This window comes from Saccopteryx bilineata, chromosome 3 (genome assembly GCF_036850765.1).
Source record: "Saccopteryx bilineata isolate mSacBil1 chromosome 3, mSacBil1_pri_phased_curated, whole genome shotgun sequence".
Taxonomy (NCBI): domain Eukaryota; kingdom Metazoa; phylum Chordata; class Mammalia; order Chiroptera; family Emballonuridae; genus Saccopteryx; species Saccopteryx bilineata.
In genome coordinates this window covers 152,370,545-152,638,223 of record NC_089492.1, presented here as the reverse complement: position 1 = coordinate 152,638,223, position 267,679 = coordinate 152,370,545, and the positions used below count along the sequence as shown (strand labels likewise).

Sequence of the window (267,679 nt, the reverse complement as noted above, 5' to 3'; positions counted from 1 at the left end):
TTAAAAGTATACTGTAATTGACTAGTGCCATTAATTACAAAATATTTAAAAGGAAAATTATTTGGTAATTATAAAGGGGTCAACATTATCCAAAGATAGGGAAGCTTCAGCTATAGTCTATCTTAAAACTCAAAGAAAAGATTTTTTCTTATGATAATATTTAATAACATTCATTGTTTTAAATCAGACTCTAGGCTCTGGCTGGTGGTTCAGTGTTGGCCTGGCATATGGACGTCCCTGGTTTGATTCCTGGTCAGGGCACACAGGAGAAGCGATCATCTGCTTCTCTGCCCCCCTCTCCCTTCTCTTCCTCTTCCGCTCTCACAGCCTGTGGCTTGATTGGTTTGAGCATGGCCCTGGGTGCATGAGGATGGTTCAGTTGGTCCGAGAGTATCAGCCTTAGGCACTAAAAATTGCTCAGTACTTGAGCATTGGCCCCAGATGGGATTGCCAGGTGGATCCTGATTGGGGCTCATGTGGGAGTCTGCCTATCTCCCCTCCTCTCACATAAAAAAAAGAAAAAAGTCAGACTCTAATCACTTAATGTAAATATATATTAGTCTATTGATGTGGTAGACATAATCTAATGCAATAAAATGTACAATACAAAAACTACACCAAACATATTCTTTCTTTGCCTGACCTGTGGTGGCGCAGTGGATAAAGCGTCGACCTGAAATGCTGAGGTCGATGGTTCAAAACCTGCACTTGTCTGGTCAAGGCACATATGGAAGTTGATGCTTCCTGCTCCTCCTCCTTCTCTCTCTCTCTCTCTCTCTCCTCTCTAAAATGAATAAATAAATTTAAAAAAATTAAAAAAAAACCCCAAAAAACATTTTCTTTAATGACAAAGAAATCTGAAAAAGAGCTCTCAATTTTGAAATGTCATGTTTAATGTAACACATCTAGTCTTGCTAAAGTAAGGATGTTTTGAAAGAGAATTGTTAATCCTCTGAGTTAAATATCTCATAGGCACTAAGTCTCAATACATCCAAACCAAATTAAACAATATCTCCTCCTTGCATCTCTGCCCTTGTTTCCCATCACATTCTCACCAGCCACTACCCTTAACCCTGATGCCCTCACATTCCTTACCCTTCTCATTACACAATGTAATCAACCTAAATATCACTTCTTCTTACATATTGAAGAAATTAAGGAAGACCTAAATAAGTTGAAAGACATCCTGTGTTCATGGATTGGAAGGTTAATATTGTTAAGGTGGCAATATTCCCCCAAACCATCTTCAGATTATACACAATCCTTAGTGAAATCCCAATGGAGTCTTTTTTTTTTTCTTCTAGAAATAGGAAAGCCAATCCTAACACTCATATGGAATTGCTAGGGACACAGACTAGCTCAAACAATCTTGAAATAGAAGAACAAAGTGGGAGGATCCACATTTCCCAATTTCAAAAACTTACTACTAAGCTTCAGTAACCAAAATAGTGCATTGTTGGCATAAGGATAGACAGGGATCAATGGAATAGAATTGAGAGTCAATAAACCCATATTTCTATTGCCAATTGATTTCAACAAGGGTGCCCAGACCATTCAATAGGAAGAAGAACAGTCTCTTTACCAAGTGGTTCTGGGACAACTGGAGAATCATATGCAAAAGAATAAAGTTGGACCCTTACCACACACCACATACAAAAATCAACTCAAGACAGAGTGTGTAATCTGAATTTACCGGTAAGTGCTAAACTATAAAACTTTTCAAAGAAAACATAGAGGCAAATCTTCATGACCTTGGATTTCACAATTGTTTCTTAAACATGATTTAAATGACAAACAACAAAAATAGATAAATTGGCCTTCATCAGAATTAAAAAACTTGTGTATCAAAGGACACTATCAAGGAGCCAGCCAGAGAAAGACCAGTACCATATGATTTCATTCATATATGGAATCTAATGAGCAAAATGAACTAACAAGCAAAACAGAGACAGACTCATAGAGAGCAGGCTGACAGTTGTTGGGAATGGAGGCAATGGAGAGATTGATCAAAAAAGAAAAAAACAAACTGCCTGACCAGGCAGTGGTGCAGTGGATAGACCATCGGACTGGGATGCAGAAGACCCAGGTTCGAGACCCCGAGGTCGCCAGCTTGAGCGCAGGCTCATCTGGTTCAAGCAAAAGCTCACCAGCTTGGACCCAAGGTCGCTGGCTCGAGCAAGGGGTTACTTGGTCTTCTGAAGGCCCGCGGTCAAGGCACATATGAGAAGGCAGTCAATGAACAACTAAGGTGTTGCAATGCTCAATGAAAACTAATGATTGATGCTTCTCATCTCTCCGTTCCTACCTGTCTATCCCTCTCTCTGACTCTCTCTCTCTGTCTCTTTAAAAAAAAAGAAAGAAAGAAAGAAAAGAAAAAACTACTCATGGATATGACAACAATGTCGTGAATGCTAGGGTGGATAGGAGATGGGGGAGGTGGAGAAGGGTAGAGGGGGTGTAAATGGTAGTGGGTGGAGACTTGACTGGGATGGTAAACACACAATATAGTATGCAGATGATGTGTTGTAGAATTGTGTACTTGTAACTAGTATAATTTTGTTAAACAGTGACACCCTAATCCAATAAAAAGGGAAAAATACATACTAGAACTATTAGGTGAAATGTTGATGGAAAACTTTACAACGAAGGGAATAAAGCTGGTCAGTCCCTTAACCCACTGATTAATCTCAGCACCATTAGAACTGATGTAACTAATATACCTTCTGATATGGTACAATGTTAAGGAGACAGCACCTCCTATTGATTATTCTTAAACCTTTTCCCCCAATTATTGAATGTATATCAAATAAAGCCTTTAGCACTCACAAAAAAAGAAAATGAAAGACAATCTAAATAACAGAACAAAATATTTGCAAATCACATATCTGGTAATGGCATAGTATCCAGAATACATAAGGAATTTTTACAACCCAACCATAAAAAACAACTCAATTTAAATGGGCAAAGGGCTTGGAAAGACATTCTCCAAAGAGGATATTTTAATGGTGAGAGTATATTTAGCTAGATCCCCGTTTGATGTGTTTTTGCTTTGTTTCACCAGATATAATACAGAGATCCAGTTTTTAAGTTTTTCCATCTCTTGCCATGCTGAAAATGTAAGTAGGTGCTTAGTAAATGCTAGGATGATTCAGAGGTGCAGTATTGGGTCTCTAAACTTTGAAAAAGATAACCAGATTTATCCATATGCCAAACTAATTTTCCAAAACAACCCATAGCATTTTAATGTTCTAGAGCTATAAAGCAGGACACAATCACACCTCTTATGCCTTCACAGCACCCTATTTAATTATCATCACTGACTCAATACATGTTCTTATTTGTACACATCAGGGTCTCTCTGTGTTGTCCTCTGGTGCTGAGAATATACACACTGTGTTCCTGTCCCTCAAAACATTGGGGACACTTGAAACCATGTAAACACAAGAAATTAAAAATAAAAATTAAAAAAAGGGACAAATATTTCCTTTGAGTCAAAATTATAGTTTCTCCCTCCCTCCCTCCTTTCCTTTTAATGGCTTTATTAAGATGTAATTCACATACCATCTAATTATCCTATATAAAGTATGTATTGATAATTCAATGGATTTTAGTATACTCATAGAGTTATGCAACCATCACCACAACCTAATTTTAGAATGCTTTATCACCCACAAAGAAACACCATACCCAGTAACAATCATTCACTCCTATTCTCCACTTGCTTAACATCCTCCCTGCCTTGGCAACCGCTAATCTATTTTTTGTTTCTGTGATTTGCCTATTCTGAACATTTCCCATTAAAGAAGCCATACAGCATGTGGTCTTTTGTGAGTGGCTTCTTTCAAGTAGTGAAATGTTTTGAGGGCTTTCTAAACTGTATCAAATATCAGTACTTGACTTTTATTGCCACGATGTCATTGTGTGGACATAATTGTGTCTTGTTTACCTATCCATGAGTTAATAAGTATTTGGTTTGTTTCTACCTTTTGACTACTATGAATAATATGCTGAAAGTTCATGTACTAGTCTTTGTGTGGACATGTTTTCTATCCTCATTGGTATGTACTAGGAATGAGCTTCCTGGGGATATTGTAAAAATTTTAAGAACCTATAATCAGTTTTCCAGCAGCTGTACTATTTTATATCAGCAATGTATGGGGGTTCCCATTTATCCAGATATTTGCCAACACATTATCTTTTTGTTATACCTATCTGGTGAGTGTGAAGTGGTATTGGTTTGATTTGCATTTTTCCTAATGACTATTGATATTAAATATCTTTTCATGTGCTTATTTGCCATTTGTATTTCCTCTTTGAAGAAATGTCTATTCAGATCACTACTCATTTTTTATTAATTGGATTACTTTTTAATTGTTGAGTTGTAAGTTTTCTCTCTACATTCTGGATACTAGACCTATATAAGATATATGCTTTGCAAAATTTTATCCCCTTCTGTATGTTGTCTCTTCACTTTCTTGATGGTATCACTTACACTACATAGTTTTTCATTGATAAAACCCAGTTTCTGTACTGTTTCCTTTTGTTACTTGTACTTTTGGTGTTGTATCTAAGAAATCATTGCCTAACTCAGGATCATAAATATTGATTCCTGTGTCCCTCCCTTCCTTCCTTCCTTCCTTCCTTCCTTCCTTCCTTCCTTCCTTCCTTCCTTCCTTCCTTCCTTCCTTCCTTCCTTCCTTCCTTCTTTCCTTCCTCCCTCCCTCCCTCCCTCCCTCCCTCCCTCCCTCCCTCCCTCCTTCCTTCCTTCCTTCCTTCCTTCCTTCCTTCCTTCCTTCCTTCCTTCCTTCCTTCCTTCCTTCCTTCCTTCCTTCCTTCCAGTGAGAGGAGGGCAGATAGATTCCCTCATGCACGCCATCTGGGATCCACCTGGCAAGACCCTATCTGAGGCAGATGCTCTAATTAAGCGAGCTATCCTCAGCACCTGAGGCCGATGCCAAACCAATCTAGCCTCTGGCTGCCGGAGGGGAATAAAGAGAGAAAGGGAAAAAAGAGGGGGAGAGAAGTAGATGGTTGCTTCTCACGTGTGCCCTGACCAGGGATTGAACCTGGGACAGCCACACACCGAGCCAATGCTCTGTCCTCTGAGCAAACCAGCCAGAGCTGATTTCTGTGTTTTCTTCTAAGTGTTTTATAGCTTTTGTTCTTAAGTAGGTCTATGATCTAGTATGAATTATTTTTATGTATAGTGTGAGGGAATTTGGATTTATTCCTTTGCCTGTGATGTCCTGTTATCTGAGCACCATTTGTTGTAAAGACCATTGCCCGCACATCAAATTGCCTTGGCATCCTTGTTGAACATTAGTTGACTGTAAATGTGAGGGTTTAGGCCCTGGCCGGTTGGCTCAGCGGTAGAGCGTCGGCCTAGCGTGCGGAGGACCCGGGTTCGATTCCCGGCCAGGGCACACAGGAGAAGCGCCCATTTGCTTCTCCACCCCTCCGCCGCGTTTTCCTCTCTGTCTCTCTCTTCCCCTCCTGCAGCCAAGGCTCCATTGGAGCAAAGATGGCCCGGGCGCTGGGGATGGCTCTGTGGCCTCTGCCTCAGGCGTTAGAGTGGCTCTGGTCGCAATATGGCGACACCCAGGATGGGCAGAGCATCGCCCCCTGGTGGGCAGAGCGTCGCCCCTGGTGGGCGTGCCGGGTGAATCCCGGTGGGGCGCATGCGGGAGTCTGTCTGACTGTCTCTCCCCGTTTCTAGCTTCAGAAAAATGAAAAAAAAAATGTGAGGGTTTACTTTTCACTCTCAATTCTGTTCTGTTAACCTCTACATTGATTACTATAACTTTGTAGTAAATTTTGAAACCAAGAAATTTGAATTTTCTAACATTGTTCTTTTTCAGGATTGTTTTAGCTACTCTGCATTTCTATATGAATTTTAGGATCAGTTTGTCAACATTCACACACAAAAAGGGCAGCTGTTTTGATAGAAAGTGCATTGAATCTATAGATCAGTTTGGGGACTATGGCCATCTTGACTATATTAAGTCTTCTGACCCACTAGTATGTGTTACGGAATACCTTTCTATTTATTTAGGTCTTCTTTTATTTCTTTTGACAATATTTTATAATCTTTAGTGTACCTCTTGATAAATTTATTGCAATTATTCTTTTTGATGCTATTATACAATTAGTTCTTAATTTTATTTTCAGATAATTTATTGCTATTATAAGGAAATGCAATTGATATTTTAATAATAATCTTAAATTCTGCAATATCACTGAAATTTTGTCCTACTAGATTTTCGGTGGACTTAGGATTTTATGGACACTAAATCATGTCATCTGCAAATATAGTTTTACTTCTGTCTTTGGATAACATATTTCTTTTTCTTTTCTATTTCCATGGTTAGAATCTCCAGCAAAATGTTAAATAGAACTTTGACCGGGTGGCTTAGTAAATAGAGCGTCAGCCCAGCATGCAGACTTCCCAGTTTGATTCCCAGTCAGGGCACACAGGAGAAGCAACCATCTCCCCCTTCTCTCTCTCTTCCCCTCTTGCAGCCAGTGGCTTGACTGGTTTGAGCGTTGGCCCTGGGCATTGGGGATAGCTAGGTTGATGGGAGCATTGGCCCTAGAAGGAAGTTGCAGGGTGGATCCAGGTTAGGGTACATGAAGGAGTCTATCTCCCCTCCTGTCACTTAAAAGAAAATGTTGACTAGAAGTGGTGAGAGCTGATATCCTTGTCTTGTTCCTGAACTAAAGGGAAAAGCATGCAGTATTTCACTATTAAGTATAAGGTTAGCAGTGGATTTGTCATAAATGCACTTTGTCAAATTTAGGAAGTTCCTTTTTATTCCTTTTTTGCTGACTTTTATTTTTTAATGAATTAAAAAACAAAAGGGTGTTGGATTTTGTCCAATGCTTTTCTACTTCTAATATAATATCATATATTAATAGTACTTGAAAAATTTTAAAAAATTATAAAAAATTAAAAACTATTAGAATCTAGAAACAAAGATACTTATGTGTTTTTCGTCCTTTATTTTATTAAGATGGTATATTACAAGAATTTATTTTTAGATGTTAGATCAACCTTCTATTTCCTGAATAAATGCATGGCCACTTGCTCATGGTGTATCATTTTTATATAGTTTTTTTCATATGCTGCTCAATTTGGTTTGCTAATTTTTTGTTGAAGATTTTTGCATTTACATAAAAAATTAGTCTATTATTTTATTTTACTGTGATAAATTTTTCTGGTTTGGTATCAAGGTAATGTCAATCTCACAAAATTAGTTGGTCAGTGCTTTTTACTCCTTTATTTTCTGAATGAGTTTGTTAAAGATTGATGTTAATTCTTTAAGTGAAAGAATTAATAATGAGGTCATCTTAGCCTGGGTTTTCTTTGTGGGAAGCTTTTAAATTCAATTTTTAAACTCATCCAATTTCTTCACTTGTTATAAGTATCATTACATTTTCTATTTCTTCTTGAGTTAGTTTTGGAAGTTTGTTTTTATCTAGAAATTTTTTCATTACATCTAAATTATCTAATTTGTTGACATAAAATTGTTCATAAGAATCCCCTGTAATCCTTTTATTTTTTTCATTTTTATTTTTTATAATTTAACTTGTCTACAGAATAATTTTCTTTTCATATTATACCATCATATGGAATGGGCCATTAATATCTTTTTTTTTTAACTTTTTATTTATTTTAGCAAGAAGAGACAGAGAGAGAAGGTGGGAGGAGCAGGAAGCATCAACTCCCATATGTGCCTTGAACAGGCAAACCCAGGGTTTCAAACTGGTGACCTCAGAGTTCCAGGTTGAGGCTTTACCCACTGTGCTACCACAGGTTAGGCAATCCTTTTATTTTGTTTTATTTTTTGGTAAATGCCCATTCTTATATTCTTTATTTTAGAAATTTGACTCTTATCTCTCTTTTTATATTTGTAAGTCTAGCTAAAGTTATGACAATTATGCTCATAATTTATAAAAACCAACTTCTGCTTTTGTTGATTTTCTCTGTTGTTATACTCTCTGTTTCATTCATTACTATTATAATCTTTATTATACTGCTCACAAAAATTATAGGATATTTCAAAATGCACTTTCAAGATCAGGAAACATGCAGAGATACTCCAGTACTTTCAGCCTTTTGTAAAGTGCATTTTCACCAATGAAATAAAAGTTGGTTTTGCATCTCATTTGCATAATCAAACACTTCCTTTGACTTGTCATTTTTTTTCTGATTTCTTATTTAATAAAAAAATTACAGGCCTGACCTGTGGTGGTGCAGTGGATAATGCGTCGACCTGGAAATGCTGAGGTCGCTGGTTCGAAACCCTGGGCTTGCCTGGTCAAGGCACATATGGGAGTTGATGCTTCCTGCTCTTCCCCCCCTTCTCTCTCTCTCTCTTTCTCCCTCTCTCTCTCCTTTCTAAAATGAATAAATAATAAAAAAATTAAATGCTTCTTTTATTGCTTCATATTCATTTTGAAATATCCTCTAATGTTTGTGAGCAGTTCTCTTGCTTTGTTTGTTTTTTTCTTTCTCTTTTATATAGTTTCTTAAAGTGGAATGCTATGTTATTGATATAAAATCTTTTTTTTCTTTTTTTTTTTTGTATTTTTCTGAAGCTGGAAACGGGGAGAGACAGTCAGACAGACTCCCGCATGCGCCTGACCGGGATCCACCCGGCATGCCCACCAGGGGGCAATGCTCTGCCCCTCTGGGGCGTCGCTCTGCTGCGACTAGAGCCACTCCAGCACCTTGGGCAGAGGCCAAGGAGCCATCCCCAGTGCCCAGGCCATCTTTGCTCCAATGGAGCCTCGCTACGGGAGGGGAAGAGAGAGACAGAGAGGAAGGAGAGGGGGAGGGGTGGAGAAGCAGATGGGCGCCTCTCCTGTGTGCCCTGGCCGGGAATCGAACCTGGGACTTCTGCACACCAGGCCGACACTCTACCACTGAGCCAACTGGCCAGGGCCATAAAATCATTTTAATGTAAGTGCTCACAGCTGTAATTTTCCTCTATATTGTTTTATATAATTGCTATTACATTTTTATTTTTAATCATAATAAAATACAATTTTATTACATAAAATTTACCATCTTAACTATTTTAAGTGTACAGATCAGTGATATTAAATATATTTATATTATTGTGCAACTATTACCACTTTCCATTTTCAGAACTCTTTTCTTTTTTATTATTATTATTTTTTTTTTTACAGGGACAGAGAGAGGGTTAGATAGAGGGATAGATAGGGATAGACAGACAGGAACGGAGAGAGATGAGAAGCATCAATCATCAGTTTTTCGTTGTGTCACCGTAATTTTTCATTGATTGCTTTCTCATATGTGCCAGACCGCGGGTTACTGCTCGAGCAGTAACCTCCTGCTCGAGCCAGTGACCTTGGGTCCATGCTAGTGAGCTTTTTGCTCAAGCCAGATGAGCCCGTGCTCAAGCTGGCAACCCTGGGGTCTTGAACCTGGGTCTTCCACATCCCAGTCCGACGCTCTATCCACTGCGCCACCGCCTGGTCAGGCCAGAACTCTTTTCATCTTGCAAAACTGAAACTATGAACCCATTAAACAAAAACTCCACCCTTCTTCCTCAGCCCCTGACAACCACCATCCAACTTTCCATCTCTATGAATTCGATTACTTTAAGCACCTCATATAAGTAGAATCATACTGTATTTGTGTTTTTGTGCCTAACTTATTTCACTTAGAATAGTGTCCTCATTTTATTCATGTTGTAGCATGTGTCAGAATTTTCTTCATTAAAACTAAATAATTTTTCATTGTGTGTGTATATATATGTACATATATATGTGTACACATGCATACATGTATATATATACATATATAATGCAATTTTTTGTTTATGCATTTATTTGTTGATGGATGCTTCTATTGCTTCTAACTTTTGGCTATTGGGAATAATGCTGCTATGAACATAAATGTACAAACATCTCTCCGAGACCCTGTCAGTTTTTTGGGTATATTTATAAAAGTGGTATTGCTAGATCATATAATATTTTTAATTTGTTGATGAACTGCCATTTTGTTTTTTATTCTAGCAGTTGAACTATTTTACATTTCCACCAATAGTGCAAGAGTTCCAATTTCTCTACATCCTTACCAACACTTCTTATTTTCTGAGATTTGTTTGTTTTTTCATAGTAGCCATCCTAATGGGTGGGAGGTGGTAATTCATTTTGGTTTTGATTTGCGTATCCCTATGATTAGTGAGTTTGAACCTCTTTTCATTTATTTATTGTCCATTTATATAGCTTCTTTGGGGAATATCTATTCAAGTCCCATGGCCATTTTTTAATCAGTTTTTTTCAACTTTTTGTTGCTGAGTTGTAGGATATCTTTATATATTCTGGATATTAACTCTTTGTCAGATATATGATTTGCAAATATTTCCCCCCATTTCATAGGTAGCCTTTCACTTCTATTGTATTTATTGATGCATCTATAATTGCTTTTTAATCAGTTAAAAGAAGAATAAGGATTATACAATGATATTGTCTTTTATAACACAAACAAGATACTTCTTACTGTGACTCCTTGTTTTTTATTTTAATTTGAATTACTAACTGGTATTACTTCTTTTCAGTCTAAAAAATTTTCTTTTGTATTTCTTATAAAGCTGGTATACCACTAACAAATTCTCTTAATTTTTAATTAATTAGAATATATTTATTTCACTTTAATTTTATAGAGATAGTTTTGCTATATATGGAAATCTTGGTTGACAAGTTATTTTTCCCAGCACTTTTAGTATGCCATCCCCCTACCTTCTGGTATCCATTGTTTTGGATAAGAAATTATCTGTTAGTCTTATTGGAGTATATAGAAAGTGGTTGTTCTCTTGCTGCTTGCAAAAATTTCCTTTGTCTTTGACTTCAACACCTTAAATATGATGTGTCTGGGTACTGATACCTTTGTATTTATCTTACTTGTAGTTTGTTATTCTTATTGGATTATAGGTTAATGTTTTACATCGAAGTGACTTTTCAGCCATTATTTCTTCAAAATATATTTTCTGCTTCTTTCTCTCCTGTTCTCTGGTACTCCCAGTATATGTCTCCTGCTAAGTTAAACAGTGTTCTATATTTCTCTGAGGCTCTAATCATTTTTCTTTATCTTTTTTCTCTCTGTTCTTCAGATTGCATACTCTTTATCTGTCTTTATGTTTGCATATCCTTTCTTCTACCAGCTCAAGTCTATTGTTGAACTCTGGTAGTGATTTTTTCATTTGGCTATTATACTTTCAACACTAAAATTTTCAGTTATTTTTAAATAATGTCTGGGGCTATGGTAGTCTTTATTTAATGAGACTTTGTCATCATACCTTTTTAAAAATTCTTTAAACATGGTTTTCTTTAGTTCTTTGAATGTATGCATAGTAGCTGCTTTGATGTCTTTGCTAAGTTCAACACTTGGGAACCCTTAAAAAGAGTTCTATTGTTTGCTTTTTCCCCCCTTACGTTTGGGTCAACCTTTCACATCTCCATTCTGGAAGTCTTGCCCTAGTTATTTTTAATTGGGTCTTAAAAGTTACTACTTTTTAGGACTTAATTTCTATAAATGTTCAGATTATTTCAAAGTAGATTTTTCACTTTTAAAATTTTTATTTCTTTGTTACAGAGACAGAGAGAGACAGAGAGAGGGTCAGATAGGGACAGACAGGAAGGGAGAGAGATGAGAAGCATCAATTCTTTGTTGTGGCTCCTTAGTTGTTCATTGATTGCTTTCTCATATGTGCCTTGACCAGTGGGCTACAGCAGACTGAGTGACCCCTTCCTCAAGTCAGTGACCTTGGGCTCAAGCTGCTGAGCCTTGCTCAAACCAGATGAGCCCACTCTCAAGCCATCAACCTTGAAGTTTTGAACCTGGGTCCTCCGTGACCCAGTCGGATGCTCTATCTACTGCACCATTGCCTGGTCAGGTGATTTTTCTGGTTGTTTTTTTTTTCCACTTTCAATAAAAGGATTTTTTGTTATATCTACTGATGTCAATAGAGGAATGAGAAGACAGAGAGTGTAGGTTGTTGGTTAAAAGTGAAGAGAAGCAGAGATTAGAAAAGTATATGCACCTGATGGTCACAAAACAAAAGAACCCAAATTCATGGATAAAAGGAGTTAATTTCTTTGGACTGTGGTTGAAAAGCTCATCTTTATTACTTTGTTGAGGTAGGAGGAGAGATGTGGCATGGTGAATCCAACAAGTAGCCAGTGAGGTTGGGTACAGCAATTATAGAGGTTCCTCATGCAAAAGAAAGCTCTCCTTATGAGGAAGGCTAGCTTTTCAGCTGGGCAATATGATCCTGGCGTCCTTTCTGAGCTTCCTATTTTTCTATGACTCCATGATCTAATATGAGGGGGACCCTATTTTTTATATTGAGGTATAATTGACATACACATTATATTAGTTTCAGATATATAAGATACTGATTCAATATTTGTATACATTGCCAAATAATCACAATAAGTCTAGTTAACATCTGCCACCATACATAGTTACAAATTCTTTTTCTTATGATGAAAACTTTCAAGATGTACTCCGAGCAACTTTCCAATATACAATACAGTATTGTTAACTGTAGTCACCATGTTGTAATGAATGATACATCACGATGTATTTATTTTCTAACTGGAAGTTTGTACTCTTTAACTTCCTTTACTGTTTTTCTCATCCTCAAACCCCACCTCTGACAACCACCAATGTGTTTTTTGTAGTCATATGCGTGGTTTTGGCTTTGTTTTTTAGATTCCACATATAAGGGAGATCATACGGTGTTTGTCTTTCTTTGACTTATTTCACTTAACATAATGCCCTCAAGTTTCATCCATGTTATTGCCAATGGAAATATTTTATTCTTTTTTTATGGCTGAGTAATGTCCCATTGTGTGTGTGTTTGTGCATGTGTGCCTGTGTGTGTATCACATTTTCTTTATTTATCCACTGATGGATTCTTAGTTTGTTCCCTTTTCTTGACTATTGTAAATAATGCTGTAATGAATATGGATGCATGTATCTTTTTGAGTTAGTGTTTTCATTGTCTTTAGATGAATACCCAGAAAAGCAGTTGCTGGATTATATAATAGTTCTATTTTTTATTTTTTTGAGAAACCTCTATACTGTTTTTTATAATGCCTGCACCATTTACTCCCCTCCCGTTGCCAACAGTACACAAGCACTACCTTTTCTTCACATCCTTTCCAACACTTATTATTTCACCTTTTTGATAATAATTTTTTCAACAGGTGTGAGGTGATATCTCACTGTGGTTTTGGTTTTCATCATCATTGCATTTCTCTGATATTAAGTACCTTTTCAAGTACCTCTTGGCCATCTGTATGTCTTCTTTGAAAAAATGTCTATTCAGATCCTTTGCTCATATAGACAATGTGTTGTAGAAATGTGCACCTGAAACATGTATAATTTTGTTAACCAGTGTCACCTCAATAAATAAATTAAAAATAAATAAATAAACAAATAACATCCATTGACCTTTTTTTAAATTAAAAAAGATTTTTTTTTTGCTATTTAGTTGTATGAGTTCTTTATATACTTGGATACTAACCCCTCATCAGATATATAATTTGCAAATCTTTTCCTCAGTTGGGTAGATTGCCTTTACATTTTGTTAAATAACTTCCTTTGTTGTACAGAAACATTTTGTGCTTTAATCATCTTGTTGCTGTACTTACAGGAAAATTTGCATATTTAGAAAATGAAAACCAAATCTCATACAGCTTTAACAAACAAGGTAAAATATATAAATTCCCACTTTTGTCCTTCAGGAAATGAGAAATCATTTTATGTTTATTTCGATTTTGAAAGTAATGTTAGTTACATTGGTAACATTGAGCTGATATCTATTTAGGTGAGATAAATACAGTGTCCTGTGTTAAGGACTTACGGGAAAAATCCATCTTTGGCTTGCTATTAACTTCTTTGTATTTTGTTGACCTGAGGTTATGCCAGTTTTATCTCAGTAGAAAATAGGCATTATAGTAATTATCAATGCATTTTCATCATCTCTTAAGGCTATAGTATCTGATATAATAGAGATGTCATTTTGTAATATTCTGAAACGGAAGACTTCAGACTCCTGGATAAGACAGAAATCTCTTTTGTTTCCTCAATTTTGTTTTTCTTTTATTTTCTTTTTTAAAGATGGTGGAAAGCCACCATCTTTTTAAAAAATTTTTTAATTTATTTATTCACTTTAGAGAGGGGAGAGAGAGAGAGAGAGAGAGAGAGAGAGAGAGAGAGAGAGAGAAAGGGGGGAAGGAGCAGGAAGCATCAATTCCCATATGTGCCTTGATCAGGCAAGCCCAGGGTTTTGAACTCGTGACCTCAGCGTTCCAAGTCAATGCTTTATTCACTGTGCCACCACAGGTCAGGCATCCTCAATTTTCTTAACAAGCTGTGATATCCCAGATTGCTATGAAGAGCCAGTTTCTTTTATGATATTTCCCACCAAAGTCAAAGTATTTGGAAGTAAGCCTAGCTCAGGGGTAGGTAATTAATTCCATCTATGCATGTGTATGCTTCAGGACAACGGTCTCTAGACAAACAGGCCTATGGTTTGGTTTCCTTCTGATGAGAGTAATGTAGAGAATAAGGAACATGTCTCATGTTGTCTTGATTTTACTTTATTTTCTAAAAAAAATTTTTTACTGGTATAATTGATATAACATTATATCAGTTTCAGATGTACAACGTAATGATTTGATATTTGTATATATTACAGAAAAAGTTTACCTGTATTTAAGTAGGGCTTAAGTTGGCATTATTTCCATAATATTCTTCCTATTCTCCTTTCTGTGGACTGTTGAACATTTTTGTCAATTCAGTCCCAAGTACCAGTGACTAACATAATAGATGTTCAGTAGGTATTTGTTGAATAAACAGGTGTGAAACCTATTTTTTTTACATTCATCAGGGCGAAAATTCTGCCTCAGTACTTTTCTGCAACCGTGGGAACTCGCATCCCAGGGCAGCCAGTCTTAACATGGTTTCTGATTTACAAATTGGCTGGTAAAACACGTGCCCACCTATTGGCCATAGGACTGCTCCACTGAGGGATTCTCTTTAGTTATATTTACATTTTTAAAATATGCCTACTTCTCTCTAGCTTCTAAAAATTTTTAATAAAACTTAACTTCACTAACTCTATGTAATAATTTATATAATTATTTCTTCAGAAGAAAAGCAAGACAGAGGATCTTTGAAAGAGTGAGTAGAGGCAGATCTGAAGAAGATGGTCACAGACAGGAAAGAACTCAAGAACTCTAACGTAGCAACCCAGAGTTGTAAAATTTAATAATCAAGTTTATCCAAGTCCCTTCGACCATTTTTAGAGCTTCTATTTGAACAAAGACAGTTAATCCTAGGTTTTGTAGGCATTAAGACAAGGGCTGATTGCTTTTATTAGAGGAAACCCTTATTAAATGCCTATTAATAAAAAACACCTCTTAACAACAGCTACATAGACTGGTGAAAACTTTTTTAATAGGTAATTAATAGTTCTGGCTTTATATATAAACTCACATAAGTGTATATTTTCTATATTCACATAAGCCTAAATTTTCAATTTACTATTGCAAAATAAATGCCCATGTGTTAAAAATACTCTGAACTGTATTTGTGACCATAACTTTACATTTGCACCAGAAAAATAGAAAAAAAAGTTTTTTCTTTTATTTAATTATGGCTACAGCTATACCTAATGGACATTTGACTACTGCAGCTCCCATTGGAACATCTTTCAAATCCCTCTGCTTATCTACGAACCTCTGTTATTTGTCAGGTTTGAATTGTTCAGTAAGTAGATCAAAAGGTAAATGATTTCAGGTTTTCCCCAAGCCCCTATCTGGTAATTCACACATGAAGCAATAGAATAGTATCTACCTTTATAGTAATGAATGGCAGATTTATACAGGTAAATTCTTGATGGGGTGAGTGAATAGGAATAATCTATTTGAGGAGTTTCCACAGATCAGCAAAGCCAGACAAGGCAGACTATGTCCCTCTGTATGCCTCTTGGTGCTATTCTATTTGGGTACTGTTGTTCATTGTTTTGGGGCTCCCTAGAGTAAAACAAAGCAGACATCTCTGGATTCTACAATGGGAAGTAGGAGCTTTTCTTTTTTCTGGCAAACAATGTCTTTGGGCCCATGATCTCATAGGATGATAAACCTGATATCTGATATGCCACATACATTAGGAAGGCTAGAAAAAAAAATCCCCTTTAGGAATAAAGGAAGAAGTATTTGATTGCAATGTTATGTATTTTATTTCTAGAAAAAATTTAATAATAAATAATAAAATCTTAGCAATACTTCATAGAATGAATTTTTTGTTGTAAAGAATTATAACCATACAAAAAAGAACACAATAGAAATGTTTAATAAACTCAGTTAATTATCATAAATACCTATAAACCCACTACCTGGATCAAGGTACAGAGCACATGAAGTATCTCAGCAGTTCCCTTGATGCCCCATCTCAGTCACTATTCCCACCCCCACCCCACCCCCCGCCACTGCCATCCAAATACCCAGTGTCCTGATTCCTTAGATACAACATGGTTTAGCATTATTTGGAGACTTTTATAAAAGGAATCATAGTAGATATATTTTTATTTCCTTTTTTTCCCACTCAATCTTTTGTTTTTGAAATGTATCTATGTTGCTAAGTGTACCTATAATTTCATTTAGTTCATTTTTCATTGTTGTGTATTATTTTATTGTAAAAATATGACACGATTTATTTATTTATTCTGGTAGTGGACATTAGGGCTGTTTCCTGAGTTGGGCTCTTAAGACGATGCTCCTATGAACATTTATGTGCATGTCTTTTGGTGCCCATGACAGCCCATCTAGAAGTGGAATTATGCATTAAAGAGTATGCATGTGTTTACCTTAGTAAATAGTATCAAACTGTTTTCCAAAGTAATTGCACTGACTTGCACACCCACCAGCAGTGTAGAGGAGTTCATGATGTTCCACAGACTCGATACTGCCACTCTTACTTTTTGCCTTGGGGGTACAAAGGAATCTCACTGTGGCTGTCATTTGCATTTCCCTAATGACTTAATTTGGTTGCACACCTTTTCAGATGCTTATTTTTCAACTGGTTTATATAGTTGTGAAGTTTCCAGTCAAGTATTTTATTTAATTTTCTGTTGGTTTTCCTGTTGTAAGTTTATAGTTCTTTATGTTGGATACAAGCCTGATATCCTTGCACTGAGGCTTGTTTTTTCACTCATTTAATGATGTCCTTTAATAAATGAGTTCCTAATTTTAAAAATGTCTAATTTATCAATAAATACAAAAATGTCGTGGTCCAGCCACGACAAGTCTGTTACAGGGTCCTCGAATGGGAAAAGGTATGGAATTAAATAAATGATAGACAGAGAATTAAAGATATATACATAAAGATGGGTTCAGGAGGACCGCACGGCAAACAGTCTCTACTGCTCCTAAGCCGATGCAATGGCGGCCCCCAGAAGGTCATCCGTCTTTATTCAAGGAAAAAAAACGTGGTCCATTAGCAATTCAATTGTTTCCAAGACAACTCAAAGACAACCCTCACCATATCATTTAGATCTAACTTTACACCAATAAGAAACTAGCTTCCAGCCTCTTCCGGAGAACATGGGTGGGATAAGCAATAGTCAGATATAGCTCTTTGTTAACTGGGCAGGTGAGATGGGTGGTTAGGCCCAGCACCTGTCCCCTGGATATAAAAACACCCTGTTTATATTTCGGTCCCCAACACAAAAATATGTATTTTTTTCTGTCCTAAGAAAGATTTTTTCTTACCTTAAAGTCACAATAATGTCTCCTATTATCTCCTATAAACTTTTTTGGTTTTCTTGTTAACTTTAGAACTAGAGTCCACTGGGATTTGATTTTTTTGGTGTGTGTGTAGTTGAAGTAGGCACTGAGATATTTAAAAATTCCATATAGATTTCCAATTAACTCAGCACATTTATTAAAAAGACTGTGTTTTCCCATTAGTAGGATTACTACCTTGTCCTATCAAGTGTCCAAATATGTGTGGCTTTATTTTGGGCTAGTCCATTGTACTACTTTTATATCTGAGAAATACTTCATTTTAAAATTTTATTTTATTTAAAAAAGTTTTATATTTATTGATTTTGGAGAGAGAGGAAGGGACAGAGAAAGAGAGGAACTTCTATCTGTTTCTGTATGTGCCTTGACCAGGGATTGAACTGGCATCCTTTGGGCTATTTGGATGATGCTTAACCAACTGAACTATCCAGCCAGGGCTAATTGTTTTAATTACTGTAGTTTTACAATGTAGTCCTGCTATTCACTAGAGCAGTTCCTTTCATGTTATTATCGTTCCTCAAAAGTATTATAGCTATTTTTGCTTTTGTATTCTCATATAACTTAAATAATTTAGTGAAATTCCATATAGAACTTGTTATAATTTTAATATACTACATTAAATTTATGGATACATTTTGGGAGAACTGGACATCTTTAATATACTGAATCTTATATATTCTTTTATTTATTTGATTTTTCTTAATAATGTTTCATAGTTTTCTGTGTGAAAATATTGATCCACAAATCTTAAAATAGTTTATACTAAGTATTGATTTTTTGATGATTTTTATAAAAGATTATGTATCATTTAAAATTTTTTTATTTTTGGATTCTTGCTGACATATAAAATTCATTTGAATTTTGTGTTTTGACCTTGTACTATATTTGGCAACATTGCTAAAAGTAATTCATTCTAATAATTTAGTGGTAAATTTGGACTTTTTGCATATTCAATTATATCACCTGTGGAAAATAACATTTTTATTCTGCCACAGTTCTTATACTTTGCATTGTTTCTTGATTTAGTGCACTGACTTGGACTATCCACATGAAGATAATGATATTCTTGTCATTATTATTACAGCGGGAAAGTTTTCAATGTTGCACCATTAAGTATGATACTTACTATAAGTTAATGTTTTTTTTAAATTAGTATTTATCGGATTAACAAATTAACTTCAATCTTCATTTAAAAGATTTAATCCTGAATGGATGTGGAAACTTATCAACTGTTTTTCTGCATCTATTTTGATAATCATATTGTTTTCTTTGTTATTATGTTGCTGTAGTTAATTTACATTGATTGATTTTCAAATGTTAATTAAACTTATATTCCTGAAATAAAAACAATTTGGTTTTAACATGTTAGCTTTTTAATATTTTTCTATGTTTAATTTGCTAATATTTTATTTGATATTTTTGCTCATGAATGAAATTGTTATGTGAATTTTCATTCTCATAGTGGCCTTATCATATTTTGGTTTTAAGATTAAGCCAGCCTCAAAAAGTGAATTAGAAACTATCTTTTTGTAGAAGAGTATTTCTTAAGTCAATTTTAGGATTTGAATATAATTTTTAGGAATTTGTGCTTCTAATTTAAGCTTAAATTTTTAGACATATATTCTTGCATTGCTAATTATGTCATACTTTATATGCATCCATATACATCTATTAAAAGATATCTGCTACATTGCTTTCAGTAAAATATGGCACAAAGAATAAAATATATTTTAAAAGAAGCCAAAGTTGTAACATTTATCACCCTTTACTTTCTTGATGGTGTACTTTAAAACACGACAGTTTATGATTTTGATGAATTCCAACTTATCTTCTTTTTTTATCACTTGTGCCTTCAGTTACCATATATAAGAAATCGATGCCTAACTCAAGGCCACAAATATTTATTTATTTATTTATTTATTTATTTATTTATTTTTGTATTTTTCTGAAGTTAGAAGCGGGGAGGCAATCACACTCCCACATGTGCCTGACCAGGATCCACCCGTCATACCTACCAGGGGGCTATGCTCTGCCCATCTGGGGCATTGCTCTGTTACTGCTGGAGCCATTCTAGCTCCTGAGACGGAGGCCATGGACCCTTCCTCAGCGCCAGGGCCAACTTTGCTCCAATGGAGCCTTGGCTGCAGGAGGGGAACAGAGAGATAGAGAGGAAGAAGAGGAGGAAGGATGGAGAAGTAGATGGCACTTCTCCTGTGTGCCCTGGCTAAAAATTGAACCCGGGACTTTCACATGCTGATCCGACACTCTACCACTGAGCCAACTGGCCAGGGCCACAAAGATTTTCTTCTAAGACATTTATACATTTATGTCTGTGATCCCCTGTTTTAATTTTTGTTTCTGATATGAATAAAAATCTAAATTTATTCTTTGGTATGTGGACATCCTGTTGTTTTAGCAACATTTGTTAAAAATTCTATTCTTTCCCTACTGAATCATCTTAGTGTCTCTCTCAAAAAATTAACTAATTGTATATATAAGCACTTATTTTTGTAACATTAATTCTATTCCTTTAATATGTCTGTCTTATGCCAGTACTGCACTGTCTTGATTTCTATAGCTTTACACTAACTTCTGAAACTGAAACTGAGAAGTGTGAGTTTTTCATCTTTGTACTGATTTTTCAAGATTGTTTTGGCTACTGTGGATTTCTTATATTTCTGTATGGATTTTAAGTTTAGCTTGTTAATTGCTGCAAAACAAAGTGATATGGGTTTCTAATCAACATTGCATTAAATCTATAAATCAATTTGAGAAGTATTGACGTATTGACAATATTAAGTCTTCTGATCCATGATCATGAGGTATCTTTCCATTTATTTAGGTTTCCTTTAATTTCTTTCAACAATATTTTGTAGTTTTCAGCATAAAATCTTATGCTTTTATTAAATTTATTTCATGTGTTTTATTATTTTTGATGCTGTTCTTATTACTACTTCAGATTGTTTATTGTTATGGTATGAAAAAAATACAGTTGAATTTTGTATATAGATTTTTCATAGCTCAATCTTTCCTAAACTTGTTTATTAGTTCCAACAGTTTTTAAGTGAATTCTTGAGGATTGTTTATCCACTTGATCATGTCATCTGCAAATAGAGATTGCTCTACTCTTCCTTTCAGATCTGATGTCCTTTTTTTTCTTTTACTTGCCAATTACTCTGGCTAGTACTTCCAGTATAATGTTAAATAAAGTGGTAGAAGTAGATATTTTTGTTCTGTTCCTGATCTTAAGGGGAAAGCATTTTGTCTTTCATCATTTAGTATAATGTTAGTTGTAGGTTTGTGGTAGATGCCTTTTATCAGATTGAGGAAGTTTCCTTCCATTCTTAGTTTGTTGAGTGTTTTTATCATGAAGAGTGTTGGATTTTTTCAAATGCTTTTTACTCCATTTTTTTTAGATGTTTATGTATTTGTTCTTTATTTTATTAATATGGAGTATTGCCTTGATTGATTTTTATATGTTAAATCAACCTTACATTTCTGGAGAAATCCCTCTTACTCATGGTGTATAATCCTTTTTATATGTTGCTAGATGATTTTGCTAGTGTTTTCTTAAGAATTTTTGTATTTTTATTCATAAGGGATATTGGTCTTTAGTGTTTCTTTCTTTTGCTATCTTTCTATTATTGGTATCAAGATATTATTAACCTCACAGATAGAGCTGGGAAGTATCTCTCCAGGAATTTCTCATTTCATTAGATACTTAGTTTGTTCACTTATCTGTAAGTTTGATTGTGAAACCCCCTTTTTCCTTCCTGATTTTAATTATTTGAGTCTTCTTTACTCTTTTCCTGGTCAGTGTATCTAAAGATTTGTCAATTATGTTGATCTTTTCAAAGAATCGACTTTGGTTTAGAGTTTTCATCAAATTTGGAAGCTGTATAGCCATAATTTCTTCAAAAAATATTTTTTATTTCTTCTCTCTACTTTCTATCTGGGACTTTAATAACATGTATGTTAGAATGTTTGATTTGGTCCTGCAGATCTCTGAGGCACTGTTCAATTTTATTTTCAGTCTAATTTCCCTAAGTTTTATTTTGGATAAATTCTAAAGGTATGTATTAAAATTTACTCAATTTTTTATTCTACAATATTAAATCTGCTGTTAAGCCCATCTACTGAATTTTTTATTTCAGATATTGTATTTTTCACTTCTAGAAGTTCTATACCCACACCCACAATGAAGTGATAGATGAAATGAACAGAAAACAAATAGCAAGATGTTAAGTCAGTTCTTATCTACCAGGAAGGAATGAAAACTACCTATAAATCTTCTGTCAGAACTATTGAATGTCTCAAGTTTAAATCAAATAGATTCTAAATGATTCAATTTTCTCATTTTACTGGTTGAAAAATTAAAGTTCAGGAAGTTTTTGAAAATTTCCCATAGTCAACTACTTCAGGGCTCAGCCAAATCTAGGACAAGGGCTCTTTTCACTAATCTTAACACTACTTCCGTTTATTTTGCCCTTCACAAGTTAGGTAGGACCTGCTCATGCCCTTCCCCTTGCTTACTATACAGCAACTTGTAGTATGAAGATAGCATTTCCCTTTACTTTTCTTTAGGGGAAAATCTTGGGAAGTTTTTGAATACCTGTTTCTCAGAACCCCAGTGTTTCCACAACTGATTCTATCTCAACCTTAAGTTTTAAAAAATTATAGGAAAAGAAATCAAAGCATGTCTTCCTGTCTTTTCCTGCCGTTGGCTAAACATTGATAATCACAAAGAATAGTGGTCTGTTTGGGAAGTCCCATTCTCCTTTGTCACTTCAATGCTGAAGGCCACAGAGAAGTTTTATTCTCTCCCAGGGCCTGGGATGGTTGGTGGTTTACTATTTAAAGAGTCTTATTTTGAGAAGAAATGGCAAGGTTGGGTGGCTCTTCTGCATGTAAGGTTTTGCAGTGAGCCCTTCAGAGTATGAGGAGTAAAAGCAATTCATTCTGCTCCCAACATGTTTTCCTTCTTATTTTTCTATTTTGTAAGTTTGTTATCTTAAAGTGTATATTTGTAGTTTAATAAATAAGAGAATGTGAGGAAGGAAATTAAAACATCCTGAACAACTCATATTAAAAATTAAAGCTCAGGGACAGGATGGGAAAGGCTAGGTTCTCTTCACGCAGCTGTTACAAGGCAGCAGTGAGAATGCAAAAGACAAGATACCAATTCAATTGCAGAACAAAGTTTGGCTATGTAGTTTTTAAAGTATTTATTTATTTATTTATTTATTTTTTTATTATTTTATTTTTTTAATGGGGTGACATCAATAAATCAGGATACATATATTCAAAGATAACAAGTCCAGGTTATCTTGTCGTTCAATTATGTTGCATACCCACCACCCAAAGTCAGATTGTCCTCTGTCACCTTCTATCTTGTTTTCTTTGTGCCCCTCCCACCCCCTATCCCTCTCCCATTCCCCCCTCCCCCCCCGTAACCACCACACTCTTATCAATGTCTCTTAGTTTCACTATTATGTCCCACCTACGTATGGAATAATACAGTTCCTGTTTTTTTCTGATTTACTTATTTCGCTTTGTATCATGTTATCAAGATCCCACCATTTTGCTGTAAATGTTCCGATGTCATCATTTCTTATGGCTGAGTAGTATTCCATAGTGTATATGTGCCACATCTTCTTTATCCAGTCATCTATTGATGGGCTTTTTGGTTGTTTCCATGTCCTGGCCACTGTGAACAATGCTGCAATAAACATGGGGCTGCATGTGTCTTTACGTATCAATGTTTCTGAGTTTGGGGGATATATACCCAGTAGAGGGATTGCTGGGTCATAAGGTAGTTCTATTTTCAGTTTTTTGAGGAACCACCATACTTTCTTCCATAATGGTTGTACTACTTTACATTCCCACCAACAGTGTATGAGGGTTCCTTTTTCTCCACAGCCTCTCCAACATTTGCTATTACCTGACTTGCTAATAACAGCTAATCGAACAGGTGTGAGGTGGTATCTCATTGCCGTTTTGATTTGCATTTCTCTAATAGCTAAAGAAGATGAGCATCTTTTCATATATCTGTTGGCCATTTGTATTTCTTCCTGGGAGAAGTGTCTATTCATATCCTCTTCCCATTTTTTTATTGGATTGTTTGTTTGTTTGTTGTTGAGTTTTATGAGTTCTTTGTATATTTTGGATATTAGGCCCTTATCTGAGCTGTTGTTTGAAAATATCATTTCCCATTTAGTTGGCTTTCTGTTTATTTTGTTATCAGTTTCCCTTGCTGAGCAAAAACTTCTTAGTCTGATGTAGTCCCATTCATTAATTTTTGCCTTCACTTCTCTTGCCATTGGAGTCAAATTCATAAAATGCTCTTTAAAACCCAGGTCCATGAGTTGAGTACCTATGTCTTCTTCTATGTACTTAATTGTTTCAGGTCTTATGTTTAGATCTTTGATCCATTTTGAGTTAATATTTGTACAGGGGGAGAGACTGTAGTCCAGTTTCATTCTTTTGCATGTGGCTTTCCAGTTTTCCCAGCACCATTTATTGAAGAAGCTTTCTTTTCTCCATTGTGTGTTGTTGGCCCCTTTATCAAAAATTATTTGACTATATATATGTGGTTTTATTTCTGGACTTTCTATTCTGTTCCATTGGTCTGAGTGTCTATTTTTCTGCCAATACCATGCTGTTTTGATTGTCGTGGCCCTATAATAGAGTTTGAAGTCAGGTATTGTTATGCCCCCAGCTTCATTCTTTTTCTTTAGGATTGCTTTGGCTATTCGGGGTTTTTTATAGTTCCATATAAATCTGATGATTTTTTGCTCTATTTCTTTAAAAAATGTCATTGGAATTTTGATGGGAATTGCATTAAATTTGTATATTGCTTTGGGTAATATAGCCATCTTGATTATATTTATTCTTCCTAGCCAAGAACAAGGTATATTCTTCCATCTCATTATATCTTTTTCGATTTCCCTTAACAATGGTTTATAGTTTTCATTATATAAGTCCTTTACATTCTTTGTTATGTTTATTCCTAAGTATTTTATTTTTTTTGTTGCAATCGTGAAGGGGATTATTCTTTTGAGTTCCTTCTCAGTTGTTTCATTGTTGGCATATAGAAAGGCTATTGACTTCTGTATGTTAATTTTGTATCCTGCGACCTTACTGTATTGGCTTATTGTTTCTAGTAGTCTTTTTGTGGATTCTTTGGGGTTTTCGATGTATAGGATCATATCATCTGCAAAAAGTGATACCTTTACTTCTTCTTTTCCGATATGGATGCCTTTTATTTCTTTGTCTTGTCTAATTGCTCTGGCTAGAACCTCTAGTACCACATTAAATAAGAGTGGAGAGAGTGGACATCCCTGTCTTGTTCCTGATTTAAGGGGGAAAGCCTTCAGTTTAGTGCCATTTAATATGATGTTAGCTGATGGTTTATCATATATGGCCTTTATCATGTTGAGATATTTTCCTTCTATACCCATTTTGTTGAGAGTCTTAAACATAAAATTGTGTTGTATTTTATCGAAAGCCTTTTCTGCGTCTATTGATAAGATCATGTGGTTTTTGTTCTTTGTTTTGTTGATATGGTGTATTACATTAACCGTTTTACGTATGTTGAACCATCCTTGAGATTCTGGGATGAATCCCACTTGATCATGATGTATTATTTTTTTAATATGTTGTTGTATTCGATTTGCTAGTATTTTGTTTAGTATTTTAGCATCTGTATTCATTAGAGATATTGGTCTGTAGTTTTCTTTTTTTGTGCCATCCTTGCCTGGTTTTGGTATGAGGGTTATGTTGGCCTCATAAAATGTGTTTGGAAGTATTGCTTCTTCTTCAATTTTTTGGAAGACTTTGAGTAGAATAGGAACCAAATCTTCTTTGAATGTTTGATAAAATTCGCTGGTATAGCCGTCAGGGCCTGGACTTTTATTTTTGGGGAGGTTTTTAATGGTTTTTTCTATTTCTTCTCTACTGATAGGTCTGTTTAGGCTTTCTGCTTCTTCTTGACTCAGTCTAGGAAGGTTGTATTGTTCTAGGAATTTATCCATTTCTTCTAGGTTGTTGAATTTAGTGGCATAAAGTTTTTCATAGTATTCTACAATAATTCTTTGTATATCTACGGTGTCCGTGGTGATTTCTCCTCTTTCATTTTGTATTTTGTTTATATGAGTTCTTTCTCTTTTTTCCTTGGTAAGTCTTGCCAAGGGTTTGTCAATTTTGTTGATCTTTTCAAAGAACCAGCTCCTTGTTCTATTAATTTTTTCTATAGTTTTTCTGTTCTCTAATTCATTTATTTCTGCTCTGATTTTTATTATCTCCTTTCTTCGGCTGGTTTTGGGTTGTCTTTGTTCTTCTTTTTCTAGTTCCTTAAGGTGGGAAGTTAAGTGGTTCACTTGGGCTCTCTCTTGTTTGTTCATATATGCCTGAAGCGATATGAACTTCCCTCTTATCACTGCTTTTGCTGCATCCCATAGATTCTGATATGTCATATTGTCATTTTCATTAGTCTGTATATATCTTTTGATCTCTGCACTTATTTCTTTTTGACCCATTCATTTTTTAAAAGTATGTTGTTTAGTTTCCACATTTTTGTGGGATTTTTTTCCTCTTTTTTGCAGTTGAATTCTAGTTTCAAGGCTTTATGATCAGAAAATATGCTTGGTACAACTTCAATTTTTCTGAATTTGCTGATATTGTTTTTGTGGCCCAACATATGGTCAATTCTTGAGAATGATCCATGTACACTGGAGAAAAATGTATACTCAGTCACTTTGGGATGAAATGTCCTGTAGATGTCTATCATATCCAGGTGCTCTAGTGTTTTGTTTAAGGCCACTATGTCTTTGTTGATTCTCTGTTTGGATGACCGATCTAGAGCCGTCAGCGGTGTATTGAGGTCTCCAAGTATGATTGTATTTTTGTCAGTTTTTGTTTTAAGATCAATAAGTAGCTGTCTTATATATTTTGGTGCTCCTTGGTTTGGTGCATATATATTAAGAATTGTTATGTCTTCTTGATTCAGTGTCCCCTTAGCCATTATGAAATGGCCATTTTTGTCTCTAAGTACTTTTCCTGTCTTGTAGTCAGCATTATCCGATATGAGTATTGCTACACCTGCTTTTTTTTGGATGTTATTTGCTTGGAGTATTGTTTTCCAGCCTTTCACTTTGAATTTTTTTTTATCCTTGTTACTTAGATGAGTTTCCTGTAGGCAGCATACAGTTGGATTTTCTTTTTTAATCCATTCTGCTACTCTGTGCCTTTTTATTGGTGAGTTTAATCCATTTACATTTAGTGTAATTATTGATACTTGTGAGTTCCCTATTGCCATTTTATATCTTGCTTTCTGTTAGTTTTGTGTCTTGTTTGATCCTTCTCTTTCGTTTTTCTATCTTTTGTTTTTATTTGGTTGTATTCCATACATCTTTCCTCTGTTGCTATCTTTTTTATCTCATGTGCTTCTGTGGTGGTTTTTTCAATGGTGGTTACCTTTGAGTAATGAAAAGGGTCCCTACCCTGTTCATTGTAGCGAACTATTTTGTGAGTACTTTTGCACTCCATCGTCCTTTGCTACTGTTAATCTCCGTCTTCTCCCCCTCTTTCTTTTTGTTGTTGTCACAGTTTAAATTTGGTTTTATTGTGTTCTTCTTGGAGCTTTTACTTGTGGCTCTGTTTTTTTTTGTTCTTTGTATCTGATTGGAGAACCCCCTTTAGTAATTCCTGGAGTGGGGGTTTTCTGATGATAAATTCCCTCATCTTTTCTGTATCTGTGAATGTTTTTATTTCTCCTTCGTATTTGAAGGATAGCTTTGATGGGTATAGTATTCGTGGCTGAAAGTTTCTCTCTTTCAGGACTTTAAATATTGGGGTCCACTCTCTTCTAGCTTGTAGAGTTTCTGCTGAGAAATCTGATGATAATCTAATGGGCCTTCCTTTATATGTTGTATTCTTCTTTTCCCTGGCTGCCTTGAGAATTTTTTCTTTGCTGTTGGTTTGTGTCAATTTCATTATGATATGCCTTGGAGTAGGTTTGTTGGGGTTAAGAAAACTTGGAGTTCTGTTTGCTTCTTGAACTTGAGGCTTTAGTTCTTTCCACAGGCTTGGGAAGTTCTCATCAATTATTTGTTTAAGTATGTTCTCCATTCCATTTTCTCTCTCTTCTCCCTCTGATATACCTATTATTCTTATGTTATTCTTTTTGATGGAGTCAAATAATTCTTGTAGGGCTATCTCATTTTTTTTAATTTTTGAGTCTCTTTCTTCTTCTCTCTGTTGTGCCTCAAGTTGCTTGTCTTCTATTTCACTAATCCTCTCTTCTATCTGACCTGTTCTATTAGCTAAGCTTGTTACTTCATTTTTCAGCTCGTGAATTGAGTTTTTCATCTCTGTTTGATTTGTTTTTATAGTTTCAATTTCCTTGGACATATATTCTTTGTGTTCATGGAGTTGTTTTCTGATTTCCCTATATTGCCTTTCTGTGTTTTCTTGTATATCTCGGAGGATTTTTAGGATTTCTATCTTGAATTCTCTGTCATTTAGCTCCAAGGTTTCCAATATATTAAATTTTTTCTCCATAGATTTTTCCTCATCCAGCTGTGTTACCTCTCTTTCTTTTGTATCCATGATATTCGATTTTCTCTTCCTTAATGGCATCTTTGGGTGTATTGCGAAGAATCTGGAAGCTCCAAGTATAGGTTTTTCTGTTTCTGGTTGAAGATCTTGTTGAGTTTTGGGGGAGATTTATCGGTATCGCTTCCTACTCCGCCATTACTCTGACGTCATCTCTCTAAAGTATTTAAAAATGCACTGGTCATCAAACTCTTTTCTTGAATAGGCCATGAAGAAAAAGGCTAATTTGGTTTTTAATTCATTAAAACTGCTCTCTGGCCAGCGGTTCATGGAGAGGCACCCTATTGTGGGAAAACATTGTTTTTTTCCATGCAAGTAATAACATTTCAGCACACTGGATGGAGAAGACAACCAGATTTGCTTGTTTGGGGTCTGCCTGTTAATCACAGAGGTTTCTAAATGAATATCTGATTCACAACCACCCTAGAATAGGACACGTTCTTCAAACATATAGAGTTAGCCTGCAAGGGCTTTAAAGAACTCTTATTTTTTGTTATTTGTTTGTTTGTTTATTTATTATTAACTTTTTTTAAAGTACCCTGACCGGGATCCATCTTGCATTCCCAGACTGGGGCCAATGCTCTGTCCATCTGAGGCCATGCTCGCAACCAAGCTGTTTTTAGCTGCTGAGGCAGAGGCTCCACAAAGTCATCCTAAGCTCCCAGGGCTGATGCACTCTAACCAATCGAACCAATAGAGCCATGGGAGGGAGAGAGAGAAAGAAGGGGGAGAGGGAGAGGTGGAGAAGCAGAGGCTTACCTCCCCTGTGTGCCCTGACCAGGAATCTAACCCAAGACATCCATATGCCAGGACATCACTCTACCACTAAGCCAACTGGCCACAGCCTAAAGAACTCTTTTAAAAAGTTTAACGTCTTGTCCTGGCTGGATAGCTCGGTTGGTTAGAGCATTGTCCCAAAGCACAGAGGTTGCAGTTTCGACCCCTGGTTAGGGCACATACAGAAACAGATTGATGTACCTCTCTCTCTCTCTCTCTCTTTCTCTCTCTCTTCCTCTCTAAAATCAATAAAAATAAACATTAAAAAATGTCTAACATCTCTTCTGCCAGTCCTTCCTTCATAGAGGTCTCATCTAGAGACACTTGACCTTTTAAAGTTTCTGTTTCCCTCAGACTTGTCAAGTGGGCATTTGGCTTTTTGATATTTAGAATCAGGTTGAATTGATACGTAAAGACACATGCAGCCCCATGTTCATTGCAGCATTGTTCACAGTGGCCAGGACATGGAAACAACCAAAAAGCCCATCAATAGATGACTGGATAAAGAAGATGTGGCACATATACACTATGGAATACTACTCAGCCATAAGAAATGATGACATTGGATCATTTACAGCAAAATGGTGGGATCTTGATAACATTATACGAAGTGAAATAAGTAAATCAGAAAAAACCAGGAACTGCATTATTCCATACGTAGGTGGGACATAAAAGTGAAACTAAGAGACATAGATAAGAGTGTGGTGGTTACGGGGGGAGAGGGGAGAGGGATAGGGAAAGGGGGAGGGGGAGGGGCACAAAAAAAACTAGATAGAAGGTGACAGAGGACAATCTGACTTTGGGTGATGGGTATGCAACATAAGTGAATGAAAAGATAACCTGGAGTTGTTATCTTTGAATATATGTATCCTGATTTATTGATGTCATCCCATTAAAAATAAAATTATTAAAAAATAAAAAGAAAAAAAAAGAATCAGGTTGAAGCAATGCAGTTAAAAAATGAGTTAGCTGAGGCAAGGCCCAGAGTGGCTTGCAGGCTGTGGCATCCTCACTGACTATGCTCTGACTCCACCTGCTTTCAGGTTTGGTATATTACTAGTTTACTAGGACTGCTGGAACAAACTATGCAAACTGAGGGCTTAAACAACAGAAACCTATTGTCTCATGGTTTTGGAGGCCAGAAGTCTAAGATTAAGGTGACAGCAGAGTTGGTTCCATCATGGGCTGTGAGGGAGAAATTGTTCTACGCTTCTTGCTTGGCTACTAGGCGTTGGCTGGCAATCTTTGACACACCTGAGTTTGCAGAGGCATCACCCTGATCTCTGCCTTTATGTTCACGTGGTGTTCTCCCTGTGTGTGCATGCTTATGTCCAAATGTCCTCTTTTTATAAAGACACCCAGTTATATTGGATCTGGGACCCACCCTACTCCAGTATGACCTCATCTTAACTAGATCTGCAAGACTCTTTTACAAGTAAGTTCACATTCTGATTGGCTCAGTGGTAGAGCATTGGCCAGGCATGCAGAAGTCCCGGGTTCGATTCCTGGCCAGGGCACACAGGAGAAGTGCCCATCTGCTTCTCCACCCCTCCCCCTCTCCTTCCTCTCTGTCTCTCTCTTCCCCTCCCACAGCCAAGGAAGGCTCCATTGGAGCAAAGTTAGCCCTGGCACTGAGGATGGCTCCATGGCCTCTGCCTCAGGCACTAGAATGGCTCTGGTTGCAACAGAGTGATGCCCCAGATAGGCAGAGCATCGCCCCCTGGAGGGCATGCCGGATGGATCCCGCTCGGGCGCATGCGAGAGTCTGTCTGCTTCCTCGTTTCCAACTTCGGAAAAATACAAAAAAAAAAAAAAAAGTTCACATTCTGAAATATGGGGGATGAAGCAATAGGGCTTCATAACTTATAACTCTTTGTTATAACTCTTTGTTAGGGTAGGTTTAGAGGAAAATTAATCCAAGTAAAGTGTAGTTTCATTACTAAGGCGTGACCTGTCTGGAGTGTCCACTGACTGAGCTGTGTGATCCACAAGGGATTCTCCCCTCTGGCTGGTCAGAGCCTGCATGTTCCGTCAATCTATATGAGGAAATTGCTCAGCTTTAAAAAAAAATTATTTATGGATTTTAGAGAGAGAGGATGGGGGAGAGAGTTTCTGTATATGCCCTTTCTGGGGATCGAACCCACAACCTTCGCATATGGGGACAATACTCTAACCAACCAAGCTATCTGGTCAGGATGGGAATTGATCAGCTTTCTACACTTAAATTGCCATTTAGCCAGCCTTGCGGAGTTTCACTCTGTGCATGCGCAGCCTGGTCTCAGAAGAGGCTGGATGCTTGAGCTCTTGTCCCCATGGCTCTCTCCTATTGAGAATTCTGCCCTGCAAATTCCAGCTCCTTCAGCTTCCCTGCATTCTGACTGCCATGTCCTTAGCTCAGCAAGGCTGCACCTGTCTGGATTGTTTCTGCTGCCCACACAGTCTAGAAATCATGTCAGGCAGGAAGTCAAGGTGATCAAGGATCAGAGTCCTGTGCTGCCTGTGGTTGAACATCTGAACGTAATTGTTTCATATCTTTGTTCCAGTTTTCTAGTTGTTAAGTCTGGGCCTTATTATACCACTGTACTAAGGGACTAAGGGGTGGAAGTTCAGAATGAACTTTTTAAAAGTGAGCTACAAAATCATTTGTGTTGTTGTAAAGTTCACAACTTCTAAATGCCTTTGCAGCACTGAACAGGGCTTAGCCTCTGTGCTCACTGTGACATTCATCGCAGGTCTTCGCCCAGCCACAGCCATACGTGCACTTGAGCGGGAGTGTGTTTAGCCAGATCTGTTCTTAGGCCACAGATGGGAGACGAGGGCTGCACCTGTCTCCTGCAGGCAATCCTAGAGGAGCTTGCGAGTCAGCTTGGCCGTGTGGAGCTCACTCAGTTGCCTGGTGTTAGTATTATGCCCCATAGGCTAAAAAGAAATACATTTACATTTCTACTAAATATCTGAGTTCAGAAGCACCAGATTGTCTCAACCCAATGATCAAAATTTCTTCAAATTCTTTACAATATAGAGGAAGAGAGTCAACTTCTATTTGTGTGCATATGTGTTAGTTCCCATACTGTGCGCTTTAGGGGGGCCAGACCAAGTTGGGTCTGAGTTCTGGCTTCTCCACTCACTAGCTATGTGAATTCTGGCAAGTGCTTCTGAGTTTTCCAATTCCTAAAATGGAGATTTTTTCTCGTAAGTGTATTGTAAGTAGTAAGTAGAAACATATGTCTACAACCAAAACCTGACATGCAACTGGCTCATGGACAAGTAGAATGGGTTTGGTGCTGACATGGGAGGCTACCAGAAACCTGCACCCCAGCTTCAGCTCCCATAGCCCTGGTCGGTGCTTTTTACCAACAGGCATGCATTTTCTAAGACTTTTGCTTTATGGTTTAAAATAATTAAGCATATCCCTATTAAATGAGGATAGAAGCAGGAAAATAGCAAGTCAATGCTTGTCATTTACATCTTTTAAGACAGGGGTCTCAAACTCAACTCAGCATGTGGGCCGCAGAGCAAGATCACAGCCGTTTGGCGGCCGCACTAGGTCTACAAAAGGCAACTGTTATGCAACACTTTTCTCACTGCAGTTGAAAACAAAAAAAAATCAGTACAACAAGCACAATCATACATGCAGTTTACTCAGTGTCACAAAACGACCAGAAACTGTAGTTCACATCGCAACTGCTGTTAACTAAGCTAATATCTAGCTAGGATGCTAGAGAAATGAAAAATACAAGTAGGCCCCTAGGCTTACTTAATTTTATCCAAAATATTTTGAACTTCGTGGATTAGTCTGCGGGCCGCACAAAATTGTGCGGGCTGCGAGTTTGAGACCCCTGTTTTAAGAGATTGGTTTCCTACCATGTTACTTTACTAGCTGAGGTTTCTATAATAGGTACATTTGAGTAAGGGTGGTGGTGGGAGCATAAAAGGGGGCCATGTGCAGACAAGGCAAGTCTAGGGCATCTGCAAAACAGGTTTCAGTGGCACGAGGACACTGAGTCACCAAAAGCAAGCTTCACCTACATTCCAACCTCACACGGGGACAGTAACCCCTATGCAATTTTGCATAGAATTGAGTACAGTCAATAAAAACGGTCATGGATAGATGAAATTAATCAGACTCACAGAAATTTAGAATGGTAAGAAATATAGGAATGGTAGTAAAATGATTAACAGTTGTTTAGGGAGTTACCAAGTCAGCAGACACCATCCCATGTCTTTTAAGGAAATCTCCAAATCTGCCTACAGCCTTACAGGCATGGTCAGTGGATTTATTATTCTCACTTTCCTGTTTTTCCATGGAAGCAATGCAGGGAATTATTTCTTCTTCTCCTACTTTCACTCCAAACACTATTTTTAGTGTTAGCATTTGCTATAGAAATGTTCGCTTAGTTCTTTCCCCTCAATGTCATGTCATTTTCCTGACAGACAAGGAAGAGCAGCTCTAGCAGTTTTCAAAAAGAGAGTTATGTGTCTTGGGTACCAAAGTTTTGTTCATAATTCAGTCAAAAGTAAGGAACTGCCCCCCAAATGACAATGATATATCTTTCTGTGATTAAAACCTTTGTTTCCTTTTCATATTTATCTTTTTCATTTATTTATAATAGCAAATGACTACGATGCTGAACTCCTATCAAAAGAATAAGAATGTTGTTAATCTGTTCACCTAAAAAGGTAAGTCGCTCCTCATATTTCTGCTGGTTATCACCAGAGTCTCAGGAAGCCCAGAATTGGGGTGAGGTGGGCTGGTGCCATTACCTACCCTTCTTCTGTGTCAGGTGAGGCGTAGCTCAGCCCTCACTGTATAACGTTGGGCTAGTCACTTTCTGGTCCCCCATAAAATGAGGCTGAAGAGCATGATCTCTAAGATCCTGCAAGACTCCGACCTTCCAAATTTGAATTCCAGCCATGTAGCACATTGTGCTGGAGTGGCAAGACAAGCTCCAGGAAGCTTGTTCTAAACGAGAGTCAGTGCAGCATTGGGTGCTCAGAAACACAACCGAGTGCTCATTGGCAGACATGGTCGCTCTCACTCAATGCCGTACAGTACATTTATACTCCCACATTTGTTCTCCCTGCTTCTAAATTAGTCAGTATAAAGACTTTTCAAGGATTAGCTGACTTAAAGCCATATTTGCCAAAGAAGCTCTGTGGGCCAGCATAGGAATCAGACACATGCTTGTTTTACCTCTCTGCTCCAAAGAGAAGTAGTGGTTTAGACTTCTTTACAAGCAGAATGAAATTCTCAATCTCTTATTTAAAATATTACTCTATATAAACACAAATGGGCATTGCTGTGGGCATTATTCCAAAATAATCTTGCAGATTCTCTTCCAGTCCAGGAAGCTGATATCTCTGGACAGCAAGTACTTATGAGGTTAGAGTGAGCATTGGACACGAAAGTGCAGTTTCATAGAAAATAACATTATTTGCTAAAACCCAACAAATCTATGATTTTTAGATGGTGTAACAAGACAACACACTTAAAAGGGAATAATTTAAGAATATTATAAAATGTGGGCAGCTTAAAACTGAGAGCATTTTTTGAGTTGCCACAAGGTAATGCTCTGGACATTCCTGAAAACGATCTATACGCTTCTGACAGATATTTACATGGCTGCCCAAGTTTCCAAAATTTCAGACTGTCAATGTTTAGCATTTGTCAAAATGAGAAAGAGAAAAATGGTGCCCCAAAGTGTCTTTGCTAAGAGTCTGAATCCTATTGGAATAATAACCTCTATGTATAATGTTAAGCTTATTGAGCTTGGATTGAGACAAGGCATGTCTAATAAGCCTCTGCAATACACAGCCAGTGAGTGGGATGGAGAAGTGGAGTTCCCAGCAATAAGACTAGAACTCTAAAATAAACTCTGCATTAGTTTCCTATTGTTGCAGTAACAAATTACCACAAACTCAGTGGCTTAAAACAACACAAATTAAAAGACAATATGGTGGTTCCTCAAAAAACTAAGGACTAGAATTACCATATGACCCAGAAATCCCTCTACTGGGTATCTACCTGAAAAACTTGAAAACACTGGTACACAAAGACACATGCACCCCCATGTTCATCGCAGAATTATTCACGGAGGCCAAGACATGGTAACAACCAAAGTGTCCCTCAATAGGGGATTAGATAAGAAGATGTGGTACGTGTGTGTGTGTGTGTGTGTGTGTGTGTGTGTATATATATATATAATGGAATACTACTTAACCATAAGAAATGATGACATAGTGACATTTATGACAACATAGATGGAACTTGATAACATTATACTAAGTAAAATAAGTAAATCAGAAAAAGCTGAGAACTATATGATTTCACACATAAGTGGGATATAAAACTGAGACTCATGGACATAGACAAAAGTGAAGTGGTTACCAAGGGGAGGGGAGTAAAGAAGAACAAATATATAGTGACAGAAAATGATGTGACTTTGGGTGATGGGTACACAATATAATCAACAGTTCAAATGCTATAAAGATGTTTACCTGAAACCTATGTATTCTGATTGATCAATGTCACCCCATTAAATTTAACTTCCCTCTCTTTCTTTCTCTTCTTTCTTTCTTTCTTTCTTTCTTTCTTTCTTTCTTTCTTTCTTTCTTTCTTTCTTTCTTTCTTTCTTTCTTTCTTTCTCTCTTTCTCTCTCCCTCCCTCCCTCCCTCCCTCCCTCCCTCCCTCCCTCCCTCCTTCCCTCCCTCCCTTCCTCTCTCCCTTCCTTCTTCTCTCTCTCCCTCCCTCCCTCCCTTCCTCCCTCCCTCCCTTCTTGCCTTCCTTCCTTCCTGGCTTCCTTCCTTTTAGCAAAAGAGAGAGACAGAGACAAAGAAGAAAGGAGAGAGATGAGAAGCATCAACTTGTGGTTGCATCATTTTAGTTGTTCAATGATTGCTTCTCAAATGTGCCTTGAGTGAGGGGGGGGGCTCAAGCTGAGCCAGTGACCCCTTGTTCAAGCCAGTGAGTGACCTTTGGGCTCAAGCCAGCAACCATGGGGTCATGTCTATGCTTTCATGCTCAAGTTGGCAATCTTGTGCTCAAGCTGGATGAGTCTGCACTCAAGTCTACAACCTTAAGGATTTGAACCTGGGTCCTCCGTGACCCAGGTTGATGCTCTATCTGGTGCACCACCACCTAGTCAGGCTAAACTTAGTTTCTGTATTAAAATAACCACAAACTTTCAGTTCTCTCAGTTCTGGATGTCAGAAATTTGGTATGTGCCTCACTAAGCTAAAATCAAGGTGTTGGCAGGATTGTGTTCCTTCTGGAGACCCAAGGAGAGAATTCATTTTCTTGCCTTTTGGAGTTTCTAGACTAGAGGCTGCCCACTTTCTCTGGCCTTATCTGCCTCCTTTTTCCCGTTTAAAGCACCCTTGTGATTACATTGGGCCCACTAGGATAATCAGAAAACCTTCCTATTTTTAAGGTCAGCTGCTTAGAAAACTTAATTCTATGCCTAATAATATAAATTTTCTCTGACAAACAAAACCATCTGTTTAAAAGAATATGATGGGGACCAGAACATACAGTGCATAAGGGCTAGTTGCTGGAGGGAACAGGAGGAGAAGCTGCCCCGGGGACAAGTGGAAGTACGCCCAGTGTGCCATTCGGGCCAGAGAATTCTAGGAGCTCTCATAGCCTCTGACTCATCTAGAGTCTTAGACCTATTCATAGCCAAAGACTCAGGAATTCCTCTTCTGGATCTCTCCCAAGGATATAATTATAAATGCAAACAAATTATGTACACAGACATTTGTTAAAGAAATTTGTATAATGCCTTCAAATTGGAAACAGTGCAGGAGAGAAATGGTAAAATAAATCATGCTCTATCCACATGATGGACTATTAGGCAACTCCCAAAATTTACATTTATGTAGACTTAGTTATCACATGGGAAGATACTTATAATGTAGTTGAGGAAAAAACTGGGACAGAAAATTGTGTATTTGGCTTCATCTCAACTATGTGGAATACAGTTGAGTTTGTAGGCTAACTCCATGCCTTCCTTAGAAAATAAAAAGTAGAAGAGAAAACAATAAAATGCACCAGTGATTCATTTCAGATTGGAATTACTGGTAATCTTTCCTTCTTTCTTATTTTATGTATTGTTCTATTTGTTTTTCAGAGAATGCCTAAAGGAATTAGAGTCCAACTGGGTTCAGAAACCATAAATTTTTGTGGTTTTAGTCTGTATGGGTCTGTGATTTTCCTTAGTAGGTCAGAAAGGCCTCACTGTAGGCACAGAAAAGCCTGGTGTAGGCTTGAGACTTCAACCAGAAAGACCAGGAAATGGGACAGGAGGTGCCCATAAGACAGTAGTTGGGGCGATGACTGGGACCATGAAAATCAGGGCTGCAAAGGGAGGCTGGGAAGGGATGATTTGAGACACTAGAGCAGTCAAAAAGCCAAAAACCCTGGGAAGGGCAGAACTTTGGGAAAGAGGGAGTAAGACCAGGGTGGAAAAGAGCAGAGAAGACAGAGTACTACAAATTCATACTTCTGAGGGAGGTGGAGCAATTTAGAGTCAGACAGGTCATGGTGGGAATGCACTAATTAACAGATATTTTTCAAGCAGCTACTGTGTAGCAGCTCTGTGCTAGGTGCTAGGGGTTGGCTATACAACACTAATGCTCAAAATTGATTCACATTCTGCCCTCACGGAGCTGTTCTCTGCTTGGGGAATTCAGAAACCAAAAATAAACCATTAGACAGGGTGAGATGTACTCTAAAGAAAAGAACAAGGGCAAGTGGGAAATACAGTCCAGAATAAAAAAGATCAAAGCAAGTGACATTTGAGCTAAACCCTGAAGGATGAACAGGAGTCAACCTGGTGAAGGGCGGGGAAGGCAAAGGGCAATGAGTAAAGCCCTCCAGGGAGTGGCTGTTGGGAGAGGCCTCAGGAAGGGAAGAGGTGGGGTTTGGAACAAGGCCAGTTTGGCTGGAGTGGCGTGAGCAGATGGTGTCATTGAGAAGAGGCCCAAGAGGCGGGCCTCAGACAGAGTAGGCCCTCTTAAATGGCTTGGGTTTAATCCCAAGGGCCTGAACAACCCTGTTTTGTTGTTTTGAAACTGAGGGTTTTGAAAGAGGGACGTGGCCCTAGCTGGTCACTCAGTGGATAGAGCATCAGCTCAGAGTATGGACACCCTGGGTTCAATTCCCAATCAGGGCACACAGGAGAAGCAACCATCTGCTTCTCCCCCCTGCCACTACCCCTTCTCTCCCTCTTCCCCTCCCGCAGCCAGTGGCTTGGTTTGAATGTGGCCCCTGACACTGAGGTGCATGAGCCTCAGGGGCTAAAAATAGATTGGCACTCAAACATTGGCTCAAGATGGGGTTGCTGGGTGGATCCTGGTCTGGGTGAAAGTGGGAATCTGTCTCACTATCTCTGCTCCTTTCAATTAAAAAAAAAAGGAAAATAAAAAGAAAGAGGGACATGACATGGTCATTCATATTAGTGCACTAGGATGCAAAGGACACTGGCTGGGATCTGGATTCTGCAGGACAACCAGCCTGTGGGACAGCCAGCCTCAAAAGTAGGGCTTGTGTGGTCTGTGACAATGAGGCAGCTCAAGTCCACTTCTATCACCAAGGCTCATCTGGGCAATGGGCCTGTTGTCATGAGAAGGATGACATTCTTTTATTTTTAGTTGTTTCCTTGCTGGTTCTTAGCTCCAGTCCTCCAATCTGCACCTATGGGGTCTATATTTTCTGAGCCCAAGGTAAGACAGAGTGAGTGTTTTATAAGGGAAAACTCCAGAGCAGAATCCTGGGGTGAAGCACTGTATTGAATAAAGAACACAGTCTCCTAGGTCCCAGCCTGGTTAGAAGCCTGGTGCCTTTGGCAAAATTCTCTTTGCCCATTAATGGCAGTCCTCTGATTTTTCGAAATGAAGAGTCAAGAAAGTGGAGACTAAATTTCAATATGCTTGCTTTCTGATATCCCAGAGGATATCCCATTTTGAGTGTGGGAAGGGCTGATTCTCATTTATTTCCTAAACTAAAAGCAGTTTTCAGTTTGCAGAATTAGGTTCCATTTTTTAGAAAGGCAGCATGTTCAGTGCTGGGAGTGCAGTTTGTGGGTTCAAATCCTGGCTCTGCTTACTTCTGGCATGACTTTGGGTACATTATTTGCCTTTTCCATGCCTGAGTCCCCTCGCCCACAACATGGAGATAATAATAGCAGTCTCTCATTTGTAAAGTGGAGTAATGGCAGGTCTTAGCTCAGGGACCTGCTGGGGTCTGAAGGTTTGTTTCCTTGAAACTTCCGCAAGCCCTACTTGATCATGTTAACTTCTCAGCCTGACTTCGAGGCATGGTCCAAGAGCATTTGAGAAAGGAAAGGGCTCCCTTGAAAGCCACATGTCAGGGCCCTGGGGACCCAGTCCTCAGCAGGAAGGTGGAAGAGAGGAGGATGGGGGAGCGATATTCTTTCTTTCAACCTTTTAAAGCATGAAAGTTTTTGCTCTCCTAGACCCCAGAAATTTTCCATTCCCCTAACCTATTCACAAAGTTCCCTATCACTTGCTATTTTGGATGTTGACACTGTGTTCTTTCTCAGCTTCAAAGCCTTTAGGAACTTCAAAAGCCACCCACAGCTCACATAAATAAAGCCAGAGGCTTAAGATAGTCAGGAAACAAATGAATCCTTAGGTAGAAAGGTGATTTATAGAGTCAGTAAATATTTAATAGTTAAAACACAATGTGATTTTGAAAAGCAAGGAGCAGAGGCTGAAGGTGGGAAAAGAGAGAAGGGTTTGTAGATTTGCTGATGTTGTTGGGTTTTGAGGGTTCTTCTTGTGCAAAGCAAACACACTGACAAAGTCACTGATTCTGTCCTGAGTAACCTGGCCATTGTAGGTGCAGGTCATTAACTTGGGGGCCATGGACCCATTCACAATATACTTTTGTTTCTTCTACACTGAGAACTTAAAGCACTTACCTGTCCAAAGGGGTTCTTAAATGAATAGCTTGTGCCAAAGGGTTTCCAGGGGGGTCTTCAGGTTATGACACAGTTCCATTCCTACAACAGTGATGTAATCCATATTTTGGTGTAAGTCGAAACACACCCTATTCTAAGTCACTTACCTAATTCTAACACAGTTGTAAAATTATAATCTAGAACATAAAAACAACAAAGCCACAGAAAAAGAATACTGAATATTCTTCCACCACAAGTAACCCAACTAGTTCAACCACATAATCGGTAAGTACAACGCTAAGGGTTATGCCGCAAGACTTGTCTCAATTTTTAAAAATTTTTATGGGAGTGATTGTCCTAGACTCAAAACGTCCTATGTCGAGATGTCCTAAGTGAGGACCCACTGTATATAAAAAAATGCAAAGGGAAATTTCTCTATATACGCTTATTAAATGAGATCTGTCTGTCTTTTTCACGTGCCACTGATTCTTCTATTTGGGATTTTGGTCCCCATTTTTATTTTGTTCCTGTCTGCCGCCAGAGGTGGAAAGAGCCCCTCCCAGTGTTGTCCCTTTTCTCTGTTGCAGAGAGTTGTGCAAATGCACGTAAAACTCATCAGACCCACCACCCAGGGAGTGGCGAAGGGGCCAGGTGATTGTCTCCCAAAGAACAGCGCTGGCAGTTCAGACTTCAGGTAACAGTCTGACCTCAGCACCCTCTCTCCCAGCTGACATACAGGTTTCCACGTGTAAACTGCTGTGGCCTTGGTTCCTGCGGGAACACAGTTGGCATTCGTCTTCCCTCCCTGCTTTTGGGGACCGTGATTGGGGTGGGGGCGATCCAGATCTCAGCGCGAGTGTCCTGACTGGCTGAGCATCCGACCCCCCAGTACGTTTCCAAATAGGGTCACCCCACATGGGCCAGCTGCCTGTAAAAGAAAAAAGGGGAGCGAGCGCAGCTGCCAAGTCCTTAGCAGCCAGCCTTCCCACACTTGTGGTGTCACAACAGTGAGTCACCTCAAGATAGGGCAGCTGCTTCCTAATTAGCCTGGAGGCGCTCGGGACCCACACGGTTATAAAAAACCAACTTTTACTTTTATTCACGTCCCACCTCGGCGCCCACTCCCTCTGGCCCGCCTCGTTGCCCGCCGGTTTCGCCAGGCGGGTCCGGAACACAGGCCCGGGTGACCCGCGAAAGCGAAGGTGATCTGTAAGGGGGATGCTGGAGTGCCGGCGCGCGGGGCCGCCGCATGGACTCGCTCTCCAGACCCGTCCGAGTCTTGGGTGGACCACGGCCCGCTGAGGTCAGGGCGGCCGGGCCCGAAGCCCCGACAGCGCCGCCGCGCGGGCGGGTAGGAAGGTGCCCTGCCGCCTCGGTTCTGCCGAGCGAGCGGCACGGCGTCCGCCCCCGCGGAGCCGAGCGTGACCGGGAAGCGACGCTGGCTGGGAGCGCGTCCAGGAGCGCGAGCGCTGTCGCGAGAGGATCGTGCCCGCGCGGGTCCCGAACGCCGGGCTTCGTGAGGCCAGCGGCTACCTGCTGCTTCGCAACCCGGCCGCAGGATCCCGCGGGGCCGCCAGGAGCGCCCCGGCTGGAACAGCCCCGCCGCCGGTGCAGGTACTGGGAGCCGGGACATGGAGTGGCCGCGGCGCGCGGGGGCCAGACCGGCGGCGCGGGGCTTCGGGTGGGGGCGGCGCGGGCGGCAGTCGTGTCCCGACGTCGGGCTGGTTGCGGGGGCGCGGAGGGCTGGGCCACGCCGCCCGGTGGCCATGCCTCGGCGGTGCGGGCGCGGGCCGGGGAAGCGCAGGGCTGGGGCGAGGGGAGCTGGCTGTGCTCCCAAAGTTTCCCTTTGCTCACTTTGCTGGACTTAACTTGGACTTGGGAGGCAAAGCCTGGCAGGTAATGCGTGAATAAAATAAAAGGTGAAGGGAGCGGGGCTTGCCAGGTGGAGATTATTGGTATGGGAAAGATTTGTGCTCCTGTCCCTAAAGGCCATTGCAGGAGAAAATGGGGACAAATTCATTCGCTGTCTTTTTTTTTTTGTTCAGCTAATGGTATATTTATTAAACAAGTTTGACTACAAGCCAGTAGAAAGGGATTCTGGGTTTGATTTAGGAAATGTTTAAATTTTTAATCAACAGATATTTGTTGAACAGACGCTTTCTATCAGGAAAGGCTTTAATAAGAGGCTAACAAGTGTAGCTAGGTAGGTAGTTGCTCAGATGAGCTAACGTTGGGCTTTTGAAATGCAAGGAGAAGGAGATGCCAGCAGAGTTGGATTTGGGACTTGTGTAGGTACAGGCCCACAGCTAGCATCGTGTCACTGATAAACAATTCATTTTGAGTCAGGAAATCCTTTAAGTGGAAGACAAGCAGCAGCGTGATCCTTTTAGAGCTCACCCCCACACCTTCTCAAGCTGATGTCTTAAAATATCTTCCCTTATCCAAGCCCACAGGCTTCCTTCATTTACATAATTCATACATGACCATGGAACAGACTGTTTAGACCCCATATTCTCCTTGGAGCTCAGCCACAGTGTTCACACCTGGGATGATGGGGCACTGTGGTCACTCTTAAGGGCCCTTCAAGGTTATTAAATTGTAAGGAGAAACATGTATCTAGAGATAGTGCAGTTCAGGGACATCTGGGGTCCCTGCCTTCGGGGCTGGTGGAGAAGGCTTGAGCTGGGCTGGCTTCCTGGCTCTGCCTCAGTGCTGTGTTAAGCCATGTCGGAGCTTGAGATCAGTAAGGAATGCTGATTCTGTCTTTATTTAAAATTGTGATATTTTTCTACAACGTGGATTTTGTATTAGTTTAGGTGTTTGAAAAACACTGCATTAAAACATGGATCTCAAGAAGGTTTTTGGTGCTCCTTAAACTTTGTGCCTGAGGTGAGTGCCTCACTTACCTCACCTTAGTTTTAGACTTGCCTGTGAGTCAGTTTTCTTAACCTCTCTAAGCACGTTTCCTCATTTCAAATAAAAACAGTGGGCTCTCCACTGATGTTGCACAGCTACTGCAGAGCATCTGGCTGCTGCACAGGACCAGCCACAAAGGCATACTAAAGGATGGCTCTCCTAGTGGCAATGCTGTTGAGCTTGACCATCTTGAACTTGTCATGGAATCTTGCTGAGTCTCAGCTGGCTGTTCGGCAGAATGGGAGTAACGATAGCCAGCTCACACGGTCAGGGATAGATGAGAGGCTGCTTGTGAAAGCATCTGACCACCCGGGCAGGTAAGTTTTCCGTGTTGCCGTGGTGGGCCTGGATTTGCCTTGGCAAGCTTGCAACCACCTGCTTTTTCTCTGGACGTTAGCCTTGTGCCTTGTCATGCACAGACACTCATAAATTCTGCATGGGGACGCATGGAAGCGTTTGAATCAGAGTAGGGATGTTTCCTGCCCAGTTTATCATGGAAAGGGCAGAGCTTACCAGCTACAAGTGTGCAGCTTTTGTTATAAGAGAACTTACTTTTGCTACCCCGAATCAATGAATTTGGTTCCATTTCTTACATTTGGTCCTAGCTTGTGATTGTGATTTTCCTGAACCGAATTCAGTCAATATTATCTCAGTAACTGTCTAGTTTAAAGCAGCTTGGTACCTTGAGAGTCAGCCTCTCAGCCTCTCCAGGTCACCTTGCAGCCCCTTCTTCCACAGGAGGTCTCTGGGTACTAGGAGCAGGTTGTGGTCACATCAGGGGCTGTGGGGAGAGTGTCCTCTTGTTGGTCATTTGATCCTTTGCTGAGTTTCTCACCACCATTGAGCCTCCTCCTGTTTCCACTGAACATTGTCTAGCTGGGTGTCACTGGGGTGAGCCTCAGCTGGGAACCTGCCTACTGCACCCTGGCCCTGAAGTTCCCACACTGTGGGTCTCTTCCAGGTCCCTGCTGGGCACCTGAGTACCTGCCCAAGTAGCCAGAGCCATGCTGGGATGCCGTTTCTGCGTGGTCTCCAGTGGTCCCAGCAGGAAGCAGGACAAAAATTCACCATGCTTTCCGTGTCCCCTCTGCTTTGCAGAGGTGGCTCTTCCTTTACCACCTCTCCCCTCCTGGCCAGGTGTAGGGGGGGAGGGGCTTGGTCCTTCCAGATCCCCCCTAACCTGTACTGCAGGAGCTTCTTTCTACCTGGGGAGCAGAATCATTCTTATGTTGTATCTTCTGTCCTCTGTATATTGTGGCTTACAGTAAAGCTCTGGGTTGAAACTTCAAAACTTTGCTTGTGATAGGTAAAGGGAATTTAAATATCATTTTTCTTTTAACTCCTCATTCCTAGACAAACCAGATGCACCCTGATGCAGGGAGGAGCAATCTGGGGAAAGAGACAGGGAGCTCCCTTCCTCTCCCCTTCTCTAGTTTTCTGGGCTTCAACCTGGGTTATGTGCACTGGACTTCTTACTCCCTGGAAAAGACTGGAAAAGCTAGGGTGGGGAGAAAGAACTGCTGGAGAAACCAGCCAGGGAATGGGAGGAAGCAGGAAAAATACAGTTTGAAGGGTTGGTGGAGGGGGAGAAAAGAAATGCTTTCTGCTCTCACAGTACTAAGCCCAGCCTGGTAAGTGGAATTTCATGTGGATTAATGTCTTTCAAACCATCATTCCTGTTCATGCTGCTGCTTCTGCATAGTCAGAATGGCCTACTATATGCTTGGCATTTGCTAAAAGCAATTGAGTGAATGTAGAAAAATCCCAGACATAATTGCTTCTTCAGGATGCTTAAGAATTACTTGGAGAATAAGATTAGCCTGTTTTGAGGTCCAAAGCTGAATACTCAAGCCCTGGGTTTTGTTCACATTCAGTGAGTAGAAGATGAAATGGTTAGGGAAGGCTTCTTGGAGGAGGTGGGACTTTAAGTAACAGTAAGTTTTGGTCACATGGACATGAGACGAAAGAGAACTTCCCATGAGATGGAGCTCTTGATTCCCTGGAGACAGAAGGACCTGGCAGGATGGCCTTTTGGGACCCAGCTGTGGCTTGACTCTTCCTGGTGTCTTTCTGATCCTTCTCATTGTCTAGGTACCTGTAAACCCTGTCACTTGTAGGTAGGACAACTTTAAATTCCTGTGTTTTCTCCACACTGAATGGAAATTAGCTACATTTTCTTTTACTTCTGTTATTCTTAAAGTATCTGTATCCGGAAAATCATTTTGAACTTTTAGGTTAGGCAATTGGTCCTTCTTACCTTAGAATTCTTTGTATTGCTTTAATGGGCTTTACTCCTTAATCCCGAGCTCTGTGGGTCATGAACCAGAAGTTGCCACGTGAGTGCTTAGCAAATTGACAGGACAGGTTTGGTCAGGCAGCCAGGGACACCCCCTCACCAGAATCAGCCACTAACTCCATGCAGACACTTGCACTGTTCCTGGTAGGAAGGGCTCTCAAATATTTTTCTTATGATTAAGGTATCGGTGAAAAGAAATCACAAAAGATCCCTTTGAAAGGGAGGAATGGAAAGTTATTTGTTTGCTCAAACCTCCTGGCCTTGGTGTGTGGGGCTGGTTTTCAAATGTCTGAAGCTTGAGAACTTCCAGAAGGCTTGCTTTCCCTCTGAGGTCTATAGACCAAGCTCTCCTTGGTTTCTGCCCCTGAGTTCCCATGTCTGTGGGAGGCATTAGCTGTGGTGTACACGCTTCCTAAGAAACCACTCTCAGAATGGCTGCTGCCAGTGTGGGGTGTGAACGTGTCAGCGGTGTTTTGCTTTCTTAAAGCAAGTGGTCCACCTGAGAGGGACAGGCAGATGGTCAGGGCTCCAGTGTCAATTATGGACACCCCATAGAGTGGCTGGTGATTCATTCTCTCTCTCTCTCTTTCTTTCTCTCTCACCACTTGAGATACTATATCAGCAGAGAAAATGCTTCATAAATTATTTGTAGCTGTTTTTCTTCCATTGTTTTCTTAGAAGGTGGAAGAGCATTTATTATAATTCCCGACGAGGATCCTCTAAAGTACCTAAAGCAGTCAAGAGTCCTTCTGCACAGGGGATCCGGTGGCATTTAAAGAAAATGAGCAAATGGGCTGTACAGAGTGCTCCCTAGCAGAGCTATTGGGAGATGGCAAAAGGGCAATGACCTTGGTACAATTTCTTTATTTATTTTTAATTTCCTTTTAAATTTTAAAGTTGCTTTTAGAGAGAGGGGAAGGAGCAGGGAGAGAAAGAGACAGAAAGAGAGAGAAGCATTCATTTGTTGTTCCACTTAGTCATGCATCCATTGGTTGCTTCCTGTGTAAGCCCTGACCGGGGATAGAACCTGCAACCTTGGTGTTTTGGGACGATGCTGTAACCTACTGAAATAGCTGGTCAGGGCTGACCTTGGTGCAGTTTAAAACACACAGTGAGAAGCAAGGGGAAGCAGATGAGGAAGGTAACAGAGGTAGGAGAGGGTGCACTTGGCAGAGTGCCCTCAGCCCTGAGGTCCACAGCGTATGTGTGTTCCGTCCTGCTCTGCAGTGCCTGTTTCCCTGCTATATATATATGCTCACAGGGACCAGAGTTACAAAACTAGCAGTGGGGCCATGGATGGGAGGTTCTAGGCCAGCGACACACACGTGTTGTGCAAGCTTAGGAGCAGTTCTGCCCTGTCCAGAGGCAGATTTAACAGTGGGCGCACCAGACGCGCGCCCTGGGCCCCGACTTCTGAAGGGCCCCACAAAACCCCAACTTTACACTTTTTTTCTAATGACATCAAGTTTGGTTTCATATGTGCAATTTTAACATTAGTAGTACATAATATTGTTTTATTTATTTAAAAATGTGGTTAAAAAAGCCCATCAATAGATGACTGGATAAAGAAGATGTGGCACATATACACTATGGAATACTACTCAGCCATAAGAAATGATGACATCGGAACATTTACAGCAAAATGGTGGGATCTTGATAACATGATACGAAGCGAAATAAGTAAATCAGAAAAAAACAGGAACTGTATTATTCCATACGTAGGTGGGACATAATAGTGAAACTAAGAGACATTGATAAGAGTGTGGTGGTTACGGGGGGGAGGGGGGAATGGGAGAGGGATAGGGGGTGGGAGGGGCACAAAGGAAACAAGATAGAAGGTGACAGAGGACAATCTGACTTTGGGTGGTGGGTATGCAACATAATTGAACGACAAGATAACCTGGACTTGTTATCTTTGAATATATGTATCCTGATTTATTGATCTCACCCCATTAAAAAAATAAAATTATAAAATAAAAAAAAATAAAAAATAAAAAAAAAATAAAAATGTGGTTAACATGTATTTTTATTTTCCCTGTCTTTTTTTTAAGGGGCCTGATATTTTCTTCTGCTACCGGGTCCTCAACCGACCTTAATCCGACTCTGGCCCTGCCACATCTGTGGCTTGCAGGCTTGACGAAAAGCTGTGGATTAAAAAAACAGAATGGTTGTCTCCAGGGGGTAGCAGAAAAATGACCTAAGTTAGGTTCCCCTTGTATACTTGGTCTGATGCGCATGACCGTATCGTGGATATTCAGTGCCATTTCAGACACCACTTAGCATGTCATGAACATTTACTGCGCAGCTGCCTGGGTCTGCATAGCCTTGTGGACAATAGGAGTCTCTTGGTTTTTCCAGAGCTTTCTGTCTATGTCTAATACACACATGCTCTCCTTCCTGTGTATTTATCTATACTTAGTGTATCTTAGAAGGGTCATCATTCCCTTTGCTGTCTTTTCTTCACAATGGAATATTTTCAAACAATACAACACAGGTACATTATAGAAGAACACTAAATTAGTCTCGTAAAATCAGTTTCCAGATTGGGTAATTTTTGCAAAGCCACCGTCCCACTGAGATGGGTGAGCTTGCAGAGCTTGGGGACCCGTGGGACCACGGTAGGTCTTCATGGGCTCATGTAGCACTCTGTGTTCGCAGATGGGCACTGTGCATGTTCAGGGCTGGTTTCTGCTCTCAGCTCCTCAGGAAAGAACTGACCGTGGGAGAATGGCCCTCGGTCATGATCTATATACTGCTTTGAGCTTGTGCAAGGCAGTCTCAACTCTCAGCTCTTTTTGGTCTGGTTGCAGCTCATGGCCAGGTGCACTGTCTGCACCTGACAGGTGCAGGGACAGGTGCAGTCAGTGTAGAGGCTGCCCTTTGTCGTAGGGCAGAGGCTCAGGCCTGGGTCTCCCTCTCTTTCTCATTTTTTTTAGTTTATTGGGGTAACATTGGTTCAAAACCATGCAGGTTTGAAGTGTGCAACTCAACAAAATATCATCTGCGCACCACATTGTGCACCCATTGCCTGAATAAAGTCTCTCCCTTCCCATTCATCCCCACTTTGCCCCCTCCTCCTAGTCCCCCCACCTTTCCTTCGCTGTCACTATGATGATGTCTATGTCTGCGTGTTTCATACACATACACCTATACACATGCACACCTGCATGCACACACACACATTTTGCTTAATCCCTTCACCTTTTTTTCACCTAGCCTCCTTCCCTCTGACAGTTGTCTGTCTGTTTTATATATTTATGCTTCAGTTTCCATTTTGTTTGTTCAGTTATTGTGTTCATTAGATTCCACATATAAGTGAGATCATATGGTACTTGTCTTTCTCTGACTGGCTTATTTCACTTAGCATAATAATCTCCACAGACCTGGGTCTCTTGAGGTCACTCCTCTGGGACATGCTGTGAGCTGTTCTTACCATCTCCCTTCTGCACCTACTACTTTAACCTGGTTGTAATACCTATCTCCTAGTCCCGTGGGCCATCTTGCTTTAATGTCTTAATGATTTATGAGTTCTCTCACCCCCTCTTCCCAAAGAGTAGTACCAAGAACCTTTTGTGGGTCCTTTTTGCAAGGAGGCTTTGGGACTTAGAAGTGGCAGTGCTGACCCTGCTCATGGTAGAAAGGAGGAGGAGGAGAAGGAGGAGAAGGAGGAGAAAGGGGGGAGGGGGAGAGGAAGAGGGAGGAGGAGGAGGAGGATAAGGGGGGGAAGGGGAGAGGAAGGGGGAGGAGAAGGAGAAGGAAGAGAAAGGGGGAGGGGGAGAGGAAGGGGGAAGAGGAGGAGAAGAAGGAGAAAGAAGGGGGAGGGGGAGAGGAAGGGGAGGAGGAGGAGAAGGGGAAGAAGAGGGAGGGAGGGGGAGAGGAAGGGTGAGGGGAAGGAGGAGGACGGGGATGGGCTCAGTAGGTGGGTAAGACCCACCCACTTGACATCTGAACCACAGGCCATACCACCCCACCTGGTGATTCATTCTCTGTGAACTGGGATCATTTCCACAGAAATAGAATTGATTACGTATTTTTGGATGGTTGTTGGGTGTCAGCTGCATGCTCCATCGGAAGTGAGATATTAAAATCACCATAGGTTTGCTCTTCCAGTATACTATCTGTGTGAAAATGGGCTCTTGAGACACACATACAAGCACTCTGAAGGTGAGTCATTTATTTTCCAAGGCTTAGCCAGTGTCATCTTGTTTCCATGGCTTACATGATCAAATATGGGTCTTAGATTTGAGTAAGCAGGACTTACCTGTTACCACATTTAGAACTGAAATTACTAGGTGCATTGCCTGGATCCTGAGGCAGCCCAGGGGAATCTCTAGGTGGTGGAGGAACCACTGTGGACAGGACTTGGCCAGGCCAGCACTCAAGGTAGGCCAGGACGATAGTGAACTTGGCACAGAGCAGGCCTGCCTACTGTCTGGGGCTTGGACCAAACTTGTGATTTGGCTCAGTCCAGCCAGCCTGCTCTTTGGCTGGTCCCTTGTGTGGCTCAAGGCCAGGCCATTGTACCACAGGCTCTACATCTAGCACATGCAGGGGCAGAACATGAGCAGGCGTCTTGGTAACATTTGGGGGCATATCATTCCAAATGTTTGTGCTATACCGAATAGTCATATATGCACAAAAGTATTTATTTAGTTAAAAAGAGGTCATGTCTAAATGATTTTGTGGGCTGCCTTTCAAAATTAGTAGTATTTGTTGAGTCTTATTTCTACATTATTAGACACCTTCTGGAGCACAATTCTTATGGCTGTGAGGAGCTACATCGTATGGGTGGCTCTCAGCTTATTTGCCCAAGCTCTCTGTGGGTGGATGTTTAGGTGGTTCATTTTCAACCCTTCACCACTGAGTAACAGCACAATGATGAACATCCTTATCCGTGCTCTTTTGCACATTTGTCTGGCTGGTTCCTTCAAAGTTCTGTCTGCTCAGTAGATTTCCTATGTATATACAAGCCTTTCCTTGGACATGTCCTTCCTGAAGTAATGTTTTTCACACCAAGTTTTTTTCACCTGAGATTTCTGCATCTTGGTCGACAGCATCCTCAGCACGTGTACTATTCAGGAGCCACTCGAGTTCATTTAGCTAGAAGAGGATTTAATGCATGTGATTCAGGGCTGGTAGAATTGTTAGAAGCTCAGCCCTTGGCCAGATGGGCAGCAATGACCACCTGAGCTGGCCAGCAGCTGCTCTGGGGGTGTGGAGGGTCCTACCTGCTGGTCAGTGGCCGTGCATGGAGCTGTGGATGTGGCTCTGAGAACCCCCGCCACCACTCACCGGAGAATTTGAGCCTCCATGGTGGGACCTGTTACAGAGGTGCACAGGAAAGTCCCCTGTGTGGGGGAGCCCAGTGGTAGGGAAGCCGGGAAGTGGGGTCCTGCTGGAGTCTGGTTCTCAGACTCCAGCAGGCAGTGAATAAACCAGGTAGGGTGAGGAGAATCTCAACCCTTCTCTCTTTAAATTTTATACATTCTATGTCACATTTGATGTAAGTGGAGGTGAGATCACAGAACTTAGCTACAGGTACAGTAGGCCTGATCCCTGTCTTACTGAGTCAGTCATTGGTCCAGAGCTCTGTGACAGAGCTCCAGTCCTTTCTCTTAGGAACCAGATTGGAAGCCTCACCAGCCTGAGCCCCACATAGACAGAAGCACGTGGTGAAGCCCCATGCAAGTACTTTCTACAGACTTGTCTTGTATACAGCCCATGTATGCTGAGGCCTGCCTTAACAGGGAGGGTATGGCCGTGACCATCTGGCTGTTTTCTCTCCACATTGGCCCTTGCCCTTTGCCCTTTCTTGGCAGTGTTGTATGGACATTGACTAGCTCCCTGGTACCAGGCCTGGGTAGGCAGCAAAAGTTAACATACTGCTAAGTTAATGGCCAGTTTTTCCAAGAGTTACAATTGTTCAGCAGTCTTTTTGTGAACAGTATTTCCCCTTGCCTTTTCAAACAGGTTTTTGTGCACAATTACTGTGAATTTGGGTGTTTCTATCATTGCAAGCACCCCTCTGAGTGGATTGCTGCATTTTCAATTTGTTAAGGAACACACAGCTAAGGAGGGAGTCCAGGAAAGATGGTGACTTTAGCAACCAGATCGCATGGCAATGGGGGCTTAGGGTGTTGGGTGACTGTGGGGGGCAGCTGCTATCCTAATGGTACACACTCTTCCGACTCTTAAAGGTCTTCTGCCCCTCACAGTAAATGTTACCAGTACAGAGATGGCTTATTTGAAACAACCTGATCCTCCCCATTTGAAACAACCTGATCCTCCCCATTTGAAGCTGCAAAGGGCAGTGGAGGGGGTGAGGAAGAAAAGAGGAACCCAGCCTTCTCTAACTCAAGGTAGGATAGCCCTTGGGACTAGTCGTCAAAGGGTTCAGCAGATCTTACTTTTGGCAAGCCCATCAAAGAGCCCCATATCTTTTGAGAAAGGGAAAGAAAAGTTGACCCTTGAACAATATGGTTTGAATTGCATTGGTCCACTTATGCTCAGGATTTTTTTTAAATACTTCATTTAATTCTTTATTATCTTTGAAACATTCTTTTTCCTTTAATAAAAGAACTAGCAATGATATATATGCTACTGGTAGAAAATTAAGGCTTCTTCTGTAAAAAGCTATGAAAAGAAATTTCAATTGCTAAATATGCCTACTCTTAATTTTAAAAACGTAAAAGAAGTCAATCAGTAGACTCAACTTTGAAGCTGACCCATTTCCTTATGAACCAGTGATGTACTATACTTCCCAACTAATCCTTTGGAAAAGCCTTTCTGTACATTCACTGAGTAGTACAGAACACAGAGACACAGGTTCAGAGCTGGAACACAAGCAGGTCACCCAGTCTGTCTGATCTGATTCCTGGATTTCTACAATGAAGTCCGCAGAAGTAGGCAGGGAAGGAAATGACACAATCCAACGATTCACAGTTGTCAGAAGTGCAGGACTTTCCCTATGGCCCAAGAGACAGTAGTTTAGTTGGTGCAAGGGAAATAAAACAAAGGAATCTGAAGAGGAAATAAAAAATGAAAGGTATGACTCAACATTTTTTACTTTTGGTGAAGTCAGATGGTTTCCACCACTCCAGTGCTTTCTTCCTCTCGTCCTCAAAGCTTTCTCAGACCTCTTTCCTCTAGTATCTTGGTTCTGTATCCAGAAGCCCACCGATGATTTCCTTTCCAAAGTAATGAGGGAATTTGTGTTGACCTTCAGTGACATGGGCAAACCCTCCTTGGAGACCAGAATCAGAGAAGTAAGTCAAGCCTTTGGGCATAGGCTTTCTCTTATCTTTTGAAGAGATATCAATCAATTTTGTGGTCATAGACCATTCTTCATGAGATTCCATTATGGCTTTCTTAAAATAGGAGCCATATCACCCAGTTCTTTTGGGAGAGGAATGAATTCATAAACCATACAACACTGTTCCATCATGCTTACATTAGTTTCTAAAAATATGCAGTCCAATCCTTTATCTTCAAACATCTTTACCAATGATTTTCTAAACATCTGAATTTTCTCTCAGATGTCTTCATCCAAATATAGTAGCTACTCTATTGTGCTACAAAGGGACTATCAGGCAGTGACCCTCAGAAAGAGATCAAAAGTTGGGTAAACATAAATAAACTTAATACTTGTTGCAACAATAGGGTGCTTGGGAAAGTGAGAGCTGTCAAAACAATACAGACATGTTTCCAATATAGACATGTTTCTACCGCAATAAGACTCCAGTGTTCAGCATAGCTTTTCTCTTTGGTTCTCTTCCTCTTCACCAAAATGTTCTCTCCGCCGCTTTGGAGACAAACATGTCAGCCAGAACATAATAGTCTCTATCTGTTTTCCTCGTAAACTTAGATGCCATTTTCATAAAAAGTTTGTTTTGCTATTTTGCTGTTCCAAACTTTTCATTATTGACCAAATCATTGAGGCATAGATTGTCATCATCAGGAAAGTATCTGACCCTTACTTTTTTCTCATGGATTGATGCCATCTGTCTCTTCCTTTTTCATCTTTTAGATTCCAGGGGTTTCCCTGGAATGTTCATAGGCCAAAGCCTTCCAGACCTATCTGTCCTGATAAGAATCACTTCTTGCCCTGGCCGGTTGGCTCAGCGGTAGAGCGTCGGCCTAGCGTGCGGAGGACCCGGGTTCGATTCCCGGCCAGGGCACACAGGAGAAGCACCCATTTGCTTCTCCACCCCTCCGCCGCGCTGTCCTCTCTGTCTCTCTCTTCCCCTCCCGCAGCCAAGGCTCCATTGGAGCAAAGATGGCCCGGGCGCTGGGGATGGCTCTGTGGCCTCTACCTCAGGCGCTAGAGTGGCTCTGGTCGCAACATGGCGACGCCCAGGATGGGCAGAGCATCGCCCCCTGGTGGGCAGAGCGTTGCCCCTGGTGGGCGTGCCGGGTGGATCCCGGTCGGGTGCATGCGGGAGTCTGTCTGACTGTCTCTCCCTGTTTCCAGCTTCATAAAAATGAAAAAAAAAAAAAAAAAAGAATCACTTCTTACTAGTATTCACTCTCTACCCTACATTTTTTGGATGATATCTGTGTTACAGTTTCTTTAAATTTATTTGCCTTTTCAAGTTGGGCTTTAAGTTGTTCATCTAATTCCATATTTCCCATCATCTCTACCTTGACAATCTTGGCTCCCAACTTGTTCTTCTCATCAAAACTCAGGATGTGCATGGATTCATCCTCGGGACCACTTCCAGCCAATGAATACTGTGTCCTATAGACATTCTTTTTCCAAGAGTCATCCCTCAAGTTTGCACCCTGGGATTTTCCTCTTGTGTCTTCTGAAATGTGTTGATAGGCAACACTGCAACTGGTTTCTTACAGCACTTGATTTGAATTGTTTCCTCTCTCCTCCTCTCTCATCAGACTGACTCCATGATGATAAACTTTTTTCACTGTTCTATGTGCATTTTCAAAAACCATGATGCACAGAACTTTGAGTGGCGAGTGCTGAAGATGAACTAGATGATTCAGAATTTCTACCCTTTTGATGAAATGACAGTTCATCATCATCAGAGGGTCTTAAAAAATTTAAGTCTCAAATTTCCAAGAGAAAAAAACTCTTGATTTTACCTTGAATTGGAATCTCTTCCACATGTGTCTAAAGACCCAGATCTATTATCTTTTTATCACCACTAAACTCATCTTTGTTGTTTGTAACATCTTTTGAACTATGTTTCTTAAAATTTTATTATATTTTATCAGGTCTAATTTCTACTTTCTTGACAACTTCGTACGTTATCTGAATATGTTGGCTTCCTCCAGTGTCATTGTGTACAGTCTTACTTTGTGGATGCAGCTTTTCCAGCTTCTTCTAATTTCGACTGAAATATTTCCATTGACCTGTACTTTTCAGCTACAGTATCTTCAAAATGTACATGTGGTTTTTCTGCTTGTTCCTTCATTCATTGATAAGACTTCCTTAGCCAGCTTACTCCACCATCTTCTATTACTGGAACTTTAGGAGCTGATGATGTATTATAGTCTTCTGGTGGAAGACCTGTCCTGCAATCCTTCCAGTATGGATTCAGTTCTCTTTCCAGCACTCTGGACTGTTCAAGTGCTTGGCTTTTCTCTTGCCCTATCTTCTTTGTAGTTTCCTTTCAGCTTTGAGTGATAATGATGACATCAGGTAGCATCCATGTGTCCTCACTCCGAAGTCGTTTAAGTTCTTTACGCCTTCCTTCCTTTTCAGAATGGGCTTGAGCCTGGTTCTGCGCTGCGGCCCTGGGGTGCTCTGAACACTCTTTGATGCTCTTTGCACTTCCATGTTGACTACTGGCAGCTGCCATATTTTTTGTCCTATGCTTAAGTTTTTAAAATAAACGCTGTAAATATATTTTCTCTTCCTATGATTTTCTTAGTACCATTTTCTTTTCTTTAGCTTATTTTATTGTAAGAATGCAGTGTGTAATACATACAACATACAAAATATGCGTTAATCAACTCTTTATGTTGTCATTCCACTTAACAGTGAGGAATTAGTAGCTAAGTGTTTGGGGAGTCCAAAGTTATGTGCAGACTGTGTGATGTGAAGGAGATTGGTATCTCCAACCCCCATGTGGTTCAAGGGTCAACTGTAGCAGTGATTTGGGATCCTGAATGCTTCACCTTCAGTTTCTACATCACCTTATTTCTTTCTGTGAATTAAAAATAGAACTTGATTTTTATGTCACAGCTGTTTCTCTTTTCTTACTTTTGGAGGGTGTACATTGATTATACATTATGAAGTAAGCTGTAATAATTATTTTAACAGCAATAGCTGTTTTTCTTTCAGTTCTTCTAAGCATGTAAAATGAGAGTCTGAATTTTGTCTGCACATGGCATATACGAACTGGATAACCCAGACTACCTATTGCACCCCCCCCCAATCTTGTGCTTGAAAATAATTAATAAAATGTGAGTCTGTGTGCAGTTGGGAGTCTCTGTCCAGCCCAGAGAGTTGATGATGTCAGAGCTGATCACTCTATTCATTACCTGTTGAACACCACCCATCCTTTTAGATATTTTACCTTTTTTTTATAAATAAGTTTTTATTAATGTTAATGGGGTGACATCAATAAATAAGGGTACATATATTCAAAGAAAACATGTCCAGGTTATCTTGTCAATCAATTATGTTGCTTACCCATCACCCAAAGTCAGATTGTCCTTCGTCACCCTCTATCTAGTTTTCTTTGTGCCCCTCCCCCTTTCCCTCTCCCTCCTTTCCTCCCGCACCCCCTCCCCCCCACCCCTGGTAGCCACCACACTCTTGTCCATGTCTCTTAGTCTCGTTTTTATGTCCCACCAATGTATGGAATCATGTAGTTCTTGGTTTTTTCTGATTTACTTATTTCACTCCGTATAATGTTATCAAGATCCCACCATTTTGTTGTAAATAATCCGATGTCATCATTTCTTATGGCTGAGTAGTATTGCACAGTGTATATATGCCACATCTTCTTTATCCAGTCTTCTATTGAAGGGCTTTTTGGTGGTTTCCATGTCTTGGCCACTGTGAACAATCCTGCAATGAACATGGGGCTACATGTGTCTTTACACATCAATGTTTCTGAATTTTGGGGGTATATACCCAGTAGAGGGATTGCTGGGTCATAAGGTAGTTCTATTTGCAGTTTTTTGAGTAACAACCATACTTTCTTCCATAATGGTTGTACTACTTTACATTCCCACCAACAGTGAATGAGAGTTCCTTTTTCTCCACAGCCTCTCCAGCATTTGCTATTACCTGTCTTGTTGATAATAGCTAATCTAACAGGTGTGAGGTGGTATCTCATTGCAGTTTTGATTTGCATTTCTCTAATAACTAATGAAGATGAGCATCTTTTCATATATCTGTTGACCATTTGTATTTCTTCCTGGGAGAAGTGTCTGTTCATGTCTTCTTCCCATTTTTTTATTGGATTGTTTGTTTGTTGTTGAGTTTTATGAGTTCTTTGTAAATTTTGGATATTAGGCCCTTATCTGAGCTGTTGTTTGAAAATATTTCCCATTTAGTTGGCTGTCCGTTTATTCTGTTGTCAGTTTCTCTTGCTGAGCAAAAATGTCTGATGTAGTCCCATTCATTTATCTTTGCCTTCACTTCTCTTGCCTTTGGAGTCAAATTCATAAAATGCTCTTTAAAACCCAGGTCCATGAGTTTAGTACCCATGTCCTCTTCTATGTACTTTATTGTTTCAGGTCTTATATTTAGGTCTTTGATCCATTTTGAATTAATTTTAGTACAAGGGGACAAGCTGTAGTCGAGTTTCATTCTTTTGCATGTGGCTTTCCAGTTTCCCCAGCACCATTTGTTGAAGAGACTTTCTTTTCTCCATTGTGTGTTGTTGGCCCCTTTATCAAAATTATTTGACCATATATATGTGGTTTTATTTTTGGACTTTCTATTCTGTTCCATTGGTCTGAGTGTCTATTTTTCTGCCGACACCATGCTGTTTTGATTGTTGTGGCCCTATAATATAGTTTGAAGTCAGGTATTGTAATGCCCTCAACTTCATTCTTTTTCCTTAGGATTGCTTTGGCTATTTGGGTTTTTTTATAGTTCCATATAAATCTGATGATTTTTTGTTCCATTTCTTTAAAGAATGTCATAGGAATTTTGATAAGAATTGCATTAAATTTATAGATTGCTTTGGGTAATATGGCCATTTTGATTATATTTATTCTTCCTATCCACAAACAAGGAATATTTTTCCATCTCATTGTATCTTTTTCGATTTCCCTTAATAATGCTTTATAGTTTTCGTTATATAGGTCCTTTACATTCTTTGTTATGTTTATTCCTAGGTATTTTATTTTTTTGTTGCAATCGTGAAGGGGATTATTTTTTTGAGTTTGTTTTCTAATATTTCATTGTTGGCATATAGAAAGGCTATGGACTTTTGTATGTTAATTTTGTATCCTACGACCTTACTGTATTGGTTTATTGTTTCTAGTAATCTTTTTGTGGAGTCTTTGGGGTTTTCGATGTATAGGATCATATCATCTGCAAAAAGTGATACCTTTACTACTTCTTTTCCGATATGGATGCTTTTTATTTCTTTCTCTTGTCTGATTGCTCTGGCCAGAACTTCTAGCACCACGTTAAATAAGAGTGGAGAGAGTGGACAACCCTGTCTTGTTCCTGATTTAAGGGGGAAAGTCCTCAGTTTTATGCCATTTAATATGATGTTGGCTGATGGTTTATCATATATGGCCTTTATCATGTTGAGATATTTTCCTTCTATACTCATTTTGTTGAGTGTCTTAAACATAAAGTTGTGTTGGATTTTATCGAATGCCTTTTCTGCATCTATTGATAAGATCATGTGGTTTTTGTTCTTTGTTTTGTTGATATGGTATATTACATTAACCATTTTACGTATGTTGAACGATCCTTGAGATTCTGGGATGAATCCCCCTTGATCATGATGTATTATTTTTTTAATATGTTGTTGTATTCGATTTGCTAGTATTTTGTTTAGTATTTTAGCATCTGTATTCATTAGAGATATTGGTCTGTAGTTTTCTTTTTTTGTGCCGTCCTTGCCAGGTTTTGGTCTGCGGGTTATGTTGGCCTCATAAAATGTGTTTGGAAGTATTGCTTCTTCTTCAATTTTTTGGAAGACTTTGAGTAGAATAGGAACCAAGTCTTCTTTGAATGTTTGATAGAATTCGCTAGTATAATCGTCTGGGCCTGGACTTTTATTTTTTGGGAAGTTTTAATAGTTTTTTCTATTTCCTCCCTGCTAATAGGTCTGTTTAGGCTTTCTGCTTCTTCATGACTTAGTCTAGGAAGGTTGTATTGTTCTAGGGATTTATCCATTTCTTCTAGATTGTTGAATTTGGTGGCATATAGTTTTTCGTAGTATTCTACAATAATTCTTTGTATATCTATGATGTCTGTGGTGATTTCTCCTCTTTCATTTTGGATTTTGTTTATATGAGTCCTTTCTCTTTTTTCCTTGGTAAGTCTTGCCAAGCATTTGTCAATTGTGTTGATCTTTTCAAAGAACCAGCTCCTTGTTTTATTAATTTTTTTCTATGGTTTTTCTGTTCTCTATTTCATTTATTTCTGCTCTGATTTTTATTATTTCCTTTCTTCAGCTGGTTTTGGGTTGTCTTTGTTCTTCTTTTTCTAGTTCCTTAAGGTGTGAAGTTAAGTGGTTCACTTGGGCTCTCTCTTGTTTGTTCATATGGGCCTGAAGTGATATGAATTTTGCTCTTATTACTGCTTTTGCTGCATCCCAGAGATTCTGATATGTTGTATTGTCATTTTCATTTGTCTGTATATATCTTTTGATCTCTATGCTTATTTCTTCTTTGACCCATTCATTTTTAAAAGTATGTTGTTTAGTTTCCACATTTTTGTGGGGTTTTTTTCCTATTTTTTTGCAGTTGAATTCTAGTTTTAAGGCTTTATGATCAGAAAATATGCTTGGTACAATTTCAATTTTTCTGAATTTGCTGATGTTATTTTTGTGGCTCAACATATGGTCAATTCTTGAGAATGTTCCATGTACACTAGAGAAAAATGTATACTCTGTCGCTTTGGGATGAAGTGTACTGTAGATGTCTATCATATCCAGGTGCTCTAGTGTTTTGTTTAAGGCCACTATATCTTTGTTGATTCTCTGTTTGGATGACCGATCTAGAGCCGTCAGCGGTGTATTGAGGTCTCCAAGTATGATTGTATTTTTGTCAGTTTTTCTTTTTAGATCAATAAGTAGCTGTCTTATATATTTTGGTGCTCCTTGGTTTGGTGCATATATATTAAGGATTGTTATGTCTTCTTGATTCAGTGTCCCCTTAATCATTATGAAATGACCATTTTTGTCTCTGAGTACTTTTACTGTCTTGTAGTCATCAATATTAGATATGAGTATTGCTACACCTGCTTTTTTTTGGATGTTATTTGCTTGGAGTATTGTTTTCCAGCCTTTCACTTTGAATTTGTTTTTATCCTTGTTGCTTAGATGTGTTTCCTGTAGGCAGCATCCAGTTGGATTTTCTTTTTTAATCCATTCTGCTACTCTGTGTCTTTTTATTGGTGAGTTTAATCCATTTACATTTAGTGTAATTATTGACACTTGTGGATTCCCTATTGCCATTTTATAAATTGCTTTCTGTTAGTTTTGTATCTTGTTTGATTCTTCTCTTTTGTTTTTCTATCCTTTTTTTTTGTATTCCATACTTCTTTCCTCTGTTGCTACCTTTCTTAAGTCATGTGCTTCTGTGGTGTTTTTTTTTGAGGGTGGTTACCATTAAGTAATGAAAAGGGTACCTACCATATTCATTGTAGTACCCTATCTTGTGAGTGTTTTTGCACTTCATCGTCCTTTGCTACTGTTAATCTTCATCCTCTCCCCTTTTTTTGCTTTTGTTGTCACAGTTTAAGCTTGGTTTTATTGTGTTCTTGGTGGAGCTTTTACTTGTGGTTTTGTTCTGTTTTGTTCTTTGCATCTGTTTTGAAAACCCCCTTTAGTATTTCCTGGAATGGGAGTTTTCTGATGATAAATCCCTTCATCTTTTTTGTATTTGTGAAAGTTTTTTTTTTGTTTTTTTTTCTGAAGCTGGAAACAGGGAGAGACAGTCAGACAGACTCCCGCATGCGCCCGACCGGGATCCACCCGGCACGCCCACCAGGGGCGACGCTCTGCCCACCAGGGGGCGATGCTCTGCCCACCCTGGGCGTCGCCATGTTGCGACTAGAGCCACTCTAGCGCCTGGGGCAGAGGCCACAGAGCCATCCCCAGCGCCCGGGCCATCTTTGCTCCAATGGAGCCTTGGCTGCGGGAGGGGAAGAGAGAGACAGAGAGGGAAAGCGCGGCGGAGGGGTGGAGAAGCAAATGGGCGCTTCTCCTGTGTGCCCTGGCCGGGAATCGAACCCGGGTCCTCCGCACGCTAGGCCGACGCTCTACCGCTGAGCCAACCGGCCAGGGCTTATTTGTGAAAGTTTTTATTTCTCCTTCGTACTTGAGGATAGCTTTGATGGGTATAGTATTCTTGCCTGAAAGCTCTCTTTCAGGGCTTTAAATATTGGGGTCCACTCTCTTCTAGCTTATAGAGTTTCTGCTGAAAAAATCTGATGATAATCTAATAGGCCTTCCTTTATATGTTGTTTTCTTCTTTGCCCTGCCTGCCTTGAGAATTTTTTTTGTTGTTCGTCTGTGCCATCTTCATTATGATGTGCCTTGGAGTAGGTTTGTTGTGGTTAAGAAAATTCGGTGTTCTGTTTGCTTCTTGAATTTGAGGCTTTAGTTCTTTCCACAGGCTTGGGAAGTTCTCGTCTATTATTTGTTTGAATATATTCTCCATTCCATTTTCTCTCTTCTCCCTCTGATATACCTATTATTCTTATGTTATTCTTTTTGATGGAGTCAGACAATTCCAAAGGGCTTTCTCATTTTTTTTTAATTTTTGAGTCTCTCTCTTCTCTCTGTTGTGCCTGAAGTTGCTTGTCTTCTATGTCACTAATCCTACCTTTTATCTAGCCCGTTCTATTAGCTAAGCTTTTTACCTCGTTTTTCAGTTCATGAATTGAGTTTTTCATCTCTTTTTGATTTGTTTTTATAGTTTCAATTTCCTTGGTAATATATTCTTTGTGTTCATTGAGTTGTTTTCTGAGCTTCCTAAATTGCCTTTCTGTGTTTTCTTGTATATCTCTGAGTATTTTTAGTATTTCTATTTTAAATTCTCTGTCATTTAGCTCCAAGGTTTCCAATATATTAAATTTTTTCTCCATAGATTTTTCCACATCTATCTGTGTTACTTCTTTATCTTTTGTATCCATGATATTTGATTTCCTTTTTTTAATGGCATCTGAGGGTGGTCTTGTTGATAGCACTAATGAGAATTAATAAAGAATAAAAAGTAAAAAAAAAGTAAAAAAAAAGAAAAAGATTTGGAAAAAACCCCAGTAATAATTTATTATTTCCCTCCCCTTTTCTTTCTTCTCCTCCCCTCCTCTTCCCTCCTCCTTAGGAAAATATTGTGATAAACTGTGAATTATATTATGTTAAATGGAACAAAAACTGCCTATAACGGAGGGCCTGAGTTGGGGGAAGTGTTCAAGGGGCAAAAAAGGAAGTAGGGACCCACAAAATGCAAAAAAGGAAAAAATTTGGGTCAAATATAAAATGATTTGCTTATAAGTGATGGTCGACTAAGAGATATAATGAGAGGGATAAGAGGGAAACAAGAAAAAGGGGGGGGAGAAACTATTATATTAAGTGGAGCAAACGACTGAATAGAATGGAGATCCTGGGTTGAGAGGAGTGCTAATGAGTTAAAAAGCAAAGTAAAAAGCTCCCAATATGCCAAAAAAAAACCCCAAAAAAACTTGAGTCCCCAATTAAATAATTTGTTCGTGATTGAGGATTGAATGAGAGGAAAATTAAAAGGAGAAAAGAGAAACTAATAGAAAGGGAGAAACAAGAAAAAGGGGAAAAGGAAAGGAAGAAACAAGAAATAAAACAAAAAGAGAGAGAGTTAAGGGTTTTGGAGTGTAACCCTCATGGAGAGTAAGGAAGAAGAAAAGAAATAAAATGAAACACTTATGTAGTGTAGTGTAGGGTTGTAGTTCAAGAAAAGGAAAGAGTAAGATGGGCAGAGAATAAAAGGACCAAGGTGGAGGAAATAGAAATAATACTAATAAAGGCAAGAAGATGAAAGAAACAAAAAAAAAAATAGTGGAACAAATTATAAAGTCTGTGGATTTTTCTCGAATTTGAGAGGTTAACTTCTTTTTCCCTTATCTTTCCTCTCCCTCTTCCTGGTCGGTGACTCTGTTCCCCAGGCTCTGCCCCTGTGGCATGCTTAGGTAGGGATTTGCAGTTGATGAGACTCTATGGCAATGTTATATATTTGGCTTTAGTCTTGTTGGTAGTCAAGGCTTGTTAGCGTTTGCAGGCTCCAACAATGAGAGAGTCCGTTTTTCCGGAGTCTCTCTCCTAGTCTCTCCTTCCTAAATTAGCAGCCTGATGATCCATCTATGAGGCTGCCGCCACCTCTGCCTGTGGAGTAAAAGGCTCAAAGAGCTGGCAAATCCCCACTCTATCCCCACTCACTGCAGGGCTCTGGGTAAGGCTCTGGCAGTCAGAGCCGCCAGCATAATCAGGTGGGACTGGGAGCCAGTTGCTCTCAAGGTGACTTTCTATGAGCCTCCAGGCCTGTTCAGCATGCCTAGCACTCTGTGGGACCACTCTCCCCAGGCTTTCCGCACTTTGTAACCTGTTTTGGCTGGGAAGAAGATGCCCTAGTCGCTGCCTGCAGTACAGGAGGTCTTAACACTGCCAAGTCCCTCTTTTTAGCATCTATCCCTGAGTATGAAAGCTCTGCCAATCAGAAGTTGCCCCCACCCCTTTAGCAAGAGGCACTAAAAAAATATCAGGCCTCTTGTCTTGGATCGCTGAACTGAGAGAGATCTTGTCAATTAGAGCTGCATGGGTCAGTTGGGAGGTGAGCAGCCTGTGGGTTAAGCTAATTTCAGCTATTGGATCCGCCGAATTTCTCCAGAAAGAACTGCAAGCTGCCCACACGCCCCTCCCCTGATGCTTGATTGTTAGCTTGAATGGCTGGGTGAGGCGCCCTGCCCGTTTGCTTTGACGCACTCCCCACACGCCACTGGCAGCTGCTGCTCCTGGCGCGGGCTGCTGCTTGCGCTTGGGAGGTTGGGCTGTTCGCATGGGCTGACCCAGCACAGGCACACTCTTTCCTCGGCTTGAATGAACGTCCGTGCTGCAGTCTAGCTACCTCCATACCCTTACCCCCCCCCCCGACTCTCAGTTCCAAGTGAAAGCAGGAGGGTCTACTTATTCCAGGTTAGTTCTTCCTCAGGTTAGTGAGGAAGGCAGAGTGTTTTCTTGTCTGACTTATTTCCTTCGGGGCTGATTATATATTTAGTCAATTTTTCGCTCGACCCTACCTTCACCTTCAGTGTGTGGAACTCCCAGATGCTCCAAGGATAGATTTTTCTGTCTCTGGTTGATGAACTTGTTGAAATTTTGGGGAGATTTGTTGGTGGCGCTCCTCACGGCACCATTTCTCTGATGTCACTCAATATTTTACCTTTATCATCTCATTTAATCCTTAGAATCAACGTGCGCATTTTCTCCATAAGAGAGCTGAGGCCCAGAGAAGCAGTCACCTAACCAGGATCACTCACCTAATGAGTAACAGAGCTGGGAACTCAATTTTACCCCTATTTCTTTCAGGAGATAATTTCTCCTTGAAGACAGCCTCTGTTTCTCTGAGCATGCAGCTCAGAGCTTAGCCCTTTGCTTGCACTGTGCTGTGTGGTTGTTGGTTTTACTCTTGTACCTAGTTAGCTAACACGCCCAGGTACCATCATGATTGCTTTATTCTTCACTGGTTATACCCCCATTTTACAGAAGAGTAAACTGATGCCCAGAGAGGTTATGGGACTTACCTCAGTCTCCAAGAACCCAGTTTCCTTTCCTTGTCACCTACTTTTGACGTGTCTTGACTGTTAACTTTGAATTTGAAGTGCTGGAAAGTGTCCTCATAATTTTATAGGAATGAACACTCTTTAACATTTTACTCCCTGGGTGTCCACAGGGCCTGGAACAATGCCTAGGGCACAGGAGGGTCTACTTATTCCAGGTTAGTTCCCCCTGAGGCCCTCCTCCCTGAATTCCCACCTACAGAGTCTATGCAGGGACCCTTGTCCTTCCCTTATGCCTCTTCTGCAGGTGGTCATGGCAGGGAAGGACACAGGCTGGTGGCTGGGTTGTGCTGGATCCCACCCTGGTGGCCCTGGCTGTTAGGTGACCTTAGTCACAGCTTTGAGCTCACTTTCCTCCTTTGCACATTGGGATGTTAAGATACCTGCCTCTAAGAGTTATTGGGAAAAGCAAAGACAGTAATTTCTAAGCAAATGGCTGATATGTTGTAACTGGTGTACAAGCATGAGTTCAAAACATTTAATTATAATTAAGCCTTACTTCACTCTCCCTTATTTTTTTGTTAATACTTTCCTAGTTAAAATAGAAGAAGGCTTTGTGATGGGCACTCTAGATGCAGAGTGTGGGGTGGGGCTAGCAGCCGCCTGGAGAGCTGTTAGTAGGTTAATGAAAGGACTAGTGCCTGAAAAATGCTTGGCCCAGAGCAAGCATATCATGAGCCCTTCTTCACCTTCTGAAGGAGTATAGGCTATAGGCTGCTATCTGTGAGAATAAAAACTGAAGTGGGACTTGAGGGAGGAAGGTTTGGAACCACATGGGCTAAGCTTGTTTGTATTCCAGCCACTGTTAGATACTGAAGGAATACATTATCCCACCAATCCTGGGAATAACCTTTGAAAGTAAAATGATTACCCTGTTTGGAGGTGAGGAAACTGAAGTTCAGGGAGGTGAAAGTGACTTGCTTGGCTCCATCCAAGGAGATTTAGGTGGGGCAGCCCCAGAAGGGCTAGAATGGAGTCCAGAGCTATAGGTCTCAGCCCAGGCTCTGCCACTAGGATACTGATTTGGCATTGGCTCAGTGGTTGGGTGGCATGACGGTACGTGTGTCCTGAGTATGATCCTGAGTAAACTGTTCACCACATGCCAGCCTGATTAGCTGAAGGAACAGATACTGCCCAAACATCTGTTCTTGTTTCTCCCCGATTCCCAAATAAATACTTCTGTTGTAATACCATAATATTACAGGACTTTGCTCTTCTGATAGCTGGACTTACAATCTTTAGAACAAAATTACTGTGGAAATGCCTTTCTGTCAACCAAACTAAAATTCCTATCTGATTTGCCTTCAGGAGCAGTATCCAAGGCAACCTGCCTTGTGTTTGGTTTCTTCAAGGCTGTTGGTTTTCCCCTGAAGCCAGAGTGCCTGGCCTTTTGAATACAAGGGTCCCTTTGTAACACTGAACAATTTGGGAAACCTTTCACATGAAAGTAATTAAATTTTTATGATATAGAAAGGAGAAAATAGATATAAAGGAAAAGACACTATGAATTTTGAGGCTCATCTACATGATACTGTATTTTATTAATCACATCTACATGTATTGCAAAATAATAACCTGTACATGTCTGTGACATCATACTGATTCTATTTTTAGATAATGACTGTACATCAGGGATTCACAAGTAAAGAATTAAGGATCTGTGTTTGGAAATTTTATATTTGTAGCCTTTCAAAAAAGCAGGTATGCCCTTTTGTAGTTTGCCATTTCCTCCAGGGGACTTTGCCTGCAATTTAAGCATGTTCCACGAGGGGGTGCCTGGGATGATAATGCTTCTGCAATGTGAGGCTTTATACAATGATAAAGCCAAGTGTGATTTTCTATTCTCAAATGTTTCTTTTTAGGACAAAAATACTTTAATTAAAAAAGAAAACTGTATGGATTAAGAGAATATGGTCTAAAAGAGGTAACCAAACATGAAGACTAATTTAAAAGATGTAGGAGGGTAAATAACACTAACATTCCTGCTTAGTTTTCTCTAATTCTTCATTTTTGTCTTAGCTTTCAGGCATTAAAAGCAATCCCAAGCATCGCCCACTGTGCTACTTCCAAATCATGTGAAGTGTCGTAGCCCAGTAGAGCTATGGCATTAGAAATGCATGAGTTGTTTTAGCCACGTAGGGACTGTGAGGCACTCAGACCTGTCTTCTACCTGGACCCTTACAGAAGGCTCTGAGACCCTTGCAGGTATGTCCTTCCCTTAGTAGCTCAGTGTTACAGGGTGCCTTGGTTTCTTGTTCACCTGTGAGAAATAGCTGGGTTTGAGTTGATTTGAATATGAAATATATGGCCACAAGAAAAATCAAGCAAAAGCCCCTCAAACAGACCTATCAATTCATTTAGTAGTTTTACTGGTAAAAGCTTACTTCTGTTTAGTTTTCTTCAGAGCATACTTATTGAGGCCCCTGTAGAGCTCCCAGTGTAAATTGTAGCTGTGGCGAGATTAGCATGAGTGCAGTGAGTGTGTGAGGTAGGGTGGGGGTCTGGGTCATGCAGATGCTGGCCAGACTTGAGCTGGTTCTCCCATGAGGAGCATCCAGGGGACCATAAGGGGCTCATCTCAGGGCACGTGGACAGCTGCCCACCGGCACGGGAGGCACAATGCCAAGGGTCCACAATAGTTTCAGGGAGAGATGACGTCAGAGTAATGGCAGGGTAGGAAGCGATACCGATAAATCTCCCCCAAAACTCAACAAGATCTTCAACCAGAAACAGAAAAACCTATCCTTGGAGCCTCCAGATGTTTCGCAATACACCCAAAGGTATGATCGAGCGAAAAATTGGCTAAATATATAACCAAACCCTGAAGGAAATAGGGAGTAAGAAATGCTCCGCTTTCCTCACTAACCTAAACAGGACGGCTTTCACTGGAAACTGAGAATATAGAAACTAAGGCGGGCAAAGGGGGTGAATAGATCCAGGCCACGGCACAAACGGCTGAACCAGGCTGTGGCACGGAGATCCAAGCTGAGGAAAAACTGTTCCTGTGACAACCCGGGCAATACAGCTAACACTCGCGCCAAACCCAGACAAAGAAAGACAAGTGCGGCAGCCATTTTACCCGATCTCCTGGTCGGCGCGCGCAGATAGTGGGCGAGAGATTCCTTCCAAAGCCCCGGGAGGGTGCGCCCGTGTTACCCCACAGAGAGTCAGAGTCAGAGGCCTTTGTGTGGACTGAAAGCCTCCGGGCCGCCCCAGCGCCCTGGGAGAGCCGCACACGGGGAGGGAGCGAGAACTAATTCCAACGCTGGAACTTTTCCATGCGGGCGGGGGTTTCACTCAGAGGGTGAGGCCGCTGGTCTGATATCCTGGTCTGCGCATGCAGATAGTGAGCGAGAGATTCCTCCGAGTGCCTCGGCAGTGCCTGCCCGTGTTATCCCACAGAGGGGCAGAGTCAGGGGCCTTTCTGTGGGCCAAAAAGCGGAATCTCGGGCCGCCCCAGCGCCCTCAGGGAGCCACGCATGGGAAGGGAGCGGGAGCCAATTCCAAAGCTGGAACTTTTCAGTGTAGGCGGGGGGGTTCACTCAGAGGGCGAGACTTCCGGCCTGACATCCTGGTCTGCGCGCACGGAGAGTGGGCAAGAGACTCCTCCCAGCACCTCAGGAGTGGGAGCCCGTGTTATCCTACAGAGGGGCAGAGTCAGGGGCCTTTTTGTGGGCCGAAAGCGGAATCTCAGGCCGCCCCAGCGCCTTGAAAAAGCCGCACACGGGGACGGAGCGAGAACCAATTCCAATGCTGGAACTTTTCAGTGCGGGTGGGGGGTTTCACTCAGAGGGCAAGACTTCTGGCCTGACATCCTGGTCTGCGTGCACAGATAGTGAGCAAGAGTTTACTCCAAGCGCCCTGGGAATGGGTGCCCGCCCGTGTTACCGGTCAGAGTGGCAGAGCCAGAGGTCTTTAAGTGGGAGGAAGCCCCGCCTGATTATACTAGCAGCTCTGACTGACTGAGCATTACCCAGAGCCCTGCGCTGAGTGAGAATAGAGTGGGGAGTTGCCAGCTCTTTGAGCCTCTTACTATCTAGGCAGAGGCAGCAGCAACCCCATAGCTGAATTATCATGCTACTAATTGAGGAAGGAAAGACCAGAAGAGAGGCTTCAGGAACACGAACTCTCTCACTGTCGGAGCCTATAAATGCTAATGAGCCTCGACTGCCAACGAGACTGAAGCACAATACATGACATCGCCATAGAGACTTATCAACTGCAAACCTCTACCTGAGCGTGCCAAAGGGGCAGAACCCAGGGTACAGAGTCACCGACCAGGAAGAGGGAGAGAAAAGAAAAAGCAAGAAGATAACCTCTCAAAATCAAGAATAATCCGCAGACTTTATAACCTATCCCATTTTATTATATTTGTTCGCTTGTTTCTCTTATCTTCATCCTTGATTTTTTTTTCCCTCCTCCAATTTGGTCGTTTAACTCTCTACTGGTCGTACTCTCTCCTCTCCTTGAACTACACTACCCATAAGTGTTACATCTCCCATTATCTTTTCTTTCCTCTTCCTTTCTCTCTATGAGGGTTGCACTCCAAAACCCTTAACTCTCTCTCTCTCTCTCTCTCTCTCTCTCTCCTCTTTTTTCTTTTTTCTTCTTTTAGTGGTTCCCTCTTTTTTTTTCTCTCTCTCTCTTTCTTTTCTCCCTCTATATTAGTTTCTTCCTTTCTCCTTTATGTCTCCTTTCATTCAAACCTCAATAACAAACAAATTATCTTATCTGGGACTCAAACTTATGTTTGTGGCATTTTGGGGGGTGGGTTTACTTTACCTTTTTAACTCACTAGTAGTGCTCCCATCCCTGGCTCTCCATTTTATCAAGCTCTTGTTCCACTAAATACAATAGTAATTTTTTAATTTGTCCCCCCATTTTTCTGTTTCCCTCTTATTCCTCTCATCATAACTCTTAGTCAACCAACCCCTAAATGCAAATCATTTTATTCTTGATCCAAATTTTTTCATTATTTGCTTTTTGTGGGTCCATACCCCCATTTTTAAAAATTTTTTATTATTATTATTTTTTATTTTTTATTTTTCTTGCCCCTTTATTACTTTTCCCCAATTCAGGCCCTCCATTACAGGCATTGTTTGCTTTATTAAATACAATATAATTCACAGTTCACCACAAGATTTTCTCAAGAAAGAGGAGAGAGGAGAGGAGAGGAAAAAAGGAGGGGGGGAATAATTTCCTTTTTTTAATTTTTATTTTATTTTATTTTTCTTTATTTCATTATTAATTTTAAAAAACACAACTTTTTTTGATTTTTTATTTTTTTAAGTTTTTATTCTTTATTAAATCTCAATACTATCAACAAAACCACCCTCAGATGCCATTAAGGGAGAGAAAATCGAATATTATGGATACAAAAGAAAGAGAGATAACACAGATAGATGAGGAAAAATCTATGGAGAGAATATTTAATATTTTGGAAACCTTGGAGCTAAATGACAGAGAATTCAAGATAGAAATCCTAAAAATACTCCGAGATATACAAGAAAACACAGAAAGGCAATTTAGGGAGCTCAGAAAACAACTCAATGAACACAAAGAATATATGTCCAAGGAAATTGAAACTATAAAAACAAATCAAACAGAGAAGAAAAACTCAATTCACGAGCTGAAAAACAAGGTAACAAGCTTAGCTAATAGAACAGGCCAGACAGAAGAGAGGATTAGTGAAATAGAAGACAAGCAACTTGAGGCACAACAGAGAGAAGAAGAAAGAGACTCAAAAATTTAAAAAAATGAGATAGCCCTACAAGAATTATCTGACTCCATCAGAAATAATAACATAAGAATAATAGGTATATCAGAGGGAGAAGAGAGAGAAAATGGAATGGAGAACATACTCAAACAAATAATAGATGAGAACTTCCCAAGCCTGTGGAAAGAACTAAAGCCTCAAATTCATGAAGCAAACAGAACTCCGAGTTTTCTTAACCCCAACAAATCTACTCCAAGGCACATCATAATGAAATTGGCACAAACCAATGGCAAAGAAAAAATTCTCAAGGCAGCCAGGGAAAAGAAGAATACAACATATAAAGGAAGGCCCATTAGATTATCATTAGATTTCTCAGCAGAAACTCTACAAGCTAGAAGAGAGTGGACCCCAATATTTAAAGTCCTGAAAGAGAGGAACTTTCAGCCATGAATACTATACCCATCAAAGCTATCCTTCAAATATGAAGGAGAAATAAAAACATTCACAGATACAGAAAAGATGAGGGAATTGATCATTAGAAAACCCCCACTCCAGGAATTACTAAAGGGGGTTCTCCAATCAGATACAAAGAACAACAACAACAAAAAAATAAAGCCACAAGTAAAAGCTCCAAGAAGAACACAATAAAACCAAATTTAAACTGTGACAACAACAAAAAGAAAGGGGGGAGAGGATGGAGATTAACAGTAGCAAAGGACGATGGAGTGCAAAAGTACTCACAAAATAGTGCGCTACAATGAACAGGGTAGGAACCCTTTTCATTACTTAAAGGTAACCACAATTGATAAAACCACCACAGAAGCACATGAGATAAAAAAGATAGCAACAGAGGAAAGATGTATGGAATACAACCAAATAAAACAAAAGATAGAAAAACGAAAGAGAAGGATCAAACAAGACACAAAACTAACAGAAAGCAATCTATAAAATGGCAATAGGGAACTCACAAGTGTCAATAATTACACTAAATGTAAACGGATTAAACTAACCAATAAAAAGACACAGAGTAGCAGAATGGATTAAAAAAGAAAATCCAACTGTATGCTGCCTACAAGAAACTCATCTAAGTAACAAGGATAAAAACATATTCAAAGTGAAAGGCTGGAAAACAATACTTCAAGCAAATAACATCCAAAAAAAAAAAAAATAACAGGCATAGCAATACTCATATCTGATAATGCTGAATACAAGACAACAAAAGTACTCAGAGACAAAAAGGGCCATTTCATAATGGCTAAGGGGACACTGAATCAAGAAGACATAACAATTCTTAATATATATGTACCATACCAAGGAGCACCAAAATATATAAGACAGCTACTTATTGACCTTAAAACAAAAACTGACAAAAATACAATCATACTTGGAGACCTCAATACACCGCTGACGGCTCTAGATCGGTCATCCAAACAGAGAATCAACAAAGATATAGTGGCCTTAAACAAAACACTAGAGCACCTGGATATGATAGACATCTACAGGACATTTCATCCCAAAGTGACTGAATATACATTTTTCTCCAGTGTACATGGATCATTCTCAAGAATTGACCATATGTTGGGCCACAAAAACAACATTAGCAAATTCAGAAAAATCGAAGTTGTACCAAGCATATTTTCTGATCATAAAGCCTTGAAACTAGAATTCAACTGCAAAAAGGAGGGAAAAAATCCCACAAAAATGTGGAAACTAAACAACATACTTTTAAAAAATGAATGGGTTAAATAAGAAATAAGTGCAGAGATCAAAAGATATATACAGACTAATGAAAATGACAATACGACATATCAGAATCTCTGGGATGCAGCAAGAGCAGTGATAAGAGGGAAGTTCATATCACTTCAGGCATATATGAACAAACAAGAGAGAGCCCAAGTGAACCACTTAACTTCACACCTTAAGGAACTAGAAAAAGAAGAACAAAGACAACCAAAACCAGCCGAAGAAAGGAGATAATAAAAATCAGAGCAGAAATAAATGAAATAGAGAACAGTAAAACTATAGAAAAAATTAATAGAACAAAGAGCTGGTTCTTTGAAAAGATCAACACAATTGACAAATGCTTGGCAAGACTTACCAAGGAAAAAAGAGAAAGGACTCATATAAACAAAATCCAAAATGAAAGAGGAGAAATCACCACGGACACTGTAGATATACAAAGAATTACTGTAGAATACTATGAAAAACTTTATGCCACTAAATTCAACAATCTAGAAGAAATGGATAAATTCCTAGAACAATACAACCTTCCTAGACTGAGTCAAGAAGAAGCAGAAAGCCTAAACAGTCCTATTAGTAGGGAAGAAATAGAAAAAACCATTAAAAATCTCCCCCAAAATAAAAGTCCAGGCCCTGACGGCTATACCAGCGAATTTTATCAAACATTCAAAGAAGACTTGGTTCCTCTTCTACTCAAAGTCTTCCAAAAAATTGAAGAAGCAGCAATACTTCCAAAAAATTTATGAGGCCAACATAACCCTCATACCAAAACCAGGCAAGGATGGCACAAAAAAAGAAAACTACAGACCAATATCTCTAATGAATACAGATGCTAAAATACTAAACAAAATACTAGCAAATCGAATACAACAACATATTAAAAAAATAATACATCATGATCAAGTGGGATTCATCCCAGAATTACAAGGATGGTTCAACATACGTAAAACGGTTAACATAATACACCATATCAACAAAACAAAGAACAGAAACCACATGATCTTATCAATAGACGCAGAAAAGGCTTTCGATAAAATACAACACAATTTTATGTTTAAGACTCTCAACAAAATGAGTATAGAAGGAAAATATCTCAACATGATAAAGGCCATATATGATAAACCATCAGCTAACATCATATTAAATGGCACTAAACTGAAGGCTTTCCCCCTTAAATCAGGAACAAGACAGGGTTGTCCACTCTCTCCACTCTTATTTAATGTGGTACTAGAGCTTCTAGCCAGAGCAATCAGCCAAGACAAAGAAATAAAAGGCATCCATATTGGAAAAGAAGAAGTAAAGGTATCACTTTTTGCAGATGATATGATCCTATACATCAAAAACCCCAAAGAATCCACAAAAAGACTACTAGAAACAATAAGCCAATACAGTAAGGTCGCAGGATACAAAATTAACATACAGAAGTCAATAGCCTTTCTATATGCCAACAATGAAACAACTGAGAACGAACTCAAAAGAATAATCCCCTTCACAATTGCAATAAAAAAAATAAAATACTTAGGAATAAACATAACAAAGAATGTAAAGGACTTATATAATAAAAACTATAAACCATTGTTAAGAGAAATCAAAAAATATATAATGAGATGGAAGAATATTCCTTGTTCTTGGTTAGGAAGAATAAATATAGTCAAGATGGCCATATTACCCAAAGCAATATACAAATTTAATGCAATTCCCATCAAACTTCCAATGACATTTTTTAAAGAAATAGAGCAAAAAATCATCAGATTTATATGGAACTATAAAAAACCCCAAATAGCCAAAGCATTCCTAAAGAAAAAGAATGAAGCTGGGGGCATTACAATACCTGACTTCAAACTCTATTATAGGGCCACGACAATCAAAACAGCATGGTATTGGCAGAAAAGTAGACACTCAGACCAATGGAACAGAATAGAAAGTCCAGAAATAAAACCACATATATATAGTCAAATAATTTTTGATAAAGGGGCCAAGAATACACAATGGAGAAAAGAAAGCCTCTTCAATAAATGGTGCTGGGAAAACTGGAAAGCCACATGCAAAAGAATGAAACTGGACTACAGTTTGTCCCCCTGTACTAAAATTAACTCAAAATGGATCAAAGATCTAAACATAAGACCTGAAACAATAAAGTACATAGAAGAAGACATAGGTACTCAACTCATGGACCTGGGTTTTAAAGAGCATTTTATGAATTTGACTCCAATGGCAAGAGAAGTGAAGGCAAAAATTAATGAATGGGACTACATCAGACTAAGAAGTTTTTGCTCAGCAAGAGAAACTGATAAAATAAACAGAAAGCCAACTAAATGGGAAATGATATTTTCAAACAACAGCTCAGATAAGGGCCTAATATCCAAAATATACAAAGAACTCATAAAACTCAACAACAAACAAACAATCCAATAAAAAAATGGGAAGAGGACATGAACAGACACTTCTCCCAGGAGGAAGTACAAATGGCCAACAGATATATGAAAAGATGCTCATCTTCTTTAGTTATTAGAGAAATGCAAATCAAAACTGCAATGAGATACCACCTCACACCTGTTAGATTAGCTATTATTAACAAGACAGGTAATAGCAAATGCTGGAGAGGCTGTGGAGAAAAAGGAACCCTCATCCACTGTTGGTGGGAATGTAAAGTAGTACAACCATTATGGAAGAAAGTATGGAGGTTCCTCAAAAAACTGAAAATAGAACTACCTTATGACCCAGCAATCTCTCTACTGGGTATATACCCCCAAAACTCAGAAACATTGATATGTAAAGACACATGCAGCCCCATGTTCATTGCAGCATTGTTCACAGTGGCCAGTACATGGAAACAACCAAAAAGCCCATCAATAGATGACTGGATAAAGAAGATGTGGCATATATACACTATGGAATACTACTCAGCCATAAGAAATGATGACATCGGATCCTTTACAGCAAAATGGTGGGATCTTGATAACATTATACGAAGTGAAATAAGTGAATCAGAAAAAAACAGGAACTGCATTATTCCATACGTAGATGGGACATAAAAGTGAAACTAAGAGACATTGATAAGAGTGTGGTGGTTGGGGGGGGAGGGGTGAAAGGGAGAGGGAAAGGGGGAGGGGGAGGGGCACAAAGAAAACTAGATAGAAGGTGACAGAGGACAATCTGACTCTGGGTGATGGGTATGCAACATAATTGAAAGACAAGACAACCTGGACTTGTTGATCTTTGAATATAGTATCCTGATTTATTGATGTCGCCCCATTAAAAAAATAAAATTATTAAAAAAAATTAATTATACATTCAAAAAAAATAGTTTCAGGGACCCACAAAGATGTTTTAATTTGCTTTAAAATGAGAAGGAAGACATGAATTTTAGATCGTAGAAAATGTTTTAAGATATAATAATACATTCCTCTTCCAATGCAATTGTGAAATGTACTTAAATTTTTTTTTTTTTATAAGTAAGGGGCCCATGAATGCAACAGTGCCTAGAGCCCAAGAAAGCCATCCTGTGGCCCTGGCTGGAGGTGTGGCAGAGGGCCCTCTTGCCCCGAGGAACTGCCTGAGCAGAGTCACAGAGGTGGATGACCCCAGGCAGGAGGGGCCACTCCCTGGCTTGGCTTAGCAGTGCATTGGCAGAGAAGGGGCTGAAGGAAGAGCAGGGTCCTGGAGAGCCCAGTGTGCACAGTGTCTGTTCAGTGAAGGCAGCCTGTCTCTGCAGGCTGTGTGCCTCCGCTCAGGTGGCACTGAGAGACAGATGCTTGGAAAGTTTAGGACCTTTGGAGTATTCGCTAAACCATCAGAGGTTGCATTTCTCAAATATGTGGTTTTGGGGTTTTCTTTTGTCCTAGTCCCAGCCTTGTCGCTTGGGGATGAGACTTACATCTGTGAATGTGTTTGTACTTCTCTAAGTTGGGGCAATAATTCATATAGGTTCACTGAGGGGATTAGATTATATATGTCAAGTGCCTTCCTAGCCCAATGCCTGGCCTTCTAGGCATTGTCAGTGTTGGGTACCTTCCTTTGCTTGTCTGCATTGCCTTATTCAGAGAAGGCCTAGAAGGTGAAAGTGAGCTTACCCTTGGCCTGGTGTCAGCACCTCCACAGCTGCCTTGGCCTCACCTCCCAGGCTGACTCTGGTTTTGGTGGAACCATAGTTTGTGTTTAACAAGCTCTGCCCATGAATCTGCTGTGTGGCCGGGTCAGAGAGCCTTGGCCTTTACCTGAGTGTGTCTGGGCCATGGGTAGTTCTGATTTCTAAGACTGGGGCTCCCACCTTCCTGTGGGAGGTAGGAGCCCAAGACCTTGTCTGAGGGGATCTCAGGAGTGCAGGGTTGGGCTGCCTTGCACCCATCTGCTCTGAAGAGGCACAGTCACCCCTTTGTCCTTGGCCCTGTGGGCCTCACTGTCTCCCCGGAGTACTTCTTCCTAATGGCTTAGAGAATGAGCAGGGACAGGTGGCTTCTCCACACCCACAGTGCACATTTCTAGTCCCTTTTATCCCCGTTGTCAAATTGTATTTGTTGCAGCCATGTGCACAGCACTGGGATTTGAGGCAGGGTGGCTTAGATGTGGGCTGGGCCTTTATGGAGTCACCTAATAGGGCACAAACATGTCAATAACTTTTATCATAAAGTAGACTAAGACAAGGGCCACCCCACAACTTGCAAACCCAGTGGGGATTAATGAATCTGGATCATGAATGTAGCATCTGAATGGATCTAGAAGAGTGTCTGTCATTTCTACAGGCAGGAAGCACAGGGAGAGGCATCTGGATGTGAGGAAGGGCCTGGCATGTGTAGGATGGGCCGTGTCTGTTGGGATGGGACAGGGACTGTGTGGAGGGCTTTCAAGGACAGAGGAACTTAAGAGTAACAGGCTGCAGCTAACCTGGGGAGGTCCTGCATCCTGGAGGAAAGAGCTGGTGTCTCTCAGTGGTCATGGCCCTCGGGGTCCATGGGAGGCAGAGGGGATCGTCAAGGCTTTGGAACCAACTGTGCTTGGCTGAGGGGTTGCAAAGACAGTGCTTATATGCAGAAATGTGTGCAACGCAGCCTCTCTGCCCACAAGAAATTCAGGAAGTGTGAGAACCAGAGCCAGACCCTCAGGAAGGGTATGGACCCGTGTGATCCGCATGACACAGCTGTGCTGTGACACAGAAGAGGACATAATAATGGAGAGACTTGCATGTTTCTGGAAGGGAGGGATTAATATTTTAAATATTTACATTGTTCCCAAATTAAGTTATAGATTTCATGCCATTCCCCACCAGAATCTGGGTGGATAACTAAATTTACCAGATATTAAAACATATTATAAATTTATAATATAAATATTTTTGTACTGGGATAGGAATAAAAAGCCCACCCATGGAGCAGACGGAGAGTCTGGAGAACAGAAGTGCATAGATTTAGTTAGTATTTAACCACTTGGGAAACCATCAAATTCCTGAAACATCTCAAACCCCAAAATCTATTTCATGTGCATTAAAATTTTAAATGTAGAAATGAAATCATTAAACTCACTCTAGGTAAGTACTTAGGAAATGATGGGATGAAAAACACAGTAGCAGAGGCAGAAGCTACAGGCCAACACTGTCTTGTTTGTCCATCGGGGGAATAAACTCTTCAGTGCGCCAGAGGAAGAAACCCAACCCAAGCGAGAAGACACGCCTGCGGCGCCCACGGATTCCCTCTCACCTAACCAACTCTGGTAATTGAGATGAAGAACTTGTGCTACTTTATAAAATTTACTGATGATTTTTACTTCTAATGAAGATAAACTAGGTTAGTTAATTTGTAATAATTCATGTATACAAAGAGTATGTCCTTGGTGAGTTTATAAAGTGAAGCATTTCAAAAATATCTTACTAAAATAATAAGAAGACAATGAAATATTTCACTCATTCTCACTAGCTCTCTTTACATCAATTTATAAAACTGTTCTGATTTTTTCCCTCATTTTTGTTGCATTTATTGGGATGACCCTGGTTAACAAATTAATACAGGTTTCAGGGGCACAATTCTAGAACACATTATGTGTACACTGTTTTGTGTGTTCACCACCCCGTCAGTTCTCCATCCATCACATTTACCCCCTCCATTGTCTGTGTCTATGATTTTTTATCTTTTTTTTCTTATTTTGCTCAATCCCTACTCTTCTCCTTGCCAACTATCAGCCTGCTTTCTACGTATGACTCTGTCTCTGTTTTGCTTGTTCATTTTGTTCATTAGATTCCACATAGGAGTGATATCTATGGTACTTGTCTTTCTCTGGCTGGCTTACTTCACTCAGCATAATGCTCTCCAGGTCCATTCATGCTGTCACAAAAGGTAAGATTTCCTACTTTTTCTTTTATTTTATTTTTATGGCTAAGTAGTATTCTATTGTGGAAACATACCACAGCTTTTTTATTCACTCATCTACTGATGGGCACTTGGACTGTTTCTGGATCTCAGCTATTGTAAATAAGGTTGCAATGAACATAAGGGTGCATATATTCTTTTGAATTAGTGTTTTGGGTTTCTTCAGGTTTATTTCCAGAAGTAGAATCACTGGGTTGAAAGACAGTTCTATTTTTAATTTTTTGAGGTAACTCCATACTACTTTCCACAGTGGCTGCAGCAGTCTGCATTCCCACCAGCAGTGTCTGAGGAAGAACTTGTGCTGTAAGTGAACTTCCCAAGAGGAGAGTGAGTGAAAGATATGAATTAGTTCACATAAGGAGAAATACGTGGCAGTGAGTGTGAGAAAGTTCATCTTACAGTAACCAAATAAGTACACACTCAAAGAAGATACTGCTTCACTATTTTTGCTATCAAATGTTTGGCTGTATTGTTTTTGTGAATGATGGTGTTCAATGCAGAGGGAGCGTGCAGCAAAGATGCTCATATGCCTTTATGAGAGGAAGATGCACACTTTCTGCGACACACTTTGGAACTATATCTCAAAACCCTGAAAAGAACTTATCCCTTTATCATGGTGATTCCACTTCTAGGAATCTTTCCCAAGGAAATAATCTGCAGTCCAAAGATTTCTGTTCAAGGATGTTCATCACAATGTTATTTATGAAGGTGAAAATTTGGAAGCAATTTAAATATACAGTGATGCAGAATGAGTCATTTGCACGCCACAATTTGATCTGCTCTTGGGAGCATTTGTGAAGGGTGCTTAGTCCCAAGGGAATTTCATGATCAAGACTAAACGAAGAAGCAGTAAAGATGGTGTCTGGAGCTGGAGGCAAAATGGGCCAAAGTGAAGATGGGAGACATGTTGGGAGAATAGGCTGGTCTTCATTTCTCCAGTGAATTTTGATTGATCAGGTAATAGGTGTGAGCTGCTGTCATTTAGGCTCAATTCAGAGAAAGAGAAGGTTTGGGTAGACTGAGCCAAAGGAGAGGGTGCTGGCACTGGACAGGCTTTCCCTTGGGTAATGGACACGCTGCCGCCTCTCCCAGGGCTTGGCCAGCCCCTCCAGAGTCTTTGCCGTGGGATACCTCCTCTCTCCTGGCCGTCACCCCTTCCCTGGGAGATGCCATCCCCATCTTCTGTTCTCCATGTGCCTGAAGGATTGCAGTTCAAAATCAAACAAAAAACTCAGCATGTATCACTTCAAAAGAAAATTCATATAACATAAAACATTTTAAAAGTGGAGTTTCATTTTACATAAAAACATTTATGTATTTTTATGTGTGTGTATAGGGAAAAGACTGGAAGAACGCATAAAAATGTTATTTCTGGTTAGCTCTGATAGAGTTATGGGAGATTCTTAAAAAATAATTTTTAATTAATTTTTATGGGGTTACATTGATAAATCAGGGTACCTATGTTCAGAGACAACATCTCCAGATTATTTTGACATATGATTATTTTGCATAAACCTCAACCAAAGTCAAATTGTCTTCCGTCACCTATCTGGTTTTCTTTGTGCCCCTCCCCTCCCCCCATCTCCCTCTTCATCTCCCCCCCCCAGTTTCCATCACACTCTTGTCTATGTCACTGAGTCTCATTTTCATGTCCCATCTACATATGGATTCATATAGTTCTTAGTTTTTTCTGATTTACTTATTTCGCTCAGTATAATGTTATCAAGGTCCATCCATGTTGTTGTAAATGATCCGATGTCATCATTTCTTATGGCTGAGTAGTATTCCATAGTATATATGTACCAAAGCTTTTTAATCCACTCGTCCACTGTTGGACACTTGGGTTGTTTCCAAATCTTCTCTACTGTGAACAATGCTGCCATAAACACGGGGGCGCATTTCTCATTTTGGAACAGTTCTATGGTGTTCTTGGGGTATATTCCTAAAAGTGGGATAGCTGGGTCGAAAGGCAGTTCAATTTTTAATTTTTTGAGGAATCTCCATACTGTTTTCCACAGTGGCTATACCAGTCTGCATTCCCACCAGCAGTGCAGGAGGGTTCCCTTTTTCCACATCCTCACCAGCACTTATTCTGTGTTGTTTTGTTGATGAGCGCCATTCTGGCTGGTGTGAGGTGATATCTCATTGTGGTTTTAATTTGCATTTCTCTAATGATTAGTGATGTTGAGAATTTTTTCATATGCCTATTGGCCATCTGTATGTCCTCTTTGGAGAAGTGTCTATTTATTTCTTTTGCCCATTTTTGATTGGATTGTTTGTCTTCCTGGTGTTGAGTTTTACAAGTTCTTTTATAAATTTTGGTTATTAACCCTTTATCAGACGTATTGTCAAATATGTTCTCCCATTGTGTATGCAGGACTTTTTATGTGTATATTGTCTTTTTATTCTGTTCTTATTGTCTTTAGCTGTGCAAAAGCTTTTTAGTTTGATATAGTCCCATTTGTTTATCTTGTCTTTTATTTCACTTGCCCATGGAGATAAATCGGTAAATATATTGCTGTGAGAGATGTCTGAGAGCTTACTGCCTATGTTTTCTTCTAAGACAGTGGTCCCCAACCTCCAGGCCACAGACCCGGTACAAGTCTGTGGGCCATTTGGTACCGGTCCGCAGAGAAAGAATAAATAACTTACATTATTTCCATTTTATTTATATTTAAGTCTGAACGATGTTTTATTTTAAAAAAATGACCAGATTCCCTCTGTTACATCTGTCTAAGACTCACTCTTGATGCTTGTCTCGGTCATGTGATACATTTATCCATCCCACCCTAAAGGCCAGTCCGTGAAAATATTTTCTGACATTAAACCGGTCCGTGGCCCAAAAAAGGTTGGGGACCACTGTTCTAAGATGCTTATGGTTTCACGGTTTACATTTAAGTCTTTTATCCATTCTGAGTTTATTTTTGTGAATGGTGTGAGTTGGTGATCTATTTTCATTTTTTTGCAGGTAGCTGTCCAATTTTCCTAACACTATTTATTAAAGAGGCTGTCGTTACTCCATTGTATGCTCTTACCTCCTTTGTCAAATATCAGTTGTCCATAGAGCTGTGGGTTTATTTCTGGGTTCTCTGTTCTGTTCCATTGATCTATATGCCTGTTCTTATGCCAGTACCAGGCTGTTTTGAATAGAATGGCCTTGTAGTATAACTTGGTATCCGAAAGTGTGATACCTCCCACTTTATTCTTCCCTTTCAAGATTGCTGAGGCTATTCGTGTTCTTTTTTGGTTCCATATAAATTTTTGGAATATGTGTTCTATAGCTTTGAAGTATGTCATTGGTATTTTAATTGGTATTGCATTGAATTTATAAATTGCTTTGGGTAATAGAGACATTTTAATAATGTTTATTCTTCCTAACCATGAGCACAATATATGCTTCCACTTGTTTATATCTTCCTTGATTTCTTTTATAAATGTTTTATAATTTTCTGAGTACAAATCTTTAATCTCCTTGGTTAAATTTACTCCTGGGTACTTTATTTTTTTGGTTGCAATAGTGAAGAGGATTGTGTCCTTAATATCTCTTTCTGGCAGTTCATTGTTAGTGTAAAAAAATGCCTCTGATTTCTGAGTATTAATTTTATATCCTGCCACCTTGCTGAATTCATTTATCAGGTCCAGTAGTTTTTTGACTGCAACATTAGGGTTTTTTATATACAATATCATATCACCTGCAAATAATGATAGTTTTACTTCTTCTTTTTCAGTTTGGATGCCTTTTATTTCTTCTTCTTGTCTGATTGCTGTGGCTAGAACTTCAGAACTATGTTGAATAAGAGTGGTGGGGAACCCCTGCCTTGTTCCTGATCTTAAGGGGATTGCTTCTAATTTTTGCATTAAAAACATTGAGTATGATGTTGGCTGTGGGTTTGTTATAGATGGCCTTTATCATGTTGAGGTATGTTCCCTGTATTCCCACTTTGCTGAGAGTTTTGATCATGAATGGGTACTGGATTTTATCAATTTCTGTATCTATTGAAATTATCATGTGGTTTTTCTCCTTCCTTTTGTTTATGTGATGAATCACATTGATTGATTTGCAAATATTGTACCAGCCTTGCCTCCCAAGAATAAATCCCACTTGATCATCGTGTATGATTTTTTTCATATATTGCTGGATCCGGTTTGCTAATATTTTGTTGAGGATTTTAGCATCTATATTCATCAGAGATATTGGCCTATAATTTTCTTTCTTTGTGTTGTCTTTGCCTGGTTTTGGAATCAGAATTATGCTTGCCTCATAAAAGGAGCTTGGAAGTCTTCCTTCCTCTTGAATTTTTTGAAATAGCTTGAAAAGGATAGGAGTTAGTTCTTTGAATATTTGGTAGAATTCAGTTGTGAAGCCATCAGGCCCAGGACTTTTCTTTGTTGGGAGTTTTTTGATAAGTGTTTCGATCTCATTTGTTGTAATTGGTCTGTTTAGGTTTTTTGATTCTTCCAGATTGATTTTTGGAAGCTTATATGTTTCAAGGAATTTGTCCATTTCATCTAGGTTGTCTAGTTTTTTGGCATACAGTTCTTCATAGTATTTTCTTAACAATATTTTGTATTTCTGTTGTGTCAGTTGTTATTTCTCCATTCTCATTTCTAATTTTATTATTTGAGTCCTTTCTCTTTGTTTCTTGGTGAGTCTACTTAAAGGTTCATTGATCTTGTTTACCTTTTCAAAGAACCAGCTCCCGGTTTCATTGATCCTTTGTATTGTTTCTTTAGCCTCTATGTCATTTATTTCTGCTCTGATCTTTATTATTTCCTTCCTTCCTCTAGCTCTGGGCTTTACTTGCTGTTCTTTTTCTAATTCTTTTAGATGCAGGGTTAAGTTTTTTATTTGAGCTTTTTCTAGCTTCTTAAGTATGCCTGTAGTGCTATGAACTTCCCTCTCAATACTGCTTTTGCTGTGACCCATAAATTTTTTTTTTTAATAAATTTTTATTAATGGTAATGGGATGACATTAATAAATCAGGGTACATATATTCAAAGAAAACATGTCTAGGTTATTTTGTCATCAAATTATGTTGCAAACCCCTCGCCCAAAGTCAGATTGTCCTCCGTCACCCTCTATCTAGTTCTCTGTGCCCCTCCCCCTCCCCCTAACTCTCTCCCTCCCTCCCTCCCATGTCCTCCCTCCCCCCCCACCCTTGGTAACCACCACACTCTTGTCCATGTCTCTTAGTCTCATTTTTATGTTCCACCAATGTATGGAATCATGTAGTTCTTGTTTTTTTCTGAATTACTTATTTCACTCCTTATAATGTTATCAAGATCCCACCATTTTGCTGTAAATGATCTGATGTCATCATTTCTTATGGCTGAGTAGTATTCCATAGTGTATATGTGCCACATCTTCTTTATCCAGTCTTCTATTGAAGGGCTTTTTGGTGGTTTCCATGTCTTGGCCACTGTGAACAGTGCTGCAATGAACATGGGGCTACATGTGTCTTCACGTATCAATGTTTCTGAGGTTTTGGGGTATATACCCAGTAGAGGGATTGCTGGGTCATAAGGTAGTTCTATTTTCAGTTTTTTGAGGAACCACCATACTTTCCTCCATAATGGTTGTACTACTTTACAGTCCCAGCAACAGTGAATGAGGGTTCCTTTTTCTCCACAGCCTCTCCAACATTTGCTATTACCCGTCTTGTTGATAATAGCTAATCTAACGAGTGAGGTGGTATCTCATTGTAGTTTTGATTTGCATTTCTCTAATAACTAATGAAGCTGAGCATCTTTTCATATATCTGTTGGCCATTTGTATCTCTTCCTGGGAGAAGTGTCTGTTCATGTCCTCTTCCCATTTTTTTATTGGATTGTTTGTTTGTTTGTTGTTGAGTTTTATGAGTTCTTTGTAAATTTTGGATATTAGGCCCTTATCTGAGCTGTCGTTTGAAAATATCAGTTCCCATATAGTTGGCTGTCTGTTTATTTTGATATCAGTTTCTCTTGCTGAGCAAAAACTTTTAATTCTGATGTAGTCCCATTCATTTATCTTTGCCTTCACTTCTCTTGCCATTGGAGTCAAGTTCATAAAATGTTCTTTAAAACCCAGGTCCATGATTTTAGTACCTATGTCTTCTTCTATGTACTTTATTGTTTCAGGTCTTATATTTAGGTCTTTGATCCATTTTGAATTAATTTTAGTACACGGGGACAGGCTGTAGTCGAGTTTCATTCTTTTGCATGTGGCTTTCCAGTTTTCCCAACACCATTTGTTGAAGAGGCTTTCTTTTCTCCATTGTGTGTTGTTGGCCCCTTTATCAAAGATTATTTGACCATATATATGTGGTTTTATTTCTGGGCTTTCTATTCTGTTCTATTGGTCTGAGTGTCTATTTTTTTTGCCAATACCATGCTGTTTTGATTATCGTGGCCCTATAATATAGTTTAAAGTCAGGTATTGTAATGCCCCCAGCTTCATTCTTTTTCCTTAGGATTGTTTTGGCTATTTGGGGTTTTTTATAGTTCCATATAAATCTGATGATTTTTTGTTCCATTTCTTTAAAAAATCTCATAGGGATTTTGATGGGAATTGCATTAAATTTGTATATTGCTTTGGGTAATATGGCCATTTTGATAATATTTATTCTTCCTATCCAAGAACAAGGAATATTTTTCCATCTCATTGTATCTTTTTCGATTTCCCTTAACAATGCTTTGTAATTTTCATTATATAGGTCCTTTACGTTCTTTGTTATGTTTATTCCTAGGTATTTTATTTTTTTTGTTGCAATCGTGAAGGGGATTATTTTTTTGAGTTCGTTTTCTAATATTTCATTGTTGGCATATAGAAAGGCTATGGACTTTTGTATGTTAATTTTGTATCCTGCGACCTTACTGTATTGGTTTATTGTTTCTAATAATCTTTTTGTGGAGTCCTTCGGGTTTTTGATGTATAGGATCATATCATCTGCAAAAAGTGATAGCTTTACTTCTTCTTTTCCGATATGGATGCCTTTTATTTCTTTGTCTTGTCTGATTGCTCTGGCCAGAACTTCTAGCACCACGTTGAATAAGAGTGGAGAGAGTGGACAACCCTGTCTTGTTCCTGATTTAAGGTAGAAAGTCCTCAGTTTTATGCCGTTTAATAGGATGTTGGCTGATGGTTTATCATATATGGCCTTTATCATGTTGAGATATTTTCCTTCTATACCCATTTTGTTGAGAGTCTTAAACATAAAATTGTGTTGTATTTTATCAAAAGCCTTTTTTGCATCTATTGATAAGATCATGTGGTTTTTGTTCTTTGTTTTGTTGATATGGTGTATTACGTTAACCGTTTTGCGTATGTTGAACCATCCTTGAGATTCTGGGATGAATCCCACTTGATCATGATGTATTATTTTTTTAATATGTTGTTGTATTCGATTTGCTAGTATTTTGTTTAGTATTTTAGCATCTGTATTCATTAGAGATATTGGTCTGTAGTTTTCTTTCTTTGTGCCATCCTTGCCAGGTTTTGGTATGAGGGTTATGTTGGCCTCATAAAATGTGTTTGGAAGTATTGCTTCTTCTTCAATTTTTTGGAAGACTTTGAGTAGAAGAGGAACCAAGTCTTCTTTGAATGTTTGATAGAATTCACTAGTATAACCGTCTGGGCCTGGACTTTTATTTTTGGGGAGATTTTTAATAGTTTTTTCTATTTCCTCCCTGCTGATTGGTCTGTTTAGGCTTTCTGCTTCTTCATGACTCAGTCTAGGAAGGTTGTATTGTTCTAGGAATTTATCCATTTCTTCTAGATTGTTGTATTTGGTGGCATATAATTTTTCATAGTATTCTACAATAATTCTTTGTATTTCTATGATGTCTGTGGTGATCTCTCCTCTTTCATTTTGGATTTTATTTATTTGAGTCCTGTGTCTTTTTTCCTTGGTGAGTCTTGCCAAGGGTTTGTCAATTTTGTTGATCTTTTCAAAGAACCAGCTCCTTGTTTTATTGATTTTTTCTATAGTTTTTCTGTTCTCTATTTCATTTATTTCTGCTCTGATTTTTATTATCTCCTTTCTTCGGCTGGTTTTGGGTTGTCTTTGTTCTTCTTTTTCTAGTTCCTTAAGGTGTGAAGTTAAGTGGTTTACTTCGGCTTTCTCTTGTTTGTTCATATAGGCCTGAAGTGATATGAACTTTCCTCTTATTACTGCTTTTGCTGCATCCCAGAGATTCTGCTATGTCGTATTTTCATTTTCATTTGTCTGTATATATCTTTTGATTTCTGCACTTATTTCTTCTTTGACCCATTCATTTTTTAGAAGTATGTTGTTTAGTTTCCACATTTTTGTGGGTTTTTCCCCCTTTTTTGCAGTTGAATTCTAGTTTCAAGGCTTTATGATCAGAAAATATGCTTGGTACAATTTCAATTTTTCTAAATTTGCTGATATTGTCTTTGTGGCCCAACATATGGTCAATTCTTGAGAATGTTCCATGTACACTAGAGAAAAATGTATACTCTGTCGCTTTGGGATGAAGTGTCCTGTAGATGTCTATCATATCCAGGTGTTCTAGTATTTCGTTTAAGGCCACTATATCTTTATTGATTCTCTGTTTGGATGACCGATCTAGAGCCGTCAGCGGTGTATTGAGGTCTCCAAGTATGATTGTATTTTTGTTAGTTTTTGTTTTAAGGTCAATAAGTAGCTGTCTTATATATTTTGGTGCTCCTTGGTTTGGTGCATATATATTAAGGATTGTTATGTCTTCTTGATTCAACTTCCCCTTAATCATTATGAAATGACCATTTTTGTCTCTGAGTACTTTTTCTGTCTTGTAGTCAGCATTATTAGATATGAGTATTGCTACACCTGCTTTTTTTTGGGTGTTGTTTGCTTGGAGTATTGTTTTCCAGCCTTTCACTTTGAATTTGTTTTTATCCTTGTTGCTTAGATGTGTTTCTTGTAGGCAGCATATAGTTGGATTTTCTTTTTTAATCCATTCTGCTACTCTGTGTCTTTTTATTGGTAAGTTTAATCCATTTACATTTAGTGTAATTATTGACACTTGTGGGTTCCCTACTGCCATTTTATAAATTGCTTTCTGTTATTTTTGTATCTAGTTTGATTCTTCTCTTTTGTTTTTCTATCATTTGTTTTTGTTTGTTTGTGTTCCATACTTCTTTCCTCTGTTGCTACCTTTTTTAAGTCAAGTGTTTTTGTGGTGGTTTTTTTAAGGGTGGTTACCATTAAGTAATGAAAAGGGTACCTACCATATTCATTGTAGTACCCTATCTTATAAGTATTTCTGCACTTCATCATCCTTTGCTACTGTTAATCTCCATCCTCTCCCCCCTTTTTTTCCTTTGTTGTCACAGTTTAAGTTTGGTTTTATTGTGTTCTTGGTGGAGCTGTTACTTGTGGTGTTGTTTTCTTTTGTTCTTTGAATCTGGTTGGGAAACCCCCCTTAGTATTTCCTGGAGTGGGGGCTTTCTGTTGATAAATTCTCTCATCTTTTCTGTATTTGTGAATGTTTTTATATCTCCTTCATACTTGAAGGATAGCTTTGATGGGTATAGTATTCTTGGCTGAAAGTTCCTCTCTTTCAGGGCTTTAAATATTGGGGTCCACTCTCTTCTAGCTTGTAGAGTTTCTGCTGAGAAATCTGATGATAATCTAATAGGCCTTCCTTTATATGTTGTACTCTTCTTTTCCCTGGCTGCCTTGAGAATTTTTTCTTTGTCATTGGTTTGTGTCATCTTCATTATGATGTGCCTTGGAGTGGGTTTGTTGGGGTTAAGAAAACTTGGTGTTCTGTTTGCTTCTTGAATTTGAGGCTTTAGTTCCTTCCACAGGCTTGGGAAGTTCTCGTCTATTATTTGTTTGAGTATATTCTCCATTCCATTTTCTTTCTCTTCTCCCTCTGATATACCTATTATTCTTATGTTATTCTTTCTGATGGAGTCAGACAATTCCTGTAGGGCTTTCTCATTTTTTATTATTTTTGAGTCTCTTTCTTCTTCTCTCTGTTGTGCCTCAAGTTGTTTGTCTTCTATTTCACTAATCCTATCTTCAATCTGGGCTGTTCTGTTAGCTAAGCTTGTTACCTCGTTTTTCAGCTCGTGAATTGCGTTTTTCACTTCTGTTTGATTTGTTTTTATAGTTTCAATTTCCTTGGTAATATATTCTTTGTGTTCATTGAGTTGTTTTCTGATCTCCCTATATTGCCTTTCTGTGTTTTCTTGTATATCTCTGAGTATTTTTAAGATTTCTATTTTAAATTCTCTGTCATTTAGCTCCAAGGCTTCCAATATGTTAAATCTTTTCTCCATAGATTTTTCCACATCTATTTGTGTTACCTCTCTTTTTTTTGTATCCATAATATTCGATTTCCTCTTTCTTATCGGCATCTGAGGGTGGTCTTATTGATAGCACTGATTAGAATTAATAAAGAGTAAAAAGAAAAAAAAAAAAAAAAGGTAAAACACCCCACAAAAAAAAAACAGTAATAATTTATTATTTCCCCCTTTTTTTCTCTCTTCTCTTTCCCTCCTCTCCCCTCCTCAGGGAAATATCGTGCCTATAATGTAGGGCCTGATTTGGGGTGAAGAGTTCAAGGGGCAAAAAAAAGGGAGTAGGACCTACTAAATGCAAAAAAAAAAAAAAAAAAGAAAATCTTAGACAAGCATAAGATGATTTGCTTGTAAGTGATGGTCAACTAAGAGATATAATGAGAGGGATAAGAGGGAACCAGAAAAAAGGACCAAAAAAGAATAATAAAGAAGAAAAAATAAAAATAATAAGTAAAAATCTGTTGTATTAAGTGGAGCGAAGACTAAATACAATGGAGACCTTGGGTTGGGAGGACCCAAAATGCCACAAAAATAAACAAACAAGAAAAAAAAATAAAAACAAAAGCAAAAAAGAGAAATAAAGCCAAAAAAAAGCCTTGAGTCCCAAATTAACTAATTTGTTCGTGATTGAGGATTATATGGGAGGAAAGTAAAATGAGAAAAGAAAAAACGAATAGAAAGGAAAAAATAAGAAAAAGAGAAAAACGAAGGAAGAAATAAAATAGGAAGAGAAAAAAACAAAATAAAGCAAGACAAAAAAAAAAACAAAAAAAAAAAAGAGGAGAGAGTGAGAGTTAAGTGTCTTGGAGTATAACCTTAAAGGAGGGTGAGGATGAAGAAGAAAAATAAAATGCAACACTCATGGGTAGTGTAGTTCAAGAAAGGGGAAGCATAAGATGGGCAGAGAATAGAAGGACCGAGGTGGAGGAAATAAAGGCAAAAAGATAGAAGAAACAAACAACAACAACAACAACAAAAAATTAGTGGATCAAGTTGTAAAGTCTGTGGGTTTTTCTTGATTTTGAGAGGTTAACTTCTTCCTTTTTCTTTTCTCTCCCTCTTCCTGGTCGGTGACTCTGTACCCCAGGCTCTGCCCCTGTGTCACTCTTAGGTAGGGATTTGCAGTTGATGGGATTCTATGGCAATGTCATATAATTGGCTTTAGTCTTGCTGGAAGTAAAGGCTTGTTGGCGTTTGCAGGGTCCAACGATGAGAGAGTTTGCTTTCCTGGATTCTCTCTCCTAGTCCCCCCTTTCTGAATTAGCAGCCTGGTGATCCAGCTATAAGGCTGCAACTGCTTCTGCCTGGGGAGTAAGAGGCTCAAAGAGCTGGGAAATCCCCACTCTATCCCCACTCAGTGCAAGGCTTTGGGAAAGGCTCTGAGAGTCAGGGCCTCCAGTGTAATCAGGCGGGGGTGGGAGTCAATTGTTGTCAAGGTGACTGTTCAGCGCCTATCATTTAGTTGGACCTCTCAACCCAGGCTTTCCACACTTTGTAGCCTGTTTTTGCAGGGAAGAAGAGGCACTAGTCTCTGCTTACGACTAGTGTAGTATAGACCTTATTATCTGCCAAGTCCTTCTTGTTAGCGTTTATCCCTGAATATGGAGGCTCTATCAATCAGAAGTTGCCCCCGCCCCTTTAGCGAGAGGCACTAAAAAATATCACGCCTCTTGTCTTGGATCGCTGAACTGAGAGAGATCTTATCAATTAGAACCGAGGGTGCGCAGATTTCATGGGTTAAGCTAATTTCAGTGATTGGGTCGCAGCTGTGCTTCCGAAAGGTATTTTAGGCTGCCTGCGCGTGCCCCTCCCCCAACGCTTAATTGTTAGCTTGAATGGCTGGGTGAGGTGCCCCGCCCACGGAGAGAATCTCCCACTCGCCCCGCCGCTGGCGGCTGGACCGCACCAGGCGCAGGATAATGGAGCCCCCTGGGTGTGCAGGCCAGCAGGGCGCCCTGGGCGCGTGGAATGCCCAAGGCACGCGCGCGAATGGGGCGCTCCGGGCACCGGTGACCGGCGACCCCCACTCGCAGTGTGCGGGCCGCTGGGAACGTCAGCGGTGCTCAACCGGACCGGGCGCGCGCGCGGCGGCTCGTGGCGGCCGCTCGCGGTGGCGGCTCACGGTGGGGGCTTGCGGCGGCTCGCGGTGGCGGCTTGCGTCGGCCGCTCGCGGGGGCTCGCGGTTCCCAAGTATATGGGCTGACTCACCACAGGCGCACTTCCTTGCGGTTTGAAAGAACGTCCCTGTGGTAGATTCCTCCACACCCTCGTCTCTCAGATTCAAGTGATAACAGTCCTTTCGCTATCAGTTTGTGTGGAACTCCGGAATGCTCCGAGGATAAATTTTTCTGTTTCTAGTTGATAAATTTGTTGTGATTTAGGGGAGAGCTGTCGGACGCGCTGCTCACGGCGCCATTTCCGTGACGTCACTCTCGAGTTTCCAACCCATAAATTTTGAGTTGTTGTATGCTCATTATCATTCGTTTCTAGGAATTATTTTATTTATTCTTTTATCTCATTGTTAATCCCTTTGTTATTTAACAACCTGCTATTTAGTTTTCATGTGTTTGAGAATTTTTGAGTTTTTCTGTTGTGGTTGATTTCTAGTTTCATGCCATTGTGATCAGAGAAAGTGCTTGATATGATTTCAATCTTCTTAAATTTGCTGAGACCATTTTTGTGCCCTATCATGTGGTCTATCCTAGAGAATATACCATGAACACTTGAAAATAATGTATATTCTGCTGCTTTAGGGTGAAAGGTTCTGAAGATATCTATTAAATCCAGTTGATCTAGTGTGTCCTTTAAGTCTGCTGTTTCTTTGTTAATTTTCTTTCTTGAGGATCTGTCTAGTGATGTTAGTGGGGTATTGAAATCCCCTACTATTATAGTATTGCTATTGATCTCGCCCTTTACATCCATCAAAGCCTGCTTTATATATTTAGGTGCTCCTATATTAGGTGCGTAGATATTTATAATGATTATATCTTCCTATTGGATTGCTCCCTTTATCATTATGTAGTGGCCTTCTTTATCTCTTACTATAGACATTGTTTTATAGTCCATTTTGTCTGATATAAGTATTGCTACCCCAGGTTTTTTTTCATTTCCATTTGCATGAAGTATTTTTTTCCATCCTTTTACTTTCAGTCTGTGTGCATCTTTTGTTTTAAGGCATGTCTCTTCTAGATGGCATATGTATGGGTCCTGTTTTCTTATCCATGCAGCTACCATATGTCTTTTGATTGGATCATTTAATCCATTTACATTTATGGTTATTATTGATATGTAGTTGTTTATTGCCATTTTATTCTTTAAAGCTGTATTCCTCTTTTGCTATATTCTTTTCCCACTCTGATCTGTTTACAACAGGCCCCTTAACCTTTCCTGCAGCATTGGTTTGGTTGTAATGAATTCCTTGAGGCTTTTTTTGTCTGGGAAGCTTTTTATTTCTCCTTCAATTTTAAGTGATAGCCTTGCTGGATAAAGTAGTCTTGGTTGTAAGTTCTTGTTCTGCATTACTTTGAATATTTCTTACCATTCCCTTCTGGCCTCAAGTGTTTCTGTTGAGAATTTGGATGTCATCCTATGGGGGCTCCTTTGTAGGTGATAGCCTTTTTTTCTCTAGCAGCTTTTAATATAATATTTTCTCTTTATTGCTTAGCTTTGGTATTTTAATTATGATGTGTCTTGGTTTTGATTTCTTTGGGTTTCTCTTTAATGGAGTTCTCTGTGCTTCTTGAACTTGTGAGTTTTTCCTGCATTAATTTAGGGAAGTTTTCAGCTATGATATGATTGAACAAAGTCTTTATCCCTTGTTCTCTCTTTTCTTCTTCAGGCACCCCTATGATGCGGATGTTATTTCTCTTCATGTTGTCACAGAGCTCTCTAAGAGTTTCCTCAGACTTTTTGAGTCTCTTTTCTTTTTTCTGCTCTGCTCCATGCCTTCGTTCAACTTGTCCTCCAACTCGCTGATTCTATCCTCAGCTTCATCCATTCTTTTTTTAATTCCTTTCAATGTGGTCTTCATTTCTGATATTTGTCATCTCTGACCGATGTTTTTTTTAATATTGCAGTGTCCTTTTTTATACTTGCTATTTCTTTAGGTGTTTGTAATGACCATCCATTGTTGTTCTAAGATCCCTAAGCATCCTTACAATCATTATTTTAAACTCTTCATCCGAAATTTTGGTTATTTCCATATCCCTCAGTTCATTTCCTGGTGGTTTCTCTTGTTGTTTCATTTGGATTGCATTTCTCTGTCTTCTATGTCTGTGTATTTGGGTGTATTGTTTGTAGAGCTGGTTGAGTCTAGGCTTGGTGTTGTCTGCCTCATTATGGGAGATTTTTAGAAAATATTTTGTTGGTTGATTTTACAGAGAAAGGAGAGGGGGGGTTCTCAAGAAGTATCAGCTCATAGTTTCCTCACTTCAGTTATTGATTGCTTGCTTGTTGTATGTGCCTTGACTTGGCAAGCCCAGGGTTTCTAATTGGCCACCTCAGCATTCCAGGTCAGTGCTTTATCCACTGTGTCACCACAGGCCAGGGAAAGTTGTAGGAGATTTAATATTTTTATGTATTTTTTTCTTTTAATCAGCGTGGATTACTTTTTAAAAAATATGTTTATTGAGGCATAATTGACATATAATCTTCATTCATTTAAAGTGAACAATTTGGTAAGTTCTGATATGTGTGTAATACTGTAAAAACAATACCACAGTCAAGATAATGAATATATCATCACCCCCAGAAGTACTTTCTGCTCATTGTATTCTCTTCCCTCCCCTGTCTCCTGAAAACAACTACTGGCCCACTTTCTTGTCACTATTATTCAATTTATATTCTCTAGAATTTTATATAAATGGAATCATGCAATATGTACTCTCTGTGTCTGGCTTCTTTCAGCCTATAATTATTTTGTGATTTGTCCATGTAGTTGTGTGTATCAGTGGTTTATTCCTTTTTATTGCTGAGTTGTATTCCATTGTGTGGCTATAACACAGTTCTTTTATAATGCAATGAAAATCTCCATTTTTAAAAGTATTCCTTGAGATTGGATAGAGGCGTGGGAGTCTGTTGTCCATCCCTCTGTGAAAGTTTGGGACTATTTTCCAGGCCTGACAATGACTTTGTCATTCACCAAACAGAAGGCTTGGCCACACTATTGAACATTCGAGCCATCTATGACCAGAGTTTTGATTTTGGTTCCAGGAGACTGAGTGTTGAGTAATAGATATTGTGAAGAACTGTCCTTGTGCTTCCCCTCAGCCTGAGAATTGGAAAAAGCTTTGTTGAAAGAGCTTGACCTCTTGTCACCAATTGAAATTCAGTGTGTGACCTCTTGTCACCAATTGACATTCAGTGTGTGACTTCCATGTATCACATGAGCCCAGGCAGTGCTACTGCCCCTCGATGGCTGGCCGGCCTGCCCAGTGCAGCCCACACCGCATCACCCTGTAGCTCTTGTCCTTCACCTAGAGGAAACTGCTGGCCTTCCTCCCACTGCTCTTGGGTGATTTTCACAGTCTTCCCTGTCTCCTGGATTGGCACACACCCAGGCAGGACTCCAGACTCCCCTCAGTCTCCAGACAGTCATATTATCTGGCACCCCTGGCTCTGTGTGCATGACAACAAGGCTTGGGGTGCCCCTGCCCCATTTACTGCCCTGCTCATTTCTGGGGGTTCCAGGAGGTGCCTCTCATGTGCCCAGGAGTAGGTCCATCATGATAAGTTGCTCTAACGACCTCCTGGGCATACCTCTGCTCAAAGAAAGGGCTTGGTGGCCAACCTTGGGAAAAAAAAAGGGTAGCCAGGGGCAACTCCTCTCCTATACTTTGTACCCCCTTGTCCCTGGGCACGAATGTCCTAAGATTCTGTCTTAGTACTCCCAAGTTGTGGACAGACCCAGTCCCTGGGCCAGGCCAAGAAATGGACACTCCCATCCTGCTGACCAGTCTCCCCCATTATCTTTCTAGTTTGAGCACCCTATACCAGCTCCTTTACCAAAACTACCCATGCTGCTGAGACCCTGACTGACCAGGCAGCTGATGCCTGGGTGCCTGGTTGTCCTGCTCTGGACTGCATGCATTACTCAGTGGGCACCTACTACAGCCAGACACTCCACTGAGGGGCTGGGGACTGGTGCTGGGAGCAGCCTCGGGACTGAGTCATCCTGCTCTTTCTTCTCTCTCTGGGCACTTAGATTCCAGGGGTGAGGATTAAAACTCGACCCAGAAGGGAGGGAGGTCCCTGTGCTAGGCCTGCTGGTGGGGCGTGAACTGATGGCTTCTGCGCTAGGGCCACCCTGACCTTCTCTATGAGAACAATACAGGGTAATAATGGTGTGAACAATAATTGTGTGAACTTGGGAATCACCTGTCCCTCGTGGGCAGGGGAAGGGACAGGCAGAGCTCATCTCTCGCTAGCAGGGACTTCTGTTTTTAAAAAGTCTCTTTCAAAGAGGATGGAAAAAAATAATAGGTCCTTCTGGAACACATCCCGCCTGTGGGATCTTAGAGCCATGGTGGGCAACGGCGACACCCTGGCATCTATCCAGGGCAGTGGCTGGGCCGTGTGGGAGCAAAGGCTAGTGTGGAAGTCCTGTGTGCTGAGCCCGTGGATGTCTGCCCCATTCCATCAAAAGGTGGCTGCTACTGGCTCTGCCCACAGGAACTTGGTCGGGTGGGGGGTGCAGGGAGCCTGATGATTCAGGTGGGGGAGGAACCTGAGATCGAGTCTGCAGGGCAGTGGCTGTTCTTAGCGTGAGGTGGCAGGACCCCCCTGGGTCGCTCAGGGAGCCCTTTCTTGTGTCCGTAGATGCCTAGGAGTTCCTTTTCTGCATGTCTGTGTCTGTACAAGTGGCGTCCACCTGCACGTGGGTGTGAGGCCCATGTAGAAAGAGGAGCCTTTCCCTGGAACCCCAGCTTTGTGATGCCTGCCAGGGGGAGGTTTAGAGGCTGCCTGGTATCAGTTTCCATGCTGCTGTTGAACTGGCTGGAGGGCTGGGTGGCGGTGGAGGTGGTGGGGGAGGAGGCTGGTGGATGGTAGGACCCATGGAGAAAAGTTACTTTGTGCTTTGGCTTAGCATCCTCCCTGGCTGATGTCCTGACAGGGATCCCGGGCTGCAGCCAGCCAGCCTGCACTGGGAGCATGTCATGGGAAATGACAAGACAACAGTAAAGCCTGCAGGAGACAGGTGACTTCCAGCCTGCTAACAGGGCACATGCTTTTTCTGTTCCTGAGAAAGAGGCAAGGGCTCTGAGGGTTAAGTAACTCAAAGTGGAGTTGGGGTCTGAATCCCCAAAGTTCTGGCTCTAACCTGTGTATTCCTCCTCGACGTTCATCCTCGTGGTCACTGCAGGATCACCGGTCACAGGCGTTAACACATTTAGTTGATGTAATCCTCAGAACAGCCTGCCAGATAGGTTTTGTTCTGATTGTTTCTCATTATTTGGAGGCTGAGTGTGGAGTTAACTTGCCCAACCACACAGGTTGTTTAGGGTCTGTCTGCTCATGAAGGTCACACTCTCCATGACTCCCTGGATGCCCAGACCTGACCTGATGGAAGGTATGGTCCTTGGCTGGGTGTCAGGTCCTCCAAGTCTGACCTTTGTCTCTGTGTCTGGCCACCCTTGACACTTGCCCCTCCCTTCACTGTCCACAGGTTCCAGCCTTGATACTCTCTGTTCTGCAAACATCCCAAAAGTCTCAGGCCTTAGACCTCAGTCCTGTGTCCTCACTGCCCACTCGGCCCCACAGCAGTTTGCTCACAGGTCATCTTTCCCTCCAGCATCTCCTGGGCGAAAGTAACTGTTCCCTATCACTTCCTCTTGGTCATGCCGCATGCCTCTCTACAATAAACAAGTAGCTTACAGAAGTGTCTGCCTTCCCTAGACTGAGATTTCTTGAGGGTGCAGAAGAATAACACATAATCGGTGTTCAATAGTGCTGTTTGAATTAGGTTGAACTGAGCTTTTAGACATAAATATTCTCTCTTCTTTTCTGATCTAATGCTTGTTATGTGTGAGAATTTGGGCAATAGGGTGACAATTTTCCACATGCCAAAATGGATCTTGATGGTAAAGAGTAATAAAGATTTGATTTAATTTTTTTTTTTTTTTAGAAAGGGACAGAGGCAGGAAGGAAAAAAAATGAGAAGCATCAACTCGTAGTTGCTTCACTTTATTTATTGATTGCTTCTCATAGGTGCCTTGACCAGGGGGCTCAAGCTGGGCCAGTGACTCCTTGCTCAAGCCAGTGGCCTTTGGGCTCAAGCCAGTGACCATGGGATCATTTCGATGCTCTGACACTCAGGGCAGCAACTCCGCACTCAAACCGGTGACCTTGGAGTTTCAAACCTGGGGCCTCAGCATTGCAGGTTGACACTCTTTCTACTGTGCCACCACCAGTTAGGCCAGATTTATTTTTTAACTCCAGATTTTAACTTCCTAATTGTATAGTATGAGTAAATAGCTGGGTGTCTCAAGAAATTCATCGAGTTTAAAATTTGGGCTCATCTCCTACCAGCGTGATTTGGTTGAGGTGCTGAGAGGCCTTGGCTCTGCCTTCAGGTTCCACTGAGGCCCGAGGACCTGTGGCCCTGGACTCATTGACAAGATGTGTGGTGGGTGCCTTGCAGCTTTCTCTTGGGCCTGGCTTTTGGGCACCTCAGAAATGAGTCAGAATATGTGCAGCGTGGGCTTATGTGGGTGGCAGGGAGCCCAGAATTAGCTCAGCCATGTTTCAGCAGGGCTGCAGCAGAGGGGATGGCTGTGCCTCCAGGTGGGGGCAGAGGAAGAGGCAGGCAGCCCTGAGCCACAGTGGGGGTGGGCTCAGGAGCCATCACAGGCCTCGGGGCTTTGTTGGAGTGGGGGGCCTACTTTGTGCCTGGCATACATCTGCTTATACATGAGCAGTGGGTTGAGGAGCAGGCCTGTGTAACCAGAGTGGGTATGAACCCACCATGCCTGAGACAAATGTGGGTGATAGATGGGGATGGTTATGTTACCCCAAGGAGCAAGTGGCAGACAGGTGTGGACATCACTGTGCTTGCCGTCCATGCTCTGCAGCCCAGTGCTGTCAGCTGCCCACCCAGGCAGGCAGATCCACACTGAGCCTGAGCTGACCCGCCACAGACAGCACAGCCTCCTCTGCCTGGTTTGCTTGCAGTTTTTGCAAACTGCATTTTTGTTCAAGGGGAGAGAGTGGTTAGCTTGAGTATTTTAATAACTTGCAAAATGCTTTGTCTTCCTTTGCCCCCTTTTTCTGCTGTCCCCAACCTCTGCCATAGGCACATTGCCCAGGCCACCAGTGGTCATCTCCAGAGTAAACAGGGCAGTGACACTCATCACTCCCACTGCTCATTAGGGCAGAACTTTATGCCCCCGGGGGTGGGGAAGCCTGCACTCCTGTTGCCACCATGAGTCAGCTAGGTGGAACAGTGAAGATATGTAATCACATATGTGTCTGCATTGTTCTAGATAAAACTTTCCTGAAGGTTTTGGTATGTGGTATGGGCACGTTCCCTCTGTGGTTTTCCTGTTGCCATGCGCAACACACACAAGCAGAGGGTTGGTGTGCTTGGGGTTTCTGTGGGTTTGGTCCCGTGCAGAGAACACTGAAGGAGAAAACAGAGCACTGAAGGTTTTCAGGTGGCTCAGCTCTGAGGCTCAGCAGGTAACTTCCACCTTAGAGTCCTGGCTTAGCCTTGGTCACTTGTGTTTGGGTTTAGGAGGCCACGGTGGCTGGTACCAGGTAGCTGGTAGCTCCTGTTCCAGCAGGGGCTTCCTTCTTGCCTTGGCACTGGCACCCCATTTAGTCCTGGCCATCCTCATCCATGCTTGTCACAGGGGGATCTCAGGAGAGCTGTGTTAGACCAGGACTGGACCAAGCACATGAAAGGGAGAATTCTCATCTATGAGAGTTCAAGAACTTCTGTCAGCTTTGTCCCTTCAGTGCCTGACCTAGTGCTCTGCACATGGAGGACTGGGGCCCTTCGCAAGGCCCTTCTCTCTTGCTTGTGGGCTCACACCCTTTCCACGCGACTCTGCTGGCACCTGGGGCTAGAACCTGGGGGCATTTGTGCAAAGGGTCTCAGAGGCTGGAGACTTTCCCGCTTATACAGCCATCTGTTGTCTTCAAGGGGCAGCACACCCACAGTCTTGTGTGGGCCCCACGTTAACTGTGAGATGGGCAGGGCAAAAATGAATGTGCCCCTTTGAGGGACAAAGTAGCTGAATCCCAGAGAACAGAGAGAAGGTGCCTGCATTCAGACCAGAGTCATGGGCAGAGTGGCCTTCGCCTTTCAAGTCAGCACTTTGTGCAGGTGCCTGGCATCGTCCCATCTGGACATCCCCCATGATGATTTTCTGAACGGGGCATAATGACCCCATTGGTGAGCCTCAAACTGAGACTCTTGGAGCAAGAACAGATCCAGAGATTGGACAGTATCTGGAGGGTGGGCGTGTGACTCGCTTAGCCAAAGATGTTCCTTGTTTAGGGAGAATTGGCATTTTAAGCCAGAGTGACTCAGGTTGAGGGCGGGGGTCCTCACAGCAGTGGCTTGGGAAACCAGGAATTGGTCAAAAGGCACGTGGGCTGCCCTGCATGAGGGCAGTCTCAGGAAGGCAGAGTCCCCCAGGTGTGAGAGTGGAGAGAAGGACACAGTGAGGAAGCTGGTGTCTGAGCTTGATGTTTTATTCAGCCGGAGGCTGAGAATCTGCATAAAATGCAGCCGTTTCCTCCTTCAGGATTAAATTACCCTCTTTTAGAAGCTGCCAGAACTGTGTTGACCTTTCATTTTGTGGTCCTCTCCTCCCAGCCAAGTTTCTGGCCCTTTGCCATACTCCTTGATGGGCTCTGGACTTGGGGACAGTTCTGTGAGACTACAGGTGGCTCAGCAGCAGGATCCTTCTGACTGAAAGGGAACCAGGGAAAAAGAGCAGCTGGCCAGTGGCGTGGGTGTGCCCAGATGGAGCTTTCAGTGCCAGGCCCCTGTTCCCTGGGAGGGAGGCCTCGGCATCAGGTTTCTGTGGCCTTGGCAGGTCAGTGGCAGGAATGTGCAGGGGAGGAAATTCCGTTTTGCATGGCCGGTGTTTGCCGGAGTGCTGCAGCCTGACAGCTCAGCTTGCACGTGCAGGTTTCATGAACCCAAGGCCGATGACGGTTGCTTGGGCCCAAATTACATGGAAACATTCTCAACCTCTTCTGGGATCCTTCATCTAATAATCATGACTGCTTTCTCAGAAATTTAATAGGGATTTTTCCATACTTGCCACTTCTTCTTAAAAGTTACAGCAGTTCCATTGTACAGGCATTGCCTGTAAATCAGAAGAAATTTGAACCAAAGAAAATAATGGTATGAAAAAATAAGTACTCCTTGAGCGGCACAGGGAATCTGATGCAAATATCATAAGGGAAATAGAAGAATTTACTGCTGCTATCTAGAGCTCTGGAAAAGATGGATTTCATGGTATGTTCAGAACCTCTGCCAACCTTCTGGATTTTTAGTGGATTCTCACAGGAGTCTCTGAGGAACAGAGTGTCTGAAATGCTGATTCACTATGTGAGGGTTAAAATCGGGACATATTTATACAGCCTCTGTTCTTAGCATTTGCATTAAGCTTTTAAATGTAGGGTTGGGGATAGCAGGTTTCGGGCAGTGGCCTTTTTCTGTGTAGACCTGTGGCCCTTTAGTATAATTCTGGGTAGTTATACAGGGACTCTGTCCAGGCTGAGAGAAAACAGGTGAGTTTGTAGATGAATTAAATTTCTGTACACATGGAATTTTTATGGAAATTGTGAGGCCCAGTCCACTTCTCAAGTGCAGATCATGGCCTTCTGTAGATTCTGAATGTTGTTCTGTGAAACAACATGGGGGTAGTGTCGCAGGAGGACATCACTGGAGTTGCAGCCTCGTTGGAAACCCGAGCTGCAGTCTGTTGTTTAGGGCAAGTGGCAGCTTGTACCAGGATGGGAAAGGATGGCTCTTCAGGTATTTATCTGCCTGATAGCCATTCACAGCAACAGGGTGAGTGAGTTTGGGTTTTTATTTGGGCTCATAAAATCTTTCCATTCACTCACAGGCTGTAGGTTGACAAGCCAGCCATAGGCTCTGGGTGGGAGGAGCTTTGGTCATCCAGTGGTTGGTCAGAGGACTGCTTGCCTCTCCCCGCACCAAGAACCCTACTTGTGGTGCCAGGGGCGGGCATTTGCTAGGGAAATAACTTTTGTGGAGGGTTAATTTGATCCTCCATTTGCAGAAAAGAGACTGTGTGATCCATTCCTGCCTCACAGGTGAGGCTTTAGAGTTGTCTAGAGGAGACCCTATACTTGAGGGTGACCTAAGAGTTCTTCAGGTCTCACAGTTGCATTTCTCTTCTGTGGCTGGTATCTCAGATAAGATTGTCAGTCATTCCTCTGCAGCTTTGGACAGGGGACTGCCAGCTCTTGCCAGAGCTGTGTCTGGGCTTAGACAAAAGAACTGTGGGAGCAGGTCCTCTGACGCCAGCTTCAAAGCTTTACGTTTTTCCCAGGTGTCAGAGATGAGAACTGGCCTCATATTCCCATAGGTTTATCTGAAGGTACACATTTTACTCCTGTTTTCTTGCCAGATTTGCAAAGTGTGTAACAGTTCAAAGCATTAGCACTATCTGCTCAAGGAAAACTCTGGTGATCACCTTTGTTACATGGTTTTTTTGTTTTTTTTTTCATTTTTCTGAAGCTGGAAACAGGGAGAGACAGTCAGACAGACTCCCGCATGCGCCCGACCGGGATCCACCCGGCACGCCCACCAGGGGCAATGCTCTGCCCACCAGGGGGTGATGCTCTGCCCCTCCGGGGAGTCGCCATGTTGCGACCAGAGCCACTCTAGCGCCTGAGGCAGAGGCCACAGAGCCATCCCCAGCGCCCGGGCCATCTTTGCTCCAGTGGAGCCTTGGCTGCGGGAGGGGAAGAGAGAGACAGAGAGGAAAGCGCGGCGGAGGGGTGGAGAAGCAAATGGGCGCTTCTCCTGTGTGCCCTGGCCGGGAATCGAACCCGGGTCCTCCGCACGCTAGGCCGACGCTCTACCGCTGAGCCAACCGGCCAGGGCCTGTTACATGGTTTTAAAGGAGGTTAGTTTGCAGTCTCTTCCACAGAGCAGCCAGCTGCCTAGAAGGATGTGACCAGTCTTCTGATCCTAGCCGTGATGGGTTAATTATGATATGGGACAAAATATATAAAACAACTGTTTTTAAGAATGGAATAATACTTAGGACAGGTCTCTGATCCAAACTGAAGTACTTAGAGTTAGCTCCACACTCCTCCTAGCACATGGAAACAAATACCCACAGAGAATTAAGCAAAAGAAACAGATCAGAATTTGGGGGTACAGAGGCAGCTGGAATTTAGGCTGGGTACTGAAGATAAGGGTTCTGAGTGGAGGAAGGACTTTAGAAATCTTCAAAGTATTCCCTTAGAATATTGCCTAAATACAAAGCTGTTTACATAAGACAAGACTGGTGGTGTGGGGAGTGGGCAGTTGGCGAGTGAGCTGGACAGAGGTTCTAGAGGTCACACAGCACTGGAAGATTTACTTTTCACCTGCCAAAGTGAAGAGACCTTACTGAACACCTTGAGCATTTATCTGAGACCACAGAAAGGAGTTGGGTTACCCTAGTCTAGAGTAAGGACCACACTGAATCCACTATAACAAAACCTAAAAACAAGCCTTGTTAGGATGAAGATAATATGCCAGTCAACTAACAGTCTGCCAGAGTAAAACTCAACACTCTTTACCAAACTATTATGTGCAATATTCAGTATACAATAAAAAATCACTAGACATGCAGGGCAATATGACCAATAACAAAAAGAAAAACGTTAATAGATACAAATGTGTATAAACATGAGTGAACAGATAGCAAATTCAGCAGAGGAATGGAAATTTGCAAAACAACCAAATGAAAATTCTAGAATTGAAAAATACAGTTATCTGAAATGAAAAACCTACCAGCCAGATCTAACAGCAGTTTGGGCACTGTATTAGAAAAATCAGGCCCTGTTCGGTGGCTCAGTGGATAGAACGTCGGCATGGCATATGGACAACTTGGTTTCGATTCCTGGTCAGGGCACACAGGAGAAGCACCATCTTATTCTATCCTCCTTCCTCTTCTTTTCCTCTTCCCCTCTTGCAGCCAGTGGCTTGATTGGTTCAAGCATCAGCCCCAGATGGAGGCTGCTAGGTGGATCCCGGTTGGGGCACGTGTGAGAGTCTATCTCCCCTCCTTTTACTTAAAAATATAAAAAAGAAAAATCAGTGAACTTGAAGATATATCAAAACAAACCATTCAAACTTAAGCACAGAGTGAAAAAACACTGAAAAAAAAAAAAAAAAAAGGAACAGCCACAGTGACATGTGAGGGATAATATCAAGTAGACTAAAATAGTGTAATTGGAGCTCTAGAAGAAGAGAGATTGGGGCAGAAAAATATTTGAGGAAATTTCCACAAATTTGATGAAAAAAGATCTCAGCCTACAGATTCTAGAATTTCAATGAGCCTCAAAGAAGACCACACCTAGCTAGGCACAACAGAATTAAATACATGAAAACAAAAGATAAAAATAAAGTGTTAAAGTAGCCAGAGGAAAGAAGGTATATTACATATGGGGGAACAAAAGTAAGGATACAGCTGACTTCTTGTCAAAACCAGGAGACAATGGAACATCTTTAAAGATCTGAAAAAAAAATTTAAATAAATATGAAACAAAGACTTTTTCAGGTTAGCAAAAGTTGAGAGACATGCTTCCTGTAAATCTGTAGTATGAGAATTCTTAAAGAAAAGGCATCAGCCTGAGGATGTGACACCATAGAGTATGTAGATCCATATGAAGGAATGAAAAATGCCTGAAATGGGAAATATTTGGGAAATACATTTTTTCATTTTAAAATTTCTTTAGGGTGACGTCAGAGAAATGGCACCATGAAGGGTGCTCCTGATATCTCCTCTTGAAATTTCAACAAATTCAACAACTAAAGACAGAGAAAAAACCTCAGGAGCACCTGAAATATACACACACCAGACAAAGGTATGATTGGGTGAAAAGGTGGTTGAATGTATAATCCACTCTGAAAGGAAATAAGGCAGAGAATGGGGTATTTTACTTTCCTCACTGATCTGAGGAAGGGGTGCTTTCGTCTGAAGCTGAATGAAGCAGAGAGTCTGAGGCAGAGGGAAGGAGCTGGGTGAGGGTGGGTGATCAAGCAGAAGAAAGAACATGCCAGCTCTGCCTAAGATCGCAGATGTGGGGCACGCACGGTAGCAGGCTCTGACAAAGGTTACCAGTGTAGGGTGCCCGCGAGAGCTGACGCTGATGCCAGCGGTTTTGTGTGCTCCTGGCTCCATGATCACAGGCAGTATCCGAGTGGCTCCACCTGATGCCACTGGCGTGGGCATGTACGCTCACAGGCTGGAGGAATTAGCCCAAGATTATCAGTAATAGACATCTACGTGGGCTGTTGTCAGAGTCTTTGTGCATTCCCAGCTCCACTACCACCAGTAAGGGAAGTGTGCAAGGTCTGGGATTCCCTAGGCCTAGGACTGCCCAGGAGGGATGCCTTTGCAGGGCTGATACAGGCTTCAAAGCACATTCCTGCATTCCCGGCTCTGACTGAGATCACAGGTGCTGTGTACCTAAATGAGTGGGTGCAGGCCTCTGTGTGCACTGCTGCAGTCATGGGGGCTGGGGGTGCACGTAGCTTGATGTGGGCTACTAAGCAGTGTACAAGGGAGAAGCCTATGGAGATTAGACATACAGAGCACTGAGGCATGCTAGACATGCCTGGGGCCCTTAGGCGCTTGATCTGAAATCGGATCCCAGCCTGCAGCATGCTGAGATGTACTAGACCTATTCAGCAACCCTTAGAAAGGCGCTAGAGCTGCAATCGGCTCCCAGCCTTGCCTGCTCTTGCTGGTGGCTCTGGTTGGCAAAGCCTTACCCAGAACTGTGCTTTGAACAGTACTGGAGGAAGGATCTGGCTGCTCTCAGAGCCACTTGCTCTGCAAGCAGTGGCTGAGGTAAAACCTCACAGTTAAGTCCCCAGGCTGCTAGCTCAGGTAGGAGAGATATGGGGAGAGGCACCTAGAAAACTGAGACTCCCATTGTCAGAGCCTCCAAGCCCTAACAAGCCCTGACTACCAATGGAGCTAAGGTCCAGCCTATATCATTGCCATAGCAACACAACAGCAAACCTCTGCTCAAGAGCTCCACAGGAGCGAAACCTGAAGTATAGCGCCACCTGCCAAAAGAAAGGAAGAAGCTACCTCTCAAAACCAGGAAAAAAATTGCATTTTTATAACTTTTTTTTTTTTTCCATTTTGGTCATTCTATCTTCCTTCCTTTTGAACTTCATTATTCATAGTCGTTACATTTTTCATTCTTTTTTTTTTATGAGGGTTTTATTTCAAAAACCTTTAAAATTTTTTCCTTTTTTTTCTTTTTCTTTTTCCCTCATTCAATCATCACTTATCAATAGATTATTATATTTTGGGTTCATATTTCTTTGTGGCATTTTGTGTGGTTTTTTTACTTCATTTTTATCTCTTTTGTCATTTTTCCTCAGTTCTTGTCATTGCTCCTTGTTCTCTGTAGTTTAGTTCCACTTATCATTATAGACTCTTCATTTTTTTTACTGTATCTTTTCAATTTTTATTTTATTTTTTAAATTATCTCAGTGTTATTAACAATACCACTCTTAAATGCCATTAAGAAAAAAGAAATCAAATATAATGGATACAAAAAACAGAGCTGTAGCTCAGATAGGTGATAAAAAATCCCTAGGAAAAAAAATTTGATTGCTTGGAAACCTTGGAGTTAAATGACAGAGAATTAAAAATTGAAGTCCTAAAAATGCTTAGGGAAATACAAGAAAGCATGGAAAGGCAATTTAGAGAACTAAAAAACAATTTAATGAACAAAAAGAATACATCATCAAGGAAATTGAAACTGTAAAAAAGAACCAAACAGAGATGAAAACCTCAATATATGAACTGAAAAATGAGGTAACAAGCTTAACTGATAGAATAGGCCTGATAGAGGATAGATATAGTGACATAGAAGACAGGCAACTAGAGATACTACAGAGAGAAAAGGATAGAGACTCATGAATTTAAAAGAATGAGAATGCCCAACAGGAATTGTCTGACTCCATCAGAAAGAGCAACATAAGAATAATGGGTATATCAGAAGGAGAAGAGAGAGAGAATGGAATGGAGAACATATTCAAACAAATAATGAGAACTTCCCAAGCCTGTGGAAAGAACTAAAGCCTCAAATCCAAGGAGCAAACAGAATACTGAGTTACCTTAACCCAAACAGACCTACTCCAAGGCACACTGTAAAGAGATTATCACAAACCAATGACAAAGAAAAAATCCTCAAAGCAGCCAGGGAAAAGAAGAATACAACATATAAAGGAAGGCCCATTAGGCTTTCATCAGATTTCTCAGCAGAAACTCTACAAGCCAGAAGAGAGTGGACCCCAACATTTAAAGTACTGAAAGAGGGGAACTACCAACCAACAGTACTATATCCATCAAAGTCATCCTTCAAATATGAAGGGGAAATGAAAACATTCACAAATATAGAAAAGATGCGGGAATTTATCACCAGAAAACTGCCACTTCAGGAAATACTAAAGGGGTTATCTAACCAGATACAAAGAACAAAACAAAACAAATCACAAGTAAAACTCCAATAAGATCACAATCAAAACAAGATTAATCTGTGACAACAAATACAAGAAAGTGGAGAGGACAAAGATTAACAGTAGCAAAGGAGGATGGAATACAGAATTAGTCATGAGATAATGTACTCAATGAATATGATATATATCCTTTTTATTACTTAATGGTAACCACTCCTGAAGAAAACACTACAGAATCACATGGTTTAAAAAAAGAAGAAACAGAGGAAAGAAGTATGCAATGCAACCAAACAAAAACAAATGACAGAAAAACAAAAGAAGAACCAAACAAGATACAGAGCTATCAGAAAGCAATATATAAAATGGCAATAGGAAACCCTCAAGTGTCAATAATTACATTACATGTAAATGGATTGAACTCACCAATAAAAAGACACAGAGTAGCAGAGTGGATAAAAAAGAAAATTCAACTGTATGCTGCCTTCAAGAAACACATCTAAGCTACAAGGATAAAAACAATTCAAAGTGAAATGTTGGAAAACGATTCTCCAAGCAAATAATATACAAAGAAGAGCATGTGTAGCCATACTCATATCTGACAATGCTGATTACAAGACAGCAAAGGTAATCAGAGACAAAAATAGTCATTTCATAACGATAAAGGGGACATTGAATCAAGAAGACATAATACTTCTTAATATATATGCACCAAACCAAGGAGCACCAAAATATATAAGACATCTACTAACTGATCTAAAAATAAAAACCAAAAAAAATACAATTATACTTGGAGACCTCTACACCGCTGACGGCTCTAGATCATTCATCCAAACAGAAAACCTACAAAGAAATATTGGCCTTAAACGAAACACTAGAACAATTGGATATGATAGACATCCACAGGACATTTCATCCCAGAATACCAGAGTATACATTTTTCTCCAGTGTACATGGAACATTCTCAAGAATTGACCATATGTTGGGCCACAAAGCTAACATCAACAAATTCAAAAAGATTGAAATTATACCAAGCATATTCTCTGATCATAAAGCTTTGAAACTAGAATTCAACTGCAAAAAATAACTGTACAAACCCACAGAAATGTGGAAATTAAACAACATACCTCTAAAAAATGAGTGGGACAAAGAAGAAATAAAAGCAGAGACCAAAAGATATATACAAACAAACAAAAATGACAATACAACATATCAGTATCTCTGGGATGCAGCAAAAGCAGTAATAAGAGGGAAACTCATATCACTACAGGTCTATATGAACAAACAAGAGAAAGCCCAAGTAAACAACTTAACATCATATCTTAAGGCAACCCAAAACCAGCAAAAGAAAGGAAATAATAAAAATCAGAACAGAAATAAATGAAATAAAGAACAGAAAAACTATAGAAAAAGTCAATAAAACAAGGAGCTGGTTCTTTGAAAAGATCAACAAGATTGATAATCCTTTAGCAAGACTCACTAAAGAAAAAAGAGAAAGGACTCATATAAACAAAATCCAAAAGGAAAGAGGAGAAATCACCACAGATATCATAGATATACAAAGAATCAGTGTAGAACACTATGAAAAACTATATGCCACCAAATTCAACAATCTAGAAGAAATGGATAAATTCCTAGAACAATACAATCTTCCTAGACTGAGTCATGAAGAAGTAGATAGCCTAAATAGACCCATAATCAGGGAGGAAATAGAAACAACTATCAAAAACCTCCCAAAAAATAAAAGTCCAGGGCCAGACGGTTATACTAGTGAATTCTATCAAACATTCAAAGAAGATTTGGTTCCTATTCTACTCAAAGTCTTCCAAACACATTTTATGAGGCCAACATAACCCTCATACCGAAACCTGGCAAGGACAACACAAAAAAAAAAACAACTACAGACCAATATCTCTAATGAATACAAATGCTGAAATCCTAAACAAAATACTAGCAAATCGAATACAACAATAAAAAAATAATTCATCATGATTAAGTGGAATTCATCCCAGAATAAAAAGGATGGTTCAACATACATAAAACAGTTAATGTAATGCACCATATCAACAAAACAAAGAACGAAAACCATATGATCCTATCAATAGATGCAGAAAGGCATTTGATAAAATACAACATCATATTATGTTTAAAATACTCAACAAAATAGGTAAAGAAGGAAAATATCTCAACATAATAAAGGTTATTTATGACAAACCATCACCTAACATCATATTTAATGGCAAAAAACTGAAAACTTTTCCTCTAAAATCAGGAACAAGACAAAGCTTTCCACACTCTCCTCTCTTATTCAATGTAGTGCAGGAAGTTCTAGCCAGAGCAATCAGACAAGAGAAAGAAATAAAAGGCATTCATATTGGGAAAGAAGAAGTAAAGGTTTCACGTTTTGCAGATGATATGATCCTGTACATCAAAAATCTGAAAGACTCCACAAAAAGACTATTGGAAACAAGAAACCAATATAGTAAGGCCTCAGGATACAATATTAATATACAGAAGTCTCTTGCCTTCCTGTATGCCAAGAATAAAACTTCAGAAAATGAACTCAAAGAAATAATCCCTTTTATGGTTGCATCAAAAAAAAACCAAAAAAAAACCTAGTAATAAACATAAAGAATGTAAAGGACCTATATAATGAAAACTACAAAGCATTGTTAAGGGAAATTGAAAAAGATACAATGAAATAGAAAAATATTCCTTGTTCTTGGATAGGAAGAATAAATATAGTTAAAATGGCCATTTTACCCAAAGCAATATACAAATTTAATGCAATTTCTCTCAAAATTCCAATGTCATTTTTTAAAGAAATGGAATAAATAATCATCAGATTTATATGGAACTATAAAAAACCCCAAATAGCCAAAGTAATCCTAAGGAAAAAAAAAAACTCGGCTGGAGGCATTACAATACCTGACTTCAAATTACATTATAGAGCCACGATAAAACAGCATGGTACCCTGGCCGGTTGGCTCAGTGGTAGAGCATTGGCCTGGCGTGCAGGAGTCCCGGGTACGATTCCTGGCCAGGACGCACAGGAGAAGCGCCTATCTGCTTCTCGACCCCTCCCCCTCTCCTTCCTCTCTATCTCTCTCTTCCCCTCTTGCAGCCAAGGCTCCATTGGAGCAGAGTTGGCCCGGGCGCTGAGGATGGCTCCATGGCCTCTGCCTCAGGCACTAGAATGGCTCTGGTTGCAACAGAGCAACGCCCCAGATGGGCAGAGCATCACCCCCTGGTGGGCATGCCGGGTGGATCCCGGTTGGGCGCATGAGGGAGTCTGTCTGACTGCCTCCCCGTTTCCAACTTCAGAAAATACAAAAAACAAACAAACAAAACCCCAGCATGGTATTGGCAGAAAAATAGACACTCAGACCAGTGGAACAGAATAGAGAGCCCAGAAATAAAACCACATATATATGATCAAATCATCTTTGATAAAGGAGCCAAAAAAAGTGGAGAAAAGAATGCCTCTTCAATAAATGGTGCTGGAATAACTGGAGAGCCACATGTAAAAAAGAATGAAACTTGACTACAGTTTGTCCCTTGTACCAAAATTAATTCAAAATGGATCAAAGACCTAAATATAAGACCTGAAACAATAAGTTACATAGAAGAAAACATAGGTACTATACTCATGGACCTTGGCCATAAAGAACATTTTATGAATTTGACTCCAAAGGCAAGGGAAGTGAAGGCAAAGATAAATGAATGGGACTACATCAGACTAAGAAGTTTTTGCACAGCAAAAGAAACTGACAACAAAACAAACAGCCAACTAAATGGGAGATGATATATTCAAACAACAGCTCAGATCAGGTCCTAATATCCAAAATAATCAAAGAAGTCACAAAACTCAGCAACAAACAAGCAAACAATCCAATAAAAAAATGTGAAGAGGACACGAACGGACACTTCTCCCAGGAAGAAATACAGATGGCCAAAAGATATATGAAAAGATGCTCATCTTCACTAACAGAGAAATGCAAATCAAAACTACAATGAGATACCACCACACATGTTAGACTAGCTATTATCAACAAAACAGGTAATAAGTGTTGGAGAGGCTGTGGAGAAAAAGGAACCCTCATTCACTGTTGGTGGGAATGTAAAGTAGTACAACCATTATGGAAGAAAGTATGGTGGTTCCTCAAAAAAATTAAGAATAGAACTACCATATGACCCAGCAATCCCTCTACTGGGTATATACCCCCAAATCTCAGAAACACTGATAGGTAAAGACACATGCAGCCCCATGTTCATCACAGCATTGTTCACAGTGGCCAAGACATGGAAACAACCAAAGGCCCTCAATAGAAGATTGGATAAAGAAGATGTGGTACATATCAATATATACTACAGAATACTACTCAGCCATAAGAAATGATAACATAGTATCATTTATGACAACATGGATGGAACTTGATAACATTATACTGTGAAATAAGTGAAATAAGTAAATCAGAAAAAACTAAGAACTATATGATTCCATACATAGGTGGGACACAAAATTGAGACTCATTGACATGAATAGGAGTGCAGTGGTTACCAGGGGGAGTGGAAGGGGGAGGGGAGGGACATAAAGAAAACCAAATAAAAGGTGACAGAGGACAGTTTGACTTTGGCTGATTGGTATATAACATAATCAAATGTCAAAATGATCTGGAGATGTTTTCTCTCAATCTATGTACTCTAATTAATCAAAGGCACCCCGTTAAAAATAATTGTCTAAATAAAATTTAAAAAATGTTTTTAAAGACAATTGATGGCTTAAAACAAAATAGCAATTTATTGTGGAGTTTCTAATGTTATATAACAATAAAACGTATGACAGAAAACAAGAGGAGGGTAAATGAAAGAATACAGACGAGCAATAGAGGAAAACCAGTGAAAACAAAAATTTGTTTTTTAGAAAGATGAATAACATTAATAACCCCTTAAGAAGATTAATCGAGAAAAAAGAGAGGAAACCAAATTGTCAATATCAGGAATGAAAGAGAATGCATGTTAGTATACATTTTATAGACAATAATAATACAGGGTACTAAAAACTATTTTATGTCAAAAAGTTTAATAAGTCGAAATGAATATATTTCTTGAAAGACAAGTTATCAAAATTGACATGAAGATATCTGAATATCCCTAAATTTGATTTTTTTAAATAAAATTTTAATCAGAAAACCAGGCACAAATGGCTTTGTTGGTGAATTTTAAGAGAAATTTAAGGATGAGATGGCTCTAATCTTACACAAAGTATTTCAGAGAGGATAAGAGGGAAAGAGGAAACACTGCCCAAATAATTTATGAGGCTAGCATAACCCCAATTTAAAAAAAAAAAAAAGGGAAAAGAAGTTACAGGCCAATTGTCCTCGTGAACATAAGGATGCAAAAAAATCAATGAAATACTAGCACAGGTAATACAGCAATATATAAAAAGTGCCTCATGACTCAGTGGGGTTTATTCCAGAATGCCAGGTGGGCTTGATGTGTGAAACTCAGGGAATGTAATGCACCACATTAACAGAATAAAAAGAAAAAATGATATGATCTGTTGAATAAATACAGAAAAAAGCATTTGACAAAACTCACAGCCTATTTATGATTAAAAACTCTCAACAAACTCAGACTAAAAGGACAATTCTGTAATCTGGTAAAGGGCATTTCCTAGAAATACACAGCTAAAATCATTCTAAGCTGAACCAGAGCTGTTCTCCACCATGATCAGGAATAAGGCAAGGATGCCTCCTTTAGTACTGGAAGCCCTAGTCAGAGAGTCAGAGTAACAGGCAACAGCAGCAACAAATAAAAGGCATAAAGGTTGGAAAGGAGGAAGTGAAATTTTTATTTGCTGAAGCCATAATTCTGCAATAAATGTTGCTAGGACTAGTAAGTACATTTAGCAAGGTCAGGATATATGGTCGATATGCAAAAATTAATCATGTTTGTATATACTAGCAAGAAAAATTGGAAAATGAAATTAAAATATAAGTCACATTGTGCCAACCTTCTGCTCAGAACCCTGATGGCATCTTACTTCACTCAATAAAATTCAAAGTCTTGTCCATGTGCTATACTCTCCCCACAATACCCAACATGTCTCTGACCTCTGCCTGAGCTCCCCTGGCTCCCTCTGTTCTGTTCATGGCCTTGGCATTTGCTCTCCCCTGTGTCTGCATGGTCTTCCCCCACACAACCCACTGCTCACTCCTTTACTAATTCAGGCATATGCTCAACTGTCACCTTCTAAAAGAAGGTCTTCCCTGATCACTTTATATAAAATAGTATCTCCCTTACCTCACTCTGGTTTTTAAAGCCCTCACTAGCCCCTGTGTGTTGGATAATGGTTTGTGTATTGGCTCTTCCCCATTAGCATATGAGAACAAAGATGCTGTCTGCCGTGGTTGTTTATGGGGGAACTGGCTGTGCCTTGCACAGTGCGCAGACCTGAGCAGCAGGCAGTACGTACTGTTTGTTTCATGAATGGCTGTGAGGAGATTGTAGTAGTGATGGGGATAAGGCCTGGGGTAAACACACCGAAATGGAAGTACTTGGTGTGGTAGCCTCTTAGGTTTGCTTTAATTTTTTTTGAAAATTTTTATCATTTCATTTTGAAAGAAAGTTTTCAGTGAGAAATTGCCAAGTTCTGAGGCAGGATAGGGCACATCTGCAGGGCACCCGTTGCTTTCATGGCCTGCCATCATTTGCAGAGTGCTTCCTTGGACATTGCCACATTGGATCGCATGGTGTCCAGCGACATAGTGGTAGGACAGAGAGGCAGAGCTTCAGGTACCTGCCTACAGCTCTGCAGACAAGCCCCGGTTCCAAGTCCTGGATTCCAATCCCATGTTTCTTTTCACGGCATCCCTGACAGGAAATGGGACTTGTCACAGAGTTTCTGCAGTCATTCATGGCCAGGGAAGCCCCTTAGGTCATATCTCCATGAGGTTAAATGTTCTCGTATCTCTGTTTTGTGCACATGTGCCAAGGATGGAGCAACAGAATTCTTCAGAAGGAAGATCTGTGGGAATGGAGGCTGGGCTGGCCAGGCATCAGGAAGGGTCAGATGTTTCACCTGGGTGAAGAGGCACAGGAAGGGCCATGCTAGTATTGGATGGAGCCTGTGGGTATGGCTCAGCTTTCCTCACTCCATTCTGAGCTACATGGGACCAATCAAGAGAAATAAAGGTGACCTTTTTCTTCTCTGATTGAAATTTGTGTCAGTAAACACTCATGAGTTCATTGCCAAGTGAAAAGCTGGGTGTGCATGTGCTGTATCTCTGGATTATCAAAATAGACAAGAAGAGAACCATCCCGTCTTCTCAAAGGGAGAAAACAGCCAAGACACTCGTGGGTTTCCCAAGGTTATTATTCCCATAGGACATGGCATGTCTTGAACAAGAACTCAGGTCTTCAAACTCCAAGTCAAGTGCTCTTGGGGTAGAGTTGTGGGGCTCCATCTGAGAAGCCTTGTGTGTTGAGCAAATCACTCTGGAGAAGGCCTGGAACAGAGCATTGTATTGTGACAGCAAGCCCATCGCCGCAGGGAGAGGGGTCTCAGCCCGTTCTCTAGGAAAGGATAGGTAAGGGTCCACCTAAAGCGAGGCTGGGGCTAAAGCGAACTCCTGTAAGGACGTGGGCAAAGAAGTGGGCACCTTGAGCCACACTCTTCTCATTCAGTGTCTGCTTTCTCCATGGCCCCTCACTCATTACAGTGTGCCCGTTCTCTGGGAATCGTTTTACCTGGCCTCACTGGCTGGATGCTCTCAATCCCCCAGGAGCTGACAGGAGTCAGGGTATCACTGACAGCTGCGATGACGGTGGCTCGGGCTCTCTTACATGAGGCTGCAGCTCTGTTTTGCAGATGTCATTCTGGGCACCTGAGAACAGACCAGGGAGTGAGTGTCACCTAGACTGTGAAGGTCAAGAAAGCAGGACTTCTGAGCACACCAACCTTTCTTCTCATTGACCACACTTTGGGGTGTGTGTGTGTATAATGCTGAAGAGAGTGAATTTTCCCTTATAATTTAGTGACATCTCAGAAATAAAATTACTACTAAGACCCACTTAGTAGCAGAAGGGGTTATAGAGTGAGGGAGGTTAAGTAAGGATGCTGAGCTTATTCTCTTTTTTCATTGATTAAGAGAGATGGGGAGGAAGAGAGAGAAGCATTCATTGGTTTCACTTAGTTGTGTGTTCACTGGTCGTTTCCCGTGTGTGCCCGGACTGGCAATTGATCCACAACCTTGGTGTTTCAGAACAGCGCTCTAATGGACTGAGCTCAGGGCCAGGGCTCATTCTCAGAGTTTGGGTTTATCAGGATAGAGATGTTTTTCATTGTTGGTATATTGTTGCTTTAGATAAAAACATCTCTTCCTTGGTTCAAGTGTCGGCAGTAGTTTAGACCTTTCTTTGGTCCCCGCGCCTGCTGAAATCGGGCTTCTCCCCACAGGTGGAATTGTTGAGCAGGGAACATACTCTCTCTGACTTCAGCAGTAAAATTCCAACAACCAGCCATAAAACTCTACATTCTAACCAAGTAAGCAGTGGAGAATTTGCCTTCAGCTGCTCCCATAGTTTTTGTATTTTGATTTTTATAGTAATTAATCCCTAACACCATTACTCTTGCTTAGTTGTTTGTGAATTCACCATCTGGGGATTATATGTGACAAACTGTAAATCCCATACTAGCTACGCCAGATGCTTAGCAGGCTTTGGAGCTCCCTGACACACCCCATCAATGGTGAAAACTTAGGGGTCACGGTGATATTAATGGAACCTTAATGCAGTAAGGGACACAGGCTGTCTGAGGAAGCCTCACACTGGGCTCTGTAATTTGGAAACAATCTGAAACCATCTGCCTGAAGACAAGGTGATGGCCACCCCTCTCTGTTCCCAGTACTGTGCGGTGCCATGCTTGCTGAATACATTATTAAATGAGCGTTTCCGCCAGGGCGGCCCTGTTGCCCAGACTCTGTGAACAGCTGAATATGTGTGTATGCTCTCTTCCTTCTCCTTTCTTATGTTTATGAAAATGGCAAGGAAAGACAGTAGCCAAGGCTTACCTGCATCTCCCAAATTAATTTTGTAAAGACTTAAAGGTTGATTTTTCTTTTTTCACTGGGTGACATGGAGCATCTCTACTTTAGGAGTTAAAAGTGAACTGAAAGTTACACCAAACAGAACCTTTAGGTCTTTTGTGATTTACTAATCTATTTAGTAAAAGTCGCTGCTTTTCCACATGCTCCACATGATAAATTGGTTTGCTGCTACAGGGCACCTGTGGGCCTGGGACAGTGGTGACGTCGCCAGCACCCTTGAAGGAGAAGCACAGGTGCTGAGTGGAATAGAGCACACTCACATTCGCAGTGCGGCCAGTGTGTGCGTGTTGACAGCAGATGGGGAGAGGGTTCACACAGTGTGCACACGGCAGATTGGATAAATCTCTGAAGCATCGTGCTTAGCGAGAAGAGCTGGTTTCAGAATGTGACAAACTGTACAGTTCCATTTTTGTGACATTCTCAAGAAGAAAGGACTGTGGTGAGGGAGAACGGATCAGTGGCTGCCAGGATGTGGGGGCGGGTGTCTGTAGAAGAGCAGTAGGAGGGTTTGGGGAGGCGATGGGACTGTTCTGTATCCATGTGTCAGAACTCATGGAGCTATGTACACAAAAAAAGTCAGATTTACTGTATGATCATTTTAAGATGAAATAATACCAGAAGACCGAGTAGTGCCTAAATTGTATATTCTGACAGTGGGTTCAGGCCCCTCCTCTCCCGGAGATAACCACCTCTGTGCCGAGATGGTTAGAAAGATTCTCCAACACTGAACCCACTTCAATGTCACGAGTGTCATTCGGTTGACATTTGTCAGGATGCCCCCAAGGTTAAGATCTCATTTTCTCTGCTGTATAAAAGATTATGGGACTTACCCCTCTGCTCCAGACTTGCCCCTGAGGTTGGGGTGAATTTTTTGGCCACTCTCAGGATTTCTTTCTGTAGATGTATGTAGGACTTTTATATAAGTGCTTCTATGAATGTAGGTGTTCATAAAAAATTAATAGATTTATGACAATTGTTCTTTTTCAGCTGTTAACGTTTTTCCTCTAAAACATTTTCTTTTCTAAAAACACGCACATGCCCAGAACTGTGACTAGGTCTTTGTCTCTCTCTAGTAATGCAGGGTTTTCTGGCCCAGGGAGTGCCTCTGCCATCCGCTTGCTCACCCAGACTGGAAAGCTGGGATCTATCCTTGTTATCTTTTCCCAGCCCCACTTTACACACTGTCTCTTGTATATTGTGTCTCTTAAAGAGCTCGTGTATTGGTCCATTCCTCTCCATCCCAGGCCGCCACCCCCGGCTCTGCCCTTCAACCACAGAGATCTTTCTGACACTCACATTTGATCATGTTATTCTCTGGCCAAAAATCTTGTTAGTTCTCATTACCATTATAAGAGAGTCCAGACACTGTAGCATGGCTTCATGTTCTTGAACCATTTAGCTTCGCTCTGCTTATTTCTCCAGTCTCCTGACCCACCCCCAACCCAACACTCACACTTTGTACCGCCTTGAACAGGTTCTGTTTACACCTGCCTCAGCCTTTGCAGAATGATATTCCTCACACATTGTAAGGCCAGTGGCTGCCGCCGTGACCATACAGGTACACATTGGATTTAGGCAATGCGAACAGTGGAGCTGGAGGATGGTGGGCCATTCCTCCAGCTTATTGGAGGCTCACCAAGATAGGCAAGCCAAAAGAAGAGAGAAAAAGAAAAAAAATACAGTGAGCAAAGGAAAAACCTGTTTTTCGCAGTGGAGGGCAAAGGTTCAGGAAAACCCAACCACACCTTTCAGTGGTGAGTGCAATCTCCTCCCTTGTCCCGCTGAGTTCCCCTTTGCATTTACAGTGTGCTCTCACGTGCTACTGCACTATTTGCACAAAGAGCCTGTAGCTGGTAAACCTGTGAGCAAGCCTAACACAGCCATTTTCCCCACATTCCACCCCTGTAGGATAGCTCGCCTCATGATCTACGTAACAGGTATCTTCCATGATGGTCCCTGTGCCAGGAGTGAGGAACATTGCATAAACAAACAGTACAAACTGCAGCAACAGAATTACCAAAGCATAAGCTCTGGGCAAAATGAGAGAGTGGTCAGCTGTACAAAGAGAGGCAAATCTTTTCCCTCTGGCAGAACACAGGCCAGAGTTCTATCTGCAGGCAGCACAGTCGCAGGTACCAGAGACTGCCCCGGGCGGAAATACCAAACCTTATTGGCCAGTACAGCAGGATCTGCTGGTTTGATGTGCAGCAGAATGGGAGAACTCATTATGACCCATAAAGAAATTACGAAGGTGCCCTTCATAATGCTGTCTCCCTGAGCACTCAAGGGATAATTCACTTCTACCTTAGGCGTCCAGGTGCTGGATGCCCAGGGAGTTAACTGGAGGTTCCCCTCTAGCCCCCTACCCCATGGTGCCAACAGGCCACTCATCGTAGGTGGGGCACCTGTACAGCCCAGGGCCATGTCCATTGAAGCCATTGACCTTTAAGGAGGGCTGTTGGGGCAGGCAAATGCATGTTACCCTGCCGTCCAAAGCCCAGCTTGAGTCAAATGTCCTTAGTGCGTATCTGCAACTGCATGGGAGCAGCTGCCCAGTGCAAGAGAGCCTCCACAGGAGCTGGGCACCCCCTTGAGGTCTCTCATTCAAAATCCGGAGTACTGTCCATAAGTGGTGTGTCCATCCAGTAAGAAAGCTGGTGACCCTCTCCTGTCGCAGTCCCTGCTTTACGAGTCCATTATACCGCTCAACGATACGAGCAGCCTGGGGGTGGTAGGGGTACTTCCAGTCCACCTCCAGCTCTTGAGCCCATTGCCTCACCATTGAACCAGTGAAATGGGTACCATTGTCACTTTTAAGGACCAGCGGCCACCCTTACATAGCACTCATATGGTCCAGAGCCTGTATGAGTGCTCTCTGGTCAGGGTTACAGGCAGGGTAGGCAGCAAGCAGATCGGTGGCAGTATCTAAACAGGTGACTGCATACTGGTACCCTTCTGACTTTGGAAAGGGCCCAGTGATGTCTATCTGCCACCGTGTCAGTGGAACATGACCCCTCTGGATCTGTCCAGGTGACACCAGTTGTCTCCGCGGGTGCTCCTTGGAACACACAGCACATTGCTCACAGGCTGCAAGTACCTCTGGATAGGACACAGGCAAGTTCCATGCCTTAACTGTAGACCACATAGTTTTTTGTTCCACATGGAGCAGACGCCAGTGGAGCCACTGTGCCATGTCATCTGCAGGTGCAGTCTCCAACCATCGCACCCTCGCCAAGGTGTCTGCCTCATCATTCCCAGGATGGGCTAGAGGGGCAAGCCCTGTGACATGATATACTGTCACCTGCTTTGGTGTCCTATTTCCCATAAGTCCTGCCACATGGCATGACCCCATAGCTGATAGTATATTACCATCCACTGGTTAGTGTGCCAAGTAGTAATCCAAAAGGTCAGTCCACGAGAGACAGCCCAGCAAATCACCAAAGGTGAAGGTTCATTATGGGCAACTAGCCATATGGCTCTTAATTCTGTCCACTGGCTGCTTTGGCCTGTACCTGTGTCCATCCAAATAGTCTCAGTGGCTGGATGGAAGGCAATGACCTTCCATTTGGCAGGTTGGCCCCTGCTGGAACCATCAGTATACCAGGCATCCTTGGGGATGGGTGTCCACCCCTCCTGGTAGGGAATGACTTCAGGTTCTGCCTTCTGAGCCCCAACTGTACCTGACTCTTAAGGTCGCATAGGTGATGGGACCCAAGACTTCCTGCAGTTCTGCCCTCAACAGGCTCATGCTAAGGGCGCAGCGTTGTTGCAAGTATGCACCCCACTTGGCCAGGGTAGAGGTTTTGGCAGTACCACTATGAGGTTTGGTCACCCAATCTCTCACCCATCCTGTAATGGGGTATGTTGTCTTGAGTGTAACTGGAGTTGTGGTCGTAATACTCTCAGTGGCCAGGAGGGCAGCATACACAGCTGCCAACTGTTTCTCCACTAATGAATAAAGGATGTCAGTGCCTTTCCACAATTAGGATCAAAACCCAATAAGTTGCTGTAAGTGCTCTCGGTCTGGTGCCACAAGCCCCATCCAAACCCCTCAGAGATTACATGGACATCAAGCTCACAGGGTCTGGCAGGATCAAACACATTCAAGGCCTGTGCCACCGTGATATCTCTGTTAGCTGCTGCAAATGCACCTTGCACCTGCTCATTTTAATCCCAGTGAACCCCCTTCCAAATAAGGTTATATAAGGGGTGCAGTAACTGAGCCAAATGGGGTATAAATGCTCGCCAGTACTCCAACAGACCTAGAAATTCCTGGAACTGTTTTACTGTAGTGGACACAGAGTATGCTTGAATCTTATCTATAACTGCATCAGGGATAATCTTTGTCTTGCCAGACTAGACAACTCCCAAGAATTTAACAGATAATCCAGGTTCTTGTGTTCCAGGAAAATGACACCCAAATGGAGGATCATAGACATCCAGACTTCATAGAGGAAGAGGAATTTATTATTAGTCGGTGGAGCACATGAAGTTAGTAGCATCAAAGCACCAGCTCCCCCAAGTTAGATTTCTTACATCTTATATACTTTTTACAGTGTCCATGCAAGGGGCGCATGATTCCTTTGTCTGAGGTCCTATGTGCACCTCGTGGCTCGGGGCGGGGGAGTTTTGGTGGGGCAGCTGGGGGAAGGGTTGCTGGACCCCTGGCCCTATCTATTTACAGATCTTGTTTCTCTTATAAGTACTCTAACAGTCACCAGGAAATCAGTTAGAGACTTATAGAATGTAGATAATCTTTTTAACTGGTTGAGTTAGTCATTCCCGCAAGCTCCTTCTTCTGCATTCTTCTGGTTTCTCCCCTCTCAGTTGAGAGGCCAGTAGTCAGCACCTTGGCCATGCAGGTTCTCATTGGATTTGAGCAAATGGTAAAGGAACTGTGGAGCCAGAAAATGGTGGGCCATTCTGTTTATTAAAGTCTTGTAATGGTGGATGAGCAAACAGCCAGGGCTCCCAAGACCCTCAGCATTCTGTACTCAAGTGAACTCACAGGTCCCCATCAGCCTCAGCAGGACTCAGCCAAACAGGCCAGACCAGAATCTCAGCGCTCCCAAGCCCCTCAGCTCTCTCTTTCTCTCTGCCCTCTCCAGAAATACAGGCGGGGGGGGGGGCGCCCTCTCCAGCAAACAATAGCAAACAATCGCCCTCCCTATGGCTCCATGAGGCCAGCAGTCCACAATTTATAATCTGCTGCCCTGAGAGCAAGCACCCTCAGCCTTCCATAGACCACACACACATGGTGCTGCCCCAGTACAAGCGCGCAAACCTAAAAACACTTGTTACAAACTTGTTTTCCCAATGTTTGTAATTTGTAATTTGCCCTCGTTGGACTGCCCAGCCACAGGATTTCAAATGAGATAGCAGGAAGAGACTGCTTGCTTCAATTCTGGAAGAGAGTCACTAGTTAGCATAAAACATCGATATAATGATATAAACCACCTCTGGCTGTTTCCATTTAACCAGGTCAGCTACCACCAGCCCATGGCACAAGGTGGGGCTATGCAAATAGCCCTGGGGAAATACTGTAAAAGTCCATTACCTCCCTTCCCAAGTGAAGGCAAATTGGTCTTGACTCTGCAGCTATATCAATAGAGAAAAAGGCGTTACCAAGTCTACCACAAAGTGGTATGTGCCCAACTCATGGCTTAGAGCCAATCTATCAGGTTAGCTTTCAAGAGAACAGCACTGTGCAAAGGGGGAACAATTTTATTAAGTTCTCTTTAATCTGTCATTTTCCAGGTTCCATCTGGTTTGCTCACAGGCCATACTGGGGAGTTCTAAGGGCTATATGCTAGCCAGATGATCCCCACCTTTTCAAGTTCAAGGATTGTCCCAGTGATTTCTTCATAACCACCTGGCAGGTGGTACTGCTTTGTGCTAGTCTCACGGCGGGGAATGGGTAATTGCAGAGGGGAATGTGATACGTGTCCTGCAACACTGCCTTCACAACCCGATCCACAGCTGGAACTCCCAACTGTGGTTTCCAACCACAGTCCTTGTAAGACATCTACCCCCACTGCTCACAAAAACTAGGGGATCAGGGAACATGCAGATACTCCAGTACTTTTAGCCTTTTGTACAGTGCATTTTCACCAGTGAAATAAAATTGGTTTTACATCTCAATTGCATAATTGAACAACTTTCTTTGACTTGTCATTTGCTTTTCTGACGTTCTTGTTTAATAAAAAAATAAAATGCGGAGATGACGTCAGAGTAATGGCGGGGCAGGAAGTGATACCGATAAATCTCCCCCAAAACTCAACAAGATCTTCAACCAGAAACAGAAAAACCTATACTTGGAGCTTCCAGATGCTTCGCAAGACACCCAAAGGTATGATTGAGTGAAAAATTGGCTAAATATATAACCAAACCCCGAAGGAAATAGGGAGTAAGAAATGCTCCGCCTTCCTCACTAACCTAAACAGGGCGGCTTTCTCTGGTAACTGTGAATATAGAAACTGAGGCGGGCAAAGGGGGTGAATAGATCCAGGCTGCCACAGCACAAATGGCCGAACCAGGCTGTGGCACGGAGATCCAAGCCGAGGAAAATCTGATCCTGTGGCAACCCGGGCAATACAAGCTAACACTCGCACCAAACCCAAACAAAGAAAGACAAGCGGAGCGGCCATTTTACCTGGTCTCCTGGTCGGTACGCAGTTAGTGGGCGAGAATTTCTTCCTAGAGTGTGGTGCCCGTGTTGCCCCACGGAGAGGCAGGGTCAGAGGCCTTTCTGTGGGCCAAGGGCAGAGTCTCTGGGCAGCTCCAGCGCCCTGGGAAAGCCACGCACGGGAGGGAGTGAGAACTAATCCCAACGGTGGAGATTTTCCGTGCTGGAGGCTGTTTCACTCAGAGGGAACCGCGGCCGGCCTCATATCCTGGTTTGCGCGCGCAGATAAGGAGTGAGCGATTCCTCTGAGTACCTCGGCAGTGCGCGCCCGTGTTATCGCACAGAGGGGCAGAGTCAGGGGCCTTTGTGTGGGCCAAAGCGGAATCTCGGGCCGCCCCAGCGCCTTGCAAAAGCCGTGCACAGGGACGGAGCGAGACTCAATTCCAACGCTGCAACTTTTCCCTGCGGTTGGGGGTTTCACTCAGAGCGTGAGACTGCTGGCCGGATATCCTGGTCGCAGACAGTGAGTGAGAGTTTCCTCCAAGCGCCCCGGAAATGGGCGCCTGCCTGTGTTACCGGACAGAGTGGCAGAGTCACTGGTCTTTGAGTGGGCGGAAAGCCCGCCTGATTATGCTAGCAGCTCTGACTGACTGAGCCTTACCCAGAGCCCTGTGCTGAGTGGAAATAGAGTGGGGAGTTGCCAGCTCTTTGAGCCTCTTACTATCCAGGCAGAGGCAGCAGCAACCCCATAGCTGGATTATCAGGCGACTAATTGAGGAAGGAAAGCCTAGGAGAAAGGCTCCAGGAACACGAACTCTCTCACTGTCAGAGCCTATAAATGCTAATGAGCTTCGACTGCCAATAAGACTAAAGCACAATACATGACATTGCCATAGAGACTTATCAACTGCAAACCTCTACCTGAGCGTGCCAAAGGGGCAGAACCCGGGGTACAGAGTCACGGACCAGGAAGAGGGAGAGAAAAGAAAAAGCAAGAAGATAACCTCTCAAAATCAAGAATAATCTGCAGACTTTATAACCTATCCCATTTTATTATATTTGTTCGTTTGTTTCTCTTATCTTCATTCTTGATACTTTTTTTTCCTCCTCCCATTTGGCCGATTAACTCTCTACCGGTCTTACTCTCTCCTCTCCTTGAACTACACTACCCATAAGTGTTACATCTCCCATTATCTTTTCTCTTCTCTTCCTTTCTCTCTATGAGGGTTGCATTCCAAAACCCTTAACTCTCTCTCTCTCTCTCTCCTTTCTTTTTTCTTCTTTTAGTGGTTGCCTCTTTTTTTCTCTCTCTCTCTTTCTTTTCTCCCTCTATATTAGTTTCTTCCTTTCTCCTTTACATCTCCTCTCATTCAAACCTCAATAACAAACAAATTATCTTATCTGGGACTCAAACCTATGTTTGTGGCATTTTGGGGGGTTTTTACTTCACCTTTTTAACTCACTAGCAGTGCTCCCATCCCTGGCTCTCCATATTATCTAGTTCTTGTTCCACTAAATACAATAGTAATTTTTTAATTTGTCCCCCCATTTTTTCGTTTTCCTCTTATTCCTCTAATCATAACTCTTAGACAACCAACACCTAAAAGCAAATCATTTTATTCTTGACCCAAATTTTTTCCTTATTTGCTTTTTGTGGGTCCATACGCTCTTTTTTTTTCTTTTTTCTTTTTTCTTTTTTTTTTCCTTTTTTTTTTTTTTTGCCCCTTTATTACTTTTCCCCAATTCAGGCCCTCCATTACAGGCATTGTTTGTTATAATTCACAGTCCACCACAAGATTTTCTCAAGAAAGAGGGGAGAGGAGAGGAGAGGAAAAAAGGAGGGGGGGGAATAATTTTCTTTTTTAAAAAAAATTTTTATTTTATTTTATTTTTCTTTATTTCATTATTATTTTTTTTAAAAAAACAACTCTTTTCGATTTTTTATATTTTTTATTTTTTTTAAACTTTTTATTCTTTATTAAATCTCATTAATACTATCAACAAAACCACCCTCAGATGCCATTAAGGAAGAGAAAATCGAATATCATGGATACAAAAGAAAGAGAGGTAACACAGCTAGATGAGGAAAAATCTATGGAGAAAAAATTTAATATATTGGAAACCTTGGAGCTAAATGACAGAGAATTCAAGATAGAAATCCTAAAAATCCTCCGAGATATACAAGAAAACACAGAAAGGCAATTTAGGGAGCTCAGAAAACAACTCAATGAACACAAAGAATATATGTCCAAGGAAATTGAAACTATAAAAACAAATCAAACAGAGATGAAAAACTCAATTCACGAGCTGAAAAACGAAGTAACAAGCTTAGCTAATAGAACAGGTCAGATAGAAGAGAGGATTAGTGAAATAGAAGACAAGCAACTTGAGGCACAACAGAGAGAAGAAGAAAGAGACTCAAAAATTAAAAAAAATGAGATAGCCCTACAGGAATTATCTGATTCCATCAAAAAGAATAACATAAGAATAATAGGTATATCAGAGGGAGAAGAGAGAGAAAATGGAATGGAGAACATACTCAAACAAATAATAGATGAGAACTTCCCAAGCCTGTGGAAAGAACTAAAGCCTCAAGTTCAAGAAGCAAACAGAACTCCGAGTTTTCTTAACCCCAACAAACCTACTCCAAGGCATATCATAATGAAATTGACACAAACCAACAGCAAAGAAAAAATACTCAAGGCAGCCAGGGAAAAGAAGAATACAACATATAAAGGAAGGCCCATTAGATTATCATCAGATTTCTCAGCAGAAACTCTACAAGCTAGAAGAGAGTGGACCCCAATATTTAAAGTCCTGAAAGAGAGGAACTTTCAGCCACGAATACTATACCCATCAAAGCTATCCTTCAAATACGAAGGAGAAATAAAAACATTCACAGATACAGAAAAGATGAGGGAATTTATCATCAGAAAACCCCCACTCCAGGAATTACTAAAGGGGGTTCTCCAATCAGATACAAAGAACAAAAAAAAAAACAGAGCCACAAGTAAAAGCTCCAAGAAGAACACAATAAAACCAAATTTAAACTGTGACAACAACAAAAAGAAAGAGGGGGAGAAGATGGAGATTAACAGTAGCAAAGGACAATGGAGTGCAAAAGTACTCACAAAATAGTTCGCTACAATGAACAGGGTAGGGACCCTTTTTATTACTCAAAGGTAACCACCATTGAAAAAACCACCACAGAAGCACATGAGATAAAAAAGATAGCAACAGAGGAAAGATGTATGGAATACAACCAAATAAAAACAAAAGATAGAAAAACGAAAGAGAAGGATCAAACAAGACACAAAACTAACAGAAAGCAAGATATAAAATGGCAATAGGGAACTCACAAGTATCAATAATTACACTAAATGTAAACGGATTAAACTCACCAATAAAAAGGCACAGAGTAGCAGAATGGATTAAAAAAGAAAATCCAACTGTATGCTGCCTACAGGAAACTCATCTAAGTAACAAGGATAAAAACAAATTCAAAGTGAAAGGCTGGAAAACAATACTCCAAGCAAATAACATCCAAAAAAAAGCAGGTGTAGCAATACTCATATCGGATAATGCTGACTACAAGACAGGAAAAGTACTCAGAGACAAAAATGGCCATTTCATAATGGCTAAGGGGACACTGAATCAAGAAGACATAACAATTCTTAATATATATGCACCAAACCAAGGAGCACCAAAATATATAAGACAGCTACTTATTGATCTTAAAACAAAAACTGAAAAAATACAATCATACTTGGAGACCTCAATACACCGCTGACGGCTCTAGATCGGTCATCCAAATAGAGAATCAACAAAGACATAGTGGCCTTAAACAAAACACTAGAGCACCTGGATATGATAGACATCTACAGGACATTTCATCCCAAAGTGACTGAGTATACATTTTTCTCCAGTGTACATGGATCATTCTCAAGAATTGACCATATGTTGGGCCACAAAAACAACATCAGCAAATTCAGAAACATTGAAGTTGTACCAAGCATATTTTCTGATCATAAAGCCTTGAAACTAGAATTCAACTGCAAAAAAGAGGAAAAAAATCCCACAAAAATGTGGAAACTAAACAATATAGTTTTAAAAAATGAATGGGTCAAAGAAGAAATAAGTGCAGAGATCAAAAGATATATACAGACTAATGAAAATGACAATACGACATATCAGAATCTATGGGATGCAGCAAAAGAAGTGATAAGAGGGAAGTTCATATCACTTCAGGCATATATGAACAAACAAGAGAGAGCCCAAGTGAACCACTTAACTTCCCACCTTAAGGAACTAGAAAAAGAAGAACAAAGACAACCAAAACCAGCCGAAGAAAGGAGATAATAAAAATCAGAGCAGAAATAAATGAATTAGAGAACAGAAAAACTATAGAAAAAATTAATAGAACAAGGAGCTGGTTCTTTGAAAAGATCAACAAAATTGACAAACCTTTGGCAAGACTTACCAAGGAAAAAAGAGAAAGAACTCATATAAACAAAATCCAAAATGAAAGAGGAGAAATCACCACGGACACCGTAGATATACAAAGAATTATTGTAGAATACTATGAAAAAACTTTATGCCACTAAATTCAACAACCTAGAAGAAATGGATAAATTCCTAGAACAATACAACCTTCCTAGACTGAGTCAAGAAGAAGCAGAAAGCCTAAACAGACCTATCAGTAGAGAAGAAATAGAAAAAACCATTAAAAACCTCCCCAAAAATAAAAGTCCAGGCCCTGACGGCTATACCAGCGAATTCTATCAAACATTTAAAGAAGACTTGGTTCCTATTCTAATCAAAGTCTTCCAAAAAATTGAAGAAGAAGCAATACTTCCAAACACATTTTATGAGGCCAACATAACCCTCATACCAAAACCAGGCAAGGATGGCACAAAAAAAGAAAACTACAGACCAATATCTCTAATGAATACAGATGCTAAAATACTAAACAAAATACTGGCAAATCGAATACAACAACATATTAAAAAAATAATACATCATGATCAAGTGGGATTCATCCCAGAATCTCAAGGATGGTTCAACATACGTAAAACGGTTAATGTAATACAACATATCAACAAAACAAAGAACAAAAACCACATGATCTTATCAATAGACGCAGAAAAGGCTTTCGATAAAATACAACACAATTTTATGTTTAAGACTCTCAACAAAATGGGTATAGAAGGAAAATATCTCAACATGATAAAGGCCATATATGATAAACCATCAGCTAACATCATATTAAATGGCACTAAACTGAAGGCTTTCCCCCTTAAATCAGGAACAAGACAGGGTTGTCCACTCTCTCCACTCTTATTTAATGTGGTACTAGAGGTTCTAGCCAGAGCAATCAGGCAAGACAAAGAAATAAAAGGCATCCATATCGGAAAAGAAGTAAAGGTATCACTTTTTGCAGATGATATGATCCTATACATCGAAAACCCCAAAGAATCCACAAAAAGACTACTAGAAACAATAAGCCAATACAGTAAGGTCGCAGGATACAAAATTAACATACAGAAGTCAATAGCCTTTCTATATGCCAACAATGAAACAACTGAGAAGGAACTCAAAGGAATAATCCCCTTCACGATTGCAACAAAAAAAATAAAATACTTAGGAATAAACATAACAAAGAATGTAAAGGACTTATATAATGAAAACTATAAACTATTGTTAAGGGAAATCGAAAAAGATATAATGAGATGGAAGAATATACCTTGTTCTTGGCTAGGAAGAATAAATATAATCAAGATGGCTATATTACCCAAAGCAATATACAAATTTAATGCAATTCCCATCAAACTTCCAATGACATTTTTTAAAGAAATAGAGCAAAAAATCATCAGATTTATATGGAACTATAAAAAACCCCGAATAGCCAAAGCAATCCTAAAGAAAAAGAATGAAGCTGGGGGCATTACAATACCTGACTTCAAACTCTATTATAGGGCCACGACAATCAAAACAGCATGGTATTGGCAGAAAAATAGACACTCAGACCAATGGAACAGAATAGAAAGTCCAGAAATAAAACCATATATATATAGTCAAATAATTTTTGATAAAGGGGCCAACAACACACAATGGAGAAAAGAAAGCCTGTTCAATAAATGGTGCTGGGAAAACTGGAAAGCCACATGCAAAAGAATGAAACTGGACTACAGTCTCTCCCCCTGTACAAAAATTAACTCAAAATGGATCAAAGATCTAAACATAAGACCTGAAACAATTAAGTACATAGAAGAAGACATAGGTACTCAACTCATGGACCTGGGTTTTAAAGAGCATTTTATGAATTTGACTCCAATGGCAAGAGAAGTGAAGGCGAAAATTAATGAATGGGACTACATCAGACTAAGAAGTTTTTGCTCAGCAAGAGAAACTGATAACAAAATAAACAGAAAGCCAACTAAATGGGAAATGATATTTTCAAACAACAGCTCAGATAAGGGCCTAATATCCAAAATATACAAAGAACTCATAAAACTCAACAACAAACAAACAAACAATCCAATAAAAAAATGGGAAGAGGATATGAATAGACACTTCTCCCAGGAAGAAATACAAATGGCCAACAGATATATGAAAAGATGCTCATCTTCTTTAGCTATTAGAGAAATGCAAATCAAAACGGCAATGAGATACCACCTCACACCTGTTCGATTAGCTGTTATTAGCAAGTCAGGTAATAGCAAATGTTGGAGAGGCTGTGGAGAAAAAGGAACCCTCATACACTGTTGGTGGGAATGTAAAGTAGTACAACCATTATGGAAGAAAGTATGGTGGTTCCTCAAAAAACTGAAAATAGAACTACCTTATGACCCAGCAATCCCTCTACTGGGTATATATCCCCAAAACTCAGAAACATTGATACGTAAAGACACATGCAGCCCCATGTTTATTGCAGCATTGTTCACAGTGGCCAGGACATGGAAACAACCAAAAAGCCCATCAATAGATGACTGGATAAAGAAGATGTGGCACATATACACTATGGAATACTACTCAGCCATAAGAAATGATGACATCGGAACATTTACAGCAAAATGGTGGGATCTTGATAACATGATACGAAGCGAAATAAGTAAATCAGAAAAAAACAGAAACTGTATTATTCCATACGTAGGTGGGACATAATAGTGAAACTAAGAGACATTGATAAGAGTGTGGTGGTTACGTGGGGGAGGGGGGAATGGGAGAGGGATAGGGGGTGGGGAGGGGCACAAAGAAAACAAGATAGAAGGTGACAGAGGACAATCTGACTTTGCGTGGTGGGTATGCAACATAATTGAACGACAAGATAACCTGGACTTGTTATCTTTGAATATATGTATCCTGATTTATTGATGTCACCCCATTAAAAAAATAAAATAAAATAAAATAAAAATAAATAAAATGCTTTTTTTTATCATTTCATACTCGTTTTTAAATATTTTCTAATTTTTGTGAGCACTATATATTCAGGAATAGGGGATGCATATACCATATGACTTAGGAGGCAGTCTTCCTATCCACAATGGAATAGTTATTGGCTTCACTCGAACAGTTTGGCCCCTGTAACCTACAATGAGATGTACTGGGGTCCCAGCAAATTGCTCTGGGTTCCCATAAAGGAGGGCACATTCTACATGTGTATCCACCAAAGCCAACACCCATTGTACATTAGAAGGGGACCAGTGGATAGCCAGTTCCATGTGTGGCCTCCAGTCCCCACCTGTGCCTGTTAGACAGGTCCCTTGGTGTTTTCCCTATTTGAACTGTAACAGTGGGTCTTGGGGATCCTCCTCTCCCTTGGCTGTCTCTATTATATAATCTTGTAACCATGCTACCCTTACACCAACTTTATTATTGGTAGCTGCTGGGGCCTTTAGTCTCAGCAGCTGGAGCCTCTATTATAGTTTAAGCTGCTGCCAAAGCTCCAAAAAACTTTCTCGAACTTGTCATCTAACTTCTCCCTATCTGCTCCAGCTAAAATCACATCTACCCACATCTGTTTTTGGGTAACCTTTATAGGCCCATTTCCCTTGTTAGTTGGGGGAAGGGGAAGGCAACATAGGCAGCAGCCTTCACTGCTTTATGATCTTGAGCAGCTTCCAGCTCTCCCAAATCTGCTACCATCTGTGTAACTGCACTGATGGGATGCCCCACATGGGGGCTCAAGATAGCTAGTAGTGACCCAAAAAGGGCTGATGGGGCACTACCTAGGATTAAGTCCCTCATTTTTGCCATAAACACTTCTTCCTCAGGCCCACAGGACCCCAGGTGGAAAGCAGCATTCTTCATACCTAGTTTCTCAAGGATCTTCATTAGTTCACTATAGCACTGCCAGTGACTCACTGCCCCTGGCAAGTCCCCAGCATTCTGCCAGACCATACAAATGACAGCCACCACCCACTCTAATAGGGTATGGTCTCCTGGGTTGTCACGGCAGATCTGAGGACACTGCCTCAAGGAGGAGTATGTGGTAATGGTGGCCAGTTTCTTCATCTTTGTTCCTGAGAGTGTGATGCCATCCACCCCCTATGTCCCACAACTGCAGCAACCAGGCTGACGGGCTCGGTGGGTTTCTGCCTGAATTGTGCCTCCAACTCCATCAGCTCTGCCTGGGTGTAGGGCCAGACCACAGAGTGTTCATTTACCTGGGGAGGAGGCTGTGACTGAGGGACTCTTTGCTGCTGGGCTTTTAGCTTCTGGGCGACCACTGGCCAAGCTCTGAGTGTATGGACAGCATCTTCAAATCAAGCCTCCTCATCCTCAGAAGAGGAGCTGGAAACACCTGCTTCCTCCAACTCAGGGACACTCCGCTGTCACAGCTCCATCTTCAGCTCTTGTGGCTGCCGCTTTCAGTTGGAAGCTGAAACTTGAGCTCTTGGACCTGCATTTGTTTCTCCAGCACCTGCCAGTGCCAACGTGCAGCTTCCAGGGCACACTGCAACTCGCAGACTCATAATTCCTTCTCCAGAGACCCTGCCAGTTCCAGGCACTATTGGTGTTCAGCTTGCCTCTCACACTGTAGCTTTCAAACCCAGTCGGCCTCCTTCTCCAGTGCTTGCTCCAGTCCAGTTCAAGCCATTGCTGCTGCTCATTCTGCAGCTCATCCTGGAGCTTTTGACCTCAGGCAGCTTCTCATACAGAACTGGTTTCCTCTTGCAGGGTAGTAAAAAACACCCAGCCCACAGCCCCCAAAAGGACAGCCAAGGGGAACCATACACTGGGGAGCAGTGACCACTCCTCAACCCCACTTCTCAAGGTTGTTGGCAGCTCCATACTAATCTGATCCGAATCCTGCCGGCTGCGCCAGATGTAGGGCAAGCGGCCACCACCATGGCCATGCAGGTTCACATTGGATTTAGGCAATGTGAACAGTGGAGCTGGAGGATGGTGGGCCATTCCAATTTATTAGAGGCTCACCAAGACAGGCAAGCCAAAAGAAGAGAGAAAAAGGAAATAAAAATACAACAGGAAAAGGAAAAACTTGCTTTTTACAGTGGAGGGCAAGGGATCAGGAAAACCCAACTACACCTCTCAGTGGCGGGTGATCTCCTTCCTCGCCCCCCTATGGGGAAGCATTCATGTCCCCACAATAGTGCTGTCACATGCTACTGAACTATTTGCACAGAAAACCTGTAGCTGGTAAACCTGTGAGCAAGCCTAACACAGCCATTTTCCCCACACATGGTGCCATGTTCTCTACCTCTGGTCACACACAGTATCTGTCTGGCAAGTTTTCTATCTGTCCATCTGCAGCCTAGATCTCACCTACTGGGCCGGGCATCCCTCCTTCCTGGCCTCAGAGTGTTGTAAAGTAACTAAATCCACAGCTCTGCGGGTGTTCGTAGAGGCATGTAGTCCAAATATGTTTTTGAGAAGTTTTATTAAAGGAGGAAATTTATTAAATATGCTGGCTGCATATGGCTGAGACAGGGCAACAGACCCAAATTGTGCAGCCCCCAAAACAGTTCAGGGGCTGTTTATATACTCCTAATTATACATGGGAGGGGAGAAAGCCTGACATCACGGCATAAGTTTATACCTTTTGTTAGAGATACATACATTAACTACATGCTTTCAGGAGGGGAGGGGTGGTTTCCATGGGAACAAATGCCTGCAAATGGTCCATCAGCCCAAAAAAGATTTAATTCTTTTCTCCCTACACCTGGCTAGCCATTGACCCTTCCCCCAAAGGTATGGGGGAAGGTCAGGGAATCCAAGTCTCCTTCCTCTCTGCATTTACAACACAATGCCATCTTGGTCTTATGCTAATCACACAAGCATAGAAATCACACTTACAAAATCCCTCTGCATGCCTAGCCCAAATTAATAAAATGTTCTTTAAATTTCCTAAAATATTATATTAATTCTGTAGCTTTTGGCACTTTACAACAAGAGTAGGTTGTTCTTTGGTCCTGCTACACTGCATCACAATTTCCCCCAGAGCTTTGAGGGGAGGGTCCTTCCTATGTTGCCACTGTTCTATCCTAGGCTCCTAGCACAGTGCCTAGAGCTAAAAGGTGCAGAGGAAAAACTATAATGAGTGGACAGAGTCACCTGGAAGATCTCAGAGCCAGCAACCAACAGGAATTTAATGGCCTCGAGACACTGGTCCCTGCATTCTGAATTGCTCAGTCTGGTCAGGAAAATAATAGCTGTTGAAATAGTTGAGTAATAACTTATGTGTAAGGCCAGTGGCCGCCACCATGGCCATGCAGGTTCTCATTGGATTCAGGCAAACAGTAAAGGAACTGTGAAGCCAAAAAATGGTGGGCCATTCCATTTATCAGTCTCATTATGAGGCCCTGGTTGGTTGGCTTAGCATTAGAGCATCGGACCGGTGTGTGGAAGTCCCGCGTTTGATTCCCAGCCAGGGCACACAGGAGAAGTGCCCATCTACATCTCCATCCTTCTCCCTCTCCTTCCTCTCTATCTCTCTCTTCCCCTCCCGCAGCCAAGGCTCCATTGGAGCAAAGTTGGCCCGGGCACTGAGGACGGCTCCATGGCCTCCACCTCAGGTGCTAGAATGGTTTCGATTGCAGTTGAACAACACCCCAGAGGGGCCGAGCATCACCCCCTGGTGGGCATGCCGGGTGGATCCCTGTTGGGCACATTCGGGAGTGTGTCTGTCTGCCTCCCCACCACTTCTCACTTCAGAAAAATACAAAAAAAAAAAAAAGTCTCATAATGGCAGACAAGCAAACAGGCAGGGAAAACTGCTTCCATTTCTCTTAGGGCTCCCAAGCCCCAACTTGGTCTCTGGTTCTGTCCAGAGACCTGGACTCATTCTCTGGACTCACCCTCCAGACTCACAGGCCTCCCCACCAGCCTCATCACTCTCCAGCCAAATAGTCCTAGCTGAAATCTCAGGGCTTCCCAGCCTCTCAGCACCCCCCCCCTTCACCCCCTGCCCCATCTCTCTGGATTCATTCTCAGGACTCCCAGCCCCCAGCAAAACAGGCCAGGAAATCCCTTCTCCAGTAAACAATCGCAAACAGTAGGCCTTCCCCATGGAGGCAGGTGATCTGCAATTTTGCAATTTACAATCTGCCTCCCTGAGGGCAAGCACTGGCAGCCTTCCATACACCACACACACACACACACACACACACACACACCCTGTGCCAATGCACCATTTAGGCAAAATACAAGTGAGCAAACCAAACACACGTTTCACACCTGTTTACCCTACACTGTGTTAAACCATGTGACGAGGACTGGGAGGCTGTTGGAGAAAGAGAAGGTTTCAGAGAACACTTTTCCCTAACTTTCTCTACCTGTTTTCTCACATTGGGTAGATATCCTGACTTTCTCACATTATACAGACTGCTGAGGTGCGGTTGTGTTGCATCTCTGCTCTAATTAGCATGCAAATGCACCTAATTTGGCCTCTCATTAGCTCTTCCCCTCCTGCCATGCCCTACAGCTAAATCATTTATAAACATGAGGGGCAAGCAGGGTCCTCTTCCTTTTCTATTCTTCACACTTCTCTTTCTTCCTGTACACCTAGAAAGATGCTTTTGACTTGGGAAATAATGTCTTGAATCAAAGTTGGGCCACACATGCTGATTGGAACCTGTGATGGGTTTCAAAGCTACCCCTGCCTGTGTGTGGCCTGTTGCTACAGTGGCTGTGTGCAGGGATTTCTGCTCTGGGGATGAGGGTTCAGCTCATCTGCTCAGGGTCTATACCCAGGTGATTAGGGACCGCTGGGCTGAGTGTGCACCTTGCTCAAGTAGGTCCCTGTGCTCCCTGAGGCAGGGGAGGGCTGTCTCATGCAGAGGCTGGCTTGGCCATCTCTGGAGTTGTATCCAGTGCTAAGCTGAGCCAGTGTACCTGCCGGTCTCAGGGTTCCCTCGGGGAAGTTCTGTGCATCTCACAGTCCAGACTGCCAAGGAGAGGGCCATAGAGAGCTGACATGCTCTGCTGGCTTCACAGTGTGTCAAAGCCCAGGGCACCTACCTGTTCTTGTATAAGGCCTTGTCTGATTTCCTGATTAAAAACCTTCCGGAACTGGGAAGACTCTTAGTCTTGGCTACAGGCACTGCCTGTGTGGCAGGGCCCATGGTTTGTCCTTGCCTCGCAGTGACCAGCCAGGGTGACACAGGGACAAGGCACCGACTTTTCTGGATCTCTGTTTCCTTATTTCTCAAATGAGGGCTTTAGAGGAGGTGAACACTGTGATTCATCTAGAAGTTTGATTTAATGATGTTGTGGGGGTTAGAGTTGGGGATGGTGGATTAAGCACATACCCACCTGCTCTCCTCTCTGTGTCCCAGTGAAATGACAGACAGCAAAGGAAGAAGAAGAGAAGTCACAGCACTCTGAGCAAACCTGAAGTGCAGAGGAGTCCCTAAAAGGTTAAAAATAGATAAGGTTGCCAAAGAAACCAGAGCAGAGGACAGTTTAGGCCAAGACTTGAGAGAGAACCATTCATAGGAGCCTTGGAGAAGCTCCAAGCTCCATGTAGTTAAACACAAGAATAGAACTGGAGCCCTGACTGGGTAACTTAATGGATAAAGCATCTTCTGGAGTGCAGAGGTTGTGGGTTTGATCCCCTTTCAGGGCAAGAATGAGAAGCGACCAATGGTGCACAACTAAATAGAAGAACTAATTGATGCTTTTCTTTCTCCCCCTTTTCCAGTCCCACTTCCTCAAATCAATGGAAAAGTATTTTTTTTCTCATTTTTAAAAATTTATTTATTAAATTTAATGCAGTGACATTGATAAATCCGGGTACATATGTTGAGAGAAAACATCTCCAGATTATTTTGACATTTGATTGTGCTGTATACCCCTCCCCCAAAGTCAAATTGTCTTCTGTCACCTTCTATCTGGTTTTCTTTGTGCCCCTCTCCTCCCCCACCCCCTCTCTCCTTCCTCACCCCATCCCCCCTCCCCCCACCCCTCCACCCCTGTTGCCATCACATTCTTGTTCATGTCTCTGAGTCTCATTTTTATGTTCCATCTATGTATGGATTCATATAGTTCTTAGTTTTTTTTCTGATTTACTTATTTCATTCCATATAATGTTATCAAGGTCCATCCATGTTATTGTAAATGATCCGATGTCATTATTTCTTATGGCTGAGTAGTATTCCATAGTATATATGTACCAAAACTTTTTAATCCACTCGTCCTCTGACAGACACTTGGGCTGTTTCCAGATCTTTGCTATTGTGAACAATGCTGCCATTAAAATGGGGGTGCATTTCTTCTTTTCATACACTGCTATGGTGTTCTTGGGGTATATTCCTAACAGTGGGATAGCTGGGTCAAAAGGCAGTTTGATTTTTAATTTTTTGAGGAATCTCCATACTGTTTTCCACAGTGGCTATACCAGTCTGCATTCCCACCAGCAGTGCAGGAGGGTTCCCTTTTCTCCACATCCTCACCAGCACTTATTCTGTGTTGTTTTGTTAATGAGCGCCATTTTGACTGGTGTGAGGTGATATCTCATTGTGGTTTTAATTTGCATTTCTCTAATGATTAGTGATGTTGAGCATTTTTTCATATGCCTATTGGCCATCTGTATGTCCTCTTTGGAGAAGTGTCTATTCATTTCTTTTGCCCATTTTTGGATTGGATTGTTTGTCTTCCTGGTATTAAGTTTTACAAGTTCTTTATAAATTTTTGTTATTAATCCCTTATCAGACGTATTGTCAAATATGTTCTCCCATTGTGTAGTTTGTCTTTTTATTCTCTTCTTGTTGTCTTTAGCTGTGCAGAAGCTTTGTAGTTTGATCAAGTCCCATTTGTTTATCCTGTCTTTTATTTCTCTTCCCCGTGGAGATAAATCAGCAAATATATTGCTGCGAGAAATGTCAGAGAGCTTACTGCCTATGTTTTCTTCTAATATGCCTATAGTTTTAAGGCTTACATTTAAGTCTTTTATCTATTTTGAGTTTACTTTTGTGAGTGGTGTAAGCTGGTGATGTAGTTTCATTTTTTTACAGGTAGTTGTCCAATTTTCCCAACACTATTTGTTAAAGAGGCTGTCTTTACTCCATTGTATTTCCTTACCTCCTTTGTCAAATATCAGTTGTCCATAGAACTGTGGGTTTATTTCTGGGTTCTCTGTTCTGTTCCATTGATCTATATGTCTGTTCTTATGCCAGTACCAGGCTGTTTTGAGTACAATGGCCTTGTAGTATAACTTGATATCAGGAAGTGTGATACCTCCCACTTTATTCTTCCTTTTTAAGATTGCTGAGGCTATTTGTGTTCTTTTTTGGTTCCATATAAATTTTTGGAATATGTGATCTATATCTTTGAAGTATGTCATTGGTATTGCATTGAATTTATAGATTGCTTTGGGAAATGTAGACATTTTAATGATGTTTATTCTTCCTAACCATGAGCACGGTATATGCTTCCACTTGTTTGTATCTTCCTTGATTTCTTTTGTCAATGCTTTATAATTTTCTGAGTACAAGTCTTTAGTCTCCTTGGTTAAGTTTACTCCTAGGTACTTTATTTTTTTGTTTATTTATTTATTTATTTATTTTTTTAAATTTTTTTTTCTTTTCATTTTTCTGAAGCTGGAAACAGGGAGAGACAGTCAGACAGATTCCCGCATGCGCCCGACCGGGATCCACCTGGCACGCCCACCAGGGGCGGTGCTCTGCCCCCCAGGGGGCGATGCTCTGCCCATCCTGGGTGTCGCCATGTTGCGACCAGAGCCACTCTAGCGCCTGAGGCAGAGGCCACAGAGCCATGCCCAGCGCCCGGGCCATCTTTGCTCCAATGGAGCCTTGGCTGCGGGAGGGGAAGAGAGAGACAGAGAGGAAAGCGCAGCGGAGGGGTGGAGAAGCAAATGGGCGCTTCTCCTATGTGCCCTGGCCGGGAATCGAACCCGGGTCCTCCGCACGCTAGGCCAACGCTCTACCGCTGAGCCAACCGGCCAGGGCGGTACTTTATTTTTTTGGTTGTAATTGTGAAGGGGATTGTTTCCTTAATTTCTCTTTCTGACTGTTCATTGTTGGTGTATAAAAATGCCTCTGATTTCTGAGTATTGATTTTATATCCTGCCACTTTGCTGAATTCATTTATCAGGCCCAGTAGTTTTTTGACTGAGACTTTAGGCTTTTCTATATACAATATCATATCATCTGCAAATAGTGATAGTTTTACTTCTTCTTTTCCAACTTGAATGCCTTTTATTTCTTTTTCTTATCTGATTGCTGTGGCTAGGACTTCCAGGACTATGCTAAATAAGAGTGGTGAAAGGGGGCACCCCTGCCTTGTTCCTGATATTAAGGGGATTGCTTTTCATTTTTGCCCATTGAGTATGATGTTGGCTGTGGGTTTCTCATATATGGCTTTTATCATGTTGAGGTATGTTCCCCGTATTCCCACTTTGCTGAGAGTTTTGATCATGAATGGATGCTGGATTTTATCAAATGCTTTTTCTGCATCTATTGAAATTATCATGTGGTTTTTCTCCTTCTTTTTGTTTATGTGATGAATCACACTGATTGATTTACGAATATTGTACCAGCTTTGCCACCCCAGAATAAATCCCACTTGATCATGGTGTATGATTTTTTCCATATATTGTTGGATCCGGTTTGCTAATATTTTGTTGAGGATTTTAGCATCTATATTTATCAGAGATATTGGCCTATAATTTTCTTTCTTTGTGTTGTCTTTGCCTGGTTTTGGAATCAGAATTATGCTCGCCTCATAAAAGGAGCCTGGAAGTCTTCCTTCTTCTTGAATTTTTTGAAATAGTTTGAGAAGGATAGGAGTTAGTTCTTCTTTGAATATTTGGTAGAATTCAGTTGTGAAGCCATCAGGCCCCAGACTTTTCTTTGTTGGGAGTTTTTTGATAACTGTTTCGATCTCATTTGGTGTAATCAGTCTGTTTAGGTTTTCTGATTCTTTCAGATTGATTTTTGGAAGATTGTATGTTTCAAGGAATTTGTCCATTTCATCTAGGTTGTCTAGTTTTTTGGCATACAGTTCTCATACTATTTTGTATTTCTTACAATATTTTGTATTTCTGTTGTGTCAGTTGTTATTTCTCTACTCTCGTTTCTAATTTTATTTATTTGAGTCTTCTCTCTCTTTTTTTTGGTGAGCCTAGTTAAAGGTTCATCAATCTTGTTTGCCTTTTCAAAAAAACCAGCTCCTAGTTTCATTGATCCTCTGTATTGTTTCTTTAACCTCTATGTCATTTATTTCTGTTCTGATCTTTATTATTTCCTTCCTTCTACTACAATTGGGCTTTACTTGCTGGGTTTTTTTTTTGTTTTGTTTTGTTTTTGTATTTTTCTGAAGCTGGAAACAGGGAGGCAGTCAGACAGACTTCCGCATGCCCCCGACCGGGATCCACCCGGCACGCCCACCATGGGGCGATGCTCTGCCCATCCAGGGCATCACTCTGTTGCAACCAGAGCCACTCTAGCGCCTGGTGCAGAGGCCACGGAGCCATCCCCTGTGCCCGGGCCATCTTATGCTCCAATGGAGCCTCGGCTGCAGGAGGGGAAGAAAGAGACAGAGAGGAAGGAGAGGGGGAGGGGTGGAGAAGCAGATGGGCGCTTCTTCTGTGTGCCCTGGCCGGGAATTGAACCCGGGACTTCCTCACGCCAGGCCGACACTCTACCACTGAACCAACCGGCCAGGGCTTACTTGCTGTTCTTTTTCTAGTTCTTTTAGATACAGGGTTAAGTTGTTTATTTGAGCTTTTTCTAGCTTCTTAAAGTGTGCCTGTAGTGCTATGAACTTCCTTCTCAGTACTGCTTTTGCTGTGTCCCATAAATTTTGAGTTATTGTATGCTCATTGTCATTCGTTTCTAGGAATTTTTTTATTTCTTCTTTGATCTTATTTTTAATCTATTCGTTATTTAACAACCTGCTATTTAGTTTCCATGTATTTGAGAATTTTTGAGCTTTTCTGTTGTGCTTCATTTCTAGTTTCATGCCGTTGTGATTGGAGAAAGTGCTTGATATGATTTCAATCTTCTTAAATTTGTGGAGAGCACTTTTTTGCCCTAACATGTGGTCTATTCTAGAGAATGTACCATGAGCACTTGAAAAGAATGTATATTCTGCTGCTTTAGGGTAAAAGGTTCTGAAGATATCTGTTAAATCCAGTTGATCTAGTGTGTCCAATAAGTCTGTTGTTTCTTTGTTAATTTTCTTTTTTGAGGATTTATCTAGTGATGTTAGTGGGGTATTGAAATCCCCTACTATTATAGTATTGCTGTTGATCTTGCCCTTTAAATCCACCTAAGTCTGCTTTATATATTTAGGTGCTCCTATATTAGGTGCATAGATATTTATAATAGTTATATCTTCCTGTTGGATTGCTCCCTTTATCATTATGTAGTGGCCTTCTTTATCTCTTACTATATCCTTTGTTTTAAAGTCCAATTTGTCTGATATAACTATTGCTACCCCAGCTTTTTTTTCATTTCCATTTGCATGAAATGTTTTTTTTCCATCCTTTTATCTTCAATCTATGTGTATCTTTTGTTCTAAGGTGTGTCTCTTGTAGACAGCATATGTACGGGTCCTGTTTTCTTATTCACGCAGCTACCCTATGTCTTTTGATTGGATCATTTAATCCATTTACATTTATGGTTATTATTGATATATATTTGTTTATTGCCATTTTATTCTTTAAAGCTGTATTGCTTTTTTGCTATATTCTTTTCCCACTTTGATCTGTTTACAACAGGCCCCTTAACCTTTCCTGCAGCATTGGTTTGGTTGTAATGAATTCCTTGAGGCTTTTTTTGTCTGGGAAGCTTTTTATCTCCTTCAATTTTAAACGATAGCCTTGCTGGATAAAGTAGTCTTGGTTGTAGGTTCTTGTTCTGCATTACTTTGAATATTTCTTGCCATTCCCTTCTGGCCTCAAGTGTTTCTGTTGAGAAGTCGGATGTCATCCTTATGGGGGCTCCTTTGTAGGTGATAGCTTTTTTTTCTCTTGCAGCTTTTAATATTTTCTCTTTATTGCTTAGCTTTGGTATTTTAATTATGATGTGTCTTGGTGTAGGTTTCTTTGGGTTTCTCTTTAATGGAGTCCTCTGTGCTTCTTGAACTTGTGAGAGTTTCTCCTGCATTAATTTAGGGAAGTTTTCAGCTATGATATGATTGAACAAAGTCTCTATCCCTTGTTCTTTTTCTTCTTCTTCAGGAACCCCTATGATGCAGATGTTATTTCTCTTCATGTTGTCACAGAGCTCTCTAAGAGTTTCCTCAGACTTTTTGAGTCTCTTAACTTTTTTCTTCTCTGCTTTCATGCCTTCATTCCAGTTGTCCTCTAACTTGCTGATTCGATCCTCAGCTCTATTTATCCTGTTTTTAATTCCTTCCATTGTGGACTTTATTTCTGATATTGTATTTGTCATCTCTGTCTGATTCTTTTTTATACTTGCTATTTCTTTATTTAGATGTTCATAATGACCATCCATTGTTTGTTGTTCTAAGATCCTTAAGCATCCTTACAATCATTATTTTGAACTTCGCATCTGGAAGTTTGATTATTTCCATATCACTCAGTTCATCTCCTGAAGGTATCTCTTGTGGTTTCATCTGGATTGCACTTTTTTGCCTTCTCATTATGTTTGGGTGTTTTATTTGTAGAGTTGGTGGAGTCTAGGCTTGGTGTTGTCTGCCTCCAGTTTTCAGTTGTGTTATTTCTAGGTCTTCTTGGGTTGGTATCAGCTATTATTTTTAATCCACTTTCGGATTTGGGCAGCTTTGAAGTCTTGATTTGTTTGTTTTCTTAACAGGTGATAGTCTTGTTTATTGATCTCAGCAGGGGGCTTCCTTGAAACTGTATCCAGGAATGTGATGGGTGTAACCTGAGACTCTGAAGGCCTCTTCAGCCAACTAATCTCTCTGGGGGCAAGGTGTTTTCTCAGCTTCAGTAGGGGGAGGTGTATATCAGATCTCCATGGAGACCTGAGTTACTGCTCCTCCTCCCCACTTCTTGTTTTCAGCTGTGTCTTGTTGCGCTGATTGGAGCTGGAGAGATGTCCGGAGATCTCTGATTCGGAAGCAATTCAGTACTGTTTTGTGGAAGGTTCAGTCCCTCCCCCAGCTATGGCCGCCTCCAGCACGGATGAGTCAGCTTTTTTAGTTTGTTTCCTGCATTCCTTAGCCCCTCACAGTCTGTCCCTCTCCCTGTCCTCTCCACTTGGGAGATAAGCTGGTCTTTTCAACACACCTCACTCCCTGGTCACCAGGCAATTGGCTGTGAGCAGTATTTTTCCCTTGGGTGAGATCCCCTCTGGGCTCTCAGCCTCCCCCTCCCCTTGTTCCTGTAAGCAGAGGAGATTCAGGTGCTCCCTACCAGGTTTGTTGTGGCTTCTTCTTTGCTTCTTGGTTTTTGAGAGCTGTTCTTGTAGTCCAGAGTTGGTTTTTCATGCTGATTTTTCCTAAATTGATTTGTATACCAGTTTGGTGGTGAGAGCTGGGCATCTGTGCGTCCACCTACTCTGCTGCCATCTTCCCATCTCAATGGAAAAGTATTTTTTAAAAAAGAATAGAATTGTCTGTGCAGAAGCTACCTACCCCCACCCCCACTGAGGAGCCCCTCACACACACATAGTGCAAGCTAAAGTAGCCCATAGCAGGTCCTGCCTCCCGGGAAAACCCTGCTCACACTCTCTGAAGAAGTGGTGGTGTTGCCTTTAGAATCATGCACAGCCAGAGGCAGATTTAATGGCAGGTGCATCGTGCCCTTGGCCCGACTTCTGAAGGGCCCTGAAAACCCCAACTTTATACTTTTTCTAATGTAAGGGGTTGTAAAGCCAGTAGCTACGACCATCATCACAGCCGCCTGGTCCATGCAGGTTCGCATTTGATTCGGACAGATGATAATGAAACAACGAAGCCAAGAACTGGTGGACCATTATTTTTAATCCTAGCTTGCACCCGGCGGGCAAGAAATACACACAATGGGAAAACATTTCCCTTTCCATTCAGGGCTCCCAAAGCCACTGACTTATCCGAGTTTCCTAGAATCAAAGGTATCTAACCTCACCAGCCTTATTCACCTCTGTTCCCCATCTCCTTCTTTCTATATAAACTCTACACAAACTGGCTTCTTCTTCAGCACTCTGCCATCTTGGCTGCCTCTCCTCTCCTCCATGTGGCCTTTTTCTGCTCTCCTCCAGCATAGGCTCCTCCTAGAACGTAATCACTCTTCTTCTGGAACAACATGATCTTTCTTCCTTTAAAACCTTTTGGCGTGAAAGCCCTCTCCCAACACATATTAATATAATCACATCCATCCCAAGAAGAAGGGCAATTACTATTATCACCTGGGCGATGGGCTTCCACGTGGGCAGTGCCATCTTTAACAAAATGAGCATAATATATTTTTATCTGCCCAATAGGGGCCTAATATTTACATCTGTATCTGAGGCCTCAACTGACCTTAACTGCCTCTGTGCACAGCCTGAGGTAGTAACTTCAGACTTCTGAACAGAATTGGAGGAGAAAAGAACAAGGAAAAGGAGATGCTGTCCAGGAGTCAGAGGCCTCGCATGCTTAGCACCCCTGGTAAAACTGTGGTGAGAGAGAGGCCCAGGCAGCCCATGAGCAGGACCCCTCCCAGCCTGATTCACAGCTGCCTCCCACTCAGAAGTGAGGCCTGGCCTGGGGAAAATATGATAGCTTCTGGCAAAAGGTCAGAATTGTAAGGGGAAGGAAAATATTCTTAAAACTTCTGCCAAAAAGAGCTGAATCAAACTAGCAGCAGACTTTTCATCGGGACCACTTGAAGCAGCATGGGGCCACATTGGCCAGGTCCCTGGGGCCATCATCTCCTACCTGGATGCTGTCCCTGCTAACTTTTTCACCAAGTGTGAGGACCCATGAAGGTATTTTCATACCTGGAAGATGTCAGAATTTTGTCTTTACATGCTATATGGGAGGAAAAAGGAAAGAAAAGAAAAATAAGTCAGCTAGTGGCCCTCCAGATAAAGAAAACAAAGATTGTGTGGTGTACAAGGAATAGTGGCCTCTGATTCAGCAGTGAAGGAAGCTGGAGAAACATGGAAATGTTTAAATAGACCCTGATGCTTACAAGGTTCTCAGGCTCAGGACTTTCAAAATGTTCATACAAATCTGCAAAGAATGCATTTGCTTATTTATCTGTATGTAACTCTGAATATTTCTTTCTTTCTTTTTTTTTTCATCCAGTAAGAGGAGGGAAGGCAGAGAGACACTCCTGCACATGCCCTGACCAGGATCCATTGGGCAGGCCAACTGGGGGGCGATGCTCTGCCCATCTGGGGTGTTGCTCCGTCACTCAGCAACAGAGCTCTTCTTAGCTCCTGAGATGGAGGCCATGGAGCCATCCTCAGAGCCTGGGACCAACTCTCTCCAGTTGAGCCATGGCTGCAGGAGAGGATGAGAGAGAGAGAGAGAGAGAGAGAGAGAGAAGTGAGGGGGGTAGGGGTGGAGAAGCAGATGGTCACTTCTCCTATGTGCCTGGATGAGGAATCGAACCCAGGACATCTGTACACCAGGCCAATGCTCTACTACTGAGCCAGTTGGCCAGGGCTCAATATTTTCATAGAATAAATTTTCAGAAGTGGAATTGCTGTGTCATAGGATGAATACATTTAAGATTTTGATAGGAACTGCCAAATGGCTGTCCCCCAAAATGTATATCTTCTTTGTAACTCCTATAGCAGTGTATGGGAGAGCGCATCCTCTCACTCTGCTGATGCTAAAGAGTATCCATCTGAAAATTTTTCAGCAGTCTGACTCTTACAGCTGGTTATTAGTGGGGTTGACCATGTTTCTACCTGGGTATTCCCTATCATGTGAATGAGTTGTCTTTGCTATTTCGTATTGCCTTATAAAGAGCTCTTTATAAATCAATGATGTAGCTTTCCTTTCTTATGTATATTGTATAACTTTCCTCCTAACCTGAATCCTATCTTTCAACGTTTTTGAAAGCTTTCACAATGTAGAAAAGGTTTGGAAGAGATGAAATAGAAAGTTACCTACTTTTAGGATTTAAAAAAAAGGAAAGGACTTATGAGTCACACACAACCTTTCAAATAATGTTCAACTTTACCAAATAAGAAAAAAGAGCCAGGAATTGTGTCATTCTAACTATACTAGATGTAACTGAAGATGACTTTTGTTTCATTTTTCTCCAAACTTTTTATATAATTGAGATAAAGTTTACATATCTCAAAACGAGGTTGTGAACCATCACCACAGTCTAATTCCAGAACATTTCATCACCCCGAGAGAAGCCACACCTCACACATTGTTGGCAGTCTTCTTTAAACACTCGGTAGAGGTTAGCAGTGAAGCTGTCTGGACCTGAGCTTGTCTTCATGGGAGATTTCAAAATTCCTAATTCAGTCTCTCTACTTGGTAATAGGTCAATTCAAATCTCTTCTTTGTAGTTTGTGTCTTTCTAGGAACATGTGCATGTTTTCTAGGTTAACTAATTGGTGGAATGATGTTCATAGCATTCTCCTGTAATTGTTCTTACTTCTGTAAAGTCATTAGTGATGGCCTCTTTCTCATTCTTGATTTTAATTATTTCAATCTTTTCTCCTTCTTTCTTAGTCAATTTTGTTGATCTTTTCAAAGAACCAACTTTTGGTTTTGTTGACTTGATTCTTTCTTTCTCTTCTCAGTTTATTTAATTATTTTTCTATAATCTTTATTATATTTTTCTGCTTGCTTTCAGTTTAGTTTGCCCTTTTTCTAATTTCCTAAGGTGGAATGTTAGACTATTGATTTCAAATCTTTCTTCTTTTTAAATACAAGCATTTAAAGCTATAACTTTTCTTATAAACACTGATTTAGCTGTATGATTTTAATATTTTAAGTGTATTCCATGAGATTTGTTTAATGACCTAACAAATAGCCTATCCTGGAAAAGGTGTCAAGAGTGCCCTTGGGAAAAATGTGTACTGTACTGTTACTGGGTGAGTGTTCTGTCGATGTCTGTCATGGCTAGTTGATGTATCATGTCATTCACATTGAAATGGGGCAGTGAAGACTTCAACTATTACTGCCCAATTGTCTATTTCTTCTCTCAAGTCTATCAGTATTGCTTCATGTATTTTGGGGCTCTATTATTAGTGAATATATGTGTATAATTGTTAAATCTTTATTGATTGGCCCTATTACATTATATAATTTCTAAGTTTCTCTCTAGTAATTTTTGTCTTTAACTCTGTTTTCTCTGGTATTAGTACAGCCATTTCATCTCTATTTTGGTTACTGTTTGCATTGTGTATCTTTTTTCCATCCCTTTACTTTCAAGCTATTTGTGTCTTTGACTTTAAAGTGTGTCTTTTGGAGACTGCATATAGTTGGAGCATTTTTTTTTCTTTTAGACAGAAAGGAAAGAAGAGAGAGAGAAACATTGATTTGTTCCATTTATTTTTGCATTGTTTGGTTGATTCTCATATGTACCTTGACTGGGGATCAAACCTATAACTATGGCATATTGGGAAGACACTCTAACCAACTGAGCTACCTGACCAGGACTGTATTTGGAGCATTTTTTTTCCTTCTTTTTCCAAGTGAGAGGAGGGGAGATAGACAGACTCCCTCATGCATCCCAACTGGGATACACATGGCAGCCCCTGTCTGGGACTGATGCTGTGCCCATCTGGGTCATTTGAGCTATTTTTAGCACCTGAGGTAGAGGCTCCACAGAGCCATCTTCAGCACCTAGGGCTGATGTATTCAAACCAATCGAGCCATGGCTGTGGGAAAGGAAGAGAGAGAAAGAAAGAAGGGGAAGGGGAGAGGGAAGGGAAGGAGAAACAGATGTTTGCTTCTCCTGTGCACCCTGACCGGGAATCAAACCTGGGACATAGACACACTGGGCTGAAGTTCTACCAAACCAACCAGCCAGGGCCAGTTGGAGCATTTTTAAAATTAATTCTATCAGTCTCTGTCTTTTCTTTGAAGTGCAATTATTAATAGGGCAGTATTTATAGCTGCCATTTTGTTCTTTGATTTCTGTATGTCTTATGCCTTTTTTGTTCCTCTGTTCCTCCATTGCTGCATCCTTTGTATCAAATAGGTATTTTCTAGTGTACCATTTTAATCCTCTTGTCATTTCTTTACCTTTTTAAAAGTTATTTTTTTAGTAGTTGCTCTTGGGAATTACAGTTTACATTTTAATTTATAACAATATAGGTTAGATTATTACCAACTGAATTTCAGTAGTATATAAAAATTTAGCTCTTATATAATAACTCTGTTCCCTCTCATCCTTCTATGCTGTTATCACATAAGTTTTTTTTTTTTTTTTTTTTTGGTATTTTTCCAAAGTGAGAAGTGGAGAGGCAGATAGACACCCTCATGTGCCTGACTGGGATCCACCTGGCATGCCCACCAGGGGGCGATGCTCTGCCCATCTGGGCCATTGCTCCAGTGTGACTGGAGCCATTATAGCGCTTGAGGCAGCGCCCAGCCCAACTTCGCTCCAATGGAGCCTTAGTTGCGGGATGGGAAGAGAGAGACAGAGAGAAAAGAGAGGGGGAAGGGTGGACAAGCAGATGAATGCTTCTCCTATGTGCCCTAGCTGGGAATCAAACCCAGGACTTCCACACACCAGGCTGACGCTCTACTGATGAGCCAACTGGCCAGGGCCAAGCTGTATTTTTAAATGCTATGTGCTCTTCAACACAAATTTGTGCTTACTGATTTATGCAACTATTTTTATTTGAGATAGAAGGAAAAGAGTTACAAACAATAATACATTTATACTGCCCTTTATATTTACCTATTTAATTACCTTTACAGGTTTACAAGAAACAATTTCTCTCAGGTTTTGTTTATCTGAGAATGTCTTAATTTGTTTTATTTTTTCCTCTAATTTGAAAAATTAAGGTGGAAATTATATATAAAATTAACCCTTTAAAAGGGAATACTTGCAGCCCTGGCCTGTTGGCTCAGTGGTAGAGTGTTGGCCCAGCGTGTGGATGTCCCAGGTTCAATTTCTGGTCAAGACACACAGGAGAAGCACCCATCTGCTTCTCCACCCCCCACCCCTCACTTCTCTCTCTCTTCTCATCTTCTCCTGCAGCCAAAGTTTGATTAGAGCAAGTTGGCCCTGGGCACTGAGGATGGCTCCATGGTCTCCACCTCAGACACTAAAAAATGGCTCTGGTTGGAACAGAGGAAGGGCCCCAATGGGCAGAGCATCATCCCCTAGTGAGCTTGCTGGGTGGATCGCGGTCAGGGTGTATGTGGGAGTCTTGTCTCTGCTTCCCTTCCTTTCACTAAATAAAAAAAAGTGAACACTTACATCAGCCTCAGGTGCTAAAAATAGCTCAGTTGATTCAAGCATTGGCCTCAGATGTGGGTTGCCAAGTGGATCCTGGTTGGGTGCATGTGGGAATCTGTCTATCTTCCCTCCTCTCACTTAAAAATAAAATAAAATATAAAAATAAATAAGTAAGTAAAAAGTGAACACTTAGTGGCATTTTGTACATTCATAGTGTTGTATAGCCACCACCTCTGCTTGATTACAAAATATTCCTTTCACCCCCAAAAAGAAACTGTACCTGTTAAGCAGTGGCTCCCCGTTCTTTCATTGTTAAATGATAATTTCGCTGGATCTAATGTTCTCAGTCAACAGTCTTTTTCTTTCATATTTGAACAGTTTATTTCTCTACCTTATAGTCTCCATGGCTTCTGATGAGAAATCACTGTTGACCTTACTGAGGATCCCTTGTAAGTGATGTGCCACCTCCCTCTGCTGCTTTCAAGATTTTTTTTTTTGTCTTGGATGGTTTGATTGTGATATGTCTAGGTGTGAATCTCTGAATTTATCTGAATTGGAGTTTGTTGAACTTTTTTGATGCATAGTCTAATGCAGGAGTCCCCAAACTTTTTACACAGGGGGCCAGTTCACTGTCCCTCAGACCTTTGGAGGGCCGGACTATAAAAAAAACTATGAATAAATCCCTATGCACACTGCACATATCTTATTTTAAAGTAAAAAAAACAAAATGGGAACAAATACAATATTTAAAATAAAGAACAAGTAAATTTAAATCAACAAACTGACCAGTATTTCAATGGGAACTATGGGCCTGCTTTTGGCTAATGAGATGGTCAATGTGCTCCTCTCACTGACCACCAATGAAAGAGGTGCCCCTTCCGGAAGTGCGGCAGGGGCCAGATAAATGGCCTCGGGGCCACATGTGGCCCATGGGCCGTAGTTTGGGGACCCTTGGTCTAATGTTTTCCTCAAAGTTTAGAATTATTCAGCTGTTAGTTTTTAGAATATTCCTTCTTCACAATTCTCTCCTCTCCTTTTGAGATTCCCAATATGGGTATGTATACTCAGTGGTATCCCACAAGCCCCCAAGGCTCTGTTCATTTCTTTTCATTGTATTTATTTTTATTTCTGACTGGTTAATCACAACTGACCTATCTTTAAATTCATTGAATCTTTATTCTGTCACTTCAGGTCTGCTGTTGAGCCGCTTTAGTGATTTAAAAAAAAAAATTCAGTTATTATACTTTTCAACTTCAGAATTTCTATTCAGTTCTCTTTTATCATTTTTATCTCTTTATTCATATTTTTTTTTCTCTTTATTCACTTTGGGGGGGGAGAGAGAGAGAGACAGAGAGAGACAGAGAGAAGGGGGGAGGAGCAGGAAGCATCAACTCCCATATGTGCCTTGACCAGGCAAGTGCAGGGTTTCGAACCGGCGACCTCAGCGTTCCAGGTCGATGCTTTATCCACTGCGCCACCACAGGTCAGGCTTTATTCATATTTTGTATTTGGTGAGACATCATTCTCATACTTATCTTTATGCATGGTTTCTTTGTTCTTTGAACATATTTAAAATAACTTTTCCTGTTTTTCAGTTTGTCTAGTAAGTTCTACATCTGCACTGCCTGTGTATGAATTATACTTTTTTTTTCATTGTATGTCTTGTCATTTTTTGTTGAGCATTAGAAAACATAATGTGGCCACTGAGGTACCAGATCTTCTCCTGCTCCCCAGAATTTGTTAGTATTGTTTGTTTATTGACTTTACTGAAGTAATTCTATAAGTCTATATTTTTTTGTCAGGTATGGCCACAGATGTCTCTTCTTGGTTAGCTTAGTAATCAAAACATTCAGAACCAATAATCCTCTCAGTTTATCCTGAGAGACTCTGAGTGTTGGGGCACTCCTTCAACACTCATCCAGGCATTGATCAGCTGTACCTAAACCCTCCCTTCTTACCTGCAAAGAACCTGAAGGTGAGCTAGAGGTGAGAATTTAGGATCTGTTCAGTTCTCCCTGTATATGTGCATAGAACTCCATGTTGTCTTTTAGACTCCCAGGAGTAGGTGAGTTTTTCTTTTAAGCATTTCAGTCTGTCATTGTGCCAGCTGTTATATTTTTGCCTTTAATTGTTTTTCCAGAAACACCTCAATGGGAAGAAAAGCTTTGACTCAGGTCAGTGGTGTTTTCCCTCTTGCAATTGGGGTTTTCCCAGGAACCACCAAACAAGTCAAACAATGACAGTTCTCTAGAGATGGAGATTTAGAGAAGCTCCAACTCTGTTTTCCTCCCCATCTTCCCCCACCCATTTGGTGGCTGCCAGACTGCTGATTTACATGGTAATTATGAAGCTGTTGGTTTTCAATTGCCAAAGAGGTCACTGTTCTTACCAGGATTCAGCCATTTCTCTTGACTAAATCTCCCTTAGTGCTGCCAATCTTTGGTTAATTTCCATAGTGCTGGCAAAGTTGATCCTAACTTTTCTTTTTCATGCCACGTTTCTCATTGCTCTTATAGAGGAGAGATATTTTTGGGGGGAGGGTCCTTATGCCACTATTTTTGCCGATGTCATTGCATTTGGTTTTATTTTTCCATTGTAAGTTTGGCATCATTATATTTGGGTAACTAAGAGAGCTCAGTTTTGCTGCCAGTTCACTGTGTCCTGGGGCAGGTTATAGACCGTGCCAGCCTCAGTTCTGTTACTTGAAAAATGGTGGATTGCCAAGTAAGAACCCCAGTTTTTACCACTTCTGAAATCCTGAGCTTCTAAAGACCATATTTTCATCTGTATTTTCAATTCTTCCTTTGCAGCTTTACTGAGTTAATTTTTTAAAATTCTTACCACACCCTAACAATCATATTTTTTGTGATATTAATTTCATTTGGAATTGTAAGCATTATTCCAATAGCATCACTGTGGTGCTTGGCTGTTATTTGTTCCTGCTGAGAAACTTTGGAGATGCAATTGTGATATATCTTATCACAGTAAAAATATGGTGTTGAAAAAATGCGGGAGTGACGTCAGAGAAATGGCAGCATGAAAGTACTCCCAATCTCTCCCCTTGAAATTTCAACAAATTCTATAACTATACTCACAGAAAAATCCCCAGATGAACCTGAAATATACACACACCAGATAAACATGATTGCGCAAGAAGGCAGACCAAAGATAGAATCTGCTCACAGAAGAAAAAAAGCCAGAGGACTGAGTTTCTTTCCTCATGGACCTGAGGGAGAGAGGCACTGTTTGTACAGGCTTTTTCTTGAAGCCAGAACCAGAAGAAGAGAGTCTGGGGGGGGGAAGAGCTATGATAGGGGTGACAACCAAGAACAAGGAGTGGGGCTGTTTCCCGTCATCTGCCATACCCGTGATTGCAGGTGCTGGGTGATTTCAGATGGTGGGTACACACAAAGATCATGGTGTGCTACCAAGAACTGTGTTCGAATAGCTTGTGGAGATTGGCCCATGGGACCCTGGGGTGTGCTTGATCTGCTGGCAGAGTTTAGCCTTGTGACACCAGACACACTTGATCTAGGATCTGTGCTTTACCTACTCTGAAGCTCAGGCACCAGCTTGCTGGGTGTAGTTTAGCATGTATGGGTGGGACGACCCTGATCAGTGATCTCTGCCACAACTGCTCCAGAAGCTCATACACGGGCTTGTGGTGCACAGCCCCTGCTCTGCCCAAGGCTGTGCTTTGAGTGCTTAGAATGGTATCGGAAGAGGGACTGAACTGTGCCACCCCAGCCTCCTGGTCCCGTATTGCTCCCCTTGCTATGTGAACAATGGCGGTAGCAGACCCCTCTCAACTGGGTCTCTAGGCTCCTCTCTCCTGTAAGAGAAGGGGTGCCTGGGTGCTGGATCCCCTGCTCTATTGGGATGTGAGGAAGGGCACTGGAGGGTGCCTGGTCTGCAATTGCTAGAGCCATAAAATTTCAAAGCCCTAACAACAAGCCCCTCCTACCACCCTGCCTGCATCATTATGACAGTGATGCCTGAGCAGAACTCCACCCTAGAATGTCACAGAGTCAAATCTTGTAGTATACCACCTCCTACCAGAAAAAGGAATAATAATCTCTTGGGGTTATTAAAAATACCACTCACAAATGCCATCAAGGAAAAAGAAATCAAATATGGATATATAAAACAGAGATGTAGTTCAGATGGATAATGAAAAATATCCAGAAAAAAAAATCTCAATTATATGGAAACCATGGAGCTTAATGACAGAGAATTCAAAATTAAAGTTCTAAAAATACTCAATAACATAAAAGAAAACACTGAAAGGCAATTTAGTGAGCTCAAAAAACAACTTAATGAACAAAAAGAGTACTTCACCAAGGAAATAGAAACTATAAAAAAAGAACCAAACAGAGATGAAAAACTCAATATACAAACTGAAAAATGAGGTAACAAGCTTAGCTAATAGAACAGGCCAAATAAAGGAGAGAATCAGTGACATTGAAGACAGGCAACTAGAGATAATACAGAGAGAAGAAGAGAAAGATTCACAAATTTAAAAAAATGAGAAAGCTCTACAAGAATTGTCTGACTCCATCAGGAAGAGCAATATAGGAATAATGGGTATATTAGAAGAGGAAGAGAGGGAAAAGGGAATGGAGAACATATTGAAACAAATAATCAAGAACTTCCCTAGCCTATGGAAAGAGTTAGAGCCTCGAATCCAAGAAGCAAACAGAATGCCAAGTTACCTTAACCCAAACAGACCTACTCCAAGGCACATTGTAATTAAATTATCACAAATCAATGACAAAGAAAGAATCCTCAAGGCAGCTAGAGAGAAGAAGGATATAACATATAAAGAAAGGCCCATTAGGCTATCATCAGATTACTCAGCAGAAACTCTAGAAGCTAGAAGAGAGTGGACACCAACATTTAAAGTACTGAAAGAGAGAAACTACCAACCAAGAATACTATATTCATCAAAGTTATCTTTCATATATGAAGGGGAAATGAAAACATTTACAGAGATACAGAAGCTGAGGGCATTTATCACCAGAAAACTACCGCTACAGAAAATACTAAAGGGGGTTATCCAACCAGATACAAAGAACAAAACAAGACAAAATGACAAGTAATTTTTTTAAAGATTTTATTTATTCATTATAGAGAGGGGAGAGAGAGAGAGAGAGAGAGAGAGAGAGAGAGAGAGAGAAGGGGGGAGGAGCAGAAAGCATCAACTCCCATATGTGCCTTGATCAGGCAAGGCCAGGGTTTTGAACCGGCAACCTCAGCGTTTCCAGGTTGACACTTTATCCACTGCACCACCACAGGTCAGGCCAAAATGACAAGTAATTTTTTTAACAAAACCACAATAAAAACAAGAATAATCTGTGACAACAATAACATAAAGGGGAGAGGATAAAGATCAGCAGAAACATAGGAGAATGGAGTACAGAAGCACTCATGAGATAATGGACTCTAATAAATATAATTTTTCTTCTAATAACCTAATGGTAACCACTCCTGAAAATGCCACTACTGAAACACATAGCTTAAAAAAGGAGAAACAGAAGCTAGAAGTATGGAACACCACCAAACAAAAACAAATGACAGAAAAAGAAAAAGAAGAACCAAACAAGACACAAAGCTATCAGAAAGCAGTATATACAATGGCAATAAGAAGTCCTCAGGTGTCAATAATTACACTAAATGTAAATGGATTGAACTCACCAATAAAGAGGCACAGGTAGCAGACTGGATCAAGAAGCAAAACCCAACTGTATGCTGCCCTCTGCCTTCAAGAGACACATCTAAGCTACAAGGATAAAAATAGATTCAAAGTGAAAGGCTGGAAAATGATTCTTCAAGCAAATATCCAAAGAAAAGCAGGAGTAGCTATCTGACAATACTGACCACAAGACAACAAAGGTAACCAGAGACAAGGATGGACATTTCATAATGATAAAGGGGACAGTGTATCAAGAAGACATGCACTCCTTAATATATATGCACTAAACCAAGGAGCTCCAAAATATATAGGACAACTACTAACTGATCTAAAAGTGTAAACCAAAAACCAATATAATCATACTTAGAGACATCAATATACTATTGATAGCTTTAGATCATTCATCCAAACAGAAAACAATAAAGAAATATCAGCCTTAAATGAAACACTGGAACAAATGGACATAATACACATCTACAGGACATTTCATCCCAAAATGTCACAGTATACATTTTCTCCAGTGTAGATGGAACATTCTCAAGAATAGACCATATAGCCTGACCAGGCGGTGACACAGTGGATAGAGTGTTGGACTGGGATGCAGAGGACCCAGGTTCGAGACCCTGAGGTCACCAGCTTGAGTATGGGCTCATCTGGTTTGAGCAAAAGCCCATCAGCTTGAGCCCAAGGTCACTGGCTCCAGCAAGGGGTTACTCAGTCTGCTGAAGGCCTGCGGTCAAGGCACATATGAGAAAGCAATCAATGAACAACTAAGGTGTTGCAACACGCAATGAAAAACTAATGATTGATACTTCTTATCTCTCTCCGTTCCTGTCTGTCTGTCCCTGTCTGTCCCTCTCTCTCTGACTCACTCTCTGTCTCTGTAAAAAAAAAAAAAAAAAAAAAAAAGAATAGACTATATGCTGGGCCACAAAACCAACACCAACAAATTCAGAATGATTGAAATTATACCAAGCATATTCTCTAACCATAAGGCTTTGAAACTAGAATTCAACTGCAAAAAAGAAGTAAACACACTAAAAAAAATGTGGAAATTAAACAACATACTTCTAAAAAATGAATGGGTCAAAGAAGAGATCAAAAGATATATAGAGACAAATGAAAATGACAACACAACGTATCAGAATTCTTCAGGATGCAGAAAAAGCAGTAATAAGAGGGAAGTTCATATCACTACTGGCTTATGTGAACAAACAAGAGAAAGCCCAAGTAAACAACCTAATATCACATCTTAAGGAACTAGAAAAAGAAGAACAAAGGCAACTCAGAACCAGCAGAAGAAAGGAAATAATAAAAATTAGAACAGAAATAAATGAAATAGAGTACAGAAAAACTTTAGGAAAAATTAATACAACAAAGAGCCAGTTCCCTGAAAAGATCAACAAAATTGACAGACCCCTGGCAAGACTCACTAAGGAAGAAAAGGAAAAGGACTCATATAAACAAAATCCAAAATGAAAGAGGAGAAATCACCACAGATATCATAGATATACAAAGGATCATTGTAGAATACTATGAAAAACTATATGCAACCAAATTCAACAATCTAGAAGAAATGGATAAATCTCTAGAACAATACAATCTTCCTAGACTGAATCACAAAGAAGTAAATAGCCTAAGTAGACCCATAAGCAGGGAGGAAATAGAAACACCTATCAAACACCTCCCCCAAAATAAAAGTCTGGGGCCAGATGGCTATACTAGGGAATTCTACCAAACAGTCAAACAATATTTGGTTCCTATCCTTCTCAAAGTCTTCCAAAAAATTGAAGAAGAAGCAATACTTCCAAACACATTTTATGAGGCCAACATAACCCTCATACCAAAACCTGGGAAGGACAACACAAATAAAGAATACTACGGACCAATATCTCTAATGAATACAGATGCAAAAATCCTAAACAAAATACTAGCAAATTGAATACAACAACACATTAAAAAATAACTCATCATGATGAGGTGGGATTCATCCCAGAAACAGAAGGATGTTTTAACATACTTAAAACAATTAACATAATACACCATATCAACAAAACAAAGAACAAAAACCATATGATCCTATCAATAGATGCAGAAAAGGCATTCGATAAAATAAAACATTCTTTTATGTTTAAAACATTCAACAAAATGGGTATAGAAGGAAAATACCTGAACATAATAAAGGCCATTTACATCAAACCATCAGCTAACATCATATTAAATGGTAAAAAACTGAGGACTTTTTCTCTAAAATCAAGAGCAAGACAATGCCCACTCTCTGCACTCCTATTCAACATAGTGCTGGAAGTTCTAGGCAGAGCAATCAGACAAGAGAAAGAAATAAAAGGCATTCATATTGGGAAAGAAGAAGTACAGGTTTCCTTTTTTGCTAATGATATGATCCTGTATATAGAAAATGCCAAAAGGCTAAACAGAAAGGCTATTAGAAACAATAAAGCAATACAGCAAGTTGCAGGATACAAAATTAATATACAGAAGTCTATTGCTTTCTTATATGCCAACAATGAAACTTCAGAAAATGAACTAAAAAAATAATCCCTTTTACAGTTGCAACAACAACAACAAATATCTAGAAATAAACCTAACAAAGAATATAAAGAACCTATATACCGAATACTACAAAGCATTATTAAAGGAAATTGAAAGAGACACAATGAAATGGAAAAATATTTTTTGTTCTTGGATAGGAAGAATATAGTTAAAATGGCCAATTTTACCCAAAGCAATATAAAATTTAATGCAATTCCCATCAAAATTCCAATATCCTTTTTTAAAGAAATGGAGCAAAAAGTCATCAGGTTTGTATGAAACCATAAAAAACCCTGAATAACTAAAGTAATCCTAAGGGAAAAAACGGAAGCTGGAGGCATTACAATACCTGACTTCAAACAATACTATAGAACCATGATAATCAAAATAGCATGGTACTGGCAGAAAAATTGACGCACAGCCTAATGGGACAGAATAGAGACCCCAAAAATAAAACCACATATATATGGTGAAATCATCTTTGATAAAGGAGCCAACAACACACAATGAAGAAAAGAAAGCCTCTTCAATAAATGGTGCTGGGAAAACTGGAGAGCCACATGCAAAAGAATGAAACTTGACTTGTTTTTCTCCTTGTACAAAAATTAATTCAGAATGATCAAAGACCTAAATATAAGATTTGGAACATTAAATACATAGAAGAAAACACAGGCACTAAACTCGTGGACCTTGGCAATAGAGAACATTTTATGAATTTGACCTCAAAGGTAAGGGAAGTAAAGGCAAAGATAAATGAATGGAACTACATCAGACTAAGAAGCTTCTGTACAGCAAGAGAAACTGTCAACAAACAAATAGCCAACTAAATGGGAGATGATTTTTCAAACAAGAGCTCAGATAAGGAGCTAATTTCCAAAATATATAAGAACTCACAAAACTCAGCAACAAACAAGCAAACAGTCCAATAAAAAAAATGGGAAGAGGACATGAACAGACACTTCTTCCAAGAAGAAATACAAATGGCCAACAGATATATGAAAAAATGTTCATCTTCACTAGCATGCAAATGCAAGTCACTAGAAATGCAAATCAAAACTACAATGAGATACCACCTGACACCTGTTAGATTATCTATCATCAACAAGACAGGTAATAACAAGTGTTGGAGAGGCTGTGGAGAAAACAGGAATCTTCATTCACTATTCGTAGGAATGTAAATTAGTGCAACCATTATGGAAGAAAGTATGGTGGTTCCTCAAAAAATTAAGAATAAAACTACCATATGATCCAGCAACTCCTCTACTGGGTATATACCCCCAAAACTTGAAAACATGGGTACGCAAAGACACATGCAGCCCCATGTTCTTTGCAGCATCGTTCACGGTGGCCAAGACATGGAAACAGCAGTAATGCCTTTCAACAGAGGATTGGATAAAGAGGAAGTGGTACATATATACTATGGAATACTACTCAGCCGTAAGAAATGATGACATAGGATCATTTACAACAACATGGATGGAACTTGATAACATTATACTGAGTGAAATGAGTAAATCAGAAAAAGCTGGCCCTGGCCGGTTGGCTCTGCGGTAGAGCGTCAGCCCTGTGTGTGGAAGTCCCAGGTTCGGTTCTCAGTCAGAGCACACAAGAGAAGCACCCATCTGCTTTTCCACCTTTTCCCTTCTCCTTCCTCTCTATCTCTCTCTTCCCCTCCTGCAGCCAAGGCTCTGTTGGAGCAGAGTTGGCCCCAGGTGCTAAGGACGGCTCCATAGCCGACGGCTCCATAGCCTTCGCCTCAGGCGCTAGAATGGCTCTGGCTGCAGTGGAGCAACACACCAGAAGGGCAGAGCATCACCCTCTGGTGGGCATGCTGGGTGGATCCTGGTCAGGCGCATGCGGCAGTCTGTCTGAAAAAGCTAAGAGCTGTATAATTCCATACATTGGTGGGATACAAAATTGAGACTCATGGACATAGATAAAAGTGCTGTGGTTACCAGGGTGAGGGGAAGGGAGGAAAGGGAGGGGGTTGGGGGGAGGGGAGGGACTTAAAGAGAAACAAAATATAGAGTGACAGAGGATGATTTGACTTTGGGTGATGGGTATACAGCATAATAGACTGTCCAAATGATGTGGAGATGTTTTCTCTAAATCTATGTACTCTGGTTGACCAATGTCACCCAGTTAAATTTAATTGTCTAGATATAAGAAAGGAAAAAAAAACAGTGTTGCTCTTCACATCTTGTGTCACCCCCCCCCCCTTAGTCCCCCCACCTTGGTGTAATAATTCCTTAGCACAAAATGGAAGATGAGGCCTTTAAATCGTCCACAGGCCAGGGTAATAGTGTCAAGGCTGGAGGTAAAATGCCATGTCATCTGAGCCACATCTTATTACCCCTTTGACAGTTGCTGTAGAACCGACACAACCGCACTCTCAGGCTGTCTGGACTGTGTCAGAGCCACGAACTATAGTCTCTGTGCTGGGCTCAGCACCTCTGACAGTCCTGTAGTGCAGAGAGAGGCCTGCCCCTGTACTCCCTGCACACCTGCTTTCTGTGCCAGGGGCCCTCTCACTGTCCTGCTTATGAGGTGTGAGGCCAAATCAGTGCTCACTTGTCCAGGTGTGAAAGGGGCACAGAGTCTGGCTCCCCTCTCTGGAGAGCCCAGATTCATCTCCCCATTTCTCAGGTCCCTGCAGGTGGGGGTTAGATCATCATTCTTGCTTCCTCCCTTCCAGGGAAGTGGGACTGGGTGGCATTGATAGGGCAGGATGTCTTGGCGTGTGGCCAGGCAGGCTTGCTTTCCATCACTGTGGAAGAGGGTGGGTTCAGGTCCAGCCCCACCGTCTAACTCCTTTTTCACCTACTTCCAGCCCTGCATGTTTCTTTGCTGAAGGCCTGGGCTCAGGTGGTGATCAATCACAGAGTCTGTCCATTACCATTCCCTGTCCCTTTGCATTGAGCCCACTCCTAGCTCTGAGCCGTGCGGGCCTCTGCATCATTCTGCTACTGTGGGTGATTTGCTGTGGATCCAGGCTCTCCCAAAACTGCTATCCAGGCAGGAGCAGCAGGTATCCCCAGCAGGAACAGGCCGGTGCCCTGCACTTCCATTCCTCCTTAACACCAGGTTCGAACAGGTCCCATTGCACCCTCTGCTGGCCAGGTGGATAGGCATCATGGGTTAACTGCCCTTACCTTCCCAGCACAGGCTGCTAGCCAGGCAAAGATCACCTCCTCTGAGCAGCACTACACTGCTCACAAAAACTAGGGGATATTTCAAAACGAATATGAAGCAATAAAACATTCCCTAATTTTTGTGAGCAGTATATTTTGGAATCTCAGTACATTAGGGACAGGTAGAGGATGAAGGGCAGGGCCTGAGCAAGCTCAGGTGGAGCCCAGTAGAGGCAGGAAGATTCTTGGGTGAAAAGAGCTGTGAGGAGCGCTTAGGAAAGCCAGCCTCAGAGATGTCTCCCATGGCGTCCTGGGCCCCAGGGTGAGCTGAGAGGCAGAATGACTCCTGCACTTCACTGGTGGCCTAGGGTGGGTGTTGTAGTAATATAATGTTATAGTAATTAAATATATAGAAATATAAAATACAAAAATATGGAAGATATATAAAAGTAATTAAGATATAGTATTAAAATTAAATAAGGCCCTGGCTGGTTGGCTCAGTGGTAGAGCATCGGCCTGGCGTGCAGGAGTCCCGGGTTTGATTCCCGGCCGGGGCACACAGGAGAAGCACCCATCTGCTTCTCCACTCCTCCCCCTCTCCTTCCTCTCTGTCTCTCTCTTCCCCTCCTGCAGCTGAGGCTCCATTGGAGCAAAGATGGCCCGGGCGCTGAGGATGGCTCTGTGGCCTCTGCCTCAGGCACTAGAATGGCTCTGGATGCAACAGAGCAACGTCCCAGAGGGGCAGAACATCGCCCCCTGGTGGGCGTGCCAGGTGGATCCCTGTCGGGCGCATGCGGGTGTCTGTCTGACTGCCTCCCCGTTTCCAGCTTCGAAAAAATGAAAATAAATTAATTAAATTAAATAAAGTTATGCCGTCTGGATAGGAATTAATATAGTGGGTGCAGATGTGATAAACAGACTGACTTTCGAGCAGGGCCCAGTTAGTGTGTGTGTGAAGTTATACATAGATAAGAAGTGGCTTGATGTCATAACTTTGTAAGTTAGCGTAAATAAGAACATCTTAAAAAGTGGTTTCATATAAACATTTCAGTAGATTAACATAAAAGGGGTTCAGTGCGAGGAACTCCCAAAAAGGAGGTTTGAGGAAATAATCCTGTAGATTGACACCTGTTAGAAGGCTTTGGCCAGAAAAGGTACTAAAGCTGAGGGGCCCCGTGCTGCAGTAGTCGCCCAGACTCCCAACGTGAACGTGAACGTGAACTGTCTCCATGCCCTCTGAGCTCTGACCAAAGCCAGCTGAGAGGAGCACGCCAACGGGGCCCCCTTAAGCTGTACCCAGGCACGCCGAAAGGATTTGTGAGTAATAAATTGCCTGTGTGATTTTGCAACTAACTGTGTGTCGGTGTAGTGCTTTTCCTCCAGTGGCAGTTAGTGTTAGCACTGATGAGTAGCATCCTCATAGCCGCCTCAAGAGTAGTCTCAAAGAGGCTGCCAGTGTGCTGACAAACAAGAGTGTCCCACTGCACCGGGAAGTCGAATCAGGGACACCTGATGGATGTAGAGCTTGGGCTCTACTAGGACAGTGGGGCAGGGCACAAACTCAAAGGGACACAACAAGGGGAGACTGAGAACAGAGTGGTAAGCCGATCAGGCCTGTGTGAAGGTGGAGTGGGTGTGTCCACGTGTTGCATTCCAGGAGATGCCAAAAATAACAGTGAGCAGTGAGCTCTCCTGTTCTCTCTCCTGTTCTCTCTTTCCTTCCTTTATGCCTTCTGTCATCTCAGCTGGTTCTTCACAGCAGCCTGGGCGACAGGCAGAGGTGGATTAAGGCCCCGGGCGCAGAAGAAAATATTGGGTCCCTTAAAAAAAGAGAGAGACAGGGAAAATAAAAATACATGTTAACCATATTTTTAAATAAATAAAAAATATTATGTACTATTAATGTTAAAATTGCACATATGAAACCAAACTTGGTGTCATTAGAAAAAGTGTAAAGTTGGGGTTTTGTGGGGCCCTTCAGAAGTCAGGGCCCAGGGCGCACACCTGGTGCGCCCGCATTAAGTCCACCTCTGGTGACTGGGCCTGTACTAGGTGAGAAACCAAGAACCAGCTGGGAAGCAACAACCAGGACTCCAGTGTGGACAGCAACTTGGAGCTCTTTCTATTCTTACTCAGGCCCAGGGTCATCCTCCTAACTTGGGTTCAGGTAGAATGTTACTGCCTCTGGTCAGTCACACAAGTTGCCCTTTGTGTTAGTGTTGTCCAAATGCACTCTTCCCCCGGTGGCATGGGACCAGTGGGAGCTGGGTGCTTCCATCTCTCGTCCAGAGCCTGCTGTGAGCTGAGCCCCAGATGTGTGTCTCAGGCCACCAGTGTAAGCACCTGAAAGCAACTTGGCTTTTCCTTAACTTGGTTTCATTCCTTCTTGGGCCTGCCAGTGTTCCCTGGCAACCCATCTTAACCTCAGCCCATGCATTGTTACTTCCAGCTCCCAGCATTCAGTGTGTAGCGTTGTGGTTCTGGGAGGGGGACTGTGGCACTTGGTATCTGGATGGGAGAAATGCTGCCAGCCCTCAGTGCCATCTCCCAGGTTCATCAGACCTCCATCCTCCCGCCCCTGCACCAGGTGCTCTGCATTGGCATTGAGTCTTCCCTTGTTGTGGTCTTTGAGTTTGTGCCCTGCCCCACCCTAGGTCACCCCTGAAGCACAGGAGTCATTCTGCCTCTCGGCTCACCCTGGGGCCCAGGACACCACATGAGACATCTGAGGCTGGTTTTCCTAAGTGCCTCTCACAGCTCTTTCCACTCAAGGATCTTCCTGCCTCTACCTGGCTCCACCTGGGCTGTCTCACTCTCAGGCCTTGCTGTCATTTTTTTACCGGATTATTTCCCACCTAAAGGAAGAAGTGAGGCCATCAGTGCACACTGGGCACATGCAGGGAATGGTTCACGGCCTGGAGTTTGCTTATTCTGCCAGTTGCTGAGTTGTCCCATGGCAACACCAATCCAAAGGAATTGTGGCACTGCCAGGTGTAAATTTATGGTGAACATATTCTTCCCTTACTGATCCCTCCTTATAGTTTGCCTTTATTATTTGTATGTCATTTCAGCTGTCCTGAGAGTTTACAAACTCCTTTGTTCTGTAGATCTAAAAATAGAAACAAGCAAAGCATGTCTGAGCAGCTCTGGAGGTAAGCCAAGACCTCTGAGTGTGGCCCTGTATTCCTGGTGGCCGAGGCCAGGCAGGCCCACATTGGATTCGAGCAGACGGTAGAGGAACTGTGGAGCTGGAAAGTGTTGGGCCATTCCTGTTTATTAGATTCTCACAATGGGAGACAAGCAAACAGACAGGGGAAACCTCTCCTCATGGCAGCAGGTGAGCAGAGAGGAACCACCCCTCGCAGTGGCACCTGAACAAACAGGAAACGGCCTCTAATCCTGGTTCTAATCCACCCAGAAGTTAAAATGGTTTGATGTCACTCATCCAGTCCCTGTTTGCTCAGGGAATTGGTTGGGACTCTTTGCTTTGTAAATAATGATGGCAAAAACAAATTTGCTTTTAAAACACCAGAGACAGACTGTGTGGCTCAGGTAACTGGAAAGCCATGCAGATCTGCCTGCCTTCAGGAACAGCTGGATCCAGCACTCTAAATCAGAGTCCCCAGGTACACATTTTTCCTCTCTAGACTAACATCCTCTCAGAACTAGTGGGAAAGAAATATTCTCTATCAACAATTGCATAAAGAGATAAGTCACAGGAAGCAACCACTCTAGCCAGGGGGTGGAACTGCAGTGACTAGCTTAGGCCAGGCCGTGTCTGTCGCTCCTGTCTTGACCACACTGTGAATTAAGACTCAGGCCTTGGCAGGTTCTGAGCTGGGTGACCACAGTCTCCATCCTGCTACAAGAGTAACCCCTCTACTCAGTAGTTCTGGGATGGAGTTGCTGCCTCTACCATCGATTTCGAGCAGCAGCAGCCTAAATGATCTTTAACCCGTAGGATGGGTTCCCATTCCCAAGAGGCTGCTGTCAGTTTTCTGTTGCTTGACCTTTCATGACTCAAAGGAAAACCTCTTGTTACAGAGCCTGTAGCATGGGTTGCCACACTGTGTGCTCCCCTCCCCTACCTCGTTTTGGGCTTTCACTCCATCATCCCTACTGTTTCCAGACCTCTCCAGGGGCTAGAGCACCCACCTGGGAGCTACAGTTGTCCATCCCCTCTGAGTACAGCCCAGCCATGATTAGAGGGTGGATTAGAACTAGGATTAGAGGCCATTTCCTGTTTGTTCATGTGCCACTGCGAGGGGTGGTTTCTCTCTGCTCAGCTGCTGCCGTGAGGAGAGGTTTCCCCTGTCTGTTTGTCCCCCATTGTGAGAATCTAATAAACAGGAATGGCCCAACACTTTCCGGCTCCACAGTTCCTCTACCGTCTGCCCGAATCCAATGTGGGCCTGCCTGGCCTCAGCCACCAAGAATACAGGGCCACACTCAGAGGTTTTGGCTTACCTCCAGAGCAGTGGTTCTCTACCCTGGATGCATTCTGAAGTCACCTGAGGGGCTTTAAAAATACTAACACCTGGACCCTCACTGTTGGCAGTTGGGCTAAGGCATGACCTAATCATCAGGAATTTGAAAGCTCCCAGGTGATTCTGACCAGGGTCAAGAACTGAGCTGAAACCTCGTTCTCAAACCTGAGTGTGCAGGGGAATCACCCGGGGATCTCATTTCAGTGTGATTCTTAACCTATATGTCTGGGTGGAACTCGGGAGCCTGCACCTCTTACCAGCTCCAAGGTGATGTGGAGGCTTCTGGTCTCCAGGATGCACTTTGTGTGGCAGGGGTCCTGGCATTCCATCCATGAGGCCTCTGAACATCCCCTGGCAGGCAGGCATGTCAGCCTGGGCCAGTGGTGTCCCGCCGCCATGGGCTCCATCCACTAGGCTTCCCAGCTGGTCTCAGGCAGGTGCCGAGGCTGCCCCATCTGACGCGTTGGCCACAAAGCCATTAGGATCCCTGAAATAGCACCGACAGCACCCTGAGGGTGAGGCCCAGGTGTTCCAGGCTGGCCTGCCTCTCAGCACCCCAAGCTGCTGTACAGAGCACTCAGTGGGTTTTCCTCCTGCGGGGCAGGCGGTGGGGCAGGTGGGTTCTCCCCCCACAACCCCCATACTTGAGTGGCTGTGTCAGACTTGGCCACAGTTGCAGAGCGAGCATGGGCTTGGGGGCTCTCCAACACCTTTGTGTCCCCTCAGAGCCCAGTGTGAGCGACTTGCCAGGCCTTTGGTGCTGCCATTCTGAGTGGCTTCTCACCCCTTGCCCTTGGAGAGAAGTTTGGCTAGATGAAGAGGGAAGAGAACTGCCCAGCTGTGTGCTTAGCCGCCCTTGCTGTCAGAGAACTGGAAATCCCGTCACTACCTCAGGAACAGGCACCCAACAAATACACCCAAAAACTGGGGTCCCCATTGTTCCGGGCTCACGCATCCCAAAAACCTTAGGGCTCCACCTCTGCCCGCCCCGTGCCTGTGCCTCCTGCTGTTGCCGACTGCCACCTGTGACTGCATCTTTGTTAACAACTCAGAGTTGTCTGGCTTGGATGAAAGGCATAATATTCAAGGCAGCTAACATGTAAAGAGTAAATGGATGTGAAATAGTTACAGCAGCTCCTGGCATATGGTAAGTGGCCATCCCCATCAGACTTGGCCACAGCTCCAGAGCGAGTTGGAGTTCGGGGGCTCTCCAGCACCTTTGTGTTCCCTCAGAGCCCAGTGTGACAGCATTGTCAGCTTACTAGAAAGTAAAGTTTGAGAAATTTTTAGTGTCCTCCTTTATTCACAGGATCTGGCCTGATCAACACAGCCTGCCTCCCTCTGGTCACTTCCTGGCACATCAGCCAACCAAGGAGCTCGTGCGGTGCTCCCTTAGTGACTGGAGTTCCGTGCCCAGTGCTGTGTCCACACAAATGGCCCTGGCCAACAGGAGAAGTACATGCTTTATATATTGCATTGTGTTAATCATGGTGCATTTGTGAGCACATCCTGCACACTGGGCCCCTGGGATTTATACAGAAGTAACCGAATTCATTGGTATTGTTCTCAGAAGTCAGAGTCTAATGAGGAGGCCAGCTATGATCCATGACACAATGCAGGAGTTATTAAGTGTTAATGGTGTGGGGTATCTATATGCTACCCCCACCCCCATGGAGCTATTTAAGAAAATGGGGACTTTGCTGCTTTTTTACGTCTTTAAAGTACAGAGAGTCTAGAATAACTTGGAATTTTAGATGTCTTCACATAACCAGCCAAATGCATGTTCATATTGTTTCATGTCCTCACACTCCAAATGTGATGTTTTTGAATTACAAAATGGGAAGATATTTGTGTCAAACCCAACCAGCCCCCGTGTCTGAATCACACAGGAGCCCTTTGTTAGAGAATCTCACCAAATGACTCAGATAAAATCAAGCTTTGGAGAACATTTATTTTCAATGTTTTGAAGAAAGTTAATAATGTAAAAGGCCTTCATAAAAATGATTTATCTAATGAGTGCTGCTCCTGCATTTTCTAAGCATGGGTGATAAATCTCACTCATTTATAAAATATTTACCAAGCACCTAGCATATATATATATGTATTAAAGCTACAAGAACCTGTCTCTGCCCCCTAAGAAGCTCAAAGTCCAGGAGGAGAGATGTGTAAGACGATGTGGAGGGCAGGCACGGGCTCAGGTCAGGGAGATGCAGGATGCCCAGCAAGTACAAAGATTTCACAGGGCCAGGGTGCTAGTAAAAGTTGCTGATCTGTGAGGATGTAGTGAAGGACAGGCATTTCCCTCAGGAAGCAGTTGCATCAGGTGAGGCTGCTTAGGGCGGGGCTGGGGGGAGGCAGGTGGGTTTCTATGATATTAGCACCATTGCTGCTTAATTTTTCTGGGTCACAAACAAAGAGAACTATATTTTGAAAATGTATTTTCAATGTTTGATGTGTCAACTCAAACATGTTTTTTTCATTTATTGACTAAAATGTCTTCCCAGAAAAAGAAGTTTGTGCCAGTTTTGCGGACCTTTATTTTTCAAAAGTAATCTGGTAGACTGTTAGATATCAGAGTCCAAACCACTTACATCAGAACTGAGACTGAGGCCCAGAGAGGGAAACAATTTGTCCCTAGTCCCTCAGCTGGTTAGTGGTAGAGCCCAGGCTGAAAGCCCAGTTCTATAGATTTATTGCTGTTTCTACCAATGGTACAAGCAGGTTTCCAACCAAGTGCTGCTCCAAGCCACTGGCAGGAGCTGCCTGGAGTCCTGTGTGGTGAGCAATTTGAGAATGATACTGTGGTTGATTATTGACGTCTGCCAAGGGCACGTGATGGGAACATGGCCACACGTGTGATGGGAACATGGCCACACATTATGCCTTATCTTTCTTTGTGGCAATAAAAGTGAAGCATAAGAAAAAAGCAGAAACTGCAGTTAGTGATGACTTAGAAATTAGACTTCTGATACATTTAAGAAATTAGACTTCTGATACATTTAATGGTTACTTAAGTCAGTAACCATTTACTGGAGTCTAATACATGCTATCAGTGCAATGAGCAGAAAGCTGCTTTTTATGTACCTAGCTCTTACCAAGCTCACAGACTTGGTGCAAAAGCAGGGTTTGGTAAGGAACATCACCAGTGTGTAACAGAATGGGGAAAATGTGAAAAGTAATTTAACAGTAGACTTACACTCTGCAGTGTATATGTACTGGTTGTCTAAATAAACTATTTTTAAGTTAACTTAATATGAAAACTAACACCATTTTAGTTACTAAACTAGCAAGTGATTTCAGACCTATAAAGACATTAAATAGTAATACTTGCATTTTTACTCAATTTAAGAAGTCAAGGTAGGCCCTGGCCAGTTTGCTTAGCAGTGGGGCATTGGCCCAGTGTGCGGAAGTCCTGACTTCAATTCCTGGTCACGGCACACAAGAGAAGCAACCATTTGCTTCTCCACCTACCCCTTGATTCCTTTCTTGTAGCCATGGCTCAAATGGTTCAAGCAAGTTGGCCCTGGATGCTGAGGATGGGTCCATGGCCTCACCTCGGGTGCTAAAAATAGCTTGGTTGCTGAATAATGGAGCAGTGGCCCCAGATGGGCAGAGCATCACCCAGTAGGGGGGTTGTGGGTGGATCCCAGTTGGGACACATGCAGGAGTTTGTTTCTGCCTCCCTGCTTCTCACTTAATAAAAAAATGAGATGGCTCGTTCTACTTTAAAAAAAAAAAAATCAAGGCCAACAAGTACAAACAGAATTTGTTTTCAGTATTTCATAATTTCCTCATATCTTTACATCTAACTCCAAGTTGAATATTCTCCTGGGTCAGGCATATCCCTGGAGCACCTGGTTTTGCTTTCAAGTACAAGAAGCCAGTTTGTGGGCTTGTGCTTAACCAGGGTCAAGCTGGCTGACAGAAAATCTGAGAGTTGCCTGACCAGGTGGTGGAGCAGAGGATAGAGCCTCAGACTGGGATGCAGAGGACCCAGGTCTGAAATCCCGAGGTCACCTGCTTGAGCACAGGCTCATCTGGCTTGGACATGGGCTCACCAGCTTGAGTGCGGGTTGCTGGCTTGAGCGTGGGATCATAGACATGACCCTGTGATTGCTGGCTTGAGCCCAAAGGTCACTGGCTTGAAGCCCAAGGTTGCTGGCTTGAGCAAGGAGTCACTCACTCTGTTATAGCCACCTGGTCAAGGCAATATGAGAAAGCAATCAATGAACAACTAAGGAGCCGCAACAAAGAATTGATGCTTCTCATCTCTCTCCCTTCCTGTCTGTCTGTGCCTGTCTATCCCTCTCTCTCTCTGTCACATAAAAAAAAAAAATCTGAGAGTTGACCCAGGCAGGCCAGCCACACTTATGTAGTGATAGAATCATACGTGCCTGTGCAGGCACATCCTGGGTAACTGCATTCTCTCTGTAACAAGATCTCTCAAATGCCAGCCTACCAGGGGAGAATGTACAATCCCACTAGTTGCCTGATTCTTGTCCCATTTATTTTTTTCACAAATGCAAATACTTGTTCTGTGTGGCACCTGTTTTATTTCTGTCCTCTCAGCCTCAGCCCAGCCTCCCACAGTATGAAATTTTTAGTGATTCTCAATGCTCCATGTTGAATCATTTATGTCTCAGTGTTAGTTCTGTGCAGTTCTGCCCACTGCCAGCCAGCTCAGAAAATATTGGGGGTGGAGCCCACTCTCTTAGACTTGCTGCATTCTCTTGTACTCTCTCCGTCAACTGGGACTTCCTCTTCTATTGACAGAGGTAACAGGGACCACTGTGTACAGCAGTTGACAAACATCACTGTATCATCTGAGGAGCACAGTGTCTGAGATTGAAAGCCAATAGTGATTATGTTGATGAGTTGCATAATGAAACTGTGTCTTATGTGTGGAAGAATGGAGTTTGGAGACCATGTGTCTAGTTGTGCCTTTGCCACTAATATACTAGCAGCTGAGTCTATCTATGCCCCTGGGTCTCCCATCTGCTAAGTAAGGGACTGGACCACTCTCTCTCCTGTGGCTTGTGCTATAAGTGGACTGAGGGCCATGCCCACCCCTGACAATGAGGTGCATAACTTAGGCAGCTGTGAAGAGTAAAAAGCATTCTGGGAAACAATGTTGTTGGTATTCATGCATATGTTGTCTGATCTCATAAGATGCTCATTATGCAAACTGTGTTTGCCAATACTACGTGGGCCCCAGGTGAGAGTGAGATGAACAGACTGTCTAGGCAGTCCTGGGGAGCAGAGTGGAGTTGTTATGAGAAAGATAACTTAGCTTCCCAGATGGGCCAAGGAACAGTTGCCTTAATGAACAGATGGTCTGAGTCAGTGATCCCCACTGGAAACAGCCCTGAAGAGTAGATGAGATGAGCCTTTGTAGAAAACACCAGCATCTCTGCCACTTCTAAAGGTGGGGTGATGGCTACAAACCAAGACAAGTTTATCCAGCAAGGCTACCTTTAAAATTGAAAGAGAAATAAAGAGCTTTCCAGACAAGGAAATGCTAAAGGAATTCATTGCCACCAAACCAGTATTACAAGAAATGTTAAAGAGACTTTTTGAAGAAGGAGGAGGAAGGGAAGGGGGGAAGGGGAAAGAGGGGAGAAGAAGAAACAGAGGAATGTAGTTAGAAGAATAAAATGGCAATAAATATATAATGTCAATAATCACTTTAAATGTAAATGTCTTAAGTGCTTCAATCAAAAGATTTAGGGCTCTGGTCGGTTGGCTCAGTGGTAGAGTGTCAGCCTGGTGTGCAGGAGTCCCGGATTCAATTCCCGGCCAGGGCACACAGGAGAAGCACTCATCTGCTTCTCACCCCTCCCCCTCTCCTTCCTCTCTGCCTCTCTTCCCCTCCCACAGCCAAGACTCCATTGGAGCAAAGTTGCCCCGGGCGCTGAGGATGGCTCTATGGCCTCTGCCTCAGGCACTAGAATGACTCTGGTTGCAACAGAGTGACACCCCAGATGGGCAGAGCATTGCCCCCTGGTGGGCATGCTGGGTGGATCCCAGTCGGGCGCATGTGGAAGTCTGTCTGACTGCCTCCCTCCCCATTTCCAACTTCAGAAAAATACAAAAAAAAAAAAAGATATAGGATAGCTGAATAAATAAGAAAACAAGACCCATATATATGCTGACTCCAAGAGACCCACCTCAGAATGAAAGATACACCCAGAATAAAAGTAATGGGATAGAATAAGATATTTTATACAAATGGAAAAGGAAAAAAGGTTGGGATAGCAATACTTATATCTGACAAAATAGACTTTAAAACAAGGCCATGGTCAGGGACAAAGAAGTACACTACATAATGATAAAGGGAACAATTCAACAAGAGGATATTACCAATGTAAACAATTAGGTACCCAACATAGGGGCACCTAAATAAACATGTAAAGCAAATCTTGATGACCATAAAGGGAGAGATCAATCGACAACAATACAATCATAGTAGGGGATTTTGACACCACACTGATATCAATGGGTAGATCTTCCAGATAAAAAATCAACAAGGCAACAGTGACCTTAAATTACACATTAGATCAGTTGGATTTAATTGCTATCTTCAGAGCATTTCACTCCAAAGCAGCTGAATATACATTCTTTTCAAGTGCACATGGAACATTTTCTAGGATAGACCACATGTTAGTATACAAAACAAGTCTTAATAAACCTAAGAATATTGAAATCATATCTCTGACCATAATGGTATGAAACTAGAAATCAATCACAAGAAAAAAAACAAAAAACACATAGAGACATGGAAGCTAAATAACATGTTACTAAATAATGAATGATAAACAGTGAGATCAAAGGAAAAAATCAAAAGATACCTTGAAATCAATGAAAATGAGAACACAACAACCCAAAATCAATGGGATACAGTGATATCAGTCCTAACAGGGAAATTCATAGCATTACAGCCTACTTCAAGAAACAAGAAAAACCTCAAACAATCTAATTTTACACTTAAAGGAACTTGGGAAAGAACAACAAACAAAGTCCAAAGTGAGTAGAAGAAAAAATAGTAAAGATCAGAGCAGAAATAAACAAAATAGAAACTAAAAAACAAAAAAAAACCCCCCACAAAATATCAGTGAAACCAAGAGCTGGTTCTTTGAAAGATAAAGAAGGTTGAGAAACCTTTATCCAGACTGATCAAGGAAGAAAGAGAGAAGACTCAAATAAATAAAGCAGAAATAAAAGAGAAGTTACAACTGATTCTAAAGAAATAAAAGGATTGTAAGGAAATACTATGAACAACTATATGCTAAAAGTTAAACAATCGGGATGAAATGATTGAATTCCTGGAAACATACAGTCTTTTAAAACTGAATAAGGAAGAATCAGAGAATCTGAATTGATAGATTACAACTAGTGCAATTGAAGCAATAACAAGAACAAAAACCTCCCAACAAATTAAAATCTTGGACAAGATGGCTTCACAGGTGAATTTTACCAAACATTCAAAGAAGAGCTAACACCTGTCCTTCTCAAACTATTCCAGAAAAGATAGGAGGGAAGACTCCCAAGCTCATATATGAGGTCAGCATTATCCTAATTTCAAAACCAGATAAAGACACTACAAAGAATTAACTCAAAATGGATTAAAGATTAAATGTTAGACTTGAAATCATAAAAATTTTAAAATAAATCATAAGTAGTGATATCTGGAACATTTCTTGTATTAGTATTTTTTATAATATATCTCCTTGGGCTAGGGAAACTAAAGAAAAAAATAAACAAATGATACTACATCAAACTGAAAAGGTTTTGATTCGGAAAGAAATGGTGGTGTGAGAGATACTCCTGATTCTCCCCTTGAAATTTCAACAAATTCTACAACTATGTGCAGAGAAAAAACCCTAGGTGAACCTGAAATATACATTCACCAGAGAGACAAAGGTATGATTGCATGAGAAGATGGGCCAAAGATAGAATCCACTTACGGAAGAAAAAAGTCAGAGGATTGAATTTTTCTCTTTCCTCAGGGACTTACTAAGGGAGGGAGGCACTGTTAGTGCAGGCTTTGTCTCAGAGCTGGGAGAAGAGGAGAGGCTGAGGAGAAGGAGCTGAAATAAGGCTGGTGGCCAGGAGTGGGAGCAGGGCTGTTTCTAGCATCTGCCTCACCTTTTTGTGATTACAGGTGCTGGGTGCACACAAAACCTGTGGTGCGCTCCCAAGAACATGCTCGAATAGCCTGTGGAGATCGGCCCATGGGGCGCTGAGGCGTGCTTAATCTGCCTGCAGGCCCAGCACAGTTTGGCCAGAGTGGCGCAGAGATGCACTTGATCTGCTATCTGTGCCCCACCTGCTTCTGGGGCTCACCTGGCAGAGTTTGGCCTGTGTGGCACAGAGACACACTTGATCTGCAATCTGCGCCCCACCTGCTTCCAAAGTTTGGGCTCTGGCTCACCCAGCAGATTTCAGCCCATGTGGTGCGGAGACACACTTGATCTGTGATCTGCACCCCACCTGCTCCTGAGGCTTGGCACTGGCTTGTGGCGCACAGCCCCTGCCCTGCCCAGGGCTGCGCTTTGACTGCTTAGAACGATATGGGAGAAGAGACCAGGCTGTGTCACCCCAGCCTCCCGGTCTGCACTGCTCCCCTTGCTGTGCAAACAGTGGCATGACAGACACCCCTCAGCTGGGTCCCAGGCTACTCTCTCCTGTGAGAAATGGGGATGCTCCAGCACTTGTTCTTCTGCTCTGTTGGGAGATGGGGGGTGCTGGAGGACCCCTAGGCAGCGATTGCTAGAGCCGTAAAATCTCAAAGCCTTAACAACAAGCCCTTCCTACCAACACAACTGCAGCCCTGCCTAGATCATTATGACAGTGTTGCCTCAGCTAAACTTCCCTCAAGAATCTCAGAGGCAAATCTTATAGTACAGCACCTCTTACTGGAAAAAGGAATAAGTTCTCAAAAGTTGAAAAAAAATACTTTATTTTCCCTGCTTTTCCTCACTTTTTCTTCTTTCCTTTTTCTTGTTTCTCTTTTTTCTCATGTGAACTTTATTATCCTTACTTGTTATAGTTCCTATTCTTGTTTTTTGCAAGGATTTCATTTCTGACACTTTCTCTTCTTTTCTCTCTCTTCCTTTTTCTCCCTCTTCTATCTCTTTTTGTTTTCTCTTTTTTTTTCCTCTTACCTGAATATCATTTTTCATCAAATTATTATATTTTGGACTCATACCTCTTTTTGTGGTGTCTTGCTTGGTTTTTACTTCATTTTTTTCTGTTTTTTAATTTTTCCTCAGTTTCTGCTTTTTGTATCTGCAGTTTTTGTTCTACTTATTTATATAATTTTTATTTTTCCACTGTATTTTTTTATTTTTATTATTTCTTAGTTATCTCATTATTAACAATACCACTCTCAAATGCCATAAAGGAAAAAGAAATCAAATATGGATATACAAAACAGAGATGTAGCTCAGATAGATGATGAAAAATCCCCAGGAAAAAATCTCATTTACATGGAAACCTTGGAGCTTAATGACAGAAAATTCAAAATTGAAATTCTAAAAATATTAAGATACAAGAAAACACTGAAAGACAATTTAGTGAGCTCAAAAAACAAGTTAATGAACAAAAAGAGTACTTCACCAAGGAAATTGAAGTTATAAAAAAGAACCAAACAGAGATGAAAAATGCAATACACAAACTGAAAAATGAGGCAACAAGCTTAGCAAATAGAACAAGCCAGATAGAGGATAGAATCAGTGACATTGAAGACAGGCAACTAGGGGATACTACAGAGAGAAGAAGAGAGGGACTCACAAATTTTAAAAAAGGAGAAAGCCCTACAAGAATTGTCTGACTCCATCAGGAAGAGCAATATAAGAATAATGGGTATATTAGAAGAGGAAGAGAGGGAAAAGGGAATGGAGAACATATTGAAACAGATAATCAGTGAGAACTTCTCAAGCCTGTGTAAAGAGTTAGAGCCTCGAATCCAAGAAGCAAACAGAATGCCAAGTTACCTCAACCCAAACAGATCTACTCCAAGGCACATTATAATACAAGTATCACAAATCATTGACAAAGAAAGAATCCTCGAGACAACTAGGGAGAAGAAAAATATAATATATAAAGGAAGACCCATTATGCTATCATCAGATTTCTCAGCAGAAACTTTATAAACCATAGGAGAGTGGACCTCAACATTTAAAGTACTGAAAGAGAGGAACTGCCAGACAAGAATATTATATCTATCAAAGCTATTCTTCAAATATGAAGGAGAAATGAAAATATTTACAGATATAGAGAAGCCGAGGGAATTTATCACCAGAAAACCGCCACTACAGGAAATACTAAAGGGGGTTATCCAACCAGATAAAAAGAACAAAACAAAACAAAATTACAAGTAAAAATTTTAACAAAACCACAATAAAAACAAGGATAATCTGTGACAACAATAATATAAAAGAGGAGAGGATAAAGATCGGCAGTAGCAAAGGAGGATGGAGTGCAGAAGCACTCATGAGATAATGGACTCTAATAAATATGATAATTTTTCTCTTAATAACCTAATGGTAACCACCCCTGAAAATGCCACTACTGAGGCACATACTTAATAAAAGAAGAAACAGAAGATAGAAGTATGAAACACTGAGCTCAGTCTTGCCAAGCAGGGATGGGAGGGAAGTGCGGAAGTGGTCAGGCCCAGCTGTAGGCCCACCTGCAACCCTACCTGCAGGAGAAGGACAGGAGCCCTGGAAGGGGTGGAGACCCGCCGCTGAGCAAGGGCACCCGGCCTGCAGAACCAAGGCTTGTGGCCCGATGCACAAACCGGCTCCTCCCACGGGGTTGGGAAGAAAGCCCAGAACAGGAGGAGTCCCAAGACTGAGCATGGGCACGCAGCCCCACCCAGCCCACGGAGCCGAGGTTTGCAGCAGACCAGAGTGGGCTCCTCCAGCAGGTGTGAGGCGAAAGCCCAGACAGGCAGAGACCCACAACTGAGTGCTAGTGCACAGCCTTGCCTGGCCCACGGAGCGGAGGTTTGCAGCTGACCCCTGAGCGGGCTCCTCCCATGGGGGCAGGGCGAAAACCTGGAAACAGGCAAAGACTCACAGCTGAGAAAAGGTGCTCACCCTTGCCTGTGGTGCAGAGGCTTGCAGGTGGGGTGTGGCGCATAACCCAACCCACGAAGGTGGGGCAAATGCTGAGGCTTGTAGACCCGGGCATGTGATCACAGTTCCTCCCATGGAGGAGAGGTGTAAACCGCAGCAATAGCCCCAGCAGGCTGACACCGGCAACACCCATACCTGAATGCTCTAGGCAGCAGCGGCAGAGGGGGTAGAGGGCCTGCAGAGAGACCACACCTAGGGATCACAGAGGACACACCCATTGGACTCAAGTGGCCACACCCTTCTTATACACAGACAAAATGGGAAGGCAGAGAAATGCAACACAAATGAATCAAGAGAAATCCCCAGAAAAGGTCCTGAATGAGTCAGATATAATCAAATTACCAGATGCAGAGTTTAAAATAACAATTGTTAGGATGCTCAAAGATCTTAGAACAATAGGTGGTCATTACGAACACCTAAATAAAACATAGCAAATATAAAAAAGGACATTGAAATAATAAAAAAGAATCAGTCAGAAATGACAAATACAATATCCTAAAAGAAGACCACAATGGAAGGAATTAAAAACAGGATGGATGAAGCTGAGGATTGAATCAGTCAGTTAGAGGACAATATAAATGAAGGCCTGGAAGCAGAGCAGAAAAAAGAAAAGAGAGTCAAAAAGTCTGAAGAAACTCGTAAGAGAGCTCTGTGACAACATGAAGAGAAATAACATCCACATCATAGGGATTCCTGAAGAAGAAAAGAAAGAACTAGGGATAGAGACTTTGTTCAATCATATCATAGCTGAAAACTTCCCTAAATTAATTCAGGAAAAACTCTCACAAGTTCAAGAAGCAAAGAGAACTCCATTAAAGAGAAACCCAAAGAAATCTACACCAAGACACATCGTAATTAAAATACCAGAGCTAAGTGATAAAGAGAAAATATTAAAAGCTGCTAGAGAAAAAAAGGCTATCACCTACAAAGGAGCCCCCATAGGATGACATCCGATTTCTCAACAGAAACACTTGAGGCCAGAAGGGAATGGCAAGAAATATTCAAAGTAATGCAGAACAAGAACCTACAACCAAGACTACGTTATCCAGCAAGGCTATCATTTAAAATTCAAGGAGAAATTAAAAGCATCCCATAAAAAAAATACTCAAGGAATTCACTACAACCAAACGAATGCTGCAAGAAATTCTAAGAGGCATGCTGTAAACAGATCAAAGGGAAAAAAGAATATAGCAAAAGAGGAATACAGCTATAAAGAATAAAATGGCAATAAACAACTACATATCAATAATAACCTTAAATGAAAATGCATTAAATGATCCAATCAAAAGATATTGGGTAGCTGTGTGGATAAGAAAACAGAACCCATATATATGCTGTCTACAAGAGACACACCGGAAAACAAAAGATGCACATAGATGAAGGTAAAAGGATAGAAAAAAATATTTCATGCAAATGGAAATGAAAAAAACCTGGGGTAGCAATACTTATATCAGACAAAATGGACTTTAAAACAAAGGCTATAGTAAGAGATAAAGAAGGTCACTACATAATGATAAAGGGAGCAATCCAACAGGAAGATATAACCATTATAAATATCTACGCACCTAAATATATAAACCAGACTTTGATGGATATTAAAGGTGAGATCAACAGCAATACTATAATAGTAGGGGATTTTAATACCCCACTAACATCACTAGATAGATCCTCAAGAAAGAAAATTAACAAAGAAACAGCAGACTTAAAGGACATGCTAGATCAACTGGATTTAATACATATCTTCAGAACCTTTCACTCTAAAGCAGCAGAATATACATTCTTTTTAAGTGCTCATGGTACATTCTCTAAGATAGACCACATGTTAGGGCACAAAAGCAGTCTCAACAAATTTAAGAAGATTGAAATCATATCAAGCATTTTCTCTGATCACAATGTCATGAAACTAGAAATCAACCACAACAGAAAAACTGAAATATACTCAAACACTTGGAAACTAAATAGCATGTTACTAAATAATGAATGGGTTAACAATGAGATCAAAGAAGAAATTAAAAAATTCCTAGAAACAAATGATAATGAGCATACATCAACTCAAAATTTATGGAACATAGCAAAAGCAGTCCTGAGAGGGAAGTTCATAGCATTACACGCATACCTTAAGAAGCTAGAAAAAGCTCAAATAAACAACTTGACCCTGCATCTAAAAGAATTAGAAAAAGAAGAGCAAGTAAAGCCCAGAGGTAGTAGAAGGAAGGAAATAATAAAGATCAAAGCAGAAACAAATGACATAGAAGCTAAAAAACAATACAGAGGATCAATGAAACCAGGAGCTGGGTCCTTGAAAAAGTAAACAAGATTGATGAACCTTTAACCAGACTCACCAAGAAAAAAAGAGAGAGAGAGAGGACTCAGCTAAATAAAATTAGAAATGAAAGTGGAGAAATAACAACTGACACAACAGAAATACAAAATATTGTAAGAAAATACTATGAAGAACTGTATGCCAAAAAACTAGACAATCTAGATGAAATGGACAAATTCCTTGAAACATATAATCTTCCAAAAATTAATCTGGAAGAATCAGAAAACCTAAACAGACTGATTACAACAAATGAGATCAAAACAGTTATCAAAAAGTTCCCAACAAACAAAAGCCCTGGGCCAGATGGCTTCACAAGCAAATTCTACCAATCATTCAAAGAAAAAATAGACTCTTATCCTTCTCAAGCTATTTCAAAAATTTAAGATGAAAGAAGACTTCCAGGTTCCTTTTATGAGGCGAGCATAATTCTGATTCCAAAACCAGGCAAAGACAACACAAAGAAAGAAAATTATAGGCCAATATCCCTGATGAATTTTGATGCTAAAATCCTCAACAAAATATTAACAAACTGGATACAGCAATATATGAAAAAAATCATACACCATGATCAAGTGGGATTTATTCTGAGGAGGCAAGGCTGGAACAATATTCACAAATCAATCAGTGTGATTCATCACATAAAGGAGAAAAACCACATGATAATTTCAACAGATGCTGAAAAAGCATTTGATAAAATCCAGCACCCATTCATGATAAAAACTCTCAGCAAAGTGGGAATACAGGGAACATACCTCAACATGATAAAGGCCATCTATGACAAACTCACAGCCAACATCATACTCAATGTTTTTAATGCAAAAATTAAAAGCAATCCCCTTAAGATCAGGAACAAGGCACAGGTGCCCCCTTTCATCACTCTTATTCAACATAATTCTGGAAGTCCTAACCACAGCAATCAGAAAAGAAGAAGAAATAAAAGGCATCCAAATTGGAAAAGAAGAAGTAAAACTATCATTATTTGCAGATGATATGATATTGTATATAGAAAACCCTAAAGTCTCAGTCAAAAAACTACTGGACCTGATAAATGAATTCAGCAAGGTGGCAGGATATAAAATTAATACTCAGAAATCAGAGGCATTTTTATACACCAACAATGGACTGTCAGAAAGAGAAATTAAGGAAACAATCCCCTTCACTGTTGCCACCAAAAAAGTAAAGTACCTAGGAGTAAATTTAACCAAGGAGATTAAAGATTTGTACTCAGAAAATTATAAAACATTTATAAAAGAAATCAAGGAAGATACAAACAAGTGGAAGCATATACTGTGCTCATGGTTAGGAAGAATAAACATCATTAAAATGTCTATATTACCCAAAGCAATATATAAATTCAAAGCAATACCAATTAAAATACCAATGACATACTTCAAAGATAGAGTACACATATTCCAAAAATTCATATGGAACCAAAAAAGAACACGAATAGCCTCAGCAATCTTGAAAAGGAAGAATAAAGTGGGAGGTATCACAGTTCCTGATTTCAAGTTATACTACAAGGCCATTGTACTCAAAACAGCCTGGTACTGGCATAAGAACACGCATGTAGGTCAATGGAACAGAACTGAGAACCCAGAAATAAACCCACATCTTTATGGACAACTGATATTTGACAAAGGAGGTAAGAGCATACAATGGAGCAAAGACAGCCTCTTTAACAAATGGTGTTGGGAGAATTGGACATCTACCTGCAAAAAAAATGAAACTAGGCCACCAACTTACACCATTCACAAAAATAAAATCAGAATGGATAAAAGACTTAAATGTAAGCTATGAAACCATAAGCATCTAAGAAGAAAATATAGGCAGTAAGCTCTCCAACATCTATCACAGCAATATATTTGCTGATTTATTTCCAAGGGCAAGTGAAATAAAAGCCAGGATAAACAGATGGGACTATATCAAACTAAAAAGCTTTTGTACAGCTAAGGACAATAAAAACAATAAAAAGACAACCTACACAATGGGAGAACATATTCAACAATATATCTGTAAATGGGTTAATAACCAAAATTTATGAAGGACTTGTAAAGCTCAACACCAGGAGGACAAACAATCCAATCAAAAAATGGGCAAAAGAAATGAATAGACACTTCTCCAAAGAGGACATACAGATGGCCAATAGGCATATGAAAAAATGCTCAACATCACTAATCATTTGAGAAATGCAAATTAAAACCACAATGAGAGATCACCTAACACCAATCTGAATGGTGCTCATCAACAGAACAATACAGAATAAATGCTGGTAAGGATGTGGAGAAAAGGGAACCCTCCTGCACTGCTGGTAGGAATGCAGACTGGTGCAGCCACTATGGAAAACAGTATGGAGATTACTCAAAAAGTTAAAATCAAACTGCCTTTTGACCCAGCTATCCCACTTTTAGGAATATATCCCAAGAACAACATAGAACTGTTTCAAAATGAGAAATGCACCCCCATGTTTATGGCAGCATTGTTCACAATAGCGAAGATCTGGAAACAGCCCAATTGTCTGTTAGAGGATGAGTGGATTTAAAAGCTTTGGTACAGGTCCTGGCCGGTTGGCTCAGCGGTAGAGCGTCGGCCTAGCATGTGGAGGACCCGGGTTCGATTCCCGGCCAGGGCACACAGGAGAAGCGCCCATTTGCTTCTCCACCCCTCTGCCACGCCTTCCTCTCTGTCTCTCTCTTCCCCTCCTGCAGCCAAGGCTCCATTGGAGCAAAGATGGCCTGGGCGCTGGGGATGGCTCTGTGGCCTCTGCCTCAGGCACTAGAGTGGCTCTGGTCACAACATGGCGACGCCCAGGATGGGCAGAGCATCGCCCCCTGGTGGGCAGAGCGTCGCCCCTGGTGGGCGTGCTGGGTGGATCCCGGTCGGGTGCATGCGGGAGTCTGTCTGACTGTCTCTCCCTGTTTCCAGCTTCAGAAAAATGAAAAAAAAAAAAAAAAAGCTTTGGTACATATATACTATGGAATACTACTCAGCCATAAGAAATGATGACATCGGATCATTTACAATAACATGGATGGACCTTGATAACATTATATAGAGTGAAATAAGTAAATCAGAAAAAACTAAGAACTATATGAACCCATACATAGATGGGACATAAAAATGAGACTCAGAGACATGGACAAGAATGTGATGGTAACAGGGGATGGAGTGAGAGGGGGTGTCGGGAGGGGGCGAGGAAGGAGAGAGAAGGGGTGGGGGAGGGGAGGGGCACAATGAAAACCAGAATGAAGGTGACGGAAGACAATTTGACTTTGGGTGATGGGTATGCAACATAATCAAATGTCAAAATAACCTGGAGATGTTTTCTCTGAACATATGTACCCTGATTTATCAATGTCACCCCATTAAAATTAATTTTAAAAAAGAAATCCTCAGATATCAATAATTACACTAAATGTAAATGAGTTGAACTCACCAATAAGGAGGCAGAGAGTAGCAGATTAGATCAAGATGCAAAACCCAACTGTATGCTGCCTTCTGCCTGCAAGAGACACATCTAAGCTTCAAGGATTAAAATAGATTCAAATGAAAGGTTGGATAACTATTCTCCAAGCAAATAATATCCAAAGAAAAGCAGGTGTAGCCATACTCATATCTGAGAAAGCTGACTACAAGATAACAAAGGTAACCAGAGGCAAAGATAGAGATTTCATAATGATAAAGGGTACATTGTATCAAGAAGACATAACACTTCATAATATATATGCACCAAACCAGGGAGCACCAAAATATATAAAACATCTACTAACTGATCTAAAAGTACAAACCAAAAAAAATATAATCATACTTTCAGCCTCCAATACACCACTGATGACTTTAGATCGTTCATCCAAATAGAAAATCAATAAAAAAAATATTGGCCTTAAATTAAACACTAGAACAAATGGACATAATAGACATCTACAGGACATTTTATCCCAGAACATTAGAGTATACATTTTTATCCAGTGTACATGGAACATTGTCAAGAATTGACCGTTTGCTGGGCCACAAAACCAACACCAACAAATTTAGAATGATTGAAATTATACCAAGCATACTCTCTGACCATAAGGCTTTGTAACTAGAATTCAACTTCAAAAAAGAAGTAAACACACCCACAAAAATGTGGAAATTAAACAACATACTTCTAAAAAATGAATGGGTCAAAGAAGAAATAAAAGAAGAGATTAAAAGATATATACAGACAAGCGAAAATAATAACATGACAGATCAGAATCTCTGGGATGCAGTGAAAGCAGTAATAAGAGGGAAGTTTATATCACTACAGGCTTATATGAATAAAGAAGTGAGAGCCCAAATAAACAACCTAACATCACATCTTAAGGAACTAGAAAAGAAAGAACAAAGGCAACCAAAACCAGTAGAAGAAAGGAATAAATGAAAATTAGAGCAGAAATAAATAAAATAGAGAACAGAAAAACTTTAGAAAAAATTAATATAACAAAGAGCCAGTTCCTTGAAAAGATCAACAAAATTGACAGATCCCTGGCAAGACTCACTAAGGAAAAAAGAGAAAGGACTTATATAAACAAAATCCAAGATGAAAGAGGAGAAATCACCACAGATATCATAGATATACAAAGGATTATTATAGAATAAAGAGAAAAACTATATACCACCAAATTCAACAATGTAGAAGAAATGAATAAACTTCTAGAACAATATAATCTTCCTATACTGAGTCACGAAGAAGTAGATAGCCTAAGTAGACCTATAAGCAAGGAGGAAATGGAAACACCTATCGCAGACTCTGCAGAAAGGCTATTAGAAACAATTAACCAATACTGTAAGGTCACATGATACAACATTAATATACAGAAGTTGATTGTTTTCTTATATGCCAACAATGTAACTTCAGAAAATGAACTAAAAAATCTAATTCCTTTTACAATTGCAAAAAAATACAATAAAATAAAATACCTAGGAATAAACATAACAAAGACTATAAAGGACCTATATATTGAAAACTAAAATGCATTATTAAAGGAAATTGAAAAAGACACAATGAAATGGAAAAATATTCCTTATTTTTGGATAGGAAGAATAAATATAGTTAAAATGGCCATTTTACCCAAACACTATACAAATTTAATGCAATTTCCATCAAAATTCCAATGTCATTTTAAAGAAATGGAACAAAAAATCATGAGGTTTGTATGGAACCATAAAAAACTCTGAATAATCAAAGTAATACTAAGGGAAAAAATAAGCAAAAAAACAAAGCTGGAGGCATTACAATACCTGACTTCAAATTATACTACAGAGCCATGATAATCAAAACAGCATGGTATTGACAGAAAAATAGACACACTGACCAATGGAACAGAATAAGAGCCCAGAAATAAAACCACATGTATATGGTGAAATCATCTTTGATAAAAGAGCCAAAAACACACAATGGAGAAAAGAAAGCCTCTTCAATAAATGGTGCTAGGAAAAGTGGAAAGCCACAACGAAAAGAATGAAACTTGACTACAGTTTGTCTCCTTGTACCAAAATTAATTCAAAATGGATCAAAGATCTAAATATGAGATCTGAAACAATAAATTACATAGAAGAAAACATAGGTACTAAACTCATGATTGTTGACTGTAGAGAACATTTTATGAATTTGACCCCAAAAGCAAGGGAAGTAAAGGCAAAGATAAATGAATGGGACTACATCAGACTAAGAAGCTTCTGTACAGCAAAGGAAACTGACAACAAAGCACATAGATGGCCAACTAAATGGGAGGTAATATTTTCAAACAACAGCTCAGATAAGGAGCTAATACCCAAAATATATAATATAAAGAACTCAAAAAACTCAGCAACAAACAAGCAAACAATCCAATAAAAAATGGGAAGAGGACATGAACTTCTCCTAAGAAAAAATACAAATGGCCAATAGATATATGGAAAGATGCTCATGTTCACTAGCTATTAGAGAAATGCAAATCAAAACTGATACCACCTCACACCTGTTAGACTAGCTATTATCAACCAGACAGGTAATAAGTGTTGGAGAGACTGTGGAGAAAAAGAACCCTCATTCATTGTTGATGGGAATGTAAAGTAGTACAACCATTATGGAAGAAAGTATGGTGGTTCCTCATAAAAGTAAGAACAGAACTACTATTTGACCCAGCAGTCCCTCTACTGGGTATATTCCCCCAAAACTCAAAAACATTGGTACATAAAGACACATGCATCCCCATTTCATTGCAGCATTGTTTACAGTGGCCAAGACATAGAAATAACCGAAGTGCCCTTCGATAGAGAATTGGATAAAGAAGAAGTGGTACAATGATAAAGAAGAATATTGTACAATGGAATACTACTCAGCCATAAGAAATGATGACATAGGATCATTTAGAACAACATGGATGGACCTTGATAACATTATATTGAGTGAAATAAGTAAATCAGAAAAAGCTAATAACTGTATGATTCCATATATAGGAGGGACACAAAATTGAGACTCATGGACATAGATAAAATTGTAGTGGTTACCAGGGGGAGAGGAAGGGAGGACTGAGGGTGGGGGAGGCACATAAAGAGAAACAGATATAGGGTGACAGAGGATGATTTGACTTTGGGTGATGGGTATACAGCAAAATCAACTGTCCAAATGATGCAGAGATGTTTTCTCTAAATCTATGTACTCTGATTGACCAATGTCACCCTGTTAAATTTAATTGCTAAATAAATAAACTGAAATTGTTTTACACAGCAAAGGAAACCTTCAACAAAATGAAAAGACAACCCACTGAATGGGAGACCATATTGACTAATACATCTATCAAGAAGTTAATATCCAAAATTTATAAACTTATAAAACAACACCAAAACAGGAAAAAAAACAACAGTCCAATTATAAAAGGGTAAAGGACTTGAATAGACACTTCTGCAAAGAGGACATACAGATGGCCAATAGAAGTATAAAAAGATGTTCAACATCACTAATCATCAGAGAGATATGTAAATTAAAAGCACAATGAGATATTACCTCACAACTATCAGCGTGGTTGTCATCAATAAATCAACAAACAGCCCTGGCCAGTTGGCTCCCTAGTAGAGTGTCGGCCTGGCGTGCAGGAGTCCGAGGTTCGATTCCCAGCCAGGGCACACAGGAGAAGCGCCCATCTGCTTCTCCACTCCTCCCCCTCTCCTTCTTCTCTGTCTCTCTCTTCCCCTCCCGCAGCCAAGGCTCCATTGGAGCAAAGTTGGCCCGTGCGCTGAGGATGGCTCTGTGGCCTCTGTCTCAGACACTAGAATGGCTCTGGTTGCAACAGAGCATCGCCCCCTGGTGGGCATGCTGGGTGGATCCCGGTCAAGCGCATGCAGGAGTCTGTCTGACTGCCTACCCGTTTCCAACTTCAGAAAAATACAAAAAAAATAAATAAGAAATAAATAAATCAACAAACAATAAGACATGGAGAAAAGGGAACTCTCATTCACTGTTGGTGGGAATGCAGATTGGTACAGCCACTGCAGTATGGATTGACCTCAAAAAATTAAAAATGAAACTGCCTCATGATTCCACATCTGGGCATATACCTGAAGAAACCTGAAACACTAATTCAAACAAATACATGCATCCCTGTGTTTATTGAAGCATTGTTCACAATAGCCAAGATTTGGCAGCAGCCCAAGGGCCCATCAATAGCTGAGTGGGTAAAAGAGCTGTGGTACATATACACAATGGAATACTACTCAGCCATAAAAAAAGAAGGAAAGCTTACTTTTTGTGACAGTCTGGATGGATCTGGAGAGGATTGTGCAAAGTGAAATAAGCCACTCCTATGTGGAACCTAATGAACAAGATGAAATAACAGGCACAGTGGAGACAGACTCATAGACACAGAGAATGGACAGATAGCTGTCAGAAAGGAGGAGGGTTGGGGGGCTGGGTGAAAAAGGTGAAGGGATTAAGCAATAAGAAATACCCTCATAAACACAGACAATAATGTGGTGGTTACCGGAGGAAAAGGGGCATGGGGGAAGTAGGAGAGGGTAATGGGGAGATAAATGGTGATGGAAGGAGACTTGACTTGGTGTGTTGAGCACATAATACAGTGTACAGATGTTGTATTAGAACTGTGCACCTAAAACCTGTATGATTTTATTAACCAGTGTCATGCCAATAAATCAATAGTAATAAATAAAAATAAAGGTGAGGTGACAGGCAACAACAATTGGTGACAGTGTTTTGCTTACTCTAGACCAGAGCAGAAGACACCACCAGCTGCATCAGCCCTCGCCTGGGGATCTTACAAATATATCTTCTATGCTTTGTTATTTAAATTATAAGCCATTTGACTAGAACTTTGTACAGATGCATTTTGGAAAACAGAAGAACAAGCTAGGCCTTTTCTAGAACCTTCCTCAGAAGTCCCCTTTTCACTTGCCTGAACCTCGATTTTTGTAATGCAACATCATACACCCCCACCTAGAGCCTTCCTTCAGCCCTCCAGACAGTGTCTAGAAGCTGCCAGGGGTCCCGGTTCTCAGCCTTTATACTTGAGATGAACTCAAGTCAGGTGAGGTGCAATGATGGGTCGCAGGAGTCTATTCTTTTGAAGTGGCAGCTGCAGGTAGTCAGTGAGGACATCACCAAGGAGAGGCAGGGAGCCTGGCCAAGCCAGCTGGTGGTTTTCCTCCCGTGGGTAGGTTCTGGGCACCTGCCCTGTGCACCTGCCATGTGGCCTCGGACAAGGATGCTGGAGATCTTTGCACTGCACAGTGAGTAGGGTAAGCAGGTGCCTGGCTAAAAAGGGCAGCTAGAAGGTTCCAGGAAAGCAGTTCACAAAACATCTATGCCCTGAGTTAACATGATGGGCCTTGAAGATCAACTAGCAAGAAAGCTGAAGCTCAGGTGCAAATGTAAAGGGCAGAGATGACATGTCTCCCTAACACCCCACACTCTACAGGTGTACACACCAAGGGAGGGCAGGACAGATGGACACGTGTTCTCAGTGGGGGAATGAGATGGTGCACAGCACCTGGCTGTGTTTGGCTCAGAATCGAGGATGTTATCAGATGGGGATGCAGCCCACCTGATCATTGCCCTTTGCTGGCTTAGAGTGAAAAAAGTGTGTGTTTCTTACGCAGCTTTGACCGTATGTGCTGCACACCTGCTAGGAGCTTGTGTGAGTGCTGCCAGGTTCCAGGGCAGCTGTTTGGTGGGAAGACAGTGTCCCAAGGGCCCTAAACCACTTTGGGGAGGTCCCTTCAGTAAATTCCCTGAGGACAAAAGTGCCAGCAGCTCACTCTACTTTCAAGAAGCGGGGTGCCTCCACCCATCAAATAACTTATTCCTATTTCTAAAGGTCAGCACCGAAGGGCTTGTTCCTGACTGAGAGCCTGGGCTGTGGGAGAGGGCCTGCCGAGCCTGCGGAGCTGGCCCCGCAGCAGCAACCTCACCCCTTGAAGGTGCTTGACTCTCAGTGCAGTTTGATTCTGTCACAGTAGTGCAGAGGGAAGTGGAGATGTATCACGATTAAATTCATTTTCTCAGTATAAACAAATCGCATGTCTCATAGGCCAGGGGGGAAATTCCCAGTGTGGCCGCTGTCGATCCAGGTGATTGTCACATCTGCACATCACTTGGGCTGGGTGGTCAGTTTGGGGAAATTGATGTTGCATCTGTGGAGCACACATCCTGGCAGTGTGTGGGGGTACTTGAGGAGTTGGGGCAAACAGTACCCCCAGTGCCAGGCTACACAGGGACAGTAACCCAACAATTTACAGATCTCTGTGAACACAGGCCTTTTGTGTTGTGTAAAGCCCTGTGCATGGAAGTCATCATCATTGTGGCTATTCCATAAAAAAAAGAAGTTACTGATGATATTTCAACCTGGTTTTCTGATTCTACCTATTTCGAATGGGTCTGTGTTAGGAAAAGAGCTGTGTTAGGCTTGCTCGCTTGCACTTTGCATAATTAGTATGTGAGCACATGGCAGACCCATGTGTGTATAGCTTATGTAAGGCTATGGGTGCTTTGACTCAGGGCGGATTAAAGATCTCCTGGGCACCACTGCTAGGGGCCATTTTGCTGTTCGTTTGCCTGGTGCTGTGAAAAGCTGTTTACCCTGCTTGTGTGATTGTCCGCCGTCAAGAAACTCTATTAAACGGGAAGGGGCCAACACTTTTCAGCTCCTCAGTTCCTCTACTATCTGCCCGAATCCAATGTGGACCTGCCTGGCCTTGGCCACTGGCATTATACTCAGAATAGAGTGGTATGTCTTCTTATTAACAGGCAATCAATCTTATTAAACAGAAATCGCAACACGATTTCTTACTAATATAATCTCAGCTCTGCATTTGCCATGCTACAGAAATGCCAATCATTCATGGAACATTCTAGATAAATGAAGCCTTAAGAGCTTTCTTTGTGTGATTATTTTTATATGTGTGTATAAAGGGGGAATTTATTACCTTAGTGAACTCATAAAGTAAAACCAGCCCTAGTAAATCTTCCCTGTGCCCCTGCTCCAGGATCCCATTTGTCATGGGTGTGTGTAGCCATCAACACAAGGTATAGCTTTCATTTCGAGATCTAATTCCAAGTTAGATCACATTTGGCATACCTCAGCATTAGAATGAATTTTTATTTTCCCAAGGATTATGCAAATATAGCTTATAAATTAAGGTCACAAAGTTTGAAGCTCTAATGCTTTCCTATTTTTGAAATGATGGCTTTGTAAGTCTCTAATAGATTTTTCTAATAATCTGAAAATGTCCAAACTAATGTTTTTCAAAATCTTATGTAAAAACATTCCCTCTTGTTTGAGTGAAAGCAGGTTACTCCCGTGAAACCTGACCTGCATTGCAGTCTGACACAAGTTTTATTGAGCAGTATTTGTGTAAACTTAGGTTACCTGTGTGAATGGAAGTTCTTGTTTGCATATGTACATGTATATAGGCTGCACTGGGCAGCTGTTCACATTCCTGGCTGAGTAAATGACCAATTGTCCCATTCACAAGGATGCTGACTACCCATGAAATCAACTGTTTATCTTACATAAGATACATTTATGTATTGATAAACCCTGCTGTTTATCCTGTTGATGTCTAGTTTGTTTGAATGAAGCTCTTTTATTTCTTTGCAAAGAAGCATTCTAGTGAGTTGTGGCCCACTGACTTGCTCTCTCTGGATGTCCTCACTGTCCTTGCCTGGCCATGGCCAAAGGGAAGCCTGAGGATGAGAACAAGACATCTGGCAGCAAGAACCTCCCCTGCATCCATATTGCTTCACTCTCAAAGGCCAGTGAACTTCACCTCTGCATGGTTATAGGGTAGATGCTGTCTAAAGGAGGACAATGGATAAGAAAAACTCAGGCTTAAGAAATGTGACATAGTTTTTAGCTAAGTTATGGATTTTAAAGGAAGAGTGTCCTCAAGACATTGGCATGCTAGGTGGCTTTGGGAATTAGGATTGGGTAGTTGATGCCGCCTCATTTTTATTCTGAGGTAATTCTTTTGTCAGGCAAGTGCTGTAAGTGCCTCTGGTTCATTCGTTTGTTCATCCACCCATTCATTCATTCATTCATTCATTCAACAATATTTATTGAGCACTTCTTGTATGGCAGAAGTGTGGTGGTCCATGTTCCCTATCCTCAAGTAGTTAGTCTTCACATTTATATACTTAGCAAGATAGGGGATAGCTCAGTCTAATTAGTCCATAATTTTAGTTTTTTTGTAAGATAAATAATTACAGGACATTAGAGAACTTCACAACTGACCACCCAAAACAAGTTGCTTTAATCTTTCCTCTTGCTCAGAGCATCAAGACAGCATCTGAGTCCTCCCATTTCATATGATATTTTGCATATGATATTTGCATATGATATTTCTTTGCTTTCTTTTCTCCTATGTGTCACAATGGATCTATCCCTTGCTCCTCCTTGTCTCTTCTGACAAGTAAGACTGAGGCTGTGCACACACACATCTAGGTGTCTGCTTCAAAGGTCAGGATGTCTTCTAGCACCAAGAGAGATGGTTAGCCATCGTGAGCTCCAGTCACAACACCCCTCCGCTATAGGTCAGATTCAGTGGTCAAGTCCTCTCCTCTTGAGGAAAATTATAGCTATCACGATGCAGTAAGCTGGCACAGTTTTTGAACAAGGACTTCTCACAGGCACTTTGCGAGCATTACACATTCCATTTGCCTCAGTAATGTGAAACTTATTTTTCTAAAAAAGGTACAGGCAGATCCTGGAGTGAATCACTAGACAGCAATAGTTAAGTCACAGTTTATTTTCTTCTTTTTTTCCCAAGGAAAGAAAAAATAGATTAAATGTTTAGAGAATGTAAGCAGCCTTAATTCTATAAAGGGGAACTGGATCAGAGTCATGCAAGTGTTGAGATGATTAAAACTCATAAGTGCAGGGGTTCTGACAATGCCTTGTCCGGGGGGTGGGGGACAGGAGGCAGGGGTTCTGACAGTGCCTTGTGGGGGGGAGGGACAAGGGCTCTGACAATGCCTTGTGGCAGGTGCAGGGGTTCTGACAGTTCCTGTGGGAGGTCCTGGCTCATCCTGAAGGACAAATCAGTCTTCTCTGGGAAGTGGAATTGGAGCTACTGTCTGAAGGATGAGTAGGACTTCATAAGAGGAGAGTGGAGGGTGAGGGCTGGGAAAAGCATGCTGAAGCAGAGGGAACATTATCTGCAGAGGCCCTGGATGGGGGCAGTGTAATGTCATGGGAGAAGGGAGAGTAGGGCCAAGGTACATCTGTGCCAGCTGTGTACCCACTCTGGTCTTGTCTGTATTTGGATTTGTCCACATCTGCAAACTTTCATCTGAGATCATACCCTTCTTCATGTTTTAGTATTTTTTTTAGTATGTGATTGTTGGAGACAAATTGTATCATGCTTTCTTTTCCAAAAATGTCTTTATTTCACCTTTTTTCTTTAAAACTTTTTTCCCCAGCAGTTTGATGACATGTGATTTCATACATAAAGTTTGTCTGTTTAAAGTGTATGTCAGTAGGTTTTAACATATTTACAGAGTTGTGCAACTATGAACATAATCTAATTTGAGAACATCTTCATCTCCCCCAGAGAAACACCGTGGCCATGAACAGCCGTCTCCTGGTCCAGTGGTCCCCAATCTTTTTTGGGCCACAGATCAGTTTAATGTCAGAAAATATTTTCACAGACCGGCCTTGAGGGTGGGATGGATAAATGTATCACGTGACTGAGACAAGCATCAAGAGTGAGTCTTAGACAGATGTAACAGAGGGAATCTGGTCATTTTAAAAAATAAAACATCATTCAGACTTAAATATAAATAAAATGGAAATATGTAAGTTATTTATTCTTTCTCTGCAGACCGGTACCAAATGGCCCATGAACCGGTACTGGTCTGTGGCCCGGCGGTTGGGTACCACTGTCCTAGTCCACCTCCCTTCCCCTCACAGCCCACTCCCTGACCCTTAGCAAACACTGGTCTACTTTCTGTTTCTAAGGGTTTGTCTATTCCAGATATTTGCATATATGCTAATATATTTTCCTAATGGATTAACTGCCTCTGAGAGGGTAATACTCTTGCTCTCACTGACCTGAAGGTTGGTGAGTGCAGAGCCCTGGAGAAGCTGACAGAGGACAGTGCAGGACTCGGCCAGGGTGGAAGATGAAGGGAGGAATGGTGGAAAGGGCAGTGGGAGGACACCCAAAGGAAGGATCTTTTACCTAGTCTTCCCTAATTATATCACCTCCTCCTTTCTAGGAGAAAGGTTAGCTGAAAGGGATTATTGGTCTTTTCATAGCTCTCTCAGGTTAGATGAGTTGGTATTCAAAAATCTCAAAGTCAGGAGCTGGCCAGATAACTCAGTTGGTCAGAGCATTGCTGGAAGCTCAACGGTTGCTGGTCTGATCCTCAGTCAGGGCATGTGCAGGAGCAGATTGATGTTCCTATCTCTCTCTTCTCCTTCCTCTCTCTCTCAAATCAATAAAAAATAAACATTAAAAATTTTTTTAATCTCAAAGTCAGGATATTAATACCAGTTGACCTTGGTTATTATAAACTTAATAAGTATTTCAACCAGCAAGTATATTTGAATATTCTGCCCCACAAAACTTCTTTCTTATAATTTTCTGTATCTAGCATGCTCTCCTTTGATTATCAGTGTCCATCATTACTTCTCTGAGACGTTGCATCCTTAAGTTTGGGGGTGTTTTTGGTTTCTTGTCCAGGCCACTGAGGCATCTGCCCAACTCTCCTGAGTTGAATGTGCATTTCAGTGGGTTTTGTTTTCTCTTCTATGGCTTCTCCTTCTACCTTTTATTTTGTGTTCTATTGAATAGCTTTGCCCAGGAGCCTAGTTACAGACCTTCTTTAAGGACAGAAAGACTGTTGGGCTTGTGTGTTAATATTCTGTTAGCCTTCAAGGACATGGGTGGCAGACACAGACATTGATCAGCAGGCAGCGTGGGACTGGTGGGAGTTTGGACACTATGAAGGCCATCATAAACACCATACATTCCTTGAGATGGAAACAATTGTGTGAATAGTAGATAAAAAGTGAGTTAGAGGCAGATTATATATTTAGGGGGTTTAAAGAGAACAAAAGAGCAGTTGCCAAAGTATGATGACATGACTGATCTTCAGTCCTAAAGGATGTGAGTTTAGTTATTTCATTTCAGGAAGATGATATTTGCCTTTCCCACCTGTCACCCACCCAAATACACACACCACCATGCAGACACAAACACGTGCATTAAATTGGGTCTGAATGGTTGTAAAGGTACATACAGGGTGTCCGTAAAGTCATGGTGCATTTTTGACCGGTCACAGGAAAGCAACAAAAGATGATAGAAATGTGCACCAAATAAAAGGAAAACTCTCCCAGTTTCATACCTATTCAGTGCAGTTCAATGTGGGCTCATGCACAGATTTTTAGGGCTCCTTAGGTAGCTATCCCGTATAGCCTCTACAGACTCATCACTGACTGATGGCCTACCAGACAGGGTTTCTCCACCAAACTGCCGATTTCCTTCAACTGCTTATCCCACCTAGTAATGTTACTCCTATGTGGTGGTGCTTCGTTATAAATGCGCCGATATTCACATTGCACTTTGGTCATGGATTCGAATTTAGCAAGCCACAGAACACACTGAACTTTTCTCTGTACCATCCACATTTCAGCTGGCATGGCCATGGGCTGCTCCACTGTATACACGGTGTTATGTCATCATCTGCGCATGTGCACATGCTGCCATATCATCCTACAGAAACTGGGAGGGTTTTCCTTTTATTTGGTGCAGATTTCACATTTCTATCATCTTTTGTTGCTTTCCTGTGACCAGTCAAAAGTGCACCATGACTTTACGCACACACTGTATATGTTAATATATACGTTAGGTGCATATATGTTAATATTTCAAGAATGGTCATTAAGCTCATCAACACTTTTGAAGTTCAAGGACAACAAGTGTGTTATGTAACATACTTGTTTGTTCATTCATTCTGCAAAAGTCTATTAGGCACCTTTTGTAGCCAGACCCTAAGTTGCATACATAGATGGACAAGGTAGAGCCCTTGCCCCCAGAGTGTTTCTCTAATTAGAAGACCTAGTCCTGTGACTCTGATGGCTCTATCAATGTTCCTTCATTTTTAGAAACACTGAAAAGTAAGACTCCAGTGGTTAAATGACAGTTTCAAGATGAGTGTCTGGAATTGGCATACAAGCACTGCTATTTAGATTTTTTTAAATTTGCTTTTAAACAAAACCTGCATTCATGGATCTGTGATCAATCTTCTGAAAAGTCACTGACTCACCTTTGGAACCTTGGATGCAGCCACACAGGCTAAGGGGGATGCCACATGCAGCTGCCACAGGCACTGGAAAACAATGTGAGGTGCATGCAGACTGTCCTCACTGGAACGCTGTCACTTCTGTGCACACTTACCTGTTTTCCATCTTTTTAGATTTGTGTTGCTCTTGTAAAGAAAATATAGCTTCTTTCACTTACCACGTAGGTTGAAGAGGGTTGCAGTAAGGATTGTTTACTTTTTAAAAAGTCAGGAACCGCCTGACCAGGTGGTGGTGCAGTGGATAGAGCGTCGGACTGGGATGCTGAGGACCCAGGTTCTAGACTCCAAGGTCGCCAGCTTGAGTGCAGAACCCAAGGTCGCTGGCTCGAGCAAGGGGTTACTCGGTCTGCTGAAGGCCCACGGTCAAGGCACATATGAGAAAGCAGGCAATGAACAACTAAGGTGTCGCAATGCTCAACGAAAATGAAAAACTAATGATTGATGCTTCTCATCTCTCTCCGTTCCTGTCTGTCTGTCTGTCCCTGTCTATCCCTCTTTCTGACTCTCTCTCTGTCTCTGTAATAATAATAATAAAAAAGTCAGGAACCAGTAATATCCTGGAGGACTTCCTCAGTCTAAAATTGGATTGTAAAACTAGATGTATTTCTAGAACTCTTTTGATGACTTTACTGCTTGTTTTTGTTCTATTTGTACCTGTATTGATCATCTCCAGAAGCCTCTCGAATTTTGTCACCTGTCTTGTTGGAGGGTTGTGCTCAGTGAAGTGCTCTGGGCACTGTCCTTGGTGCTGACAAGAGAACAGTGGCTGTGACAGGCAAATAGCTTCCCCGCCAAGCACACAGTCGTAGAAGGGCAGGGATGTTAGGCAGACACCTTACAAATAAGTGCTTGTTGACAGCTTTGGTGAGCACTGTGAAGAAAGGTACAGGGGCTGAGAAAATATTCCTCAGAGAAGTGACCATGACCTAGGAGGTGGTGTGGAATTAGTCAATCCACAGGGGTGGACATGAAGGCTTTCGTACATAATTACATGCTTGGAGGTATGTAATCAGGTTATGGATTTTTTTTATTGAAACCTCTAAAATGCCACATTAAAATCTATTCTTGTCCTTCATATAAATAAACTTTTGTTGATTTTTTCAATATAAGCTGCAACTACTTAATGACATTTTGCCATGAGCTTAGAAGAAGCCTGGATCAGGGATCAGGGAGGGGGAGGGTACAGCCCCCATGGGGAGCTGCCTTTGGGAGAAAGACTCTCCTGGATTCTGTAGACACCCAGATGCACACTGCTGAGAGCCAGGACCTGCAGAGGGTGCTGGAGACTCAGTACCCTTATCAGATCATTAGAACCCTAAAGAGGCACCTCTGGTCCAGATTTAAAGACTAAATTTTTCTGTACTTGGATTGGAGCTGTCAGAATAACAGGGGCAGAGGGTGGCAGTAAGATGGCCTGACTTGAACCTTGAGTTCCATTGAGAACCAGAGCTGGGAGATAGTGGGTATTTGCTGTATGGCCTCTCTGATTATGGTATTCCTTCTGGCTTTTCCTTGAATCTTACTCGGGGTGGGGGAACGTGTATTTGGAGGGGCAGGTTATTGGGCCCCATTGAGAAGGCACACCACTGTACCAGCAGCAGAGGGTTTCCACCTGGAGTGTTTGAGTGAAGGGGACAGCCCTCCATCTGTTCACACCACTGTCTCAGAAGGCCAACTGCCGCCATGGCCTAGAATGCTTCCAGTTTCAGTAAATATATCATCAGTTTCAGTCACTAGCCATCAGACTGCAGGGCCTGGGGAAGTTCGGGGCTCATCTGTGAATCTAGATGCCTTGGTCTTTGGCTGATCTTGGTGGCTCTAAAGTGAGCCATTTGCACAGGACACTATATCTTCATGAGACAAGCAGACACTCATCTGCTGCCAGGCATGTGCTCCTGTCTGCATCTGTGCAGATATGTGATCACATGGTGAGGGGCCAACTGTGGAAGCCATCCACTATTCCCACGAGTGCTTGTTTGTGTTGTGTTCTTCGTCCCAAGTAGATGAGGAAACTGAGGCTCAACAATGGTTAAGTGATGGGCTAAGGACTCAACTTCAGGGCAGCCTGCCTTCCAAGTCTTGGTTCCTTTCTTATTCACCCTTTTGCACTCATTAATGTGAAGGTGTTTGGAACATAAAACAAAGCCACTCATCTGAGGCATAAATGGGATTCCTCATAAGAGTGCACCACCCCACATCATGCAACAGTCAAGGGTGTGGGGAAATGCTTAGTGTTTAAAAGATCTTAGTATTAAGAGTAGGAAAGTTTTAGTCTTAAACTAAGCCTAGGCTATAATGACCATGCCAGCTTACAGCCTGTTTCCCACAATACTATGTTTGAATATTTTTTTATTCCATTATAAATGGAATTGTTTTCTTAAGTTCTTTTACAGATTGTTCATTGTTAACATATACAAATATGGCTGATTTTTGTGTTTATTTTGTGTCCTGTAACTCTGCTGAATTCATTTATTCTAACAGTTTTTTTGGGGGGGGCAGTCTCAGGGTTTTCTATGTATGTAAGATCGTATCACCTGTGAACAGAGATAATTTTACTTCTTTCTTTTTAATATGGATGCCTTTTATTTCTTTTTCTTGACTGAATACTCTGACCAGGACTTCCAGTGCACTGTTGAATAACAGTGGTAAGATTGAGTACCCTTGCCTTATTTCTGATCTTAGAGGAAAAAGTTTCAGTTTTTCACTGCTGAGTATGATATTAGCTGTAGGCTTTCAGTGTATGGCCTTTAATATGTTGAGGTAGTTCTCTTCTACTTCTAGCTTTTCTTTAGTGTTTTTATCATGAAAGGGTGTTGAATTTTGTCAAATGGTTGTCTGCCTCAGTTGAGGGGATTATGTGGATACTTCCCCTTCCTTCTCTTGACCAGACATTTTATGGAGTCAAATTGCATAAATATTGAGAAGCAAAGTTGGTGAGGTTTTGCTCACATTTTTAGGACTTGACGGTTAGGGGATGGACATTTTGATATTAACATTAAAGGAGACCAAAATATGAGACCCAAATCTGGCGCAGGCTGTGACTCCTTTCCTCTATTAAATATTTTCTTTGTATTTCTCCCGTCATTTTTCATTATGTGCTCTGCACAAGTGGTACATGTCAATTGGTTAATTAAATGTTTGGTCCCCCCCTGTAAGTATGAGGATTCATAGTAACTGTCAATAAGAAAAAGCTTTACAAATAAATAGTGAATTAGTATGTGTGTGCCATTTAAAAGTCAGCTGTGGAAGGCAGAGACACAGTTAGCTCAATATTCTGTAGCAGGAATATTGCCCAGTAATCATTTATTTGATTTCCATGAAGAGTCAGAGATGTTTTATTTAGGAAGAAGTCAAGTATATATAGATGAAATGATAATAGTATTTGGGATGATTTGCTTTGAAATAACCTAGTGGGAGTTGGAGGAGAGAAGGGGTAAAGAAGAAACTATAGTGACAATGAATTAAATTCATTATATATTCTTTGTATTTTTGTATCTGTTTGAAATTTTTCATAATGAAAAGTTTAGAAAAGAAACTCAGTGTAAATCAGTGATAATGTGGTTTTATATCAAAATATTATGTAGCCATTACAATAACACTTAGGAAGAATTAGTAAGAAAATCAGAAAGTCTTTCTAACATGGTATGTGTGTGCATATACACAAAATGTATTGAAAATTTTAGCATAGAAAAAATATGGGATGGAAATACATTAAAACATTAATTGTGATTATGCTTCGTTGGTAGGACTATGGGTGGTTTTCATTTTTTATATCTTCTTCCAAACTTTCTACAGTGAACAAGAGAAAAACATAATTTCTGAAAACCTTTTTTTTTTTGTATTTTTCTGAAGCTGGAAACAGGGAGAGACAGTCAGACAGACTCCCGCATGCGCCCGACCGGGATCCACCCGGCACGCCCACCAGGGGCGATGCTCTGCCCACCAGGGGGCGATGCTCTGCCCCTCCGGGGTGTCGCTCTGCTGCGACCAGAGCCACTCTAGGCCTGGGGCAGAGTCCAAGGAGCCATCCCCAGCGCCCGGGCCATCTTTGCTCCAATGGAGCCTCGGCTGCGGGAGGGGAAGAGAGAGACAGAGAGGAAGGAGGGGGTAGGGGTGGAGAAGCAAATGGGCGCTTCTCCTATGTGCCCTGGCTGGGAATCAAACCCTGGTCCCCCGCACGCCAGGCCGATGCTCTACCGCTGAGCCAACCGGCCAGGGCCTCTGAAAACCCTTTTTTGAGAGAAACAGACCAATCTGCATTGTGTAAATTGGTGAAGAATAATTTTTTATTTTTCAATTACAGTTTACATTCAACCCATTCTATATTAGCTGCAGATGTACAGCAATTGTCCAGAAAATTACATACTCTATGAAGAGGTCCCCCCACTGCCACAGGTACCCATCTGGCCCCAAACCTAGCTATCTCAATATTATTGACTATATTCACCATGCTGTAATACACATCTCTTTGGCTATTCTGCAACTAACTTGCTGAAGCATTTGTTTCAGTTATCTGTTTGCTATTAAAGTGCCATGGTTAGTGATTAGATAAATGCCTATGTGGTTACTAATCTTGAGCTGTGGGCATGTGCTGGCTATACTGCCTTGGATTCTGCCCAGGGACCCGTCTTTGCTGGCATATGTATGAGCAAGGTCATAGATAAAAAGAAATCACCATTTTACTACTGTTAACTTCTGTTAACATGTTTTGTTTTGTTTTTTACAGAGTCAGAGAGAGGGATAAATAGGGACAGACAGACAGGAACGGGGAGATGAGAAGCATCAATATTAGTTTTTCGTTGCATATTGTGACACCTTAGTTGATTGCTTCCTCATATGTGCCTTGACTGTGGGCCTTCAGCAGACCGAGTAACCCCTTGCTTGAGCCAGCGACCTTGGGTCCAAGCTGGTGAGCTTTTGCTCAAACCAGATTATCCCGCGCTCAAGCTGGCGACTTTGGGGTCTCGAACCTGGGTCCTTGGCATCCCAATCTGATACTCTATCCACTGCGCCCCTGCCTGGTCAGGCAACATGTTTCTTTAACGTGAATTTCCATCTGCTTTTAGGGAGCTGGACATGATTTCCACAAGGGTGATGGACTTGAAGCTTCGGGAAGCTGCAGAAGGCCTTGGGGAGGACAGCACAAGTAAGACCCCTGCTCCCCTGCTCTGGGAAGAGTCCTCATTGGGTGTGGGGCAGGGAGAGAGGCTAGTGGAGACAGCTGTTGGGGTTCTCTGCATGGACATGGAGGTTCAGTTCCTAGGATGCTCAGACCCCACACCTGGGTCCCTCACACTGTGACTGCAGCAACTAGGGCAGTTGTCCTTTGCTTCTCTGTCAAACATGGACAGATGGTTAGAGCCATTTTCCCACTCCTGTCCCCATGTTTGGTTGACTTGAAAGTTAAGGAAGAGAGTCACAATAGAAACATTTATTATCCAAGAACTTCAGAAGGTATAGTAGGAGATAAGGCAAAGTATAAGATAGCCTGATAGTTCGAAAGAATAATAATAACAAAGGGAGAGCCTTTGATCCCTTTTTTCTGGCTTTTCTTCTATAGGAGACCTTATTCTATTCTCTACTGAGCCAATTCCAGGCCCATGAATCAGCATCTCATTACATGTCCTATGAGTAACCCAATTATGTGATGCATATATTGCTATTTGTCTTGATAGAGTTATAAAACTGACATTAAAAAGACATTGATCACCCTGGCCGGTTGGCTCAGTGGTAGAGCGTCGGCCTAGGGTGCGGGGGACCCGGGTTCGATTCCCGGCCAGGGCACACAGGAGAAGCGCCCATTTACTTCTCCACCCCTCCACGCGCCTTCCTCTCTGTCTCTCTCTTCCCCTCCCGCAGCCAAGGCTCCATTGGAGCAAAGATGGCCCGGGCGCTGGGGATGGCTCCTTGGCCTCTGCCTCAGGCGCTAGAGTGGCTCTGGTCGCAACATGGCGATGCCCCGGAGGGGCAGAGCATCGCCCCCTGGTGGGCAGAGCGTCGCCCCATGGTGGGCGTGCCGGGTGGATCCCGGTCAGGCGCATGCGGGAGTCTGTCTGACTGTCTCTCCCTGTTTCCAGCTTCAGAAAAATGCCAAAAAAAAAAAAAAAAAGACATTGATCTCCCTACAATGTATCTTCCCATAGATTAGTTATTTATACTCACCTTATTTTAGTAACAAGGATCTCCATTGCTCTCTGTTTCAAGTCAAAATGTGAGTAGTCATTTTTAAATCTAGTTTAGGGGAAATAGCTTCAATAATATGAAATCCTAGCTGCCAACCATTAGCTTCAGTTACTAATTTCATTAAAGACACTATTTCAAATAATCTCAACAGACTTTTCTTACTATTCTATTTAGATCTACTTTTCCTCTGTTACAATTAAATAGATACCTTCCCCCCCCAAAAAAAAAGATATAAGGTAAGGTTTTTTTAAATTAACCCTGAGAAAAACTGAGTTGCATAATTTCTCACATTATGGGACACTGAATTATTACTGATTTTAAACAAAAAAATAGTTTGAAAAAGTAGTTCATGGCCCTGGCCGGTTGGCTCAGCGGTAGAGCGTCAGCCTGGCGTGCGGGGGACCCAGGTTCGATTCCCAGCCAGGGCACATAGGAGAAGCACCCATTTGCTTCTCCACCACCCCCCTTCCTCTCTGTCTCTCTCTTCCCCTCCCACAGCCAAGGCTCCATTGGAGCAAAGATGGCCAGGCGCTGGGGATGGCTCCTTGGCCTCTGCCCCAGGGAGTGGCTCTGGTCGTGGCAGAGCAACGCCCCGGAGGGGCAGAGCATCGCCCCCTGGTGGGCAGAGCATCGCCCCTGGTGGGCATGCCTGGTGGATCCCGGTAGGGCGCATGCGGGAGTCTGTCTGTCTCTCCCTGTTTCCAGCTTCAGAAAAATACAAAAAAAAAAGAAAAAAAAAAGAAAGAAAAAGTAGTTCATTAGCCTGAAACAACCCCCATAAACACTATATGGGTACTTACAGAGGACACCATGAAGAATCAATTTTTAAAAAGAAGAGAGAAACTAAATGTTCTTTTTTCTTTTTCAAATAATAGTGAACTAAATTATTCAGATCAACCTCTTCCCATTTAAAATGTAAAATTCTAGATACGATCATTCTTTTTTGTGTATGTGACAGAGACAGAGAGAGAAAGAGAGAGGGACAGATAGAGACAGACATGCAGGAAGGGAGAGAGATGAGAAGCATCAATTCTTTGTTGCGGCACCTTAGTTGTTAATTGATTGCTTTCTCATATGTGCCTTGACTGGGAGCTATAGCAGACCGAGTGACCCCTTGCTCAAGCCAGCAATCTTGGGCTCAAGCTAGTGAGCCTTGCTCAAAGCAGATGAGCCCACACTCAAGTTGGCGACCTTGGGGTTTGGAACCTGGGTCCTCAGCATCCCAGTCCTACACTCTATCTATTGCGCCACCACCTGGTCAGGCTAGATACAATCATTCTTTAAAAATCTTTTTAAAAGTAAGAGTAATGAGGCCAGAATTAGAGAAAAATGATAACCCAGAGAAATAAGTGAGCATAAAAGCCACTTTTGCCCTCAGCTCATTTAGCAATCTTGGAAGTTTTAAATTTCACTGTCATGCCTTCATGAAATGGAAGGTGAGGGTCATATATCAAAGTACAGACCTGTACAGTATGGGCTGTCTGATGGGAGACTCTCCTTAAAGTAAGTAAGGAGCCTAAGGAGCAACACAGTCTGAATGAGTGTAAACCAGAGGTCTTCTAAGTTTTTTGTGGATGTACAGCTTCACTTTGCACCAGTTGGATAATTAAGAGAACCTCAATCATTGAACTTGGCTAATAGTATTTCTAGACTGAATGTGACCCCAATTACCTTGCAGAAGGAACCAGTCTTCTCCAAAGCAAGATGCCGTCTACCTAGACTTCAAATTATTACAGAAAATACTATAACAAACATGTAGTCAGTGATGGCACCATGTCACCATAAATGAGAATCAGCATGTTAAGGGTTGAATTGTGTGCCTCTAAAATTCATATATTGAAGTCCTAACCCCCAGACCATGACTTTATTTGGAAATTGGGTCTTTGCAGATATACCGTATTTCCCCATGTATAAGATGCACCTTAATTTTGGGGCCCGAATTTTTTTTAATTTTTATGATTTTAATTTATTGTGTTTACATAGATTCAAGTGTCCCCCCAAATATATCTCCCCCATTACCATGTTTCCCTCAACACCGCCCTTGCCCCCTCCCCTAATACCTTCTCCCCTTCCCTCCAGGATTTGCAGTCCTGCTCTCTATAACACTGTGTTATGTGAATATAATTTCACTAATCTCTTTCCCTTCTCTAATCCTATCCTCTCATCCCCTTTCCCTCTGTCCACTTTCCCTCTGGTCCCTTTGATCCCGCCTCTTCCTATATTTCATTCCTCAATTCACATTGTTCATTGGATTCCTCAAATGAGTGAGGTCACTTAGCATAATAGTTTCCAGGTCCATCCATATTGTCGCCAAAGGTAAGATTTCCTTCTTTTTCATGGCCCCATAGAATTCCATTGTGTATATTTACCACAGCTTTTTAATCCTCTCGTCCACTGACGAATACTTGGGCTGTTTCCAGATCTTGGCTATTGTAAACAATGCTGCCATAAACACGGGGGTGCATTTCTTCTTTTGAATCAGTGATTTGGTATTCTTAGGATATATTCCTAAAAGTGGGATATCTGGGTCAAAAGGCTGTTCCATTTTTAATTTTCTGAGGAATCTCCATACTGTTTTCCACAGTGGCTGCACCAGTCTGCATTCCCACCAGCAGTGCAGGAGGGTTCTCTTTTCTCCACATCCTCTCTAGCACTTATTATGTGTTGTTTTGTTAATGAGCGTGGGGCCCGAAATTAAAAAAAATGTATTACATAAAGTTATTGAACTCAAGTTTTATTCATCATAAAATTCATACAGCTCCTCATCACTATCAAAACTCCCATCCATTAGTGCAGGAGTTGGGAACCTATGGCTCGCAAGCCAGATGTGGCTCTTTTGATGGCTGCATCTGGCTCGCAGACAAGTCTTTAATAAAAAAATAATAACATTAAAAATATAAAACATTCTCATGTATTATAATTCATTTATTTCCTACTGCTCATGTTCATGGTTGTGGGTGGCTGGAGCCAATCATAGCTGTCCTCCGGGACAACACCAAATTTTTATTGGATAATGTATAACGTATACGGGTCGTTGTATGGCTCTCATGGAATTACATTTTAAAATATGTGGCGTTCATGGCTCTCTCAGCCAAAAAGGTCCCCGACTCCTGCATTAGCATGTCCACATCTGTGTTTGATGACAAATCACTGCCTTCATATATTGCCTCGTCCTCAGTTCCATCTACGGCATTTGAAATGCCATACTTCTTAAATGACTTGACAACGATCTCAATCTTGATATTATCCCAAGATCTTTTCACTTATGTACAAACTTCTCCTATAGTTGGTTTCTTTACTCTTCCTGCTAGTGTCAAACTGTCCCCAGGAGATTTCATCCACTGGTTCCATTCATCTCTCATGGCAGCTTTGAAGGGTTTGTTAATGCTGACATCAAGTGGTTGGAGCTGGGATGTCAAGCCTCCAGGTATGACGGCAAGTTTTGTTTTTTGCTCTGCAGCAATCTTCTTTGTGTTTTCTGTTATGTGTGCCCTGAACTGATCAAGCACTAATAGAACAGGTTTGCATAAGAGCCCACCTGGTCTCCAAACTTTCTCAAACCAGATCTTCATCCCATCCTGATCCATCCAACCCTTGCCATGAACATGGACAATCACTCCTCGAGGAATGTCTTCTTTTTGGCATTGTTTTGTGTTTGAAAATCAGCATAGGAGGCAGGTTGGTTCCGTGGGCACAACAAGCTAGAACAACTGTATAATGGCTCTTTTCATGTCCACTTGTCTTCACAGTTACAGTTTTTACCCCCTTCTTATCAACAGCTCTGTTACTTGGGACATCAAATTGAAGGGGACTTTGTCCATATTTGCAATATGTTCCAACTCAAACTGATGTGTCTTCTGACATTGAATGACAAAACAATGAAATTCAAGGACCTTCTGCTCACAGCTTTCAGGCATCTTTTGGGCAAGTCTGGTGTGTGTACACATGCTTAGTCCATTCTGTTTCATGAACCTGAAGCACCAATTGTGTCCTCCTTTGAAATCAATAACTTCTTTTTTTATCAGAAATTCTTCTTGCCTCATGTTGAACCATCTTTGTAGACACAGGAATTCCAATTGTCCTTTGCTCCCCAATCGTATCTTCAATTCCCTCTCTAAATAAGGCTGACTTGCCTCTCCTGGCCTTCTTCTGCCATGGCGTTTTCAGTAGGGTTTCTTTTTCTCGTAGCTAGTTTTGGATTGATTTCTCAGTTGGAGGAAGGCCAAACTTACATTCAGAAGTACTATTTCCATTCACTTTTGCAAATTGGATCACTTTTAATTTGAATTCAGCACTATATGAAAATCTTTTCTGAGTCATTTCTGGGCAGAACATGGCAAAACATAACCTACCAGTAATAAGTGCAAAACAATGAGCACAAAGACAACAAGTGGGAAAAAGCAGGAAATGCAAGTAAAAAAATCTACAACTAGGAGTGCAAAAACAAGCATGAAAAAGCGGGAAACACAAATTAAAAAATCTACAACCACTATATAAGATGCACTCAGTTTTTAGACCCCAAATTTTTTTAAAAGGGTGTGTCTTATACATGGGGAAATACAGTAGATAGGTAAGATGGGGTCGTATTGGAGTAGAACAGGCTCCTAATCTAATGTAGCTAATGTCCTTATAGAAAGGGGAAATTTGGACATACACATACACACAAGAATTCCATGGGAAGATGAAGTCGGAGGTGATGGTGATGCGTCTACAAGCCAAAGAGTGCCAAAGATGGCCAGCAGACCACCAAAAATTAGTGGGGAGACATGAAATTGATTTCTCCGTCACAGCCCCCCCTTTTTTTTTACTTTTTAAAGAGTTTTTCTGAAGTGAGAAGCAGGGAGGCAGAGAGACAGACTCCCGCATGCACCCAACTGGGATCCACCCAGCATGCCCACTAGGAGGCGATATTCTGCCCATCTGGGGCATTGCTCAGTTGCAACCAGAGCCATTCTAGTGCCTGAGGCAGAGGCCATGGAGCCATCCTCAGCTCCCGGACCAATTTTTGCTCCAATGGAGCCTTGGCTGCAGGTGAGGAAGACAGAGAGAGAGAGAAAGGAGAGGTGGAAAGGGTGGAGAAGCAGATGGGCACTTCTCCAGTGTGCCTTGGCCAGGAATTGAACCCGGAACTTCCACATGCTAGGCTGATGCTCTACCACTGAGCAAACCAGCCAGGACTCCATCACAGCCCTTTGAAGGAACTAACCTTGACAAAGACACCTTGATTTCAGACTTTTAGAACTGTGAGACAATAACAATTCTGTTGTTTAAGCCCTCAGTTTGTGGTACTTCATTATGGCAACCCTGTCAAACTAACACACAGCAAAAATAAGAGAAACAGACATACAAAAACATAGTGTGTTACAAAGCAATTGCACATACTATGGTTGAAAATAATGAATAAAGTTTTAAAATTTCTTGAAGGAATGGGTAGCTATAAAAAGTGTCAAAGCACCCAGCTGGTGCTATAGGCATGAGAAAGAAAGAAAAAGGAGCCACGTGGAGAAAAAATAAATAAAACTGTCCTTGATTGCAGGTGACATGTATATATGAAATATCAAAAAAGTACCTAAAATTCTTAAGCAAGTTTAGAAAATTTGCACTATATAAGGTCAATATTAAAAAGTCAATTGTATTTTTATATATAGCAGTGAACAGAAACTGAAATTTTAAAAAGAGCCATTTATAGTAAATAGTACCAATAAAAGGAATACTTAGGTATATATCTAATGAAATATATATAGGATCTACATACTGAAAAATGAAAAATATTGTTTGAAGAAATGAACCAAGATCTATATATGTGGAGACATACTATGTGTTATGGACTGAATGTGTCCCTCCAACATTCATAGGTTAAAATCCTTACCCCCTAATGTGGTGGTATTTGGTGGGGGGTTCTGGGAGATAATTAAGTCTTGAAGGTAGAGCCCTCGTGATAGAACTGGTGCCTTACTAAGGAGAGGCCACAGAGCTACTGGCTTTCTTCCTGCCATGTGAGGACACAACAAGAGGTGGACAGTCAGCAGCCCAGAGGAGAGCCCTCAGCAGAACTGCCGTGCTGGTAGACTTGTTTTTATTGGCATATCAGTAATTACAGTGAGTATCAGTAAACTAATTATATTAATTGTTCTACTTAGACGTTCAAGATGTTTCTAAAATGAATTCTCTTAAACATAAGGATTCAGAAAAGTTGAAGTTAAAAGAATAGAAAAACATGCACCTTGCAAACACTGGGCAAAAAAAAGTAGTTGTGTTAGTAATGGTCAAAATAGTAAAGGCACAAAATGCTACGAAAATGAGAGGGCATTTCACAAAAGGTTCAGTTTTGGAGCCAGATGATAATTTTACCTTTCTATGCCCCAACATAATGTCAGAAGTTACAGAATAACAATGACAGTTAAATAAAGTCTATAATCAGAGTGGATTATACTTAGTACACCTGCATCAGTAACTGACAGACAGCTGTATTAAAAATTAAAGATATAAAGAATTTAGACAACACAATTAAAAAGGCTTTGTCCTATTTGACATATATAAAACATTGAAGAAGTACCTCATTTTTCAGCAGTTTTGGAACATTTACAGATTTATGCAAGTCTCAACAAATTTGAACAGATTAGAACCATACAGAGTATATTCTCTGACCATAATACAGTTAAACTAGAAATCAAAACAGATAAATTCCTAAGTGCTTAGAAATTGCCTACAATTAATTAAATTGCCTAAAAATCAACAAGCTAAGTATTCATCTCACAAAGTTTAAAAAGACACAAAGTAAACCTTAAGAAAGTAGAAGGAAGGAAAGAAAAAAGCTAGGAACAGAAATTAATACACAAAAATAAACATTTAGTAAAGAGAATTAACAAAGCAAAATGTTTTTTAAAGCAAATAAACACAACAAACTTCTGATGCAGTTGATGAAGGAAAAAGAGGAGGTAGATATAATGTTTTTAATTTGTCCCCCTTTACTCCCATCTCCCACCCCTAACCCCGGGTAACCACTTCACTTTTATCTATGTCCATGGGCCTCAGTTTATATACCACCTATGTGTGAAATCATACAGTTCTTAGCTTTTCTGATTTACTTATTTCATTCAGTATAATGTTCTCAAGGTCCATCCATATTGTTGTAAATGGCACTATGTCATCATTTCTTATGTGTTGTGGTCCAGCCACAACAAGTATATACCGGGGTCCTGAACGGGAAAGGGTATGGAATTGAAATAAATGATAGACAGGGACTTAAAGATGTATATATATATATATATTGTGTGTATATATATATATTTATATAATATAAAATATGTATATTTTATAAATATATATATATACACATACAGATGGGTTCAGGAGGACGCCACGGCAAACAGTCTCTACTGTTCCTGAACCGTAACGTTCGTGCTCCCAGAAGCACATCCACTTTTATTCATAGAAAAAAATGTGGTCCATCAGCAATTCAATTAAGTTTCCAAGACAACTCAAAGACAACCCCCACCATACCATCCAAATCTACTTTACACTAATAAGAAACTAGCTTCTAGCCTCCTCCAGAGAACATGGGTGGGACAAATGAGTATCAGGTGTAGCTCTTTGTTAACTAGGCAAATGAGGTGGGGTTTGGGCCCAGCACCTCTGTCCAGATTGCAAAAATATCCTGTTTATTTATTTGGTCCCCAACACTTATGGCTGAGTAGTATTCCATTGTATATATGTACCACATCTTCTTTATTCAATCCCTTATCAAGGGACACTTTGGTTGTTTCCATGTCTTGGCCACTGTGAATAATGCTGCGATGAACACGGAAATGCATGTATCTTTGCAGAAATATGTGACTAACATCAAGGTTGAGAAAGAGAACTTTATTGCACATAGTGTGGGTGCTAAAACAATAAGAGGATTTTATTAATAGCTACTATATGCTAATATTTGAAAATTGTAAAAAGTAATTGTCAAATTCCTAGGAAAATGTAACTTTATAAAACAGATTAAAGAAGTAGAAAACCTGAATAGTCCCTATCACTATTAAAGAAGTTGAACTGAAAAGTCTAGCCAGTGAATCAATGTAACACAAATAGGCCCCTAATGGTTGGCTGATGGCCATTGCAGGTCAGACGACAGTGTTCAGCTGCGTGACTCGGTCTGTGGGTCACTCTCACCCACACCCACTAAACCAGCAGCAGCATCTTCTACTAAAGGGCAGCGAGGCTGCATGTTTGTTCAGACCTGCAGTGATGCGTGCCTATTTGTCAACTAGGCAAAGACCAGATAGTGACCTGGCAAATACAGAAAACTCTTAAGAGTCTTTCTAAATAATAGACTGTCCATGAGAACCACCAGTTAACAACATAATCATTTTGTGATCATAAAGGTAAGGAGGAAACTTACATAAGACATTAAGGAGATTTGACTATAGAACTAAATTCCCTTTGGGCAGGGATTTGCTCTACCTCAGGTACTATAGGAACTCCTACTAGAATAATCCTAGATAATTCTCCAAATTAGGGCAAGATCATGTATACTTCCTAAGGGGGCATTAATATAAATAAAATATAACAATTTCATTTGTTTGTTTAAAGAATTCAGCTTATAGACTTTACTTATAAAACTAGTAAATTGTTTTAGCAGATTCTCAGGATGTATTAGACAGCATCCTGGTTATCCGCAATGTTGCATCCTTCTATTGTTGGTTCTCATAAAAATCCGGAAGGAAGGCTAAGAACTCCATGTAGCTGCTAACATGAAATCCCAGGATATGACAGAATTTGTGGGTCCTGTTTACAACTGTTGTGAATTCTAACAACCCAGGAAGGCTTCCTCTGACACTGTCTGTCCATGCTAAGTGAAGCTCTTAAGATTATTTTGAACAATAATTTTAATTATGACATGATATATGCCTCATCTAGACTTTTTCCTTCAGAGGTTATATATTTCAGAGATTAAAACTTGATTTCAAGTGAGAGAAAAGTAGCTCATGCTTTGATTCTGTGATCATGCTCCAGAGCTTTCTTGGCTCTTTTATTAGATGTCCAAAATAACAGAAATCAAGATCTCTTTCCAGGTGTGCAAAAATGGGATGCTATGCACTTTATGTACTTCTGCATAGGAGAAGGACTGTTGAGGAATGAATAATTTGACACATGCACAGAAATCTTGCTTTCCTGCCTTCTCATGCCTGTCTCACACAGGCTTGGTCCGCAATCACATGCATTTCTTCTGCACAGGAAAGAAAAAATCCAAATTCAAAACGTTTAAGAGGTTCTTTGGGAAGAAGAAGAGAAAAGAATCACCCTCCTCCACAGGAAGTAGCACCTGGAAACAAAGTCAGGAGAAGAGTGAGGTCATTACCATCGAGTCAGGGCCTGTAGGCTATGACTCAGAGGATGAGCTCGAGTAAGTTGCTTTTCTTTTTTCTTTAAATTTATTTATTTTTATTTAGACAATTAAATTTAACAGGGTGACATTGTTCAACCAGAGTACATAGATTTAGAGAAAACATCTCCACATCATTTGGACAGTCGATTATGCTGTATACCCATCACCCAAAGTCAAATCATCCTCTGTCACCCCGTATTTGTTTCTCTTTATGTCCCTCCCCTCCCCCACCCCTTTTCTCTCCTCTATTCCTCTCCCTTGGTAACCACCACACTCTTATCCATGTCCATGAGTCTCAATTTTGTGTCCTACCTCTGTATGGAATCATACAGTTCTTAGCTTTTTCTGATTTACTTATTTCACTCAGTATAATGTTATCAGGGTCAATCTGTAAGTTCTTTTCACATCCTTCAGGAGGGGGCACAAGAGGGCCTGACTGCTGTGTGTCGTTGTCACGGTAACGTGCTGGATTTCTGAGCCTACTTTCTTCCTAGGTAATTCCATGGCAGATTCTCCTGCAGGGGTTCTGCTTCCTGTCTTTTCATACATGGAGAAAGTGGGGGGAAATTATTAAGTACCTGCTGTATGCCAGGTGCTGCATATACCATATTTCCTCATGCATAAGACGTACTTTTTTGAAAAATTTGGGGTCTAAAAATTGTGTGCGTTTTATACAGTGGGTGTAGATTTTTTTACTTGCATTTCTCACTTTTTCACAATTGTTTTTGTGCTCATTGTTGAAGACAGTGCTTCGTCATCAGACACAGATGAGGACAAGCTAATGGATGGGAGTTTTTTGTTTGTTTGTTTGTTTGTTTTGTGTTTTTTCGAAGTTAGAAGTGGGGAGGCAGTCAGACAGACTCCCGCATGCACCCAACCAGGATCCACCCGGCATGCCCACTAGGGGGGATGCTCTACCCATCTGGGGCGTTGCTCCATTGTGGCTGGAGCCACACTTGTGGCTCTAGCACCTGAGGCAGAGGCCATGGAGCTGTCCTCAGTGCCTGAGTCAACTTTGCTCCAATTGAGCCTTGGCTGCGGGAGGGGAAGACAGAGATAGAGAGGAGGGAGAGGAGGAAGGATGGAGAATCAGATGGGTGCTTCTGTGTGCCCTAGCCGGGAATCAAACCTGGGACTTCTATACACTGGGCTGATGCTCTTCTGCTGAGCCAACCAGCCAGGGCCTGGATGGGAGTTTTGACAGTGATGAGGAGTTGTATGAATTTTATGATGAATAAAACTTGAGTTCAATAACTTTATGTAATACTTTTTTTTTTTCAAATTTCAGGCCCCAAAATTAAGGTGTATCTTATACATGGGGAATATGGTATTAAAATTCTATAATAGCTGTGGGACAGGAGGTAGGCTATATACCATTTTATAAATGAGCAAACCAAGCTTTAGTGACATTTTGGAGAACTTGCCCAGTATCCTACAGCTGAAGGTGGCAAGATGTAAACCCTGTTTTAATTTAACCAAAAATCTTTGGAGGACCTAGATATTATATCATAAAACACATTTCTTTAAATTTGAACTTTGAGTAATCTAATAAGAACATTTTCAAAGGAAAATAGAGGGAAACAGAGACAAAAGGAAGGGAAAGGCTTTTTGCTCATCAAAAAACATTGTTAGTATTAAAAAAAAAAATTGTTAGGAAGCCCTGACTTAATAAGTATGAAAATTTGGGGAAATATACTTATTTTTATAACTTACATTTCACCAAAATATACAGTATATATATATGCTCAGTTACTCCAGTAGTTATATCTGTGAGTAAAAAGAAAAAAACCCTAGATTTGGTGGCATGCCAACTTTTACGTTTCCTTTTAAACAACATTGGCCCTTAATTTGAAGATAAAACTCTTCAGAAGCATAATAGGCCTTGGGGTTGGGGAATAGGCCATGCTAAGATGGGGTCAATGGCATCAGCCTCCTAGGGATGGTGTCCTGCTACTGCCTTCTTCCTGTTCACCAGTCTCCTCGTGGTTTTTAATGGACCAGAAATTACACTGACCACTTGATGGCACCAAATGACTGAAGATGAAAGATTTTCTTCTTTCAGGTTTTTTGTTTGCTTTCTCCGTGGTAACAGAGGCACGACTCCCACACTGCCCCTGGTGAAGCACGGAGAGGATGAACTGAACTCAGATGGTTTTAGGTGGTGTGCTCCAAATTCCTGGGGGAAGACATTAGCATGCTAGCATTGCTAATTATTAAACGCCTTTACTGGACCAACCCCAGGGAAACCATAGCACTCACCCCACTCGCCCCTCTTGACTAGAACATATGATTCTGGTGCTGGGAAGACAGGCCTCGGAGTGGCCCTCCAACCACAGAACAGGAGCCTCGCAGGAGAGGAGAACTGTCACTGGAGGCCCTGGGGAGGTCGGGACCATGTCCTCCTCATCCTTATATTTCTCAATTACTGCAATAGTTGCTGGATCAATGCTAGAAAAGGGTCAGGGGTGGAGTGTGACGAGGCTCTATATGTGCAAGTGCATGTTTAGAGAGAAGCATGGAGGACATGCAAGGTCTTAAAGGTGCTTTTTAGCCATGTAAGAATCTGTATGTCTTCTAGACTCTGCAGCAACTTCTCATCTATCCCTGTGGCCAGGAGAGGTCCATCTGCCAGGACACAGTAGTTCTGGAAAAGCCTGTGGGACTCCACAGATTTGAAAGTTGACACTTATTTATTGTGTGTGGTTATGCCTTTTAAATCTCCATCCATAGCAACCCCCTGGCCCCTTTGTTTCACGTCCCTGATCTGCTGAAAGAGCAGGGCCAGTAGTTCTGCAGAAATTCCCGCATTCTGGCTTTGCTTTCCCTTGCCAGGACTGAACTCACTCCTCTATTCTCTGAATGGCTTATAAAGTGTCAGATGGATCTAGATACTTAATGAAATTGTGGTTCAAGATGGTACTGGATACTTACTATCATTTCACATCACAGGACATATACATACTTTCTGGATGGCCCACTTCTAGTGACTCTCAGACTGAGCAGTGGGTTCAGAGGATCTCAGTGTGATACCACTCTTCACCTAATGGTATTAACACCCATGAATGGTCATTGCCTAGGTCCATTATTTCATGGCAAAGTGATGGTTTTTCTAATTGTATTTTTTATTCTGCTTGTGCTAATCAGAATCCTTTGATGAAGAAGATCTTTCCTTCATCAACTCCTTGGTGGCTGTCAAATACAGTTTGTATGGGAAGGGCCAGATAATGCGTAGATAGTGATTCTTCTATTGACCCACCTTCAAAATGATGGCCTGCTCACAGAGCAACTTGTAATACTGGCCAGTGAATTATGTTTTTTCTTAAATATCATTATTAAGGCATTAATTTTTACATATTTGATTTGCTTTAGCCCATGAAAACCTTTAATCTTCTTTATGTTCATATTATCTCATGTTATGCCATGGGGAGTCACTTCAAATTAGCTCCTGGGTTCATTTAACATGACCCCGTTTCTCTGTAAAAGCTTTTTTGCTTTCTTACACAATAAGAAATCTCAGGCTTACTTTGCACATTTCCTGCCCTAGATCTGTAATCAGTCATTTATTCACAGTGTTCTAGTTCTTTTTAGTGTGAAATAGTTTTAGGAAACCACCAGCTGGCTGCCAGGGGTGATGATTGCTAGGTGGTTGGCTGTCATTGCTTCTAGACCTTTCCAGTACATATAGCTAGGAAAGATGCTTTATTTTTTAAGAGACAAATCATTAATTTACTGATATTTCTAGTTTAAATTTAATAAAATTTTGACTTTCTTGATTCTTTATTTGAATTTATTTTTCTCTTATACTGGATATCTTGGTTCCTAATGATATTAACAAAATTATTTATTTTCTTCATCATATAATATACTTATAATAATTTTGTTACCCTCCTTTTCCACACAGAGGTTACATACTATAAAGATTGTTCTACACAGTTTCTAAATCAGCATTGCTACTAATAAGACTACCAAGTGCAATTTGATATCTTTGTGGTTTTTGTTCTCAGAATTTGTCCTATTACAGATGCAGTGTCAAAAGTCACTTGGTTGTGGAGTTAAAGTCAATTGAAATCATTTTTCCTGTGTGTTTATGCCAACAACTTGATATAAAATTTGGCTTGTTTCTGGTTTTACAGTTTTAGAGATTGGTGTGTGTGTGAGAGAGAGAGAGAGACAGAGACAGAGAGAAGGACAGATAGGGACAGACAGACAGGAGGGGAGAGAGATGAAAGCATCAATTCTTCGTTTTGGCTTCTTAGTTGTTCATTGATTGCTTTTTCATATGTGCCTTGATGGGGGCGGGGGCTACAGCAGAGCGAGTGAGCCCTTGCTGAAGCCAGTGACCTTGGGCTCAAGCCAGAGACCTTGGGATTCAAGCCAGCAGCCTTTGGGCTCAAGCCAGTGACCATGGGATCATGTCTACGATCCCATGCTCAGGCCAGCAACCCCAAGCTCAAGCTGGGTGAACCTGCACTCAAGCCAGTAACCTTGAGGTTTCGAACTTGGATCCTCTGTGTCCCAGTCTGACCCTCTATCCACTGCGCTACCCACTGCCTGGTCAGGCTAGAGATTGTTTTATTTCCTTTTGTGTTTGATTTTGTCTTTTAAACATCATAAATTGTTTGCATAATTTCAAAGGCAAAATTGTAACTGTACAATTTTGACAGGTGCTTTGGTACCCTGTCTTCCATCTTGTTCTGTCCTACCCCCAAAGAAAACAATTTCTATTAATTTGTTACTTATCCTTCTATTTTTAAAAATCTAAGCAAATACACACATAGGTTCACATATATTAATACTTCCTTTCCCACACTGAGCTAACACAGTGTAAGTGTTGTTCTGCATTCTGCTTTTTATTTTTTACTTAATATCGTCTGGTGCTGCTCATGTACAGTTTATAGAGATCCTCCTCACCTACTGGTCAGCTACAGAGTCTCCACTATATTTTGATTACCTCCTGAAAGACGTTTGGGTTGCCTCTGGTCTTCTGCTTCCATCAGTGTTGCTGTAGTGAATGGCCTTGTGTTTCTGCCAGTGCGTCTTTGTGGAGGTCTTCTCAAGCTGTCTCAACTCCCAGTTCCACCCAGAGTGGCAGTAGTTGGGCAGTGATCATGGTTTCCAAAGGGTATGGCCATGGGCTGCCCTCCATAAGAGGAAAACCAGGTGTGCCTGTGATCTTCGTGACAAGAACTGCCATTGGTGGGAGGGCCTGCCTGGTGCTATCGCTCAGCCTGATTTCCTCCCAGAAATGTAAAGTCACTCCCCTCTGGGAGCCATAGGTTCCCCACTTGTTAATTTAATGTTGCAAGCTAGAAAAAAAAGTCAGAGAGCATCACTAACCAACACAATTAGATCTTCAGTAGAGCAGGGCTATACCTAAGAGTCCCTAATGACTCACAAAGGACAAGATGCCCAGGGTGTGGCGGTTGTGGCCAGTGTATAGGGCGGGCTTTCCTTCCTTCATCATTGGTTCTCAGTCACCTCCTTCCACCTATTGTTCAGGCAGCCACTGCTGCTAGGAAAATCTGACAGCTAACTCCTGCATCCTCTTAGAACATTTTGTGAATATCCTGTGGGTTCAGTTGTAACTTGGAGCCTTGAGCTGGGGAAGGGGCTGGGAAAGGTGCTGTGTCAATGATGACAGATGCCATCTACACTCCAAGACCTAGGCACATAGTGGGTTATACGGGTTCTGAAGAGAGAACATGGCTTTGCAGATGTATATAGTTCTTGTTTCACACCCAGCTGTGGATGTGTGCTTTGGACCTTTGTGAGGATGCCGCTGTCAGCAGGCCCTCAGTTTGCTGTGCAAACACAGCCTCCAGCCAACCAAGAGGCTGTGTATTTGCCCACAGGAATGATCTCACCCTCCCGGACAACCCAGCCAGCCAGCTGAAGCCCCTGTCTTGGACCTCACACCTTGTCAGCCCTTGGTTTTTCTGTTAATAAAAGGAATTCACAAAAACATCAGATCTATTAGAAAAATTCCATCTCTGCAATGCCCCTAATGGTAGACTGTGGTATTTGACAGGGTGGGCATAAAGCAAAGTCAGGAGCAAATAAAAAACCAGCAGCCGTGGGCTGGTTGTCTGCAGGGCCTTTGCCTATAGGCCCTTGCTGTACCTCCTGGAGACCCCAGATGGAGGTGGCAGTGAGCAGAGCATCACAGCATCTCTCTCACCCTAGGGACTCAAGGGGTGCGCTGGGCAGCCGGGCCCTCTCACACGACAGCATTTTCATTCCGGAGTCAGGACAAGACCCTACGCGGCCTGTGCGGGTGTTTTCCCAAGAGAATGTGTGTGACCGGATTAAGGCCCTGCAGGTAAACTTGTCCTTGGCAGCATTAGTTGGTATGTATATCAGATATAAATCAATATGTTTTACAATTACTCCTGCTAGGTTTATTTGATGCATTTTAAAGTATAACTGCATGTACATCGCAACTTTCCCTAGACATGACCAGGTAGTTACTCGTTGTCAAGATGACAGCCAGAGAGCTGGTGGGGGCGCTCTTTGGGTTCAGACTTCAGCACCGAGGCAAGGACGTCGACAGCATCCCTGCATGAATGAAGTGGACCAGGAGGATTTGTTGATAAAAGTTTGTGATGATTCGACTCCCAGCCAGGGCACACAGGAGAAGCACCCATCTGCTTCTCCACCCCTCCCCCTCTCCTTCCTCTCTGTCTCTCTCTTCCCCTCCCGCAGCCAAGGCTCCATTGGAGCAAAGTTGGCCCGGGCGCTGAAGATGGCTCCATGGCCTCTGCCTCAGGTGCTAGAATGACCCTGGTTGCAACAGAGCAACACCCCAGAGGGGCAGAGCATCGCCCTCTGGTGGGCATGCCGGGTGGATCCCAGTTGGGCGCATGCGGGAGTCTGTCTGTCTCCTCATTTCCAACTTTAGAAAAATGCAGAAAAAGAAAGGAAAAAAAAAAGTTTGTGATGAAAACAAGAGCACATGTTCTTTATTCCAATCCAGTTAAAAATACAGTGTAATGTGAAAATGGGGCCACCACCTCCTCCAGGTGGCCTTCCTGCGAAGCAGGGAGATGATGCTGGCGTGAGTTCTGAGGACGATGGACTGCCCAGGAGCCCCCCAGAGATGTCCCTGCTGCACGACATCGGTCCTGGCACAACCGTAAAGGCAAGTGCAGCCTTCACCACCACCCTAGCCTAATATGTCCATCCTCACACACCACAGAGGGCAGCTGGGACCTCCGCTGGCCCCTGAGTGATTCCCCAGTGGGTGGGTGGGTTCCATGCACTGGGAGGTACTCTAGCCCAAGTCACTAGATCCCACAGTTGGTATTTATTTGCACTCTTTGAGTAGAAATTCAGGTCTTTTTGGGACATAGGGTTTTGGTAACATTCTTTGTGATGGTTAGAGATCTGATACAATCATACCTTGTTTTTCCTGTCTGAGCAGATGACCAGACCAGCATCTCATCTCAAAGAATGAAATGTCTTTATGTCTGTTCTCTGTTGTTATGATGCTTGGCTAGAGCAAGAAGGGAGTGGTACACATATATGACTTCATTCAGCTCTCAGGTTGGAATGCAGAAAATGAGAACTTGTTAGGTTAAGGGTAGGAATGTGAGGCATGGTTCTGGTGACCAGGGCAGTAGGGTAGGTTTGACAGGCTGGAGAGGTATTTACGAGCTCTGTAGGGTGGGGGCTCATCCTAGATACCATCACCACCCCCCATTGAGATTCCGTGAGGATGGGCTGATCTCTTAGTGATATGTAAACAACACAGCTCATGGTGCGTCATTTTAAGCCCTACAATGTACCTAAACGTAAATGGTCATTATCCAGCTTGCTGAAGGCTGGATGGAGTGGAGTTATTTACATTAGGCTGACACTCAGAAAACAAATAAAGGCCGGGATCCACTTTTATAGCTGCCCTCTGCCCAGTGCATCCTTGGAGCAGTCACTTCTGCCCTGCTCAACGGCCAGTTCATAGTGAGGTCTTGGGGTTTCACTGTGATTCAGTGTCTTGCGGATTCTGTGCTGCTCTGATGTATAGCCAATCTGGACATCTGGAAGTCCCCCTGCAAAGGCAGGAGGACTGTCTACTTAGTTTGTGTGCACTTGTGGGTTCCACAAGCAGGGTCTGAGGACAGTAGACGACCCACAACTACTCTCCCACCTCGCGGAGAAAGAAGAGAACACAGGAGGATGGTTTGCCCCATTTCTTGGACTTCAAGACAAGACCCTTTAACAGCTCAAAATACTGGAGGAAAAGTTGACAGGCCCATGATAGTCCTGGTCCTGAAGGGATTGTCTTCCCAGGCCCCAAGCCCTCGTACCACAGCAGAGTTATGTTCCTGAGCAGGAAGACCCAGTATGGTAGGCAGCAGGAAGCACAGAGGGACACAGTCATTGCTCAGAGTGTCAGGAATGTGAAACTCCTGACCAAGCATAGGGGCCAGTGTGGGCCACAGGGACATCGGCTCAGGCAGAGCAGATGCAGGGGACCTCGGAGGAGAGGAGGCAGGGAATGCCTGTCCTTTGGGTTTATAGAGGGGTGATCAAAGTCCCTTTGTCATTCTCATTCTTGGACTCACTGCATTTGCAAAGCAGCTCATCTTTCTGTTCTCTTGAGTCCTAGACAGTCAGTAAAACAAAGCACAGTTTCACCAAGTGTTTGGATACACTGTTATTTTAGACAAAGGAGTGATGCGAGCTTCTGTATGATTTTGAAATGGGTCCACTCTGCTGTGAGCCTCACAGAGCACTGTCTGAGAATGCTGCTGTGGCTCAATTGGAGGCAACTTCCTGAGTCGTCAGCGACAACAGGGGAAGCTAAGCCACAGGTACAGAGGAAGTCGTGGCCAGGAGTCCTGTGGTTTATTTTAAAAATAACTTGCCTTGCTTTATTCTCATAAGAACCTGAGTAGCTAAAACAAGGAACTAAAACAGATTATGTCCACTTATAAGCCCTTTCCCTCATTTTAGTAACTATCTTCTTTCAACTGACAGAAATAAACTTGATACTAGCTTTAGAAAATATAAGGGACCTGTATATGAACAGGGAAGAGGCAGCACCCTTGCAGGGGCGGCGCCTGCCTCCAAGCCCATCTCTCCAGCAGCGTCTCTCTTCTGCCTCCCACCCCCTGGTTTAAAGGAGGCTGCTGGGAACCTGCTCTGTGTGGAGCTGCAGGGTTGTGGAAAAGCAGTGCAGCTGAGCAAGATGTACCCGTGTCCCCGGGAACCCACTCTCTGCCTCCTTCCTGCAGGGACTGTTTTCATGAGGGCTTCATTGTGAGGTGCATGAAATTATGGTCTTAAGTTAAAATGTAAGCCTGACACCACCTCACCCATGTGGGCAGCTACTATCAAACAAAAACATAACAAAACAAAAACATTTTGGCAAGAATGTGGAGAAGTTGGAACCCCAGTGCACTGGTGTTCGTACAGAGTGGGCCACATAGGAAGCAGTAGGGTGGTTCCACTAAAAACTGACCTCACTGATATGAGGTACTTAGAGAAGTCAAATTCAAAGAGACTGAAAGCAGAGTCGTGGCTTCCGAGGGCTGGGGAAGAGGGACATGGGGAGTTGTTTCATGAGCACAGAGCCCGCTTTTACTAGAGAAGAAGTTTTGGAGGTAGATGGTGGGGATGGTTGCGCAATAATATGAATGTATTAATACCTTTACTGTCCTGCATGCTTAAAAATGGTGAAGATGCTAACTTTTATGTCTACTTTACTACAGTAAAAAAAAAAAAATTGGAAAGTAAGCATTGGAAAACCATGTAACCCTAACACTGATATTGAGCACTGTACCAGAATAGGAAGTTTGTTTGTGTGTAGGTGACAGGGTTGTAGCTAAAGCCAGCACCTCCCAGATTCCCTCGATACCGCACTTGTCCCCAGGCTGAGCTTGCTGTGGTGTGCCGTGGGTGCCCTCTGTTACTTTACACTGGCACTGTCTTTGCAGGAGATCCACTTAGACCTCCCTTGGTGGAAAAGCTTGCCAAATTGAATGGGCAGGATCTTAGCATGTTTCTATCCTTCTTGCACATGACAGCCGAACTCCCTGGCAACACTCTTACCTTTGGCTGTCAGTTACTCTCTTCTGAGGTATAAACTACTGAAATATTGTAACTTAAAGCCAAATTTCTCCAAGAGAATGTATAAAGATACAGAAACCTTCTAGGATGAACAGACCACAGCTCCAGTCGGGGACAGCTGAGTGGTGAGCTCTGCATATCTGTACCCCTGCCTGCAAGTCACATCACAGGGCCATCCTAGCAGCTTCTAAAGATAGAACTCTGCCCTTAGAGAACTCATGCTGGGCTGTGTAATCAAAGAAAGGAGCCCTTGTCTGAAGCAGCTGTGCCCGCAGATGTGGGAGGGTGGAGGCAGTTATCCTTCTGGGGGTGCCTGGGATACAGGTACTCTGTGTGGCCTTGGAAATAGCAGTGGGCTTCTAGATTTGGCCCAACACTTAAGCCTTCCAAACCCTTTATCCTAGGACCCTCCTGTTGAGATTCAACGTAAAACATGTCCTCTCATGGGAAGACGGGCCACATTAACAGGAGGGAGTTGAAGTGTTGTTTACTGCACCCGTTCATATCAAGATTTAATACTTTCTTTTTGCTCCTTCTTTCTTGAAGGTTTGTTTGGTTTCCTCTTCCCAGCCATCCTCTCCGGACCTGCTCTCCTCCAGGCACACTGGTGATGCCCCTGACTTTGCCCGGAGCTTGGACAGCAGTGTGGCGCCTCTGGCTGATTTCAGTCTCCCCCCAGAATGCTCCTCCTGCCTGGACAACTCTGCAGCTAAGCACAAGCTCCTGGTCAAGCCCCGCAACCAGCGGTCAAGCAAAATGAGGCGCCTGTCTTCGGTAATTGGGCTCTGCCCCCCCCCCCGCCTCTCTCCCCTCAGGATTGAGTGCCCCCTCTGAGCGACTGCCACTGCCCCATTGACCTGCTACTTGAGGTGGAGTCTTAGGTCTCTCCCTGCATAAACACTTCATTCACTCATTCTGCAACACTTATCAGCAACCTGCTGTGTACTGTGAGTCCACCCTCCCACCTGCTGCATTCAATGTGAAGTCAGCACCTGGGCCAGGCATGCCCAGACCCTGCCTTCCCCTCACACTGCCTCGTACTCTCTCACCCCCACACTCTGGCCGCCTTTCTGCTTCTTGAGCACTCCAAGCTGTCTCTGAGCTCAGGCATTGTACCTACTGTTCCTCCTGCTCAGCCTTGGGAATCTCAGCTCAGAGGTCTTCTCCCCAGGAGGCTCACCTGCCTGTCCTGTGGAAAGCAGCCCCACCTTCCCACCACCAGGTGCATGTCCCTCATAGTGCTGGCCACACGCAGATGTAACCTTTGGAAATGTATGTGCCCGCTTGTTTACTGCCTGTCTTCTCTGAGATCTTGTCCCAGCTGTACTTCCAGCCCCGGAGCAAGGCTGGTCACAGAGCAGACATTAGTAAACATTTGTTGAAGGTATGAATGAATAAACAAATCAATGACTTGAATGGCAGAAGAAGCTAAACCATTAGAGGGGACACCGACCTTGGGTGACTACCTGCTTAATAGCAGACGACAGGCCCTCTTTGGGCATGCTGCCTGGGGCCATTGTCAGCTCATAATTGTGGGAGCCAAGAACTTGCTCATGCAGTACTTTGACCTTGTGGTACCAGGGAGTTACTGGTCCACATAGGGTTGGTGCTTTTTTCCCTGCCTGATGGCATCCATACAACCTCACCCCTGGAGGAGCTGAGAAGTAGGGTGTAGGTCAGCTGGCCAGAGAGCATAGAGTTCTGAGAGAGAGATGCTCATGGACCAATGTTCTCTTCCTTCATCCCTCAAGATAAGATTGTGGGGTATTGGTAAAGTCCCCAGGACGAGCTGGGTGCTTCAGCTGGAGACAGTGGCGTGGGGACACTCAGAGTGTCAGGGACTCCCTAAATGGTGGATTTTCCTTTTGGCCTGTGGAGTGTCCATTTGTAACTCATGCTAGAAGGTTGACTTCTGAAGGGACTAATGCTGGACAACGAAGCCAGCTAGGTTTACCTCCAGGGCAGTATGTCCTCACGCAGGCTGGGGACGAGGGACATGTATAAGTGCTTCCACATTCAGGGCATTTACAGTTAAAGGCTTGAGCTGTGGGGTCTTGGAAAGGCCTGTCCTCATGCTGAGTGGAGCCACAGGGCAGAGACAAAGCCAGCTCCCTCTGACCCTCAAGTGTGGGCTTCACTCCCATAGGGATGTCTGTTGCCCAGCAGGGGTGTGTGTGACCAGCCACAGCCGGGCCAGGATTTGGTGACAAAGGGAAGCCTTGTGCCTATTTCAGGGGGAAGTGCAGCATCCCTTCTTTCTGCCCTCAGGAAGAAGAAGAGCTATACCTCTCTTTGTTCACCTTTGAACTTGACTTAGCTCTTGAGCCACATTTTTTAGAATAATAAAAAGTCTGGTTTTCTCAGTCTGGAGAAATACAGTCTTTCCTTGATTTAAACTCATTTCCATATCTTCCCCTCCTTTCTTTCCCTTTTTGGTAGGAAACAGCATGGATTTGTTAAGTTTTTGACAGTATTCTTACATTTATGACTGGGCAGAAGTATCTAGCCAGTGGCCGCCAGTGTCATTGTTAGGTCCTCATTTGGAGGCTTCCGTTCTTCAGTGTCCACAGTCCCCTTTGCCCTTTGGACATGAGGTCCCTCTTCCTAACCACGATGACCTTCCTGGTAACCTGGCCCCTCTTGGGGACTAAGGTGCTTTCTGATGCTCCCATCCTGCTCTGCAGGTAGGGAAGAGCCACCACGCTGCCCTGCTGCTGTCCTCCTGACCCTGGCACGTCTGTGGAGGTTCACTGCCCCTTTGGGCTTCACTAGACAATGATGTCCAAGTTTTCCCTGCTTTTCTGATCCCTCAGAACATCTGGGATTTCTTTCTCCATCACCCCCCACCCCCCACCCCAGCCTCAGGCATCTGCCGGGTCTCTACTTGAGGCTTCCTCCTGCTGCCCAGCTCCTTCCTCCATTTGGGCAGAACTACCGTCCATGCCCAGGTTGGCATCTCCAGCTGTCATCAGTGGGATAAACGCTCTTCCTCATCATCTAGGCTTTGAATTTTTTGGAGCTCTAGAGGAAAGCAAAAGGGCTTTTCTTACCTTAAAAACCCAATCTTGCATAGTTAAAAAAAATACCCATAACTATCAAAACTGTAATATTTATCATCCAAGAGTGCATTTGGCTGAATCTGTCTGTCCCTCTGAAGCAGAGGTCAGGAAAAGCAAACGCAGCTTGATATCTTAGCATTTTACCCACCACCCAGAGCCGGGCCCTAGGGGTGGCTCCTGTACAGAAGTGGGACACCTCTAAGTGTTTATGCTGATGTCTTACCCTGCCAGTCAGTCCTCATCCCGACCCAGGCCGTGCCATGGGCAGAGAATATCATGATCTCTACCAGGAGCAGCATGGTTATATGACTAGACCAAGATCTCAGGGCTGGCGGAACTGCCAGCTACAAGTCCCAAGTGTCAGACAGAGACTGGAGCCGCCTCTCCCTCAGCACTGCTCATCAGCACATGGGTGCTGTCCCAAGACCATGGTGGGAGGAGGTAGAGGAGTAGGCAGCCAGGACAGTCTCCATCTGGTGCAGGCTGAACAGTGTGTCCTCTATTTCTGCCCTCTCGGGAGGGCCCAGAGAGGAGATAAGGGGGAGGCGGCGGAGATGAGGAGGTGAGGGGGAGGCGGCGGAGATGAGGTTGGCATGCGTGTTTTTGCTGCTGTACCTGACTAGAGGACCCAGGCTGAATCGAGGCTGCTTCTTTCCCTGTAAAGCCTCTGCTCCACATCCAAGCCCACCCTCTGGAGTCCTTGCTCCACACCAGCCTTGGTCCTGCCGCCCTCCTCAGAGCCTCCTTGTAGCTGCCCGTGACTCATATTGGGATGGGGCCCACTCTTCTGCTCTCTGCTGACTCAGTGAGGGTTCCGAGCATTTTAAAATGTGACTGACATCCTTGCCCTGGCCGGTTGGCTCAGTGGTAGAGCGTCGGCCTGGCGTGCAGGAGTCCCGGGTTCAATTCCCGGCCAGGGCACACAAGAGAAGCGCCCATCTGCTTCTCCACCCCTCCCCCTCTCCTTCCTCTCTGTCTCTCTCTTCCCCTCCCGCAGCCAAGGCTCCATTGGAGCAAAGTTGGCCCGGGCGCTGAGGATGGCTCTGTGGCCTCTGCCTCAGGCACTAGAGTGGCTCTGGTTGCAACAGAACAATGCCCCAGATGGGCAGAGCATCGCCCCATGGTGGGCATGCCAGGTGGATCCCGGTCGGGCGCATGCGGAAGTCTATCTGACTGCCTCCCTGTTTCCAACTTCAGGAAAAAAAAAATGTGACCCACATCCTAAAGAGGGTTTCAACATCAGTGATTTTCTATAACAAAAGGCCGGTAATGCCTTTGTACTTGCAGTTTTTGAAAATTCTCCTGTAGAGAATTTGGCAGCACATACACTAAAATTGGAACGATACAGAGATTAGCATAGCCCCTGCACAAGGATGACATACAAATTCATTAAGCATTCCATATTTTTAGGGAGTGCAATGGGGGACACGTGGTTGGGGAGTGAGGGTATTATATTGAATGGGACACTTGAATCCATGTTAACACAATAAATTAAAATTAATAATAAAAAAAGATGTGAAGGCCCTGGCTGGTTGGCTCAGTAGTATAGCGTCGGCTTGGCATGTGGAAGTCCCGGGTTCGATTCTCAGCCAGGGCACACAGAAGCACCCATCTGCTTCTCCACCCTTCCCCCTCTTCTTTCTCTCTATCTCTCTCCTTCCCCCCTGCAGCCAAAGCTCCATTGAAGCAAAATTGGCCCAGATGCTGAGGACAGCTCTGTGGCCTCTGCCTCCGGTGCTAGAGTGGCTCTGGTTGCAACAGAACAATGCCCAGATGGGCAGAGCATTGCTCCCTGGTGGGCTTGCTGGGTGGATCCCAGTCGGGCACACACAGGAGTCTGTCTCTCTGCCTCTCCATTTCTCACTTAAAAAAAAAAAAAGATAATTCTTCTATAGATTTCCTTAAACATCTTCCTCTTTTTATACCCAAAGGAATACAATTATGTTTCTTGGCAAGAGGTAGCTTAGGTATTGCTCAAACATCCCAGTTACCCTGTGTTCTTTTAGCAAGGAGATGCAGGCTGATAAATGTTAAAAATAACATCAGCAAACAGCAGAAATCTTTGCAAACATACCTGGGGTGCTTCCTACTGTGTCTGAGGGGTAGCTGCATGGTGCAGCAGCCTGGGGAGGGGAACTCTCCAGATCTAATGTCATGAACCTTTTATAAAGCTCCATCTCAACACCCTCAATCTTTGGGTCATTTTCATGTGTGGCTTTGAGTGATTCATGATTACCTTAATCTCCTTTCCTTCTTAAGAGAGCAGGAACCGAGTCTGTGTTCAGTAAGGAGGAAGTTGATCCAATCTAAATTCCAAAGATCTTTAAGAAGAAAAATGCCAGAAGACAGTGTAGGGCTTCATGAAAGAAGAGAGAGTTGTAAAGCCCAGGGAAGAGGCAAGGCTTTCTGTTGGAGCAGAATTTGAGACAGTCTTGGGGTGCTTGTTGAGTACCCTGAGGCTGTAGGGGGTCCCTCAGACTGCAATCTGGTACATACAGTGGTGGGGGCTTGGCTGGATATGGGTAGGGAGCTAGAGAAACAAATTCAGAGCAGAGATTGTAAGACTAAATTTAGCAGAGAAGTTTGGACTTTATTCTATAAGCTGTGGTTTGCTATTGATCCAGTTTGACACACTCTGAATCTTGTGTTGTTAGGCAAACCAGTGTGTTCTCATGGCTGTCTCTGAGGAGCCTAGGGTAGGAGAGCCTCAGCTCTCCTCAGAGCTCGTGAGCTCAGCCTTGACCGAGGTGCACCTGTCTGAGCGCCTGGTCTCCAGGTTCAAAAAGGAGCAACAATCCCTCCCTCGCTGGGACTAATGGCAGGAAGGAGCACAGAGCACAGTGTGGTGGCCTCCCTCCACCTGGTGCCGCCCCTTTCCTGTGCTTTGATCTGTAATGCACCATCCGCTAGCTTTGTGGCTTGGCCTTGGAAACATTTATATTGAGGGCGTAGCTGCCACTGTTCTGCTGAAAGCTGAGCTTGTGAGGCAAGAACCCAAGATAGACCAGTAAGGGAGGGGTTAGGAAGAGGCACCTGAATGTGAGTGCCCACTCAAGTGACAGCTTCTGAGACACACTACTACTGCCTTTAAACCATATGAAGCCTTGAACAAAATGGGAAGGTTGTAGGCCTCCCAAGTCCGGCATAATGATGCTCTTCATTCTCTCTGTCTCTCCTAGAGGGCACAGTCCGAATCGCTGAGCGACCTGATGTCCACCCCGGAGAAGGAAGAGTCGGATGAGAAGCCATTACCCACGGTCAGCTCAGAGGAGAAGCCCACTGTTGGCCAGCAGGACATGGTCCTGAACAGAAGCCCTGAGCCCAGGGGACCAGCCACCATGCTGCTGCCTGGGGGAGCCCGTGCAAGACGTGCACGCCTGTGGCACTGCCTGGCACTCAGTGCCAGTGCTGAGGAGGAGAGCTCCCCTGGGGACAATTCCTCAAGCTGCCCAACCACCCCAGAGGTCCCAGAGCCTGTTTCAGGCCTAGCCCCCTGCTTGGAGTTCCCACTTCTGCCAGAAGGCTCCCCACATCCTGACTCTGACAACAAAAATCAGAGGGAGGAGCTGTCCCTTGAAAGCACAGGTTTGCTACCCAAGGACACAGCGGATGACATGCTTTGTGTTTCTGGAGACAATGAAGGTTTGTCATCTCCCCACGTCCCTGAGGAAGATGCGACATCTTCTGGGACCAGTCCTGCCATCCACTTGGAGACTCCCTGTGGTCCAGATGAGCCAGACCACGGTGCGCAGAAAGAGGTAGAGCTGACATTGACAGTGCCTAGTCCTGAGGGAGCTGAGACAAAATGTTCTGAGGACCACACTCCTTGCTCCCAAGAACCCAAGAGCTGCTTGAAGCACAAAGCCCCAGTGGTGAGCAGGAGCCTCAGTGTGTCCCCCACCCCACCATCCTCAGAGTCACCTCCAGAAGAGCCCACGCCCTGTGCCCTGGACAAAGAAACCACCTCCCTGGAGCCCCCCAGGGCTGAACAGGCTGAGTCTCCACAAGGGGGGCCCAAAAGGGAGGCACCGGAACAGAAAATCGGGAGAGGAGGCAGCCAGCCACAGAGTGTGAAGAAGTTCTCTGTGTCCTCGGGCCGGGCATGGTCACACACAGGCCACAGAGAACGGCTGGGTCACCCTGGCCCCATAGGCCCTACTGCTGTCCCTTCCACTGTCCGGCTACCCCTGCTGAGGAGCAACCTGGCCTGGAGGAGCGAGGCTGCCCTTGATGACCTCCAGGCACCTCTGGAGCACCAGAAACAGAAACTGGACCCTCAGGAGCCACCTTTACCAGCTGAGTGTGGCTCTCGGGACTCAGGGAAGAGAGTAGCCAGCCAGGTTGGGCTGGGGAGGAACCCCCAGGATGTGGTGACCACACCAGCCACAAGAGGCCCCTGTCCCACTGCCCAGGAGTCAATCACGTGTGGGGACAGAAGCCCCTTCCCCATCAAGCTCCGGTCCACTTCTCTTTCTTTCAAACACAGAGATGCATCCTTGCCGGAAGTGAAAGGCATCAAGAGGTTTAGTGCGGAGGTCAGGCTAGAAAAAGGAGGACTAACTCTGCTCTCAAAAGATGACAAGTGTCACACAGGGACAGCCCCCATGATTCGGGGGGCCAGGTTCCCCAACGACCAAGGGAAGGGGAAAGCCCGGTCATCAGAGCAGCTGGGCTCCAAGCCACCCCTGCCCAGGAAACCACTTCTGCAGACCCTCACCCTCTCGTACCTGCCTGCGTCCCCTGATATCAGCCCCGGAGAAATGGACAAGGTCGCACCACCCCAAGGCCCCAGAAAGGAGAGTCGAACGATGGAGAAAAGGTTGCCCCACTGGGGAGCTGGTAAGCGCCCCAGCCGTGTAGCGGCCTGGCCTGAGCATGTTTAGGAAGGGTGGGGCAGTGGTCAGTCACTTTAGTGGGAAGAGCTTTCTGGGCATCCAGCAAGTAGGTTAATATTTGGGTAGAAACCTTATTGCAGGAAAAATTGGAAGAAGATGTCAAAATTCCTCACAGTATTACTAACACATTTGATTAAGAGTTAGGAACAGAGAGTAGAAAGTGGGAAATGAGTACCAGGATGTTGTGTAAGTTCAGAGAAATCAGTAAACTGTCCACATGCATTTTGCAGGGCCCCTCCATGGACCACTCATGCTGGTTGCTCATCTCCCTGGGAGCTCGGGGGGCCAAGAACCCTAGAACCCGGGACATGTATTCTGTTGGTGGAGTCCCTGCTAGGGCCTGCATTCTTTTTGGTTATAAAGGAAGCCTCTGGCTCCTCTGTCACTCAGTGTCCTGACCTTTACCCCAAGGATGCATTTTCTCTCACTAATAATTAGGGTCACAGGGCCTGACATCATGCAGAAAGCACCCTATGTAATGGTTTTTGTCAGGCATGAGCCCCTCAGAGGGTGGCATTAGCTCCCTGTTCCAAAAGAAAGATAGTGTTAAGATTGGGGCAGAATGAAAGAATCTTCTCAAGCAACTGTGTTCTAAAATGAGCAGGGACAGAATTGATGACTTTTCTGTCTTGACATCTGTCACTCTGTATTGATAGTGTTTCTGATTAAATGAGCGGCCTGTTAGAAATGGGTGCTTCCGGTGGAGCTGGGGGTCACTGGTCGTTTCTCTCACTGATGGCCAGCACGTGAGGCTCCACTCCTGTGATGGTGTCCTGGGGAGAAACACTTCATGGCAAATTTTATTTAAAAAGAAAAACCTTTCAGGATATTTTAAGTGGCTAGTCTAAATCCAGAACTCTACTGAAGCACTACATTGTGGGACAAAAGAAAATAGAACCCAGTTGTTCTCCTAAGGACCCCGAATTCAGAAAGCAAGATGAGGGCACACACAGGAGGAAGAAATTAGCTCCCCCAAAGCACCCTGCAGACAGGTTCGAAGCAGTCCTAACTTTCTCTGTCTCCCTCTCTGGGAAAATTGCAGTGCACTAAGTGCTTTATGGTCCTAAGGTGACCCTCAAGGATGCTGACGGTTCTGGGGCCAGGGCCAGGAAGACACTGCCAGAGCACGTGGCCCCTGGCTCCACCATGGTTTTTGCTATTGCTGCTGCCACGACGTTAGGATGGTCAGTGAATGAGCTTTAGAGGAGGTCCAAGCCAGAGCTGAGGATCCCCTCGGCCAGTTTCCAGTGAGGTTACTGAAGCTGTCCTAAAGTGATTTAAAAGCCTTTGGTTGAAATAGGGAGAAGGAGGGGGCATGCTCTGTGCAGATAAAACCCTGACATCAGCACCATCCACTTGCATGACCTGGAATTGAAAATGTCCCTCAAGGGCTTGCTGAATGAATGGAACTTAAAAGCAAGATGCTCAGGTTCATAGTAAGAGCTGGGAAAGGAGCTTTGGAGAGCTGTTTTTGGTGTGTTCATAATTCATAACTTCCTCAGCCTGGGCCATGAGAGTTAGGCTTCATTTGTTGTCAAATGGCTGGAATGGTCTGTGGTTAAAGACCTTATGTTTTCTTCTTTGATTTATAAAATATAATATAGTACCTGTATTTATTTATTCATGGCTCTTCTGAAACAGTGGAAAAGAATTATCTTGTCCAGCTACATGTATTTTTGAGCCACAGAAATAGCCAATTCAGGGGAATTCCAGAGTGAGCACAGGATCTAAGTTATGGGGCACTGGTAGTGATTCTCATTGCAGTGCAGAGTGGAGAGGAAGAATTACCCACAATCTTTTGGGAATTACCAAATGGGGTGGTATTTAAGGGACAAGTGCTAGGATAGGCTATGGCTACTGCCTGGTAATCCCAGGACCTGGGAGTACAGTGCGGTGGGGTACAGGGCTGCCTCATGCAGACCATAGCAGGATCTTAAGGTCCGTGCAGTTGGACCCCATCAGTGAAGAAGCCTCTACACCTTTCTCAGACATGGGATCTGCTTGTGGTTTAATTCATTATTATTAATACACTATTACTAATTCATTATTAATCCTACTATCATCTTTATCATTTCTAAGTTATGGCAGTGGAAGGCAATTCAATTTACATAAAACATATAGACTATAAAAGTTTTAATAACAGTATTACTCAGTTTTCTAGAAAATCCTAATTATCGCTGTTTATGATCTCGTGGTGGCAGGCACTTTTCCCAGATGGCCGCTATCTTCGCTATCCTTCTTCCAGGGGTGCAGATCGTAAATAAAGCCCAGTCTTGAAGTGTCCCAGATGAGTGCACAGTTCTGCCCTGAGGACTAAAGCTGTTTACTCTTTCTCCTCTCTGCCACACTGTCTTCCTTTCTTGAAGGCATGGAGACACTCTTTCTTTTTTTTTAATTTTTTTTTTTTTTTTTGTATTTTTCTGAAGTTGGAAATGGGGAGGCAGTCAGACAGACTCCCGCATGCACCCGACCGGGATCCACCTGGCACGCCCACCAGGGGACGATGATCTGCCCATCTGGGGCGTCGCTCTGTTGCAACCAGGGCCATTCTAGTGCCTGAGGCAGAGGCCACAGAGCCATTCTCAGCGCCCAGGCCAACTTTGCTCCAATGGAGCCTTGGCTGCAGGAGGGGAAGAGAGAGACAGAGAGGAAGGAGAGGGGGAGGGGTAGAGAAGCAGATGGGCGCTTCTCCTGTCTGCCCTGGCCAGGAATTGAACCCGGGACTCCTGCACGCCAGGCCGACGCTCTACCACTGAGCCAACCAGCCAGGGCCATGGAGACACTCTTTCAACAAGAGAAGCTGGGAGAATTCGGTGGCTGTTTCAATAAACAGAGGAACCTAGCTTGCCGAGGGGCTGAGCCCAGCACCACGTTTGTGCTCACCTACTGCAGGACACCTATCAATCAGATGACATGCTGTCACAGGTGAATGGTCCGGGCTTATCAGCCTTGTTCAAGTGTGCAGGACATTACCTCCCTCCTGTTGGGCTAGTCCCACCCAGAGTCTAAATTACAGCTTCTTGCACACAGGATTAGATTTAGAACAAAGTAGGTGGAGATTTTCATGTAGGAAAATGGTAAAATACTGAAAGTGTATAGAAAAAAATAATTACCTATGAGTCTACTCTCCAGGTAGTATCTCTGTTGGATTTTCCTTTTAGTTTTCCTTTTGTGTGTGTGCGTGTGCATATGTGTAACTTATTTGTCTACATGGTTGTAGTCATGTGGTAGATATTTTAGACAGTAGTTGCAAAAATTACCACCCTCATCTGGAGCCTTATTTGGTAATCAGCCATAGCCTAAAATCCAGCTCACTCCATCCAGACTGGACAGGTCGCATGGTGACACAGTCAGGTTTCTGACCCTCTGTTTCTCAACTCTTAGATTTATTCATTCATGCACTCGTTCTTTCAACAAATATTTCATTTACTCCTGCCACATACAGGGTACTGTGCTGCCTCAACGGAGGAGGCAAGTGGCATCTGGATGTCACATGGGAGTGTAGGTAGATGCCCATCTTCATCTTTGGATGTCAGGAACGTTTTTTCCTGGAGGAAATGAACTCAGAGACTGTCACTTGATGACAGTTATTTCAATGTATTCTGGTTCATTTGAGTATAATAGAAGGTGGATGGGTGTTTTTGGTATCATGCTAAAAATATATATATTTATGTGTCTAGAATTCTTAAAGAAAACCAACTTTGTTCACACCTCCCTTCTTTTTTAGCCTGATTCTTCCCTTCCCAGTCCCTCCTGAGTGAGTGTGGTCAACACTCTGGCCTCTGGCCTCCATCTTCCCTATGCTTCTGAAGCCACACATCTCCTCAGCTCCCTCATGCAGGACACGACACACTGTGGATTCCCACCTGTTTCCTGAGGCTCTCCCTTCCCTGGACTCCCTCAGCCACAGCAGCTACCCCTAACCTTCTGTGGACAACCCTGACTTCTCATCTCAACATCCGGAATTCAAGTTATCAGTCCCTTGCCCACCCCAGACCATTGTCCTTTTAAGCACCCCACCTAGCCAGGTACACAGCCAGAGACCTCAGAGTCATTAAAAATATATGGGATATACTAAAGATATACTAATTATAAGAAAAATAACGTTATAACCCTACTTCTTAAACAATGACATAAAAAGGGACTTGCACTTCTGACCGAGGTGGAGTAAACACACTCCCCCCTCCTCTCCCACAGATGCAGTTTAAAACTGCCGGACCAAACATGAAGAGTGAATGTCAGTGGATAAAGGGCTGGTAGAAAGGTAGGGAGATCAGGGCTTAGATAGCCATGCTTGTTCATTTCATCTCTATGTATTCACGTGATTGTTTCTCTAGGATTGAGGCTTAACATTGGCTTTTCTGGCTCACAGAGCTTGTTTCTCCCCCTGTTCATCTCAACATTCCTAGTTCAACATTTAAATAGATGGACAGCACTAGGTGTTGTCCATCTATTTAAGATTTTTTTTTATCTGATGGATGCAAATTGTCAGTTATGTTTTACACCTTGGTCAGAAAGTCCTGGTCAGCCTAATATGAAATGTCTCTGTCCTCCCACATCAGCCCTCTTCATCTTTAACCTGATATTGACAGCACCTCCCCACCTCCAACTCTCTCGCCTCACCCTGTTTCCTGAGTCATGGAAACTCTCAGTGTCATCTCAGAATGTATGTAAAATAAAATTTAAACTCTAAGGTAAGCCGTCTAGGGCTTTTTAGATTTGGACCACACTCAACATTTCTGCCTTCCTAAGTTCATCTGCCACGACTTTATTCCCTCAGACATCTCCAGCGAGCCTCTGCCACCAGCACCCCTCAGCATGCGGCACACACCCCTGCTAGCTCTGAGCACGCTCCACCTCACCCCTACACTTGACCTGCAGCTCCCTGAGAATACCTGGGCTCCTTTTCTCTGTGAGCACCTGTGCCTGGGGACTCCTGCCTGCAGTGGGTGGTCCTTGGCTGTGTTCAGATGACTGAGTGCAAGGACAAGGCAGGGGTTTGCTCATGGGATGGTGGGGCCTGGGTTGGGAACTCTTATTCCCAGATCCACTTCCAGGTACTGTGGGATTCTGACCTGGTGTGTTTCTTTAAAAAAAAACAACAAAACAAACCCCCCCCGCTTTTAATTAAATCTGTTGGGGTGACATTGGTTAATAAAATTATATAGGTTTCAAGTACACAATTCTATAATACATCATCTGTATATTGTGTTTTTGCCACAAGTCACCTTCTTCCATTACCATTGTCCCCCTCTACCCTCCTCTCCTCCTCCACCTCTTTCCCTCCTGCAATCTCCACACTGTTTTCTGCATCTGTGAGGGTGTTTGTTTTGCTTTGTATTGCTTAAGCCCTTCACCTTGATCTGGTGTATTTCTTACCCTCTGAGTCTTAATATCCTCTTTTGTAAAATGTTGTAAAACAAGGTTAGTAATACTTAGGGCAGCAAAAGCATTTTAGAGAGATAACAGTCTCATACAGTGAAGTCCCATTTTCCTTAGATGTCCCCGAAAACCCTCCATGCTGCACAGAGCAGTGTGTAGGAATGAATTCTCCTAGCTAGCACTGGTTCTGATGAAGGCGCCAGTATAGATTATAGATGTTAGCTCCCAGACAGAGCATGTATGCAGAATATTGTGGGGTGTCATGCACTATGACCCAGCACCCTGCGAACCTACCTGGCCCTACGAAGGGAGCAGGAGAAAGGGGATTTGCCAAAACAAACAAACCTCAGGAAGCACAGCTGTGGATCTGGGAGCCCCCAGCTCAGTGGGATGGTACCACGGCAACCTCCCTCCTGCAGTCTAGGAGGGAAAGTGGGGAGGCTTCTCTAGAACTTCTTAGAAAACTGCACTCTGCCAACAGAGGTCATGCACGCAGTCACACGTGCTGCCTGAGCCCTGCCTCATGGAGAGGGCAAAGGGACATCAGGGCGCAGGAGTGGAGGGAAAGCTCAGTCACAAGCAGCGGGACACAGTGGTGGGGAATCGTGCAGTTTGGGACTCTGCCCTGACAGGACAAGCCCACTGAAAGCCCTGCCATCTTCCCCACCTCCTATCCTTCCCCGCCCCTCAGCTTGTGGGAAAGGAGCTGCCACCCCAGCTCAGACACCATGCATTAAGGGGACAGGAGATTTAACACTGACCCAGCCCAGAGGCTACACCTGTTCTAAAGCGACCTCAGTGACTGCTAGGACCTGAGGGTGACCAGAAAGGTACTGGAAATCTCCCAGTCCCTGTCTTGGGCAGGGGCCTGTCAGAGATTGGGGTCAAGATATGCTGGCCCAGCATTCAGTTCCTGTGGGGTGCAGCCCACCTCCCAGGGTGTGGATGGGCAGTGCCACCATGGCCCGTGTTGGTGCCACTTCAAAGAGTACTTCAGCCCTTTCTCCAGGACCGCCATGAACCTCAAGTGGGGATGAAGCCCTCTACATACTTATCTCAGGGCTCAGTGCCATGGGAGAAAAGTGGGTTTGAAGACAGAAGGCAGTGTCTTTGTGACAGAAGTGGGTGAGCACCCCAGACAAGGGCCCCCCCTGAGGAGGGCTGAGGACAGAGAATGCCAGAAAGCCTGCAAGGGGAGGCAGAGATGGGGACTGTGTAAGCATCAGCATGGGCAGCCCTGGCAGTGGATGTCCAGATACAAGGCAGGGGACACCAGCTGATTTCTAGGAGAGTTTATTAGCCCAGTTCTCAGGCATCTTGTATCAGCCAGAAAGGGAATACTGTGAGCTCCCCCACAGGGCTACCTCGGGCTGGAAGCTCAGAGCAGCATCAAGATCAGTGGTTCCCAATGCTGGCTGCAGATCAGGGTCACCAGCCTTGCAGATTCAGATTGATTGGTCCCCGGTGACCCCCAGACAGTGGGAGTGTGGAGACCTCCTGTCCTACGGCAGCACTGCTGAGACTTCCAAAGGCTGGTTCATAGGAAGAGGCTGAGGCAGCAGGTCTGGGAGGACACTCCTGCTGGTTCCCAGACCATACTTTGAGTGGCAAAGATCCAGATCTGTACTGTCTAACATGGAACCTGTGGCTGCATATGGCTGTTTAAACTGAAATGAATTAAAATTAAAAATTAAAATTTAAAATCCTGGCCTTGCCAGTTAGCTCAGTTGTAGAGTGTCAGCCTGGTGTGTGGAAGTCCCAAGTTTGATTCCCAGTCAGGGCACACAGGAGAAGCAACCATCTGCTTTCCCCCCCACTTTTCCTCCCACATTCATAGTTCAAATGGTTTGAGCAGGTTGGCCTTGGGTGCTGAGGCCTCGCCTCAGGCACTAAAATGGCTCGGTTGCCATGCAACGGAGTAACAGACCCAGATGGGCAGAGCATTGTCTGATAGGGTGCTTGTTGGGTGAATCCGCATTGGTCGGAGCACACGCGGGAATCTGTCTCTGCCTCCCCAACTCTCACTTAATTAAAAAAAAAAAATTAAAATTCTGTTTCTCCATCACACTGGCTGCACTTCCAGAGCTCAGTCAAGGCATGTGACTAGCCAAATGCACAGACAACAAATATTCTCACCATTGCAGAAAGTTCTGCTCGACAGTGCTGGTTACAGTGTTCTGGTTCAGGGTTGCCCTTAGCAAGTAACATTCTTCTGAGACCCTGTCAGGGTTGTGCTCTTCCCAAAATTGTCCTTGATGTCAAAGTACCATTATCGTTTCACCTGTTTGTGCGTGGGGTTGTCTCCCTCACCAGCTTCCCACAGTTAAGGTCTGCAGTGGATTTATCCTCAACTCACAGGCACAGGTAGTAAGTGGGTAGCTAATGACAATAACTAGCATGTATTTAGCACTTACTAAGTACCAAGTGTCATATCAAATGCTTTACAGTTTGAATTCCAACAACCGCTCTATTTCATAAAGGGAAGAACTGAAGAACTGCCCCGAAGGCACGCAGTGGGCCAAGTTTGGGAGGACCTACGGTCTCCCCTTGCAGCCACGCCCTTCACGGTTGTTCTGTCCCACAGCAATTCTCCACTGAGGGGGAGGGAGGTGCTCCCGGCATCTAGTGCAGAAGTTAAACATGCGACAGTGAGCAGGGCAGCCACCCTCAACAGATAATTACCCAGCCCAAAATCTCAATAGGGCCAAGGTTGAAAAAAGGGAATGGTGTATAGGAAAGTTGTGGGGTCGTACCCCTAAATATAATGGGATGGTATGTGAAGATTGGAGATCAAAGCGCCTGTGTTCCAGTAACCTCCTTTGTTACATGTTGGTTGTATAACCCTGAACAAGCCCTTATTTCATGAGACACTGTGTTCCCATCTCTGAAACCGGGATTGGAAATATCCTTACAAGGAGAGTTGTATTATGAACATGATGCTGCTCTGAAAATCAAGATATAAGCCTTACCTGTTGGTGTTTCTTTGGTCACGAGAAATTTCTTTGTTTCCTAAGGAGTAGAGGAGGACCAGGTGGAATAAAGGGAGGGAAATCCAAGTCCGTGGATGAGCATAAACTCACGACTTATAGTTGATGGCCACTTGAGACAGCTCTTATAGGATTCTGGTTATCTCTGGAGACCCATAAGGAATCCAAGTCAGGGTATTTGTGTACATTTCAAATTGTAAGAGGATGTGATGTAATATAACAGCTTCACTAATTTTTTCTCCTTCATCTTTTGTAACTCAAAAATTATTTTCAAGTAACAATGCCGTTCCATCCCCCATATACTTATAAGGTCCCTTATAGCACTGGGCAGGTAATGGAGGTCAGCTTTCTCTGTATTCAAATGGCCTTTGGTCATTACCTTCTGTTCAGAGGCTGTATTAATTGCACAGACAGTGGTGGTTGAGGAAATGGACTTTCAATCCAAGCTCCTCAGCCACAACTCTGAGCCCTTGAGCCTGTTGCTGGCTGCCGTTCTCACCATGAGACGTGGGGTTTGGGCTGGACAACTCTGGGCTATCTGCCAGCCTTGACATGCCAAGTGCTGGGCTCAGCTCCTGACGTCAAGCCACAAGTCAAAGCATCTGACCCTTGGGACACCCCCATAAACATGCTAGCATGTGACTAGCCCCACACATCCAAATCCAGATGTGACTCATGTACTGATTTTTCTTTGTGTTTTTATCTACAAATTCTACCTATGAGCGACCGAACCCTAAAACAGAGTTGGTGCTGTAACAATAGACAAAGGAAACTCATAAGCTGTAGGAATTACAGTGAGGCCTTCACAACCCCAACCCTGGGGCAAGGACTGTCCACTGTGCCCTGATAAATGTGCTGTGTTTCCAGACCCTCATAAAGGCTGACACGAGGAAGCCATCTAACTCCATTGGCCTTTACACCAGGACTGGATTAATTATAACACCATGGCATGCTGATAGTTACCAGTGTCGTTTAACTGAATGCACCCTATGTGGTGAGAGAGTGAGATGCTTCTTAAGAGTGTCCGTGATGTGAGCAAGAAGGGCCTTAGCCTTCACTAGTTCTCACCTGTGATAACAGGAGTGTTTAAATAAACAGTGGCATTTTTTCCATGACATGTGAGCTTGAAGATTGTGAGAGGAGACAAATAGGTCAGAGAAGGCAGTTTCAGAGGAGCCAGGTGAGGAGGAGATCCAGCAGTGCCTTCTGACTTCAGAAAAGGGACACTTAGGCCCTGGTGGCCTTGTACTGGTGGCTGAGAATGAGGCTCTGAGACAGTCGCTGTCTTCCCTGAGAGCTCCATGCTCCATGAGGCTGTGAAGTGGGTCTCTGCCCAAGCTGATTTGGGGGTCTTATATGGGAAGAAATGAATCCAGGGAAACCTTCAGAGAATGGGGAGACAGGGAAATTAGGTGGGCAAGGAGGAAGCAATAGGAATGGCAAGTGGGCCCAGAACCCCAGGGTGAGTGGAGGTCAGGAGGGTCTGCTGGTGAGGGAGGGAACGTCCCTGGGCAAGCCCGTGCCCCTCTGGCAGCAGCCTTGCCTGAGCAAGGATTGGAAATAGCTCCGTGGTGCACATTTCCTCATTTTTCTATGTGGACAAGAACCTAGACTCTTCTTTTGGTCACTCTCCATGCACTGTGTCCTGATTATCTTAGTCTTTAAAAAAACAACCTTTTATTGAAGAATGATATGCATACAGAGAAGGGCACAAATCATGTGTGTGTAGCTCCATGGATTTTCACACTCTGAACACACCACCCCTCAAAAATGAGACCAGTACCCAGAGACCCTTCCCATGCCCCTTCCTGAAGGTTCTGGAGTGCATTCCTGGACCATGGACCATGGAGTCTGCTATTCATGGTCACTCTAGCAGGAGAGCATGTGGGTAGTGCACTGGGGAGACACGTTAGGTTAGAAAGGTCCTTCCTCTCTGTGCTCTCAGCATCCACCACGGGGCCTTGCCAAGCACAGTCAGTTTTTATTATTTATAGGAGTGACACTCTATAACGTCATCGTAAACACTGAATTAGTGGGTACTAAACCCTTGCCCCAAGGGGAAATACAGGCTGAGGTTCCTGTGAGTCTCTGATCACATTTTCACCAGCTGATCAGCGCATAACCTTATGCTCTGCACATATCTGTGAATGACCATGAAGGGCCATGAGCATTGATTTGGGGGTTTCAAATACATTTTAACAAGCAGGAAAATTCTCAAATTTGGAATTCGCAAATAAGGAAAGCCGACTGTGTTTGTTGGGTTGGAAAAGGGCGAACAGTGCTGAGTTTAACCTGGAAATGGAACTGGAACAATCCCCCATCCTGTCTGGCTTCAGACAGGAGCTTGCCTTATGAGAAGCCCTCACTCAGTCTCAAAAAACTCAGTCTGGTTTTGCAATAAATGCTTGCCCAAGTACTGAAGCTTCCAGGTCCAGTGGTGAGGTCACAGCCTGGCTTGGGACAGAACCTGCAAAGAGCAGCTGCAGACTGCCAGCGTGTATTGATCAGGAGCTGTCTGTGCAAGCCGACAATAGATCAATAAATGCTTTTTTTAAAAAAACCTTAACTTTCCTACAAGAAATCAGATAGAAATGCTTGGCGTGGATGAGACCCCACCTACCCATCGATCCCTTTAGTGGCAGTGTATATACACCCGCTGGCTCCATGTAGCCCAGAGCCCTGGCGGAGGACCTGAAGCAAGGCAGAAACAGGAACATGCTCTGTTATAGAAGCACCCAGGCACTGTCTGGTTTTAGCTAGTATGACGAATGGATGATGAAAGATCAGAAATCTTAGCAAGCAAACTCAGGCCTCTCCTTCCACAGAGAATGTTCTGAAGGGCTGGGAATGAGCTGCTGCGATGTGTTTTTAAGATGACAGCGTAACAGGAATAGATTGGAAAGAGTGTGCCAACGTGTAACACAGCTCCACTGGTCCTTGACTTATGGGGAACATTTTCTCCTTCTTTACAGGTTTATATGCTTTCTGATTCTATACAATGTGCATAAGTACTTTTATAAACAAGGAAGACATTTCATGAAAGAAAAAAGGTGCTTAAAAATTGCTGCTTCAGAACTGGCCTCATATACCAAGTTTGTAAGAGGTACAAGAGCCCTGCCCTGCTGTGTTAGCTTAGGGCAGGCAGAGGATCTACTTTATTTTCTCAGCTGAAGGGCAAGAAACACGGTCGTTTTCACCACACCACTTGTGCCTCTCGCTCAGAAGACAGTGTTCTTGACAGCTCCTCACTTCCAAACACAGCTGTGTCCTGCCTGCCACGCAGGGTGTAGACCACTGTTAGAGTCCCCCCTTCGTTCCCTCTACCTGTCATTATAGAAGTTTCTGTGAATGAAAGAAATAGAACTGTAAGTCTGAATTTTAATAGGCACCAAAAAAGGAATGAAAAGAAAAAAAATAACCATCACCAATCAGTAAGTCAAAATTAAGCGATAGAAGGCCTTTCTCAGAGAAGGGTGGTTGAATACCTAGAAATGGTTTAAGATGAGGATTTTCTGGATAGCTAATTTCAGGGCTTCCCAAACACAAAGGACTTGGTCAGAATCATGTATTGAGGCAGAAAGAGGTAAACAAAGTGTCTTCAACTCCCTTTATTTAACCAGGTGCCACATCTCTGCTATCAGGGATTAATGGCAGTTTGAACATGCTTGATCTCAGAAGCTATTTCATGATGGAAACTTGACCCTCAATGTTCCAGCTGGAGAGCTGTCACAGTGTAAAGTCTTTGGCCCCTGAAACTTGCCTTGTCCTGCACACTTTTCTGTGTCTACTCCCATCCCTCTCCTGTCCACCCCTGTGGAGTATGGCACACACCGCATAACCCTTGTCCCTGATGTGGGTGCCAGGTACAGGGTGTGGGGTGCAGGTCAAAGTCATCACCAAGGCCTTCTGTCACAGGACAGAATGGCTCATCACTCTCTGCTCTGCCTGTACCCACCTGGGACATAGACTTACCTGTGGGTTACCTAAGGTTCCAGGTAGAATCTCAGACCTTTCTGAATCACAGTTGGGAGCTGTCCTGGTTGTTCTCCCTCCTTCCTGGTGTGTGGACCCTCTTCACCGCCTGTGCCCTCTCCCCCTGAAGTTGGCCTTTGACAGTCCTTGTGAAAAGATCTGGAGGGTATCAGGTCCCTCTGGCCTATTTGAAGTCCTGAAAAGGAGGAAGTGGGAAAGGAGAGGACAGAATACAAGGAAAGACCACCACTTAAGGAAAAGAAGTGAAACCAAAAAGGAGAGAAATAGTTGGTGAAAGGTCTGGGCCATATGCCTGGACCAGCACTTGATGACGCTGCCATCTCAGGTAGCATTGTCCCACAATGGCCCAGCCTGGCCTAGCAGTGGCGCTTACTGATGTCTGTGGGTCTCCCCATGGGCACAGAATTATGGGCTCACACGCACACAGAAGGACACTGGACACATTGCTACCCCACACAGGCAGTGCAGTCCACAAGCCTTCTCTGTTTGCAAAGAGCTCTGCCTGCATACTTTTGATCGAGGGAAAGAAAACAGCCATCTCTGCTGAGTGGAAGCCAGCTGCCTTGTTGACAAGGCCACAGTTCCCATGAGCGAACTGGAAGGGAGAAGAATATGATTTGCTTCGGGTGTGAAATGTGGGCCTTGAGCACAGGACCTAGGTTTGGTCCACCAGGGGGTCCCCAGCCTCCTTCGAGGGCCTTATCTCACCACAGTTCCCAGGAACATGGCATATGCCCTGTTTCATAGGACTTTCCAGTGAATTTTACATATTTTGTCTCAAAGAAGGTAATCCAATTGCATGGCATGGGAACTCACCACAGCTACGTCTTGTGCCCTGTGGTAAGAGTGAACTGAGTGTCAGGCACCCCCCACTGAGCTGCAAGGCTGCTGGAGGGGCAGCCACCACTCCCCAGAGATTTGGGGGCTGCTTTAGCTTTTTACAGCTACCATTCTGCCTGTAGATTAAAACCCGGGTGGAAATTTTCTTTACATGTAGACTTTGTCTTGACTGAATCACTCAGAATATTTTGTTGACTGAGGTAAGGAGTTTCACCTGTAGTCAAATCCGCTGTCAAGTCTGCCGGTGCAGAGGCCAAGGTGCCTGGCCAGCATGCACTGGCTACTGCTGAGCGGACGGCCTTGCACGGCATCATGGGCCGGGCCAGCAGACGGCACAACTCATGATGTTGCCCAGTGCGAAGAAATGATCAGAAATGTGACTTAAGTCTTTTAAGAAAAGTTCAGGAGGACGAGAGTATGAGGACTTGTGAATGAGGGATTGATACAAGAAATGAGATGTGCAGACTGTTTGTAAACATCCGACCACCCGCCTACTTTCCTTGGGCCAGGGTCTCTGGACAAGAAATAAAATGTAAAATCATGTTGTGAATGGTCTACTGTTAGCACAGGACCTGGTATGTGTTCTATGTCATCTGTTTGTTAAATAAGTGGCAGAATGCATGCATCAGTGGGTAGACAGTCAGCTGGCAGACATGCCTAGTACCAGCCGCTGGGGCAGATGCCTCAGAGAGTACAGTGGAACTAGGAGAGGGCGAGGATGTCCAGCCTGGGGGCCAGAGCAGGCTGCATGGAGGAGGCGGCAGCTGCCAGGACCTTGGTGGACAAGGAGTGATTCTGAGCAGTCCCTTGTCACCTCTCTGGATTGTGCCCACAGTCTCCCTTCTCAGCTCCCTAGTCAGGCATACTCCAGATGTGTCCTGGATTAACCCCTCCAGGTTCCCCATGCGGACAGGAATAAGGCCAGAAGGGACCTCCTCAGTTGTCTGTCCTGCCTGCAACCTTTCCAGGATGGCCTGCAGGCAGCTCTGCCTCTGCCCCTCCAGCGAGAGGCCTTCCTCACCCCTCTGCTCAGCCTAGAGGGTTTGCTGCCCTCCAGGCCCCAGCCCCAGACACTGCAGATACTTCCTGCTGAAGTGGGCCCTGTATCTGTGCAGTGCATAGAGAGGCCCTGCCCAACTCCAGCAGGAGACACAGGTTCTCAAGGCAGTGGCTCCTTGGTGAACAAGGGACTAAGAGAAAAGGACTCTACATTGAATTAGAGGCACAAGCAAAATCAAATAGAATAATATCCCACACACACCAGAGCAAGGGATGGCGTGTTTCAGACCACAGAGAATGATGACGCTTACTACTCTGGGACATCTGCTGTGACACAGACATGCCTTTACCTGGGTGACCAAGGTGCAAAGTTCAGGAGGGAAACAAGGGAGCCAGGCAGAGGCAGATTACGGTCAGTTGAGGCCCTGGGCAAAGAAGAAAATATTGGGCCCCTTATATTAGAAAAAAAGTGTAAAGTTGGGGTTTTGTGGGGCCCTTCAGAAGTCAGGGCCCTGGGCACATACCCAGTGTGCCCACCGTTAAATCTGCCTCTGAGGCCAGGGACCAGGTGTATGAAGGTAAAGTCGGCCTTTGTTCTGTGTGGTGGGGGTGGACATTCAGAGAGGCAGGCTGTGGGGAACATTTGAATCTAGTGTACTTTTGAACCTTATTTCATCCATAGGTTTTTTTGAAAAATAAAATCACTATTTTTTCTGCTGATGAAGGTAATAAATTCTCATTGTAGAATGAGAAAATTCAGCAAAACGCATTGTTTTAAAGGCATCCCTTCTCTCTAGAACATTAAGGAAAACAACTATGGCTATTTTGGGTGTCAATTCTTTACAAATAAAAGGGCATGCTTACAATTTTTAAAAGGAAGGAGAATAATAATGCGTCTACAGCTTCCAAATGAATGAGGAAGTATGTACTGGTCCAATGACATGCTTATATTAAAGAAATCTTATCTATTTGTGTACTGACTTTTATGTCTTTCCAGAAACTACCCTGTAGGAGCAAGCTGGCTCTAAAGTGTGTGCACAGGAGCAGTTGCACTTAAGTTTTTGTGGCTCAGACTAGGGGAGCATAATCTCTTTGGAGCATCTTTAAATAAGAAATCAAAGTCCCCTAAAGAAAACTAATAGTCTCCTTAGAGAGGCTCCCAGACATCTTTCATCCTCCCATCATCCCTCCCCTGCTCCTCTGATCCCCCCCAACAGTGTCTTCTGTGTGAGAGCAACACAGTGAGACTGAGGAGGGACTAGGACTGTTTTAACAACCCTGTACCTCTACCCACAGAGAAGGGGCAGCCTCCTGCAGCAATGGGGCCTGGAGCCGAGGGCCAGCCTGCGCCTCCCTGGATCACCATCACTCTGCAGAAACAGCGAGGGGCCCCGGAACGGCCACCCAACCAGGAGGACAAGCCTGGGGCCCAGACCCTGAAGTCTGAAATAGGAAAGCCAGCCAAGATACCCGAGAGAGCCCAGGTGCTTAGAGCAAACCCTTCCTGTCTCTGTAGATGCGGGAGAGAGCAGCCGGCAGGGGCTGGAGACTGAGACTCCACAAGGACCACAGTCTTGCACAGTCGTCCTAGAGCCCATGGCCTGTGATGATGGCTGCTGTCTGCCCTTGGTGTGGGTGGGCTGCTAGGGAGGCAGAAAAGCATTTAGGCAGTGGAGACAGCTCTCTGCTCCCTGCCTCCTAGGCAACGCAGCATCTGGAGAAATGGAACAAGGTTAAAATAACTTCTCAGATGCAGCAACCATGTCAAAAGCTCCATCTCGACTCATTAGCGGTGATGGACCAGCCCTGCTTTTGCTGCTGGGCTGAATGCTGGCCAGGCCTCCTCACTCCCCATCGAGGGCTATAGGGCTGGAACCAGGGTTCTCTTCTGTGGACACCTTGATACATTTCTATTTTGCAGTCTGGACTGAAAACAGCTTTTTCAAACCCAAACAACTGTGCTTAGAAAGAGGCTGAGAATCATGGTGTTTGTGTCCCCCCCCCTCAATAGCCACCACAGTGAACTCATTGCCAGAGCGTGCAGTAGGACCTGCTTCCCTTCATTTTAACCCAAATCTCAATTGTCCCCATGCCTGAAAACCTTCATGCAGACTTAGAGAATTTATAAAACAAATATTAACCACTAATCTGGTTTGGGGCATTTGTCAGCATACCAAGTATCATAAAAACCTCAAAACTATTTCCAAACTCAATTCATTTTGACTTTCATGTGGGATATCTGCCATCCAATATCTGGGGCTGAGGCCAGGGCTGGGGACAAGGCAGAAACCAAGATGCCTGTGTGTGCCTAGGGGAACCCTACACTAGTCTGAGCTTCTGTGTTCTGAAGGCTGGACGTCAGTGAGGACAGAGCAGAGCTCCCCTAAGAAAGTGCCAGCCACCTGATTCCTCTTGGCAGACAGCCCTTGTGACTTCCTGCTTTGAGTTCTTATATCCATCTGAACCTCAGGTGACCTGACAGCACGTAACTTGTTGTATCCCAAATAGGAGCCCATGAAGCAAGCCGATTTTGTCCGCAGCAAGTCTTTCCTGGTGGCCCCAGCTAAGCCCACTGTGGACCCAAGGCAGGGAACAAAGCTCTACCTCCAGGAGGGACTGCAAAGAGGGATCTCTTTGTCTCATCAGAACTTGGGTATGAAACCTGCAAATAGTCCCAAACACTCTGAAGTATGTTCCTGGGATCAGTCCTACAGGTTTACTTCAGGTTTTTTTGTTTTGGGTTTGTTTTTTTTCTAAATTCTTTGACACACTGATTTGTTAAAATAGTTTTTAGCCTGACCAGGCGGTGGCACAGTGGATAGAGCGTCGGACTGGGATGTGGAGGACCCAGGTTCGAGACCTCGAGGTCGCCAGCTTGAATGTGGGCTCATCTGGTTTGAGCAAAGCTCACCAGCTTGGACCCAAGGTCGCTGGCTTGAGCAAGGGGTCACTCAGTCTGCTGAAGGCCCACAGTCAAGGCACATATGAGAGAGCAATCAATGAACAACTAAGGTGTTGCAATGAAAAACTAATGATTGATGCTTCTCATCTTCTCTCTGTTCCTGTCTATCTGTCCCTATCTATCCCTCTATCTGACTCTCTCTCTGTCTCTGAAAAAAAAAAAAGTTTTTATTGAGATATCATTTCATGCCATAACACTCACCTATTTTAAGTGTACAATTCAGTGAGTACTGATTGACAATGAGTATATATTTACCGAATTGTACAACCATCACAATCCAGTTTTAGGATCTTACCTTAAAGAGCAAACTTGTGTCAAGGCCCTGGCTGGGTAGCTCAATTATTTAGAGCACCATCCCTGATATGCCAAGGTTGTGGGTTTGATCCCCAGTCAGGGTACATACAGGAATCAGCCAATGAATGCATGGATGAGTGGAACAGCAAATTGACATTTCTCTCTCTCTCTCTCTCTCTTTCTCTAAAGTCAACCAATAAAAAAAAAGCAACCTTATGCCGGCCCTAGCTGGTTGGCTCAGTGGTAGAGCATCGGCCTGGCATGCAGGAGTCTCGGGTTCAATTCCCAGCCAGGGCACACAGGAGAAGCACCCATCTACTTCTCCACCCCTCCCCCTCTCCTTCCTCTCTCTCTCTTCCCCTCCCACAGCCAAGTCTCTATTGGAGCAAAGTTGGCCCAGGAGCTGAGGATGGCTCTGTGGCCTTTGCCTCAGGCACTAGAATGGCTCTGGTTACAACAGAGCAGAGCATCGCCCCCTGGTGGGCGTGCCAGGTGGATCCCCATTGGGTGCATGCAGGAGTCTGTCTGACTGCCTCCCCGTTTCCAACTTCAGGAAAAAAAAAAAAGCAACCTTATGCCTGTTCCCCACCCCAGGTCTAGACAACCACAAATCTACTTTCAGTTTTTCTATTTACCTCTCTTAAACTCTTCTTATAAACGGAATCATAAAATATGTGTTCCTTTGTATGTCTTCTTCCACTGAGCATAACTTTTTAGATTCATCTCTGTCATTGCATGTATCAATATTTTTTTAAATTTCTTTTTAATTGTGGTAAAATACACAACAAAACTTACCACCTCATCTATTTTTAAGTGCACAGTTCAGTAGTGCTAAGAATATTCACACTTGTACAAACCAGTCCCCAGAGTTCTGCAGTTTTATTCTGGAAGTTTCTCTCTCTTCACTACATTAAAGCCTGCCTCTCTATCTTTTTATCACATAACTTATTCTATGCCTGAATCTTCTCTGCATTTTATGTATGAGACCACAGTTAAGACCTTGATGTGTGTATGAAAGAAATGCAAGACGCTTAAGGAGAAACTTCAACTTCTTGCTCATGTTTCTGTTTGTTTTCTCTTCTTCCCAGCAGCTCAGTCTGCAGTCATGACAGAGAAAGAATTGCATCAGCTGAAGAGAGCCAGTTATGCCAGTGCAGATCAGCCATCCTGGATGGAACTTGCTAGAAAGAAATCTCAAGCTTGGAGTGACATGCCCCAAATTATAAAATAGGTTGACAGCATGCTGGTAAAACTGTGCACCACCTTGACGGTCACTTAGTGAGAATCTACCACCCGAGGCAAACAAACTGTGAAACTTTAAGAGTGATTTTTCTCACCAGATTATTAGAAGGTGAGCTTTGGGAAGAATGAACCAGGCAAACAAGGAAGACAGACACATAGCCACAGTCCTGGGCTGGCAGTGCCCGAAAACAAGAACACCATTGAAACAGGCCAAGAACAAGGCCCTGTGCCCAAAGGTATGAATGGGAGTCTTTCAGAATTCCCTTTGATCAAAGGAGCGCCAACAAGGAAGAAAAAGGAAGTGAAATGTGGATGCATAATGAACTGGACCTGGAGGACGTGTGTCTGTGCCTCCCTCAAGATCATCTTGTGTCTCTGGTCATGGTCTTTCTTGCCTGTGGACCTGTCTCTCCTCTCATCTTTACTATTGGGTGTGATATTCATGGTACACAGGGGTACCGTTTGTAACAGCAGCTATGAAGCAGTCAGTTTCCCTGAAGATAGTCACTCTGTGAAGGAGCGGACAGAACAGAGCAGGGTACACCAATTCATAGACTGTTTTTAAAAATAGTTTTTAAACTTTTCCACTAGGCATCTGTGTCCTTAACTGTTGCACAATACATTGCCTGTTCGATAAAAGGTTTCCAGCGCTTCTGTCATGTGTAAATATTATTTCTACTCACATTTAGAGAGTATTCTCCAGCATGGAGCTAAATGTACAGTATAAAACTTCACTCAAGATACAGTTCATTTAAAATCTCAATTGGGTTGATTTTGGAGTTTGGGTTTTACTTAGATTTTTTTTTTCCCCAATACAATTTTGGTGTTTATTTTTAGAAATCAGGAGATATAATATTGGGGTTTTTCCTCTTCTCACCTATTTGATACAACATATAAAAAATATGAAATTTCTAAAAATGTTACAATTCTTTAGCATCTAATTAATCGAACCTGCATATTTCTATTAAAAACTAGGTTTTCAATGCATTTGCCAGGGTGACCCGTGAATGCAGAATGTGGAGAAGCCAACAGATGAAGAGCATGTATCTTGAGATCTCAGAATCATGTCTCAGTTATATAGTACCTCTATTTATAAAAACATTTTCAATTTGTTCCTTTGAACAGGCTAATTTCCATGGGAATGTGTATAGAGCTGGGAACATTTAGCCATCAGAATCAGTAAGACCTCATATATATTATTTGATTTTATATATGCTAAGTTCTGTCCTTTTATTACATTTTCCATCTTCATGAATGATTATTTTTCTAGCTGTTAGAACTACACAATTTCATCAGGTCTGCCTCTAATGAAAGTGTCCTGGGATAGTTTTTTTCCCCAACCAAATTGATTTATTAATTGTACTGTCTTAGCATCAATACTGAGTACCATGGTGAATGTGCTCTGAACAAGAACTCCAGCCAGCCAGCCTTGCTCTGAAGTCTTAGACATGAATAGATTTAACTAGAAAAAAGTCATGTTGGCTATTATTACCCCAAATCATCATTTCTTCCTAAGACTACAGGAACTGTCTCCAGTTCTAGCGAGGGTGCCAGTTTGAGGATAACAAGGCTTCCTCATCCACTCTGAGGAGATGAGACTCATCTCCTTCACAAGAGAAAGATCATCAGGAAGAACATCGAGCTAATATAGACGCCCCTGCGGGTTTTTTGTTGTTTTTTTTTAAATGCACTCAGTAAGGTGGGCCCTAGATTTGCATCAATCTTGGAAGACTGAGAAGAAAAGAATTGAAAGGTGCAATCTTTGTATTGGATCCTAAGAGAAACAATAGGGAAATAGGTCTATGGCAACTGCAGTGGTTTTTGAAAATGCCACAAATTCTTGGACAGTTCTCCCTTCAAGAAGCAGAATTTAATTTGCCTTCTCCAAGTGTGAGACAGACTTACTGCTCACTCTAGCTCCAGTGACCAAGTGAACTTCTGAAGTGAGATGACAGGGAAGATCCTGTGATAACATGAGGAGAAGCCAGCCATATACAGGCCAAGGAGAGAGGCCGCAGAAGAAATTAACCCTGCCAACACCTTGATCTCAGCCTCCAGGCCTGTGAGACAACACATTTCTGTTGTTTACTCAGTCTGGGGTACTTTGTTAAGGCAGTGGGAGCAAACTCATACATCTCTTGTCAATTACCAGCACCAACTTGGCAGCCACATGAATAAGCCCCTTAGAATTGGCTCCTCCAGCCCCAGTAACACCTTCAGATGAGTGCAGCCCCGCTGACATATTGACTGTAACCTCATAAGAGATCCCAGGCCAGACTGCCCAGCCAGTCTGCTCCTAAATCCTGATCCACTCAAATTGTTAAGTAACAAATGTCTATTATTGTTTAAGCTACCAAGTTTTGGGGTAATTTATTACTTAGCAATAGGCACTTAATAAGTGAAAAGGCCCTACTTGTTTTTACATTAATATTTTATTTAGGGTTAAGAACATGCCCATGTACATAGTATGGGATAATTTTATTTAACACCTTTCAAACTGCAGTATTTCTTAGATTGTGTGGCAGAGATAGTTGGGCATGGTGGAAGGGATACACCAAATGCCTGTAATTGCCTCACATAGCATGGAATTGTTTCTAGAAGCAGATGTCCAACCAGAGACAACATCTCCAGCTGCACCCCCTTCTACCCAAACCACACACCTGCCTATATGTGGGACCCTGTCCCCTGTCCCTGAGTTCTGGCTGATGTATTGAGAACAAAAGTGATGGGCATCTCACATACAAAGTTCTGACTTTCTAGACAGGGTCCAAGGAGGCAACCAAGGTGGCAAGGAGGCCCTGGCAGGTTAGTTCAGTCAGAGCATCATCCCAAAACACCAAGGTGCAGGTTCAATCCCCAGTCAGGCCACACACGGGAAGTCACAATGAATGCACAACTAAGTGAAACAACAAATGAATGCCTCTCTCTCTCTCTCTCTCACACACACACACACACATACACACGCTTTTTCTCTCTCCCTTTCCATGTCTCTCTAAAATCAATCAATAAAAATTTCTTTAATTTTTTTAAAAATGATAACAAGGAAGTGTCCTGTAGAAGAGATTTCAGAGAGAGGAGATGTTTAGCTAAGAGAAGCCAAGGGGAAGCAGGAGAGGATCCTTCAGGTGTTAAAAGAAAGAGGAGAGAATTGACTTATGCTACTTATGCTATGTAACTCCACAGGGAACAAAGTAGGACCAGAAATGAAAGTTCCTGATAGGACAGAGACATGTTTTATCTATTAGTTATCCAGCATAGGACAGGATGCTGGTCAGGAGTGAGTTCCCTGACAATCAAGGTGAGTAAGCTGAGGAGGATGGAGGGCCATCTCTCTCTGAGATGCTGTACAGATCTTGGCCCTGGAGAGGAGTTTGGGTAGAGCTACTCTGGGTCTACAAGGCAGGGCCTTTTTCATTCATTTTATAATGAATTACACTACACTGCCCTTAATACTAATTATAACCAAGAAATAACCATCCAGAAAATGATGCAAATGGGCTTTTACACAGAATGTGATGGTTCAGAGTGCTTTGGAAGCCTTTAGTTACTGGGAAAAGGAAGCCAAGCAGAAGCAGCCATCTGTAGTTATACACAATGGGGGAGAGTACAGATCTGCTTCCCCCAGCCCCACCCCTGAATCTTCTCTTGCTGAAGGAAATGTTTATTTATTCCCTGGTTGATGAAAATAATCTCTAAGGAATAAGCCTTTTAGGACCAAAAAGCAGAAATAATGCGGGCTGAACGCATGTGTGTTGAGTACGAGCACAGGTTCTCCCAAGCAGCAGCGACATTGCTTTGCATGCGTTGTCTCTCCTCCTTCCTGCTTTCTCTAGAGGGAGAGCATTGTCAGCATGCAAGGGAAGGAGATGTGTTTGTGATGCCCAGGTTATTAAACAGCAGCAGCCAGGCTTGGGGGGGGGGGTGCTCCAGCATGCTCATGAGCCTCACTTAGGAGCACCGGAAGCCTCCACAGAGAGGCCAGAGGCCTTCAGACTTGCACACACACCTTGGCTATTACATTTGCAGGAAAAGAAAAATTCAACATGTAGTTCACTATCCAATAAAGAACCGCCTGCCACTGAAAGATTTCCCCACAGGAATAAGAATTCTTGTTATTAAACTTAGGAAAATGCAAAACTGCTATCAAGACAGAGGAAAGGAGGAGCAAATCACTAGGGAGTCCTTTAGGCAAAATAAACCCAATCTTTTAGAAGCTGAAGCCTTTAGATTCAGGCACTCCATCTTTCTTCCCAAGGGAGAGCGAGGACAGAAATGATCAGGTGGTTTTCACTGTTGCCCACCCACCCTCTCATCTATCGCATCCTCTGTAAGGATCAGGCATGTCCAGGGACGGGGTTGCTGCCCAGGCTCCACGAGGCTAGAGCAGGAGGCAGAGCGTGGTCACCCACCCACGACCACATTGAGTGCAGGGCTGCCCTGCAGAGCCCCAGCCTCAAATTGCCCTGGCCTCTGGGAGCACCGTCAACTGGTTCTGCTGAAATGCTTCAAGCACATAAAACGTTTATAGGGGGTGTGGCGCGAGGCGCTAAATTAATTGTGGCTAAGCTGAAGGCTGGCTTTCCTGGCAGTGGCTGGAGCCAGACAATGTCCTGGGTTACCTGGAGGCCTAGGAAGTTCCAGAAGCTCCTGTTCTGCCAGGCTGCATTTCTGTGCATCCACTGGTCATCTCTGCGCTGGCTGTAGCAAGTTTCCCAAGCTCTCTTCTGATAAGGATCTCATTCTGTTGAGTGCTGGGCTTCCAAGATGTTACAGGCTTGTGGCTCCCCAAATTCGTATGCTGAAATCCTAACCCCCAGTATCTCAGAATGTGATTTGGAGAGAGGGTCTTTAAAGAGGTAATTCAGTTAAATGTGGCCACTGGGGTGGTGTCCTAATAAGAGATTAGGGCACAGACACACATGTGATGACTAAAAGCAATGACCATTTACAAGCCAAGGAGAGAGGCCTACAAAGAAACCAACCATGCCAATACCTTGATCTTGAACTTCTACCCTCTATAATGAGAAAATAGATTCTCTGTTGTTGAAGCCACCCAGTCTGTGGTGCTCTGCTATGACCACCTGAGCAGAGTAATACACAAGTCTAGTGTGGTCTATATTTTGGGTTGAGGCTGCCTCTCTGATTCTGGCCTGGGATAGGTTACCTCTTGGGCCCCCCTAACTCTGAATCTTTGTGGTGAGCCACAAGGAAGGTTAGCTTCTTTTCTTGAGCAAAACTTTGATACTTCTGGCAGGTTCTTGTTTACTAAAGAGAACAGAAAAATCCCCAGTTTTTAGTGCTCTTTCCCTACTCTCTGATAACTTTGGCCTCTCTACCTCTCACGACTTGTCAGGACATTCCTATGGTTCAGTGTGCAGAAGGCTGCGGGCTCCATTTGCAAGACGCCCATCAGCCCTGGCAGCACCATCTTTTACGGTGCCGCTGTGCCCACACCTGTCATCAGCACAGGTATATACCTGATACACAGTAGATGCTTAGTTAGTATCTACTGAATGGATGCATAAATAAGAACGTTTCCACACAGGTTCCATCTATAAGAATGCATTTCGGCCCTGGCCCTTTGGCTCAGCGGTGGTAGAGCGTCGGCCTGGCGTGCAGGAGTCCCGGGTTCGATTCCCAACCAGGGCACACAGGAGAAGTGCCCATCTGCTTCTCCACCTCTCCCCCTCTCCTTCCTCTCTGTTTCTCTCTTCCCCTCCCCCAGCCAAGGCTCCATTGGAGCAAAGTTTGCCCAGGTGCTGAGAATGGCTCTGTGGCCTCTGCCTCAGGCGCTAGAATGGCTCTGGATGCAACAGAGCGACACCCCAGAGGGGCAGAGCATCGCCCCCTGGTGGGCATGCCGGGTGGATCTCAGTTGGGCGCATGCGGGAGTCTGTCTGACTGCCACCCTGTTTCCAGCTTCAGAAAAATGGAAAGAAAAAAAAAAAGCATTTCAGTCACATACCCTTCACCCTCCTTCATTTCCTGCTTGTCCGTGTCCAGACTCAATGTTCTTTTATTATTATTATTATTTGTCCCAAAGGTTCTTATTGAGAGTGGAAGGGCAAGGGAGATGAAAAGGTAGAAGTAGGAGAAAAAATCAGAAATACCTGTGGAACTTTTTTCAAATTACCCCTCCCTGCTCTTCTTCTCTGGTGCATCTCAAACCAGAACTGTCTGGTACATGGAATGCAGCTTTTGCATTGGCAGGTATGACCCAAAGTTTGTGACTGTTCTTCGTCAGTTTTCCATGTGCAGTTAGGGAGTGCCAGACGGAAGGCTTTATAAATCACACTTAAATCAAGTTGGTTGATAGTGTTGTCATTTATATCCTTTACAATTTTGTGCATACTTGTTCTGTCATTTACTAAAAGAGGGTGTTGAACTCTCCACCTCTAATTGTGGATTATCTGTCTCCTTTCAGATCTGTTGGTTTTTGCCTTGTATATTTTGAAGCTTTGTTGTTAGGTGCAAACATGTAGAATTATGTGTTCTTGGAGATTTGACCCCTTTACTACTATAAAGTGTCTCTCTTTATCCCTGATAATCTTCCTGGTTCTGGAGTTTCCTTTAATTAATAGAGCTATTCCACCTTTTCTTTTGGTTAATGTTTGCATGGTATATAGCTTCCTCCCTCATTTTACTATTAATCCACGGATGTCTTTATATTTGAAGGGGATTTACTGTAGACAGCATAAAGTTGAGGCATACTTTTTGTTCAAATGAATGTGACTGTGTTCCAGTAAAACTTTATTTACAAAAACAGCCAGCTAGCCTGTGGGCTATCATTTGCTGACTTCCGAGCTATAGAATAATATAAAATGAAAAATCAAAGCTCTGTGCTTCCAGAGGCAGCCCCACTCTCCAGAGTTAACCATATTTAGCAGTTTTCTGTATTTGGGGGTACTTACACCCATAATTCTAGGTAATATACTTGTTTGGTTTATCAATTTTTCATGACATCTACAGAGTCCCCCCACCCACCCCCAATGAAATAGGAGAAAATTTCCTGATTCCTATTAAACTCTTTTCTTCACTACCCCCGAAGACTTATCTTTTATAAACATTATACTTACAGTTTTTCTTTTGTTCACTTTATAACTTTGCTGTTTCCTCTTCCATCAACAGGACACTGTTCCTCTTGATCCTCCCCATAACAAGGTGAGGGACTTACTTCTTATCATCCTATGCTTCTCCCCGTCCTTACCTGTCAGTTTCAGTTACATTTCCAAACTCACTTTATAATGTTTACATTCCATTTTGTAAATGAACTAGGTCTTTGGGACTCTCCCAGAAGTTGATCCTAAAAACTGCAAACTAAGACATGCTATTTACAATGTTTTAATTATGGCAATATTAATCACTACAGACCCACATCCTGTGATTGGAGAAATAAATGCAGTCCTCTGGACTACCAAGAGTATCTCTCCACAGAAAATGTCCTAGCACCAAAGCCCTGTATGTGGGTTGTTTTTTTCTTATACTCCAGCAAATACTCAAAATCATATTACATTTTAGTTTACAGTCTTATCCTAGAAATCCTGTCATTAATCTTCAAGAATTCTTGTTCTTTGCTTCTCTTTTGTGTTAACTTGTTCTTGTTTCACAGAAGCATGCCCTCACACAAAGCTCTGAGACTTCCCTTTCTTGAATTTTCTATTGTCCTGGGAACAATCCTTGGACAACTTTTGTTGGTTCTTCTCTCTTTTTTTTTTAATTTTTTTTATTTTTGTTTATTTTTTACAGAGACAGAGAGTGAGTCAGAGAGAGGGATAGACAGGGACAGACAGGAACGAAGAGAGATGAGAAGCATCAATCATCAGTTTTCCATTGCGCGTTGCAACACCTTAGTTGTTCATTGATTGCTCTCTCATATGTGCCTTGACTGCGGACCTTCAGCAGACCGAGCAACCCCTCTTTGGACCCAGCGACCTTCAGTTCAAGCTGGTAGGTCCTTGCTCAACCCAGATGAGCTCGTGCTCAAGCTGGCGACCTCGGGGTCTCGAACCTGGGTCCTCTGCATCCTAGTCCGATGCTCTATCCACTGCGCCACTGCCTGGTCAGGCTGGTTCTTCTCTTTGAAGCTGTTGGTTTTCCTCAAGGGTAGCTTGGTTGTCCATTTATATTTATGGACAAGAGCCAGACTGGTTGATTTGGTAAGGTATTGTGGGTTTTTCTGCATTTGTGTAGCTCTTTTTGCCCAAAAAACCACTCAAGAATAGGAAGACCAAGGCCATGTATGGAAGATCATCTAGTAGGCTCAATTTCAGAGTGCATAAGCATGAAACAAGTGACCACGCCCTCTCATCCTAACAAAAGCCAAATAAGAAGGACTTCCCTTGGGGATGGGGCACAAACATCCATACTGAGGTCTAGCCATCCCACCCCCACAGTGCCCACAATGCCATTTCATTAGAAGGCCATATCCTGGCTTACCTAGGGTAGTATTTGGAGTTGGCACTGTGAGGTAACTGCCAAGTGGGTTACAGTTCTTCATAGACCTTTGTTGAACCAGACTAATTTCAGCCTCTCTTTCCATGGGAATGTTTTATGCCTGTGAATTCTGTGCTTAGAGCTTTTGGGGAGCCAAGAGAAAGGCTCTGTTTCCAGGCAAATTTCCTTTTGCATCATCTGAGCTGTGGCTTCCTGTGCTTTTGAAACTCAGCAAAGTCATCACATCTACTTTCCACCTTCCACAATTATATCAATATCTGATCTCCTGCTAATTGCCCCTCTGTCCTCGGCTGTGGAATTCCTCCATTTTATAGGAGTAGGAAGTGGAAGAACTGTGGGCAAGCAGCAAGATAAAGGTGTGTGCTGGTCTTCTCTCTTATCCTCCTTTTGTTTTTAAGCTGACAACCTAGGAAGCATGAAGCTGTGGGTACATTTGACCTCTAGTTGGAACACAAAAGGTAGATTTACCTTCATCAAAAACCTAAACCAAATAATTCATATAATACAGAAAATCTTAGTTTCATATCACATAACAATTGCTTATATTTTTCCATTGTTTGAATATAATGAACAGTATTTCTATAAAAGAGATTTGCTACTTTGTAAAAGTTTCCAAAACAGAATTTTAACCTGAATTTATACTTCTCCAAAGGAAAGGTTATTGGCCCCAGTTATTCATATTGTAGGGGTATTTGAAAGAATATTATTGCCCTGGCCGGTTGGCTCAGTGGTAGAACATCAGCCTGGTGTGTGGATGTCCTGAGTTTGATTCCTGGTCAGGGCACACAGAAGAAGCGACTGTTTCTCCGTCTCTTCCTCTCCCCTTCTCTCTCTCTCTCTCTCTCTCTCTCTCTTCCTCTCCTTCAGACATGGCTCAATTGGTTTGAGTGCATCGGCCCCAGGCCTTGAGGATGGCTCCAGAGTCTCTGCCTCAGGTGCTAAAAATAGCTCAGTTGTGAGCATGGCCCTAGATGGGCAGAGCATCAGCCCCAGATAGGGGTTGCCGGTGGATCCCTGTTGGGCACATGCTGGACTCTGTCTATCTCCCCTCTTCTCACTTGGAAAAGAAAGAAAAAAGAAAAAGAATATTATTAACCCATCAAGTAGAATTGGTTTCTTCTTCCTCCCTAGGTATTGATATCATTGATCATTTTATCAGCCCGGAAAGCTAAAGGTGAGGTCAGCAACCTGAGCTGTGCTAAAAAAGGAATGAGTCGCATACCCCTGTGGGGGTTTGAGCTCACACACAGGCTTACATGATCCTGGGATTGGTGTTTCCAGCAAAGGCTCCAGAAATGCTCTTTAAGCCTCAGGTAGCATTTAGTCACTGGGTGGGTATTTTCTGAGCCAGGTCTATCATCTTGAAGGACTCTCCCTTGGAAGAAAAGTCATTCTAGCACTTCAATTCAGGCCGAGTCTCCTTGAATATGCTGACAGGGTTAATTCCTTGAGCTTCTGAGATGGAGAAAGCTCCAGTTCAAAGGTCTGAACCCAGATGCTCAGAGAGATTATTGGTTCCAGGAACTTAGTGTTCTCAACAAAGAACCACACAGAGCAGCCAGCACCAGTGAAATTATCTTTAAATTAATGAGCTCTCTTATAAATCCCAAGGAAAAATTAAATAAATGAATTGTCTGAAGCCAGTTGATTTGTAGCTCATATTTCTTCTGAAAAGATTGGGTTACATACAGATCTATTACTGCGTTGCTGAGCCACATGACTTAATGTGGAGGCTTTTGAGGGCTTTGATGACTGCCATGATGACTGAGCCTTGGAAGGCACACAAGTGTGTTTCCACAACATGGACTAGGTCCTTTGTACAAAAAGCGTAATGTGTTCCCAAGACTGTTACTTCAAATAGGAAAGAAACAAAAGGCATTTTATTCTTTTCTTTATCTATGATGCATCACCTCAATATCATCTAAAAACTGTAACAGTTGGCTTGCTCTTTTACGACTGTGCTGGACCTGTGGACTGAAAAGCAATTCCTGGGCTGACCCAGTGACACACCAGGCTGGACTTAATTTGAAAATGACAAAGCACAGCCCTGGCTGTGTAGTTCTGTTGGTTAGAGCATTGTCGCAATCCACCAACGTTGTGGTTCAATACCCGGTCAGGGCATATACAAGAATGAACCAATGAATAAGGGAGACAACTAATTGATATTTCTCTCTCTCCCTTCCTCTAACTCTAAAATCAATAAAAAATAATTGTTAAGAAAACACTAAAAGCATGTAGGCATCCCTTCACTTGCATTTTGTAAATGTAAAAAATAGTGTAAGGTGAACACTGTCTAACATCTATTTCAGACATTTTGAGGGCAAGACCACCATGACCAACCACAGTGGTTGATTTTATGTGACAACTTGACTGGACCACCGGCTGCCTAGAGAGCTCGTTAAACATTATCTCTGGTTAAGTCTGTGAGGCTGTTTTGAGAAGAGATTAGCATTTAAATCAGTAGACTGAATAAAGCAGCCCCCCCCCCAACCCCACCCCCAGTGTGGGCATCATCCAGCTTGTTGAAAGCCTGACTGGAAAGGAAGGGCAGAGGAAGGACTGGATATGCTGTCACTGCCTGGCTACCCAGCTGGGACATCAGTCTTCTCCTGCCCTTGGCACTCTGGTTCTCAGGCCCTCAGGCTCACACTGGAATCTACAGCATTGCCTCCCAGTTCTCAGGCCTTCATCCTGCACCAACCTCCCTGGGACTCCAGTTGGTACATAGCAGATCATTGGAGCTCAAGCCTCCATTCTCCCATGGGCCAATGCCTTGTAATACATCTCATTATCTGTCTCCCATTGGTTATATTTCTCTGGGGCACACTGACTCATACACTACCAAACAGTGATGTCTAATGTCGTATTTCAAGGACAATAACCGTTGTGGCTGTCTTTACACATTATGTTCAGGGAGAATTGTTGTCCAGACCAATAATTCACCAGCTATACTTTCCCCCACTTCAGAAAGAGGTTGGTGAAATATGGTAGATAAGAAAGTGCCTTCACTGACGGGTGAAGCCACATATGGCTCAGACGTGGGGTGGGCTGCGGGGGTGGGAGAATCTGGGGAGAATGTTGCTATGACTTCCACTTAAAACTAGAGGCAGGAACATGGTTGTGTCCCTCAGCATTGCCTCTGGTCCTCAGCCAACTCTGAGGAATGAGCACTTACCCATGCCTGTGCCAGTCTGCCTCTAGTTCAGCAGGGCTCAGAGGAAGAGAGGATAAAGACTGCCTGTATCATTATGATGCTAGAATCTATGTAAACATAATAAATTAAAATCAACAAAAAATAATAAATAAAAAGACTGCCCACATCACTACACACATACACACTACAAACTGTCGTTCTCTGAGATCGGATCTCCAGGCCTCTGAAGGGACCCCCACCTGTAAAACACAAGTAGTCAAGGGCCTTCTCCTGACAAGCTGTAGGAGTCTTACTTTGTTACAATGAAACCTCAGCCCTGCAGGGTTGCTCCAAGGGCCACATGGCAAAGGCGACTTGATGCCTCCTCTAGCTACTAACAGTGGCTGCCAGTGTGGGCCTGGGGTAGGGCGGGGCAGGCAAGGCTCCTGGACCTTTTCCTGCTTCCCAAGGCCATTCTCATCCCCGAGTATTCTGCAGACACCCTGACACTGAGTGAGGGATCCAGTTCAACAAAGAACAGGTACAGACATTTCCTATTTGGTTTGAATAGGTGATACCTGGTCCCTGGAACCTGACAAGTTCTGTTCTGTTGGCCACCTAGCACAGCCCCAGGTAGTAAATCTGAAATGAAGGGACATTTTCTCCTGTCCTTACTGTTGCAATTCCCCTGAGGGATCCTTGAATTACCCCAGGAAGCCTCATGCCAACTGTGAGCCCAAATGGAGGGCTTGGCTTCTTGCCAGAGCAGTTACAATCCAAAGGCTGTGACATGTCTGTAAAGAGGTAGATCAGCACCTTGTAGTATTTAACTGAGCCATAAACAGAGGCACAATGTAAAAATAACAAATTAGAGCTTGTACTCCAGAGGAGATACGTTTGAGAGTAGCAAGCGAGAGGAGGGTGGTGGTGGTTGTGTGTTTACCCAAGGCGGGTCTGGGGAAAGTTTCATCGAGTAGTCAGGCTCTCAAGACTAGATGCGGCCAGAATTGGGTAGGCTGACCCTGAAGGGCAAGCAGGCATATGTTCCTGGCATCCCTGAAAGTCCTCATGCCATCCGGGGTCCACATTTCACAGCATTTGGGAGGGACTGGTTGGACTCCAGTGACAGACGCTTCCAACACCAGCACCACTAGGTTCTGCACTCTCTGGGGCTGGCTCACAAGCCTCAGAGAGCTCATTTCACACCTTCTTCTTCTGACAGATATTGACTGACCATCCACCATGAACCAGGTACTGGATATGCACTGGGGATACACAGAGGAAAGAGTCAGGTCCCAGGCAAAGACATGTGACTTCCTGTGCAGTGACACACAGTCACAGCTGCTGTGAGAAACAGGGCAGGGCAGACAAAGGGGTATGGTATCCCCATCCAGACCCAGGGGGTAAGGGTAGCGATGGATGCCATGCCTGCATTGAGCCCCAAACCATAAAGGGGACAGAACCATAGAGTGGGAGAGAATATTCAGGCATTTAGAATTTATTCTGAAGTCCGTGAAAAATCACTGAAACGTTTTTGTTTTAATTTATGGAACAATTCCCAGCTTTACGCTTCTGTTCAGAAATGTATCTGGTGCAAGAACTCTTAAAGTCCTGGTAATTTTTTTTGTAGTGGGAGAGGAGCATCTTTTACTTGGTCATGATAAGCCTCTTTCTGCTATATCCGAGTTCATCCTGCAGGCGGCCTCTGGAGGATGGGGCTAATTGCCAGAGAAAAGAACCTTCCATTAAAGACTGGAACCTTAGCCCTGCCTCTGATCATCCAGGAAACACTTCATTCTGGGGATTCTGTTTCAGAAGGTCTCGGGTGGGTCTTGAGATTTCAAGCTGCCTCCAGGTGATGTTGAGGCTACTGATCCAGAGATTTCATTGAAGGTAGCAAAGTCCTAAGGGACCATTAGAGGCCAGTTTAGCCAGAATGTCTTGAGAGACAGGAGACAGTTTAAGATGGGGCTGGAGAGGGCTCAGTAAGGGCCTTGGGGTCAGTAAAAAGTTTGGGTATTATTTTAAGTGCAACAGGAACTCACTGAAGCTTTTATGCAGACTAGGGGTGAAGGTGGCATGCATGTTTTAATTTTTGCTTCCAAATCATTTTAGCTGCTGGTATGGGCACAAAGACAGTGAGGAGACCTACTGGGAGGGTCATATACAAATATAATTCAGAGATCATGGTGACTGGACCAGTGTGGTGAGGCAGGAGAAGATGGATGGAAGTAGACAGATTCTGTATGTATTTTGAAGGTAGAACTAAAAAAAGAACTCTCTGCTGAGTTGGTTATCGGTAGCGAGGGACAGGGAGGAATCAAGGACTCGTCTTGGGGTTTTTTTCTTGAGCAATTGAGTGGTGTGTTGCCTTTGACTGAGATGGAGATGGAGGGAGGAGCAGTGAAGGGCTTCTTGGAGTGGCAATGGCAAGGCGACAGGTGGTCCTGTGAGTCTGGGGCTCAGAACAGGATCCAGACCTGAGATATAAATTGGAAGTTGTCAGCACCAACATTTTTTAAGGCTATGAAGGAGTAAAACCACCTAGGAAAGGGGGGTAAACAGATGAGTAGAAGCTTGGGACACAACCTGAAGGACACTGGCATTTAGAGGCTGGGTAAAATGAAAGAGCAAGCCAGGCACGAGAGCTGGGAGATAGCAGGCACTCACTGTCGCTAGAGACTCAACATGGGGCAGGCAGGGCAGTCCCAAAAACTAAAAGCATTCGCATTTTACCTCTTTTACTTCTGGCATTCATGGAATCATTTTAAGAGAAACGAAGGGAAGGTGAGTGAGGACCACATGTGGAGAACAATTCCCTAGTTTTAATGAGTATCCAGCTTCTGTCAAATCATAGCTGCCCAACGGATGGATAAAGACTAAACCTGCAAGTCACATAACAGATGCAGCCCCCTTCGCCTTCCTGTTTGTATTCTTTGTGTTGACTTGTTACACTAAAATTTTAGTCATTGTGTACTCAGTGATCATTTTCTTATAATTTATTACTGTTGATTTACATTATCATGTTACATTTTTACACATGGGCGCTTATAAGTGACATCTTTATTAGTTTATAACTTAAAAATATTTTATAGAAACATTTAAAACAGAGGCAGAAAAACTCTTAACCCAGTTTTATCTTAATGCTAAATTTTTATTATCACTAATTCTCAAACCTTCAAGCACTAAGCAAATAATCCTTGAGGAATGGATATTATAAATTATTAATAACTATTAAATTGCATGGTGCGTGATTCTCCCCTAAGTGTATTTAATAACTGTGAAGCAGAGGATACTGTTCCCTCCTGGGTCTCTTGCTTAGACAAAGCTAAAGCCTGTCAAGGTGCCTGGGCATCAGGGTGGGCCAGTCAAGCCCACCACTACTGCTCCTGTGCTGCAGGGCACCATAGGAGGGGGCGCCCCAGGCTTAGAACATTCACCTGGAGGGAAAGATGAGCCCATATTCTAGGGAACTCCCAGCAGGGACATGTGGCCTCCATGTTCTCCACAAGCCAGAGAAGGAGGCTGTTTGGACTTTGTCCCTCTCGTTATCTATTATGTGATTGTTGGGAAAACAGATGTGTTAGGCTTGCTCGCTGGTTTACTGGCTACAAGCACTTTGCTGGATTAGTGCATGAGCATATGGCAGGCCACAGTGTGGATAGCTATGGGTGCTTGAGCTCAGTGCAGATTGCAGATAGGGACTAAGAATTACTTGCCCCCCATGTGAGGGGCCATTTTGCCGTTTTCCTGAGAAGTGGTTTCCCCTGCCTATTTGCTTATCCACCGTAATGAGACTCTGTTAAATCAGAATGGCCCAATGCTTTCTGGCTGTAGTACTTTTACCACCTACCCAAAACCAATATGGACCTGCCTGGCCTTGGCCACCAGCATTACAGTGCTGAATTAAGTCTCCCCAAATTCATATGTTGAAGTTCTAACCCATCATTCCCCAGAATATGACCCTATTTGGAGATAGGACTTTTAGAGAGATGATTAAGTTAAAATGGGATTATTAGAGTGGGCCCTACTCCAACATGACTGATGTCCTTATATGAAGACATTAGGACACAGACATCACAAACAAATAGATGATGTAAATGCTGGTGGCCGAGGCCAGGCAGGTTCACATTGGATTCTGGCGGATGATGGAAAAACTGCGGAGCCAGAAAGGGTTGGGCCATTCTGTTCAATAAAGTCTCACAACAGTGGACAAGCACACAGGCAGGGGAAACCACCTCTCAGGCAAACAAACAGCAAAATTGGCCCTCTCAGTGGCGGGCAGGTGACCTGCCATCCACAATCCTCCTGAGCACAAACGCTCATAGCCTTATCTAGACCTTATATATACATGACACTGCCTTGTACTCACACACTAATCAGGCAAAGTGCTTATACCTGGTAACCCCACGAGCAAGCCTAACGCAGCTACCCCACATTCCACCCCTTTAGGGTTGCTTGTTTCATAGTCTACATGACATCAGAGACTACAGCAACAGCAAAAGTTACACAATAATTACAAAGGTGTTCTTCACAACGTCTTCCTGAGCACTTTGCTCAAGGTGGAAACTGGAGGCCCTTCTTTAGCCCCCTACTCCATGGTAGGTGGGAGGGCCTGTGTATTCCAGGGCTGTGTCCATGAAAACCTTAAAGTGTCCTTGGTGCATCTCTCCAACTGGACAAGAGCAACGTCCTGGTGCAAGTCATCCACTGGAGCTTCCCCCCCATCAGGGTCTCGCATAGTACTGTCCACAAGTAACATGTCCATCCATCAAGGGAGCCGGTGCCCCCCTCTGGTCACAGTCCAAGAGTCAGTCCACAATAGACAGCCTAGCTGTCTGTGCAAATCACCAAGGTCAAGGTCCATTACAGGCAACTAGCCATACAGCTCTTTCCTTAATGTGCTGTCTGTTGCCACAAACCCCATCCAAACCCCTCAACAAGCTCACAGGAATGTGGCTCACAAACACATTAAAGGCCTGTGTCGCCTTCACAGTTCTCTTAGCAGCTGCTGCTATATATATAAAAAAGCACCTACTACCTTCTAATGCCAACACCTACTGCACATTAGAAGGGGACCAATGGATTGCCAATTTCACATGGGGCCTCTGGCCCCCACATGTCTCTGTTGGACGGGTCCCTCACCCTTCCCCCTATTCAAACTGGGACAACAGGTCTTGGGGTCCTGTAACCTGAACGTCAGCCATTTTCCTGGCAGATGCTGGGGTCATCCGCTTCCCTCACTTTTTCAGTGGCTGGAACCTCTGTTCTGATTCAAACTACCACCAAAGCTCCAAGACTTTATTAAGCTTGTCATCAAATTTCTCTCTATCTTCCCCAGCCACAATCAAATCTACCCCACATCTGTGTTTGGGTAAATTTCACAAGCCCATTTCTCTTGTTTATCAGGGCGCGGGGAGGCAGCATGGGCAGCAGCCCTCAGAGCCTTACGGTTCATCTCTATTCCAGAGAACACAATGCCATCCACTCCTATATCCCCCAACACCAAGCAGGCTGCCAAGGGCCTGGTGGGTTTCTGCCTGAATTTCACCCCCAACTCCATCAGCTCTGCCTGGGTGTAGGGCCAGAACACAGAGTGCTCCGCTACCTAGGGAGGAGGCTGTGGCTTCCCCTGAGGGACTCTTGGGTCTTTACCTTCTTGGTGACCACTGGCAGCCCGAGCTCCCCCCTCAGAAGAGTCAGAAAGGCCTGCTCCCTCGACTCAGAGCCACTCTGCCGGCATGAATGCAGCTCCATCTTCTGTGCCCGCTTTAGCTCCTGCGGCTGCTGGCTCTCAGCCTGAAGCTGACTCTGGAGCTCCTGAACCAGCAGTTGTTTCTCCAACAGCCATTGCTACCAACGTTCAGCTTCCAGGGCAAACTGCAACTCACGAACTCATAACTCTTTATCCAGAGACCGCTCTAGTTTCAGGAGCTGTTGGCTCTCAGCCCATACCTCACACTGCAACTCTTGGACCTGATCAGCCTCCTTCTCCAGCGCTCACTCCAGTTCACACTGTTGCTGGCGCTCAGATGCAGCTCATATGGGAACTCTCGACCACACTCAGCTTCTTGCACACAGCTCTTGGTTTCTTCTCGTAGGACTATAAAAAAAACACCTAGCCCACGGTCCCCACCAGGAGAGCCACTGGAACAGCCACCCCTCTATTCCACCACTTAGGGTGTCGGCAGCTCCATAGCAATCTGCTCTGAACCCTGCCCACTACGCCAGATGTAATGCCAATGGCCAAGGCCAGGCAGGTTCACACTGGATTGGGGTAAATGGTAGAGAAACTGCCGCCGAACCGGAAAGGGTTGGGCCATTCCCTTTAATAAAGTCTCACAATGGTGGACAAGCACACAGGCAGGGGAAACCACCTTTCAGGCAAACAAACAGCAAAAATGGCCCCTCACAGTGGCGGGAAGGCAACTTGCCATTTGCAATCCCCCCAAGCACAAGCGCCCTTAGCCTTATATAGGCCATATACGCATGGCACTGCTATGTGCTCACGCACTAATCAGGCAAAGTGCTTACACCTGGTAATCTCATAAGCAAACCTAATAGAGATGCCCCACAAACGACCATCTGCAAACCAAGGAGAGCGGTCTCAGAAGACAGCAAAATTGGTAACAGGTTTGGACTTGATCTTGGACTTCTAGCCTCCAGTATTGTGAGAAAATGAATTACTGTTGTTTAAGCTGTCTGTGGTATTTGTTGTGGCAGCCTCAGCAAGCTAATGCACCATCTGTATCCCATCCTTCTCTAATGTTTGGTGTCCTTATAAGTGTCCCTCGGTCCAACTCTGCTCCCAAGGGGGTCCCACCCAGTCTTGCCCTGTGTGGATATTTCTCCTTTTTCTCTTCTAAAACATGATCTGCGAAGCTGTGCTTTGGCAATTCTTCAAGTGTAAGAAACTGTGAATAGCTTAACATATTACCCTAATCATGATAGTGACTCAGCCCAAGAAATGAGAAACCAAGTTGAGAGGTACTCTGAACTTTATTCACTTTCTTTAAGCAGAGAGTAGATTGGAAAGCCCTTCCTTCTGTCCTGTCCCCACCCACCCCTTCAAGGCCATACCTTGCACCTGCCTTGTTCCCAGGACATGTTTACAATAGCCGTTCTCAACCCCAGGTGGGCACTCGTCTTCCCTGGAAGTCCTTGGAATTGTGGCCCTATGATTAAGAAGTCAAACATTACCTGCTGCCAGTTGCCGCCTCAGACCACTCCCAGCTGTTCCCAAGTCTGGACTGCCTCCTCCTAATTAAAGAAATTGGGATCTCCTCTTGCAATGGAGATGCCTCTTGTGGAGGGCGGGAGAGAGGCTTAAGGAGAATCATTGCTCCTACCTGGGATGGAATTGACCCAGGTGGGAGCACACTCTTTACCCAAGTATTATGATTTTTTTAAAAAAATAAAACTTTATTCATTTTAGAGATGGGAGAAAGAGAGAGAGAGAGAAGGGTGGAGGAGCAGGAAACATCAACTCCCATATGTGCCTTGACTAGGCAAGGCCAGGGTTTCAAACCAGTGACCTCAGCATTTCAGGTCAATGCTTTATCCACTGTGCCACCACAGGTCAGGCAAGTGCCATGATTTTTAATAAACTATTACACATCTGTGGTTGGAAAAAGCGCAGGAAATGAATCTCTAACAGTTGTCTATTGGGAAATTCTTTTTCCCTCTAGGGCCACTAAACTCCAACAAAATAATACCCAGTGAGAAAAACACATTTCAGGAAACCCACTCCTCCACCCACAAGTGAAATAAATTCAGTGCAGTTCTCATTAGGCTATGGACAGCCACGTCAAAGGGACCTGTTCTGGAAGCAGAGAGGAGTGAAGGGGATGAGTCCAGATGGTTGAAGGAGCAGGAAGAAGGTACCATTTGTCCGAATTATTGGCTCTGTGGAGAATGGGAACAGCTGGCTATTATCCTTCTTAACACAAGATGTCTATTAACTTCACAAGAGTAAATTAACTTCCCTGATCCAGGTGTATAGTTTCCAGCATTGAATTAGCTAAATAGAGACAGCAGAAGAAGGACTACTGCTTTCTCCAATCAGATTGGTCTTGAAAAGAAGATGAGTGATCTAACCTGAAAGAAAGCTTAAAAAAAAAAAATATATATATATATATATATATATATATATATAATAAAATAAATATAAGTTCAATACTTCGTGGATTTTTGCCTATCATGGAGAGTTCTGGAACCTAATCCTCGCAATTGATGAGAGACCACTGTACCTGATAACATACCTTAAATATGATTTTGAAATATAAACATAATCTTTTCCAGACCACAAATCTCCTCATTGTTATTATTATCATGTTAATTGTTAACTGTTAACTGTCTTGTAACTGCCCATGTTAAAAAAGTATGTCACTGTGGCCGGGTAGCTCAATTGGTTAAAGCATCATCTTGATATGCCAAGGTTGCAGGTTCTATCCTCAGTCAGGGCACATACAAGAATCAACCAGTCAATGCATAAATAAGTGGAGCAATAAATGAATGTTTCTCTCTCTCTCAAATCAATACATATAAAAAAGATTTTTTAAAAAGACATCTGTTAAGAAGTATGTGCCTATTCATTTTACCTTTTATCCTGTCCCAGGGATTTCTCCACTTTGTTATCTCCCACCTCCCTAGTCTATCACCAGTGGATTTCATGTATTCCCCCTATGGGGGAATATAAAATAAATGGTGAAATTGCCATTTTCCGGAGTTGTTTCTTGATCCATTGTGATTTTGCTTCCTGGCAATTGTCATCAGTTTGGCTCAAATAAACTCATAAAAATTCTTAAAGGTTTAAACATTTCTTATGTTGACACAACCTTTAAATGCCAGTCACAATCCCAGAATGTTACCTGGGCTTATGACCAACTGGCTACAGATTGAAGGTTCCCATGACCCCCTCCCTGGGTTCAGTTTGCTCACAGCACTCAGAGAAACATTTTACTTACTAGATCATCTGTTTGTTCAGAAGCAGCCAGAGGAAAGAAGTGCATAGGACAAGGCATGAGGAAAAGGCACAAAGCTTCCATGCCCACTCCAGACATACCACTCTCCCTGCACCTCCATGGGTTCAGCAACCCAGAAGCTCTTCCAACCCTCTCCTCTTTGGTGTTTAAGGAGGCTTCATTATATCACATAGGCACGATTGATTAAATCATTGGTGATTGATTCAACCTTCAGCTCCTTTCTCCTCTCTTGAGATCAGAAGGTGGGACCCAAAGTTCCAGTCCTCTGATCACATGGTTGGTCTCCTGGCAACCAGACCCACCCTTAGATGGGGTACAAAAGCAGCCTTATTAACAGGAAAAGAGACACCTTTCTCACTCTGGTCACTTAGGAAATTCTGAGGGTTTCTAGGAGCTGGGAGCCAGGAACTGGATGAAGACCCAATTTATATTTCTTATAAATCACAATATCATACTACCTCATAGGGTTATGAGGATTAAATGACCTTAGCACATTGTAAGACTGTTCAGTGGCATATGTCATCATGATTTGCTGGGTAAGCCTAGGTTTCCTTATCTATAGCATGGAGCTATTATTAAAAGACTTAAATGAAAAACTGAATGTCAAACACCTGGCACATAGTAAATGCTCAACTCATTATTCATTTTTTCCCTTCTACTATTTTAGTGAAAGATGATAATTCTGTAAGACCTCATCTGGCAGGAACATCTTGGACACCAATGTCTTTATCCATCTAAACACAGTCAAAATGAGTACCATTCTCTGAGGACTCTGTATCTTCCCCTTCTCAGACACAAAGTCCCATTAAGCACTTACGATAAGTCAGATACAAAGTAAGATAACATTTAATTCTCATAACAATACAATGAGGTAAATATTATCATCCCTGTCTTACACATGAGGAAATTGGGACTTAGAAAAGGTAAAGAAGCCCTGCCGGTTGGCTCAGTGGTAGAGCGTCGGCCTGGTGTGCAGAAGTCCCGGGTTCGATTCCCAGCCAGGGCACACAGGATAAGCGCCCATCTGCTTCTCCACCCCTCCCCCTCTCCTTCCTCTCTGTCTCTCTCTTCCCCTACCGCAGCCAAGGCTCCATTGGAGCAAAGATGGCCCGGGCGCTGGGGATGGCTCCTTGGCCTCTGCCCCAAGCGCTAGAGTGGCTCTGGTCGTGAAGAGCGACACCCCGGAGGGGCAAAGCATCGCCCCCTGGTGGGCAGAGCGTCGCCCCCTGGTGGGCGTGCCGGGTGGATCGCGGTCGGGCGCATGCGGGAGTCTGTCTGACTGTCTATCCCCATTTCCAGCTTCAGAAAAATACAAAAAAGAAAAGGTAAAGAACTTATTCATGGTCACAGTGATGGTGTCACAGCCTAGTCATTAAATCTAGTCACTCTGTCTGTAACAGAGTGAAATGTCCAGCCTCTCTGACTCCATTTTCTTCAACTCTGCTTTGGTCTCATGACCTTCAGGCTTTTGCTTAGTCTGCCATATAGACATGCAATTATTAAAGGAATTTTGCTTGCAACTTGAGTTTTACAAATACAGCACCAATGCATCTCCCTAGGAGATAAAGGAAGTATGCACAAATAAAAAAAATTATTGTTTATCAAAGATTTGCAGGAACCAGACTCACATCAACTACCACAATTTTCCTTGGACTCCTGCTAGTGCCCAGATATCTGAGGTAGTCAATTACTTCTTGCTCTTCCCATTTTCCCTTCCCTTGACATAAATGAAGCCTGAACTCTGTACTTTGATGAGATAGATCTGAGGATTAGGTCTCTAATCTTCTTGGTTGGCACTTTCTCAATCAATAAACCATTCCTTACTCCAAACTCTGACATTATCAATTTTTGCCTTTCAAAGCAGCAGAAACACAGACTTTGGACAAATAATATCTTTCTGACTTCTGAACTTGATCTTGAACCTCTGTGGTTTCTAGAACTAGAGCTGATCAGAAGCAGTTGATGCTACAGAACCTATCAGAGGTAGGCACAAAAAGACAAGAGAGAAAGGGTATAGCAGAATAGTCCTGGGCACAGAATCAAGAAGAGCCAAGAAAC

General features: G+C 42.4%; 1 protein-coding gene, 1 non-coding gene and 3 pseudogenes across 2 annotated transcripts; 3 read left to right on the top strand and 2 right to left on the bottom strand.

The window, feature by feature from the left end:
• Positions 1-41,235: 41,235 nt before the first annotated feature.
• CRACDL (CRACD like) lies at positions 41,236-245,819 on the top strand. Its single transcript, XM_066267806.1, has 10 exons — positions 41,236-41,774; positions 197,837-197,916; positions 208,179-208,347; positions 214,513-214,648; positions 215,303-215,473; positions 218,968-219,171; positions 224,636-226,295; positions 241,849-242,036; positions 243,061-243,205; positions 244,900-245,819. The coding sequence occupies exons 1-10, from the start codon at positions 41,410-41,412 to the stop codon at positions 245,037-245,039; spliced, it is 3,258 nt and encodes a 1,085-aa protein (XP_066123903.1). The 5' UTR covers positions 41,236-41,409; the 3' UTR covers positions 245,040-245,819.
• Positions 52,425-53,474, bottom strand: LOC136328656 (CWF19-like protein 2 pseudogene; annotated as a pseudogene).
• Positions 53,887-55,187, bottom strand: LOC136328654 (CWF19-like protein 2 pseudogene; annotated as a pseudogene).
• TRNAP-AGG (transfer RNA proline (anticodon AGG)) lies at positions 198,479-198,554 on the top strand. The gene has a single exon. It is a non-coding gene; the product is annotated as a tRNA-Pro (tRNA).
• Positions 222,764-222,864, top strand: LOC136332692 (U6 spliceosomal RNA; annotated as a pseudogene).
• Positions 245,820-267,679: the final 21,860 nt, after the last annotated feature.

Bases quoted from the DNA above. Each gene is read 5' to 3' on its own strand.
- CRACDL (XM_066267806.1), top strand. From the start codon at position 41,410: ATGGACTCGCTCTCCAGACCCGTCCGAGTCTTGGGTGGACCACGGCCC. The intron at 214,649-215,302 runs GTAAACTTGTCC...ATTCCAATCCAG, and splicing joins ACCGGATTAAGGCCCTGCAG to TTAAAAATACAGTGTAATGT. The intron at 219,172-224,635 runs GTAATTGGGCTC...TGTCTCTCCTAG, and splicing joins AAATGAGGCGCCTGTCTTCG to AGGGCACAGTCCGAATCGCT.